General features: G+C 42.6%; 3 protein-coding genes, 1 long non-coding RNA gene and 1 pseudogene across 5 annotated transcripts; 4 read left to right on the top strand and 1 right to left on the bottom strand.

Moving 5' to 3' along the window:
• Window positions 1–9324: 9324 nt before the first annotated feature.
• Window positions 9325–94944, top strand: FAM149A (family with sequence similarity 149 member A). Of its 2 annotated transcripts, none has more exons than XM_069977708.1 (14): window positions 9325–9944; window positions 67911–68021; window positions 70517–70649; window positions 71526–71668; window positions 73340–73474; window positions 74583–74762; window positions 74937–75124; window positions 76911–77059; window positions 77166–77260; window positions 78049–78273; window positions 79476–79599; window positions 83835–83963; window positions 87845–87923; window positions 90917–94944. In XM_069977708.1, exons 1-14 carry the CDS (start codon window positions 9325–9327, stop codon window positions 90988–90990), a joined length of 2385 nt encoding a protein of 794 aa, XP_069833809.1. In that variant the 3' UTR covers window positions 90991–94944. The 2 variants fall into 2 exon arrangements, with proteins under 2 accessions (XP_069833809.1, XP_069833810.1); XM_069977709.1 differs by lacking the exon at window positions 9325–9944 and adding an exon at window positions 62910–63270.
• On the bottom strand, window positions 55852–64250 carry LOC138797486 (uncharacterized). Its single transcript, XR_011363940.1, has 3 exons — window positions 64167–64250; window positions 63537–63639; window positions 55852–56034 (listed from the first exon to the last, which is right to left on the bottom strand). It is a non-coding gene; the product is annotated as an uncharacterized lncRNA (long non-coding RNA).
• An 11483-nt stretch (window positions 94945–106427) lies between the features above and the next one.
• CYP4V2 (cytochrome P450 family 4 subfamily V member 2) lies at window positions 106428–131759 on the top strand. Its single transcript, XM_069977707.1, has 11 exons — window positions 106428–106774; window positions 110326–110438; window positions 114993–115078; window positions 115966–116156; window positions 119540–119609; window positions 120179–120305; window positions 123205–123399; window positions 124729–124831; window positions 125347–125481; window positions 125671–125850; window positions 127129–131759. The coding sequence occupies exons 1-11, from the start codon at window positions 106576–106578 to the stop codon at window positions 127302–127304; spliced, it is 1575 nt and encodes a 524-aa protein (XP_069833808.1). The 5' UTR covers window positions 106428–106575; the 3' UTR covers window positions 127305–131759.
• A 7349-nt stretch (window positions 131760–139108) lies between these two features.
• On the top strand, window positions 139109–168171 carry LOC138796560 (cytochrome P450 4V2-like; annotated as a pseudogene).
• An 8417-nt stretch (window positions 168172–176588) lies between these two features.
• On the top strand, window positions 176589–243701 carry KLKB1 (kallikrein B1). The gene is made up of 16 exons (XM_069976558.1): window positions 176589–176672; window positions 176793–176851; window positions 205574–205733; window positions 207148–207254; window positions 210911–211070; window positions 216371–216480; window positions 225238–225397; window positions 226552–226661; window positions 226744–226897; window positions 227037–227149; window positions 227486–227660; window positions 231106–231281; window positions 233615–233710; window positions 239724–239863; window positions 241351–241505; window positions 243482–243701. The coding sequence occupies exons 2-16, from the start codon at window positions 176794–176796 to the stop codon at window positions 243489–243491; spliced, it is 1884 nt and encodes a 627-aa protein (XP_069832659.1). The 5' UTR covers window positions 176589–176672; window position 176793; the 3' UTR covers window positions 243492–243701.
• Window positions 243702–288358: the final 44657 nt, after the last annotated feature.

Raw genomic sequence — 288358 nt, 5'->3', positions numbered from 1 at the left:
ACATAGCTTCATAGCTTTACTGCATCCTTCAGTACACAGAAGCTCCATAGGGTCACTGCATCATCTGATATCAGTATTACAGAGTGTAACTAGACAGCAGGTGTACACAGTATTACAGAGTAATTAGACTGTAGGTATATACAGTACACATCCAGCATCTCTAAGGATGTAGCTTCATAGGTCACTGCATTATCTGATAACAGTACTAATCAGATAGTACACATCTACAATCCTAAGGCCATGTTCACACACAGTAGCTTTACTGCATTCTTAAATAGCAGCACTGGAGCAGCGCAAAAAAGCTCCATAGAATCACTGCATCATCTGATGGCGGTATTAGGGAAAGTAATCAGATAGCAGGTGTATCCAGTACACATCCAGCAGCTCTAAGCATGTGCTCACACACATAGCTCCATATGGTCACTATATAATCTGATAGCAGTATTAGGGAAAGTAATTAGATAGATGTATCCAGTACACAACTAGCAACTCTAAGGCTGTGTTCACACACAGTAGCTTCATAGGGCACTGCATCATCTGATAGCAGTATAGTGAAAGAAATCAGACAGCAGGTGTTACACAGTACACTACAATTCTAAGGCAATGTTCACACACAGTGGCTTCATAACTTCACTGCATTCTTAAATAGCAGCACACAGAAGGTCCACATGATAACCATCATCTGATAGCAGTATTAGTGAAGGTAATTAAACAGCAGGTGTACATAGTACACGACTAAATTCTAAGGCAGTGTTCACACACAGTAGCTTCACTGCATTCTTAAATGTCAGCACACAGAAGGTCCACATGATCACTATATCATCTGATAGCAGTATAGTGAAAGTAAATAGACAGCAGGTGTATAGTATACAACTAACAATTCTAAGGCCGTGTTCATACACAGTAGCTTCACTGCATTCTTAAATGGCAGCACTGGAGTAGCACACAGACGCTCCATAGGGTGACTGCGTCATCTGTTAGCAGTATTAGTGAAAGTTATTAGACAGGAGGTGTATCTACCACTACACAATAACTCTAAGGCTGTGTTCATACACAGTTTTATAGCTTCATTGTATCATCTGATAGAAATACTGGAAAAGTAATCAGACCGCAGGTATACACACTACACAACTACAATTCTAAGGCTGTGTTCACACACACAATTTCACTGCATCATCTGGTAGCAGTACTATAGAAAGTAATTAGTCAGCAGGTGTTCACAATGCACAAATAGCAGCTCTAGGGTTGTGTGCACACACAAACACACAGTTTTATAGCTTCACTGCATCATCCGATGGCAGTACTATAGAAAGTAATGAGGCAACAGGTGTACACAATTAGCAGCTCTAGGGCTGTGTTCACATACAGTTTCAGAGCTTCACTGCATCATCTGGTAGCAGTACTATAGCAAGTAATCAGGCAGCAGGTGTGCACACTGCACAACTAGCAGCTCTAGGGTTGTGTGCACACACAAACACACAGTTTTATAGCTTCACTGCATCATCCGATGGCAGTACTATAGAAAGTAATGAGGCAACAGGTGTACACAATTAGCAGCTCTAGGGCTGTGTTCACATACAGTTTCAGAGCTTCACTGCATCATCTGGTAGCAGTACTATAGCAAGTAATCAGGCAGCAGGTGTGCACACTGCACAACTAGCAGCTCTAGGGTTGTGTGCACACAGTTTTATAGCTTCACTGCATCATCCGATGGCAGTACTATAGAAAGTAATGAGGCAACAGGTGTACACAATTAGCAGCTCTAGGGCTGTGTTCACACACATACACAGTTTCATTGTAGCAGTACTGGAGAAAATAATGAGACAGCAGGTGTACTAAATACCCAACTAGCAGCTTTAAAGCTGTGTTCATGTATACTCACTATAGTTACATAGGTCACTCATATAGTGAAGCAGTCTAACAGGACTTGCACAACCAATGTTAAAAAAAGTGAAAAACATTGAAACGAAACATTTGAGGCATAAAAGCCTCATACAACATATATATATATATATATCCAATAATCCTCCTGACACACAGGCCAGGCTTCCAGCTCAAAAGAAAAAACAGCATATCTTACCTTGCTGAAGTATCAAGAAACATTAGCAGCCGCCCAGGTGAGGACACAGGTCTGGCAGCACCATGATACTTACTGCAGCAGCTTCATGGCTTCCCTCACACAGCGGCTCCATACAGCAGAGAAGCTGAGCGATAACTCTACTAAAAAGTAAATAATCTCCTCTCTGATACAGCAGAGCAGGAAAAACAACATTTCTATAAATTTCCCCTCTCCACACGACCATGTGGAAAGGAAGAATCTTTGGAAAGGAAAGTCAGACACAAACATAGGCCTGAGCCTGCTTCCCTCTCCTACCACCTGTCCCACAGGAGGACAGAAAAAAACACAAGGAGGAGGGGTCTGTATGGCCTTCTTATAGGGCTCCTAATCAATCTTTTATTAGTACCATCTGTCCTACCATTGCAGGAAGATAGGATCTTCCCCATTTGTGCTGCTGCTGAGGACGTAAGGGAAATAGCTTTTGCAGACAGCATTAAGCCTCTGAGACCTCAGTGGGCCCCTGCCAGTGTGGGCCCAGGAGCCACTGCACCCTCCAAATTTCGCTTATTCTCTCGATACATACATTCATACACATGCACACTCTGCTCAGTAAAGTGTGTGTGCACACTGCTGTACTCTAGTGGCAGTCTATTTCCTATTGGCTCTCTTCCCACTAAGGGAATGGACCGGCATTTATCAGGAAAGGTGGCCATCTATTGATAATTTATTGATTGTAACTCATGCTATTAGACAGTAAAAATAATCTGCCAGGAGCAGGTGTAGATTTCTATGCCTGCCGTACAGCAAGCATAGGTCAGGCTGGTTTCACTAAGAACTCACCACCCCAAAAGAAAAAAAATGCATTAGCCACACAGAAAATTCCAAATTCAATAACAATCTTTATTATACATTTCCAGATTAAAAATACATGATTCTTGGAATTAACACTACACAGATCAAGACAAGTGATTCTTAGTGAATTAGTTGGAGTAATTGGGGGCAGGGCCTAATTTAAGACCGACATACTCGTATGTTCTTAGGATACCACATGAACCTATTTCACACCACATTTTTTTACAATTAAAGGGGAACTCCAGCAAAAAATTCTTTTAGATTAACTGGTATTATAAAATTATATAGATCTGTAAATTACTTCCATTAAAAAATCTCCAGTCTTCCTGTATTATCAGCAGCTGTATGTCCTGCAGGAAGTGATGTATTCTTTCCAGTCTGACACCTCTGCTGCAACCTCTGTCCATGACATTGTCCAGAGCAGGAGAGATTTTCTATGGAGATTTGCTACGGTTCTGGACAGTTTCTGCCACAGCCAGAAAGGCAGCAGAGAGCACTGTGTCAGATTGAAAGGAATACAGCATTTAAGGCTTTGTACGTATTACACTCGAGCCTTGCATTGAGAGTAGAAGTCAGGAGGATTTACTAACTTATATATGTGGTGCACTGCATGTGACTGGAAGAGCTCTACTGCACCACCTGAGGTGCATCTTTATAACCACGTACTGCTTTTGGCAGAAGAGGACAGTGCAAGCTATGAATGTTCTGTATGAGACAAACTGACACTTGTGTAGTGTAACAGAACTCAATTCCTGCGGCTGGGATTAGAATGGCAGTGGTATTTTATATGTTTGATAAGTTAACATGGATTACTGTAAATTATGATATGTATTCTCAGTACCAGTGTAAGTGGCAGGCAGAGAATGGGTTACATTTGCCTCACTGTAGTGTCCCACTTCGTTTTTTCTTATTCTGCTTACACCTTGGTTAAAGTGTCTCACTCTAGTGTCACAGGTTAGGATAGGAGGCTGCTGTTCCTTACTCCAACCACTCGATGTCACACTCTCACAGCATAGCTACAGCTAATACTAGGTCTAGCTACACACACTTTTTCCCTAAGGGAAACCGAAGACAAAGGAGTCTTTACCCTTGCCTATGCTATGGACTTACTTGCTAAGACAGGACAGTCGACTCCCTTAAAAGAAGGGATGGATAACTCAAGACTGGACCTGCAATAGAGCACAGTGCCAGCAAGATGCTCACTACTGACAAGACAGGAAGGGTTTTATAAGCCAGCTACACTCAGAGCAGACACCTAGGACTTGTACTAACCCAGTAGGACAGGAACTGACACAGTGGGGCAAAAGGCGGTTATGTGAGATAACTGGGACTCGTCTATAAATAAGTATGAGGATATTCTTCAAACTCTAAAGAGAGTATTCCCCACATCCTGGCAGAGTACATAGTACATTAGGCAAGGGGCCCTCCTAACCGATCCCTGACACCTGTTACTGTTTCTTCTATCAACTCACCTATTAACCTGTTGGATCAGTATTATTGATTTTTGCCTGAGCACTGTTTGTGACTATTTTTGACCTTTTTTACGTAAAGTTTGGAAGTTGTGTAAAGTGAGTGATCTCTGCCGCCGCACTTGCACTTACACCTCACACCTCACCTTAGTCCTAACCAAGGTCCGGTTGCACTGCGTCTGGGGTGAGTGTTACCACTTCTAGCCACCATGACAAGTATCCTCCAAAACACCATGACCCACCAGCAGGCCCAACATGTGTTCCAGCAACCCCTGCCATGGCATCACTACATACACTACACTCAATTTTAGGCAACAGTGACACCTGCAGTCTCTAGTGGGGACTGCTTTATGTAGTGTAGAAGTTCCATTTCTTTATAGAACCTGCTAGAAGGTAGGTGGAGTATGCTAATATGCTCTACATAAAAGGCCTGCTCAGACAGGGTTTAGCTGAGATAAGTTGAGTAGCTGTAAAAGTGACAAGCAAGATAGAAAACAAGCAGAGACGCTGTCAACAACAACAGAGGAGAAAAAGCTACTTAAAGCGGGGATCAAGGATGTAACAATTATATTACAAGCTGAACAGCAGGAGGACTACAGCTGGAGATGAGACTAAGAGAGACTGTGGGAGAGTGTTTGTCAGGTGCACTTTCCACAGCCAGAAAATGGCCTGCAAATCAATGCAGTTCAGAAACCCAAGTGGATTGACTGAACTATGTTTGGCGGCAGAGTTAACTTAGGCCTCTGTATTGTCTCTTTCTTAGTTCAGGGGTAAGATGTACGAGAACCCCTGGGCACTTCTAGAAACCGGCTGTTGGACTGGCCTAGATACTAAGCAGAAAACTCCATAGCTGTCAGAGAGGGAAAAGACTCAAGCTCCATTGGAAAAGCTAGGATCACAGGATCAGTGTGCCCACTAGCATCCCACTCATAGTGACAAACTAAGGTCTAAGACAGACCATCTCTCCACCACTTTCTACACCAGCACACAGAAGTGCAAGTCCCAACCCTCTTAAAATTGATAAATACTGACACAACAACCTTTACAGTGGAAAAAACTTTATTGCAAAGGATTTTCATAACGGTTTTCAATAAATAAATTGACTAATTTAAAGCATTTAAAACTTCAACAATATAAGTGTCCTTTTTAACCAGTCTTTATCTTTCACAGAATAAACTTGGAGACTACACCCCACTATTCCGCAACATCTCTCAAAGTCCAAGAACTACGAGGGTGGGCGGAAGCTTCTTTCTTCCATGCGATCAGCGACGACTGAGCTGTAAACGCTGCGCAGCTCCTTAAATTCCAATCTGTCTTCCCAACTTTTTCACAGCATCCAATCAGGAAATGTTTCTTTTAGGTCTTGGGGTACCCACTCAACTGGCGCAACAATCAGGGAGGGCACCCGCACAACTGCAGAACGTTCCAGAACCGGTCCAAACCACCTGTAAGGAAAGAGAAAGGGGAAGGGCGACAAAAGTTATCAGGACAGGAGTTATTGTTACACTGCCTTATCTCCCTATTGTTGGGTCCACCTGCGCCTCACCATCACCACAGGCCATACCTTACCTAAGAGTAGACTGCTCCTATGGCAGGCCTCATGCCTAGCTGAGACTGTGACGAGTCAGTGGGTAAGGCTGCTCTGCACCACAAGGCCCAGACATCCTGCAGGTAACAGCATCACTCTCAGTGCATTTCCTCATTCCAGGGCTCAGCGCTACACACAGAGAGAGGCCAAGCCTCTTAAAGCCTGTACTACCACCACCACCATCCTCTCCACTAACCCACACCCCCGGCTCGCTGCACTTGCTCTGAGAGAGTACAAGTCTGGGCCTAGACAGTCATGGAGGACATTACCAGAAGGCTCTAAGATAGACAAAAGCCAACAGTGACTAAAATCTGAAGAGGAGAAAATTCAATGAATCCCCTGTGTGAGGACGGTGATGCTGAGTGTGAGGAGAGTTGGGGATGTGGTGAACAGTCCTCACACCCCAGGAGAATGCTGACATTTCTCATCTAGGGTGTGTGTAACTATTACTGTGCTGTGACTCATAAAGTAGATAAAAAATATCCTCATTTCACTGTACCAAATAACTGCAACATCTTCCTAGCGTAGGGTTTCCAGCAGAGCAAATGTTTGACCAACAGCTATCCCACGTGTATGGGTACCTTTATTCTTGGCTATATAGGAGAATAGCTTGCCGATCTCTACTGAACAGTTTTTAGAAGCTGGAATTTTGTAAACTTTGGGACAAGAAATCTTGAGAAGAATATGCTGGGTTGTAAAAGGTTTGAGGCTGAGGGGCACAAAATTGGGTTAACTGATACTAAGCAGACATCCGAGGAGTTGGCTAACAGGGCCTGGGTAGAGGCTATGTTTAGCTAAATGCAAAAATTAGGGTGCACTAAAGCCTTGGTGTTACCAGTTATGTTGACCAGCAATAGTGTGGGTTGAGCATGGATGTTAGGAGGGGGGCGGTATTGGCGGTGTGTAAGTGTGTCATGTAACTGGAATATTGCTACAGGAATAGACACATCTTATATAAAATCTAAAGGCCCTTTTAAACTGGCTTAAGGCCTGCAGATGATGAGTGCCAACTTTGGTGATCACTGCCTGTTTGCTTAGCCTTGAAAAGGCTTGAGCAATTGTACAGCTGGGCTACAATCCACACGAGTGGATTGTTTGTGTGGTCCTATAAATTTATCACTGTCTGTCCCAAATCACTTGCTTACATAGGGCAGTGTTCAGACCGTAACGATAATTTAAAGCATGATCAGTTGACGAACAAGTGTGGGGGTTTCAGAAGTGAGCAGTGTTTCTTTGACATGGCAAAAGGTTCTTTTTATTATACCAGGTAGGCATTAAAAGCTTTCTTCTGTTTATTACATTTTACATAAGGGACCAAGTTACATTTTTAGGCCACAACTACTGGCCGCTTGCTAGAGAGGCATAAGGTTGCCTATGATGTGATATTGGAGAACAAGAGGTCCATTAACTGCATCACACACACTATTCTGAAATTTAGAAATGCATATACTGTATAATTACAATATGTGATGATGGCTTTAGATCCCATCCTATAACTACTCCCACACTCACTGCACACAGTGGTTACTGACTAGTGCAGCATGGTGGTTTGGTGGTCAGCACTGTAGCCTTGTAGCCTTGGGGGTCCTGGGTACAAATCCCACAAAGGGCAACATCTGAAAAGAGTTTCCTCCAACACCCAAGACATACAGATAGGTAAGTTTAGATTGTGAACCCTAATGTGGATAGGGACCAAAATTGACAAACTATGTAAAAAGCTGCAGAATCAGTGGAGCTATGCAAATAGGAGCACAATACTTTATGGGAGCGCTCTCAGCCCAGAGTTATAGGGGCACTGTTTATGGTGAAGCTTTCTTTGATGCTCTCTTAGTCTGCATTCACACGTTATTTAGTTTTTCAGGTACGTTTATGATGTCCGCAGGGAAATTCCCTCCCCTCTATGATGCGGCTCCTTTAGAATCGATGGAGCCACGTCATAGAAGGTACCCGTGGATATAATGGGCCGTACATGGAAAACGGGCTGCAGTCCATGACGATGCCGCTCTGTCCGTGGGTCATATTAAAGAGGATGTTGGTACATACTCTTTTATTCACCCAGATTTATTATGGAATTACGGACATTATGGACGTAAATCAAAAATCCCATAGACTTCTATGGGACAATCTTGGCTGCAATTACGGCCTGTCAGTAATTTTTATGGATTGCTGAAAGTGTGACCAGCTCCATTGAAATTAATGGACCTTAAATTAATTCCAAAAATAAAGCTTGGAACTGTGACTGTAGCTTTATAAGAGGCATTCTTGGTGAAACAAAATACTTCCTCTAACATCCTCTAGAGGTCCTCTTATAGCTGGGTCCAATTATGGGGTCAAGGTTTTCTTGCTTTGTAAATGGCAGCACTTTGGCTTCCATTTTTTTGCAGATGAGGACAGCTTATTCATTCTTATTAGGATAATATACGGTAAATATAAAAACTCACATTGATATTTGCATAGGTAGTTTTATCCACAAAAGAAATAATAATTTCCAGGGGTAGCACTTTCAAATACTTATATTTTCTTTGGAATTTACAACAGGTAGTATACTAGTATTTTAAACAGTATAGTCAAGCACACAGTAAAAAACTAAATACAGGCCAATATGCTACATGTACATTCTGTCTCCTATTGCAATAAAACTTAGGTACTAAAACTGTAAAAGGTGCGACCTATATGGGAATGTATTTTCATATTCACTATTATAAACTGTATGCAGCATTTCAGCAATGATTTATATGTACCTTTATACTATATGGCCATTCTGTACATGTCACCTCCCTTTGTCAGCACTTGGGCTGGTTTAGGCTGCAGAGTACAATACTGTGACTAATGTGTTTTCTTTTCCTGTCTCTCGGGGTGAAAGCTTTACCTTACAATCCTCATAGCTGAAAAGGCCCAATGACGAGTCGCTCCTCTTTTTTGTTTATCATAGCAACCACCCGCCCCTTTACTCTGGTGTCAGCTGCTCCAAGCCATTGAATCAAGACATAAACAGACAGCTTTCTCCTTTCTTCCAGGATCGCGATATGCAATTTTCTTGTTTTGCTAGGCTACTTCGCACATTTCCAGGATTCTTTTTATTTTTGGACAAGAGCCCTAAAGACAGAAGATTTTTAATAAAATAGAAAGAAGTCTGAGCCAAGCCAGAGCATTCCAAGTTTTATGCATTCTGTTCAGCTATGGAAACAAATGACTTCATGAATGACTTAATATTTTTTTTCTCTTTTGCTTTTTTGGACACATACAATTTCTTTACATATCCGGGATGCACTGTATTTTATTGACCCTTCATTTTTGTACTGCTGAGAAGGATTTGAATTACATACATTAACCTCATTGTTAACCTCTGTTAAGCCATGAAGGTTGCTGTCTTGGACTTGGGAACTGTGTTTGCAAAGTTTTTTAAATCATCGGTATCTCCTATAAGTCCGGGACCAACCAGCAACCCCTTTACTCAAGGCTCTAATGCAGTGAACTCTTCAGGGACAACAGTCCCTTCTTTGGCCAGTAAAACTCCATTATTTCTTCTTTCTACACCACCATCTCCTTTGCATATCCTTAATACGCCCACTGCATCAACATCTTCCCTGTCCCGTATTCCTTCTGGAAAAGCTTTGACTCCGATTCCCCATGCAGGTGGCATTTCTGCCCCCAGTAGCCCTATTCATCCAGTAAGGCCCCAGCCTTCAGCCTCTTTATCCAGCAATGTAGCACAACATAAGCAACTCAGTGAAGAATCATGGACAAATCCACAGTCTTCAGCTCCATCTCCCACTCCACCGACAACCATTCTGGTACGGCCTGCACCAAGTATCAACACAATAACCCCGGCAATGCAATCCAACCACTCCAGTCGGTCACCAAGGCTTCTTCAAGAGACATCTGTTTTCAACTGGAACACCAAATCTATGCTCTTTACTTTGCCTGATATAGGGGAGGAGAGCACAGATTATGAAGACAATCCCTACAGCCACGGGTGAGTTCTGAAAATGAGAGACATATTTTTATTCAATGTACTCAGCATATTATTATGGGGGGATTTATCATGGCCAGCCACATGGACGCCGCATTTTGCACAAAAATGTGCAACTTTTCTGGAGAAACCATTGATAAATTCAGAATATCTTTAAAAACAACACTTAATTTTATCCTGCATTATGAGTAATACTAGTCATTCCCAGGTTAACATGGTATACAATGGGATTTAGTTTAACAGCAGGTTCTTTGAATTAGTGAGTATTCATGCATACACATGGCTTCAGGTGGATACACTCTAGTCTATGTGCACATTGTATCTTTCAGCAGCACCTACTGTTTCAATGCAGCCTTCATAGTAGTCCAATACAATAGCAGCAAATGTGATGAAAGGTGACTCTGTGTGTGGTCCAACAATCAGTGAGGTTGGTGAAATGCTTTGATATTTACAACTACAACTATAGTACAAAGTTTGGCACTTTTTGGCACACTGCAAATAGAAAATGGCTAAGATAGCGTTTACGTGTAACAAATCCGACTACATGTCTAAATGGGAAAAGTTCTTAAAACTTGATCTGATGTTTCTGAATATGGGTGCTCTTCTCTTTTTATTCCTGTGTTTTAATACTGTAAAGACAATGTTTGGATCACAATATGATGGTAAAATTTTAGTACAAGGTTTTCCAGGAAAATTGTATACTCATGACCAGCTAAGCCTGACCTAAATAGGAATTTAACAGCCATTTTTCCCCTCATTTTTACATTCTGAGAACATAGCCTAAAATTGCCCCCCCCCCTTCACCCCCCCCACTGTAATTTATATTATATTTTTTTATCAGCACTACTGTTGCCCATATCTTTTGCACTTACATTGTTTACTGTTGAGATCACAAATGTTATAATTTAATAGTTCGGGCAATTACACAGCTAGCGATACCAAATATGTTTTTTATTTGAAAAATGGGACTCCCAGCACTCTATTAGTACAGCTTGCCGTAGGCAAACTGAATAAGTCACCAAGTCAGGCAGCCCTGGGAGGCCTAGCAGAGTCACTGACAATGGATGGGTTCCCCGTAAAATTGTCACAGGGAGCAAATCTGAACTACTGCTTAAGCAACATGACTCTGTAAGACTTATGCCCGGAGTTATCCAAGCTAATGTCACTTTCTTTTAGAAATAGAAGCACTCCTGTCCTCAGTTTGGGTGTGGTTTTGTAGCTTAGTTCCATTAGGGTCAGTTCACACAGAGTAAAACTGGCGGAATTCTGCGGCTGAACTCTCCGCCGTGGAATCCCGCCCTCCTCCATATCATACAGGCATTCTAAGGGAGGGCTCACGCACACACCTTTCTGCTTAGAAAAATTGACATGTTAATTCTTCAGAGCGGAGAATCCCTCCCATAGACTGCATGTATGACATGGAGGTTTGCGGGATTCCGTGGTAGAGAGTTCCGCCACAAAATTCCGCCAGTTTTACTCCACATAAACTGGCCCTTAAAGTGAATGGAGGTAGGTTGTAATACCAAACAAACCTGGGGACAGGGGCAATGCTGTTTTTTCATAAGATTACTTACACCTTGCTACAGGTGTGGCACTGTTTAAGAAGAAAGCAACTATGTTTTTTTAATCTTGAATAACCCCTTTAAATGCCTCTGTCAGTCTGTTTTATTACAAAATACCTCTTTAACCCCTAGACGACCCTGGGCGTACTTGTACTGGGCTCTGAACCGCCGCGGTCCAGGGTGCTGCATGTAGCCGGGGACTGCGGCTATTAGTGTTACTGGAATAAGACGGCACACTGTAAGGGGGGTGGTGCTCGTGGTCAGCTGATAAAGGCCACGAGCCGAAACGCTGCGTCCTCCTGTTTGTACTTGTACTATGTGATACTCCAATAAAAGAACACTAAGCATTGGTGAGTGCCGGGATCATTCTTCTACGTGCGGCTATTAGTGGGCACGGCGATCGGACTAATTCAGTAATCAGATGCAGCTGTCAAAGTTGACAGCTGCATCTGATTACCACTTGCAGCCTTATCCCTGGTGTCACGGAGGGGCGATCCCCGTGTCCTTAACTGGCTGGGGTCTGTGCCGTAATGGCGCTGATCCCGGCTCGGCACTTGGTTGTTTTCGGCTGTAGCAGCCGAAAGCAATCGAGTGCCGATCTCATGGATCTATGCAGTATAACTATACTGCATAGATCTCAATGGGAGATCAGTGTGCACATACTAGAAGTCCCCCAGAGGGGCTTCTAGTATAAGTGTAAAAAAAAAGTGTTTTTATTAATAAAAAGCCCCCTCCCCTAATAAAAGTTTGAATCACCCCCCTTTTCCCATGTTATAAATAAAAATAAATAAATAAACATGTTTGCTATCGCCGTGTGCGCAATCACCCAAAATATTAATTTATCACATTCCTGATCTCGCACGGTAAACGGCGTAAGCGCAAAAAATCCCAAAGTGCAATATTGTGCATTTTTGGTCGCATCAACTCCAGAAAAATTGTAATAAAAAGTGATCACAAAGTTGCATATGCGCAATCAAGGTACCGATAGAAAGAACCTATCATGGCGCAAATATGACACCTCACACAGCCCCATAGACCAAAGGATAAAAGCGCTATTAGCCTGGGAATAGAGCAATTTTAAGGAACATATATTTGCTAACAATGCTTTGAATTTTTTAAAAGCCATCAGATAAAATAAGTTATACATGTTACATATCATTGTAATTGTAACGACTTGAGGAACATAAATAACAAGACAGTTTTACCCCAGGGCGAACGGCGTAAAAACTAAAACCCTTCAAATAAAAAAAAAGTGTTTTTTTTTTTTCAATTTCACCTTACATTTAATTTTTTCCTGCATCTGCAGTGTACTTTATGAACAAATTCAGCTTATCATTGCAAAGTACAATTAGTGGCGCAAAAAATAAGGGCTCATGTGGGTTTCTAGGTGAAAAAATGCAACTGCTATGGCCTTTTAAGCACAAGGAGATAAAAACGAAAACGCAAAAATTGAAATTTGCAAGGTCCTCTAAGGGTTAAACTGCTTACCTCATGAAAACATGTATAAAAAACCCTATTATACTAAACTACCCTATACAACTATATGGAAGTTATAGATCCCTTTTGATGTATTTTACAGTCAGTAACTCCTTTGACCACCATTTAACGCAAAAATTTTATTTCCCCAGTGAGTGGATTACAAGGGTCTGAGAAGCCATACATATATAGTACTGTATATAGACACAGCCTAGCAAATTACGTAGCTCTAAGGGTGGTATTACACAAAACAATTATCGTTCAAAAAATCATTAAATCGTTGGGATTTAAAGGGGTAGTGCACCAAAAAAAATTTTCTTTCAAATCAACTGCTGCCATGAAGTGCCAGAGATTTGTAATTTACTTCTATTAAAAAATCTCAAGCCTTCCAGTACTTATCAGCTGCTGTATGCCCAGCAGGAAGTGGTATTATTTACAGTCTGGAGAGCAGGAGAGGTTTTCTATGGGGATTTGCTCCTTCTCTGGACAGTTCCTGACATGGACAGAGGAAGCAACAGAGAGCACTGTGTCAGACAGGAAAGAAAACACCACTTCCTGCTGGACACACAGCAGCTGATAAGTACTGGAAGGCTTGAGATTTTTTAATAGAAGTAAATTACAAATCTCTGGCACTTCATGGCAGCAGTTGATTTAAAAGAAATTTTTTTTTGGTGCACTACCCCTTTAAATGCTAATCGTTTTGTGTAATAGCAGACAATGATTAAACGACCAACGAGAAATCGGAGCTATTTTTATCATTTGATCGTTCGCAAATCGTTCGCACATTGTTCGGTGTAATAAGAAGTCATAGCTAAAACGTACGCAATAGCAGCGACAAAACGTACGCAAGAACAATCATAAGTAACAATCATTGTTCCATGTAATTGGGCAAACTATTTCAGGTCATTTTCCATAGCGGTCATTTGAGATAGTTTATAGTTAATCGTTAGTTGTCAAAAAATTGCTGGTGTTATAGTACCCTAACAGAAGTTACCAAACATCTCCACTATCTGGAGAGCACCTTCATTGCTCCCTGAGAAATGAGGAAAGAACTGTTTCAGATTCTTAACTTGTTGTCCTTAGAAGAGTTCTCAGTCCTCTCTTAGCTCCAGCTCCCAGCATGCACTGCTCATGTTTTGTTCTCCAGGACTGAAAAGAATGTTGTGTGAGCCTCTTTATTTATAGCCTGAATGCAGAGACGGACAGTGAAAACCGCCAGACCATACAATGACACTATACTGTTGCTTATCTCCGAGCATATAGGTGATCTTTTGCTATTGCTGAAACTACTGTAATATATATCTGCAGAACCAGGAAAATGTTTTTACACTCGACGGTTCACTTGTACACCAATCAGCTGTAACAATAAAATCGCCTAGCTAATATTAATATTAAGTTTGTCGCCATCATAGCACCTGAACAACAGCTTTGACCCATTGAGGAATGGACGCCACAAGAATTGTGAAGGTGTCCTGTGGTATCTGTTGCCCAGATATAATGAGCAGATGAATTGTGTGGTTGGAGCCTCCAAGGATTGGACTTGTTTTTTCAGCACATCCCACAGATGCTTAAGGCGTTGTCCAGTCTCTAAAAAACATAGCTGTTTTCTTCAAGAAATAGCACATCTCCTGTCCAGATTGTGGGTGTGGGTTTTGCAGTTCAGTTCCATTGAAGTGAATAGAGCTGAATTATAATAGCACACACAGCCTGAGGACAGGGGTGATGCTGTTTTTGCAAGAAAATAACTGTTCTTTTTCTAATCCTGGATAACCTATTAATCATCACATTCCTGATCTCGCATGGTAAACTACGTAAATACAAAAAAAATCAAGAAATATTTTTTTTAAAAAAGTGATCAAAAAGTCGCATATATGCAAGCAAGGTACCGATAGAAAGTAAAGATCATGGCGCAAAAAATGCCTCCTCAGAGCCCTCTCTGCAGCGCACGGTCCTCGGTGGCTATGTGCAGCAGGGGACCGGGTGTATTAGTCAATGTGGCCAATCGCCGATCCCGGCTAATTAAGTATTTAAATAGTTGCATTTAAATAGTGCAACTATGGTGTCCAGTGGGGGGATCTCCCCACTGTGATGTGATCGCGGAGAGGAGATCCCTTCTACTGAGTCGGCAGTGGCTCAGCGTTGGAATGATTCTGATGCCGGCTCTGCATATATCTCCATATATCTAGTCTGCTGCAGACCAGAATAATACAGCACCGATCTAATGGATCATTGCTGTATTATGTGTACTACACTAATCTATAGGATAGATAAGTGTAGTTCAGGGGCGGGCTGGGCCGGGGGGCAGGGGGGCATATGCCCCCCGGGCCGGTCTTCCCCCAGCTGTCAGGGCCGCATGGCGGCTGACAGCTGGCTGGAGTCCTCAGTGCCTCCCCTGCTTACAGCCCCGCCCTCTTCTGTCATATTTACCTGTGGCTGTGGATCCGGACTGTGATGGAAGGGGCCGCTGAAGCCCCGCCCCCCATGACGTTAAGCCCCGCCTCCTTTATGCCCATTATGCTTTCCCATAAGCCTATGAGGCTTATGGTAAAAAGCAAACTGCTGTACGCAGTATCTTCCTCCGGCCACCAGAGGCCGCTCTCTCCTCCCAGCTGGTTCTCCTGTGTCTGGGCTAGAAGAGCCTGAAGATCGAGAAGATGGTGTCTGCAGGAAGCCAGGTACCTACACAGCAGGACATCTACACAGCAGGCCATAGAGCAGGGGGAGGGGACCAAGGCTCTCCAGATGTTGCAAAACTACAACTCCCATCATACCTGGGCAGCCATAGGCTTACCATAGATGATGGGAGTTGTAGTTTTGCAACAGCTGAAGAGCCAAGGTTCCCTATTCCTGACATAGAGGATACATATATACAGGAGGATACATATATACAGGAGACCTACACAGGAGGATACATATATACAGGAGACCTACACAGGAGGATACATATATACAGGAGGAGACATACAGAGGAGTATATAGAGGATACATATATACAGGAGGAGACATACACAGCAGTACATAGAGGATACATACAGAGGAGTATATAGAGGATACATATATACAGGAGGAGACATACACAGCAGTACATAGAGGATACATATATACAGGAGGAGACATACACAGCAGTACATAGAGGATACATATATACAGGAGGAGACATACACAGGAGTATATAGAGGATACATATGTACAGGAGGAGACATACACAGGAGTATATAGAGGATACATATATACAGGAGGAGACATACACAGCAGTACATAGAGGATACATATATACAGGAGGAGACATACAGAGGAGTATATAGAGGAGACATATATACAGGAGGAGACATATATACAGGGGTACATAGAGTATACATATATACAGGAGGAGACATACAGAGGAGTTAGGGCTGGGCGATTAATCAAATAAATTTGCCCAGAAGGTTATAATCGATTTCGATTAAAATCATAAATTAAATTTTCACAAAAAATCACTGCAGGCAGAGCAGCGTAGAGTGATGGGTTGGCGGCTGGGCTGGAGTTGCAGGTCAAGCAGGCGGCGCGGAGGTGAGGTGCATGGCGGGCGGCGGTGCGTGGAGTGTCGCGCCGGAGGTGAAGTGCAGGGCAGTCGGGCAGTCCGCCTAACAGAGCCACGACTGACCTGCCCCAGCTATACATATCACGTCCAGTTCCCCTCCCGGCCACACGTGCAGGTCCCTGGTCTCTGGAGGAGGCTGCAGGGACTGTAGTGGTGATAGCGTCGCTTCAGGTCCTGGAGCTGAACAGCGGGATCTGCATCCCCGATCCCGCTGTACAGCTCCAGTAATGGCAGTGATGCTATCACCACTAGAGTCCCTGCGGCCAGGGCCGTATTTACCACTAGGCACCTGTGGTCCGATGCCTAGGGCAGCACCTTGCAGGGGGGCAGCACCAGGGAGCAGGGGGACAGAAAAAACTAATTATTTTGTTTTTATTTTTTTAGTTTCCCTTCTCCCGTTCAGACTTGCCAGTAAATCTGGTGTCTTTTCCAGGGGGGTGGGGGGTATGGTGGTATTGGTCAGGTCTGGTATCGCCAATAGGTGCTTGAAGATGGTGCGTCTCCAGGTTTAGTGCCTAGGGCAGCAGCAGCTGTTAATACAGCCCTGCCTGCGGCCTCCTCCAGAGACCGGGGACCTGCACGTGTGGCCGGGAGGGGAACCTGTGTGCCGGGGTGAGCGGAGGAGGGATATGTGCACTCCTGCCCCAATCACGCCCAGCTGCCCCAGTTTCCCCCAGTATGCCCCTGTCACCTCTCATTTATACCTTTATTACTACTTCACCCCTCATCTTTACCTGTACTACTACTACTACTTCTAACCCCTCATCTATACCTGTACTACTACAGCCCACATCTATACCTGTACTACTAATTCCCCTCATCTTTACTACTAATACACCCCTCATCTTTACCTGTACTACTACTAATCCCCCTCATCTGTATTACTAATACACCCCATATCTATACCTGTACTACTACACCCCTTATCCACTATACCTCCACTACTACACTCTACCTAGATGGAGGCACCATGTGTCCCGCTATCCCCACCCCCACCCCCTCGCTTATCCCGGAAATGCCCCTGCCTGCATGTGTCCCTGCTACATAGAGGATACATATATACAGCAGTACATAGAGGATACATATATACAGGGGGAGGCATATATACAGTAGTACATAGAGGATACATATATATACAAGAGTACATAGAGGAGACATACATACAGAAGTACATCGAGTGATATAAACTATTGTAAAAATACAGTAACCCCAGCTTTCCCAGCATCTTATACTCAGTATGATGGAGGTCACCCAGCTTTCCAGCATCTTGTACTCAGTATGATAGAGGTCACCCAGCTTTCCTAGCATCTGTCTATGGGACCGTTTCGTGTCATCACTGAGCCGCCCAATAGACTTATACAGGAAAGTGAGTTCTGACCCTTTCACAGGGCACAGTAGGATATTTGGTCACCAATGACTGGAAGGACCGAAGATGTTATAGGTAAGAGGTTAGAGGCCAGAGTGGTCCTTTAAGGATGGGCCGCCAGCCTGCTACTCATGGGCCAGTGCTGTGTACTTGCCCCCCGGGCTAAAATTTGCCAGCCAGCCCCTGGTGTAGTTGTATTAGAATTAGAATGTGTGTAAAAAAAATGTAAGTTTTTTTTACTAATAAAAGATTCCCTCCCCTAATAAAAGTTACCCCCCCCCTTTTTCCATTTTATAAATAAAAAATAAATGAATTAATTAACTTATTTTGTATTGCCGCGTGCATAATGGCCCAAACTCTTAATTATTACATTCCTGATTTTGCACAGTAAACGGCGTAAGCGCAAAAACGCAGAAGTGCAAAATTGTGCATTTTTGTTTACATCAAATCCAGAAAAAAAAATAAAAGTTGTATATACAGTATGCAAACAAGGTACCGAGAGAAAGAATAGATCATGGCACAAAAAATTATACCTCACACAGCCCCATAGACCAAAAAATAAAAGCGTTATAAGGATGGAAATGGAGCAATTTTAAACACATTTAGTTTTTTTTTAAAGGTTTTAGTTTTTTAAAAGCCATCACATTAAATAAAAGCTATGCAAGTTACATATTGTTGTAATCGTACTGACTTGAAGAATATAGATAACATGTCAGTTTTACCATAGGGCGAATGGGGCAAACACAAAACCCCTTAAAATAAAAAGAATTGCATCTTTTTTTTTCAATTTCACTGCACAAAAAATATTTTTCCCCGGTTTTGCAGCACGATTTATGAAAAAGTCTGTAATTGCAAATTACTTTATAATTGATGTAGCAAAAAATAAGGGCTTATGTGGGTCTGTACGTGAAAATAGGTAAGCGCTATGGTCTTTTAACCCCTAGACGCCCCAGGGCGTATAGTTACGCCATGGAAGTCTGTCCCTAGACGACCTAGGGCGTAACTGTACGCCCTGGGTGTTTCTTCCGCTATGAAGCGTGCTCCGGAGCGGAGCGCGCTTCATAGCAGGTGGGGGCCGGCTGCAATCAGCAGCCGGGACCTCACCGGCAATGACACGCTGCAGCGATCGCGCTGCCGCGTGTCATTAACTCCTTAAACGCCGCGACCGCGGCGTTTAAGTGTAAGTGACAGGGGGAGTCCCCTTTCACTTACCGATCGGGACCCACGCAGTGTGACTGCGGGGGTCCCGATCGGTAAAACGGGCCGCCGGAGGTCTCTCACCTGCCTCCGTGCGGTCCGATCGGCGATCTGCTACACTAAGCCTGCACAGGCAGGCTCAATGAGCAGATCGCCGATAACTTTGATCAATGCTATGCCTATGGCATAGCATTCATCAGTGTAGAAATCAAACTAATCTATGTAAAAGTCCCCCAAAGGGACTTCAAATGTGTAAAAAAAAAAAGTTAAAAACACTAACACACTACCCCAAAACCCCTCCCCCAATAAAAGTTGAAATCACCCCCCTTTCCCATTATATAAATAAAACATATAAAAATAAATAAACAAATAAACATATAATATACCGTAGCGTGCGTAATTGTCCGATCTATTAAAATATAACAAGCGTCATTGCGAACGGTAAACGGCGTAGACGTGCTAGAGCTCTTAGAAGGGGCGGAGGGAAAAACAGAAACACTAAGATCAAAATTTGCGCGGTCCACTGGGTCATTTTGGGCCTGGTCCTCAAAGGGTTAAACACGAGGAGGAAAAACGAAAGCACAAAAATGAAAACTGGCTCTGTCTTCAAAGGGTTAACCCCTAGAAGACCCTGGACGTAGGGTTACGTCATGGAAGTCTGTCCCCAGACGACCCATGACGTAACTCTACGTCCTGGGTGTTTCTCCCGCTATGAAGTGCGCTCCGCTAAAACCTTTTTTTTAAAAGGTTTTAGTTTTTTAAAAGCCATCACATTAAATAAAAGCTATGCAAGTTACATATTGTTGTAATCGTACTGACTTGAAGAATATAGATAACATGTCAGTTTTACCATAGGGCGAATGGGGCAAACACAAAACCCCTTAAAATAAAAAGAATTGCATTTTTTTTTTCAATTTCACTGCACAAAAAATATTTTTTCCCGGTTTTGCAGCACGATTTATGAAAAAGTCTGTAATTGCAAATTACTTTATAATTGATGTAGCAAAAAATAAGGGCTTATGTGGGTCTGTACGTGAAAATAGGCAAGCGCTATGGTCCTTTAAACACGAGGAGGAAAAAACGAAAGCACAAAAATGAAAACTGGCTCTGTCTTTAAAGGGTTAACCCCAGACGACCCATGACGTACGTCCTGGGTGTTTCTCCCGCTATGAAGCGTGCTCCGGAGCGGAGCGCGCTTCATAGGAGGTGGGGGCCGGCTGCAGTGAGCAGCCGGGACCTCACCGGTAATGACACGCTGCAGCGATCACGCTGCCGCGTGTCATTAACCCCTTAAACGCTGCGGCGCGACTGCGGCGTTTAAGTGTAAGTGACAGGGGGAGTCCCCTGTCACTTACCGATCGGGACCCCTGCAGTGTGACTGCAGGGGTGCCGATCGTTGAAACGGACTGCCGGAGGTCTCTCACCTGCCTCCGTGCGGTCCAATCGGCGATCTGCTACACTGAGCCTGCACAAGCAGGCTCAATGAGCAGAGCGCCGATAACACTGATCAATGCTATGCCTATGGCATAGCAATGATCAGTGTAAAAATCAAAGTACTGTATATAAAAGTCCCCCAAAGGGGCTTCAAATGTGTAAAAAAAAAAAGTTCAAAACACTATTACACTACCCCAAAACCCCTCCCCCAATAAAAGTTGAAATCACTCCCCTTTCCTATTATATAAATAAAACATATAAAAATAAATAAATAGATAAACATATACCGTAGCATGCGTAATTGTCCGATCTATTAAAATATAACAAGCGTCATTGTGATCGGTGAACGGCGTACACGAAAAGAGGGGGAAAAGTGCGCGGATTACCGATTTTTATGTTACATTATATATAAAAAAAAATCAATAAAAAGTGATCAAAACGTCCGATCTTCACAAATATGGTATTAATAAAAACTAGAGATCATGGCGGAAAAAATGACACCCCATACAGCCCCGTAGGTGAAAAAATAAAACCGTTATAAGCGTCACAATAGTCCCATTTTATTTATAATTAATTGCCAAAAAAAAGGATTTCATTTAAAAAAAAAATATAACATTAGAGAATCTGCGTAACCTGCATATGGTTGTGTTCGGGCTGACCTATAGAATAATAGTATCATGTCACTGTTACCATATAGTGCATTACGTAGACACAGGAACCCCCCAAACGTTACCATATTGCATTCTTTTTTGCGATTTCACCAATTTATATCTTCATAAATAATATATTTGGAATTCCATCATACATGTTATGGTAAAATGAAAGACGCCATTACACAGTACAACTATTCCTGTAACAAACAAGCACTTACATGGCTTGTAGATAGAAAACTGAAAGTGCTAGAGCTCTTAGAAGGGGAGAGGGAAAAACGGAAACACTAAGATCAACATTTGCGCGGTCCACTGGGTCATTTTGGGCCTGGTCCTCAAAAGGTTAAGGGATTAATATTTTATTTTTGTTTTTCTACTTTCATACATGAGTTTTATTAACAGATCAAATTAGTAACAAATTAAAAGAATTTCACTGTATCTTAAGGTGAAAAGTCACGTGGTACTCAGTTCAGCATAAAGACGATATTCCATACAGTAAGTAAAAGTGGTTTCTTACACCCAGTGTTCACAGATTTCAGAATGTGTGCTAAGGTAATATTAGCCTCTTACAATGTTCCTGTTCTTTTATATCTTGGGGAAGTATGTGGCTTTAGGCACTGTGAGTATAACAGCCTTTTGCCAGTCGCAGTCTCTCCAGACTTTATTGCCCGTTTGATGCCTGCCAATAAGAGAATGACACAATGAGTACACAAACTTTCAGTCTTGTTCACTCTCTGAATGTGAGTCTATGTAAAGGACTCTCAGGAACTCCTAAAGTTATCATACCCCTAAAACAGCATACGAGCATGCAGCCAACAGCCCCCTCCACCAACCTTATACTGAAAATGTGCACACTCATTCTGAACCTGCATAGATAGAAGAAAAGCCATTGACAGATACTACTATGACAGCAGGCTATTTACTGACAATGGAAAAGCATTGGGCATGTAGAAATCTAACATCTAACATCTATGGGCAAACACAGATTGAGGGGCATGTATATTAACATGTTTGCACTCTTTTTTTTTTTGCGCAATTTCTGGATTTCTCCAGTTTATGTCATGTTCACCATTTCTTGGTTTTTGTGCCAGGAGGAGCCCTGGTTTCAGATTAGCTACCTGTCAGGAATGTGCAGTGAGCCTGGTGTGAGCTGGGTCTGTTTTTACTTTTTTCTGACACACCCGCCTGCCTTTCACCCTACTGGCAATGCAGGAGTTACACTGCTCACTGTTAACCTTGATCGCTGCAGCTGAACAAAGTTGTTTGATTGACCTTGAGGATCAGAGCATTAGTCCAATGAGGAACCAGACCAGGCTCTTGGTCCTCATAAATGAAAGCAGAGCCAGTCTCTCGCTGCTGGCTATTAAGGTTCATACCCTGATCCCAGCTCTCCCTGTCTACTCCTGAATCCCCATTCCTTGTTCTTCTGCTTGCTCGACTTGTTACCTGACCTCCCACCTGATCTTTGACTACCTGTTTGATCTCCAATTTTTTACTGTGTTGCCCATTTGGTTCTGTCTTGGCTTGTTGACTTCCCTTTATTATATTTGTCTGTCTGTCTTGTTCTGTGTTACACTTATACAGTATAGGGCACGTCTTCGTGGTTTTCCGTGGCTGCCTAGGGCCGATTGAGGCAAGTAGGTAGGGACAGTGGGTAGGTTCAGGCTCAGGGCCCACTGTCTTGTCTTGTCCCTACCTCCCCGTCCTGACACTACCTTTTTCGGATGGTTTATTATGTGTACTCCACTGCTACCCTAGTGTATTTTTTTTTTTTGTTAACCAAACAGCTTTAGGCAAAAAGCTGTGCAAAATAATTATGCAAGAATTATCAAGGCACTTTCTTCTAATGATAATTTTTGCACAACAACTTTAAAATTTTGCACAGCCCATAAAAAGTACCACAAAAAAAGCTGCACGTGATACATGTCCCTTTAATTGTCCTTAATTTTAAGTCTATCATATATTGATGTATGAAGAATAAAACCATCCATAGGTTCCTTAGGGCCCTTATGTTTATCCATATTCATTGACTTGAGATATTTGTTGACACATAAAGCAACGTTTTTAGTATCTGCCAACCAATTTACTATCTGGTGCCACCATAGACATTTCATTGTCTAAAGATCCAAAGTAAAATGGTTAGCTATACAAATAAGTCAATGACCAGCATTAAGAATATTGGATGTCTTTTTGGTAGCTGTCGACAATGACGGCTGAAAAATCCCATAGTGTTAACTTAGCCATGGGATGGCTCATTTAAGGCGGGATTTTCTATATACTATGTGGTGATATTGATTTTTTTTTAGTGTTTTTATTTGTATAGTGCCAACTGATTCGGCTGCACCTTACATAGGGAGGAAACCCACAAAACAGGGAAAACAAACATACTTTTTACAGATGTTGCCAGCAAGTGGAAGTTGAAGCCAGGACCCCAACGCTATAGTGCTACCCACTGAGTTCCCCAATACATAGAGAGAGAGAGAGAATACAGTATGTCAGAAAAGCTTTGTGAAAAATCCTTTAAAAAAAAAAAAGTTAACTGCAAGCTGGAGTGGCCATGGCTACCAGCTTTTGCAATCTACCAGTAATTGCAAGCTTGTTAGGTTAGTCCACACTGTGTGTTGCTGTCCATTTACAGATATGTTTAAAAAAAATAGATGCATAAATGGGTGGTAACAACATATTAATAATAAAAAAAAAATCAGATCGAATAAATCTGTTTTGTAAAGAGAAACACTTTAACACAAAAATATGTGGTTGACCATGTTTTTCTGTACGTTAAAATTCAACGTACTGAAACTGTGGTGAGCCCCCGCGGTGCTATGGTGGAGGAACGGTCAATCACTTGCTAGGTGGTAGAGTGTGACGCCACTCTTGTGGTGGTTAGCCGAGATGTAACCGGACCCTAGGATGTTGTGTTGTGACGCCAGTGCTGGTTGGGCACACAGGTATGATGGCACACCTGCTTATAGTTTAAAGGGCTGGATACACCTTATTTCCCTGTGGACAGTGACCTGCCAGGCTGCTACGTGGTCCCTTGGGCTGTTGTAATCACAGTGGGGCGGAGTGGTGTAGTGACCCTGCCGGACTATTGTTACTGCCACCCACAGAAAGGGGAAATGTCCCAAGGAGTGCATGTATACTGTGTGGGTGCGGGGCTAAGAATCACAAAGTCTTTTTACCATAAATAATCTCTTGTTTACTCTGAAAGTACATAGGTGCAGCAGAACATACAGCTTTGCCTTGACAGTTATACGTGATAACACACTTGATAATTCACTTAATAATACAGGATCCAGACCTGTAACAGGAGTATAGCAAGTGCTGTTGCATATAGTTGAGTGCTGAGAGATATGTAGAAGAATCAGAGGAGGATGTCGTAAGAGTCCCAACCCAAGTAGTAATGTGCTCTGCCGGGAGGTTAGAGAATGAGGTAGAGATATGAGAATACTTGAGAGAGAATACTTGTGCCTGTGCATCGACTCTTGTCGGAATGAACCACCTGTTGCACTACTAGTGTCTGGGGGACCTGTCCTAGAGGGTGACACAAGCTCCAAACCTTGTTACCTGGGATGAGCGGAATGCTAAGGGTTTACTGCTGACAACCGCACTGCGAGATAGATTTCCTAGGCACTTTGCTCTATCTGGATCAGTTCCTAGCTTTCTTTGGCTTTGGGATATGAATGGGTGATGAGTGCATAAAGAAGAAGTAAAGCGAGAGATAGGATAGAAGAAGAAGAGACTCCCACGGGTTCACAGATCCATGTGACACACAAATAAACAATAACCCTTTACATACTTAAGTCGTGCAATATCTGAGTACATACATCTACAATAGCGACATCTCGTGGCAAAACTTTATCACTACTACATCACCAGTTACTTACAATAAGTACAGGCTTTTGCGAGGGGTGTAACCAATAGCAACACCCGTGGTGAGACACTACAGGACAAATACAGTAAAATGGATGCAAAAATGCAGTGTAAACCTAGCATTATGCTTAAGAGCAGTTTAGCATGGTTCTGCTACGCGTAAGGACACATTAACAGACAGAGACAGTTCAACAATCAGCTAAGATGTCAAATTAGAATTATTTCCAATCATTGACAATGACAACCATTGTATTATTTTGAAAGAATATGTAATGTATGTTCGCTACACCCTACTGTGAATATTGGGAGGTGTGTACTCCGAGTGCACTACTATTCTGACGCCCAGAAATAATACAAAGTGTAAATAGTATGTAGGCTCTCTAGGAGTAGGACCTATATATCTAATGTTTGTGGAAGGTGAATTAATTACGGAGAGGTAGTTAGCGTTAAAATATATCACACTTTTATCTTCTTAAAAACACAATTAAAAAGTTTTTCATAAATTCATATGTCATAAACATAATCATGTAGAATAAATTTCATGAATTTATATATCATAAACATAATAAACAAATAATTCAGTTTATATAAAACAAATGATAGGTTTAAAATCCAAATTCAAAGTTCTAAGATATGATTTGCCAAAAATAGAGCGTCCGCGCAGGGCCCTTGCGCTGACTGTTCTAACGGTTGTGATCGTGGCTCACATAATAGAGTAAGTATCATTATGGCAATTAGACTCTCTAGCCTCTTATCTTGTACTGGTTTGGGACCGGATGATGATTAAATCATATTGCAATATTGTAACTATCATCATCCGGTCCCAAACCAGTACAAGATAAGAGGCTAGAGAGTCTAATTGCCATAAGGATACCTACTCTATTATGTGAGCCACGATCACAACCGTTAGAACAGTCAGCGCATGGGCCCTGCGCGGACGCTCTATTTTTGGCAAATCATATCTTAGAACTTTGAATTTGGATTTTAAACCTATCATTTGTTTTATATAAACTGAATTATTTGTTTATTATGTTTATGATATATAAATTCATGAAAATTTATTCTACATGATTATGTTTATGACATATGAATTTATGAAAAACGTTTTAATTGTGTTTTTAAGAAGATAAAAGTGTGATATATTTTAACACTAACTACCTCTCCGTAATTAATTCACCTTCCACAAACATTAGATCCTACTCTATAGGTCCTACTCCTAGAGAGCCTACGTACTTTTTACACATTGTATTATTTTACTCCGATCTCTTACTATCTTGGGACAATTAAACCAATATAACTTGTTCCCTTGAAGATACTGTATACCTGCACGTACTGTACAGATGAACTTCTGATCTCTTCACATAAAAGATTTCAAAGAGTGAAATGAAGACAATATTGAAGATCAGTCTCAATGTCTTCTTATTTAATATTTAATTATTTTTCTTCTTCGAAATGGAAACAACGAAGCTAATTAAAAAGAAGTTAAAGTTGTGGTGTAGCCTTTCCTCCAGAAGCTTTGTATCTTATTCCTTCTTCAGTGTCTTTTACTTTTCTGGCAATACAATACAGGCATTTGCAGCATGAATAAAAGATTGGTCTGGCATCGGGCATACAAAAAGAAAATTAGTGCACGCTAATGAGCTGGCAAAAGTAACACAAAAACCAAGAGTTACGCCGCTGATATTTTTATAAGCCTGAACATTTTTATAAAATCATTGAGTACAGCTTCATACAGTGTGTTCATTGATAACCTATAGACAAAACCCGTACTAATAGGTGTCTGGACCAATTTTACAATAGAATATGTAAACAACAGTAAAAGGCAGCATGAAACTTAAAATTCTAAGAAGTGTTCATTTATATAGGTTAGGTGTTTGATATATGACATGCATAGTATGATCGGCCTGGGTGTGAGAGTGTGTGTGCATGTGTGTGTGTGCAGGGCCGGCGTTAGGGGGGGGCAAGCAGGGCAAATGCCCAGGGCCCCCATCCCCCAGGGGCCCCCTACCGCAGTTCCAGTGGAGAGGAGAGCACAGACAGCGTCCTGCAGCGTCTGGGAGTGATCCCTGGCTGCTGCTATCAGGGGTCACGCAGAGGCTGCAGGACGCTGGGCTCCGTGTGTGTAGCTTCCCCCTCCCCCTCCCTCCAGCTCCTCTCACTGCACGTGACTTCCTGCTCTGGTGTGGAGCTGTCGGGACGATGGAGGAGAGGGCTGCCGGGTGAAGATGACAGCCTGCTGCTGCTGCAAGGAACATGAGGGAGATGCACCACTACACCCAGCATGCTAGAGGGAGTAAGTATTCTCTACATGTAGTGTGTAATGTGTATGAATGTAGGTGTATAATGCATGAATGCAGTGTGTTTTACATGTCCTGTGTATAGTGTGTGGACTGGATGGTTTGTATCTGTATAATGTGTTTTCATGGGTGTGTGAGTGTGTGTATATATATATATATATATATATATATATATATATAATGGTGTGTGTGTATAAGCACTGCTGACTCCAAGTGTTGAGGTGAATGGACTGTATATAGGAGCTGCAGCCATTCTCTGGTGACCACTGAGGCCGGTGATTGGCTGCAGCTCCTATGTATAGTGTATGATGACATCACTAAGGCAATACGGTGTATTTTATTGAGAAAAAAATAAGGTGGTATTCAGTCCTTAGGTGGTGGTCACTGTATGGTGGTAATATTGGTCTCTATATAGTGTATATAGTGTCATTATGCAGTGGTCACTCTTTGGCATTAATATTGGTCTGTATATAGCGTATATATATACACTCATTACTGCCATAGATTGACTACCACATAATGACACTATATACAGACCAATATTACCGCCATACAGAGCCGTATTTGCCACTAGGCACCCGCAGGGAACACCTTTTTTTATTACTTAAAAAAAAAAAAAAACAAACTCTGTAGGCACCGGCCCACAGGTGCCTAGTCCGCGCCGGGAGGGGGGGTGACGGAGCGGCCGGGAGAAGGATGGGCAGGCAGGCTGGTTCCCTCCCCCCATGCAGCGCCGGGGTCCGGGGCAGGTGTTGAGCTTCCGGCACACACAGTGTGACAGAGTCCGGAAGCTCCCAGCTGCAGCCCCGCGGTCCCGGATCTTGTCTCCTGCTCGGCGGCGCTCACGTGATGTGACGTCATCGCCGAGCAGGAGAGAAGATCTGGGAACGCGGGGCTGCAGCTGGGAGCTTCCGGCCTCTGTCACACTGTGTGTGCCGGAAGCTCAACACCTGCCCCGGACCCCGGCGCTGCATGGGGGGAGGGAACCAGCCTGCCTGCCCATCCTTCTCCCGGCCGCCCGCCCCGTCACCCCCAGCCTCTCCCCTCTGCCCGCCCCCGGCCCCCCTGCATCCTCAGCTGCTCCCCTGCTGGGGGGCAGCCTCTCCCCCTGCCCCCCCCAGCCTCTCCCCTGCCCCCCCCAGCCTCTCCCCTGCCCCCCCCAGCCTCTCCCCTGCCCCCCCCAGCCTCTCCCCCGCCCCCCCCAGCCTCTCCCCTGCCCCCCCAGCCTCTCCCCTGCCCCCCCAGCCTCTCCCCTGCCCCCCCCAGCGTCTCCCCTGCCCCCCCAGCGTCTCCCCTGACCCCTCAGCCTCTCCACCTAACCCTCAGCCTCTCCACCCTGCATTCCCAGCCTCTCCCCCTAACCCCCAGCCTCTCCCCCTAACCCCCAGCCTCTCCCCCTAACCCCCAGCCTCTCCCCCTAAACCCCAGCCTCTCCCCTGCCCCCCCAGCCTCTCCCCCTAACCCTCAGCCTCTCCCCTGCCCCCCAGCGTCTCCCCTGACCCCTCAGCCTCTCCCCCCTGCATTCTCAGCCTCTCCCCTGACCCCCCAGCCTCTCCCCTGACCCCCCAGCCTCTCCCCTGACCCCCTGCCTCTCCCCTAACCCTCAGCCTCTCCCCTGCCCCCCCAGCCTCTCCCCTGCCCCCCCAGCCCCCCCAGCCTCTCCCCTGCCCCACAGCCTCTCCACCTAACCCTCAGCCTCTCCCCTGCCCCACAGCCTCTCCACCTAACCCTCAGCCTCTCCCCTGACCCCAGACTCTCCCCCTGTCCCCCAGACTCTCCCCCTGCCCCCCAGACTCTCCCCTGCCCCCCAGCCTCTCCCCTGATCCCTCAGCCTCTCCACCTAACCCTCAGCCTCTCCCCCTGCCCCCCAGCCTCTCCACCTAACCCTCAGCCTCTCCCCCTGCCCCCCAGCCTCTCCTCCCTGCATTCTCAGCCTTTCCCCTGCCCCCCCCAGCCTCTCCCCCTAACCCTCAGCCTCTCCCCTGCCCCCCAGCGTCTCCCCTGACCTCAGCCTCTCCCCTGCCCCCCCCAGCCTCTCCCCCCTGCATTCTCAGCCTCTCCCCTGCCCCCCCCAGCCTCTCCCCCCTGCATTCTCAGCCTCTCCCCTGCCCCCCCAGCCTCTCCCCTTAACCCCCAGCCTCTCCCCCTAACCAACAGCCTCTCCCCTGCCCCCCCAGCCTCTCCCACTAACCCTCAGCCTGTCCCCCTAACCCTCAGCCTCTCCCCTGCCCCCCAGCATCTCCCCTGACCCCCAGACTCTCCCCCTGCCCCCCCAGCCTCTCCCCTGACCCCCAGCATCTCCCCTGACCCCCAGACTCTCCCCCTGCCCCCCCAGCCTCTCCCCGGCCCCCCCAGCGTCTCCCCTGACCCCCAGCCTCTCCCCTGACCCCCAGCCTCTCCCCTGACCCCCCAGCCTCTCCCCTGACCCCCCAGCCTCTTCCCCTAACCCTCAGCCTCTCCCCTGCCCCCAGCCTCTCCCCTGCCCCCCCAGCCTCTCCCCCTGCCCCCCAGCCTCTGCCCCCCCAGCCTCTCCCCCCTGCATTCTCAGCTGCTCCCCTGCCTCCCAGCCCCTCCCCCTGACCCCTAGCTTCTCCCTCTGACCCCCAGCCTCTCCCTCTGACCCCCAGCCTCTCCCCCTGCCCCCAGCCTCTCCCCCTGAATCCCAGCTTCTCCACTGCCTCCCTACCGCTCCCCCTGAACCCCAACCTCTCCCCCTGAACCCCAGCTTCTCCCCTGCCACCCTAGCTGCCCCTCCCTGCTGCTCCCCTGCCCTTCAGCTGCTCTCCCTTTCCCCCAGCTGCTCCCCCTGTCACCCCCAGCTGCCTCCCTTCCCCAGTCACTCCCAGCTGCCTCCCTTCCTCAGCCCCCCCCAGCTGCCTCCCTTCCTCAGTCCCCCCCCAGCTGCCTCCCTTCCTCAGTCCCCCCCCCAGCTGCCTCCCTTCCTCAGTCCCCCCCCCAGCTGCCTCCCTTCCTCAGTCCCCCCCCAGCTGCCTCCCTTCCTCAGTCCCCCCCCCAGCTGCCTCCCTTCCCCAGTCACCCCCAGCTGCCTCCCTTCCCCAGTCACCCCCAGCTGCCTCCCTTCCTCAGTCTCCCCCCAGCTGCCTCCCTTCCCCAGCTGCCTCCCTTCCTCAGCCCCCCCCAGCTGCCTCTCTTCCCCAGTCACCCCCAGCTGCCCTCCTGCCCCAGTCACCCCCAGCTGCCCGCCTGCATACGAGTTATGGTCAGAGAAGTCTTCATGATGCTGCGCCAGATGGAGAAGAAAGCAAAAAGTTAGCGACAGCAATTCGAGAAGACGTCACCTGTGAGTCATTAGTAACTGCACTGTAATCACTTCTATAGTGTGCAGAGCCTGTGTACCATTGGGGTCTCAATGGGTCAGTGTATTGTTTGCGGTAGTGTACTGACACAGCCCTGCGGTCACTACAGTACACTAACCCAAACTTTTAAACTAGGACCCAACTACAAGAGCTGCAGGCACTACAACTCCCAGCATATCCTGAGGGCTGTAGACTGTCAGTAAATGCTGGGAGTTGTAGTGCCTGCAGCTGTTGTAGTTGGGTCCTAGGTGCATTATACACTGGAGGCTTTGTGGGAGATCAGAATACAGAGATCTGTGGGGGCTCAGTGCAGGGGAGTGACCCCAGAACATCACTAATAGGGGATAGAACAAAAACATCTCCCCCCCCTATTAGTGATGTTCTGGGGTCACTTCCCTACACTGAGCCCTCACAGATCTATGTATTCTGATTTCCCACAACGCCTCCAGGACCCAACTACAACAGCTGCAGGCACTACAACTCCCAGAACAGTCTGCAGCCCTCAGGATATGCTGGGAGTTGTAGTGCCTGCAGCTGCTGTAGTTGGGTCCTAGGTGCATCATACACTGGATGCTTTGTGGCATATAAGTATACATAGATCTGTGGGGGCTCAGTGCAGGGAAGTGACCCCAGAACATCACTAATAAGATATAGGGGGAGATGTTTTTGTTCTATCCCCTATTAGTGCTGTTCTGGGGTCACTTCCCTGCACTGAGCCCCCACAGATCTATGTATTCTTATGTGCCACAAAGCATCCAGTGTATGATGCACCTAGGATCCAACTACAACAGCTGCAGGCACTACAACTCCCAGCATGTACTGACAGTCTGCAGCCCTCAGGATATGCTGGGAGTTGTAGTACAGTGTAGACAGATGAATTGCTGGACCTTCAGGGCTGATGGTTGTCACCCACAGATTGCAGCCACCAGGAGACTCTGCACACAGTGATTTATTAAAGGGTTGTCCTCTCAGAGACTACAACTCCCAGCATACCCTAAGAGCTGTATAAATGGAGGGTGTTCTGAGATTTGTCACAGATACAGATGAATTCAGGAAAGAAGCGGGTCAGCATGTGGTGTCTCACTGTTTGTATATTGGTGAGCCCCAGGTACCCCAGTCCAACACTGGACAGAACCAGTCCCCAAACTAAGACGTCCCCGGCCTCCTTCCTTCCTCCATCACGTCTGTTTGATGAGAACAGCGGGCATCAAGCAGAGCGGCACCCAAGTGCCAGGGTATATACCATGCATGTACAGCAACGTGGGGGGGGGGGGGGGGGGGGCGCCTCTGCGTGCAAAGTGCCTAGGGCAGCATGAACTCTAAATACAGGCCTGCCGCCATACAGTGACCACCACATAATGACTCTATATACACACTATATACAGACCAATAGTACAACCATAGAGTGATTGCCCACATAATATTGGTCTGTATATAGTGTGTATATAGAGTCATTATACAGGGGTCAGTCTATGGCAGTAATTTTGGTCTGTATATAGAGTCATTATGCAATGGTCACTCTATGGCGGTAATATTGGTCTGTATATAGTGTCATTATGCAGTGGTCACTCTTTGGCATTAATATTGGTCTGTATATAGCGTATATATAGAGTCATTATTGCCATAGATTGACTACCACATAATGACACTATATACAGTACAGCCACAGTACAGTATATATAGTACAGCCATAGAGTGATCGCCACATAATATTGGTCTGCATACAGTGTATATAGAGTCATTATACAGGGGTCAGTCTATGGCAGTAATATTGGTCTGTATATAGAGTCATTATGCAGTGGTCACTCTATGGCGGTAATATTGGTCTGTATATAGAGTGTATATAAAGTCATTATACAGGGGTCAGCCTATGGCAATAATATTGGTCTGTATATAGCGTTGAGTCATTACTGCCATAGATTGACTGCCACATAATGACTCTATATATACACTATATACACCAATAGTACAGCCATAGGGTGACAGCCACATAATATTGGTCTGTATACAGTGTATATACAGTCATTTATTATACAGTGGTCAGTCTATAGGTCTATATTGGTCTGTATATAGTGTATATAGAGTCATTATGGGGTGGTCACTTTTATGGTGGTAATATTGGCCTATATATAGTGTGTTTTCTTCAATAACGGTATGGAGGTAATATTTGGTCCTGATTATAGTGATTTTTTTAAATTTATTTTTTTAAAGCAATTCATATAAATAGTTCTTGTATTTACACCACTAGCGGGCAGTCCTGACATTTAGCGGCAGTCCTGACATTTAGCGGCAGTCCTGGCATTTAGCGGCAGTCCTGGCATGTAGGGGCAGTCCTGGCATTTAGCGGCATTCCTGGCATTTAGCGGCAGTCCTGGCATGTAGCGGCAGTCCCAGAATGTAGCGGCGGTCCTGACATGTAGGGGCAGTCCCAGAATGTAGCGGCGGTCCTGACATGTAGGGGCGGTCCCGACATGTAGGGGCAGTCCCGACATGTAGGGGCGGTCCCGACATGTAGGGGCGGTCCCGACATGTAGGGGCGGTCCCGACATGTAGCGGCGGTCCCGACATGTAGCTGCGGTCCCGGCATGTAGCGGTAGTCCTGACATGTAGCGGCATGTAAACTTCTGAACTGAGTAAGGGCCCTAATACATGGAGCGAAAATTGTCCGAATCAGGACGCTATCGCTCTGTGAGGACACTGGGGAACATGATCAGGTAGTATATATCACAGACAAGGCCTGAGGACACCGGGGAACATGATCAGGTAGTATATATCTTTATTGTTTACTATATACAGCAAGGATTGCACACACATCACTAATGATATACTGTATATATACACATAGGGGGAGATTTATCAAACATGGTGTAAAGTGAAACTGGCTCCGTTGCCCCTAGCAACCAATCAGATTCCACCTTTCATTACTCAGATTCTAAGTAGGTGGAATCTGATTGGTTGCTAGGGGCAACTGAGCCAATTCTTCTTTACACCAGTTTGATAACTCTCCTCCATAGCTTTTGCTGTAGTAGGCTCTCTAAGCGAGCTCCATTCTACCAGATTGGCGCTCACTTCTGCAGAATATCAGGCCGTGTAATACGGCCTTAAAAGTGGCCGTATGCTTCCAATAACTGCTGGCTGAACAATCCTTCAGCTGACAATTATCTCTCCCATCTGGTCCCGTCCTCCCCATACATAGAAATTTGGCACATCTGAGTTTTCCTGTGTTTTCAATGAGAGGGTAAAGCCATAGCCATACAGATCTGATGGCGGCTTATCTCTCTTAGAACAAAGAGGTTGGGCATTGATTTTCCATCAAGCTTGATCCCCTATGTCCACTGATATCATCTATCAGAGGACTGTCCAGAGAGCCCCATACACCTTACGCTGATGGCCAAACCCACCAGGAGCAACAGGTACCAGCAACAAAAGAGTAAAATGTATGGGGACCTTAAATTGTTGCTAAAATATTTCAGCATTTGGGGCCCCACCTTTAACTTTGCCCAGGGCCACATCTAGTCTAAAACCGGCCCTGTGTGTGTGTGTGGGTGGGTGGGGGGGGGGGGGGGGCGTGTTGTCAAGGTACATAATGGTTGTCTATTATCTAGCGTTCTAGTGTTGGAAGTTGTTCTAAATTGTAGGGAAATTATAGCGTGTGCTACACTAGTGTCAGTGAAGGTAATTTCTATACAATACAGTGTAGCAGACTACATTATCATTGCAGAAAGAATGGGGGAAATAAAAAGTTACTTAAAGGGGTATTCTTATTCCCATTGTGGGACGTGTCAAGTTAAACTTTTTTGCAAATACATTCCTTTACAAACTTACCTCCTTCTTTTAATATACTCTCTATTTTACTCCACTTGTTAACATTGTATAGGTTATCAACCACCACTTTGCTGTAAAAGCAGTTGTCAGGCTGATATACTGAATATATATAAGCAAAAAAGAAATGCAGCACTTCTTTGTCTAAATGGGATGGTGCCAAGCAGTATGCGTCCCTATGACTATAGCTGCTGGAATACACAATCATAGAACAACTACAGCACTTAAAAAAATAAAGTGAAAATATTGGGTTTATTTAGCCCAAAAGCCGTACCGTTTCAAGCTCGCTATTAGGTTTTTATCGAGCAGTATCTTGATCAGATACTGCTTGATAAAGACGTCATAGCAAGGTTGAAACGTTGCAGCTTTTGGGCTAAATAAACCTTGAGTTTTTTTACTTTATTTTTTTGAGTGCTGCAGTAGGTTTGCCATTGTATATATATATACAGCTATTTAGTTAACTACGTAAGTTAAGATGGGAATAGCCCTCTAAAGCACAAATGTTGTTTTGGTCCTAGTCCCAGTAGTTATCCCTTAGCAGTTTCAAAAACTCCATCAGGGTGAGAATTTTTTTTTCTTAGATTAACCCCTAGACGACCCAGGACGTAGGGTTACGTCATGGAAGTCTGTCACCAGACGACCCTGGACGTAACTGTACGTCCTGGGTGGTTCTCCCGCTATGAAGCGCACTCCGCAACGGAGAGCGCTTCATAGGAGGTGGGGGCCGGCTGCAGTGAGCAGCTGGGACCTCACTGGTAATGACACGCTGCAGCAATCGCGCTGCCGCATGCCATTAACCCCTTAAACGCTGCAACCGCGCGACCGTGGCGTTTAAGTGTAAGTGACAGGGGGAGTCCCCTGTCACTTACCGATCGGGACCCCCGCAGTGTGACTGCGGGGGTCCCGATCGTTGAAACCGACTGCCGGGGGTCTCTCACCTGCCTCCGTGCGGTCCGATCGGCGATCTGCTACACTGAGCCTGCACAGGCAGGCTCAATGAGCAGAGCGCCGGTAACACTGATCAATGCTATGCCTATGGCATAGCAATGATCAGTGTAAAAATCCAAGTACTGTATGTAAAAGTCCCCCAAAGGGACTTCAAATGTGTAAAAAAAAAAAGGTCAAAACACTAACACACTACCCCAAAGCCCCTCCCCCAATAAAAGTTGAAATAACCCCCCTATCCCATTATATAAATAAAACATATAAAAAAAAAAAATAGATAAACATATAATATACCGTAGCGTGCATAATTGTCCGATCTATTAAAATATAATAAGCATCATTGCGAACGGTGAACGGCGTACACAAAAAGAGGGGAAAAAGTGCCCGGATTACTGATTTTGTTACATTATATATTTAAAAAAATCAATAAAAAGTGATCAAAACGTCCGATCTTCACAAATATGGTATTAATAAAAACTAGAGATCATGGCGGAAAAAATGACACCCCATACAGCCCCGTAGGTGAAAAAATAAAACTGTTATAAGTGTCACAAGAATTTCATAAAAAAATATATATATAACATTAGAGAATCTGTGTAACCTGCATATGGTTGTGTTCGTACTGACCTATAGAGTAATAATATCATGTCGCTTTTACCATATAGTGCATTACGTAGACACAGGAACCCCCCAAACGTTACCATATTGCATTCTTTCTTACGATTTCACCTATTTATATCTTCATAAATAATATATTTGGAATTCCATCATAAATGTTATGGTAGAATGAATGACGCCATTACAAAGTACAACTATTCCTGTAAAAAACAAGCACTTACATGGCCCTGTAGATAGAAAACTGAAAGTGCTGGAGCTCTTAGAAGGGGAGGAGGGAAAACACTAAGATCAAAATTTGCTCGGTCCACTGGGTCATTTTGGGCCTGGTCCTCAAAGGGTTAAATAGATCCATCTTATTCTCTCCTGTGCTTTCAGTGTTGTGAAGAACGGGGTACACTTATTCACTTTTGGTGGGAATGTCCTATGGTTTGGAGATGATAGGTTACACAGAATTGTCCAAGATAAAGAGGAATTAGTCAAAAAAGTCTGTCAACCTAGATTACTCTACAATGACTTAAAGTGACACTGTCAGCCCTTTTTTGCATTCTGACATCTCTACACAGGTGTAAAGGGCAAATTAAGCAGTTTTCATACCTTATTTTACATCATAGGTCATGGTGCTTGTTCAAGTAAAAAGTGATCTTTTATCAACTGCAGATTGTACAAAGTTGGTGGGACTTTATGGCAACAGCGCCACTTAGTCTCACTCACAGCGCCACCGTTGGCCCCACCCCTCTATGACATCATAGACACATAGGCGCCTCCCCCTCGCAGACCATTGGAACAGGCTGTCCTAAAGGTCTAGGCCCCACCCCCTCTAGATCGGCCCATACCAATGGACGTCGAGGGGGCGGAGCCTATGTGCCCATAACATCATGGAGGGCCAGGGCCAATGGTGGCCCACTTTGTACAATCTGCAGTTGATAAAAGATAATTTTTTACTTGAACAAGCACCATGACGTATGATATGGGATGCCGCAACACAATAAAGAATGTATACTGTGACCCTGCAGCACTGCCTTACTGATCCCTAACAGATGCCGGCCTCCTGCAGCTCCTGCAATGTCACATACCCGACTGATGGATAGCACGCTCAGCCAATCAGTAACTGGGGTGGGACACCCGTTTAATCACTGACGGCTGAAAAAGGAATCTATATCAGGGCCATGATGTTGCAGCAGCAGGAGCAGAGTCCGAGACATACCAGGAAGCCTGGAGAAAATGACATCTGGTTGCTATCTGAGAGCGGTGATAGAGGCACTAAGGAGGAATGGGTACAGGAAAGTTAATATTCTTTAATATGTTCATGCACCCCTCTGCCGGCCAGTTATTTTTTATTTTTGCAGGCCTTCTCCTTAAATGATTATATTTGATCTTTTGAGAAAGGGAGAGGAGGGTGGTGACTTGCCTAACCCGTCCTTCCCCCATCCCACACATTTGTTCTCACATTCTGATTTTATATGGGGTGATTTATTAAGATAGACATCTCATATGCTGCTAGTGCACAGGTCGCCCACGTCCACCAATCTGCCTCTCTCTGCCTCCCTGGCGAGGAACAGCATACATGGCAAAAAGTTGTAAACTTTCTGTGCTAAAGAGTGTTTACAAAAAATGTTGTGACTTTTTGCTGACTGCGAATACTTCTGTCATTGTACTATTTTCATTTCTACCCTTTACTATAATTATGTAGGTGAAGGTATCTTGTGTAGGGCCAAGTAACGTTTGCAGCTGAAAATGACTTTCGCCTGATTTATGATCACAGATTATATAGTAACCTATAATGAAGGCACCAAGCAGCAAAATACACTTTCTATATACACACTAAGCCATTCTAATAATCTTTAGCTCTCCTGCAGGCTGGACTTCACCTATTGTTTTTAACAATACAAAGTGCAATACCTAATTACTTTGACTATAAAGGGTTATAGATCAGTCCGTGTTTGCGTGCAAAGCTGATCTCATAATATACACTGACAATAGTAAATCTTCATTTCAGACAGCTAAGGTTGATTATCAGATACCTTCATATTCAATGTTGTTGCAAATTCTTTAAAAAGTGTCACAAAAAATAACATATCGTGGTGTTTTTTTTCTTGTAAGATAGGGGACAATGTGATAGAAATTCAATGGACCCCCATTACTTTCAATGGGGTATGTCAGGCAAGGCCCCCAGTTATACAGTCCCCTGTGCGCTCCCCTCCCATATAGTATATAACATAAAAAACAAACACTTATACTCACCTGGGTCCAGGTGTCTCCTCCTCTCTTCGCTTTTGTGGCCGCAGGAAGTGTTTTCCCTGCGGTCACAAGAGGCCGCACTCCCCTTGTCCTGGCGTCAGTGCTCTAGTGACGTCACTAGAGCGCCGACACCACAAGGACAGAGCGGCCTCTTGAGAGCGCTGGGAAAACACTTCATGCCACAAGAGTGACTGACAGGGACCTGCTGCATGTAGCTATGAGCGCTCGTTAAGAGCGCTCATAGTTACAGTTCAGATTGCAGCAGCGAGCAGGGCAGCAGCCCTGTTCAGTGGTCGTGGGCACCAGAGCGGGGCGTGGGTCCCCCCTGGATGTTGGGGGACCCACGGTATTGCGTGGGGTGCTTGGTGCCCAAGACATCTACTGCCTATTAATATGGACATCTTTACTGTTTGTTTGCTGTGAGGTGTAAGCAGACTCAACCTGTGTTTTAACAGGTTGGAGATGATTGAAAGAACAGAATCCAGGCCAATACCCTGCCAATCAGACACTCGGCATCTCAGTAGAATGCAACACATAAAAACTAATTTTCTTAGTTATTCTAGAAGTATGATCATCAGCATATGGTATATTTCTATGTGTACCCTTGTCATCAATCTAGCGGTGTTAGTTATTTCATTAGCTCTTAAGGTGCAATTCATTACCTTTAAGATGTTGTCTTTTGGAAAGTAAGAAAGTCCATGGAAAGGACTCTTTGGCTATGTTCACACTACGTTTAACAGTATCCGTTAAAAAGCATTGTAGCCGACCAAAAACTAAGGATTGACCAACATTTATTTAACAATTATAACCAACTTAATGCTTGCAATAGGTTCAGTTGTTCAGAATGACACACATATAACTGATTTTTTTAAATAAAAAAAATGATATAAAGTAATGTTAGCATGCAGGTATGCCATAAAGGTTCTGCTTATATTCCAGAGAACAATGCCCCCCACTGTGGGCTGATATTTGCAGAGTGAATCTTGCAATCCCTTGACCAATACCATCAACAGCAACAGTCTTGTTGTTTAAAGCTTCAATAAACAGTATTATCTCGTTCCCTTGGATGGCGTACAATCCTCCATAGTCATGTATCTCAGGTAGATTAGAAAGACTCAAACATATTAGTATTGAGTTACCTGCCGATAACAGCGCAATATGAACTATCTTATAGCTTCTTTGTTGGTATGTGAACATACAACACAACAAATATAACAAATACCAATACCTCAAAACATTATCTATGCCTAGATAGGCTGGCTTCATGCCTGGGGAGTGGTGGAATTACACAATCAGGTTTTAAATATGTTTTTTTCAATGAATATACTTAGCAATTATCTTGTGGTGGCATCACCCAGATGGATTATCAGAAGTTGCTATACACCAAAAGAACATGATTTCTTCTAGATTACTGTGATATGCATGCCAACTAAACCGGTTTACAGTCTAATGACTCTTTATGTTACTTATGATTGATCACTTGCTGCAAGAGAAGGGTGTTATCAACATCTGACAATATTGGCAATATTACTGGGTTTTACCAAATTCAGGACACCAGAGGGCTTTGCTATGTGTGTATACAACAGTACTCAATGCAGGAATGGTTATAATTTCCGGTTGTATAATTTGTAGAAGCATGCATGGTTTTCCAAAAGGGGCTGTAAATTTGTTTTTTTTGGTGGATTAAAGGAAAAAGCATTATATTATACCCTGCTGTAATATCCTAATACAATGTAGAGACAAACAGAATAATTAAACTTTCCATGTTTTGCACTTGCTACCAAGGGTGGGTGTAATAAAGTGGAGACCCATTCCAAATTGCAGCAACGGGTCTCATAGCTACTGGTTACACCTTTGGTGGGCATATTGACGAAGCAATGGCTACCCAACACACTAACATCACAACAAACAGTAAAATATATTTATAGTTATAAAGAATATAGGCCATCATTAAGATAAAAGAGGATGCATACTGCAAACAGTTTATATTAAAGGGGTTATCCAAGATTAGGAAAACATAGTTGCTTCTCCCAGAAACAGTGGCACTCTTATCCAGTTTGTGTGTGGTATTTTAGCTTCTTTGATGTAAATGGAGCTGAATTGTAATGCTACACATAAATAAGGACAAGTGCTGCACTTGTTTTTGGAAGAAACAGCCATGTTTTTCTATTCCTAGATAAACCATTGTTATGTAACACTTGTTCCTCATCCACCTTTCATTCAGTGGCCACAGAATGACCTCCTAGCCAAAGCCCTACTCTCTTTTATCCTCCTCTCCCTTACAGTTTATATTGTTTTTAAACTACTTCCATACAATACAAAAACTTGCAGAAAACAACTGCATCAAATCTCCAAAGTTGGAACTAAAGAAGGTCATTCAGGGTTACAGAATGCACCAAGCACCAGCCTTCATATAATGTTACGTGAACTTTACCCATGTCATTCTACTTTGAACAAAGTAACTGGTCTGCACATGTACATTTAACCATTTCATCTTTATTAAGAACAATATAGCTAAGATTTTCCCATGAATGCAGCAATTCTTCAGAGACCAGAACTACATATAGTATTCATGTGTGTTGTACAAATAAGGTAGGGCTTATTGTTAGCAAACAAATGGCAATTGTTTGCCCAATGCGACCTAATGGATGAATGCAAGGCTTCTATTTACAAAGAAAATTACCTCTTAATAACCAAATCAATGCCTGCTCCAAAAACATGAGACAGATGTTATGGGGTCCTTGTCCTTCTTAGTACAGTGCAGGGAAAAGCTTGCACACACATTTTTCTGTCTTCAGCTGTCAGTAGCTCAGAACTGGGGGAAGGAGACTGAATAGATAATTACAAGTATATGAGAAATTGTTAGTCTCACCATGAGCTGCAACATATGAAAAGTTATGTTTGAGTGGAATACACCTTTAAGTGACTCATGTAATAGGATTAGGTCTCCCAGGAGGAAATTAAAGTGCTGTAAAAGTAATTGTATTGACGTGGCAACTGCTTCAACTTTTTTGTCATCAAGGTTATAGTACTGATTTTCTGGACCTGTAAACCAATAATTCATCTCATACACAAACAATTCCAGCTGTTTTTAGAAAGATTATGTGCAAATGGATTCTTCTATCTGCCTATTCATCCCTGCCAGGTAGAATTTGCGTTCTGGGTGTTTTGTATATCAGGGGAAATGAGAAAAATTCCTTTAAATAAAGAAATGTCTTCCCTTGTAAACAGAAGGTACGACCCTGACTTAGTAGTACACTATGAATAAAGCCTACAAAGGGGCTGGAAAGAGGAAGTCATAGTAAATCTGGTCTGAAACCAGGAGAGGTTGAACAAGTTATCCCTAAAGGGTTAGTGTCATTTATATCAACTATAAACTCTAATGGAGCCTGACTCCTGTAATCAGAGGGATTGTGCAGCTCCCGAGGAGTGGAGACCGATGCTGCGCACTTATCCCGGTTATAACTCACAATCACATCAGGGCTCAGGGCTACAGTGTGTATAAATGAAAGTGGTGAAGATGTCCACAAATGAGGCAAATTGATAGTACCAGGTCTTAGGAGCAGGGTAACAGAAAACTGAGGGGAATTATGATCACAGTTGAGAACTGTAATACACATTAGGGCTATGTTCATATATTATGGATTTGTTGCAGATTTTTCTCATTAAAGAGTAGCTGTCATTAGAAAAAACTTTGTCAAAAGGTATGTTAAAAATTTTAATCCGTGGAGGTCTTGAGAGAGTCTTCAGATTGTGTCCAATTAGGAAAACGAGTCGGGAGAGGTCTGTGCTTAGTAGGTATATGCTTCCCAGTAGGAAGATAAGTGCATCCCCCACTAAGTAGTTGCCCTCCTATACGTAGCCAGCTGCCCCCCCCATGGGTGCCCGCAGTTGGTGTTTGCCCAGCCATGGGTGGATAGGTGTCTCTCCAAGAAGGTAGCTGGCTCCTATAGGTACTCATGTGTCATGCCCCCATAGGTAGATAGCTGCCCCCAGTAGGTAGTTGCTCCACTGTAGGTAGCCAGATGACCACCAATAGGTTATTGCCCCCCAGTAGGTAGACAGGTGCTCTCCACTACCTCCCTGGCAGGTCCCACTCCTTCCCTGGTACTCTCCATCAGACGCACCTATCACCAGTAAAGTTATATGTATGTGTAGCTAGAGTCGTGTGGGATGAAAAGGTTCTTCCCTGTCCACAGCTTTCTGTTGGCCTACAGAGCAAGTGACAGAGTAGTTCCTTGCTCTTTAGGCTTTCACCTGGAAGTGTGAGCAGATCTGAACTCTCGGCTTCTGACTGCCGCTGTCTGCCCCCTCTGTGGAGAGGGTGGATACAGCCGGAGGACCGCCTTGAAAACTGGGATACAGCCTATGGCTGTATCCCAGTTTTCCAGGCGGTTCTCCGGCTGTATCCACCCTCTCCACGGAGCAGGAAGACAGCGGCAGTCAGAAGTCGAGAGTTCAGATTCATACGAACCCAAACCTCGGCAGGTTCGCTCATCTCTAGTGATGACATCACAACTTAGGGGAAAATGAATTCTATCTGGGGCATGGGACGGTAACGCCTGTTTCTTATGTTCCCCCGCCTTCTGGACAATTATGATTTTTGCTAGAGTTCAGGAGTGAGAAATATAATGGGAGGACTTCTACTCTTATTCCTACCGGATCAACCTCTGGTACTGACACAAAAACTGCTGTGTTTTTCCAGCATAAAAGATGCCATTGGCTAGCTAAATAAAAGGGCATGTTACATTGACCAATAATTGCCCTATGTAACTGGGTCTTAGGACTATGCTGTAGCCTCAGGGCCTTGGTGCCTAATAATATATGCCAGTGGTCAGTCACTCCAGCCTCACTTACAGGCTCTGTTCTACATGTGGTGACCAGGGGTTGCTAGGTGGTGTATAGCTGGGCTACATGGTGGTGTACCTGAGGCACTTGTCACAATGGCCAGGAGTGGTATGTGCCCACCCCTAGATACACCAACACAGACTTTTTTAGTATAGGTGTAGATGTGAAGAAAATCAGAGTCTTGGTTGAATTTGAACAGGAACCAATTTTACTCTAATTCCTTACACCTAGATGACTCAGGACGTAAATGTACGTCCTGTCGTCGCTATTGGAGTTCAGGGGGGGCCGCGCGGCGACCCCACTCTGAACCACCGTGATCCCAGGTGCTATATGCAGCCCGGAATTGCGGCTATTAGCAGGCACTGTACGATCGACATGCCCGCTAATTAGGCATTTAGATGCTGTTGACAGCTGCATCCAAATGTTTCATTTCTTCCTCCATTGGTGGTTTAGTGGGGGGATTGCCCCCCCGCAACGCGACCGCGGAGGAGCGATCTCCGTATCATATCCCAGCCGGGGTGTGCGCCATAATGGCGCTGATCCTGGCTCAGCATTCTATTGCTCTCGGCTGTAGAACGCCTTTCTCATTGATCTATGTAGTATACCTGTACTGCATAGATCTCAATGAGAGATCGGAGCAGTGATACTAGAAGTCCCCCAGGGGGACTGTATGTGTGTAAAAAAATAAATAAATAAGTTTTTTTATTAATAAAAAATCCCCTCCCCTAATAAAAGTTTAAATCACCCCCCTTTTCTCATTTTATAAATAAAAATAAATAAATAAACATATTTGCCTGAACTATTAAATTATCATATTCCTGTGAAAGTGCCAAAAAATTCCAAAGTGCAAAATTGTGCATTTTTGGTCGCATCAAATCTAGAAAAATTGTAATAAAAAGCGATCAAAAAGTCACATATATGCAAACAAGGTACCGATAAAAAGTACATATCATGGTGCAAAAAATGACACCTCACACAGCCCCATAGACCAAAGGATAAAAGCGTTATTAGCACGGTAATTAAGCAATTTTAAGGAACATATATTTTTTTAAAAGGTTTTAATTTTTTAAAAGCCATCAAATAAAATAAAAGTTATGCAAGTTACATATAGTCATAATCGTACTGACTTGAGGAACATATATAACAAGTCAGTTTTACCCTAGGGTGAACAGCGTAAAAACAAAACACCCCCAATAAAAAATTAGGCTTTTTTTTCAATTCCACCGTCTGCCATTGCAAAATACAATTAGTGGCGCAAAAAATAAGGTCTGATCTGGGTCTCTAGGTGGAAAAATGCACGCGCTATGGCCTTATATACACGAGGAGGAAAAAACTAAAGTGCAAAAATTAAAATTGCCTGGGTCTTCTAAGGGTTAAATGCAGCACAGAGTAGAAAGTCCCTTCTTTTAATCGAGGTGCAATACATAAAATCTAATCCCTTGAGCTTGGTAACTCAGACTTCAGGAATAATTGTTTAAATCTATTTAATTGAAAAGTCTTTGGATACTGTAGCTTGAATTTAGTTGAATAGACCGGCTTTAAGAGAGGAGTGGACTGAGGGCTACTTCAGGGTTATTAGAGGAGCTCTACCTAGACCCTAAGGTACTAAGCTGTGGGCTTTGAGAACGAGTACCTACGCCCATGGGTATGAATCTTCCACCTTTTTGCTGTCTATGGGCATATAGTGACATAGAGCAGGAACGTAGGTCCCACCTTGTGATCCTGCCTTGGTTATCAGGTTAAATAGAGAGCAGCCGCCCAGCGAAGGTAGAGTTGTTCCCTTTAGTCCCTGTTCACCTCAGTCTCCTCTGTATGCCTTTAGCCAGACATGGCTAAGATGGGGTTGCTTGAAAAGACCCTATACAACAGTGGCAGTCAGTCAGTTAACCCTTTGTGAACAATAGGGGAGATTTATTAAACATGGTATAAACTGAAACTGGCTCAGTTGCCCCTAACAAACAATCAGATTTTACTTTTTATTCCTCACAGACGCTTTGAAAAATAAAAGGTGGAATCTGATTGGTTGCTAGGGGCAACTGAGCCAGTTTCACTTTACACCATGTTTGATAAATATCCCCCTAAGTCCCTCAGCTGTGCTTACAGTACATACAATACAGTGACATCTAGTGGCAAAAAATAGGAAGTGTGGACAGAAATAGAAAATACAGGCGTTAATAGGAAATACAGGAAAAGTGCAAATACCATTAACCCAGAATGCCCTATACAAAGATACCTGACTACAGGTGGGCAAGAAACACAGCAGAGGCCACACCTGCTCTGGGACACTGCATATACATAAACACAGACCAACAGCAGACACCACATATGAGCTACTTATTAGCACACAGTCCATTTCCATTGTTGGGAGGCACTGGCATTACCAGAAGTGTCTACCTTCTACAGTCAGCCATCTTTTGGGCACTGTGCTCCACACCACATACATAGCATCCTCCAACCACCTGAGAAACAAGTCGAGCTCACTGTCCACCATTGTGATGTGGTCTGGTGGCACCAGTGCATTCTGTAGCCGGACAGCCCCCAAAAGTTCCAAAACAGAAAGGGACTTTTGACGCAAGGCAGCAAAATATACAAATTATAACATAACAGAGACATATAAGTAGTCCCACAGATATCAAAGAGGCCATTAACAAGGAACTTACAGTCTCTTTTACCTACAGCAGTAAATAACAAAAGAAACTGGATACTTACCACCTTACCCAGTAACAAAGGATTTGACAGGTTACAATTCAATGTCCTATTGTTTCTTCAGACAGCAGAAATTTAGCACATTATCTAATATGTATGGCCATCTTAAGAAGTAAAATGAAGTATTTAAATTTACCGTACCCGTGAAAGGACCTCATTTTTCAACTGACTGTTGTGTGAATAACATTTGGGATATCCTCTTATATAAATGTATGTTTACCTCAGCTAAATGTGCATATTTGCTGATATAGGAAGAAGGAAGAAAGCCACTGCTGGATGCCTCCAGTGACAGCTTATCTACTCGACTTTACAATCATCTAAAGCATGCCAATCCTGCAGAAAGTGTCAGCTTCAGCAGACATTACAAGCACAAAGACTAGTTCAGTACGACCATCCTTTGGTGGAATAATTCTTTAATGTAATAATGATTTTGAATCCTTCACAAAAAAAGATCATTTATTGTCGACCGGAGAATACAAACGTTTCTATCTCTAATAGGATCCAATTCTAATGTACATGCTTAGCTATAGTGGTCTGGGTCTTACATGTCAGACATGTTAGGGCGTATTATACTGCATTTACACAAAACGATTTTCGTGCGAATTCGAACGATAATCGTACGTGTAAACGCAGCGAACGATCGAACGACGAGCGAGAAATCGATCATTTTGATCTTTTAACTTGTTCTTAAATCGTCGTACGTTGTTCGCAAAAAATTTGCCCATCGCTCTGTGTAAACAGTCGTCGCGCGAAAGTCTGGCCGGCCGCCGCCACGCCCGCAGCCTGGCCCCCCGCTCATCTGCAGCCCCCTGCCCCGTCTCGATCGCCACCCCCGGCGCCCCGATCGCCATCGCCGCAGCCGCTCTGATCACCACAACGCCACCGCCGCCCACGCTCACCCGCAGCCACCTGCGCCGGCTCGATCGCCACCCCCACGCCCCGATCGCCATCGCCGCCACCGCTCTTATCGCCACCCCCGCCGCGGGGGTGGCAATCGGAGCGGCAGCGGCAGTGGTGGCGATTGGGAGCGGCGGGGGTGGCGATGGGATCTGCGGGGGTGGCGATCGGGGCGGCGCAGGGGGCTGCGGTTGACCGTGGGGCCGGGCTGCGGATGAGCGGGGGGCCGGGCTGCGGGTGCGCGATCGCGAAACGATTTTCTGTACGTTATATCGTACCGTCTAAACGCTGATCGTTATGAAAAAAAAATTGTTACTCCGACATCGTTAATCGTACGACCGGGCCAATTATCGTTTCGTGTAAACGTAGCATTACACAGCCCAATCACTATAGAAAATGAGAGCTGATCTGCTAAATTGGCACTCATTTACTGAGCCTTCTACACGGCTCATTTATCCTGCATCAAGGGTTGCATGGACATTGTTTGTGATGTCCATGAAGTCCTTGCTTTAAAAGTGAAGTTCATACATTACCTCACCATGCTCCCCAGTGTTCTCTTAGCTTCTGCCCGCTGTCTGCAGCCTCCTGTGGAACTGCAGAGCCGGCCTCTGAAGTGACAGGCCTCTCAGCCAATCACTGGCCGAGGCACTCCTGTCCCGGTCAGTGATTGGCTGAGCAGCCAGTGATTTCAGAGACGGCTCTGAAGTTGCACCGGCAGTGGGCAGAAGTGAAGAGAACACCGGACAGCGTGGATAAGTAATGTATGAAGTTTATTTTTTATACAGAATCATCAGCTGTCCATTGCCTTGTCAGGACCAAAAGACACAATCAGCCGATGATCATTGTCTTTATTACATGAAGTGATAATCTGCCAAATGAGACTCATTTACCAGATTATCGCTCCATGTACTAGGGCCCTAATGCTTTAAAGGGGAACTCCAGGTAGAGTTTTAAAAAAATGAAACTTCTGCAGAAGCATAACACATTACTTACCTGCCTATCCCAGTTTTGAAACTACCAAAAATCCATTAGTTTTTTTTGTTTTTTTTGCTCTGTATTGTGTTTCTGTCTTTCCCGGTTTAGCATTTCCTAGAATGCGATGCTTTCCCTGAGCTCACCATCACAGCCCCCACGCATTACAATCAGAAAAATTAGTGCTGCACCTGCTTCTGCCTGGTCTCAGATGGTGAATCACTCAGGGGATTGGGTTATCCAGCCAAGCTTCCTCTGACATCACGCCCTGTCACCTGTCTGTATCATCAGCAAACACACACAATGTGAGACAGAGGCATGTAAGATTTGTCTCCTAAGGGGGGATAGCAGAAGGAGCAGGAGACAATGTGAATTGGCACAGAGGCCTTTTTTTTTCACTTCTTGGATTTCTATCAGCTACCAGTGTGGCAGAACCGTACAGGTACAGTAATACATTCCCCGGAAAAATAACAAAATACCAGCTCTCACGTAATTGCAATAATAATAAGTGTGTTTATTCACACAAGTAGTTCGTTGCATGTGTTCCGACCATAAGGTCTTTCTCTACAGAATACAAGGTAATGCATGGTGCAGCAATCTAAGCATCACACTGCACACATAAATGACATCATCAAAGGTACCATGGAAAAAGGATCACTAAGACAGCTGATCATTAACCCAGGCAGTACTTTGTTACAATTGCTTAAAGAGTAATAATGAAAAATAATGGAAATGCATCCTATGAACGTGGATGTGCATCTAATTCTTAACGGATAGTGTATGCTGTATATCTTTCCATAATGTATCAACCAATCTGTTGATTCTGTGGAAAAAAATGGAAAAATAAAATAAAAAATAAAATTGAGAAGAATCATGTTAAATGTGTGATCTCGTAGTCCCTGTTCAGACCATGCGGTTCAATAGTATTAAGGGTATGGATCCAGAATGCCTCTCTGTATAATAATAATCTTTTGACGTCAGACCACCTGTGGTCTGGACAGGGACTATGAGATCACACATTTAACATGATTTTTCTGGATTTTATTTTTTATCTTTATGTTTCCATTTTTTCCCCACAGATTCAACAAATTGGTTGATACATTATGGAAAGATATACAACATACACTATCCGTTAAGGATTAGATGCACACCCACGCTCATAGGAAGCATTTCCATTATTTTTCGTTATTACTCTTTAAACAATTGTAACAAAGTACTGCCTGGGTTAAAGAGGACCTCCCGACCCCCAGCTAGAACCCCTTATACAGACCTCATCTGGCCGAGTCCCGCTCCCGGAGCTGGTCCCGGGACGGAGATATCCTGGTCAGAAGCCGGCGCGCACGCTGTGGGGAGAGGTCCGGCAATCCTTTTCCCATGGTACCTTTGATGATGTCATTTATGTGTGCCGTGTGATGCTTAACCCCTTAGCGACCCATGACGTATCTGATACGTCATGGTGCCGCTCGGGGTGTTCAGAGCGGGGTCCCGCCGGGACCCCGCTCTGAACGGCGCTGATCCCGGCTGACACGTGCAGCCGGGCAGTGCCTCTATTAGCCGGCGCGGGTCCCGTTGCCGCGCCGGCTAATTAAGCCTCTAAGTGCAGCTGTCAAACCTGACAGCTGCACTTAGAGGCTTAGGTAAACACATCCCTGGTGTCTAGTGGGACGGATCTCCCCCCCGCGATGCGATCGCGGGGGGGAGATCCGTTCTTCTGCCCGTGCCGGGCCTCAGCGTCGGAATGACGCTGATCCCGGCTCGGCAATAGATTGCTATGGCCTGCAGCAGGCCATAGTAATCTATGACCGATCTAATCGATCTTTGCTGTGTATATACACAGCATTGATCTCTATGAGAGATCAGTGCTGTCTATATACAAGTCCCCCAGGGGGGCTTCTAGTTACAGTAAAAAAAAAAAGTAAAAAGTGTTTTTATTAATAAAAAATCCCCTCCCCTAATAAAAGTCCAAATCACCCCCCTTTTCCCATTTTATAAATATAAATTAATAAATAAATAAATAAACATATTTAGTATCGCCGCGCGCGTAATCGCCCGAACTATTAATTAATCATATTCCTGATCTCGCACGGTAAACGGCGTCAGCGCAAAAAAATTCCAAAGTGCAAAATTGCGCATTTTTGGTCGCATCAAATCCAGAAAAAATGTAATAAAAAACGATCAAAAAGTCGTATATGTGCAATCAAGGTACCGATAGAAAGAACACATCATGGCGCAAAAACTGACACCTCACACAGCCCCATAGACCAAAGGATAAAAGCGCTATAAGCCTGGGAATGGAGCGATTTTAAGTGACGTATATTTGTTAACAATGGTTTGAATTTTTTACAGGCCATCCGATACAATATAAGTTATACATGTTATATATCATAGTAATCGTAACGACTTGAGGAACATGCATAACAAGTCAGTTTTACCATAGGACGGATGGCGTAAATGCAAAACTCCCCGAAATCAAAACAAATTCGTTTTTTTTTTCAATTTGACAGCGCAAATGATTTTTTTCCGGTTTCGCAGCATATGTTATGGAAAAATAATGCCTGTCATTGCAAAGTACAATTGGTTTCACAAAAAATAAGCGCTCATATACGTCTCTAGGTGAAAAAATGCAAGCGCTATGGACTTTTAAACTTAAAATGGAATAAGCAAAAGCGCAAAAACGAAAATAGGCTTTGACCTTAAGGGGTTAAATTGCTGCACCATGCATTACCTTTTATTCTGTTAAGAAAGACCTTATGGTCGGAACGCGTGCAGCGAACTACTTGTGTGAATAAATACACTTTCTTTATTGTAATTACGTGAGTGCCGAGATTTTGGTATTTTTTTATGGATACAGTGTTCCCTTGGCACCACGACCCTGCTGGAGTGCCGATCGTTGGTGTATATTGCTCACATTCCCACCCTTGTTGTGCTAGTCATTCTCTTATATAAATAAAAGAAAAGCTCCCATGCTACAGTATATCAATGGTTTCAGAAGCACTTGTGAGCTTGCAAGACAAATTCCACATATTGGCTTTGTTCACACACAGTTAAAATGATGCCCGTTTTTATTGGACGGCCAATATTTAACAACAAATAACGGCCATTGCTTTATAACAACTGCCGCTATTTGCATAGTAACGGCTGTTAATTGTCGTTAAATAATGGCCATCCAATAAAAACAGGCATCATTTTGACAATGTGCGAACATAAACCGATGAGATATGCACAGCATATGGCCAGCACTAGCTCACATTCATTCTAGGTAGACTTGTCTCAACAGCAGAGCCACCTGCTGTCTATTTGAAGTAATGTGTAAATTTTTTATTTTGACCTGCCTTTCTGGACCTGAACTGACTATAATCGTATACTATTATCCACCAATAAGAAAAGTACTGGATGCTCTAATATTGCCAAAGTGCATCTAGAAGGTAGACTCTCTATAAAGTGCATCGGTCACAATCTTACTTATTAGCAATATTTGTGTGCACCCCTTTGGCACATCCATTTTTCTTTTCTTTCTTATTTTCTATATGACTTTTGATGTACCTATTTATTCTTATTTGGTAATGCCTGCCACACTGTTCATTCATATATATAATGTAACCACAAACGGTACAACCTAAATGGAATACTGCGTCCTGAATATAAGACCACTAAATGATATTTCTATAAATACACACACTGCATGTCAGGGCTACCTAATGAACTTTCAACTGTCCTTATAAACTGTGCCCCTAAAAAAAAATTGGCCACTGCCCCATAAACTGTACTACTATCCCCTTCTGTAATACTGTCCCGATAAACAATGCTACCGTGCTATCAAATGAACTGTACCTGTGTGCCTCATCAAAGGAACTGTACCTGTGTGCCCCAAAACATGTTGTTCTTCAAGGGAAGTCTTTGGTCCCCAGAGCTTCATAAACCAGCCCCTAGACCTGACAGGTCAGGAGAACATCATTCTCTTAAATATGTACAAAGATACATATTATTAATTATGCTACAATGGGCATTTACAATTTCTGTTGAAGTTTCTGTTGCTTCCCCCAGCCTGTCCGTTCTGCTCCCCGTCCGCTTCCGTCGCCTCTCTGCTCCCCATTCCGCTAATTTCCCCTGCTACACGCCTCCTGCTCCCCCAGCCTGTCCGGTCTGCTCCCCGTCCGCCACCCCCACCATATGCCTGCCAGGAGCTGTGCCACTCAGCTCTCCGTTAGCCTTCTGTCCCGTACGCCCCACTCTGCGATATGCCTCCTGCTCAGGGGTATTTTAAAGCTATGGCCGGGGAGGGGGTGGGTATAGACAGCAGAGATCACCACTGTCTATAGCTTAAAAATACCCCTGGGCCGGAGTACCCCTTTAATGTAAAATATGTTAGTGTAAGGGGAAGAGGCTGTCCGAGAACCATAATCTACAATTTCTGGTATATTCACACAATTATTCTGGCATTAATTATGGTATAATAAATTAATTTCCATTTTCAATAATATGATACCATCATCTTAGTGGTGGGACAACCCTTTAACTAAAATTAAAGGGGGTATCCAGGATTAGAAAAACATGGCTGCTTTCTTTCAGAAACTCTTGCCTCCTGTTGGGTTTGGTTTTGCAATTCCGTTCCGTTCACTTCAATGGAATTGAATTGCAAAACCCTACCCAAAAAGGAGACAAGAGTTGTACTGTTTCTGAAATAAAGCAGCCATGTTTTTCTAACGTCCACGTCCACGTCCACGTACAACTGTACGTCCAGGGTGTTTCTCCTGCTATGAAGGAGCTCCGGAGCGCGCTTCATAGGAGGTGGGGGCCGGCTACAGCAAGATGCAGCGTTTAAGTGTAAGTGACAGGGGGGGTCCCGATCGTTAAAACGGACCACTGGAGGTCTCTCACCTTCCTCCGTGCGGTCCGATCGACGATCTGCTCACTGAGCCTGCACAGGCAGCAATTCGCCTATCATACTGATCAATGCTATGCCTATGGCATAGCAATGATCAGTGTAGAAATCAAACTAATGTATGTAAAAGTCCCCCAAAGGGACTTAAAATGTGTAAAAAAAAAAAGAAGTTAAAACCACTAATACACTACCTCAAAGCCCCTCCCCTAATAAAAGTTTAAATCACCCCCCTTTCCTATTATATAAATAAAACATATATAAAAATAAATAAACTAATAATATACCATAGCGTGCATAATTGTCTGATCTATTAAAATATACCAAGCATCATCACTAACGGCGAACAGCGTAAACGAATAGAGGGAAAAAAGTGCGCGGATTACCGATTTGATGTTACATTATATATATAAAAAAAATTTATAAAAAGTGATCAAAACGTCCGATCTTCACAAATATGGTATTAATAAAAACTAGAGATCATGACGGAAAAAATGACATCCCATACAGCCCCATAGGTGAAAAAATAAAACTGTTATAAGCGTCACAATAGGCCCATTTCATTAATAATTAATTGGCAAAAAAAAGGATTTCATTAAAAATCTATATATAACATTAGAGAATCTGCGTAACCTGCATATGGTTGTGTTCGGACTGACCTATAGAATAATGGTATCATGTCGCTTTTACCATATAGTGCATTACGTAGACACAGGAACCCCCCAAACGTTACCATATTGCATTCTTTTTTTACGAATTCACCTATTTATATCTTCATAAATAATAATATAACTGAGAGTGCTAGAGCTCTTAGAAGGGGAGGAGGGAAAAACAAAAACACTAAGATTAACACTAATGTCCACTGGGTCATTTTGGGCCTGGTCCTCAAAGGGTTAAGCAAAGATTAGGGTGCACGAATCTGCATGTACATGTATTTAATTTATTGTTGTTCTTTTTATGCATTTAGGGTAGCTTCACATACACCGTATTGCAGCAAATTTTCTGCAGCAGATTAGATCTAAATAACTAAACACAGCATCAAATCTGCACCATCAAATTTGCTGCTGATCTGCTGCGGATCCAGTGTGTGTGAAGGCACCCTTAGAGTAAGCCAACGTGTAGTGGCTGCTTTCAAAATTTAAATTAACAGTAGATGTAATATGAATAGAGATGAGTGAGAACTAAAATGCTCGGGTGCTCGATACTCGAGACAAATATTTCCCGATGCTCGGGTGCTCGTTTCAAGTAACGAACCCCATTGAAGTCAATGGGAAACTCGAGCATTTTTGCAGGGGACCAAAGCTCTGCACAGGGAAGGGTGCCTGAAAACCTGGAAACCTCAGAAAATGATGGAAACAACACGGAAATGGACAGGAAACAGCAGGGGCAGCATGCAGCAGGCACCACGTGCACAGGACACAGCACAGTGAGGATAGGTATAGCTGGACTCAAGATCCCAGCCAGCCAAGAGAATGCCAGCAACAGGATAAATTGACTATTGACAGATGCACTACAGGTCCAAGCCGGCAGCCAAGAGTAGCAAAAAAAATATGCTTTAAAAATTTTAAGCCCTTAGAAGGACTGTTGGGTTCTACGTGTTGGATTCCTGCCTAAGCGCACACTAATTCAGCTCTCTCCCTAATCTCTTCCAGCCTGCGTCTGAAGCGAGCATAGCCGGACCTGATTCTTATATGCCCAGGTCATCTGATCTGGCCAGCTAATCGCTGCTATCGACATGTAGGGTTTCCACGTGATGCTACGAGCTCCCAAAGACTCTTCTGCATGATGATTGGCTGAAAAAAGCCGACAAACATGCAGGAAGAGAAATATGCTATTGTCTCGAGTATCGCGAGATGCTCGTCCAAGTAACGAGCACCATCGCATCAAGTACCCTAATACTCAAACGAGTACCAAGCTTGGACGAGCATGCTTGCTCATCTCTAAATATAAACTAAGTTTGTAAATTATATTAATTATTTTTTTTAGTTATCATGGTGTAAAACAAAGCTACAGTCTCCTGATGGCAGCTTTTTAGTCTTGAAAAAAAGAGAGACAGAACTCAGGGAGCCCAGTCATCTGAGCGCTTACAGAGAAGGCAGCCATGTGATTGACAGACACATTGAGCCATAACAGTCTGTACTGGCTGGGACATCCTGTGTCTGGTCTCTTTTTTTTCCCAATCAGCACAAGACTAAAAAGCTGATTTCAGGAGACTGGACCTGGATACAAGTAAGTATAGCTTTGTTTTAAAGCATGATAACTAAAACTAATTATAATAATTAATGTAAATTGCAAACGTGCCCTGTTAAATTTGAATTTGATTTTGAAGGTTATAATGACAGTGACACTTTAAGCATTTAATCAATATTTTTGGCCATAATTTTCCCTAATTTCTAATTTTTAGTTCTTCCTGAGCTAGTAGGGGGAAAAAAGTAGTTTCTGTAATAACTTCCATACACTGCACACAAAGAAGAGGAAGTCCCGCTCCCTTATATTTCTATAGTTAGTATAGTTATAGTTCTAATGTTAAAGAGGTACTTTGGTGAAAAAAACAATGGTTTCAAATTAACTGGTACAAATTTGTGAAAATACTTCTATTTACAAGTCTTCTATTTACAGTACTTATCAGCTGCTGTGTGTCCTACAGGAAGTGGTGTATATTGCATACTGCATCCAGTCAGACACAATGCTCTCTGCTGCCACCTCTGTCTGTGACAGGAACTGTCCAAAAGCAGGATCAAATCCTTATAGAAAATCTCTCCTGTTTTGGGCAGTTACTGTCAAGGACAGAGGTGGCAGCAGAGAGTACTGTGTAAGACTGGAAAGAAAACTCTCCTTCCTGCAAAGTGTACAACAGCTGGTAACTACTAGAAGACACTTTAAATAAAAATAATTTACATATTTGTATAACTTTCTGGCATCAGTTGATTTGACAACAATGTTTTTTAAACCAGAGTTCCCTTTAAATTTATTTAAAGTGTCTTCCAGTAGTTACCAGCTGTTATGTCCATATTTAAAAAACAAACAAAAACAGCATCTGCTACTTTTATCAATTAGTACATAGAAAATGCCCACTGAAGTTTATCTATAATCATTCAGATCCATATAATGTATATATTGTATATACCAGCACGCACCAGTGAACAGGCGTAAGAGTTTTACATTACATACAATACAAGTCTTTAATCAACAAATCTGACAGAATCATTGCCAGAATATGCTGTATGCCTCACGACCTTCAGTCTTGTTTTTTTTTCTGAAACCACAAAGGGGACAGGATATCCATGTTTGCTTGGTAAGCATCTGTGCGGGTCCTCCAGAGACTGCTCAGGACGTTGCATCAATTAGTTCCTTCTGTACATAGGTCTCCAGACACTTTCTGTATTGTCGCCAGTGTAATTGAGGGTTACCCGGCACTTCAAGAAAACGGCAAAATCTTGTTATTTCTACAGCAAGAGTTATCACTTCTCAGCGCTGCTTACTACTATAAAAAAAGATTATAAAAAAATGTATAGCATGGTACCGTGTTAGCGAGAAAAATCCATATTGTGGTAAATACTTGAAATCAAAGCATTTTAGGAGTGATACCTTTATTGGCCAACAAAGGTATCACTCCTAAAATACTTCGATTTAAAGTATTTACCACAATATATACTATTAAAAGAAAAATCATGCACAACAATATCATGTGACAGTTCTAAAGACTTGTTGGATTTATATGATATGGTAATATTAGCTTAGTGTTTACTTCTTTACAAATGGTGCCTTAGTGGATGTCTTTTCTGATAAGAAATGATTCTTAGATGATGGGATTCACTAATTTCTTGTTGAACTACATGAACCACAAGTCTATTTGTATTGTGTGGTTTTGGGTTTCTTCCTACTGTATGTCAGATACTTACTGTGCATTCTGGTTGAGCAGTTGCTAGGCATTAAAATTCCCAGAATGCATTGCTTTCCCTCAGCTGTTCATCATAGCTCTCCCACCCTTCTTACTTCCCTCCCACAGCACTCCTATCAGTTCCCCAGTCAGAGCTGCTGCAGAGTACTGGTCTATACAACAGACTACCTCTCCTCACAGCAAGGCTAGAAAAGCTGCAGTATGCACTGCCTGTTTCTCTGTCAGCACCATTTAGCACAAGGAAACATGCTGTAAACACACCTCATTCTTCTCTAAATGTCTCAATAAATGGTGGCCAGAGGTGGTGGTGTAAACTGTAGAGGCTGGCCAGAGATAATGGCATCACTCAGGGGGTGGAGCTTAAATACAAGATCCAGCCAAGCTTCCTGTGACAACAGAGGATGATGTGTTGTCTTGGGAAAGAGGGAAAATAAAAGAACTTCCTGTCAGGGGTAAATCAAGCAAACTCCCTGTGATTCTGTAAGTTTGGGTTAAAAAGGGTTATTATGGCCATATAATTTTAACTCACCTGCCCCATTTACCCACAGCTGCTGTTTCAATGGTACTGGTCCTCACTACTCCCCGGTAGTGATGATCAAACAGTAAAATGTTCGCGTTCAAGTTGAACCTTGAATAGTAGTGATGTTTGGTTCAAGGTTCAACTCAAACTCGAACCCCATTAAAGTCAATGGGAGATGTTTGGGTTAATTTTTATACCTATACAGGTGAGGAGAAGCTGGAATTACAATCCAAAAGAGTAAACTGGATACATGGAACAACTTAGTGAAGAAAATGTGGCTCTAAGAATGACAGACAAAAGAAATTAAGAGGGTAAAATACTTAATTCCTTTCAATGGATAACTAAGGTAGCAGGGTTGAGAGTGAAATAGCAGAGTTGAGGTAGTAAGGTAGTGATGTAGCAGAGTTGACGTTGCAGAGTTGAGATGGCAGAGATGTAGCAGAGTTGAGGCGGCAGTGACGTAGCACAGTTGAGGTAGCAAAGTATTGACATAGCAGAGTTGAGGTAGTAAGGTAGTAATGTAACAGAGTTGAGACAGTGACGTAGAAAAATTGAGACAGCAGTGGCGTAGCAGAGTTGAGGCAGTAGTGACGTAGCAGAGTTGAGGCAGCAGTGACACCAGTTGTAGGCCACTCAGCTTTCCTAGCATGTTGTATAGTAGTCAGTATAATGGAGGTCACTCAGCTTTCCTAGCATGTTGTATAGTAGTCAGTATAATGCAGGTCTCTCAGCATTCCCAGCATCTTGTGTAATGGAGGTCACCAAGTATTCCTAGCATCTTGTTTAGTAGGCAGTATAATGGAGGTCCCCCAGCTTTCCTAACATCTTGTATAGTTGGCAGTATAATGGAGGTCCCCCAGCTTTGCTAACATCTTGTATAGTAGGCAGTATAATGGAGGTCACCCAGCTTTTCCAACATCTTGTAGTCAGTATAATGGAGGTCACCCAGCTTTCCTAGCATCTTGTATAGTAGTCAGTATAATGGCAGTCACCCAGCTTTCCTATCATCTTGTATAGTAGTCAGTATAATGGAGGTCACCCAGCTTTCCTAGCATCTTGTATAGTAGTCAGTATAAGAGCGGTCAACCAGCTTTCCTAGCATACTGTATAGTAGGCAGTATAATGGTGGTCACTCAGCTTTCCTAGCATCTTGTATAATGGCAGTCACCCAGCTTTGCTAGCATCTTGTATAGTAGACAGTACAATGGCGGTCCCCCAGCTTTCCTAGAATCTTGTATAGTAGTCAGTATAATGGAGGCCACCAAGATTTCCAGCATCTTGTATAGTAGTCAGTATAATGGAGGTCACCCAGCTTTCCCAGCATCTTGTATAGTAGTCAGTATAATGGAGGTCACCCAGCTTTCCTAGCATCTTGTATAGTAGTCAGTATAATGGTGGTTACCTAGCTTTCCTAGCATCCTGTATAGTAGTCAGTATAATGGCAGTCACCCAGCTTTCCTAGCAACTTGTAAAGTAGTCAGTATAATGGCAGTCACCCAGCTTTCCTAGCATCTTGTAAAGTAGTATAATGGCTGTCACCCAGCTATCCTAGCATCCTGTATAGTAGTATAATGGTGGTCACCCAGCTTTCCTAGCATCTTGTATAATGGCAGTCACCCAGCTTTGCTAGCATCTTGTATAGTAGGCAGTACAATGGCGGTCACCTAGCTTTCCTAGCATCATGTATAGTAGTCCGTATAACGGAGGCCACCCAGTTTTCCAGAATCTTGTATAGTAGTCAGTATAATAGAGGTCACCCAGCTTTCCCAGCATCTTATATAGTAGTCAGTATAATGGAGGTCACCCAGCTTTGATATTGGAAAGATGGAAAGTTGGGTGGGCTATTTATTAATGCAAAATTGCACTTTTTGCCATTGAGAAATATTTAGCAACAGAGATAACTCTATTTCCTGGATATATATCTGTATGACAATAATTCACTGTATATATATATATATATATATATATATATATATATATATATATATGTATTGCAGAAAAGAGGGGAGTCTCCGGCTCACATAAAATACACAATTCTTTATTATAAATTCATTAAAAAGGTCGACATGTTTCACACGTACTCGTCCTTATTCATGTGAATATGGATAACACATTTCCAAAATAATATAGAACAGCTACGGGAAATTCCACAAGGTGGTGAAAATCCTCGTAGTATAGGTCCCCTGTTTGTTTCTTGTATCATTCTCCCACACAAAAACTATCTAACTAAGCCTACGCTTCTCGATAAGTCCCTGAGCTTGTCCTTAAGGGGGTTGTCCGGCGATAAAAAATTATTCACAGAATAACACACATTACAAAGTTATACAACTTTGTAATGTATGTTATGTCTGTGAATGGCCCCCTTCCCCGTGTTTCCCCCCACCCACGCTAGACCCGGAAGTGTGGTGCATTATACTCACCGCATCTCGTGTCGTCCACGGTCTCCGATCGTGGCCGCGTCATCAGCCGCTCAGCCGCGATTGGCTGAGCACAGTTATGCTCAGCCAATCGCGGCTGAGCTTCGGATGACGCTGCAGAGGGCGGCCGGCACTCGGGAAGATCCGCCGGCCTCCCGAAGAAGACGTCACTGCTGAGGATCGGAGACCGTGGTCGGCACGTGACAGGTAATGTATAGCGCACCACACTTCCGGGTACACGGGTGGGGGTGGTGGGACACGGGGAAGGGGGCCATTCACAGACATAACATACATTACAAAGTTGTATAACTTTGTAATGTGTGTTATTCTGTGAATAATTTTTTATCGCCGGACAACCCCTTTAAGTTCCTGAGCTTGCTAAACATCCCACTAACTAACTAACTAACTAACTAACTAAGCTAAATAGCAGCATGCAAGAAGACAGACAGAGAGCAGTCTGTTCAGCACAATGAGTGAGCAGAAAATGGCGCCCAGAACACATCACAGTAATATATATATGAGATGGTCATGTGATTTTAGCAGCCAATGAGACCCCTACACCTCAGCAATGACGTCTCTGACACTTCTATGTGCTCTGCACTGATTGGCTGGCAAAAAGGTGCTCGAACTTGAACTTAAACACCAACTTGATCGAACAGTAAAAAGTTTGGTTCAAGTAAATCGAGATGTTCGACTTGAACTTAACTTTTCTCGAACAGTTTCATCAACACTACTCCCCACTTCCTATGACATGTTGTTCCTGCAGAAAATGCAGAATCAGACAATCACTGACTGACTTAGGTCACAACTGTGGCCATTGATTGGCTGAGTGGGAATTTCCTGCAGTTAGTATATGTCAGAAAAGACGAGAAACAGCAGTAAGCAGTGGGGATGTGCTGCACTCGGTACAGTTGCAGTGCATTGGGGAAGGTGAGTATACTTTTTTTTACTTGAAAGCATCTCAAGTCTATATAAAAAAATTTAGTCTATATGCAATATTTAGGAAAAATTGTATGCAGCCATCTACATGGTGGTCCATTCAATTACATTGCAGTAATTGCAGTGGCTTCTGAATGGGAAATGGAAAAAGGAATGTATGTGGCTTGCCTAAGACTGGCATCTTGTTGAGATCAATCCATAAAGCATTAGTGACATTACTGGGTACCTGCCAGCACAGATGCTACTGATTTAGCAGCAGTGTCGACTTCTAATTAGTAAGTTTAGGTATCCTTGGTAACGCACCAAGCGTGACGGAAATGAGCAACAGGCGTAAATGATGGTTGCAGCAGAGGGGCCCATGTTGCCCCTTACTGCTGCCACTTAACAAAAGTGGATATACAGTGGTGCCTTGGATTACGAGCATAATTCGTTCCTGGGTCATGCTTGTAATCCAAATCCACTCTTATACCAAAGCAAATTTTCCCATAAGAAATCATTGAAATGTAGACAATTGGTTCCATACCCCAAAAATCATTTTATAATCATTATAGCAGCAGTGTGTATAGCTGAGTGTGAGTGCAAGCACATTATAGCAGCAGTGTGTATAGCTGAGTGTGAGTGCAAGCACATTATAGCAGCAGTGTGTATAGCTGAGTGTGAGTGCAAGCACATTATAGCAGGAATGGAGAGGAGGGGAAACACAAGGACTGATAGAGACTGCAGGGAGCATGAAGGAATGAGCAGGGCAGATGTGGACACAGTATAGCAGCACTCTCTGTCCGGGGAGAGAGGGGTTAAAGCTATAAAGAGATTACCCCCACAGTCCTGTCCCCTGATGCAAGCCCCAGCTTGAAGTGGATCTGCTATAAATTGGAAGGTGAGAGAGACTTCCTGGGTCAGAGTACTGTGCTGCAGACCCCGCTATGCAGGCCATGCCCCTCCCCCCCTCACGCTCCCACCCAATACCAGGAGCTCTTAAACCAAAGCAATGCTCTTAAACCAAGTCACAATTTTGAAAAACTGTGAGCTCTTCTTGCAAAACGCTCTTAAACTAAGTTACTCTTAAACCAAGGTACCACTGTATAAAGAAAAAATTATAATATTATTTTCATAAAGTTATATTACAAAGTAAAGGACATCTTACTTCTGTGTGACAGAATAATAGTAAATATTGTATAATAATAAAATCATAGATATACAGAATGCATGGAAAACAAAAGAATGATTTCAAAGGGGTAGTGCGGCGCTAAACAATTATTCACAAAATAACACACATTAGAAAGTTATACAACTTTGTAATGTGTGTTATGTATGTGAATGGCCCCCTACCCCGTGTTTCCCCCCACCCACAGAAGTGTGATGCACTATACTCACCTGATTCGTGGCGACCCCCGTCCGCTATCTTGGGACAATGACGTAATCTTCGGGAAGCCGGCCGAAACACTCCACCCGTCCCTCATACCGGCCCCCCTCTGCCGTGTCATCAGCAGCTCAGCCGCGATTGGCTGAGCATAACTGTGCTCAGCCAATCGCGGCAGAGGGGGGCCGGCATGAGGGACGGATGGAGCGGTTCGGACGGTCTCCCGAAGACTACGTCATTGTCCCAAGATGGCAGACAGGGGTCGACACAAGATGCGGTGAGTATAATGTCCCACACTTCCGGGTCTAGCATGGGTGGGGGGAAACACGGGGAAGGGGGCCATTCACATACATAACACACATTACAAAGTTGTACAACTTTGTAATGTGTAATTTTGTGAATAATTGTTTAGCGCCGCACTACCCCTTTAAATCTATATGCTAAAGTTACCATGAGCTGCTGACATCATTCACACATAGGGAGGGTCTCCAGGAGTCGGGAATACTGCAGATATGGGAGGTGATGTGGTGATCACACAGTATGGAGATTTCTTGAACTCCACAATAACCAGAAATAAGTCTCCCCATAGATGTATCCCTATTATCCAATACAAAATCCAACATGTTTTAGGTCTGGTACATAGTTCTAGGTGCCGAGATTTTTAGTAAAAACTGCTTCACTCTAAGTTATCTTTTAGTTCATTTGGTTGAACCTAGGAACCATTATTACATATTTAACCAGATTAACATGAGCTGTCCCTTTAAATGACTTCTCTATTTGGTAAATATACATTGTGTATACATAGTGTATATACTATCCCTTAGGCTAGGTTCACACTGTGTTTTTGTGCACCCTCCTGCATACACTCTTGAAAAGGATATAAATGTACATGTTAAGCAGATGCTATGGATCCTGTTGTATTTTTCTTCATTTAGCATAGTCCACCGCAAAACAAACGTAATAAAACAGGGACTGTAAAATGTAAACTGCAGTGTGAACCCAGCCTTATCCAGCAGTGTATGAGTATACAGCATGCAGGGCTGTGTATAACACCGGCCTAGTCTATTATTTACAGACTGAGGGTGGGATTAGCTAATCCCCTGGTGTATTCTGCATCCATGCTGGCTCTGGCACAAATCACTGTGACTGGGTGGAGTGGGAGTGGGGGTGGTGGAGTGCCCTCACAAAGCAGCAGCACAGGTACCTGCATAAACTGCACCTCCTTGTATCTAATCCGGGGGAGCTCCAGAGGACCACCGCCACCACATCCTCCTCCCAGCCAGCAGTAACCCCTTCCCTCCTGACTGCCTGTGCCTGACAATGCTCCCAGCACTTCATAGAGAGAGATGAGCGCTGCCTTCTATTGTGCCCAGACGGGGAGCTGTGTGTATCAATGCCCACAGCTGCCCACTCCTCATCCTCCAGCAGCAGCAGCAGCAGAGTGAGGCGGGCAGCCCGGCAGCAGCAGCAGCAGCCGCACAATCTCAGCCCTGACTGTCAGCTTGTGGTCATTGGGTAAGTGACAGCACACACTGCTCTCTGGGCTCATTGGATTACTATGGCCTTATAGACTATACTGCTGACAGCTGATCTGTTATTGCCATATCTATTATTGCCATGCTGTGTCCAGTGTGTTACAGAGCTCCACTACACAATAGATCAACCCTACAATGTAATTGTTATTATTACACTTATTCCTTACAGCATACACATACAGAATCATATACAGAACCCACACGACTAATATATGATACATATGAAGTAAAACCAATAAACCACACCTTTTTTTCTTCACCTGGTGCAGGCAGCAGACTTAGCTTAGTACCATATCAGGCATGTGGAAGAGGTACCCTGCTGTCCCCATTACTGTGTATAGTTAAAATCCTATAATATAGTTAATAATTATAATTTCAGAAATCCCTAGCATGGATATATAAATGTAAATTGGATAAGGGTGACAATAACACTGCATTGATGCCTGAATTGTTTAAGTAGATATTTCGCAATAATTACAAATAAATACAACAAACCTGTAACAGCAGCACTATAGAGGCAAAAGACAAAATAATACAATAAGGGAAAACATTAAATGGGTATGGGTAACACCTGCCAGGCAGTAGCACTGCAATGAGCATGTGATAAATAAGCATTGTATGGGTAGAAATGTCATAATTATATGTCAGTAGTTATTCCTATGGAAATATCATTGTAAATGGAGATAAAGGTGACACCTGCGAGACAATAGCACTGCAATGGAAAAATACACACATCTATATATAAAGAGAATTGTTGATCAGTGACGAGGACCATACACTTGACTGCTTAGCCCAGAGTGAGCAGAACTTTACGTGGACTACATTTTTAATGTGAGAGATGTAAGAGTTCCCTTTAAAACAGACTGTTTACATCACCTTGTTGAAGAACGTTGCTGGCAGTGGGGTGCAACACCTTGGCTATCTTGATAGCATAGTATGAGGAACTAGCATTGTATGAAGGGCACTCGGGTAAGGTGTTTAGAGGACTGGCACTGTGTGGGTCCACACCCCAGCAGTCTTTGAAACACACACCTTTACTGCTTCAACCCTAGATAGACACAATTTATATGATTTAGTCACTGACTGTCACCAAAATTATGCAGCAGCTGAGCTGCAAATTTGTTCAATTCCTATTGGTGTTGATGGGAGTTGCGTAAACGGGGTAGCAATGAAGCAGTACCAAGCTCATGGAAATTGCTTTCTGGCCACCTGAGGCTGCCGCAAAAAGGCTGCAAGGGGACAGAAAGCCAACACTACGAAATGGGTAAAGGTTCGAAATGGGTAATCGGATTTCCCCTTCAGTGGTGAAGTAACATGATAATGTTTTTTAATCATGTATGGCTATTTACTTCTATCCACAAGACAGGTGATAACAAGCTAATTGGTAGGGGCACATCAACTGGGACCTTCACCAATAATAAGGACAGAGGAGAATTTCTTTCTAGAACTAATGCAGTATACATTGTTCGTGTGTGGTCAGCACTCCATTCATTCTCTATGGGGCAAGTGGAGTCAGGACGCTCCATCAACTTAGCGGTACAATTTTTCTTGTTGATTCTTATGATTGGTAGGGATCCCAGTGGTCAGGCCTCCACCAATCAGCTTGTCATGTTATATCCTGTAAATATTTGGTGATAACTTTTGGAGATTGAAATACTCCTTTACTTTGGATGATAGACAATAGATCCTTTATATTAGGTTAAGACAATGATTAAACTTGTTGAATTATTTAGTGCTTTATGAAAAGCGTAGTGTCAAGTTGTCAAGGACTTGTGCTTTTCATTTACATGACTATATCGACAAACACTTATCATATGTTCTCATGAATCTTACATCACATTGGAATACTACCTTTCATCTGCAAGGTGTCATTTAATACCACTTTATTGTAGAACTCCATGTTGTATCTTTTGGCAGTATCCAACTTGTTCTTTTCCTTTATTAATCTTGCCTTCATCTTTTATTCAAGCCCTAAGGATTCTGGAAGCTAATGTATGACACCTGTCTTACAACAAGGAATAATATTATAACTATTATAAGGGAGATTATTAGAGAAGAGACTATGGCTGTATCCATGTTTTCCAGGACTCCCTAGGGCTGCATCCAACTTTTTCAGCCACTGGTATTAAATTGCCGAATGATCCGATGCGAGCATGCTCAGATTGAACTTCTCTCTTGTGATTATGTGTCACAATGGGACAGAAACACGAAAACTATAGCCCAACACAGCGTTTTCTCAGGGTGGTTGCTATAGAAACCAGTGATGTCATTAATGACTAAACAAGATTCCTTGTAGCGGGGATGCTGAAAAAAAAAGAAGACCTTTGGCTTTCTGGTGGGCAGACAGTAATATCTATATATAGATATGCAAAGAATGCACTGATCATATGTTCGCAGCTAGTACCACTAGCATAAAATAGAAATAAGAGTGTAAAATTAAAATAAACAAAGGGTGACCCTAAAAAATAAATAAAAATAAAATTAATAAAGTGGACATCCTCATATTGTACCATATATGCTAATATTTACTTGATTGGAGCCAAGTGGCAGTACCAAGTACAACCATACAGGGCTTATAGCCAAGGCCTACTGTTTTATCAGTTTTTATTTCCCCATACGTCTTGATTTACATGGAAAGTTTAACCCATTTCTCATTGTTTTTAATGGGAGTCCATGGCATGCAGAAAAATATCATCTCCCCCCCCTCCCCCCATCATATAAATAATGCTGACAACAATAATAATATTGTTTAATCAATGTAGAGAAATTATTTATTATAATACAATAAATAAGTATACACTATGCCCCTCAAAATTCATTATAATATACACTGTGTTCCCTAAAATTCATTATACTATGCACCATGTTTTATTCCATGAAATGGATAATTTACGTTCCCTTTTCTTCTCCATCTGGCTCAGACTCACTGAACAATTTCTTGCAGCCACAACTCAACAATCTCAACAATCTCTATGCAGAACCTGTTAGATAAATCTCTTAGGGCCCTATTCCACCGGACGATTATCGTTCAGATTATCGTTAAATCGTTCGAATCTTAACGATAATCGTTCGGTTGAAATGCAGTTAACGATTAACGACCGAACGAGAAATCGTTGATCGCTTTATAAGACCTGGACCTATTTTTATCATTGCTCATTCGCAAAACGTTCGCATTGAATAAGACATCGTTCGGTCGTTTGCAATAGATACGAACACAATAGCAAATAAATAGCGAAGAAAAAACTATCGCAATTACGATCATAAGTAACGATTATCGTTCCATGGAAATGAGTGAACATTTTCAGGTCTTTCGCAATAGCGGTCGCTTGAGATCGTTAATCGTTAACGAATATGCAAACGATAATCGTCCGGTGGAATAGGGCCCTTAGGTTTCACATTCTTCTAGAGCCCTCCCTACCTTTTCCTTTCTTTTAGTGCCTCAAACAAACATATCAATGCCCCCTTGGTGTCTCGCACAGTAAAATGGGTAGGTAAATGGGTTGGCTGGAGGCTCCCTATTAGGTAGGTAGGTCGTTCCCAGGATATAATTTTCTATTTTAGGTTGCCCTACAGTAACTAGTCTTCCTTATTAGGAAGGTGTCCCTTTGTAGGTAGCCCCCCCCCCCCAATAGATAGTCTTAACTATTCGTCAGTTTCCTCTAGGAAGTAGGGGGTTTCCCCTTATGTAATTTACTGCATTAGCTAGGAGGTCTCCCCAGTTAGTCAGCCCCCCCCCCCCCCCCCATCCATTAGAACAGGACCTTATACAGAAGGGTGAAAACAAAAGATATTCTTATGGTCATCTATTAAAGCACGTACAAACAGCATTTAGCTGCCTTTCATTTTTGGGTATACAGTACTTACACATGGAGCATTTTTGTTGTCCTTTGATAGAACTGACAATAAAATACATTAATGCCTTACAAAAACACAACAAATTCAGCAAAAACATCAGTGACGACACTTTAAGTGTAAAGCATTATGGGTAGAGGACAAGGTTGAGACAGCCAACGTAAGCCTGGATTCTGCCCTATACCCAGGTGTGTTGATGGTCTGCAGCCCTTTGTTTCGCTGAATATCCATCACACATATTCCCTATACTTTATCTGATGTATTACCTTACAAGTTACTGCATATATAACAGAGGCCAAAGAGACTTTGGACAATCTTGTTGTTAAATTTTGAAGGCCTCATCGGCTTTGAGCGGTTAATAATTCCTCATGAAACCACCTGGCTAAGTTGATAAGCTCCTTGTAGTGTTAATCATTGAGCCAATGTATTCAGCTTTGCTGTTTATGTGCAGTAAATGACTGTGTTTCCCATACTAAATAGTAGTTATATGTAAAGTAGCAGGATTTTATTATTTGCATTATTAGAATTTGATTATACATTTGATAGCCAAAAGAAAATATGCACTGCCAGGCTGGCATTGACGCATGCAGAATTGATTCCATCATGGCACAGACATATCAGCTTTCATGCATGAGAGATACCGGGTGTAAACACTCTTGTCTTGCCACAGTGAAGCACAGAGGAAGTTGCTTTATAACTTGGAATTTATAGTATGCAGTTATTCATTTAAAATATATCATGTTCATCTTTTTTTTCTCCTCTTATCAGAAAGGGATTGTCTCGTGGAAATACAGACCCTAGGCTCTCAGACAAAGGAGGAGACCCTCTACCAGTACATTTTACACGGCCTGTACAGGAAGCCATCCATAACTACAGCTGGTACGATGTGCTTTTTCTTGTTTTCTTTTCCTTTTCAGAAATTAAGTGATTTTTGATTAGAATATACATATATATCTAAATAGATAGATATGTATATATGAATATGGAAATCAACATAACCAATAGAAAGGAGTATTGCTCACATGCAGAATTAGCACATCACAATGGGACCATATGAAAATAGACCAGAAATTGATTGCCACTAACCAATTCATCTATGATATACACACATGGTATACGCTCCGGCTGGGATCCCATACGGCGCCGGAAAAACTGACATGTCAGTTTTCTGCGGACGGAATTCAGTGAATTCCGGCCGCAGAAAGCCCTGTCAGTTCACACAGTGAAGCGAGCGGCTCCGGCCGCTTGGTTCACTGTGGGCTATGGGAAGCTCTGATGCGGGCGCTCGCTGATGCGCCCGCATCAGAGCTCCGCGGCCGGAAAGATCACCCGGCCGGTACTTAAGTACCGGCTGGGAAGATCCGTGCAGAGACCGGCCGTTCCGTGACCCGGCAGGGGCAAAGATTCAATTTGGCGCCCCCCCCCTTGTGTGTGCAGTAAGCTCATCTCTACTGGCAGCACTAGTGTGGTGTTCACAATATGGGATACATAATGTCATTTACTGTGTACCTGGAATGTTTTTATGAAGAATGATTATCAAGCAGCTCTGGGCTCAATCAGCATTTTTTAAAGTACTTCCGTTTTTCCCATTTAAAATTTGGTCCCTAAGTACCTTAATGGAGGTGCCATTGTCTCTGCTCCCTGCTGTCTGTTCCTGAGGAGGCGCCGTTGTCTGCGCTCCCTGCTGTCTGTACCTGAGGAGGCGCTGTTGTCTCCGCTCCCTGCTGTCTGTACCTTAATGGAGGCGCCATTGTCTCCGCTCCCTGCTGTCTGTACCTGAGGAGGCGTTGTTTTTACCGCTCCCTGCTGTATTTACCTGTGAATTAGGAGGCGAAGCTTCCTGATCTATCTCCAGTGTGACACCCAGTGTAATGTGATTCTATGGTGCCGTCTCCTAATGCACAGGTATGCTCAGCAGTAGAGGTGATCGAACCTCGGGAAATCCTAGGTTTGATTAAACTTGAACATTCATGAACCTGCCGCATTAGATTGCTGATGCCTTACCGGTCCGTGCGGAAGGAGGAGAGTGCCCGGGTACCGCCTAGAATTCCGGGATTCAGCCTATTACCTAGATAACCGGGCACTCTCCTCCTTCCCCATGGACAAGGCAGGCATCAGAAATCTAATGCGACAGGTTCGTGAATGTTAAAGTTCGATCGAACCTAGGATTTCCCGAAGTTCGATCAACTCCACTCAGCAGCGGAGACAACAGCAGTAATACCTCCAGTACGGTATTCCATCACCAAATTCAAAATAGAAATAATTTAGAAAAATGACTTTTGTATCATGGTCGCTGTATATACAGATACAGGTGCTTTATAGATTGGTGTAGGGAACCTTGACTCCCAGGCTGTTGCAAAACTACAACTCTCATCATACATGGACAGTCAAAGCTAAAACTTTGGCTGTCCAGACGTAATGGGAGTTGTAGTTCTGCAACAACTGGAGTGCCAAGGCTCCCTACCTCTGCAGATAGTAGTTGAGGTTTATATAAATGTGATATATATTTGGAGAGGGCAGTTATTAAGGGGTTAAGTATGTAATAATATACTCCCAGACCCCTAAATAGACACTGGACACTCTCTTTGTCTCCCAGAGTGGTGTCACCCAGTACCCCCCTGCCCCCCTTCCCAGACTGGGCACCCTTCACCCCTCTCCCCAGACTCCTCCCACACACCTGTATTTTCTTTCTACCTCCTCCATAGTGCAGTGTATATACAGGACCTCATAGTCATAGACATCATAGTCACATGTCAAGGTCCTTCACCATCTACACAGAAACTTTGCTGTACTGTCTCCTGGCTAATGTTTAGCCCTGATTTGCGTGAAATCTCGCATCGATTTTGTGCAAATTATAGCTAAACAGCAGCCAGGAGACTTTAATTCTATTGAATTGGGATGCGGCACATCCCTGTGCTCCCGCATCCCAATTCACCATTGCACATAATAGAAAGTGTGGCTGAAGCCCAGTTTGCCCTGTCAGGGCTGTGTGACCGATATTCAATGAATGTTTCGGTCCTCCAAATCCTCTGTCAAGCTATAGGGTCTCTGTGGGAAGCCAGGTCTTGTGGAATGTCACAGAGACTCTACAGTATGGCTTGAGAAAAGTCCAGGAGTAACCGAAAGGTTGCCAATAATAGGATTTATGGTCTCTTCACACTTACTCTGGTTGGAACAAAGGAATTATTTACTCTGCAATAAAAACTTGACTTGACTTGTTTAAGAGTGCCGTGGTTCATTCTCTCAGAATCTTGATGGTGGAAGAACCAGTTACCACAGAGCACCTGATAGAGGTGTGCAGTTCAGAATATTCACTTTACCGAAAATTACATGGCTGTGCTATTCAATGACTTCTTTTTTCTATTGTTTCACAGTGAATCAGTCTCATCCTTGTCTTCCAGTGGACACACCACTCCAACAGATTTAAACCATTCCTGGTCAGGAATACACAGCTATACCACTGGCCTGTCTACTGAAAGGAGCTCAGTCTACTCCTGGAGAGACGATGTAGGATTTTTCTCATTCCCATCTTTTTGGATGATGTTCATGTGTAGTAGCGCTTCAATTTCTGCTGTCACATGTAGCATTTTTGTTTTACATGTTTTTGTCTATGGATGCTTTAGTAGATCTTAAGGGTAGCTTCACACACACTGTATTGCGGCAGATTTTTTTGCTGTGGATCTGCAGGAGATCCGCTGCTGATGTGATCTACATAACTGAACACAGCATCAAATCTGCACCATCAAATCTGCTGCGGATCCGGTGTGTGTGAAGGCACCCTAATAAAGAATTGTACATGTCCCTTTAAAGCCAATATGTTAAAGTGTATTGTCACGTTAATCTTCAAACACAATAATCTCCTCTTTGTTTACTTGGTGATGTTGTTGTCCATCAATAATACAAACAGACCCAGAAGAGCGTATTGTTTAGCTCTATAGTGTAACCCCCCCCCCCCCCCATTATAAATGCATATCTCACAATGGCCACTTCACTATTAGCTGGAAGACACAGTAAACGCTACAATTACCACTCCATTGTGCAAGGTTGTCCTTCTATGCATATTGCCATAAAACCAGCCTTGGATTCTGATTTACCATTGAAGAAAGTTGTTTGTAGTGATGTATCTATCTTGAAATTGATAGATCCATTAACTGTCTACAAATGGATAAAAGAGAGCAATATAATTAAATAAATACATGGATTAAAATGATTGCTGTACAAACTGTGGTAGTGTAAATGATCTTATAATGTACTCTGTCATTGTTTGGGAAGTAATGTAGGATAACAAAGGGAGAAGTTTATCTTCCACACAAGATGCTATTTAAACATGTGTCTGCTCTTGATGTCTGCAATCATTTACCCATTCTGTACTACATCTGGCAGGAGTTTGATAAAGCCAACACACAGAGAGTGCACCAGTTATTCTGGGATGTGGACGAGATGCTTTTCGAAGGCAACGTTACTTCTCAGAACAAGAACCTGCAAACAGAATGCAAAGACTGGACCAAGAGATCTCTTCATCTTAGGTAAAATGTGACAATATAAGAGTATTGTACCAACCTAATCACCTAGATGCTGCTTGTTTGTTGTTATGTGCAGCATGGCATCTCTCTTTGTTTGATTCATTCTTAGGTTATATGCAGATACATGTGTTCAGTCCCTTGGTGACTAGCCTAGAAAACACACTTCATTCACACTGTAATCTCTTTTCACTTCACTAAATTTCCAGCATTTTGCATTGAAAGGCATCTGGAATGATTGTTTTTATGATGTCCGTACTGCACCTGCAGCTTTAAGGGAGAAATCTGTCCGTTTTTAAAACCTGGCAGTTAGCAGGGACAAGGGGAATTTGATCAGTAGTAGGAGTTTACCTCTCCCCGTGCCCATGGTGAGCGTCGGACTGGGGGGTTGTGACTTGTCAGCGCCGGAGATCCCGGGGGCCCGTGGGGGTCCCGAGGCCGGTCCTGACGCTTACCGTCACGAATGCCATTTGGTCGTTAGTAGAGATGAGTGAACCTGGAGCATGCTCGAGTCGATCTGAACCCAAACTTTCGGCATTTCATTAGCGGTGGCTGCTGAAATTGGATAAAGCGCTAAGGCTATGTGGAAAACATGGATATAGTCATTGGCTGTCTCCATGTTTTCCAGACAACCTTAGAGCTTTATCCAAGTTCAGCAGCCACTGCTAATCAAATACCGAACCCGGTTCGCTCATCTCTAGTCGTTAGTAATAACAAAAACAAAAAAAAAGTCCAAATGCAGGAAGCGATGTCAGTTTTCCCTCTGCTGTGGACAGACTGGTCCAGTGAAGGTAAATGCTGATTGGCTAGCAGCTCTACATGCCTCGGTGCTGAATAAACTAACTGGACTAAGGGCCCACCCACCAGCTCAGAGTGATACTATTTAAGAAGATAGAAGGATATGTCACGAGTCAGGATTTTAAGGTGACACCTATAAAAGGGCCACCATCTACTATGTGTGATTTATAATATTGGAGTGTTTCATGTGGCCTAGGGGCCTTAAGGGGGCTGGTGTGACTGTTACCTCACCCCCCCCCCCCCATAACTATGCCCCTGATAATGCCTCTATGATCCATTTTTCTTCTCTAGGACATTTATAAAGGAAGTCACTACATTTGAGTGGGCCATGCGTGAGATAGGTGTTTGATAGTATCCCAATCATCTCACTGCACTGGACATAATATAGTGTATATATTTAGGCAGAATTTTTCTTTAAGATTCTATTCCGACCATGTTTTTCATCCTTCTAAGATACCTCAAGAGTATTTCTAAACATACGTCAGATAAAAGTTTGTATTGAGTGACATGTGTTGCTCTTGACTTCCATTGTAACACAAAAACGTGTTCATATATTCTTTATCCTACCATGCTGTATGGGAAAACATTGCAGACTACACTTTGCTGTACAGTAAAAACAAAGGTGCACACCGGTCCAGTCTATGTTAAAAAGAGACACCTTCCGGTGTGTGGTTTCCTTAGGATATCTTTCTGGGTTTATATAACTTACCTAACCAGGAGAACAAGAGAACAGAGCATTAACTTCTCTAATACAATAAATTATATACTTTGTATATACTCTTTACTCATTTTACATTTTTCATTTAATGAATGCAGCTTTGCATGTACCATTGGGTTTAGCGCTAAATGCATATAATTTTTTTTCCTGGTTTTACTTAGAATACTGGGGAAACAACTTATATTTCCAAAGGACGAAGGCTTCCAGCACTTTCATAGCAGGAATTCAAGTTCCTCATCTTCAAGTTCATCTGCACGTTCCCAAATTATTAGTGAGAGCTCCAGTTCCTTGAGGCAGTATGTATAGCAGTCTTTATACAATAAAGTATGAGCTTCTAAGAATAAAAAGGTAACCCCATAATTGTGCTCTGGGGACTTATCTCTTAGAAGCATCAAAATGTATGATTTCTTGAAACAATTAGCTTTGTAAAGTACCTATATTATAGATAATGGCTGTATAGCAGTCTACAATGTTACACTTTGTAGTAGAATTTGTTTTTATTTCTTTGCCCATATTTTTTTTTTTTTTTTTTAGTAAGAAACCATTAGAATAAGTGCAAGGTTCCAATTAACTGGGTGGGCCATATAGTGCACTACCTGTAACCAGACACATATAGCCTAAGTATGCTGGCAGCTCATTGACTTTGAAAAACAGATCCCTGCTTTTACACCTAAAAGAATCATAGCACAACAGGTCACAGTGCTTATCATATTATCATTGATGTAGGGGTAGAGAGGTCTGTGTATATGTATTACATTGTACTGTTTTGAGGGCTTAACCTCTTATGGCAAGCCTTTGGGGCATGCACACATTCCATGATTACAGATTGTCCACAGAACATGTGAATGCCCCCTTACGAGATCTCTCCTGATAAAATGGCTGTCCCAGGCAATCCCACATTTATGTATTTAATAATGTTCTTGTAGTACTCTAGAGAGTAGAGTTGCAGATTAGTGAACACTGGACTCAATGCTGCACTACACATGCTCCTGCAGATCATACATGGGTAGGATATTTACTCATAGTCTGATTTTAAAAAAAGAACATAGCATGTTTAATATAACAAAGTTGTCTTAAGGTGCAGCAAAAGCAGTGTTGTATCAAGCAGCACTTGACTCTTTCTGTAAGTTCTATAATGGAGATGGACAGCTCTCCATCACAGTCTATAGGGACATCTGTCTTAGTGAATTAGATAAGGGTGAGCTTGGGCAAGATTTGGGGCCCTTTCAAGAAATGCATTTATAGAATATGATCTAGATACTGTATACATAAGCATAAATTATAGGATTACCCTTTGAAACTATAGTATAGTAATTTCCAGCAGGACTTTACCTTGTTGTACCCATTCTAGTACTATAATTAAAAATATTATCATCTTTGTTTATTATCCATAATGTATTTTAGACTCTGTGTATCTGGATCACGACTTGTTCCTTCAGTATCACCATTACAAAGAACTGACGAGTCCACAACTAGCGCAAGTTCCTTGGGTTCCGAGTCGTCAGTTTACTCCTTCCTGGAGGAAGAGATCTATGATGTGGAAGGCACTATCGAGGAGTACCTTGCCTATGACAGCAGAGAACAGTAAATAGCTAATTCTCTTCTACTAGTAAAATAGGAATGTGACTTTTATAAAAGATTACAAATTTTATAAATTTTTATGCGTATGGTCTTCAAATAATTGATGACTAGAAGCTAAGGCTTTGGCACAAGTTCTTTGTTTCAGGATTGTAAAATTCTGTCATCTTCAACTTTTAGTGATGATGAGGGTGTGGAGCAGAAGAAAACTCAACTTCTCCAAAAAAGAAGTAAGCGGGGCATCCCTCCAGTTTCCCCTAATGACTGCATCAAGGACACAGTCGCTGCGGAAGTCTTTGATGACACTTGGGGGACTATTGTGGAATCCATGCAAGAACTTCTCATTAAGACTTGGGAAGTTGCCTTCGGTAAATACATAAAGATGGAATTTTATATATTGATTTTCTATTTAGATATGTTATGTGTAAGAAATAGATGGATTCATTAGTCCTCAACATTAAGCCTCCTTTAAGACCCCACTGACTATGAATGGATTGTTCTGAGCAAACACATTTTGTTAGATACAGCAAGAACAAGCAAGAAATAGGCAATGTTGTTTCAACATAGTACAAATTAAGGCCATGTTTCTACGTTGTAAGAGACCGGCCATCCCTAGATGATCTTTAGCGCCGCTGAATTCTCCGCAACACACAATGGAGCATGCGATCGGAGCCGCTCGCTCCATTTTGTGAACTGAGAGGCTTTTCTGTGGCCGCTATGTATTGAATAGCGGCTGCAGAAAACTATACTAAACTATTATATATATATATCCTCAGCCTTCAGCACAACGTAAGTTCCGCACTAATCACGGCCGTTGCAGAACTTACGTTGTGTGAACATATCCCAATAGTGTAAGTGACTATAAGAAACTGTGTAATATATCCTCACTCCTCGGACACCTCTTCTCTTACCCACTAATCATTTATGCTCAATTTTTTTTGATAGGCCAAATGAATTATCACTTTATTATGTGATGCTGTCCTTTTAGGTCTATGGGCAGGGGAGTGGGGGGGACTGTCGGAAATGAAAATAGCTGAAAACATACTGTATGACAAGTTATATAATGATCAGATATAGTGCAATTCATCACATACACACACAGGACAGCTTATCCTAAAAAGTCACCTGAACCACAAGTGTGCTTTAAAATATTCTCGCAGATCTTCCTTCCGATCCTACATAAAGCTTCTGCATGATGTAACCTATACTTCCCTTTACGCTTTTTAATTTGAAGATAGCACCGTGTAAGCTTCACTTAGTGCTGAGTAGTAACTGTCTGATTGATTGTGTTTTAAAATGTGCACAGTACCATGGCTAGGGTATAAAATTATCGTTTATCTGCAGCAGCTGAATCAATAAGGCGTGGCCTAGAGTGCCTGTGCCCAAGGCCTGCGACGCCTCTCCGTTCTTCTTTCCTGCCCCACTCATCATTAGGAGAAAGGAGAGGAGTCGCAGGCCTAGGGCACAGAGACATTGACTCAGCTGTTGGAGAAGATCATTTTTATCCTAACCAAGATGCTGGGGGCATGACCGAGAAGCACTTACTCTCATCAAAGGGACCAGCAGTTCGGGGGGTGGGTTGGTGGATACAGTGTCAGTTTAAGTTGAGCTACAGAGAATTTGTAAGGCAGCTTTTCTTGCTTTTAAAAGGTTTGACATTGTCACTTACATTCTTTAACACGGCCTCCAGGCCATTGTCCTAAGGAAAGAATGATGATGGCCAGGATCAAGGTTCAACAACCGGGAACTTTTTTTTTTTTTTTTTTTTTGTGGACCTGTAATATATATTGTATCAGCCATGCTTTGCAATATTAGGACAATGGAGAGAGCAATCTGGGAAATACAGGGATATATATATATATATATATATATATATATATATATATATATATGTATTGGTACTGCTCTCTTTATTTATTTTGTTGTGTTTGGTATTGCTTCTTGTTTCCATTTTTTTACTTTTTTGTGTTAATAAATAAAATATTGGTTATTGAAAATTTGTTGTCCTGCATATTTGTGTGATCCATTTTGGATCTTTTGTTTGGTTAATAATGTTACATGTTAAAAGATCTTAGGCATGTTCTCTATATTTGTACTGTACTGTTGGGATGTTTTTAGATTTCATTATAACTAACAAACAATTTTCAATTTCAGTGGAAAGATCAGGAAAGATCCATAATTCTACAAACCTCTACCTTCAGCTTCCGATTCCACGGATAACATCAGAAACATCAGGCATACCTCCATCTCGGGGCTCTGAGGCACGCAGCATTTCATTTGGTGCTTATGTTTTTACACCACAGGTACAAACTATGATAACATGTCCCCAACGCCCCATCCTGGCCTCAACCTTTGTGTGTCACTCACAAATACCTAACTGTATGTCACATATCATTTTCATCATTGTAGACAAGTCGTAATTTCAGTAGTGACTTGAATGGAGTAATGACAATTCAAGCAAAACCTCTACAGCACCGCCATAATGGAATGGCAGAGAAGACACAGTATGTATTGTTCATTAATTATCACAAATCACTTCTCACACAGGTGTAGCAGAGCCGAATCTGTGGCTCTATTCATGCAGTGTCATTAATCAGTAGGAATCATTTGCACTCCATGGAAAACCCCACATAACAAAAATGTATGGCAAAATTTACAAAGAAAGAGTATATAGTGTCCCTAAAGTAAGGGTACTTATTACACGGCCGATAATCGTTTAGCAAGGGCTGCATAGACATTGTTAGCGATGTCCATGTAGCCCTTGCCCAAACAGTTAATAAATTACCTCTCCACTTTCCCGGTCCACTCCTGCGCTCTGCATGCTTCCCGGTCTGGCAGCTGCAGTTTCAGAGCAGTCTCTGAACTGACAGGCTGCTCAGCCAATCACTGGCCGAGAGTGTGGATAGGTAATGTATTAATTGTTTGTTCAGTCGTCAGTCTTGGGCTGTGCAACACTATTACACGTAGAAATGCGCGCCCAACACCCGATGATTTTAGGTCAGGGCCTCAAGAAATTATCAGCTGATGATCGTTTCATCGGTTGATCACTTTCTCTATTATACAGAGCGATAATCGTCGGAATCGGCCGTGTAATAGGGCCCTAAATTGTCTGTAAAATTAGGTCAAGGTATTTGCATGTAATGGAGTGATGTACAGTAATATAATTCCCCCAACTATAAATTAGTTTATGTAGAAACCACACAATGCTCAGTCACATGCACCATACCTTCACTAGTTAAACCATTTCTTGAATAACATGCAGGAAAATGATCTTCTCTTCTTTTATTTGAAGTGAACAGGAAGATAAAAGTTTATCTGTTGTACCAAGAGTATTAAACTCTGCACGGAATCGACTTGGAAGATTGAGCGACAACAGTATTTTTTCATCTTCTCGGATTCTCCAAACTCCTTCTAGGAAGACACCTACTCAGCGTAGACTGCCTGCTCTTACCTTAGATCCATTGCGTTCTAAGACACCCAATGTTTACAGTGATGAGGTCCTCAGGGGTACAAAGCTGTGAGTATGTGCATGGATCGTGGAGTTCTTAGTATATCTGTGAGGCATGCTTAAAGATGGTTTTATTTTCCACTATTGGTGAAAATTGGAAAATTACTGATGTAGGAAGTGGTTTTGTTGCCTCTGTATAATATAACAGGTGCTGAGAAACCACACTGCCTAATAAACAAGGGCCAGAGTGTAGCAGCAGGCCTATGTGTAGGCCCCGGCAGACTGGGGGCTTGTAGGTAAGGCCTGGGTGGACCTGCAGCCAGAGACGGGGACTAGTTGATAAATCCGCCTGGTTTCCCGCCTGCAGCCTCATTTTAGGCGGTAGTAGTACAGCGTTCCCACTCTCCCTCCCTTGTTTTAACGCAATGCTAGTTAGGGGCTAATGGTGGAATTGGAGATAATAACGGGGGTGGGGTGGGGAGGTGGATTGGTCACAGCGTCATGTTGCAAAGTGGGTGCATGCATGGTATCATGGCAGTCATTGGCAAGGGAGGTCCCTGAAGTTGGTCGTTAAATTGGTGAGGGATGAGAGGGGCATCGTAGGGTATGACCCTTCCACCTCAATTGTCTGGCGCAGTTTGGGGCTCTCAAAATGGTGTAACACAGGAGAGTTGGTGGAAGGCATAGTAGCCAAGAAATCTGGGGTGGTGCCTCTGAGCCAGTATGTGGGCGGCTGGAGGTGTTGGTTATTGGGTCACGTTCAAGTCAGACGCCAGATTCTGTAGCTTCAATGACCTTCCCTTTTTTCTGTCATCAGTGGTTATATATTTATCTGGAAAAAGTTATTATTAGAGATATAGTTATGTAAGTTATGGTTGACTTTGGGTGTGTATCTATTTATATATATATATATATATCTATGTGTGTATTTCGTTAATATACATTGGCTGCTGTGGCCAAGTTAATCCAATCAAGGTCTGAGTGTTGATTCTTTGGGGTCAATGCCAGGGAAAAAGGTATGTGTTGGGTGGGGGAAGGGAGGGAATGGGTTTACTTTGGAATTGTGGAGCTTGGTTCTGTGGACCGGACTCTATAATACTAAAGTCATGAGACCCATAACTAGTGTAATATGCAAGACCCATCAGAGGATCTACTAGCATTCTGATGGTTTAGTGCAATCCTAATTTTAAAAAATACTGTGTCTCTGAGATTATTGTCTGTCTCTAGTGTAGATGTATAAGTAATATTCTGATTTTCTTTACCTGTTACAGATACACTGGACTAGACAGGCTGTCCTCGCCATCCATCCAGACCATCAGGAATAAATTACCACCAATAAACTCAGTAGAACCAGTAGAGCAACACATTTCAGTGCCCGGATCTCGACATTCTGCTGTATGATAATGTTTTCTTGTTTCATTCAATTGTTTATGTTTCTCCCAATATCACAAGGCTGTGTAAATGTATTGTCGTCAGGTGGATTATATGCAAATATGAACACAGCCTGATACAAAGTGGATGAACGTAAAACTAAAGTCCCTGTCATTTCACTAAACTTTAATTACAGAGTTATGTCAAATGCTTTGATTGGTAGGAGTGTTCATTCCTCCACAGATCATTAGAATAAGCTAGGAGAAGCATTCAGCTAAGCACTTCTCTCCCTACCTTGCTGCAACCTCTGTCTAATTGCAGAAGGCAGGCTCCAAAGATATCGAATGGTGATCAACTCCTGCAACTGGACAGAGGTGTCAGCAAGCCACAAGATTTCAAAGGTAATCCAGGGCTAGAAAAAACACTGTTACGTTTTTGCTAAACAGCACCACACCTGTCCCAAACTGAATACAAGAGTGGTGGTTCTTCTGGAAGAAACCGCTAATTTTTTTTAAGCTTTGATAACCGCTTTAAGCACACAGTAACCTGCTTCTTCTGGCTTGTTCTAATAATTAAGGGCGCATTCACATTACGGAATTGGCGTGGAGATTCTGCTCTGAACCACCACCCGCAGACTCCGCACTGAATCCCACCTGCCATCTCTTTCAATAGGAGGCCTACTCTCCTTTCTGCTCAAAGAATTGACACGTGAATGGGCCCTAATAGGGGTCTAAACAACACTAACTGGTTCAAACTTGATGTGGCTCTATAATATGTTAAAAGCCAGGGGCACTTTATGCTTTCAATCAAAGAAGTCCGGACAAAATTATTTTTTGATATGTTATTACTTATGGAAAGTTATACAAATTTCTAATGTACATTAATTATGAGAAATGCACATATATGGCTATTTCCCTTAATTTAGTAGATCATGGAGTGTTAAAATGCTCTCAGAAACAGTGACGTCACGACGAACGGTGGAATTCCTATTGAGTGTCCAGCAAGGGGCGCTCTATATATAGAAGTCTATGGGACTTTATTGTGTCTATAGATGTCTATGTAAACTAATGTAATGTTATGTACAATGTGCTTTATTGAATGAATACATTAATGGAATACTTTGGGGAGCAAGTGTCCTTGCTCCCCAAAGTATTCCATGTATGTATTCAATCAGTACATTAGCAGGGCACCGAGCATGGAGGGAGAGATGTGCTGTTGCATCTACCTCCCCCCTCCCTTCCTGCTCGGTGCTGCCGCCGCCACCTGTACGCAGTACTATTCCCCCATCATCTGCTCATAGTGTGAGCAGATGATGGGGGAATAGCACCAGGGCGATCTCCATCATTGGTACGCCTGCCGATCCGCCGCACTCCCGCCGATCCGCCGCACTCCCCATGCCACCGCCCGCCACACTGAGCTATATACACTGAACTACTACTCCCAGCATAGTAGCTGGGTTATGCACTTGCCTGATGACGCCGCTGATGTCGCCAGGCGCAGGGGGAGCCGCTCATCACACAGGAGCGATTATGCCCCCTGCGTTCCCCCCTCCTCCTTCTTCCGGGTCCGGGTCCTTCTTCCCAGCTGACTCCCCGCCTGGCCCGGTGCTTCCTGGTGTCTGCACTGACCATGCCACACGTACCGGCCGGGGACACCAGGAAGCACCGGGACCCCGTATGTGAGAGCGGCGGCCAGGCGGGGAGTCAGCCGGGATAGGGGGAAGTTTGCCGGACCCGGAAGAAGGAGGAGGGGGGAACGCAGGGGGCATGATCGCTCCTGTGTGATGAGCGGCTCCCCCTGCGCCTGGCGGCATCAGCGGCGGCATCATGTAAGTGATAGGCATAACTCAGCTACTACTCCCATCACCCGCTCATACTATGAGCAGGTGATGAGAGTAGTAGTTCAGTGTATATAGCTCAGTGCGGCGGGCGGGTGGTGGCGGCGGGCGGTGGGAATGCGGCGGATCGGCAGGCGTACCAATGATGGCGATCGACCCTGGTACTATTCCCCCATCATCTGCTCACACTATGAGCAGATGATGGGGGAATAGTACTGCGTACAGGTGGCTGCGGCAGTACCGAGCAGGGAGGGAGGGGAGAGGTAGATGCATCGGCACATCTCTCCCTCCCTGCTCGGTGCCCTGCAAATGTACTGATTGAATACATATATGGAATACTTTGGGGAGCAAGGACACTTGCTCCCCAAAGTATTCCATAAATGTATTCATTCAATAAAGCACACTGTACATAACATTACATAAAGGAACAATAAAAGAGATCGCACAAATGGAATAGAAAAATATAACAAAAATCTTTATTAAAAATTATGAATTGATAAAATTACACAGAGTATAGTATGGGATAAAACACAGAGGTCAAAACCAGGCGGGGAGGAAGATATCAGCGTGGTATGTGTCCGTGAAAACCCAATTAAATTTAGTGGGTGAGGTAATTGTTATTGCAACAGAACCATCTAGTGGTCACTAATGGTATGGAAGCTTTAAGCCAAATACACAAACCCAGGGAGGTGACTAGAAAAATTCCTTGGCTACAAAGAAAATCACATTGAAGAAGAGGGGGGCTGTATGCAACCCCTCCACAGGTTAATCCCTGTGAAAGTATTGGAAAAAAAACCAAACAGTGAAATCAATAAATTATATCCATAATCCAAGTAACTTAGTGAACACAAAAAAAGACCACACTGAGATCTTACCACCCGCCTAGCACAAAACCCCGACGTACGTTTCGCTCTTGGCCATCTTGGATACGTCATTACGCTGACGCGGGCCGCACATGGTAGTTGCGTCACGACGCTGCGGCGTCGGGACGCTCCTGCATATGTAATAACACGATAACATAGCGGAGACAGCCCCAAAATACGTCATATCCCCTTCTCCTCCTCTTTTAATACCATCAGCCATTGGGAGAACAATCTCCTCCCTGCTGTGAACAGTCGCCATCTTGGCACGCCAGACTCACAAGCCTAAGCACTGCCAGTGTAAGTAATTCAAGTTACTCTGAACTAATTTTGGGTGTATACCAACAATGCGTCTGTGTTCCTTATGTGTGTGTATATATATCTGTGGTAAATGAATTAAGTCCATTAGCTACTGACGAAGTGAGCGAAACATACGTCGGGCTTTTGTGCTAGGCGGGTGGTAAGATCTCAGTGTGGTCTTTTTTTGTGTTCACTAAGTTACTTGGATTATGGATATAATTTATTGATTTCACTGTTTGTTTGTTTTTTCCAATACTTTCACTGGGATTACAGCCCCCCTCTTCTTCAATGTGATTTTCTTTGTAGCCAAGGAATTTTTTTTTAGTCACCTCCCTGGGTTTGTGTATTTGGCTTAAAGCTTCCATACCATTAGTGACCACTAGATGGTGCTGTTGCAATAACAATTACCTCACCCACTAAATTTAAAGGGAACCTGGACGGAGCGCTGGACTCTCCTGTCATTCTCTATGGATGTTGGACTCATCTCTCAGCGCACGCGCCGGGCTGCAGCGGCTGAGATCTTCATCACCCAACCACCTCCAGAAGCGGGACCCGGCGGGATTAGGTAAGTATAGGGGGCTCTAACGGGGGGTCGGGAGCCTGTCACCCCGGCACGGGGGGTGACAGGTTCCCTTTAATTGGGTTTTCACGGACACATACCACGCTGATATCTTCCTCCCCGCCTGGTTTTGACCTCTGTGTTTTATCCCATACTATACACTCTGTAATTTTATCAATTCATAATTTTTAATAAAGATTTCTGTTATATTTTTCTAATCCATTTGTGCAATCTCTTTTGTTGTTCCTTGATTCATATGTTGCACTGTAAGACGTATTTGGCAGGACTTCTTCGGAGTTGTATAACATTACATTAGTTTACATAGACATCCATAGACACAATAAAGTCCCATAGACTTCTACATATAGAGCGCCCCCTGCTGAACACTCAATAGGAATTCCACCGTTCATTGTGACGTCACTGTTTCTGAAAGAATTCTAACACTCCATGATCTACTAAATTAAGGGATATATCCATATATGTGCATTTCCCATAATTAATGTACATTAGAAATTTGTATAACTTTCCATAAGTAATAACATATCAAAAAATAATTTTGGCTGGACTTCTCCTTTAAGTAAACTTTAGAGTACTTCTGATATACTGTATAGTCACAATAGTCACAATCTTTAAAACTAGTCGTGTTGCACTTTCTGTCAATATAGGAAATGTCCAACTCTAATGATTTATTTCTATCCAACAGAACAGAGCAAAGCAACCACATAGCCGGGTATCTAGTGCAGTACCTGACACCACGGGGCGGCGACCCCTGCGTGAGAGGACAGTAGTAATGGAACAGTTTTCAAGACCCAACACAACCCACACCTTCAGAGTAAGTTTGTGTTTTCAGATTTAAATTGGTTGCTTAAAATAAAGATAGTGCTCTAGTCACCATATACCACATCAGACAAATGGAATTTATGTTGTTTCCTTACATTTTCATGTAATTTCAGATAACTTGTGTAAAGCAAATATGATATTCAGCTGTGTTTTTGACATTGCAAACAGTAATATAGAACACATGCAAAAGAAGTCATGTGAAACAGTTTTTTTTTTTTTTTTTAGAAAGACAGAACTAGCAGATACCAGTCTGGCATGTAATGTCTGCTTTGTTCTGCATGTATAAAACGATCTAGTGGCGCCACCTAATGTGCAGTTTGAGAAGTGTAATGTGTTTTTTTTACAAATTTCACTGAGCTTAAGGCTATGTTCACACTGCGTATGTTTCCGGTCGTAGTGCGAACTGCGAATATACGCACATAGTTTTGAGGTTGATGCGTTCGCTTGAAAGTATACAATATACGCCCGCACAGTGCACACTACGTATAAGCTTACGGCAGGATCGTATGCGGCGCCGTGAAAAATGAACAAGACGATTGTTTAAGAACGGAAATGTTGAAACCCACGGCCGTGGATTTCCATGCGGTCCCGTACGAAGTACTTATTTCAGCCAAATTGAACTTGATTTTTCGATCCAAAAGGTTCTGTGTGGTTTACGGGGCTGGGCGAAGATTTCCAAGTAAATGACCTGCCTCAGATCGCTTCGAAACAAGCTAGGGAAGCATAACTGTACTACGGCATATGTTCGCTGTTTGTACGCATCCGGCCGCATGTCTATTTTTCCCACACCCGTAGTTTCAGCCGCACATGTATGGCGGCGTATGAAATGCGGCCAGACTCATATGCAGTGTGAAAATAGCCTTAAAGGGGTGCTAAAGGGGAGGGAGGAGGTGGCTGAAATAAAAGACGTCCACTTACCTCCCCGGTTCCAGCGGCGGGTCCCGCATCACGGCGCTCCGGTGCTTGTTTCCCGGCCACTTCCGGGTGTCTGACGCCGCCCGAGACGCTACGTCTCAGGGCCGCTCAGCCACTCAGTGAAGAAGGCAGGATCCGAGCGGACTTCAAACGGATCCCGCCTCCTTCACTGAGTGGCTGAGCGGCCCTGAGACGCAGCGTCTCGGGCGGCGTCAGACACCCCGAAGCGGCCGTGAACCGAGCACCGGAGTGCCGTGATGCGGGACTTGCTGCTGGAACCGGGGAGGTAAGTGGACGTCTTTTATTTCAGCCACCTCCTCCCCGGTCCCCCCAAAAAAGTGCCCCCAACGCTGGAGCACCCCTTAAGGTGCATGGAAGAAGCATTTACATTGTAATATCCTGCATCATTACAGCTTACATCTGTAATATTGGACGATATTGTACAACATAGTGGTACCCCTCGTTTTACCATAAAATACCATGCAAAACTGAAGAGAAAAAAATACATGTATAGATTGAAAGTCATTGAAAGATCAAAAAATAAAAATACAGTCATTCAGCATGCAGTAAAACTTGTAATCAGCAGGTGATGTTTTACTGCTAAAAAAAATTATTTTATTAAAATAATTCTTTGAATCACCATATTCTGACTGAGATTTTTTAAAAGCTTTTTACTTGATTGGGGCCAATTTTTGCACTGTGACCTGTAGTTTTTATTGTCACCAAATATGTTAACAAATAGTGGGTATTTTGTTTTATATGGGGAGGGAGGTTGGAGGATCATTTTTTAAAATATTTTTTACAAACTTTGTTTTATTTATTTTTTAAACTTTTGTAGTCCTCCCATTTGTGTACTCATACAGAGTCAGATGAAAACTTTACTGCAGAAGGTGGTGTGAATGCCAGGCGCAGGGGGTGTGATTGGGAGCTTCATTATCACCCCCTCTCCCCTCGGACTCCTAATCACAGAACCTGAGCCTAGCAGTCACTCCCATTTTGCTGTGAAATTCCAGCCCATTTGACCATTGAGGGAAAAGTGGTGAAAGTCAACTAAACAGTAAAATCCACACACTGTATCTAAAGAACATAGGGTAGACACAGCAAGAAAGTAAAAGCACTACTGTATTTAGCATACCTCCAAACTTTTTGGATGACCAAAGAGGGACACTTGTGGTTCATTCTAGTAAAATTTTAAAGACATTTCTATACTTTTTAATTCAAGGATGCATCCACATATAGGATCTGCTGCAGATTGATGCAAAGACTCTACCTGCTGCACACGTTGTGCAAGGTCCAGAACAAGCTGGTTGAGACTTTGCATTTGCTCAACCAGAGCTATCATAGAGTCCATAGCCAGGTGGAGAGAGAGAAAAAAAAAAGTAAGGCTGGTTATTCTGTCAGGAACCAGACAGGAGGACAAGACAAGACAGTGAGCCCTGATACTGAACCCAGCCCACTGTCCCTGCCTACTTGCCACAATCCGCCCTAAGATGTCGGCGAGCAACTGGGCGGTGGTCCCTGCACTGGCTAAGTGGGACACAAAGACAAGAAAGACAGACAAAAAACAATAAAGAATAGTACAAAGTCCGTGTCATAACAATCGGGCAGCAAAGGTACAAAATGACACACCAATAGGCGAAGTCAAAGTCCAGGCAATATGGTCAGGGCAGGCGGCAAGCAAGGGAGGTCAAGGAATAAGGCAATGCAGAGATCAGGGAATGCAAAAATACAGAAGATAAAAGCAGGCAGAGACTAATGGTGGTTTTACACAGAGCGATAATTCGCCCAATCGCACGATTAACGATTTTGAATGAACGATTTTTTTTCTTATAACGATCGGCGTTTACACGGAACGATACATCGTACGGAATATTCGTTTTGCGATCGCTTAAGCCTATCTCACACATAGGGGAATTCGTTGAAAGAATGTTTACACTGAACAATCTGCAAATTTTTTGCGAATGATCAACGACGATTTAAGAACTTGTTGAAAGATCAAAATCAACGATTTCTCGCTCGTCGCTTGATCGTTCGCTGCGTTTACGCGTACGATTATCGTTTGAATTCGACCGTTATCGGGCAAATTCGAACGATACATCGTTCCGTGTAAAACCACCATAAGTCAATAACCAGCAATGAGAGCACAGACTGGGTTAGTTATATAGGAGGCCAGGGTTCTTGTCCAGAACGTAATTTGACCATCCCCCTGATCTCCAAGCACAGACACCTGAGAACAAGACAGATCCACTGGCAGGACGACCTGTCAGTCACAGCAAGAACAAAAACACAGATTAACCCTGACATGGCCAGACAGAAATCAGCAGGTGCAGTCGGGTGTGTCTCCAAACCAAGTAAGCAGATAAACCAGTGTTCACACACTGCAAAAACAAAACACAGAAACAGAATATAAGAAAATCAGCGCCTTCTTGGCCGCACAGCACGAGCCGAGGGGCGCATCACACTCCACAAAGATACCATCCTGACAGTCTCCTTTGTCTTCTGATATTCAGCGCTCATCCTGCACTTCAGTGGGCAGACTGAACATCAGAACACCAGTACCCCTCCCTCTCTGGGCCCCTGTAAGCGCTGGGGCATAGGCACTTGCCTGGGAAGGCCCTGTGTTGATGCCGGTCCTGTGCATATGCATAATGCAACATTACATGCTGGTCATTCATTCAGATAAACCATTCACATAACACATGTAAACACCAGAGTGGGAGCCACTAAGCATATAGAGGAGATACGAAAGGGTGTAGTATGACGTATGGATGAGGACTTTCATGCTGAGAAACTTCTGCTTTTATTGTTGTTTATTTTTAGATCAACCCTATAGCTTCTGTTTATATTGCGTGTATGAGATGAACTCTACCATGTATAAAGTGGAAATAACAAAGTTATCAGTTAATTATTATCTATATGAGTCGACAGTTAGATTAACGTTTGTTATTTTTACACCAGTCAGAGACGTCGCACAGAAGATCTTTTACCCCATTGGATTTTGCTAACAACACATGGACAGGGCATTCTTTCCTGACAAGTAAGAAACCAACTGATCTCTTTTTCTTTTTATTCTCTTTGTATTATTCTTTGACTTTATTTCCACAATGAATTAAAAAAGTTGCTGTCAAATGACAAGAAATATGCAGTATTACCCGTTTACAGCCTTCATAATAATGAAATCAATGAGCATGTATTGGTAGTTATCCATTTAAACCAGTTACTTCTAAGCCTAACTACAGAAAATACACAATATTTTTTTTCCTGTTTTCTGGAGGAACACAGTAGTAGCGGTAGCAATGCATCAGTCTCTGATATAAAGTTCATTTCTACTAAGAGCTGTAGTGTAAAGTACATGTTATGTAATCCTGACCCAGGAGCCAAGTGTTAGTGACATAGTCCTTGTCTGAGCGATAAATGTCAGTGATGTGCCCCTGGTGCAAAGTTTTGTTTTTCCCCATAAGACATTACTAGTGTCATTGGTGCACTATAGTATCTGCAGCTGCAAACACCTAGGGAGCCACATCCAAGAAGCCAGAGAGATTGCACACCACTTTTGGGTGAACATTGATACAAATCATTAGTGATGATAAGTGTCCCTCCATACTCCAAGTCTTAGAGTGTACCTGTTATTACAACAAACATCTGAAATGTTATAGCCTCATGTTAGAAATTTGTATCTACTGAGACCCCCGACGATTCTACTTTCACTGCTAAACTAGCAGTGGACGGAATTATAGTGGAGTCTATGGAACTTCTGGCAATCACGTCTACCGGAAGTTCCATAGGACCCCATTATTTTTCCGTCTGCTGCAGCCTCGCACTGAGAGCAGAGATGAAGGGACCGAGTGATCGGTGGGGTCTAAGCACCCGGACCCCCCAATACAAACCTCTGACATGTGTCTATAACATGTCAGAAGTTTGTTGTAATGACAGGTACAATTTAATCTTTCTAAAATCAAAAACACATTGAATTATAACTTAACAGCTTCAATATATCACAGGTATATTGCACTATAATTCATTCATTCATTCATTCATTCATTCATTCATTCATTCAATGCATTGCTCCATGGGTTACCATCAGTAAGTTTTCCAGTTCATCTATTTTTCCTTTAATGATATTTTTCACTGTAATTATCAGTATGGACTTTATACTGTCGCCCTTGGCTCCCATGCACATTTGATAACAGTTCAGTTTTATTGATAGATTATTCATTACAAACATGGACCTCTCTGTTATAAGATGTAGGTTAAAGTTCCATTTAGGGATTACAGGATTTATTCGGTTTCTACAGTGAGTCAGAAATATAAGCAGCAGGGTCTAGAAATATAATAAACTACAAGAAAGATAGTAGAATAGATAGTAAAGTAGTATAAGTTAATAAAGGGTTACTTAGTATTTGCCACCATCCTCTCTGTTGTTAATCCAGTGGCACAAAGTATATGTATTTCTCCCCTCATTAATAAAATTGGAATTGGAATGGAATTTAAAAGAGTGCTGTGGGTCATTTATATTATTTTGGGGATCATTATGGCCCCTGTTCTGGTGATGTTATTCACAGCTTGCTCTGTGGAATATCACTATCCTATAGAGGGGGATACGGACAGAAAACGTGTACTGTGTTTTATACATATTCTAAACATGGGGCCCAATGTATGAAGGATGCCAATAAGTGGCATATGTCAGAAGTATGCATAATGGATTCAACCAATGTATACCCCAAAAGGTTACTGTAAAATCAGTCTAAACCCATGTATTATTGATAGGTTAGTACAATTTGGGCTTCTCTGATTAACTACTGGGCAACAATTAAAATCCTTAAAGGAGAAGTAAGGCGATAAATTTTATTAAAGTATTGTATTCCCCCCCCCCCCCCCCAAAGTTATACAAATCCCCAATATACACTTATTTTCCCTGCACTTACTACTGCATCAAGGCTTCACAGCCTGGATAAAATGGTGATGTCACGACACAACTCCCAGAGCTGTGCGGGCTGTGGCTGCTGGAGAGGATAATGGCAGAGGGATGCTCAGTGTCCCTCCAGTGCCCTGTGTCCCTCAGTGTCCCCTGCCATCATCCTCTCCAGCAGCCACAGCCCATACAGCTCTGGGAGTCGGGTCGTGACATCACCATGTTATCCAGGAAGTGAAGACTTGATGCAGTAGTAAGTGCAGGGGAAAAAACACTTTATGTGCATTTCTCATAATAATTGTATATTGGTAATTTGTATAACTTTTGGGGGGCAGTACAATACTTTAAAGGGGAAGTGCGGCGCTAATCATTTATACAACTTTGTAATGTGTGTTATGTATGTGAATGACCCCCTTCCCTGTGTTCCCCCCCCACCCACACTAGACCCGGAAGTGTTGGTGCATTATACTTACCGCATTCGTGTCGACCCCCATCCGCCATCTTGTGACAATGACGTCGTCTTCGGGAGGCCAGCCGAACCGCTCCATCCGTCCCTCATGCCGGCCCCCCTATGCTGCGTCACCAGCTGCTCAGCCGCGATTGGCTGAGAACAGTTATGCTCAGCCAATCGCGGCTGAGAAGCTGATGTCTTCCTAACATAATAAAAGATTGGCAGGCATCTTGGAAGTCAGGAGAGCTTCTGGTGACCTACCTGTATTTCAGTAATTTAACCTCACTTGTAATGACAGATCTTCAAAACTTCCAGAAAAAATGCTTGGTAGTGACAAAACACCAGATCTGGAGCTGATACCTTGGGACTCTCAATGACATTGATTCTGCAGTCTTATATTTCAGTCTATAGGCTTGTTAAATGGAGCCCATATAGAGTACCTGCTGGTGTTTTGGGGCTTACTTCACCTGTGCTGTATAGTGAGTAGTGCTGGGGAAACAGATGTCACCACATAGACACCCTTTTTCCCCATTACCATCATCAGACCATCTGGCTTGAATAAATTATGTAAATCAAAAAGTTTTTAGATGAATCCAAAAAGTAATTCATCTATAATTTGCATTGGGTGCTTTCAATACATTTATACACCATTTTATCTCTTTCAAAGGTTCACAGTATCAACCAAAATCTCTACAGAGAAATCCACCGAATTCAAGGAGAAAATTTCCAGTGCCATCTTAACCCGAGCTGATTAAGGACAAGAGAAAGTGGTGTTTTGTATGTTTTAAGCCATGGCCAGATGCTTGCAGCATTATTACAGATTTTTACAGTGGAATTCACCTTTTGCAAAGCATAGAGTGAATTTCATGGTGAGAGTTGAGCAGAAATATCTGCTACAGTACGGACCCAAATTTTACGCACGTACTGTATGCTCTTTGTGATTAAACTAAGCACTTCTGAGTTATAAAGTGTGTATGCAGTAACTGTATACTGAGTATTTATGTAAGGCTAAGTTCCCACTACGTAATGATAGCGGCATTAAATGTCTCATTAAATAAAGGGACCCTAATAATGATCATGATTAGCCTCTGTTTATGTTACAAGATGGCCGCCTTCCCTGATGTTTTCCCAAAGTGGGAACATAGCCTAAGAATGCATCATTATTTAGTATCCTATAGCTAGAGAGCATTAAGTGCACTGGTTATGGGCTAAAAGCTAAATCTAAGGAGTCACCCCCTATCCTGCTAATTTATATTTGTACAGAAGTACCTAGAATACTGTATAATCATGTAGTACAGCGTGACCCATTCAATTTAATGGGCAAAAACATTGAGAGGTGAGGCATAATACAGTTTAAGGCTATGTTCACACGCTGTGAATATCCGGCCGTTCCGTGACCCTGGCCGGGTCACGGAGCGGCCGGCCTCAGCCGGGATCATCCCAGCCGCTACTTAAGTACCAACCAGGTGATCTTTCCGCCCGCGGAGCGGTGATGCGGGCGCATCAGCGTGTGCCCGCATCAGAGCTTCCCATAGCCCACAGTGAAGCAAGCAGCCGGAGCCGCTTGCTTCACTGTGTGAACTGACAGGTCTTTCTGCGGCCGGAATTCACTGAATTCCGGCCGCAAAAAACTGACATGTCAGTTTTTTCCGGCGCCACATGGGATCCCGGCCGGAGCGCATACGATGTATGTATGCTCTGGCCGGGATCCCATTGAAAATAAGGCTATGTTCCACCCCTCAAAACTACGGCCGTAGTTCTGCGGCCAGAATTACGCCCGTAGTTTTATGTAGTGTGAACATAGCCTAAAAGAATGCATCTGGCTGATTTATAAGGACATGATTTATTGATGGACTATAGATGCCTTTTCTGCACATAATGTAAAGAAACTCATGCTGACATATTTTAAAAATATTTCATTTTCCCAATGATTCCCTATAAGATCTGGCACAGAGCTGGCACATCTATAGCTCTATGTATCCTATAAATTTGTTTTCACAGGTGAATAATGATAAAACACTGGTGACATGGACCATGAGTCCATGTAATGGATGTGTTTGTGCATGTATGAGCCCTAAAGAGTAATGTAAAGTATTGCTTATTACATGGAATGCACTATAAAATGCTGTAGAAGGCACAAAAAAATGCTTTTTGTGTCCAATACAGTTAAATGTGGCATTAACTTTCAATGTTTATAATCAGAATCTATTTTTATATATTAATGAACAATATCATAATTGTAAATTACTGTAAAAAAATTCATTCAGTCGCACTTTTTGATCTAGTTCTGCTAAATATACTATAAGGGGAATTTAATACTGACTGGAGTTTTACATGCTCAAAGTGAGTAAGTTAGATGCCCCCAGTCTATAAAATCTTTTACTATCCATGTTTCAGTTATAGTTTTCTGCTATAATTCCTGCTATTTTAAGAGGCCACATCCCTCTATCCACTTTTTTCTAAAACATGGCATGAGGGGTGCAAACGTGGAACATGACATGTCACTTATTCTGGTGTTCTGAAATTAAGAAAATTAATTACACATATTTTTCGGCAATTGTTGTTAAGCGATATGCATGCCAAAACCAGCACACATTTGTGATATTTTCCACACCTTTTTCTAAGCTTGCACTTTTTTCTTAATTGCACAAATTTGAAAAAAAAATTTCCAGTGCACTTTGTTGTGTGGTTTATATGCCGCCTGTTTAGTAAAATTGTACATAAATTTAGCTAATTTTCAAGAAGCTGCATAAAAAAGTGGCTGCATTAAAACCAGACTGCATTTAAAGCCAATAACTATGAGCAGGTGTGAAAAGTAAAAAGCTGCAAAAGAAAAAAATTGTGCAAAAATGTACCAGAAAATAGCTGCAGGACTAAATTTGAACCATACTTTCTTTAAAGCGACTCTGTATCCACTAACCCACCCCACCAAAACGCTAGTACCATCTGATTAATGAGAGTAAATACTTACTGGTCATGTCTTTTAAAATGCACCTGGTGCCTTGGTTAGACCAAAAAATGAAGTCTTAGGGTATAAACCCACACACCGTATAAGCAGCGTATTTACTGCTGCGATACGCAGCAAACACGCAGCAAATACGCAGCAAAAACGCAGCAGATTATATCTAAGTAACTGAACACAGCATCAAATCTGTACCAACAAATCTGCTGCGTATTTGCTGCGTATCTGCTGTGTATACGGTGTGTGGGTTTGTACCCTAAATCTGTATCAGGCAAGTCAAACTTGTGTGGCCTAGAATGCCTGTGCCCCAGGTCTTCGACACCTCTCCTTTCTTCCTCCCCTCCCTCCTCATCATTAGAAATTCCCCCAGGCAGGACTCTATTCATTGTTCATCTAAACTGCACCTGTGTCACTACAGCACATGTGCACTGTTTAGACAAGTGATAATTAAGAGAAATCCTGACTGGGGTGTTCCTAATGATGAGAAGGGAGGAAAAAAGGAGAGGGGTTGCAGACCTGGGCTACAGACATTCTAGGCCACACCATTTAAAATGGGCTGCTACAGATTATAAGATAATTTTTTGCTCTAACAAGGCACCAGGGGCATTTTAAAAAATTCGACCAGTAAGAATTTACTCTCATCAAACGGATGGTACTAGTGGTTTGGTGGGGTCGGTTGGTGGATACAGAGTCGCTTTAATTTCCAAACTACAGTTTCAGGTAGGATTCACACGTGTCATTTTTCCAAACACATTTTACTACTGTGAAATAATAAAACCTCATCAAAATGTAAAAGTTCACTACAATAACATAATTTGAATACATAAGGGACAGATGACTGTAGGTCCATTTTTGCACTAGTATTATCATCACAAATTTGGTTTCCACCACAGGTCTAATGACTCAAGGTAACATTGTAACAGGGTCGGAGTGAGCACCTCAGTAAGTAGGCTTTTCATACAGATTTCATGCAATTCTTATGGTCCTCTTAGACAGAGCGATAATTTGCCCGATCGCACGATTAACGATTTTGAATGAACGATGTGTTTTTTATAACGATCAGCGTTTAGACGGAGCGATACATCGTAGGGAAAAATCGTTTTGCGATTGTTTTGCGGTCACTTAAGCCTATCTCACACATAGGTAAAATCGTTGAAAGACTGTTTACACTGAACGATCTGCGAATTTTTTGCGAACGATCAACGACGATTTGAGAACATGTTGAAAGATCAAAATGAACAATTTCTCGCTCGTCGCTTGATCGTTCACTGTGTTTACACGGAACGATTATCGCTCAAATGCGATCGTTATCGTGCAAATACGAACTATAATTGTTCCGTCTAAAAGGACCATTAGGCTATTTTCATGCTGCCTCCAGGTGTCCATGTGAGTTATACATTAGGGGACTTTCTTACATCGTACATTGTGCTTAATTTTGGGTCAAGGACCATACTTTGATGCATGTCAGACAAATGTTACACAATATGATCAGTATTCACACTGTGCAGTAAAGTCATTCTCCTACAATTTTGCAATGATATATTTAATAAATGGATTCTTTCTCATGCCCTTATTCTTACTACCTAATCAATGTGTGTCCATACAAAATGTATATTCTTTTATTTACTTGCCAAATGATATTTTTATACTCAAGTATGGAAAATATTTGCTTTTTTTATATTATACATTATTGTCACTTATGTATTTAGTCAAGACTTTTTCAAAAACTATTACTCTGTATTACTTTATTACTGTATAAACTTTAAATAAATTGTTGGGGTTTTGTACCCCTTGTTTGTTTCTTTTTATTAGCCCTTTATTTGCCCTGCTACTGTACATTTAACTCTATCTGCATCCTCAGAAAACAGATAACAGCTGAATGTTACTTTGGAGCACAGTGCCATACTTTTATTATGACTCTCTGCAGGGGCGTAACTAGAAATGGCTGGGCCCCATAGCAAACTTTTGATTGGGGCCCCCCTCCTCTGACCGACCACTATGCCATCAACACACTCAGCTCTACACAGGTTCTGTACACCATATAAATTACAGTACAGTTACATCAGGTGACTTACAGGAGACGTCTTCTCTGATCGGAGTTCTTCCCTTTTCATTTTCTTTTCCATCTGTCCTGGGCCGTTGTGAGAACCTTTCCGGGCCACGAATCCACAGAATCTGCCAGACAGACATATTAGGCTCCACACTCACCATCACCATCTCTACCAACAGCACATCTGTATTGGCCCCTTTACACCCACATTTAGTGGGCAGGCTGACTCTATGTGATCCCATTTTAGTATATGGCCCTCCTCTCTGTCGCCCCTCCTTATAGATAGCTTCCTTATGTTGCCCCCCCCCCCCGCTGTCCCCTTTATAGATGCCCCCCATGTTGTCCCCTTATAGATGGTCCCCTATGTTGCCCCCCCTATAGATGGCCCCCTCTTCCCCTATATTGTCCCCTTATAGATGGCCCCCTTTCCCCCTTTATTGTCCCCTTATAGATGTTCCCCTCTCCCCCAATGTTGTACGTTTATATCCCCCTCTCCCCCTATGTTGTCCCCCTCTCCCCCTATGTTCTCCCCTTATAGATGGCCTGCTCTCCCCCTATGGTGTCCCCCCCTTATAGATGGCCCTCTCTCCCCCCCCTTATAGATGTCCCCCTCCCCCCCTTCCTTATAGACGGTCCCCCTCTCCCCCCTCCCTTATAGATGCCCCCCTCTCCCCCCTTCCTTATAGATGTCCCCCTCCCCCCTTCCTTATAGACGCCCCCTTCTCTTCTCCCCCCATTCCTTATAGATGCCCCCTTCTCTTCTCCCCCCCTTCCTTATAGATGCCCCCTTCTCTTCCCCCCCTTCCTTATAGATGCCCCCTTCTCTTGCCCCCCCTTCCTTATAGATGCCCCCTTCTCTCCCCCCGTTTCATTATAGATGCCCCCTTCTCTTCTCCCCCCTTCCTTATAGATGCCCCCTTCTCTTCCCCCCCTTCCATATAGATGCCCCCTTCTCTCCCCCCCTTCCTTATAGATGCCCCTTCTCTTCTCCCCCCTTCCTTATAGATGCCCCCTCCTCTTCCCCCCCTTCCTTATAGATGCCCCCTTCTCTTCTCCCCCCCCCCCCTTCCTTATAGATGCCCCCTTCTCTCCCCCCCCTTCCTTATAGATGCCCCCTTCTCTTCTCCCCCCCCCCTTCCTTATAGATGCCCCCTTCTCTCCCCCCCCCTTCCTTATAGATGCCCCCTTCTCTCCCCCCCCTTCTTTATAGATGCCCCCTCCTCTTCTCCCCCCCCTTCCTTATAGATGCCCCCTTCTCCCCCCCCCCCTTCCTTATAGATGCCCCCTTCTCTCCCCCCCTTCCTTATAGATGCCCCCTCCTCTTCTCCCCCCCCCCTTCCTTATAGATGCCCCCTTCCTTATAGATGCCCCCTCCTCTTCTCCCCCCCTTCCTTATAGATGCCCCCTTAGTTATAGATGCCCCCTTCTCTCCCCCCCTTCCTTATAGATGCCCCCTTCTCTCCCCCCCCTTCCTTATAGATGCCCCCTCCTCTTCCCCCCCTTCTTTATAGATGCCCCCTTCTCTCCCCCCCCCTTCTTTATAGATGCCCCCTCCTCTCCCCCCCCCTTCCTTATAGATGCCCCTTCTCTCCTCCCTCCCCTTCCTTATATATGCCCCCTTCTCTCCCCCCCCTTCCTTATAGATGCCCCCTTCCGAGGAAAGCAAGTTTAAAAAAAAAAGAAAAAAAACTCACCTAACAACACGCTCCCCCGTCGAGCCTTTTTCCTGTCACCCCGTCTGATGCGCGGCTGCCGTCTGATGCCGCGTCCTAGCCCCGGCAGCGCGCATATAATAGAGTTCTGTGTGGGCCTGTGGCCACGACTTCCGGCACAAGTCTCTGTGCCGGAAGTCGAACCGCAGCACAAGCCCACACAGAACTCTATGATACGCGCGCTGCCGGGGCTAGGACGCGGCATCAGACGGCAGCCGCGCATCAGACAGGGGGTGACAGGAGCGCTGTGGACCGGTCCCGTGCTCCTCCTGGCCCAGTGACTCCTTTTCCCTATGGTTGGGGAAAGGAGTCTCCGGGTCGGGAGGAGCACGGGACCGGCCCCCGGCTACAGCACCCGGGAGGCATGCTCAGCCGCCGGGTGCTGCAGGATATGTATGCTCCAGGGGCCCGCGTCACGGGCCCCTGATGCGGCAGGGCCCCGTAGCAGCCGCTACGGCTGCTACGGCGGTAGTTCCGCCAGTGACTCTCTGCGTGAAGGAATCCCCTATGCATGTAGTAAAAACAGGCGTAGAGTACTGACTCCAACATGTTTCAGGTCATTGTGGCTCTTAGTCATGGCCATATATTTGTTCCTTAGCCACAGGCCAGATGAGACCCCTTAGCCTGCTACATGAAGTCGTCTACTGTGCATTAAGACACTGACAATGAGTGTAAAGTAACACCTATGGAGAAGACCATTGTCCTGTTTTTTTTTTCTCCGGTCACTTTTCTTTATTGATTACAACACTGGCCCTACATTTATTACCAATATTAGCCATGATGAGCAGCATCAGTGAGAAGCTGGTGTGGAGTTCCACAACCATTCAGCTACTCACTTTGGTGATTAGCCGCTACAACAGGTGCTCCTGGCTGATAACTGCGAGTGAGACATTGACCTGGATCAACACCACCAGCAGGATGCTGATCTGCTTCCTGCAGACCATCAGACTGCTTCTTAGATGCTTCACCAGTACCAAGGAGCTGAGAAAATGCAACTCTACCATCTCCAAGGAAGTGCTCAGTGGCTTCCTTGCCACCACACCACGCTCCGAGAGGCATCTCTCCTTCGACAGGGAATTATTAAAAAAGTTAAATAAATGTTTTATTTGTCAAAAATGTATACTTGTTATTAGAAAATAGACAGGGAATTTATTATAGACCAGAATTTTATATGTCACTATACATTAGAATAAGGTGTCTTAATGGTGCAAGCGGGTAGGGCACTATAAACACCATAGACCACCTCTCTTACACTGTATCTGTCAGCTCTGCTCCCCCAAAGATGGCCGCCCTACAGTACACACCGTTATTGTGTGAGGTGAGGAGCAAAGGGGAACTATAACCAAGGAGGATGGCACACAGGAGCTCCCCCTGCTGGTCACTCACCTTCTCCAGCTCTTCTCTCTCTCACTGGCTGTAGGAGTATACGCTGCCCAGACAAAAACACCCGTTGGGCGGGGGTCTCGGTAGATTTATCACACAGTGTCCTTGTTAACATAGTAACCAATCACAGCCTAGCTTTCATATATTATTTGCTCTAGTAAAGTGAAAAGAGAGCTCTGATTGGTTGCTATAGGCTACTAAGGAAATTTAATTGTGCTGTCTTATTGCAAGAGACCCATAGCAACCAATCACAGCTCAGCTTTTATTTCTCAGCTGAATACTAGTCATGGGAAGCATGAAAGAGTCAGACATACAGTAGCTATTATAATACAGCATGAGTTGTCATGAATCATTGTAATGTAATGAAAATATTGTCTGAATTTCTTCGCCTAATAATTTCCTCTGTATTCAAGTTTTAGGTCTTCATATTTCTTGTTTTATTCTGCCCTTTTGATCATTTGACTGGACACGTAGGCAGAACATGATAATGAGTCATAAATGAAGTGGCAGCTGAAACCTTTTGGATATTACAGGAGTCCTGGAGCCTTTTTAGTATTCACACAGAATTAGCAGAATTGGCAGTGATCTAAGTAGTTAAAGGGGAACTCCAGGTAGAGGTAAAAAATAAAGCTGCTGCAGAACCATATAGCATTGCTTACCTGTCTAACACAGTTTTTAAACTACCAAAAATCCATTTTTTTTTGTTTTTTTTTGTTCTGTATTTTGTGGCTGTGCTGTCTGGTTTAGCAGTTGTATACAGTACTACAGGCAGGGCCATTTGAACAGCTGCTGCTGCCCTAGGCACTAAACCTAAAGATGCCCCATGTCCACTCACCAATTAGCATCAGGATTATTAGATTAGCAGGTAATAGCTCCAGGTGTCACATTTAACACTGCCACACCAGACCTAAACAATACCGCCATACTGTAACTGGATAACACCACCATACCAGACCTGACCAATACCACCATTACTCCCACCCCCTTGAAAAGACACCAGGTTTACTAAGATTTTAGTCTAATCAGAAGGTGGGAGACTAGAAAAATTAAGAACAAACTAAAAGTTGTTTCCTTCCACCTGCTCCCTAGTGCTGCCCCCCTGAAAGGAGCTGCGCTAGGCACTGTACTACGGGTGCCTAGTGGTAAATATGGCCCTGACTACAGGCTCCAGAATGCATTTGTAGTGATGCACTGCAGGTGTTTGCCTGTTTCAGCTCAGCCGGTGGTGTTAGTGTCGTGACGCCAGTGCTAGTCCAGCACCCAGGTGTGATGTTGGTACCTGCTTGTTGCATTGTAGTGTCCAACCATGGGTGTTTTGTATCGCTCATTTGCACCCCTCAAAAATCTTCTCACTCCAGGTTAAGTGGTGATAAAGGTATTTTTAAGGTTTCACCACTAGATGTCAGTATTATGTATTTCTATGTCTTGCACAGCTGAAGGTTCTAATGGGTTAATGTTTTCCATGTACCATGTGCTCTTGTTGACCTATAGGAGATGCTCTTTACTCTCGGCCTATCATTCTTCTTTCATTTTTCACACACTCACCCCCACCACTCACAGGGTAGATTACTTATCTCCTGTGGGAAGTAAATTACTTGATGGAAGAAGTAAGTTCAGTTCTAGTTGGATTCTTGTGGGAGAAAGACACACAGAGCAAGTGTCCCTACTGTAGCCAAGCCAGGGCCTGGCTTATGCCAGGACCCTTGTCCGGGACCAAAGTTCGGTTTGGAGAGTCTAGTCTTAGACACACGTGTATACAGATGCAGCTAGAGACAACCAGTTCTTTCAGAATTCCTACTATATCTACTATGCAGTGCCAAATACTAAAAAGGGAGAAGAGTCTAGGAACATCCTGACCCATGCCGTGAACCAGTCCAAAAGTGCAAGACAGTATCCTGAGAACCAGAGGAACTAGCCTGGATAGGACAAAGCTACCAAGGAAGGTCTATGTATCCTATCTCGCAGTGCAGGTAACTGGGACACCTCCGGGAGCTTAGCTTCACCCAGATAACAAGTACTGGGGCTTGCATCACCCTATTAGGACAGGTCACTCGACACTGTAGGGCATAAGGTGGTCAGACCAAAGTCTGAAGGATCACAGCCAGCCATCACCATCACACCTGTGTGCTGGACTAGCACTGGCACTAGCACAAGCACAGTCACAACACTTAATCTTTGGCTGAGCTGTCACAACCACCCATAATAATATCATCTGGTGGAGTACTACTACCAAAACAGGATTCCAACCTTGTGGTGCAATTTTTGTGCGTTTTTGGTGTGTTTTTCAAGAACTGTACGTTTTCTCCAAAGCGGAAAGCAATTGTCTGACCACCTAAGCTATCATTGCCCTGAAGATAAGTAACTCGAAGATAACTACCCTGACTCAGGACGTAAAAGTAGAGGAGCAACTTTTATAAGAACGTGACTGTATCCTGCATTTTCTTACTGCCGCTGGTGGAGCACTACTACCAAAACAGCACCACAGTATGGCTGGCTGTGTTCCCCAAATTGTCAGTAACCTGCCAGGTTGTTGCGGGTCCCTTGGGCTCTTGTCACAACCGTCCTGAGTGGCAACTGACCCACCCGGACTATCGGTACCGCCACGCACAGAAAGGGGAAAAATAACCCAAAGTGTGCGGTTGTGTGTATAAGTGCTGATGTGGATAGCAGATGACAGAGTCCTGTTATTATAAAAATATAATAGCATTACTGTCAGGCTTTTCAATGTAACAGTACACATTTTTCACAAGTAGATAAATATCTATACACTAGAGTGCTTGACTTTTGTGCGATGCTTTTAGAGTAAAGTGGATTAGAGTAGAAGAGTTGGCCAGAGGAGCCCCAACTCAGTGTAGCAATGTACTCTCCCGGAACCTGAGGATCTTCAATAGTGAAGTTGTGTATAGACTTTGGTCTTACCACCTTCTGCCCCCTGGTATCGTCAAACCCGTCCTAGTAGGGTAGTACAAGCCCCAGTCGTGGTTATCTGGGTGTAGCTAGGTGTCCGAGGTGTCCCAGTTACCTGCACTGGATAGCATACATAGGCCTTCTGTTCCGGCTGCTAACACCTAGTGGTGAAACTTTAGAATACTTCATCACCACTTAACCTGAAATGAAAACTTTGTGACAGGTGCATAGGACACTAACAGTGGGACACCACACATTGCTTTCCCTCAGCTGTTCATCACAGTCCCCCACCCTGCCCATCTAGGCTGTGTTCACACATTGCAGTTTCATTGTGTTACTCTATTTATTGCATTACTCTATCATTTCATTGTGGTCCCACCCACACAGCACACTATTACTTCCTGTAACACCACACAGCTCACTGTTACAACCTATAACGCTGATACTGTAATAAAGTACAGAACTTTTTAAATTTAATTTTAAAAAAAATTATTTTCATCTCCATGCATGTATTATGATCAATCATCGTTTATCCTTGAAGTTGAGCCCCACAATAAGGACTTTATCTGATATTATCTTACAAGGGATATACTGTTTATGACTCATTTTTTGTCCAGATGGGATTTGCAGTGCCGGCTCTGATCCTCTGTGCCATTTAGCATTATGTAATTGTGTTACTGCATCATTTTTGTGAAGTGCTGCAATGAAACTCCAACATGTGTGAACATAGCCCTAATTTCTCTGCAGACTTTTACACAATCAGTGAAGTTGCAGCAGCTGCTTCTGTCACTCCCTGCCTGCTCAGGTGTAGACTAAAGGCTACAGAGACTGGTCAGAGATGGTGAATCACTCTCAGGGGATTGGGTGATCCAGCCAAGCCTCCTGTGACATCATGTCCTGCCCCAGTCTGCATCATCAGCCTGTGCTCTGCAAACACACACAATGTAAGACAGAGGCATGGAATGTCTGTCTCCTGAGGGGGGAGAGCAGAGGAAGCAGGAGATTGGCACAGAGGCCCGTTTTCTTTACTTCGTGTCAATCAGCTACCAGTGTGGCAGAATCGCACAGATATGGTAATACATTATATAGACACATCTATATAACTTTAGCTCATAGAGGAGTCTTTTGTCTGTTTGTTTGGGTTATTGCTAGAAAATTGTCTCACAGCTGATCTATTCCTCTGGAACTGCTCAGCTGGAAAAAAAAATAAATTTCTTTATTAAATTTATATAGCTTTTTAATATAACTCAAATGTAACTTGAATTAAATTAATGCATACTTTTTTTTTTTTAGAATACATTAAGGGTGCCTTCACGCGTACGGGATCCGCAGCGGATTTTACGCTGCAAGTTTGCAGCTAAATCTGCTGCAGATCCTGGTATAGTGAAGGCCTATGGTGTCACATACCTGCAGCGAAATTTTCATTCCGCTGCAGATATGTGACCCGGCCCCTTTAACCCCCAGCCGCCCGCCGCCACCACAGCCCCAGCCCGAAGCATACATTACCTGCTCGGCGCCGCGGCTGTGTGAAGCCCTGGAGCATACATCACCTGCTCCAGACTCCTGCTTGCTTAGGAGCCTCCCAGCATCTCCCGGCGGTCAGCCAATCAGTGCGCTGCGGCAGGGCAGCTCGCTGACTGGCTGACCATCGAGAGATGCTGGGAGGCCCCGAAGCAAGCAGGAGCCTGGAGCAGGTGATGTAAGTTCTGGGCCTGGGCTGTGGGCGGCGGGGGTTAAAGAGGCTGGGTTACATATCCGCAGCGGAATGAAAATGCAAACTCGCAAACTGCGGATCCAGTACGTGTGATGGCACCCTAAGGGTAGAAACACTGCAATGCAGCGAAATTAGGTGCGGATGCCTTGCCTGTGATTTTCAATGAGAATACATACTCACAGCGGGATTGACATCCCGCTGCGAGTATGTAAGTGACAGACCTCTTAACCTCCCGCAGGCTGGAGCATGCATTACCTGCTTTGCGCGCTTCGGGAGCTCCCAGCGTCTCCTCGCTCAGCCAATCAGTGCTCTGCGGCGGAGCAGCACACTAATTGGCTGACCGGGACGTCCAGCCAGGAGCCACCGAAGCAAGCTGGAGTGCGGAGCAGGTAATGTATGTAATGGCCGTATGTAATGGCCAGCAGGGGGTTAAGGGGGCTGTCAGTTTGATAAATCTTCCCAACTGTGTTAACAACACAGGGGAAAGAATTTTTCACTAAGGTGAAACATGATAAGAAAGCTGGGTGACTCGTCAGGACTTGTTTGTTCATTGACTTTAGGGATTAAGATTACATAGGTCAGCTGAGTAGTGATAAGCGAATACTGTTCGATCGAATAGATATTCGATCGAATAGTAAGGTATTCGATCTATCGAATATTATCGAATAGTTCGCTGAATATTCGAGAAATATTCGATAAGAGTTCAAATCCCCCAGCTTCCGGTTTTTACCTCCAAGTGGTCGAATAGATGTTTTTCAATAATCGAATACTTGTTCCCATAGACTTTAATGGGATCGAATATTCAATCGAATATTCGGGAGATATTCGTACGAATATCGAATATTCTAATATTTCACTATTGGCTCATCACTACAGCTGAGTATTATTGCAATGCAATGCAGAGATAAGGTTTATATATGCATTTACATGAAATTTGGTGTGCTATATAAATACACATTATTATAATTATTATGGATTTGTATAAAGTCACGCAACTCAATGTATGCCTGACAAAGGCCCCTGTGCAGGCTGAAATGTTGTTTTACCCAGAGAGGTTTGGGAATAAAGATTCTTAAACTAGAAACTAAGATGTTTGGGAATAAAGATTCTTTAACTAGAAATATTATTATTTTTTCCTCCTGTCAGCCAGTTTTTGTCAGTGTGTCAGTCATGCAAATCCATAAAGACACAGCACTACATTATCCCTCAGACCTGACCTAATAGTGATATGGAGGTGGCGTCTAAACCTTGCAGCAAAGGTAATATTTTAAATGTTTGTACGTGAGGCAGGAGAAGGTTTGGTAGGCAAGGTTTGTCTGTTTGCTGATGACACAAAAGTGTGCAATAGGGCTCTCTGCGCCTCTCCACTTACTGACTAAGATGGTAATTCTATGAGCGGAGAGGCGCAGAGAGCAGAGGCACAAGCCTTCCCATTCAAACTGATAAAAAGCAGGATTCGGTTTTGTAGTGTGAATGGGGCCTTAGATAGCTGTTAGGAAAAATGGACACACTGTATATGAAAGTTACCATGTGTCTCCTTGTCCTAACATTAGTGTTAAGCGAACTCGTCAAGAGTTCAGCAACGTCATCCCAACCTAAACACTCAGCATTTGATTCCCTGTAGCTGTAGAAGTTGGATGCAGCCCTAGGGCTGCCAGGAAAACATGGATACAGCCCTCAGCTGTATCTGTGTTTTCCAGGACTCCCTATGGCGGTATGAAACTTCTACAGCCGGAAGGAATCAAATGCTGAGTGTTTAGGTTGGGATGACGTTGCCAAGCCCAATAATTTTGACAGTTTCGCTTAACACTACCTAACAGCTATCTAACAGTGTCAGCCGTTTGGAACATGAATTGCAGCTGACAGATTCCCTTTAATGTTATAGTTGTAACAAATGTAGTAATTCCACAATCTCAAATTGTTATTAATACTTAACATAATTCTGAGCATTAATTACACCTGAGTCTAACTAGAAAGTACATGCTGGAGCATTATACATTATATGTGCCCAAGGGCATCATGTTATCTTTCTTACATGAAGATAATGTTTGTACCATGTATTATTGTAATATATATCAGCAGCTTGTTGGGGAGTGTTACATAACTAGATGCATGTGAAATACATTTTTACTAGACATTTTAATATCATTTGACACAAAAAGTATATAAACAATAACAATAAATTGAATTAAAATCATGGTTATAAAAATCTGTGGGTAAGAACCTTGCTCTGACATACTGATCAGCTGCTGTCAGATTAGGTGTAAACCTTCATATATATCCAGAACCTGTACCCCAGATCATAAGTATATGATGACCCTGGGAATAGAGCCCAATTCATGTATTATCTGTGGGGGTGCTAATAGAATGGGGCACATGCAACCATTAAAGGGAGACTGTTACATCAAACATCACAGTATTTGGTCACTATTGAAATTATAATGGGAAGATATGTACCTTTTCTGTGTTTTCCAGGTTTTGCAGGGCTATGAAAGCAAATTAGTCTCATGGCCACGCCTTTAGCGCACTTTGACCAGCTAAAAAAAAGTATCTATATATGTTATGGGCATAAAAAACTAAAGGTACCATTACTCTGTCTGCAAGCATGTTTTATGTGACAGAATGTTTTATGTGACAGTTTCCCTGTATTGTGGCTGCATGATTCTCTGAGACACATTTACACAGTCACATGTCACAGACCCACCAATTATATTCCTGGATAGAGCTGGAAGAAGCACTTGGCTGTACACTTCACTCCCCGACTCGCTGCTTTTTCTGTCTTGCTGTAGGGGATGGTTTTCATTATAAGTCTATGGAGACTTTTTTTGCATTTTTGTGCATCTATTTTGATCCAGTTTTACAGTGACAAAAATGGATCAAAACACATCTGTTTTTATTTTTAGTCTACACAGAAATGTGGCCGGCCATGTTTTTCGTGTACGTTAAATAAGGATGTGTTTTGATCCATTTTTTTTCAGAATGGAAGTTCACAATGAAGTCAGTAGTTGACGGCTGTTAGTACATTATTCTACTTTTTGAAGTGTATTATTGAATACACTGTGTGCATTGCACAGCTGTGATTCCATTGATTTCAATGTATTCCATTTATTTCAATTAAAATGCGGCAATAATGGACATTATTTATAAAAGAAAAAGCAGATGCCTTTTTCTCTCTCTCTTTTTTTTATGCTTAGTGCATACATAGACAATTGTTCCTAGCATTTCCTAGCCCTTTCAGTAAAATAACACATTTTGCTGTAGACCCTGTTACAGATCTTGTTACTTGGAACTTCCTCTGGTTTATAAGCTAATGGTTAAGCAATATGAGTGACACAGGGGAGGGCAGTACCTGTGCATAGAGAGCTATCAGTGTACTGTAGACAGGAGTGTATGACACTGGAGGAGAGGCCTGTCTTTCAGCAATGTTTCAGCCCGCCCCTCCAGCTTGTATTATTGTGAGGAAACACAGGCTGAATGCTGACTGGCTGAGTTTACAACCAGGGAAAGCAGAACAGAAGAAGCTCACATAAACACAAAGAGACACGTTCACCACCATCACCAACAACAGTCTAACCCTGGCATTGCTGTGCAGGGAGACATGGAGCTGCTGAAGGGAGACTTCCATCTGCTGGTCTGGGTGACTGCAGCTGTTGTGCTGCTGAGCCTCCTATTCTTCTCCACTGCCCCTTTCTTCACTGACTATTTTCGGAAATGGAGAATAATGAGGCCCATCCCAGGAGTGGGACCCAACTATCCACTGGTGGGGGATGCATTGTTTCTGAAGCCAAATGGTGGAGGTAGAGTATAAATGGGAAACACATTGCTGTGGGGATTTTACAGATGAGCTGAATGATACTGTACATGTAACTGTTTGTAGCTGCTTTATTTGCTGCAATGATCCACCTTAAGTAATATTAAAGATAAATTATTCCATGTAATACTACATACAGGTAATAAGTTACAAGAAGCAGCAAACTTAGCTCTGCATCTGCCCTGTATGACATAGCAGTGTAAGCCATGCTGCTATAATAAATAGAGCACACCTATATAGTAAACGCTAACATATGCTGCAACATGATATGATTGGCTAGTGTCCCACAATTTCTGGCTTGGATGCAGCTCTTCTCTCTTATACCTAAGCATCAGAAGAATTGTACAGCTGGTCTCATGAACTTCACTGTAACCTTCAGTATGATTAGGTCATGTAAAAGGTCATGCTGTACATTGGTATTTACTGGTGTTGTGTAATCTGTACTCTCACCTGAAGCAGTAATTGCCTCTTTAGTTACTAAACTATCTAATACCTTGTTCATAACTCCTGCAATGTAACCTTTAATATTTATGAATCCATGTAGTTCATAATAATGACTGACAGTCTCTTATCAATGCAGTTTCCATGTGGCAACCACGTCAGGTAGCCTGGACATGGATTAGCCCCATGGAATGGAGTTAATAATGAGTCCAAAACTGCAGCAAAATCTAAGGCATACAAAACAAAAGTCTCCAGCAAAAATCCGAAAGTATGTCTCTGCCAAGTTCCGTAATAGATTTTTCCATGGGAACATGCTTTTAGGTGCTTAGTTTAATGGGATTATCCGGGTTTACAAAAACATGGGTGCTTTCTTCCAGAAACAGGACCTATCCTGTCCTCAGTTTGGGTGTGATTTTGTTGCTCAGTTTCATTGAAGTGAATAGAGCTGAATTGTAATACCATACATAAACTGGGGAGATGAGTGGTGCTGTTTTTGCAAGAGAATAGTTGTGTTTTTTCTAATCCTGGCTAACTGCTTTAAAGGGGTTCTCCAGTGTTAGGAAAACATGGCCACTTTCTTCCAGAGATGGCACCACTCTTGTCTCCAGTTCAGGTGTGGTTAAAAGGGAACTCCAGGTAGAGGTAAAAAAAAATGAAACTTCTGAAATGAAACTTCTGCATATAGCATTACTTACCTGTCTATCCCAGTTTTGAAAATACAAAAAATCCATTTGTTTGGGGGGTTTTGCACTGTATTGTGTTTCTCTCCTTCCTGGTTTAGCATTTCGCAGAATGCAATGCTTTCGCTCAGCTGATTATCATAGTCCCCACTCATCACAATCAGTAAAATTAGTGCTGCAGCTGCTTCTGGCCGGTCAGAGATGGTGAATTACTCAGGGGATTGAGGGATCCAGCCAAGCCTCCTGTGACATCACGCCCTGCCCCCTCTGTCTGCATCATCAGCCTGTGCTCAGCAAACACACACAATGTCAGACAGAGGCATGGAATATTTGTCTCCTAAGGTGGAAGCAGGAGACAATGTGGATTGGCACAGAGGCCATTTTTTTTTTAGCTACCAGTGTTGCAGAACTGCACAGATATGGTAATACATTGTATTGACACATCTATATAACTTTTAATGTACTTTTAATAGAAAACAAGTTTTTCTTATCCGGAGTTCCCCTTTAAGTTAAGCTCCATTCACTTCAATGGAACTGAGTAGCAAAACTGCACCCAAACTGTAGACGAGAGCGGTGCTGTCTCTGGAAGACTGTGGCCATGTTTTTGTAGCACTGGATAACCCCGATAAAACTTCTGGACCCCAGTTTCCAGCAAGAGACATTACTTATTATCATGTGTTTTCTTGTGTGACAGTGCAGTCATTGGGACCTCTCATGCATAGCTGGAGTAAAACTGCTAAATTCTTTTGCTATGCCCTCTTATGGTGCGTTTACACAGACAGATTTATCTGACAGATCTTTGAAGCCAAAGCCAGGAACAGACTATGAACAGGGAATGGGTCATAAAGGAAAAACTGGGATCTATCCTCTTTTCAAATCCATTTCTGGCTTTGGCTTCCAAAATCTGTCAGATAAATCTCTCTGTGTAAACGCACCCTTAGGGTCCATTTACACAGTAAGATTCTCTGACAGATTATCTGCCAAAGATTTGAAGCCAAGGCCAGGAATGGATTTGAAAAGAGGAGAAATGTCAGGCTTTCCTTTATGACCTGATCTCTGTTTATAGTCTGTTTCTGGCTTTGGCTTCAAATCTTTGGCACATAATCTGTCAGAGAATCTTTCTGTGTAAATGGACCCTTATAGTGCGTTTACACAGAAAGATTATCTGTCAAAGATTTGAAGCCAAAGCCAGGAATGGATTTGAAAACAGGAGAAATCTCAGTCTTTCCCTTATGACCAGATCTCTGTTTATAGTCTGTTCCTGGCTTTGGCTTCAAATCTTTGGCAGATAATTTGTCAGATAATCTTTCTGTGTAAATGGACCCTTACTGATATATTAGGTAGTTACTTAATGAGCAATTTCTAATGCAGGAGAACACTATTTCAATAATTGTGCAATACATATTTAAAAAAAAATATATAAAAAATAAAAATAATAATAAAAATAATAATAATAATAATAATAATAATAATAATAATAATAATACTTTTACTTGTATAGTGCACACAGATTCCGCAGCACTTTACAGAATAAGGTTAATGGAAATAATAAATATTGTGACAAATGTAACAACTAGGACAAGTACTGTCATAAATTAAGTAAAACATACAGTATGTTAGTAAAGTAGCCTAGCTTTAACATAGCTATTGGATACAATTACACCACTTTTCATAAAGGTGGCCCAATAGGACCTTTATGTTGTTACCTACTTTTACTGTTTGCTGTACCATTTTCTGTAAACACTTGGCTTCAATGATTCTGGCAGCACAAAGTCTACAAGTAAAGTATTTGCAGGTAGCACTTTTGTAATCTTAAGAGCATACCATTGCATTGAGTGGTGTATTTTATAATACATGTAGATAAAAATTTTTTGAATAAGCAGTGCATATTATTACACAAGTATAATGTAGTAGTCCAGCGCCCAGACTTTTAAAATGAAGACCCTTCATTGATACTTACAGAAAACAAAGGTTACAAACTGCAGTAGCTAGTTAAACTGCCAACATGTTTTCAACTGTGTTTTGTTATTACTCATGGCTGAACCATGAAACTTTTTGAAAAATGTTGAATCCTTGGCTGCTTGCAGTCTTTAACTTTTTTTGTATGTATTAATAAAGTTTCTCTGTTAATAAAAGTTTGCTTGGACTCTGCGCTCACTTTGTTTTTGAAAAAGTGGGGCTTGGTCCTCCACACACCAACACATTTAAGTGGAAATCATAGCAGCAATTTACGCCAGCCCATCACTAGCATAGATCTCAGTGTGTGGCGCACAGTCATAGTTAGGCGCCATATATAGTTAGGCGCCACAGTCATATATTAGGCACATTTTGCTATGATCCACTTTGCCTTAAGACCATCATGAAAAATGTTAGTTTTATGTTTGCAGTTTTTAAAATAAACATTATTGTTTTCCAGATTTCTTTCAACAAATAATTGAATACACAGAGGTGATGAGACACCTTCCACTGGTAAAACTTTGGATTGGTCCTATGCCTTTCGTGATTGCATATCATGCAGAAACTGTAGAGGTAACTAACATAATAGGTACTTGTTTTTATTTCTCCCAAAGAAGGTTTAAAAAAAAAAAAATCAAAATGAGAAATTCCTTGATGTTGGTAATACTATGTAATGGCTGACAAACTGGTTTAGCAAGAGCTATGGTGATCTTAACAATATGCTATTGAAGCAGATCTCTCTTAGCATGGCCATTTTAGTAAACACTTGCACTCCAATGAGGAAAAAACTATTAGGGTGCGTTCACACCTACAGGATCTGCAGCAGATTTGATGCTGTGTTCAGTTATTAAATGAAATCTGCTGCAGAAAATCAGCTGCAGATCCTGTAGGTGTGAACGCACCTGTAGGTGTGAACGCACATTAAAGAACATATTTTGTAGCATTGTGCAGTCCCTCTGTTAGGGTCAATTCACACATGTCTCATCGCAGCAAGTTTTGTAGTGAAATCCCCTGCAATACTAAATACAATTAAAGTCTATGGCACTCCATTCTCACAGTGGATTTTCATTCTGTTGTGAGAATATAGTGCCATAGCTTTGTAAAATGTAGATGTTTAGCTGATGTGATGTTAAAAAAAACTATTAAGGGACCATGCTTACCTCTCCTCCTGCTTGAATCTCCGTGTTTCCTACTCAGTGACAGCCCACTCAGCCAATCACTGGCTGAGATGGGACAGCGCTGAGATTGGCTAAGCAGGTAGTCACGGAGCAGGGACCCCAGAGACACAAGCAGGAAGGTGCTGACAGGTAACACAGACAGGTAAGCCTGGTGTCTTTATTATATTTTAACCTCAAAGCAGCTAAATATTTAAGTTTTACAATAAAAAATTACATTTTTTAAATTGTTCTTTGAATAGTGTTTAATACAATGTAGATCACAAAGTATGATCGTAGAAAAAGGATAATAGAAGTATATATTGAACAATCAGTGCATTAGGAAACGTTGGCACCCGATCTTGCGAGGTTGGTTCTCAGATATTGTCTTGACTTCTCCCTGATGCACAACAACAGAAAACAACCTTTGCCACTCATGGGTAAATGTGGTGACTTGAGTGTCTTTGAACAATTATTGGATTCTGGAGGTGTGGTAACAGTATAACGTTAAACAAAGCCCTCCAAAAGTTCCCAAATTGCTGTTTCTTTTTTGATTCTACCCAAATTTTGCCAATTTCCATGTACATTTTGTGAAAAAATCTTCTCATATGGTTTCATATGGTTCCATTGGAAAAAGTTCTCATATGGTTCCATTGATGAGAAAATATGGTATTTTGAAACCAAGGAGGAAAAACCAAGGAGGGAAAAAAAAAAGGTTTTTTTTTTTGTCATGAAATGGTTAAGGGTGGGTGCCTCTCTACAGATGTGTATACGTTTTTTTTTTACACATATCTTGGTATACTGTACTTTTTTACTACTTTCACGTCATGTACCAGCAATATCCTGCACTACAAAATTATGTTATGAAGGGGCCTTTAAGTTTTACATGCTTTGGATACACTGTTTGTTTTCCTGGATACCAGCTGCATGATACTTGTTTGCAGACTCACACAGTCCCAGGCTGCATAAAAGCAGATAATATTTTCCTGTGGGTGTGCACAGCTATGCTGGAACTTGGATGAAGAACCACAACAGCATTGGCAGTGAAAAGATCTTCAGCCAGAATAGAGTACAGACTTGTTTAGTATTCATTACAGGGCTCGGAAATAAATATTGACCCTATACTTATTAAACATCTGGGACATGTTATTGGACCATCATAACAAGAGTATGACAGGGCACATCCGGTGCCATGCATGCCTCTAAATGAATGGGTTACTACCAGGGCCGGATTAAGGTTTGTGGAGGCGACAATTTTGTTGGAGGCCCTGCCACTCCCCCCCCCCCCCTCCCCAGAAAAAATAAACTATAACGCGATCTTTACAGATGGCAGTTTACTGTAGGCAACTTAGCACAGACCCCTGTATGGATCAGCATCCTCCTCTGTTATGCATGTGATGGTCACTAGAGGCTGCAGTGCAGAGGAAGATGCGAAGCTCTAGAGACAGGAGCGGGGAGGGCTGAGTATCAGGGTGTGTTCTCACATTGTGTTTGTGTTAATAATGCTGGGTAAGTAGTGCCAATCTGCTAGATTGGCCCTCGCTTACAGAGCCTATTATAAGGCTTGATCAGCCATCGGTCGCACATCACTATTAAATGTAGCGATGCACGGCCGGTGGCCAATGATTTTTGAACATGAAACATGAAAGACATTGATCAGTTAATAGGGGGGGGGGGGATTTTGCAAGGGAGAAGCAGTGTGGGTATTATGGCTTACAGCAATATAGCCTAATCTTTTTTTTTTTTTTTTTTTTTTTTTAATTCAGGGCACCCCTACCGAATAATTTTCTAAAAAATACAAAAAAAAAACGTCATTCAGTGACTCACAGGTGACATCTTCTTTGATTTGAGGTGTCACTTTACATGTCGCGGGCCACATCATCCCTTCGACATCCCCTGATGGGGCCTGTGCCCACGGCACTCTCTTGTGTTTAGTGGCCTCTAGACACAGGAGAGCGCAGTGCCTGACAGCTCCTGTGAGGCAGAGCGGCGCGGGATGGAGTTTCCCTATCCTGCCATAGATGCACCAGCCTGGTTCGGGCTGGTGGGGGCCCCTATGTGGTGGGGTGCCCTCCCTTTAATCCAGCCCTGGTTACTACCACCCTAATAGCATACAGAAAGAAATGTCTGGGCTGCCAGGGTGGATACAAATCTTACATAAAAATAAATGGAATTCCCCTATTTGTGATGAGATCAGAGGGTTAGGCCCATTGATTGCCAATGGACGAAATCTACAGCACATCTACAGCATCAATTCAACTCAAGGTTTAGACTTAAAGAAATTTGTCTGAGTTGAGTCTGTTAAAGAAATACATGTTGGATTTCAAGTCCGAAACGTGAGCATACACTTAAAGTAGGGCAAATACATTACTAAAGGGCTATTATATAGTATATCTCTGTACACTGTTTGGGACTGTAATACAGCACGCATAGGAGCATGTGGTCCACATTAATCCTTCATATGCCTCCAATTTCTGATGGAACCTGAAAGAATGCTGTATTATGGACTTATAAAAGCATTGCTGTTGGGAGGGAAATACTGAATAAATATTGTTCTGTTCAATAGAACTACCATATTTTCCGGCATATTAGATGACTTTTTAACCCCGAAAATTCTTCTTAGAAGTCGGGGGTCATGTATGGTCGCCCCATCCTGTGACGTACACTGCCTGCGCCAGATAACTTCGAAGTTCTCCCGGGCAGCTGAGCATCCCATCAGAGAAGCTTGGAGACACTCGGCTGCTGGGAGAACTTCAGGAGAATAACAGAGGCGCCAGAAGTTCCTGAAGCCTCTGTCATTCTCCCGAAGCTCTCCCAGCAGCCGAGCGTCTCCGAGCTTCCCCGATGAGACGCTCGGCTGCCTGGGAGAGCTTCGGGGATCTCCGGCTCAGGCAGTGTACGTCACACTGCCTGGGCCGGGAACAGGACAGAAGATGCGCAGCTGCCAGGAACGGGTCACAGGTGAGTTAACTGTTTGTTTTTTTTAGCTGCAGTTAACCCCTGCCTGACCGCAGCAGGGCTGCAGTCAGGCAGGGGTTAACATTTTCCAGCGTATAAGGCGAACCCTTGACAATCCTTATAAAAGTCATGGGTCACCTTATATGCCCAGTCATCTTTTAGGCCAGAAAATACAGTGTATACATCTTACCAGGTAACATGGTGTCTTGCTGCCTGGGTTCTGTACATATGGCACTGCCTTAGGCTCATATATCATGAACAAAAAATATGATAAAATCAAGTTCTTAATAGTAAAATTGTTCAGTGTACAGTAATTGTACTCACAGTACTTACTGACAACAGCTCCCTGTGTGCCTCATAGGGCTGATATCAGGTATTCCTCCTCCAGGCTGTGCTGTCCTGCTCTGTACGCTGAATTGTTATTCTGTCCAAAAGATTGCCGAGCATGGGACAACATGTGACAATACCCCAGGACCCAGAAGGGGAAGGCACGGTTACATGCTCCTCCATGCTCAGCCATCTTATGGACAGAATCACCATTCAGCATATAGAGCAAGGCATCAGGGAGGAGGGGTGTCTCATATCAGTGCTATCAGGTACACAGGGAGCTGTTGTCAGTAAGTGCAGTGAGTACACTTACTAATACTGAACACTGAACAATTTTACTATATTGGCCAACCCCTTAATAAGTGACTGAACTGAATATTGTTCATTCATCTGCTACTCACTGCAAGTTATTGTGTCTTTGTTTCCATTCCCCCTACTTACTAGTAGCTGACAATGAAAGCAACATTTTGAAGGGACCTTATTTCTGTCCCTTACTGGGACACTTCTGGGCCCCTGCAGTTTAGTGCAGTCTGAATGATATTATCATGCCACCTTGTTACCAATCGGGTGCTGTAATTCTCCAATATTAAGTATGTCTATATTGACAGTTTAGAGAGGAGGGAGACATGGAAAGAACAGAAATCAACCATAATGCTGTTTATACATTTCTTTTTTTTTTTCTTTTTAGCCCATATTGAGCACTTCAAAACACATGGACAAATCATTTGCTTATAAGTTCCTCCATCCTTGGCTTGGTTTAGGGCTCCTAACAAGGTAAATATACTGTTTATATACATGATCCCCTATATAGCTATTTGCTACAACCTGCAAAGTTTCAAGGGCACTATCTGGTAGTGTACTGTGGGATTAACCACCCGCAGAAAATCTCCAGAGGGGACCATAAGACCTGAAAATCTTTAGAATTGTCTACTCCAATCACTGCAGTAACAGGAGAGGGATTTCTAAGAGACTTAAACCAGATTTTAGAATTCTTGTCTTCAGTTACTCATACTTTTTCCCTTTGTCCACATCTTCTCTTCTCCCTTGGATAAACTTGCTGTTTTTGCTTGACTCGTTGATTTAATGTTAATTGGAGCTCTGTGTTTTGTTTTGTTTTTGTAATTTTTCTTCTGCTTGAAAAATACATGAGGTTCTGCCTTTAAGCAGCGTGGTTTTCCCCCATTGAAATCAATGACAGATCTTAAAGGTGTTATCCAGCACTACAAAAACATGGCCACTTTCTTCCAGAGAAAGCCGCACTCTTGTCTCCAGCTCGGGCGGAGTTTTGCCGCTCGGTTCCATTGAAGTGAATAAAGCTTAATTGCAAACCACACCTGAACTGGTGACAAGAGTCGTGTTGTCTCTGAAAGAAAGTGGCCATGTTTTTGTAGTACTGGATAACCCCTTTAAAAACCACCCCAAACACCTACAAAAAAAAAAAAAAAAGATAGCCTGACAGTACACGTACACATTTTAGTCAGCATACATACTCTATAAGAAAGGATTTTCAAAACAGGATTGTTGAGGACATCTAGTGGTCTTATTGTTAACTGCAAGATTAAGTAAGGTTTCAAATAGTTTAAAGGGGTTATCCTACAATTAGGTATCACATTTTTTTCTTAGATCACATTTCTCTATAAATTTTTTTTTAATACTTTCAGCACTGGAGAAAAGTGGCGTTCCAGAAGAAAGATGATAACACCTTCATTCCACTTTGCTATTCTCTCAGAATTCCTGGAAGTTATGAATGAGCAATCAAAAGTATTGGTGGAGAAGCTCAATGGCCGTGCAGGAAAAGGCTCTTTTAACTGCTTTATGGATGTAACTCTTTGCGCTTTGGACATAATATGTGGTAAGCAAAAGACCTGATAAAGACCTGATTAAGTTTTCTATCTTGCTGTGGCAACCTTCTGAATATTACATTCTTTTTTTTTTTTTTTTTTTAATTTAAATTTTTATTGATTTTTCTTAACCCTATAGATAAATGAAATACTCTGTTCTAGATGGTTTAACAAAGAGGATGACTGTTGCCCCTTGCATCTGGTTCAAAATACTGTATGTAGGATTTACAGACTATTAGACTTAATATATCCTCAGACATGTCCAAAGTTACTGATCACACTGGTTCTTGCTTTTGAGACTTCATGAGACCTCAAGATTCAGCTGGGGGATTACATAAACTCATAAAATCATTAGTGTTTTACAATATTTCTTACAGATAACAAAAGAAAACTATATTAAAACACTTAAAGGGGTACTCCCTAGAAAAAAATGCTGTCCTTTCCAGCCTGACATGGTGCTCTCTGTTGCCATTTCTGTCAGTGACAGAAACTGTCCAAAACAGAAGAGGTTTTCTTGTTAAAATATTTTATATTAATTTTTATAGTTAGATTTTATTTACAAAAATATAACTTGTACGGTTAGGTTAGGTAAAATATATGATGAATCACCCCCCCCCCCCCCTTTGGAGAGTAACAATTCATTCAATTCATGTTCCTTGTTCAATTCATTACCTTATCTGTCTCTTTCCCTCAGTCTTGAGCTGCTGCTTTCTACTAAAACGCAAAAAAGAGTGTGAGAGCTGTTCAGTCCATCTCTGCTCTCAAAACCCTCCTTCATCCTCCCTTCCAGACCGCTTTTGTAAACAAGTCTCTGGCAGGATCTATCTGCAGCATTGTAGCTTCTTTGTAATTTGGGGTTAAGTTGCTGATGAATTCAATGTGATTAGTTACAATGTTGCAGATAGGGACTTGTTTATATCAGCCATCTGGAAGGGAAGGGGGAGGAGGGGGTTGAGAGCAGAGATGGACTCAGCAGCTCTCACACAGATTTCTATGTCTTTAGCAGAAAGCAGCAGCTCAAAATGGAGGAAAGAGACAGAAAAGGTAATGACACGTATGAAATGAATTGTTAGGGAATAAAATGTGGCTAGAAAAATGTTTACACCATAATGTATGACTATACCTTGTTTCTTCCAGCTTTTTTTGGTGATAGCATGTCACTCTAACCAGAGAAGACACATACTGTACCCACTTAGCTTCATCCCATTGCCATTTATTCTTGGTATATCGTACAACATATGCTCACAGGCTGATGCATGAACATGTCACAGTCCAAATACTGAGTGCAATGTCATTACCTTATCTGTCTCTTTTTCTAGCCACACTTTTTTTTCTATAAAGACTGTTGTTATTATGGAGTTGATGGAGTCCGAATAGTGTGGAAAAGTTGTACAGCTCTGAGTGCTGTGTTGGTTGTTTATAGATTTGAAATGAATTGCTGGTCACCAGGAAAGGGGGGTGATTCAACATATATTTTACTTAACCGCATAACCCCTTTAACAATAAAAGTTACTCTAAACACGAGCAAAACTTAAAGGAGAGGCTTAGTGTTTACTAAAAACTGGCATCCTGCAGGGAGAAACAGGAAATTTATCATAATTAGAAACTTACCTCTCCTTGTACCCTCGGTGAGCAGCAGGACTGGCCGCGGGACCCCCACTGGGCTCTGGGATCTCTGTGGTGTCCATGTCACGACCCAGGTGATGAGTCATGATGTGGACTGGCTGAGCGGCCAGTTCAGCAGCTGGGACGGGCCTTTTGTCTGCATCAAGACCCAGGGTACAATGACTTCCAGCGGGAGTCCCGCAGTCTGGTATAGGCTGTGCTATGCTGCGGCGGGGACCGAAGCATTAAGCACGGTAAGCTCCGATACAGGACAGGAGGCAGACCACCGGGATTTAGTGACGTGTGAATCATCATCCCTGGGGTCTGTCTCCTCTACCTGCACTGAAGATGTCATCATCTGATAAGGGGTTATACGGGGCAGTGCTGAGCCGGGCACATCGTGCAGAACACTGGTGAGAGGAGACCGGGTTCCTCTGCCCTCTCAGCTCCCTGGGGAATGCAGTCACCAGCATCATCAGCGAGCCCCTGAGGAGAAGCACAATGTGGAGCCAGGTGAGGAGCGCTACACAGCCGGAGTGGATAGAGAGCTAGACGCAGAGGACACTTTCCTGCTCCACGTCCTGCTCTCTATTGGCACCGGCAGTGTAGCGCTTGTCATCTTGCTCCACATGGCACTTCTACTCAGGGTCTTGCTGCTGATGCTGCATTCCCTGGGGAGCTGAGGGAGCATAGAAACCCAGTCTCCACTCATCAAGGCCTGCACAATCTACCTGGCTCAGAGATGCCCCTTAAATCCCCTTACTGGAGGATGACAGCTCCGGTGCATGGAGGGGTAACAGACCGCCGGGATGATAATTCACATGTCACTAAACACCCGGGGTCTCTCTCCCCTCCCGCTTTTTTTGGTAGGAAATTAAGATTGCATGCTTTAGTAAATGGGGGTAAAGAAGCACTTTATGTGCATTTCCTATAATAAGTGTAGTGTTGAGCTCTAACATAATTAAAAATAGGTTCTCCTTAAAGAATTAAGACTGTAGACCAAAAAGTACACAATACGCTTAGCATGAAAGGTTTTCTATAGGGATTTACTACCACTCTACCACACTGGAAAGAATACACCACTTTCTTCAGGGCATACATTAGCTGATAAGTACTGGAAGACTGTATATATATATATATATATATATATATATATATATATATATATATACACACACATATATATATATATATATTTATTTATTTATTTATTTTTTTAATCGAAGTAATTTACAAATCTGTCAGAAAATACAATGTTAGCTGGTGTTTATCACACTGTGTGACTATGCCCCGAACCGGGCCGCTAACTTGGTATATACTTGGATGCACATTTAAACAACGGGACAGGAAAAAAAGTAGTTGCAAACAAATTTCTCTTTTTATCGTAAGAAAATTCATACATATGGCATAAAGCTCTCACAAAAAAAACAGAAAAGAAATTTTTTGCAACTACTTTGTTGTTCTGTCCCGTTGTTTAAATGTGCATCCTATTTACAAATCTGTATAACTTTCTGACACCAGTTGATTTTAAAACAACCCCTTTTATACACATGAACAAAGGGATTAGCTATAGTAAGAGTAATCATTAAAATGCTAGAAATGCTTGACTTATGTAATATGTAAACATGTATACACAGTCATTTAAATTATGATGTCAATCAAGCGTAATAGCCAACAGTTACAGTAAATATATCTGCATAACCTGATCGGGTGCAATTTGTAAGAATAGTGGGTATTATTTTTTTCTTGGACATAGCATATCAATCTTTCTTCCTTTTCTATGCTATAGAGACAGCTATGGGAAGAAAAATTCAAGCACAGAGCAACAGTGATTCTGAATATATAAAAGCTATTTATGAGTAAGTATTTATTGGATTGTTTTTTTTTTTTTGTTTTTTTTTTAGAAAATACTTTTATTTTTCCAAAAACAAAATCACCCACAAATACATTAACACGTTACATAAAGAAGTCAGAGGAAATAACATATACTATCATCCACACCCACTCTAGTTGGTGTTACCTCCTTTTCAGTATATTCATTTGTTTGGAAACCTAGGCAAAGCTATCCAACAATTTCCATTCAACAGTTCCCAGAAGGCAGGTCTGGTTTCACTGGTCCTACCCACCCTTTATTATATGGATTGTTACATCTGTAGTGAAAGCAGTAGTGGGCAGTGGCTGTGGATAATAGATTACAGAGGGGTAAGTAAGTGAACTTGAAAGAAGTCTTTCCAGGCATATTGGTGTTATAGAGAAATCACACAATTTACATAATGCAATAGGATTGGTGCTTTCCTAGTTCTGGTTGGATACATTTTATACAGCATATAATGTAAGGTAATGCACTTTTATCTTAGTTTTTACTTTTTGTAATTTAATGTCCATCTGTTTAACTTTTATCTTTAATTTTTTTTATCTTTTCTATTAGGATGAGTGATTTAATACATCGCCGCCAGAAGATGCCCTGGCTGTGGCCAGATTTTATTTATGCCTATTTAAGGTCTGGAAGGAGACATGACAAAAATCTGAGAATTCTCCATTCGTTCACTGATGAGGTTAGTGATGTCGCCATACCTTCTGTTTAGGATGTGATTTAGGGCTATGGCTGCACAATGACTGCGCAACAGAAAGTCTCAACCGAAATATTTTCTGCAACATGTCTGCAACTTGCCATCACATGACTTTATTATATTTGTGACTTGGCTATTTGGTAAATATTTAAGTCGCAAGCAAATTGCAGTTGCACACAATGACGTTTATGGTAGCCAAGTTACAGGTAACTTGAGACCAAAAATCCATCAAGAATGAATTTTTGTAACTGACAAGTTGCAGTCACAGTGAGTCAATTGCAGTCACAGTGAGTCAATATTGTCAAACAACCAAAGTCACTGTGTAGCCCTTGCCTAAAAGTGTCTGTGGTACTAGTGGGAGCGAATCTCACTATCTGCAATTGTCTAACACATTTAGAGAATCTGGCCAAGATAAACACAGGGTCCCTTTACATGGAAGAAATATCAGTCAGGCAGGGTAATCATTGAGAAGCAAGAAATCGCTCATTCTTTGGATCATGTGGCCTGAAAAATCATTGTTGGTGCAATGTTGCAATAGTGAGGCAAGTGACCTAGAGATACTTTTTGTGGCCTAGGCTGCACAATCTTTGCACCATCTGAAAGACTTTTTAATGGTTAAGTCTAACTAAAAAGACCCTAAACCACAATATTTTAGTGAATGCCTTTGTGGTACTCAACCATTGATGAGCTGTGTTGTTACTAGTGACGCTACTTCTGTGGTGGTTGGTCGGTTGTGTTGTACAGCTCAGACAGTGATGTAAGTGTCGAGACACCAGTTGTGATGTTAGTACCTGCTTTTTGTTGTTGCTGGCTGTACTCCACAATATAGTCAGTGACCTGCCAGGCTGTGATGGGTCCCTTGGGCTCTTGTCACGGTAGTCCTGAGTGGCAATTGACCCACCCGGACTATTGGTACTGCCACCAACAGAAAGGAGAAAAATGACCCAAAGTATGTGGTGGATGTGTATAGGTGCTGGTGCAAAGGAAGAGATGACTGAGTTCCAGAGAATAAATAGAACAGCTTTACTGTGCAGTCTCTGAATAATACAGAACACTTTGGCAGCAACTAGATATTCTTTGTACAGGTAATAGAGCTCAACCGGGTCTGTGCTGCAGAGATACTTGAAAGTGCTGAATACAGTAGAGGCAGCTGTTGTGGTGCTTGTAGAGTAGAGTGGAGCAGTGTAGAGGAGTTTGTCAAGGGAGTCCCAACCCAAAGTTGTACTGTGCTCTTTCTTCCGTAACTTTAGAGAAATACTTGAGAGTAAGAAGTTTACTTTTACCTGTGTTTAGACCAACGCGTGACAACCTTCTGCCCTAAAGTGTTGAGTTTTCCATCCTAATAGGGTGATACAAGCCCAGCCGTGGTTACCTAGGTGAAGCTAAATGTCAGAGGATCTCCCTGTCACCTGCACTGCGAGACAGAATACGTAGACCTTCCGCTATCTTTGTTCTATCCAGTCTAGTTCCTCTTGTAGATTAGGATACCGCCCTGCACTTTGTAGATTGGTTCTCGGTGTGGGCTGGGTTTATCCCCGACTGTCTCCCTCTTGTGGTGTCTAGCATTGCATAGTAGTTATAGTTGATAGACTGGAGAAACTGATTATCTCCGGTTGCTTTATACACATGTAGACTGAACTCACTAACACACTAAACCACACTGAACTGACTTCCTGTGTACACGGGGCTAACTAGTTACTTCCCCAGGGGCTGTGTGTGCGTGGAGAGCAGATATAGGTAGAAGAAGAGAGAGTATCTCCTATAGGTCAGCACAGACCACATGGTACAATAATGACAGTGACCCTTTGCTTACTTCAGCTGTGCAACACATAAAGTTCAAAAGTAACACTGACACTTAGTGGCGAAATTATAGAATGCTACCTATATCACCACTGAACTGAAGAGAGAACTTTACACTTAACTGTGGGATCCCACACCTTGCTTCTAATTAACACTTTTGGGTATCATTATTAGTGTCTGTCTCCACTGAATCTGTAGTGATCTTCTGGATAAACAGATGTAAGTAGCCTGACTGCCCCGTATAGTGAAAGTTGTAGCAAAATTATATAAAATCCTACATGGTTTAGCAATGATAAGCAAGTTTCCAAAAATCACTTCAGGTCAAGTTCAGTAGAATCGGCTGTCAAATCTGATTCAATCCAAATAAATGGTGTCCATACCCAAGGGTGCCCTGTAAACGTCACTTTGAGGTCTCACAGGTTTAATTTTTTAATGGGTTGGGTTCCCATAAACATCAACAGTACTTAAACAGCTGGTACTGTTGTGCTGCTGTCATCAATCCAAGTCCAGTGTTTCCATCCTTTTTATAAAAAAAAAAAAAAAACACTTTTTAAATCTGGCGGCATGGTGTCAAAGAGCCAGGGCCTAAAGCCTTCATGCCCTAGGGCAGCAGCACTGCTGAAGAAGAGGGTGATGCTGCTGACCTAGGGCACAGATGCTCTAGGCCCCATCTGCTGACACCATGCTGTCGGATTAAAAAAACATTTTTTTATCAAAGGGACTGCACCAGGAGATATTTGGACCCTGGAACCGGACACCAGAAACTGGTACCAATAGATTTTGGAGTGCCTACAAATTTGTTTTAATGTGCAGCTGTGTAGAGATAGTACAGATGTGTTTTCTCTTAACTTGTTTCTATACTCAACATATCCAAAGATGTATGGTGTGAGATTACCAGCTTGATTTTGTGATACTTGACCACAAGAGGTATATACTGTGACACCCAGTGAATTAATTATTTTGAGTGTTCTAATGTAAGGATATTTTGGGGGGGGGGGGGGGGGGGGGGTATTTTAAGCCCGATATACATCTGCAAAACTACTTAGCTTGCACAAAAATCATTTTGGATGTTTTTGTGTTTTAGACCATTTTAGAAAGAGCACAAGAACTAAAGAATGCTAAGGACAGTGTTGAACAAGAAGATGATGACAGTACAGAAACTAAGAAAACAAAAAAAAGAAGTGCCTTCTTAGATTTGCTTCTGAAAGCAACTGATGAGGAAGGCAATACATTGAGCTACAAGGACATCCGTGAAGAAGTGGATACATTCATGTTTGAGGTATAAGCATGGTATTACTGTACTATTGCCTTTTTAAATGAAGAAATGTCATGTGACACCCAACACTTCTTTATACCTCGAGTCCCTCATATACCATACAAGATGTAAGTGTTTTCAATCTTGCTGTACAGAAAAGGAAGCATAATTATTGTGAAGCACAAATGTTAATGGGTTACAAGAGAAAAGGAATGTTGTACTCACATGGAAATCATGATCAAGTGGAAACTTTAATTCAGTGATACATTTTCGTTTCAAACATATAGAAGGCTTTGTCTGCTTGAAACACTGTATCGCTGGATTAAGGTTTCCTCTTGATCTTGACACTTACGCACTATTAGACGTCAGTAGCAGGGGTTACGTGAGGGCATGCACACAAAGCGAATAGGCTCCTGACAGCCCAGACAGACTAGTGACAAAAAGTATAATTTACTCTGCTGACAAACACAAGCAGCTCCCTTATGTGAACACTAAGGCATCCGGGTGGATCACTTGCCACGGATTCCGAAGCTCGACCCCACTCACGGACGTGCGCATCTTCGCCGCCTGTGCCATGCACTCCATTCTATGCACTAGTAGAACCTGTTCATTCTTCAGGGGGACAGCAGAATCTGACTGAGCATAGAATGGAGTCTATGGGACTGGTGAAGATGTGCGCGGCCGTGAGTGGGGGCGAGCTGCTGAATCCATAGCGAGTGATCTAGGGTCCATGCATTCGTGCATGGAGCGTACTTACAGAATGTGTGAATGCCCCTTTAGTTTTTTTTTTGTCCATCAATAATACAAAATCTGTATGGGATCCAATAACAGGTTAGAGTATGGAGGCATCATGGTGAGCACCTTAATCCTGTCTTTGCAGTGGAGCAATACTCTACCCCAGCTGCTGGTGTGATGATCTGTGGGGTCATTGCATACCACAGTCAGTCACCCCTAGAAATGATACAAGGGACACTAATGGAGGCCTCATGATGAGCACTTCAATCCTGCCTTTGCTGTAGAGCATGACTCTTCCCCAGCTGCTGGTGTGATGATTTGTGGGGCCATTGCATATGACAGTCAGTCACCCCTAGTAGTGATACGAGGGGCACTAACAGTGATATGTGCAGGAAATTCTGCAGCTACATGTATGGCCTCTCATGGCAGAGCTTTCTATTGGCATTTCAGCAGCATAATAATCATCCACACAATGTCTCTGAGATGTCAGAAGTTTGTTTTTAAATGATATGGATGCTTTAAATTTATATAATATTAATATTGTATTCTGACTATTGAAGATTTCACTTGTCAATGATATCATGGTACAACAAGACATTAACATTCATTTCTTTTTAGGGACATGATACCACAGCTGCTGCACTAAACTGGTCGTTGTTTTTACTGGGATCCCATCCTGAAATTCAGGAAAAGGTACACAAGGAGCTGGATGATGCATTTGGTAAGATCTATGTTTAAAAAGCATTCCTTAGCTAGACTCAGAAATTTTCTAATTTTTTTTTTTATTTAGAAAATTAGCAAAGGGGGGGGGGGAGTCAGTAAGGAAGTAATTAGTAACTAAGGGTATGTTCACACTGAGCAATTGTGGTGGACAATTCTTTGAGCGGAGATTGGAACTCTCCCATATAGACGCCGTTTGACACTGAGACAGGCAGGGAATTTTGCCACATTTGCTCAGTGTCAGCATACTCTATCTTACTAAAATCCCTACATATGGCTACTACATCAGCCATTACCATTAGCTAAATTGTCACAACACCAGCCATGACCATGCTGAAGGCAACTTTATGGGTGGGAATAGATCTGTACATAACTGACAGAAATTGCTCTTCTCGGCTATGCTCACTTAATAAAGGTATTGAACGTTTCCTCAGATCTTGATGTGACAACCAATGCATCATTTTTTGTGTCCTCAAGCAGTTTCCATTGTATTATTCTCTTTATTATTCTCTTTAGGTCAGTCTGACCGGCCAGTGACAATGGATGATATGAAGAAGCTACGATATCTTGAAGCAGTTGTTAAAGAAGCTCTTCGACTTTATCCTTCCGTGCCATTCTTTGCTCGGACCACTACTGAAGATTGCACTATTAGTAAGGAACCTTAGCTTAGTGGGAATGTTCATCATCCAGAAAATGTTCGTATAAGTGGGATTAAACTTTTTTTGTACTCGTAGGTATTTTAACTTGATAAATCTTAGAAAAATTGTGAGATATGAGAATTAGTAAGATGCAGGTCTATATATGAAATTAAAATAGTTATGTTTATGTTTGTTACTATAGGAGGTTTGACTGTACCAAAAGGTGTGAGTGTGGTGGTTGTACCTTATGCTCTGCATCGGGATCCAGAATATTTTCCTGAACCTGAAGAATTTAAGCCAGAAAGATTTCTCTCTGAAAATGCAAGTGGACGTAATCCATATGCTTACATACCTTTCTCTGCTGGACTCAGGAATTGCATTGGTAAGCGGGAAATAAAATGATAGTTTTATTATTATGCTCAGACAGGTGCCAAAAGTAATGGTCTGTAATAATGGTGGCGGTATGATTGCAAGTGTAACATTCCTTTTTTCTCAGTAGCCGCCTAAACACAACAATAAAAAATACTTCCTAAAACAGCCTCTAAAGGGGTTATCAAAGGTTAGAAAAGCATCCAAAAACAACACCACACTTGAATGTGGTATTACAACTTTTTTCCATACACTTTAATGGAATTGATCTGCAGTCCCACCCACAAACTGTGGAAAGATTGGTGCAGTTTCTGTGAAAAAAACTGCTGTGTTTTTCTAACTCTGAATAACCCTTTTAATTCTTCATGTAGTTGAAAAGATGTGTTTATCCAGTGCTTTAATGGTCTTTTAGGGGACAGTCACACGTCCGCAATATATGGTCCTTGCATGGACTGTATACTGCAGACAAGACCTCATGACATCATGATTCAGGAACTGTTCAAATATTCACGGTACTGTGATACTGAAATATTTGTGGCATCATAAGAAATCATGATGTTTAGTCATGATGTCTGTTTACAGACCATACTGTATATTGCAGATGTGTAAATGGCCCCTTACTTGACTCAAGTGTAAAGGTTTATCCAGCCCGTAAAAATTATAAGCCATTAATATTAGATCTGCAGTGTTTTTCAAGTGAACAGGACAACATTAGAGCTCCTTGCACTGTTTCTACTAAATTTATTACAAATCCAGGGATGAGCAGCATTAAACATGGAATAAGTTGCAGTACTCGCACTAGTACCGCAGCCTCTTCAAACAGCTGATTGCATGGGTTCGAGGAGTTGGACCAACGCCAGTGTAATATTGATGCCCTGTCCTCTGGATAGGCCTCTGTTTTACAGGCTCGATAGCCCTTTAAAGCATGTCAAACAGCACAGAACATCAAGTGTCTGCCATCTGCGGATGAAAGGTGTACTGTATATCTATCACATTCACCAGCAGATGGCAGACAGAATTACTTACAGACTGGAAATACTATACTGTATAGCTGTAGGAGACGGCAGCTGTGACAAGCCGGGGGGAGTGAGGGGAGCCCCTCTCTTGTGCATCTATGCAGTTGAGCATTTTTAGTACAGTCATTCTTTAAAAATGTAATTGATATAATTCCTTTCACCATTGATTTCCGGGGATCCTTGCAAGTAAAGGCCCGGTACTATTGAAAAAGTTTTGTGTTGATATTGTTGAAGTTACTTATGTTTATTTCTTGCTTATGTCTTGCTGTACATAGGCCAACGCTTTGCTCTAATGGAGGAAAAAGTGGTGTTATCGGCCATTTTGAGAAATTTTACTGTAAAAGCAAGCCAGAGCCGTGATGACCTCTGTCTGGTGGGAGAACTCATTCTTCGCCCACAGGATGGCATATTGATTGAGCTGCAAAAAAGAATACCCAGATCTGTGCAATAAACCTTGTGGGATAACCCTATGTGTGATCACGACACATGAATCTGGTTGTTTCATACAAGGCTTTGGTGACTATTTTTCATTCCTTCATTCATTCATTAAATTTTTAAGCCAAAGCCAGAATTGGATTAACATGGAATGGAAAATATAAAGGAAGAACTTATACTCATCCTTCCTGCTGGATGCACCATGGGCTTTGGCCCTCATTGAATTAAACGGAATCTGACAGTAAAATTGGAGGCATCTTGTTATAGAGCAAGAGAGGCTAAGCAGATTGATAAATAGTTTTGTGGGAAAAGTTTCAGTATAACTTTTTATTTGTGTTTATAAACCTCTGCTCATTCTGAGCTAGGTAGTCACAGGGGCGGTCCTACTCAGTCATTGTCAGCTCTCTAGATGCATTTAAACAGATATCTGACAATTACTGTATTTACCAACCCACATAACTACTTAACATAGAATAAGCAGATGTTTACATAATAAATGAAAAGTTATCCTGTAACTTTTCCCCATTAAACTAAATATCAATCTGCTCAGCTCCCCCTGCTCTATAATATGCTGGTCACAGATTAGACTGTATTTTCAGTGTGACAGATTCCAAAAAGCGGTGTGTAAAACCTTCCTTAGGGTATGTTTACACTCGGAAATAGGAATTTCAAGCAGAATCCCCGCCACGAACTTGAAACTCTGCCTGTCCCATTGATTAAAAAGGTTGTCCAAGAGAAATTAAAAGTAAGAGATCGTGGGGATCTGACCTCTGTACCTCCGGCCAATCTCCATATCTTCAGCTTCTCCATTATGTATAGAGCCGTGGGTATAGCACGTGACCTGTGGCTCTATTCATTATTTTTGAAAGAGCCAAGTAAGCACTCTTCCAACTTACTCAACTCTTTCCAGCAGCTCTATTTACTCCTATAAAGCCACCGAAAGAGCTAAATAGGCACTCTTCCAGCTTGCTCAGATCTCTCCGGTGGCTCCTTAGGAATGAATGGAGCTGTGGGTCACATGCTGTACTTGTGGCTCTATTCATAACAGAGAGCTGGGGGCCAGATACAGAGATCGGCACGGGGTACAGAGTTCGGACCTATCACAATCTCATACCTTTCAAATTTACCTTTTTGGCAACCACTTTAAATGGTTTTTTGTCAGGCACAATCCATCATGTGCCCAAACAATTGACATGTCAATTCTTTGGGCAGATGGCGGATTGCACTTGAGAAATACCAATGAATCAATGGGACAGGCAGAATTTCAAATGGAGTCTGCGGTGGGGATTTCGCTTGAACTTCCTCACTTATTCTGTTGTGTGCACATACCGGTATACTTGTAAATAGTCCAGTGTGTGCCTTGTAATGAAGAGAATACAGTATATTGATTGAATATCTCTTTAGTATCTGAGTTTGATATTGACATTGTATGTATTACTCATGACATTTAATATTTCTTTTACTGCCTGCAAAAATCATAACTGATACAGCAGGACAGTCATTTATCACAAAACGTTGAGCAGAGAACCTAGCCTTATTGCCCACAGCAAATTATCAGTTTTCATTTCTTTGCCTACTAAGATGACATAAAAACTAATAAATTACATGTGAGGGAGAGAGTTTGACAAGAAGTGACCTTAACATACAATCACACAGTATAGTATAACTTACAGAGAAAGAACTATGTACAGTTTATAACCATAACATACAGGTCTTGCATTTTTACTCACCTGAAGTTATTCTTTAATACTACAATACCACCAATTGTCTGTAAGAGTCTTGATAATGCAGCCGGGTGCTTTAGAACTCCATTTCGCTTCAGCTGCCTGAAAAAGCTGGAAGCAGTCCTGAAAGAAGTTTCCGAGGACTATGTCCAGCTTTTTCAGGCACCCGAAGCAGAGTAGCATGAAGTTCAAAGGCAGCCGGCTTATAAGCTTTGCTGGCACTTTAAATTCGCTCATTCCTAATGATAATGGTTATTATGCAAAATTCCAATAAAGTTTTGTAATATATTATTTAATTCACATCTCAGTAATTAACTGTAATTTTTAGTGGCAATCAGGGGCATAACTGGAAATGACTGGGCCCCAAAGCAAACTTTGGATTGGGCCCCCCTTCCCGGCTTGCCACTAAGACGTCAAGTGTAGTCATAACTTCATAACTGCCGTCTTTCGTCAGGAGCGCTTGCAGTTAATGGCACCTTTCAGAGCCCGGGAGGTCACCAAGTGCTGCAAATGATGTCAGCTCAAGGGGCCCAGTGTATTGCAGGAGCAGGCCACTGGGCCCCATGATGTGGCAGGCCCCATTGCAGCCGCTATGGCTGCTACATTGGTAGTTACGCCCCTGGTGGCAATGACCCGTAGAATGCAAATACATGGAAAAAAAAGTTTTTTTTAGCTGTTCTGGATTAACTTTTGTTTGGTTAAATTCACACTAAATTAGAAAAAAAGCATGTACACACAGAAAAATATATGGTTAGAATGTTATTACATCTACACTTGGGGTGGGATTGCACAGAAGCCGCATTAACCAGCCGTGTTTCAACAGTGTTTGCAAAAACAGATCTAGAGACTTTTTATAAGAGACTTTATAAGAGGCTTCTCATATGAGCAATGAGCAACATCACAGAAAGCTGCTGTTGGATATGCAACAAGATGTCTTTCTCCCTGATGATCTGCTCTTATAGCAGGTAATATATTACATGCAATCACTTGCATACAGTTACCAACTAGGGCATATCAACATGAAGGTGATATATATATATATATATATATATATATATATATATATATAGGTCACTCCAAATATCAACTATGATGGGTCTCTTTTTGATGAATCATTTCCTTTGAACTTCAGCCATTGCTTTCCTAGGTCCTAATGACGTTCAATAATACACCTATTGCTGGCTAAAAGTTTTTTTGTTTCAGAAATAAAATTATCCATTTCTTAATGATTTTTATGTGCTGAATTCAAATATCACAAGGAAAAATGTTAATTGGCTCTAGTTTCTATGATATTGAAGAGTTCTCATGTTACTGTTTTGTGAATTGTATAGAATACAGTATAATAGCCGACATATTTATTACTTCTGCAATCATAAGGAAGCAAGTTTACTGTTCATAAACTTTTGAAATATTTTCATAGGAAACTTAGTTCTATCTGAAATCAACTACAATTTACAGGCATATCCAAGAATTTTTACAAATTAATTATGTTTATTAAACTCTGGAATGTAGGTCCTTATTCAGTGGCTACTCGGTGCATTTACACATGTCTTTTGTTCTCTTACATGGGATTGTCTCTGATAACAGTAATCTGCAAGCATTGATGGGTTCCATTTACCCCAATACCTTAGACTAGGTTCACACTGTGTTTTTGCAATCCGTTTTTTTATCCGTTTTTTTTTGCAAAAAACTGATGAAAAACGGATGAATTTGTGTGCATTCATTTTGATCCATTTTTCTATTGACTTCCATTATAAGAAAAAAAAAAAGGATCAAAACGGATCCTTTTTTTTAACGGACACAAAAGTAGTGTTGACACTACTTTTGTATCCGTTAAAAAAAAAAAGGATCCATTTTTTTTATAATGAAAGTCAATGGAAAAGCAGATCAAAATGGATGCACACAAATGCATCTTTTTTTTCATCCGTTTTTCGCAAAAAAATGATGAAAAACACGGATAGCAAAAACGCAGTGTGAACCTAGCCTTATATCTTAACTATTGGTCATTCTAAGATGATGCAATATACCAGTTGATGATGCAATACTGATGATGCAAACCTTTCCTAGTATTGTATCACTGGCTGTGAGAAGTATAGAAAGTACGTCTATATCTTGAAAATTAGAGACAATTTCTAAATTTGAACATCATTTTCTCGATCTCAGCACCCCGAAATTAGTTAAGTTCAACTGTTTTCATGTCGGAACCTTTTTGGCTGTTGACCAGTGATTATCTGTCCTGTTTTCCCCATACATAGACTGGGCTGGGCAGTAAAAATCCATCATGCCCGATTCCTATCTCTACCAACATAATCTACAGTATCAGTGGAGACTCTGGAGGCTGTCATACTCCAGATACTGGGTGTCCAACCTAAAGGCATCTATTAGGGTGCGTTTACACAGAGAGATTTATCTGACAGATTTTTGAAGCCAAAGCAGAAATGGAGAAATCTCAGTCTTTCCTTTATTACCTGTTCTCTGTGTATACTCTGTTCTTGGCTTTAAGGATCTGTCAGATAAATCTCACTGTGTAAACTCATCATTACTCGGAGCGATTATCGTTTAAAAATTCACAATTATCTGTCTGTGTAATAACCAACAATCAAATGACAAATGAAAAATGGTTCATTTTTGTCCTTCAACATGTTGAAATCTTATCGTTTGTAGTTTGCTGATCGTTCGCATATCTATTGATCTAATAAGTTTTTCACTAATAAAACATGTTGTGTGGGTCTCCTCAGAAACGATAACAGTAATGACTGAATTAATAACCTCAGAATCGTTCGCTACAAAGTCACTAGTTTTCACTAGCAATCGAGCGTTATAGCGAATTTCCAGCCGCACTTTACATTGTGTGCTATGGATAATTAGAATGCGGGCACACCAGAATGCGCCTGCATCCCAATACTAAAGACATGAAGTTCATTCGGACGGTACTGCAGTACCAGCTGGTGTTTTACGCTGTGTGAACCTGGCCTATACCAAACCCTTGACATGTGCAGTGAATTACATGGATTATCTTGTGATAATGAAACATGTCAGTGATTTTGATGTTATAGCTGATTGGTGTGTCTGTCTGTAATTCCTTTAATTTGTGGATAAATACCAGATTAGCAGATTATGAAAGACAGCTAGATAGAGCATTACCACATTATGCAGTTCCTCAAGACATTTCTGCACATCTGATATTCCCCACTGGCCTCTCTGACATTCCCATAAAGATTATTGATACATAGCACGGTTTCAGTAATACCTCATGTGGCATTGGCATAGAATATATTAACATGAGACAGTGTATAATGTATATTATAGTGGAGTAATTTACAGTATTGCACAAATTTCCCAAGTGCAACTGTGCCATATGATAAATGGCTTCATGATATGTAATGCATCTAGTGCTGTCCTACTTTTATAACTTAAAGTGAAAAAGACATATGAATAGATAGTTTTCCATGCTAAAAATGCTTTGGTTTAATTGGAAGGAAGAATCATTGTGACAAATATTCTATTATTTAATTGGAACGTAATTTAGATGTAATGATTGTTTTGCATCAGTTCTTCCATTATTCTTTCTCTATGATAGCTAAATGATAGCTAAATAGAAAGAGGTGGAACAAAATACATACAAAGTATCCTTGAGTCAGAAATACGTATCTAAATAATTTTCTCTAGGCAGCGGGATTCAAATACAGAGTGTTCGGGTTCTTACAAGCCCAAACTTACTGTAAATTCATTCATCTCTACCCACTACTTATAAACAAAGCTGCAAACAGCTCAACAAAAAGGGTAAATTAATAATAACCACATATTATTTTGAATGCTAAATAGTAGGAAAAGCGACTGACACAACAGACAGCGTGGAACACCATAAAATGGAGCTGAGTTCACTTCTCAATTTGGATAGTGGCTGTCAGGACTGGCAAGCACAGACAGGACAGAGACAGTGGGCCCTGGATCTGACCCCACCCACTAACCCTATCTTCTTGCCTCGGTCGACCCTAAACGGTCGTGGAAAACCACGAAGGCGTTCCCTATGCTGTGTAAGTGAAACACAGAACAAGACGGACAGACAAACACAATATAGAATAGTAGAACAATCTGGGTCAAACCACACGGGCAACGCAGTACACAATCAGTAACACAAGGGATAGTCAAAAGTCAGGCGGTGGTCAGAACACAAGTAGTCAGGCAGAAAGGAATTAGGACGGGGTTCGCAGGAATAGGAAAAGGGGAGCTGGGATCAGAATGAACCTAATAGCCAGCGATTAGAGGCTGGCTCTGATTTACTTTTATACTGGATCAGGAGCCCAGACCAAAGGCTGATTGGTCCGGCCTCCTGAATCCAGACACAATTCAGCTGCAGCACTGCAGGCTGAGTGGCAGAGCGATCCGTCTCTCAGCCTGCATAGAAGCTGCTCAGCTGAGTGCCGGCCGGCAGTCACGTGACCACGGCATCCCTGGTTGTCAGGGACGCTGTCGGGTCTCTGTGACGTCACTCAGCTCCGGCGGGCGGAGTGGCATTGAAGCAAATGTAGTTTCGGTGCTTCTCAACTTACGAGCCAACAACTAAGCACAAATTGCAGCTACAAGAAAAATACAGGAGGGCACTCACCAGAACATTTACTTCATCTTTATTCTTCTTGTATCAAACAGTGGTAACACACAGTGGGAGCACACAGCACACGGGGTATATGCAACTGGGGGCAGCACACGGGGTATATACGACTGGGGGCAGCACACAGGGGGTTAATATACAACTGGGACAGCACACAGGGGGTCTATATACTTTTGGGGGAGCACACGGGGGGCTATATATAACTAGGGGAACACACAGGCGTCTATACACTACTGGGGGAAGCACACAAGGGGTATATACTACTGAGGGGAAGCACACAAGGGGTATATACTACTGGCGGCTGTGCACAAGGGGTATATACTACTGGGGGTAGCACACAGCGGTCTATTGTTGTGGAGTGCGTGTCGAGGGGGGGAGCCCCAGACATAAATTCACTTGGGGCCCCAGAAATGCCAAGACCGCCCCTGAGTACAACAGAGGTCTGTGTGGTCACATGACAGCAATGGGGAAAAAGGGGGGGGGGGTGTTAAATGGACAAATCAGGAAGGGAAAATCACAGAGGTATGCAGGAGGGCAGTGACAGAAACTTCTCTATACAGCAGCGTGAATGTCTGAGTGTAAGTGCAGGCACATTATAGCAGCAGTGTGTATAGCTGAGTGTAAGTGCAGGCACATTATAGCAGCAGTATGTATAGCTGAGTGGGAGTGCAGGCACATTATAGCAGCAGTGTATGTATGTGTAAGTGCAGGCACATTATAGCAGGAATGGAGAGGATGGAAAACACAAGGGCTGCAAGGAACTAGACTGCAGGGAGCATGAAGGAATGAGAAGCATATATGTGAGCACAGTAGAGGAGCACTCTCTGCCTGGGGATAGAGGAATTACACCTATGAAGAAATTACCTCTACAGTCCTGTCCCCTGATGCAAGCCCCAGCCTGAAGGGGATCTGTCATGATTTGGAAGGTGAGGGAGACTTTCTGGTTCAGAGTACAGAGCTGTAGACCACTCTATGCAGGCCATGCCCCTCCCCAAACCCCCCCTCCCACCCGGTACATGGAGCTCTTAAACCAAAGCGATGCTCTTAAACCAAGTTACAATTTTGAAAAACTGTGAGCTCTTCTAGAAAAGCGCTCTCAATCCAAGTTTCTCTTAAACTGAGGTACCACTGTGTGTATACATGCTACTAAATGTGAAAACCTTAATTTAATTATAGTGTTCTTGATATTGAATTGCAACATTTCGTACTAAGAATAAAACTGTCAATAAAATGTGAGGAAGTAATTACTAAGTGACACGAATGGATGAAAGAACACTTCCTTCCCTTTGCATATAAATCAATCTTATTATAGTCAGTGACGGACAGCCACATGTTGCAATATCGCATCTCCTCAATTAAAATGTCCTACTCTTGCATGTTTTATTTTTCTGGTGAACCTCTGGAATTGAATGTTTTTGGCGCTGTTGTTGCTCATGATTTAAGTGGCTAAACTGTTGCCTCTGTGATGATGACTCCTAGCATGTATAAATGTAACTAAACCCTTGAGTTCATTGTTTCCCCATTATTTGCTGTAATTACATGTACTGTAAAAAACAAATAAAATAAACAGTCTAACTTTAGATCATGGAATCCTTTTCACTACTGTATACACAAATGTAAGTTAGGCCATGTCCACCTTTTAGACCTTTAAACGTCGTTATAGCTTTAAAAATCGATACCAACAGTAGATGTGATATAAAGCAAGTTTGCAGTTTACATTCATTATTATTATTTTTAGTTATCATGGAAAACACGGCACTTCCCATGTTTTCCCAGGTCATCTGTGCTTACAGAGAAGGCAGCCATTTGATTCACTGATGCACTGATCCGTGACTCTCTGTACTGACCATATTTCACTTGTTTAGTCCCTTTTTTTTTTTTTTTAACCAGCACTAGTCTAAAAAGCTGCTCACAGGACACTGGACTTGGATTTCTGGTAAGTATAACTATGTTTTAAAGCATGAAAAAAAAAAATGTAAATTGCAAATTTGCTTTGTTTCACATCTACTGTTAATTTAGATTTTGAAAGTTGTAACGACAGGTACGCTTTAAGGACTCCCACTTCCTACTGTCTGGCCCTAGGTTTTCTTTAATTTGATGCTTATAATTTTACCTTGGGTTCCACTAGGCATTCTATTTTCATGCAGAAGGTTGCAACTAGAGATGAGTTAATCGCTTCGAGGGACTTTGTTTGACCTGCGCTTTTCTCATCAAGCCGGTGGCCTTTCAGCACTACTCCACTCCCTGCCACTCCTCCCAGGATGTGTGGAAAAGCTAGATCCAATCCTGGGAAACTTATTCCAGTTTCCCAGGATTGGATCCAGCTTTTCCCCGACATCCGGGGTGGAACAGGCCGGCGGATTAATGAGCAGAGCGCAGATCAAAAAAAGTGCTTTGCTTCATTGAAATATGCGATTCTCTGGTTGCAACAATGTGACATCATCTCAGTTTATGCAGAGTTGCAGGCATAAAGGATTTGAATCGAAAGAGGCCCGTCACCTGCCAGAAGCTGGCGGAAAGATGCTTTGCTATTTTGGCATAACCTCAAAATTATAATAATATTTGTTTATTTTATGGTGTTTGAACATAGCCTATAGCGGAAGTTATATTAAGTTGTTCACACATATTGTTTTTTTCACCGTCCATTCACCGCCATTTATACAACATTGAATGGAACTTTAAAAACTCAAAAATTGTACCAAAGGCCGTTATTTTGAGTATCAGCCATTACGTGAACATAGCCTAGTTTTGTGTTTGGTTACTTATTTGTATTTTGGATGTTACTTGTAATTTGTTATTTTTTTATTTTTTTTTAATTGTAATATTTATTGAGGTTTTTTCATGTCAATAACAAAAGATAGGCGGATGTATCAAACAGTATTGTAGATTCCTCACGAACTAGGAGGAAGCAGAAGGAACAAATCAAAGTAAACATAAACCCATATGCGTATGGACAACCGCAGGCAGATTATGACAAGAAACCATGAATAGAAGTACAAGCTAAAGCTTATTCGCATTCTTTTAAAAGAAAAGGAAAAAGTAGCAGAGTGCCTAGTTGAGCCATAACAGTGCAAACGTAAAACATCAGCCTAAGAACAAGTAATCACATAAGACGAAGACAAAGGAACAAACACAATAGGGGAGAGACAGGGGGAAGGGGGGGGGGAGAACTAAAGGAAGTAAATAGCATTAAAATGAGACTGTCGATCCAGTGATCAGCACGTGTAACCGGATCTCAAGCAATAGGCCTCCCACGGCGACCATATTGATTCGAACATGGGAAGTGTGTTATTCATGGATGCCGTCAGGCGTTCTAGAGACCTCATCTCCTTTATCCTAGCAATAAGTTCAGGGGTTGACGGTGGTGCAGTTTTTTTCCAGTTTCGTGCAATCAGGGTCTTGGCAGCCGTCAAGACCTGAAGTGCCAGTTTAGCAGGCTTCTTCCCCAGAGACTTGGGAGTAAGGTTGAGCAGGTAGATCAGGGGATCTAGCGGAACCCGGGTGCCCAGTAGATCATTAAGCAGAGTGCCAACTGTCGACCAATACCCCTGGATGCCTGAACAGGACCAGAAGATATGGTAAAGAGAACCAATAGAGGCCTGGCATCTCCAGCAAAGCGGGGAGATTGACCCATTGAGCTTGTTCAATAATTCAGGGGTGTGGTACCAGTGCATGAGAAGTTTATAATGCACCTCTTTATAGGTAGTGCATATGGAGGATTTGGCTGCTCTACTCCAAATAATCTCCCAAGACTCAGGGGAAATGGGCCTAGATAGTGTCCTTTCCCACTTATCCATGTACTTATGTCTGACTGCAGCATCACTGCCTTCGGTACTTAAGATTTTGTAAATATCAGAGATCAGTCCCTTTGTGGAGGTGCCCGCCCTGCAAAGCTGTTCAAAGGCCGTGGGTTTAGAGACTGTGGTGGCCCCCATGACGGACATCATGAAGTGTTGTAAACGGGTATGCGTGTAGAGTTCAGTTCTAGGGAGGCAAGATCTTTCTGAAAGTCTATTAAAAGGTAACAGCGTGCGCGTCAGGGGGTCCATCACATCTGCAAACTGAAACAATCCCCCATCCCCCCAGGTTCAGACCACTTGGGAATCTAGGCTGGTAGAGAATAATGGGGTTAGGAGGAAGGAAGTCAGTGGGGAGTTCTTAGAATACAGCTTAAATTTATCCGCGCAGGATGTCCAGATCTGCTTAGTAAACAGGATAGGTCCCAACAGGGAGCCTGCCGGCCAGGCCGGTGGGGTAGAACTCCACAGATAGGAGTTAGGGTGGAAAGGGGCTAGCCATAGTTTCTCTATCTGAGTCCACTTTTTGTAGGCGTGATGGGTCGCCCAGCAAGGGATGTGACGTAGGTGGGCAGCCCAGTAATAATGCAGCAAGTTGGGCGTCGCCATACCACCCCGAGATTTTCCACTCATCATTACCGACCTGGGGATCCTATGCCTCTTTGCCCCCCATATGAATCGAAATATGGCAGTTTGGAGTGACTTAATTTCTTTTAGTGGGACCCTTACAGGGAGTGTCTCAAAGTGGTACAGGACTTTTGGCAGTATTGTCATTTTGACCGAAGCAATGCGTCCTAAGAGGGAAATATGATGTGATTCCCACTTAGATAACAGCGCCCTAACTTCCCGAAACAGACGTACAAAATTGGCAGCATATAGTGACGGGTATGATGGTGTAAGGTGAATCCCTAAATATTTAACATGAGTCGTGGTCCATTTATAATGAAAAGTAGTTTTGAGGTGAGTTTTGAGTTGGTCAGGGGTGTTTAAGGCCATGGCCTCGGTTTTAGTGGTGTTTACCTTATAACCCGATAGCTCCCCGAAGACAGTCAGGAGGCCGTGTAGGTTCGGCAGGGAGGTGAGGGGCTCCGTGAGGGTGAGGAGGACATCATCCGCAAAAAGCATGACTTTAAATTCTCGACCTCGGATGGAAACCCCCTTGATGTTTGGGTTCTGCCTAATGGCCGCCGCCAGGGGCTCAATGCACATGACAAAAAGTAAGGGAGACAACGGGCATCCCTGGCGAGTACCATTACGCAGAGTAAATGTGGCCGATAGCTGGTGGGGTAGCTTTATAGCTGCAGTGGGGTTGGAATATAGGCTCCCAATAGCTGACAAAAAGGGACCTGATACTCCATAGGTTCTCAACGTTTCGAAAAGGAAAGGCCAACCCAGGCGATCAAAGGCCTTCTCGGCGTCCAGACTAAGTAGGAGAGCCTGGTCAGATTGTTTATTCACTGCATCTATAATATCTATAGCCCTCCTGGTATTGTCACCACCCTGCCGCCCCAAGACAAAGCCAACCTGATCTTTGTCTATTAAAGAAGGGAGCCAAAAGCCTAACCGATTGGCCAAAATTTTAGTGAAAAGTTTAAGGTCTGCGTTGAGCAGTGCTATCGGCCTGTAGTTTGAGCATTCAAGCGGATCCTTATGAGGTTTAGGAATGAGTGTGATATAAGAGTGGAGCATGGAGGACGGGACAGATTCCCCAGCAAGGAAAGAGTTAAAGAGCGTGAGTAACTTAGGGGAGAGTTCAAGAGCAAAGGTTTTGTAATAGAGGTATGTAAAACCATCAGGACCCGGAGACTTCCCAGCCGGCAAGGATTTAAGAACCTCCTGAAGCTCCTCAGCCGTAACAGGGGCATTCAGGGAGTCCAGGGCCTCTGCAGTCAATGTGGGGAGGTTACAGGATTCAAGAAAGTCCCTCAATTTCCGGGTGCGGGTCTCCGAGTCCGAGGGCAGAGAGGAAGGAAGAGAATAGAGTCGGGAAAAGTATGTAATTTGTTATTTTTATTCCCATTTTATAGCCCGTATTAAGTACATCAAAGCATATAGACAAGGCATATCCATACAAGTTTCTTCATCCCTGGCTTGGCACAGGACTTTTTACCAGGTATTTTATATTATTTACATCGTGATGTACTGTGACTCTAGAAGTACCTGAGTTAATAAAATCAATTTGGATCCTATATAACATGATAAGCAAAGTTAAACATAAATACAATAATCTGATATAGTAACAATGCTCATTAAAATATTTTTGTGACATTTAAAGCATTGCTATCAAAACTCACGTCAAAGTCTTTATTGGTTGGGACGTTCAGATCCCCACCGATCAGTAGAACCAGCCAAGAGAAGAGCTTAGTTGCAGTGAGGAATCAGTGGAAGTTAAAGGGGTAGTCTTATCTGAGCTAATATAATTGAGGAGTACATGTCACCTTGTCGATGCGGAACAATACGCTGGGAAAATGGCAACAGGTACTCCTGGAAGGGCCACAGACTGCACTGTTTTGCACTCACAATGAAGTCTATAATACTTCCGGGAGTTCCTGTACATAACTTGCGTCAGGAGGCAGCTTACTTGTCCGCGTTTTCACATTTTTGGCAATGAAGTGATAGATACCCTTCTAAGCTGCGTTCACACTACGTATATTTCAGTCAGTATATGTATATTTCAGTCAGTATATTTCAGTCAGTATTGCAACCAAAACCGGGAGTGGATTAAAAACACAGAAAGGATCTGTTCTCACAATGTTGAAATTGAGTGGATGGCCGCCATTTAATGGCAAATATTTGCTGTTATTTTAGAACAACGGCTGTTATATTGAAATAATGGCAGTTATTTACTGTTATATGGCGGCCATCCACTCAATTTCATCATTGTGTGAACAGATCCTTTCTGTGTTTTCAATCCACTCCTGGTTTTGGTTGTTATACTGACTGAAATATACTGACTGAAATATACGTAGTGTGAACGCAGCCTAAACTTGTAGGGCTTATTAAGTTAAATATTTTTGAAAATACATTCATTTACCAAACTAGCCTCCTTCTCCTGATATGTCATTTTTTCCTCCCCTTGGTGACAGCTCGTTGTCTAGGTTACCAATCACCACTCTGCTCTAAAAGCAGTGGTCTTGCTGGTATATATAGCTATGATGTAGGAGTATAGAAACATAGGGAGAGATTTATTAAACATGGTGTAAAGTGAAACTGGCTCAGTTGCCCCTAGCAACCAATCAGATTCCACCTATTTTTATAGAAATATCCAGATCCCTTTAAATCCCTTTAAGTATGCACTCATCTTAGACCTTTGGACACAAAATCTTAAATGCTGAAATACATTTTTAAGAAACTCAGAATTTCAATATAGGAACAATAGGTGGTGCTTAGCAATATAATAATATTAATGTCAAAGTTTATGACCAGAAAGAAACTGCACAAGTTACATGTATACGAGAGGTTTAGCAGGAAAAAAAATCTTTGCTCTCTGGAAAGAATGGCAGAACAAGGCTAATGTTTAGCCATAAACACAGACACAAAAGTTCTTGAACATTGTTCCCAGGATAAAGGAGGCAAACAAAGTTATGTGTCTGTTACTGATAACATTTCAGTATAAGAAACCAATGCTAGCAGTAAGGTACAGTTGACTAACTTGAAGCCTCTTTGCTGTATCAGAGCTCTCATCATCAGAAAATTTACTATGAATAAGAAGTGCTTTAGGGTAATGAAACTCCACTACAACAGCAAATGGAGGGTTCCTTTGCGGTTAGATCAAATCCAGACCTGTGTTCTGTTGGGAACTAGAAGTGGTGGTAGAAAAAGTGCTTACAAGAAATCTTTCAAATATAGAAAAGCAATAACAATTCTTAATGGAATTTTGCAACAGAGAAAATATCAGTTGGTAAATCAATATCCCTATTTTATGAAGTGATGGGCTGTAACTAGGATAGGGCATCACTTTACCATCGATGGGTTATGGCCTCTTGGACCCTCACTGGTTGTGAGAATAAAGAGGGCAATGCCGGTATAGCATTTATAGCTTTTTCAGTTTCTCCTTGCACAGAAGTGCTCCCAGTGACCTGGCTATGCATCTCAGCAATATGCCATCACTTTATCAGGTGTAAGGGTTTCATCCGCAAATCCACATCCCCTGCTGGCCCAGGATTCTTCTTTGTGCAGAAGAAGGACGGTTCTCTCCGCCCATGCATAGACTACCGGGGCCTAAATAAGGTGACTGTCAAGAACCGATATCCTCTTCCGCTTATCCCCGAACTATTCGACCGTCTCCGTGGAGCCAGGATCTTCTCCAAGCTGGATCTCAGGGGAGAGTACAATTTAATCCGTATTCGTGAAGGAGACGAATGGAAGACCGCTTTTAACACCAGAGATGGGCACTACTAATGCCTGGTCATGCCACTCGGCCTATGCAATGCCCCAGCGGTCTTCCAGGAATTATTCCGTGACCTATTCCGTGACCTCCTCTATATCTGCGTCATCGTCTATCTTGACGACATTCGGTCTTCTCCCCTGACCAGCAGACCCATGTGACACAGGTACGTCAGGTCCTACGAAGACTATGGGCCAATAATTTGTACGCCAAGCTGGAGAAATGCGTTTTCCATCAGCGCAGCCTTCTGTTTCTTGGGTATATTGTCTCCGATCGGGGTCTACAGATGGATCCAGCCAAACTGTCAGCTGTTCTCCAGTGGCCACATCCTGTGGGACTCAGAGCTATCCAATGCCTCCTAGGATTTGCCAACTACTATCGGCAGTTCATCCCACATTTCTCTATCCTGGTCGCACCCATCGTGGCTCTCACTAAGAAGAAGGCGGATGCCAGGCATTGGCCACCTGAGGCCGAGCAAGCCTTCACTAGCTTAAAGTCTGCCTTTGCCTCTGCTCCTGCTCTAGTCCGCCCGGATGCCACCAAGCCGTTTTCACTTGAGGTCGACGCATCTTCAGTGGGCGCTGGAGCCGTCCTCTCGCAAAGGGACGCATCAGGCAAGACTAGAACCTGTGGGTTCTTCTCAAAGACTTTCTCCCCTGCCGAGAGGAACTATACTATTGGAGACCTAGAACTCTTGGCGATTAAGTTGGCACTGGAGGAGTGGCGTCATCTCCTAGATGGGGCTAGGCATCCGGTCAACATCTACACGGACCACAAGAACCTTCTTTACCTCCAATCGGCCCAACGCCTCAATCCCAGGACTTCATCACTGATTTGCTTCCATCTGCAGGCATCACAGTTATTTGGGTGGTTACTGACCGCTTCTCAAAGATGTCTCACTTTGTGGCTCTTCCTGGACTTCCATCTGCTCCCCGTCTGGCCCAGTTGTTCTTTCAGCACATCTTCCGCCTGCATGGTCTTCCCCTTTACATCGTGTCCGACAGAGGCTCACAATTCATCTCAAAGTTTTGGCGTGCCCTCTGCTCACAGCTCCAAGTGAAGTTGGACTTCCATGGGCAGAGTTTTCCTACAACCATCTGGACTCGAATTCCACAGGCAAGTCACCCTTCTATGATGTCTATGGGCGTCACCCTCGTCCTCCTCTGCCTCTCTCTCCATCCTCTGAGGTCCCTGCCATGGAGGAATTGTTGTCTGACCTGCAGTCGATCTGGAAAAAGACTCGACAGTCTTTGCTCAAGGCATCTGACCGCATGAAGGACCAGGCGGATAAGAAAAGGAGACCTGTCACAAACTTTCTCCCTGGTGACAAAGTCTGGTTTTTGGCCAAATATGTCCGACTCAAGATTCCCAGCTACAAGTTGGGTCCTCAATTCCTCGGTCCTTTCTCGGTGCTAAAACGCATCAACCCAGTCACCTACAAACTCCGTCTACCCCCTACTATGCGGATCCCGAACTCCTTCCATGTTTCCCTCTTAAAGCCAGTGGTCCTCAACCAATTCTCCAATAAATCTTCGTTCTCTGCTCCACAAGCCGTCTCAGACGACGTCTACATTGTTAAAGACATTCTGGCGATAAAAACTGTCAAAGGAAGACGTTTCTTCCTAGTGGACTGAAGAGGTTTTGGTCCTGAGGAGAGATCCTGGGAACCCGAGTCTAATATCCTGGATCGGGACCTTCTCAAAGGATTCTTGCAGGCTAGAAAGAGGGGGAGGCCAAAGGGGGGGTACTGTCAGGGCTGCGGCAGCGTCCCGCGCTCCGGACCTTTGCCGCACCCCTTCACCTTGTCCACATGCAGGGACCCGGCCCTGCTGCCACTTCGGCCCCTGGGGGCGCCTCACCTCGCCCCACTCCTGTCCGTCACTGTGCCAGCTGGCGTGTCCCCGCCTCCTAGGGCGCGTGCGCGTCGGCTGTCTCGGAGTTAAAGAGGCAGTCTGCCCCTAATTGGTCCTTGCACATCATACTCTCCTATAAATTCCAGCCCTGCCCCACTACAGGTGTTGGAGCCTCTACATGCTTTCCATAGCGTTTGGCACCAGCTCCCTGTTGTTCCTGACCTCAGTCCTTGTTCCCAGTTCCTGTCCCCTGTCCTGGTCCCTAGCTCCTGTCCGCTGCTTAACCCGTTGTTTCCTGAGTACTATCTGCCACCTGCGGTTACGCCTACAGACCTCTGTCTGCACTATCTTCTGCCTACTGCTCCTGCCACGCCTCGCCTGCTGTCACTAGCAACCAAGCCAGGGGTAGCGACCTGGGGGTCGCCTGCCACAGCAAGCCCATCCCGCCTTGCAGCGGGCTCTGGTGAAAACCAGCGGCCCCTTAGACTCCGCTCCCTGGTGCGGTTAGTGCCATCGCTAGTGACGGTTCAGTGGATCCACGACTCCAGGCGTTACATTACTACTATTATCATTTTTAGGCTATGTTCACACAATGTCAAAAATATTAAAAAGGCGGCCGATTTTCATATTTAAAATAACGTCTGTTTTTGCCAAGATTTAACTGACTGCAATGCAATGCATTGAAGTCAATGGGAAGACAGACGTCCAATGCACACAGCGTATTGAATAACGGACGTTTTTGCCGCGTCAAAATAATGAACATGATCATTATTTTTGGACGTCTTTTGCAAACAGCGGACGTTTTTTATTTGTAGTTCACACACAGTTTCCTCTTGTCACCGTTCTGTCTCCGTTTTTACTAGTAAATTCAATGGACTTTTCAATTAAGCCACATTCAAAGTCCAATTAGTAACCCCAAACTAGAATAATGTACAAACACCCGTCATTGCACTAAGGAGAGGTCAGGCTGCTAAATAACATCCGTTATTGTAGACTCAAAATGACAGACGTAATTTTAAACGGAGATGAAAACACGTTGTGTGAACATAGCCTTTTCCTGTGTTATATACAATTTGAGTTATGATTAAAATTTGATTTATTCTTATTTTTCAATTGGTGAAACTGTCTGAAGAAGTTCTGATACCAAAGTATTTTTTATTTAAATGTATTCTTACTCAAATATGTAATTGAAATATTTCAACAAGCAAAGAAGAAATTGGAAAGTATGTGCCATATCCCTGAGGAGCAGGAGCAGTACAAGCAAGCATGCATATACTTTAACTGTCTGATGAATATATATGGCTCATAAATGTAAAAAGGAACTATGGGGTCTTGATAGCAGGTGTTTCGCAGAATTGTAGCTACTTATAACATAGAGGATTATGCCTTATATACAATGAAAATAGAAAATGTGCTCTAAATGAGCCCTGTGCTCTCAGCAGAGAGTTGTAAATCTAATGCAGATTACTGTGTACCGTCCATACAGGCATCCAGTGCCTCGGGCTTAGCATAACTGCATGGCTATGTTCATTTACATTTTGGGCACTTTTTAGGGATGTAAAACAGCCCCAAACTGACAACAATATGTATACTGTGTTGTGGCATGTGTTGTGTTACGAGCAGGACATAAGTAAATAATGGAACGGTTCGAATTATAAAATGGTAGTGAAACAATCATTGTAAATGTCAATGCTATTTATAGCTAAAGACATTCCACTACTATTATTTCAAGTGTGCTTTTCTCTTTCAATAAGCTTTTATGTAAATAAATGCACATACAGTAGATTCATTAGTATTACATCTTTGCAGAATGTCTGTTTTTGTATTTCTCTCCTCCAGCTATTCCTATACTGCAGGGTCTGTGAGTTGTGCCCTAGATGCTACTTAAAGCGTAACTGTCATTTCAGGGTCATTTTTCTGAAAACATTAAATATCAACAGTACAAGCGATTTTAAGAAACTCTGTAATAGGTTTTATGTACTAAAAGAGTTTCCTTCTGTACTGAAAAAGCAATCTTCCAGCCTCCCCCCTCACATCAAATGAAGCAGGATTTCTGTCTCCATTATGTGGCTATGGAGAGGGGAGGGGCTGTTAGGAGTGACTGAGCACGGAGGATTTCTGCACAGCACAACACCCTGCAATCTTCTCTCAGTAAGTTCATAGATAAGCACTGACCTTTCCTACCCCAGAATCCTGCGGCTTAGGTGCCCAGAGAGTCTACAAACAGCTGACCTTCATGTCACCTCTTCCTGCTCCCTCATCTCCCTCGGCCCCTCCCCCCTTCATAGGCTTACAATGGAGAGAGCAGAGCCCGTCTTCACTGGCTTCTCTGTAATGAAGACGTGTTTGCCTGATAATGCACAGATAAGAAGTCCGGGGGGGAGGCTGGGAAATTGCTTCTTGAGTACAGAAAGAGGCTTTTTTGTCTGATGAAACCTATTACAGAGTTTCTTAAAATCACTTATACTACTGATTTCTGCAATAAAAAAAAACATGACAGTTACGCTTTAAGTTCCTTTCTGGGTGACCACCATATGAGTACATATAGCTACATTTTTTGAATATTGATGAACGAATACTATTCGATCGAATAGCTGTTTGATTGAATAGTATGCTATTCAAGCTTTTAGAATGCGTTCGAATATTCGGTGAATATTAGGTGAAGTTAGGTAGGAAGGGACCTGCCCAAAAGCCCTTGTTAGCACTAAAATTATAAAAACCATATATTAAGAAGCTGTTGTGAGGCAGGCAGTGTGTTCAGACATCTGAACAGGCTGTATACTGCGAGTGTGAGATAATAGCTGTTATCTTGCTACTACTGATTTGCCCAGTTTGCACCATGTAAGGGTGTTGACCAGCTCTTTAATTCTATTATTTTAAAAACCAATTATATATCCAGTATATGGCTGTATACTGTGAGTGTGGGTTAATACCTGTTATCTTATCTGCTACTTTAATAGTTCTGGCGATTACGCACGTGGCGATACTAAATATGTTTATTTTTCAATTAATTAATTTATTTTTATTTATAAAATGGGGAAAGGGGGTGATTCTGACTTAGGGGAGGGGATTTTTTATTAATGAAAAAACTTCTCTTTTTTTTTTACACACATGCATAGATATACTGCATAGATCCATGAGATCAGTGTTCTATTGCTTTTGGCTGCTGCAGCTGGTAGCAATGGAATGCAAAGTCGGGATAAGCGGCATTACGGCGCAGACCCCGGCGCGGTCCGGCCCAGATGCGGGGATCGCTCCTCCGCGATCGCGTCGTGGGGGGGCGAACCCCCACTAGACCACCACCCATGAGGAACAGCAGGTATTTAGATGCAGCTGTCAACTTTGATAGCTGCATCTAAATACTTAATTAGCGGGCACGGATAATAGCTGCGGTCCCGGGCTGCAGATAGCACCCGAGATTGCGGCAGTTCAAAGCGGGGTCGTGGCATGACCCCCCTCTGAATGCCCCTAGCAACGCCAGAACGTTCAGGTGCAACTAGGGGTTAAGGGATACTTATGGGCTTTAGATTTTAGTATAAAAAAGTAAGTTTAAAATGTTATTAGTCTCAGAATTAGACAATTCCTTTTATACTTTACTTTATATATATACGTTGTACAGGGGTATATACATCAAAGTATTAATCTGCTATTGCATGTAAAAGCATCTATACAGCTACTACTGTGCAATTACTAGGTTATTCCACAGTACTATCTATTCCATGCTATAAAAATAAACAAAGCTTTAAGAGTTCAATATTTATATGTTTAACCCCTTAGCGACCCATGACGTATCTGGTACATCATGATGCCGCGGGGAGTTATGTGCAGCTGGGGAGCGCCTCTATTAGCCGCCGCGGGTCCCGTTGACGCGCCAGCTTATTAAGCACTTCAATGCAAACCTGACAGCTGCATTTAGGTGCTTTAAACTTAATGTCCCTGGTGTCTAGTGGGTCCGGTCTTCTGCCCATGTCGGGCCTCAGCATCGCAATGACGCTGATCACAGCTTGGCAATAGATTGCTGTGGCCTGCAGCAGGCCACAGCAATCTATCACCGGTTACAATGATCTTTGCTGTGTATATACACAGCATTGATCTCTATGTAAAAAATTGATCTCTCAGTAAAAAAAAAGGAAAAAAGTGTTTTTCTTAATAAAAAATCCCCTCCCCTAATAAAAATCCAAATCACCCCCCTTTTCCCATTTTATAAATATAAATAAATAAATAAACAAATAAATAAACATGTTTGCAAAATTGCGCATTTTTGGTCGCATCAAATCCAGAAAAGAATTTATAAAAAGTGATCAAAAAGTCACATATGCACAAACAAGGTACCGATTGAAAGTAAAGATCATGGCGCAAAAAATGACACCTCACACAGCCCCATAGACCAAAGGATAAAAGCGCTATAAGCATGGTAATACACCGATTTTAAAGGACAACTCTGGCCAAAACAGTTTTTTAATATGTTATTACTTATGGAAAGTTATGCAAATTTTAAATGTACGTTAATTATGGGAAATGCACATATAGGGCTATTTCCCTTAATTTAGTAGGTCAGGGAGACTTCAGATTCTCTAAAAAAAAAGTGACGTCACGAACCGGGGGTGTAATTACAATGGAGTGTCCAGCAGGGGCGCACTATATATAGAAGTCAATGGTACTCATTGACTTCTATATATAGTGCGCCCCTGCTGGACACTCCATTGTAATTACACCCCCGGTTCGTGACGTCACGGTATTTCAGAGAATCTGAAGTCTCCCTGATCTGCTAAATTAATAGTAATGATGGACAGGAAGTGAACTAAAGGCAATGATTTGAAATACCAAAGCAGAAGATCAAAATTAGAGTTAAAGGGGTTATCCAGCGCTACAAAAACATGGCCACTTTCCTCCAGAGACAACCCCACTCTTGTCTCCAGCTTGGGTGGGTTTTGCTGCTCAGTTCCATTGAAGTGAATGGAGCTTAATTGCAAACCGCACCTGAACTGGAGACAAGAGTTGTGTTGTTTCTTAAAGAAAGTGGCCATTCAGTATGGAATAAGCACCTAATATCATAGCAGGTGGAGGACAAGATAACATGCTTAGAAAGCTAGTTGGGTCAAACCCAATAGATAGCAGACAAAGAAAAAAAAAATCTTTCACAGTTCAGGCACAAAAAGGACTTAACTGCTCAGACACTGAGCGATGTAGGAAATGCCCTTAAAAAGCCTGTGACATTTAGGCAAAGCACCGACAAATAAGTGCAGGTTAGCGCTATAAGAAGCCAGAGACAGACGCTAGTACACAACCAAAGACAGGAGAGTGGAAAAAATAACAAATGATGAGTGCACAAGATCAACAAGGTTGGGTTATATGTTGAGCAGAGGGAAAAGGAACAGATGAATGCCAGTAATGGGTGAAGGAGTTCTGTTAAACCCTGCTTATCCTTGGTAATCTACAGGCAATTGAAGAGGAAGCAGGGCGCATGAAATAATGTATACATAGAAATTCAGACTACAAAGGAAGGGTTTATAGTCTGATCACGCTGATCACAGCTTGGCAATAGATTGCTGTGGCCTGCAGCAGGCCACAGCAATCTATCACCGGTTACAATGATCTTTGCTGTGTATATACACAGCATTGATCTCTATGTAAAAAATTGATCTCTCAGTAAAAAAAAAAGGAAAAAAGTGTTTTTCTTAATAAAAAATCCCCTCCCCTAATAAAAATCCAAATCACCCCCCTTTTCCCATTTTATAAATATAAATAAATAAATAAACAAATAAATAAACATGTTTGCAAAATTGCGCATTTTTGGTCGCATCAAATCCAGAAAAGAATTTATAAAAAGTGATCAAAAAGTCACATATGCACAAACAAGGTACCGATTGAAAGTAAAGATCATGGCGCAAAAAATGACACCTCACACAGCCCCATAGACCAAAGGATAAAAGCGCTATAAGCATGGTAATACACCGATTTTAAAGGACAACTCTGGCCAAAACAGTTTTTTAATATGTTATTACTTATGGAAAGTTATGCAAATTTTAAATGTACGTTAATTATGGGAAATGCACATATAGGGCTATTTCCCTTAATTTAGTAGGTCAGGGAGACTTCAGATTCTCTAAAAAAAAAGTGACGTCACGAACCGGGGGTGTAATTACAATGGAGTGTCCAGCAGGGGCGCACTATATATAGAAGTCAATGGTACTCATTGACTTCTATATATAGTGCGCCCCTGCTGGACACTCCATTGTAATTACACCCCCGGTTCGTGACGTCACGGTATTTCAGAGAATCTGAAGTCTCCCTGATCTGCTAAATTAAGGGAAATAGCCCTATATGTGCATTTCCCATAATTAATGTACATTAGAAATTTGTCTAACTTTCCGTAAGTAATAACATATTAAAAAATAGTTTTGGCCTTCTCCTTTAAGGAACATATATTTGTTAACAATGGTTTGAATTTTTTACAGGCCGTCACATAATATAAAAGTTATAAATGTTACATATCATTTTAATCGTAACGACTTGAGGAACATGCATAACATATCAGTTTTACTCCAGGGTGAATGGGGTAAAAACAAACCCCCCCAAATAAAAGAAATGCGTTTTTTTTTTTCTATTTCACCACACTTTGAATTTTTTTCTGGTTTTGCAGTGTACTTTATGCAAAAATTCAGCCTGTCATTGCAAAGTTCAATTAGTGGCGCAAAAAATAGAAGGGCTCATGTGGGTTTCTAGGTGAAAAAATGCAAGTGCTATGGCCTTTTAAACATAAAGTGGAAAAAGCAAAAGCTCAAAAATGAAAATTGGCATTGACCTTAAGGGGTTAAGGCTGTACAGTAATTTCACTTGAATAAGTGCACTACTATAGTTCAATAAGACTTACTACCTACCGTAATGCAGAAATATTTTACATTTCAGTCATCAGAACTCTGCAGGCATAGCATTTATAGTGCATAGTAATCTTAAAGTTATTGTGAAAAGGAAAGACATTCCCCTTCACTATTTATTTTAGGCAGTAGACAGACATGAGGTAAAGAAAAGAAAATAAACATGCTGCAGAAGTGTAAAGCATTGCTTGCCTCTCTTTCCCAGTTCTGAAACAACAACAAAAAAACAATCAAAGCTCCCCATCACAGTCCTTCAACCCTACCTACTCCCCTCCCCCAGAACTCCCGCTATTTCCTTTACATACATCCGTTTGAGCACCTGCTGTGTTCATTCCTGGTCCATTTTTTTCAGAGCATCATTCATTACAAAGCAGCATGCTGTAGACACACCTAATTTTTCCTAAATGTCCCCAAAAAATATATACATGTATATGTGTATATGAAAGGGGGATGGTAAAGTAGGCTAGAGTGGTTGGTCAAACTCAGAGGGCAGGGCTAGAGCTCAGAGACAAGATCCAGCCAAGCTTCATGTGATATTAAAGAATGATGCATTGTCTTAAGAGAGGGATGAGCCAAGTTAGGCTGGGTTTACACTACGTTTTTAGCATACATTTAACGGATATTTTTTAACGGACAAAAAAAAAATAGTGTCAGCAACGTTTTTGTGTCTGTTTTGATCCATTTTTTTTATAATGGAAGTCAATGGAAAAACGGATCAAAACGGATGCACACAAATGCATCCGTTTTTGTTATGCGTTTTTCATCCTTAAAAAAAAAAAAAAAAAAAAAAAACGGATTGCAAACACACAGTGTGAACCCAGCCGAACTGTAACTGATATTTTGTAGTTCTTCTATTTTGAACTTCCTGCTAGAGGTGAAGCATGCAAAAGCATACTGAAGCCAGTGCTATTAGTGATAACATTATAGTACTATGTTATATATCTTGGGGTGATAGTTTAATTTAAGTACAATTGTCTGGCACCAGAATACCCCTTTAAAGTGATATATGCATTTTTGTAATTTAAATAAAGTTATGCTGCCATTTTGTGTTTGCATCTCCCACATTGTGTCTCCATGGTTTCAGACTACTAACAACTACTGTGCGTTGTCTGATCTTACAGTCATGTGCTACTTCCTTGCCTCTGATCATTTGGGGCTTCCCAGAGTAGTGTGCCTTCTAGATTGCTATGGATTTGTCATTGGACTGAACCAGGAGCCACGTCTAACGCATTTGAAAGTCTCCTCTCTCTAACTGCTGCAAGGAGATGTGGATTTATCTATATAGAACTCCAATATTATTACCTCAGGAGAAGTTTTCATTAGTAATGGCTGACAGGAAGTGAACTAAAGGCAATGATTTGAAATACCAAAGCAGAAGATCAAAATTAGAGTTAAAGGGGTTATCCAGCGCTACAAAAACATGGCCACTTTCCTCCAGAGACAACCCCACTCTTGTCTCCAGCTTGGGTGGGTTTTGCTGCTCAGTTCCATTGAAGTGAATGGAGCTTAATTGCAAACCGGACCTGAACTGGAGACAAGAGTCGTGTTGTTTCTTAAAGAAAGTGGCCATTCAGTATGGAATAAGCACATAATATCATAGCAGGTGGAGGACAAGATAACATGCTTAGAAAGCTAGTTGGGTCAAACCCAATAGATAGCAGACAAAGAAAAAAAAAATCTTTCACAGTTCAGGCACAAAAAGGACTTAACTGCTCAGACACTGAGCGATGTAGGAAATGCCCTTAAAAAGCCTGTGACATTTAGGCAAAGCACCGACAAATAAGTGCAGGTTAGCGCTATAAGAAGCCAGAGACAGACGCTAGTACACAACCAGAGACAGGAGAGTGGAAAAAATAACAAATGATGAGTGCACAAGATCAACAAGGTTGGGTTATATGTTGAGCAGAGGGAAAAGGAACAGATGAATGCCAGTAATGGGTGAAGGAGTTCTGTTAAACCCTGCTTATCCTTGGTAATCTACAGGCAATTGAAGAGGAAGCAGGGCGCATGAAATAATGTATACATAGAAATTCAGACTACAAAGGAAGGGTTTATAGTCTTTTAACATTATCTTCATAAAGGTGGCCATGCACTTTCAATAACTTATGGCAGAACTTCAGTTATCTCTTCTGCCCACCGTCCATCCTCCCCACAAATAGGAACGTTCAGCATGGCAAACTATTCCTCTTCTTAATGGGAGGGGGTTATATCTCTCTGAACCAAGGGGACCCCTATTACTACCAACACCATCTGCCGGTTGTCCGAGGAAGCCCCATAAATCTTACATTGGCGGCCAAATTTGCTGCGAGCTACTATAGCTTATGTATGTGTAAAAGGGATCTTAAGGATGAACATTAAAAATAGTAATAAAAAACATGCCTTTTTAACTTAATGCATTAAAAATGCATAACAACACACTATACAAGGTAAAATGATAAAACCTGTCCAATATAAATAAGTAATAAATTATGTAAATGTTCTTAGTACAGGTAAAAAATGGCATTCCAGAAGGAAAATGATAACTCCAACGTTTCACTTTGCGATTCTTTCTGAATTCTTGGAAGTCATGAATGAGCAATCAAGAGTACTGGTGGAAAAATTCAGGGGGAAAGTGGACAAAGAAGCTTTTAATTGCTTTATGGTTGTAACCCTTTGTGCTTTGGACATAATATCTGGTAGGTGTAAAAATGTATGTTACAAGTACGTAAAATAAGATGATCTATCTACATATCTATCTAACATGTTTACCCGAAAATAAAACGCCCCCCGAAAATAAGACACCCCACCTACTTTACCCTCTAACCTAAAGTAAGGCATCCCTACTCTAAGACATAGGGGGACATTTATGAAGTCCGGCGTTTTTTACAGCGGGCTTACAAATGTCCCCGCAGCTCCGGAGCTCAGGGGATTTATATAGAGGTACATTGCCTCTACATAAACACTGATCACACGGAGCCCGTCCGTGCGGAAATTTTGAAACCTACGCCAGCTCAGAACGGGCATAGGTTTAAGTATCATTTTTCCACCGGAAAAATTATAAGTGTGGCGCACACAGAGGCCACGCCCCCTCTACGTGCTGCCGTACCTCCTGTAACGCCCCCTCTCAGCCCAACTGGCGAAGGTTGCGCAGATGGGGCACATGCGTGTTTTGGGGGGAAAAAATATGTCATTCTCTTGTACAGTATATACTGTATGCGGGGATTGTGGTCGCTAACCGGCACAGTGATGTTTTTTGGTTAGGGACTCCTGTGTATCGGAAGACCTGCACGTGGTACATGAGGCAATATGGTTTGGCCAAATTATATACTAACTTCTGATGTTGGTTTTAAATGTAGCTGAATAAGCTTTCGTGTCAGCCATGGGTGCGATGTGCAGCCATTTCTGTCTTTTTGGCTTGTGCAAAATACTGTATGTACAGTATGTGGCTGTCCTATCTATCTATCTATCTATCTATCTATCTATCTATCTATCTACATATCATCTATTTTTATTATCGTCAGTTTTATTTTACATAGACTAATGTCTTTTATTTGTTCTCCAGAGACTGCTATGGGGAAGAAAATATATGCCCAGAGTAATAGTAATTCTGAGTATATACAAGCAAAATACAAGTAAGGTTTCACTTCTTCCTACTTGTTTTTCAAAAATGTTCTTACACCCTCTTTTTTCTTAAAATGTTCTTTCTTACATCCACTGTAGCTCTTTCCGGCTATATTTAGCTTTTTTTTTTTTTTTACTGTGTGTGTGAACCTAGCCTTTAAAGGGAAAATATAGGCAGGTAAAATACATCTAACCTGTTGATGTGTCCCTATAGCGCATGGGGCACTGAGAATAAAGGTAAGTTTCATACCTTCTCCCTTGGCACCGTTTTCTTGTACTTTATAGTTGAATCCATATGCTAATGAGGTGGTTTGGTGCACTAATAAATATTTGGGCAGCGCTCTGCAGTAACGTCACTCCAGCACTCACCGCTTCAGAGTTACGGAAGAATATTCATTAGAAGTGGTGAGCCAGCCATGGTGGGTTGGTGCACTGAGGGTGGTAGTTCCGCCCCTGTGCACCATCCCCATTATTAGCATATGGATAAAACGTCAAAGTACACAAAAATGGTGCAGATGATGAACATAAGAAACTTACTCTCATCCTCAGCACCCCATGTACTGTAGGGACATATCAGATTTAGATGCTTCTAAGCTGCTGATAGTTCCCATTTAAGGAAAACTGCCAGCTAATATGTCCTAAATTGCTTACATGGCTACATATCTAGCTATCTAAGCTGTCAGACTAGCCATATATTTGTAATTGTTTCAGGCTGCAATCTTTTTTTTTTGTTTTTTTACAGGATGAGTGATATCGTCCACCGTAGGCAGAAAATGCCCTGGCTATGGCCAGACTTTCTTTATTCAAAGCTGAAGGAAGGAAAGGAGCATGATAAGAACCTAAACATTCTTCATTTGTTTACTGATAGCGAAAGTTGCATGCTGATATTTTGTGTAAGATCTGATGCACATATTAAAATCATGCGTAGGATAACATTGCAATAAGGTATGTCTGTCTTGGAATATGTTATACGAATGCAATGCAAGAGATGTAAGATTTACATGGCCACAAAAGAATCACAATCTGTCAAATCTATGCCCAGTCTATGTGGGAATGCTTTCCTTGTTGGAATAAAGTTGTTTTTTTTTCTGTTAAGGTTGTAGTACCACCCCTAGTGCAGCACATAGCCTAATTAATAAAACTGACATTTTTACAAAAATTGTTGGGGTTAAAGGTAAAACAATTTATTTCATTCTCAGCATCCTGTGAGATGTGGAAACATAACAGCAGGTTAGCTTTTTTTCTACCTGTAGTTAGTTTACCTTTAAAAATAACTGACATGCTATAGATTTGAAAATCAAATCCACTTGATCACTTCAGATTTTACGGGTTCAAATCCACACACACAAAAAAAAATCAGTTAAAAATCTGCAATGTATGAATTCAGCCATAGCCTATGTTCCCACTAGATATAACACCGTCCGTAGCATTCGGCATGTTCCTGTAGCTGATACCGCTGTATCGGCTGCAGGATTGTTCTTTTTGACTACATTGTAAAATACAATGTAAAATACGGCCGCTGGCCGAACCTTATATTCGTCAAATACACAGTTGCATAGGTTTTGGTCTATAGTTACACACATGCGTACAGATAATCAGGTGCAAAGCGTACATTGCGCAGTTGTGTACATCGCAAAAAAAAATGTTTGCATGTTCGAATATGTTCAAAAATGATCGTTATACACGAACAATTAGCGTCATGATTGTACGAACAAACAAACATTTACGAACATGTTCGCTCATCACTAGTGAGAACACAGCAGGCATTGAGTGAACATAGTCTTATGCTTCTACAATTTTGTAACTATCTTTATGAGTTTTTAGGTTGTGGAAGAATTATATAGGCTGTTTCTTTTCCAGTATCCTGCTTATTAAATAAAATTGCCCACACTACTCACAAATATACTACTACTACTTACAGTAAACAAGATTTTTGCTTTATATCAACCATAACAGCCATGTACATCTCTCAATGATCTGCATCATTACTCAGTTACAGTTATGACTAATATATCTTTATAGCTACTGAAAAATATCCTCTAAAAGACCTGCAATTTACTGGGCCACTCTGACCTACATTATAACTAGGAGTGTATACAGTAAATGGCACTGGACAATGAAAGCACTACATGAGGACAGGATTATGTTCTCTTTTAATGACTAAATATAATGCACTTTTATTATTAAATAGCTGAAACTGGTGTTTTGTAATTAATGTCATTATTGGAATAGACACCAATTATATCTATTATTAAATACATAATAAAAATGTGAGCAAAATGTGTGGTTCACTTCCTCCTTTTCCAAATATAAAAGAGAAGTACAGGTTGTTAATGTTAATTATGTACTAAATTGTAACCGGATGGGTTCATTTCAGAAAATAAAAGTGTCTTATTGATGTAATGAGAAGGAATGTATTATTTTAATGTCTTGTGTATATATATATATATATATATATATATATATATACTTATATATATTCGTATGGCTATGTGTGTAGAAGTCATTGTAGTTGTGTGTGTGTATGTATACTGTCACACCTATGTCAACTGTCCAGCCATATAACTTCACAATAGTGTAAACATTGGAGGATACAGTTGTTTGTTGCTATTGTTGTATGGCTGAAAGAACTTTGTAGCTGTAGTGGTAAAACTGGGTCCCCATTGTGCTTGGTAAATATGTACAAGGCCAGGGAAACATCAGATAACTTCCATTCATGGTCATCAGTGGTCTACATAGACATAGAAGCACATCCCCCCCCACCCAAACTTACTATAAAGGTCAGGGGTATGTAGCTTCTAGTCAGCCTCAGCTGGGACCATGGATGGAAGGTGCCCAGCACCCTGGAGGTCATCAAGGGAAATGGGCGTATATTAGACCATAATATACAAAGGGGCTCCCCATTTCATTGTGGATAAAACAACTATGCATCTGTACCATCTGTAACTACAGCTAAGTATTGTTCTTTGTATTAAATACCTTATTTTCCTATAAATCTGTGTGGTTATAGCCTTCTTCGACTATTATCAAAAGCAACCGGTCACATAAATATAAATCATACCTGCTTCAGACGTCATTTAGCGCCAATGATACCTTCAATGACCTTGAGAACAAAGCGGCCGCAGCCCCGATTTAGCACTGTGGCCCTTTCGCAGTCTTTTCTTGCACAGTAGCACCCAGTCTGCTACCATGCCAAGGTACAATAGCATGGCTCTATTTCAGTGTTCCCCAACCTGTGGCTCTTCAGCTGTTGCAAAAATACAACTGGAAGTTGTGGCTTTGTAACAGCTAGAGAGCCAAAGGCTCGTCCAGAGGTCAAAGCACCCCCAATCTTAGTTATCCTGTGGATACTAGGGCAGGTTCCTGGTTGTGTGTCTGGAAATGGCCATGTGGACTCAGCCGTACTGAATAGGAAGCCTGTTTCTCCAGCAAAATGTAACAATTCTGGTAATCAAAGAAGCTCAGCTTGATTCTCTGCATGCAACCAAACAAAGTGTGCCTGTCCCTTAGGATTCAGAAATGACTGGTTTTAGGACAGGATTTGGACAGAGACACAACTGATGCACATAACATTAAAGCATGTACAGAACATGACATACATACTTTTGACATAGTGGCATTTAGTTGTAATGGATATAATTTTGTCAGTCACATATCAGGGACCAGTGATTTGAGGCTGGCAGTGATGTGACATAGAAAACCCCCACTATGCAGAAAGAGTGGCCTCCATCAATTAGTCATAAAGGGCCGGCTCAACTGCAAAACACATTTTTCTCCATTGGGTTGTCTCATACGCATAAGTACTTTTCTGACACACTTACATACATTGCCTAAAGTATAAGAGAAAGCAAAAAGGGATGCTCAGATAATCAACATAGAGTATTTACATCTTCTACCTATATTCTACAATATAGAGTAAGTATGAGTTTAATGTTTAAGGCTTTTACATTTGCGAGATGCGCATGCTTATGCAAAATGTTCAATCCTATAAAAAGACATTTATAAAGAAAGAAGACCATATGTAAATGATGTGCTGAGTGTTTAGACCCCATTCTCAAATATAATGTTTCAATGAATAAGGTCATTCAAGAACCCGATTCGCTCATCTCTACTGAAGACACAACGTTCAGAGGGGAAAAACCTAACCAGTGAACAAGAGCCCATGAAAAGAAAGAAGAGAAGTGCTTTCTTAGATACTGTATGCTCCTGAATACAACAGAAGACTCAAGTTACTAGGATATCCGGGAAGAAGTTGATACTTTTATGTTTGAGGTATTTTGAACATCCATTTAAAGACTAAATGCTGAACAAAGAGGACCTGTCAGCTTTTGTGACATCTTTTAACAAATACTTCTATTCTCTGTTAAATATAAACTTTTCTAAGAATTGTACATTGTGCCATTCCTTTATTATAATTCCTAGAAATGTGAGCATAATTTGACAACTGGGTATTAGTTATCTTTATCAGCCAAGTTAGCTGTTTACTGCAATTTGCAAAATCCTAATGACATGAAAGTTACATAGCCCTGCAAGATACATTGTTTTGTAACTTCAAGAGTTAATTCAATAGTTTAGCTTCCAGTGCTGCACCATTTGCAAATCTCCTATTAATGTCTGGAAGAGTTATGAAAATTGGGTAACATAGCTGACTTGGCTGTATTTGGCTTTAAAGAGAACCAATCATGGACGAAAGTTAAAAATTTTTATTCCCTAATTAGATGTAAATCAACATTTTATTAACATTTGTAAATATAATTCATTATTTTTATTGCCACGTTTTTTAATTATTCACTTTTTACTTTCCTGTCTCGAGCCGGCTCTTTTCAAAAGAGCCGGCGCGAGACAGGAAACTCCCGTCATGCAGAGCGGCAGGAAAGGTTCCCATGATCCTTTGCCCGCCGCTCCGTTAATACACAGTGATCTCGCGCTATACAGCACAAGATCGCTGTGTATTTTCTAGTCCCTCTTCTCTAATCTATTTATGAAGATACAGACTGCCTCTGCAGTCTGTATCTTTATACTTTACCTATCCTCCTCTTCGGTGCAGCAAGGCCGGCGCCGCCATCTTGATTACGTCACTTGTGTTCCAGCGGTGGAACGCAAGGCCCGTAATCAAGATGGCGGCGCCCGGCCGTGCGGCACTGAAGCAGAGGATAGGTAAAGTATAAAGATACAGACTGCAAATACAGTCTGTATCTTCATGAAGTCTATCTATGAAGATACAGACTGCCTTTGCAGTCTGTATCTTTATACTTTACCCGATTCTCTGTTCCCTGGCTGTTCCGGCGGCGGCGCCATCTTGATGACGTCACGCTGGAACGCACCGCTGGAACGCAAGTGACGTCATCAAGATGGCGGCGCCCACCGGAACAGCCAGGGAACAGAGGATCAGGTAAAGTATAAAGATACAGACTGCAAATGCAGTCTGTATCTTCATGAATAGACTTAGGGAGAGATATACTTTCATAATAGGGACAGTTATATTTAGGTGATTGGTTCTCTTTAAATGAAATATATTCCTCAAACATAAAATGATGCAAAACCATAACCAAAATGTATTGTATTGTCACAATTTTTTATCACTTACTTAAACAAAACTTTTTGACACTTCCTAAAGACAGCTCAAACATTTTATACCCTTATGGTTATTATATAGAGGCAGGAGAAGCACCTGGCTAAGTGATTTTCTTTCTGTAATCTCTGTATTATTGTAAGAGATGGTCTCCATAGACTTACAATGGAGAGCATCTCTTGCAGTGAGATGGGGAGTGAAGCGCCTAGCTGAGCACTTCTCCTGACTCTAGCTAGTGATCAGAAGGGATTTGATCAAACCAGTCAAAACTTTTCAAATCTTTAGGCTGGGTTCACACTATGTATAGTTCAGTCAGTATTGTGGTCCTCATATTGCAACAAAAACCAGGAGTGGATTAAAAACACAGAAAGGATCTGTTCACACAATGTTGAAATTGAGTAGATGGCCGCCATATAACTGTAAATAACTGCCATTACTTCAATACAACAGCCGTTGTTTTAAAATAACAGCAAATATTTGCCATTAAATGGCGGCCATCCACTCAATTTCAATATTGTGTGAACAGATCCTTTCTGTGTTTTCAATCCACTCCTGGTTTTGGTTGCAATATGAGGACCACAATACTGACTGAACTATACATAGTGTGAACCCAGCCTTAAGAGATGTATCCAATGTTTTCTTCTAATTTTTTTTTTTAAACGACAGTGGCTAGTTAACTTTATGACAGCCACCATATCTATTCTTCTTAGATATCCTTAGTCAAGAAGAGGTCATATGATGGCCAATAGTAGCTCATTTTATCAAGATGGCCTTGTTTTATTTGCAAATAAATAATATACAGCTGTTATAAACTGTCCTGTTATGCCATTAATGAACCTATTATGACATGAACTCCTATGCTTTTAACAGGGCCATGACACAATGGCTGCTGCTATGAATTGTTCCTTATATTTGCTGGGATCCCACTCAGAAGCACAGCTACAAGTCCATAAAGAGTTAGATGAAATATTTGGTATGTTTTCATAAAATTTGCATTTCCTGGTTTTTGGTCTGTATACAAAATTATACTTATCATTTTATCATGTGTGATATAAGAAAAAGTTGAATTTCTGACTATAGCATTACTTAACATAATACATATGAATGCCTAGCTATGTGCCTACGAGTATTAAAAGTTAAGATCTCTGAAACTATCAAGGGAACTCATTTAGAGGGGCAGATGATAGAGATTAATGCTGACAGTACAATGATTGACTTGTCTATTTAAAGTGTATTAACAGCCCACACATTCCATTAGAGGTATTTTTCAAACAAAAATCATTAAAAACCCTAAAGAAAAAATCCAGTGGCTCTGATAGTTTAATTGTATTTCACTTTTATTTTGTTCAGAATTGTTTTTTCTTCTTCTTCTTTAAATAGAGTTGGTGAAGTTCTCAATCAATGCCATGTCAAAGGAGAACGACTATGTTTTTCCATTCGTTAAACATATTTCACTTCATCACAGTTTTTACTGTGCTGGTAGGGTTTAAATGGTACGCCTTTGTATTTTATGTTGAGGTGTAGTCAGGGGTAGCCTTTATGGCTGTTACAGTCATATTAATAATTGCTTTTAAAGGCCACTTCCATTCAAGCCCTTTTGTGTGATCTGATGATGTTGGGTGTAAACAGATGTTACTCAATTTTGGATGATATTGTCCATGAGGCAACTGCGGAGTACCATGAGAGTATCATGCACAGGTCAACAGGTCCATGCACAGTACTGTCCTTGCATGGTTTAATATCCAGACAATGGAGCTGCCCAAAATACAGTAATGTCTATCCATGCCCAAAGTTGGTACAAGGGAAGAATGGAGCTGCACCTTACTCACCAATGCTGCTTTGTACAATAAATGCCCCTAATGCAAACCAACAATTTACAAATTTTTGTAACCTAATAAGACACGTACCTATAACATTTAGGCTGGGTTCACACTATGTATATTTGAGGCTGTATTTGGTCCTCATGTCAGGTCCTCATAGCAACCAAAACCAGGAGTGGATTGAAAACACAGAAAGGCTCTGTCCACACAATGGTGAAATTGAGTGGATGGCCGCCATATAATGGTAAATAACTTCCATTATTTCAATACAACAGCCGTTGTTTTAAAATAACAGCACATATTTGCCATTAAATGACGGCCATCCACTCAATTACAACATTATGTGAACAGAGCCTTTCTGTGTTTTCAATCCACTCCTTGTTTTGGTTGCTATACAGCCTCAAACATACAGCCTCAAATATACGTAGTGTGAACATAGCCTTATACTGTACTATGTACTGTATATTAGAGCTGAAAAAGGTACAAAGGCATCAACTAAACTAATAAGGGGAATGAAGCATTTTAGTTATGAGGAGAGATTAAAAGGATTAAATTTGTTGTATAAGGGGAGATATTAATTTATACAAATATATAAATTGCCCCTACAAGAAATATGGGGGAAAAATGTTCCAGGTAAAATCCCCTCAAAAGACAAGAGGGGACCGCCTGCACCTGAAGAAAAAAAGGTTCAATCTCTGAAGGAGACAAGCCTTCTTTACTATGAGAACAGTAAATCTGTAGAACAGTCTACCCCAGGATCTGGTCACTTCAAAACAGGCCTAGACACGTTATCAGAACAAACTAACATGAATGCATATGTATAGAACCTACCCATCATCCCTCGCCTATGCCTCCATCGATCCCCTCCTTGGTTGAACTTGATGGACATGTGTCTTTTTTTCAACCGTAATAACTATGTAACTATGTATACATAGTACAGTGGTGTCTTGGATTACGAGCATAATTTGTTCCGGGGCCATGCTTGCAATCCAAATCCACTCTTAAAACAAAACAAATTTTCCCATAAGAAATATATGACATGCAGACAATTGGTTCCACAACCCAAAAATAATGATTTTTTTATTCTGAATAGCAGGTAAAACAAATAAAACAAACAATGAGAAACAGCTAAATATGTCATATTGTAAGTTACTGTACAGTATAGCAAGGATCATGTGGAGTATAATGTATAGTAAGTGCATAAAACTGGAAATACAGCAGCACAGAGCTGTGCAGGAGGACAGTGACAGAAACTGTATATACAGCAGTTTGAATGGCTGAATGTAAGTGCAGGCACGTTATAGCCGCAGTGTAGAGTGTGAGTGCAGGCACATTATAGCAGGAATGGAGAGTATGGGAAACACAAGAGCTGTCAGAGACTGCAGGGAGTATGAAGAAATGAGCAGGGTATATGTGAGCACAGTATAGCAGCACTCTCTGTCCAGGGAGAGAGGGGTTACAGCTATAAAGAGATTGCCTTCACAGTCCTGTCCCCTGATGCAAGCCCAAGTCTGAAGTGGATCTGCTATGATTTGGAAGGTGAGGGAGACCAAAATAGTGTCATTGAGGAAAGATATCCAGCAAAAGGGGATGGACTAAAACAGCTTGTCGATAAGTAATCATTCTGATGAAGACCAGGTAATGAGAATGCAGGTGGTTTAGCACTATACCCATTCTTTACTCAGCATCAATACCTGCAATCTGCCTCTAAGACAGATATAATACTGAAAATATGAAATAATTTCAATGTTTGAAAGCCTTGTTCTTTTGCAAATATAGTTCTTTTGCAAACTCTAGTATACTATGTGTTATTCCAAAATTCAATACAAGGAAATAAAAAAATCCAATAAAATGTGAAGTTTGCTTCCCAGAAAGATGCCAGAGTGATGTATATTTAATTTCTAAAACATCAAAGTATTTTTTTTGTGTAACGCATCACCCGGTGGGATTTGGAAATGCATTCACTCTACTGTGCAATTTCCTTGCTCTTTACAAATATAAATAGTAAATAAATTGAATTTTCCTCCACCTTGAACTCAAATGTTGCATACATGCACAGTTAAATATGAGTTGCAGTGAATTAATGCTACAGAGCAAGATACAAATGAAACTTTCATTGACTCGCCATAAAACATTTCTAAAATTGTAACCTAGAGAAGAAGATATACAACAAAGTATGATGTATGGTTATATATAAAACTAAGGATGATGAACGAGGAAAGACATAGCTAAGTATGATCAATGGGATATACTACTGGATGATCTATGCAGCAAGTTTCAAAGCATGAGCAATTATACAGAAGATACGTTTGTTGTGAATATTTTTTCCAGTTTATGTGAAACTCTTTTTTTTTTAATCATTTTATTTATTTATATAAACAAAAGAAACAAAAAGCTAAGAAAAGAACTAAAGAAAGAAAGAAAGAAAGAACAAAAATGAAAGAAAAGCCTTTATATCATATTCAGATAGACTTAAAACTTATATTTCAAAATCAGTATGGGTCTTATTATGACATTGTGTGTCATTGTAATACTATAATAACCTGCATGCCCACATTTAGGTGATCACTTATCTAATCTTTTTTTTTTCAGGGGGTTTTAAGGTTCCTAAAGGAGTGAATGTATTAATTGTTCCGTATGCATTACGTCGAGATCCAGAATACTTCCCAGAACCAGAAGAGTTTAGGGCAGAGAGGTTTCCAGTTCCACCAGTGTGTATACAATTCTTAAATCTATTGCTTTTTCAAGAAAAAAAAAAGCACCTGACATATACAAGAGTCAATGCGTTGGGACTACTCATGGTGATCTTATTCATGTTCATATGCCCATTACACCTTCTGGTCCATATAAAGAGGCAGTGATCACTTGTAGTTTAGTGATGTCTGAAGCATATAACATTACCTGCAGAGTGTTTGCAGACCTGACTTTCTTGCATTCTATGTCTGTGTCCAGCTTGCATGTGCAAGTCATTAAATCAATGAAGTCAGTGGTGTGTAGCAGACAGTATAATTTATGGCTACTCCATGAAACACACCGCCCTTCAGTGGCTCTTCAAAGCTGCCATCCTGAGCAATAAACTCATTTCGCCTCATGGCAGAAAAGGCCATGAGTACAATTTTGGTTTCGTTATTTGGTAAACAGGGAGAAATACTGCAGTAAAATCTTAAATATCTGTGTAATGTGTGGTGTTCCTTATATGGCACAAACTGTTAAAAACAAACTGCCATGTGTGAAACTAACATTAGGTAATAAAAGTAAGATTATTTAAATTAAAAAGTCTAAAGTGGATGCTCTCATAAGTAAATATATAGAAACAATATAGTTATACTCTATGTACAGTTAATATTTAAAGTGTCACTGTCGTTATAACTTTTAACTCCTTAAGGACAGAGCCCAAATTGGCCTTAAAGGACAAGTGCCATGAAAAACTTTTTCCCAGTAATTGAAGCACATTACAAAATTATATAACTCTGTAATATGCTTCAATCACCTATCTGCCTCCCTTCCCTGTCTTTTCCCCCCTCCACCCCCCACCAGGAAGTGTCCTAACTCACACAGACCTGATTACTGTCGTCACTGTCACCAGGCAGCTCCTTCTTGTGAGGATGAGTCATCAGCAGGAGGGCTGCTCTAGGTCCTGTCACACCAGCCTCCCCCTCCCCTCCTTGTCAGGTGACTCTGCTTGCTTATCTTCTCTAGTGACATGACTCCTTCACTGAGTCCACGGCAGCAGGAGAGAGGGTATGAGGGGAGGGGGGAGCTGCCTATCTGCTGGAGTCAGTCGGAGGGAAGATAAGCATGACATGTGACAAGTGATGGCTTGCAGTTGTTCAGCCAATGGGAGCTGAGCAAGCCTGTCACCTGACAAAGCAGGGGAGGGGGAGGCTAGTGTAACAGGAGAAGGAGCTAAGAGAAGAGCTTGGTGACGGTGACAACAGTAATCAGGTCTGTGTTAGTCAGGACACTTCCTGGTGGGGGGTGGAGGGGGGAAAAGACAGGGAAGGGAGGCAGATAGGTGATTGAAGCACATTACAGAGTTATATAACTTTGTTATGTGCTTTAATTACTGGGAAAAAGTTTTTCATGGCACTTGTCTTTAAGGACCGCAACAATTTACATTTTTGCATTTTAGTTTTTTCTTCCTCGCCTTCTAAAAGCTATAACTTTAATTTTTCCAATTACAGGACCATGTGAGGTCTTGTTTTTTTCAGGAACAAATGTACTTTGTAAGGGCGACCTTTCATTCTACCATAAAATTAATGACGGAACCCATGCAAAATATCATTTATGGGGTGAATTTGGAACAAATAATGCAATTACTGAAAGTTTTTTTTTTTTTTTGGGGGGGGGGGGGCGTGTTTACATAATGCACTTTACGGTAAAACTGGCATTTTATCTTTATTCTATAGGTTAGTCTGAACACAGCGATATGCATGTTTACATAGGTTTTCTAATATTTTACTATTGTTATTAACAGTAAAGCTTTTTTTTTGCAAATAGGTATATTTAAAATGGCCCTATTGTAACTCCTATAGCGCATTTAATTTTCCCCCCTATGGGGCTGTATGGGGCATCATTTTCAAGATCTCTAGTTTTATTAGTACCATATTTGTTTAGATCGGATGTATTGATAACTTTTTATTAATTTTTTTTTATATATAAAATGTAATAAAAAATCTTTGATCCTGGTTTATTTTTGCCGCTTTTGGTTCACACCATTTACCGTGCAGTAATAATATTATTTAATTTTAATAGAGAGGATGATTATGCACGTTACAACACAAAATATGTTTATTTATTTTATTACTTTTATGTGTTTTATTTATAAAATGGAAAAGAGAGCTGATTTAGACTTTTATTGGGGGAGGGGCTTTGGGGCAATTTTAAAACATTTATTTATTTTATTACACTTCCCTAGGGGACTTTTACATACATTCATTTGATTGCTAACATTAATCCCTGCTATGCCATAGCATAGCAGGGATCAGTGTTATCTGCGATCTTCTGATAGAGCCTGCCTGTGGCAGACTCTATCAGAAAACAACTAACATGACAACCGTAGTTGACTCAAAGAAGAAGGGTAAAACATAGCTTTTATTGTAGTGTATTATAAAAAGTAGTGCTATAAATAGACAAAAACTAAAAAGAGGGTACTCTGGTACACGTACCCAGGAGAGATCAGACCCATAAACAAATCTAATGGGGCTATAAATATGGTCAGAGTATCTTTTTTTGTTTTTGTCTATTTATAGCACTACTTTTTATAATACACTACAATAAAAGCTATGTTTACCCTTCTTCTTTAAATCAACCACGGTTGTTATGTTATTTGTTTTCTTGTCTGTAAAAGACACTGTAGTGACATTTGGAATATGATATCCTTACCCTGACTATCCTCACTCCCATGTGAGACTCTATCAGAAGACTGAAGACCTGACTGCACGGAGGCAAGTAAGAGACCTCCAGCAGTCAGGCCATGCGATCTGGACCCCTGCAGACACTTAAACGCTAGTCCTCACTCGCAATTAAGTGAGCTCAGCTCCTGAGCTCGCTTCACAGATCGGCCCCTTTGAGGGGGCGTACATTTACGCTCTCCTGTGTTAAGGCACAGCCTGCGGGGGTGTAAATGTACGCCCCTGGTCGTTAAGGGATTGAAATCTAAATCAACTGGGGATGTGATATAAAGCAAGTTTGCAATTTACATTCATTAGAATTTTTAGTCTTGTTCTGGTTAAAAAAAGAGACCAAATGCAGGAAGTCCCTGTCGGTACAGAGTGTCACGGCTTAATGTGTCAGTCAATGAAATTACTGCCTTTTCTGTGAGCAAAGATGATAGGGACTTCCTGTGTTTAGTCTCTTTTTTTCAACCAGCACAGCCTTCTGAAGACTTGACCTGGATTTTAAGTGTAGCTTTTTTTTAAAGCATGAAAAATAACGAAAACTCTGTAGCGCCGCTCCCAGGTCTCATTCACATCAGCCGTGGTCCTGCTGCTCCAATAGCTTAAACATCACAACCCCGAGTGAGTGATTGCCCGCCCAGCCAATCAGTGACTGGACACTGCCCTAGTCACTAACTGGCTGAGCGGGTAATAACTCAGCCAGGCCGCAACGTGGCTGCTACAGGAGTCGGGTACGTGACGTTCCCGCTTTCCTGCAGTACATGACAGCGGTGATGAACAGGACCTATGCAGCGCAAGCATGGAGATGGCTGAGTTCACTTTTTTTTCACCCATGCCTGTCTGCCTGTTGTTTCTACAGTTTGTGGGTCTTCTTCTTTAATGTACATTGCAAACATGCTTTATATCACTATATTTACTGCTGATTTGGATTTTGAAAGTTATAGCAACAGCAACACTTTAATGGCTAAGAAAGGGCTACATTTTTACATTGAAGGCCTAAGAAAGAGTTTACATTAGTTACTTTTATGTATTTCTATTTATATGTTTTAAATGTTTATTCTCTAGGTCAACGCTTTGCTTTAATGGAGGAAAAAGTTATTTTATCTACTTTATTGCGGAATTATTGGATTGAAGCAAAACAAAAACGCGAGGAGTTGGGCCTTGTAGAAGAGATCATCCTTCGTCCGCAAGAAGGTATTTGGATTCAACATAAAGACAGAAAAAAATGTCTGTGTGAATAAGAAATCAGTTTACGCAAGAAAACTGTGACATTATTATGAATAAATAAAAACTTATAGCATTGCTGTATAACATCTATGAATTTAATGTTATCGTTTTGGGCATTATTCGATTTTGCCAGAACTTTATTGGATTTTGGCTTCTTTTTATTCAGTTTTTATAGATTCTCTGGTTGAAAATCAAAATATTTCCCGCAAATCATACATCGACATCCCCTCCCCCTAAAAGGGATATTTTAATCATTCTTTTATTAATATCACATAGGTTGTATCATGTTTTATTTAACTTTGTACTTTGCACCATCACAGAAAACATTCGTTATTGTAAAGCCACCAAGATGGGACAGTGACAGATATTTAAGGGGTACTCCCGTGTCTGTTTTTATTTCTTTGCTAATACATTGCTTAAATAAAGTTAGTTTACTTTGTATTACACCTTTATTAAAATAAATGTATTGTTTATTTTTTTTTACTTTGCATTTCCGTTGACTGGCAGCTGTCTAAGCCCTGCTTTTCCCGATCCTGTGCTCAAGCCCTGCAACACAGCTGTATACAGAGGTATACTGCCTATTCTTATATAGAGTTACCAGGGGGAGGTTGCCTGACTCAACCACTGTGTGCAGCAGTCTCTCTGCACAGCAAGTGGTGAATGCTATAATAGCTTGCTCTACTAAAATTTCTAGTACAGTTAGCGGTGATAGTAATCATGGCAGGCACATTATAAGAATACATAGGGAACAGGACCCTGCCCTGTATATCACTGTGTGGCAGTGCTAGAGCAGAGCAGTTGGTGGCAGAAGAGGTATTGCATATGTAAATAAAACATTTCCCACTTACATTTTTTCCTTCTTATTTTTTTTTAAAGACTAGATATATGTTAACATTAGGTCTATGTAAATTTAACAACCACATTTCCTTAAACTTTGTCTCAAGCATTGACTAGTCTTTCAATAAAATAATATTTTCTCACATTAAACCAATGAATCTAAGCTTGTGTCCACTTATTCTTGTGTTTAGTTTCTTAACTCTTTGAGGTTTACATTCATAATGCAGACTGAGATGTTGGTTACTGTCATGTAGGCAATAATAACACATAGGACCAATTAACATGTCATCGGCTATGTCAGCATTGCTATGTGACATTTCCAACCATATACCATACAGTCCTTCAGTGGCATTTTAAAATGTTAAAAGAGGTCACACTTCATTATTTAAAGGATTAAATACCACTTCCAGCTCAAATGCTAATAGTATAATAATAGCACCCTACCCAGACATACACACTTATCTTATGGGGGAAAAACTTCTTGCTATTACTAGTCACTGTGTAACATATAAAAGAGTGTGTGCTCATGATTCAGGTACAGTGCGTTTGTTTTTTTTACTCTTTTGACCTTTTTTATTGTGTTGCATCTTGCTACTATATTAGGAGTTGGTCAGGGATTGTTAATGAAATCTGGCCTTCTATAATGAAGTATGACCTCTTCAAAAGGGAAATCTGGTAAAACTTGAAAATACATTGCAGGCAGGATGGGGCGGGAACATAATGTAAAAGCTATACTTACCTGTCCTGGTGCTCCGGCAGCTGCAGCGCCACCAGCGTACTGTCTCCTGTAGGAACTACCCACTCAGCAAGTCAGTGACCACAGCAGTGTCCCATCCCAGTTAATGATTGGCTGAGCAGACATTTATCAGCCAAATTGGAGCTGCGGGGGCACGGGGAAGGGTAAGCACAGCCTCTTTATTATGTTAGCACCCGAAGTGCCAGCACTATATTTTTTTGTTTCACTGGAGCTCTAATTTAAGTGACATGAGCATTAATTTTGATTATATTAATTATGTCAATTCTAAACACTACATATATAGTACTTAACTTAAAGTAATCCCCAATGTAAACAGTTGCATTGTCATGTTGATGTCAGTTTGTTATAGTCACAAGAGAGTTGCAAAGTATCTTTCGTCCAGAAGTAAAGGTCTATTTACACAGAAAGATTATCTGACAGATTATCTGCCAAAGATTTGAAGCCAAAGCCAGGAATGGATTTGAAAAGAGGAGAAATCTCAGGCTTTCCTTTATGATCTGTTTATAGTCTGTTTCTGGCTTTGGCTTCAAATCTTCGTCAGATAATCTATAAAGAGATTGCTTTCTGGTGCCATGCCACTTATTGGAGGTAGCATCCCTGTGAGTCAGGAACATGTGTTCATATACCCACAATTAAAAATAAAATGCAATGCAAGCGTGGTGTTCATGGAAAGACAATATAGAACAAGCCTCGGCTGTCTAAAAAACAAACAAACATTGCAGCACATCTGAAGGTTGTTTAAGACCACCTGTATACTCCACAGTGTTTACCAGGTTATTTGAGTGCTTACAGAGAAGGCAGTCATGTGATTGATGGACACATTGAGCTGTGACTCTCTGTAATAGCCGGGACTTCATATGTTTAGTTTCTTTTTTCAACCAGCTAAAAAGACTAAGAAGCTGCCTTCAGGAGACAAGACCTGGATTTCTGGTACAGCTTTGTTTTACAGCATGATAAAAAAAACACAGGCTATGTTCATACAACATTTTTTCAGCTCTGTTTAAAATTATGTCCCTTATTTTGAGTCTAAAATAACGGACGTCATTTAGCTGTCTGGCCTCCTTTTAGTGCAATGACTGGTGTTTGTACATTATTTTAGTTTGGAATTATTAATTGCCCTTTGGGTGCGGCTTAATTGAAAAGTCCATTGAATTTAATAGAAAAAACAGAGAAAGAATAGTGACAAAAGAAAAACTGTGTGTGAACAACTAATAAAAAACGACCGCTGTTTGCAAAAGACGCCTGAAAATAATGATCATCTTCATTACTTTGACGTCCGTAGTAAAAACGTTCATTATTCAATGCATTGTGGGCATTGGACGTCCGTCTTTCCATTGACTTCAATGCATTGCCATTGCAGTTAGTTAAATCACAGCAAAAACGGAAATTTTTTTAAATATCAAAATCGGATGCCTTGTCTCTATTTTTGATGTTGTGTGAACATAGCCAGAGAATATAAATTGCAAACTTGCTTTGTTTAACACTTACTGTTAATTTAGATTTTGAAAATTATTACAACAGCGAAGTTAACCCCTTAACGACAAAGGGCGTATAGGTACGTCCTATTGCCGGTAAGGGCGTTCAGAGTGGGGCCGCGCGGCGACCCCGCTCTGAACCGCGGCGGTCCCGGGTGCCGCGTGTAGCCCGGGACCGTAGGTATTAGCGGGCACGGTCCGATCGCCGTGCCCGCTAATACAGTAATCAGATGCAGCTGTCAAACATGACAGCTGCATCCGATTACCGGATCCAGCATCTCCCTGGTGTCTAGTGGCGGAGATCGCTCCTCCGGGATGTTATCCCGGAGAAGCGATCTCCGTTTCTGAAGCCGGCCGGGGACCGCTCCAAGATGGCGCCGTCCCTGGCTCGGCACTCGTTTGTTTCCGGCTGCAGCAGCCGAAAGCAAACGAGTGCCGATCTCATGGATCTCTGCAGCATATCTATGCTGCAGAGATCTCAATGAGAGATCAAAGTGTATATACTAGAAGTCCCCTAGGGGGGCTTCTAGTATATGTGTAAAAAAATAAGAAAAGTGTTGTTGTGAATAAAAAGCCCCCTCCCCTAATAAAAGTCTGAATCACCCCCCTTTTCCCAGGCTATAAATAAAAGTAAACAAATAAATAAATAAACAAACATGTTTGCTATCGCCGCGTGCGTAATCGCCCGAACTATTAATTAATCACATTCCTGATCTCGTACGGTAAACGGCGTAAGCGCAAAAAATCCCAAAGTGCAAAATTGCGCATTTTTCGTTGCATCAAATCCAGAAAAATTGTAATAAAAAGCGATCATAAAGTCGTATATGCGCAATAAAGGTACCGATAGAAAGAACACATCATGGCGCAAAGAATGACACCTGACACAGCCCCATAGACCAAAGGATAAAAGCGCTATAAGCCTGGGAATGGAGCGGTTTTAAATGACGTATATTTGTTGACAATGGTTTGAATTTTTTACAGGCCATCCGATACAATATAAGTTATACATGTTACATATCGTTTTAATCGTAACGACTTGAGAAACGTGCATAACAAGTCAGTTTTACCCCAGGGTGAATGGCGTAAAAACACATTTCCCCCAAATAAACAAAATGCGTTTTTTTTCAATTTCACCACACTTTGAATTTTTTTCTGGTTTCGCAGTGTACTTTATGCAAAAATTCAGCCTGTCATTGCAAAGTACAATTAGTGATGCAAAAAATAAGGGCTCATGTGGGTTTCTAGGTGGAAAAATGCAACTGCTATGGCCTTTTATGCACAAGGAGGAAAAAACGAAACCGCAAAAATCGAAATTGGCTCTGTCCTTAAGGGGTTAAAGACCTGAACTGTTTTTACTTTTTTGCTTTGTTGTGTTGTGTTCGATTTTTATACTTACCACAATCACATATATTTTGAGAGACATTCATTTTTTGTGAACCACATCTACGTTTGGTTCGGTTTGATCCGGCGAACTATCGTGAAGTTCGGATTCATACGAACTAAACCTAAAACAAACCTTGCTATAACGGCTGAATAATTGCAGCTACAATAGTGGGAGTCTGATAGGGTATAATTTCATTTAGTTGCAGTTGCTATTATAATGAAAAAAAGTGGAAAAAAATCAAAGTGCAAAAATTGTGAAAAAAAATTAGCCAAGGTGTAAGTGATTACACAGGACATAGGACACAAAGTTCCTTGGACCCAGTAGGGTGGAAAACAGACATTTGACAGTGGAACCAGCAGCAGTAATAGTACTGTATTGGACCCAGTATGGTTGAGAACAGACAATTGATGGAGTAGGAGGAGGCAGCAGCACTTGATTGCACCCAGGCCAGTATGGTTGAAAGGAGACTATTGGAGGAGGCGGCATCACTTGATTGCACTCAGGCCAGTATGGTTGAGAACAGACTATTTGAGGAGGAGGCAATACCTGATTGCACCCAGGCTAGTATGGTTGAGAACAGACAATCGACGGAGGAGGAAGTTCAGCCTTGGAGTGGTGGCCTGGGAATCCTCGCTGATGATGTTGTTCAGTGCACTTTCCAGAACACGGATGAGTGGGATGATGTCGTTGATCCCATAGTCATGCCTTCTCACAAACAGAGTCGCGTCCTCAAAAGGGATCAACAATTGGCAGCAAATGTTCGAAGAGACTTGTGCACTATGAGGTTTATCACATGTGCCATACAAGGTGTATGACTCACCATGAGCCATTCATATTTCTCCTCCCTGGTGGTCCAGAGGAGCTCCTGCCCACTATGGCTCTGTTCACCCAGGCTCACCAAATGGAGCACAGCCTGAGAGCACCGGGCCTGACATCGTTGGTAAGACACCGGGGCAGGTTGCACTGCAGTCAAAGCGGCAGATGGTTGCAACATAGTGGAGGCAGAACTTGTGCAGAACTGGCCCCCTAAAGCACCGGGGAGGTGACAGTGGCAAGAATGGGCCAACTTCCTGATGGTCTTCTGGGAGGATGTTAACCCAATGGGCAGTAACAGACATGTACTGCCCTTGGCCATAATTAAAGAACCAGAAATCAGCACTTGGGTGCACAGTCCTGGACACCAAGATACCCAATGAGTCGCCAACATTTTTCTAAACAACTGTTCAGGGATGGGACTTTTTTTTTGCTGAGACAGTGATGGACTTTTTTTTACTTTTTTTTTTTAACTTTTTTTGTTGCGGCTAAACGGGGTTCTCCTATTTTATTTTTTGAAGCTTTCTTGTAAACATATAAACTGAGAGATTTTCACTTAATAAAGTAGATCAGCTTGAACACTGAAGTTGCTTTCATGTGTCTTGGTTGATACTCACAGACAGCTGTAAGATTACATTTTTGATTAGACAGCACCCAGGTATAACTGAGGAGACTTAAGGTCACCCTAACAGGGGTGACGTCACACATCTTGATATTACAAGGCAAAAATGGACATACATTTAAAAACACTTAAAAACCACATAAGGGTAAACCATCACGTGGAAAACGCATGAATATATACATGTCGCTCCCACCGGAGCCCCAACACAATTGTAACTCAAGTCCGGAGTCCCATCTCAGAGCCCTGGGTGATATATCATTATATAGATTCCATCCCTCTTTTTTTGCAGCTACTGGCTCTCAAAAACTTCAGGGTGCAATAGCATATAGTTACTTTATGTATGCTTTTATGAATTCTTTCTATTCACTTTTTTATTGATTTATTTCTAATATTTATGTGAGCATTTGCACTTTCATATACGTTGTGATTTGGAGAGACAGTATATTGGATGTAGCTGGTTACTTAAACAAACAGGGACTTGAGTTACAATTGTGTTGGGGCTCCGGTGGGCGCGACATGTATATATTCATGCGTTTTCCATGTGATGGTTTACACTTATGTGGTTTTTAAGTGTTTTTAAATGTATGTCCATTTTTGCCTTATGTTGTTGATATACTTGTGACAATAAAGATGTGATTGTTAACGATTAAATTTGTTACATGTTTGTGGGTGCGCCATTTTTTGTTTCTCCCTTTCTCTTTGTATGGTTTGTTCTATAGTTGGAACACAGATAGCATCCCGTATATACTTATAGAGCAGCTCCCACCTTTTATTTTTACATAACACATCGTGATATTCACAGAAAACCAGGATACAAGGGATTATAGGAGTAATAATCTCTTGTATCCTGGTCTATTCTGTGATTTTATTTGTTATTGTTATTTTAACTAGATTCGTTACAAACTTTCTCAAAGTTCGGTTTGGTGACGAACCGAACTTTTTGCAAAGTTCGTAACAAATCTGGTTCTTTAAAGTTCGGTTCGCTCAACCCTACTCACAATTCTCTAAAGACAAACATGATTAAAGTTAGTAAATCTGAGTCATACATGTCTCAAATGTGTCACATGAATACTATCTAACTATGTTAAAAAGTTGCACATTTTTGTGTAAATGGGCTTTTTGTACCAATAAATTAGTAAAAATGGAAAATCAAAAACACCAAACTGTATGTTTATCCCCCAAAACGAGTGTTTTTAAAAAAAAAAAAATCTTTTATCTCTGGACTAGGATATTTCTAGTAATAAGATTCTCAGTATCATAAAAATATAATTTTGCTAAATGTAAAGAACAAATTCCCAAATGTAATTAGTGACAACCACTGTATGGAAAATGATTCAGTACCCTTGTGTAAAATGGGCAAAGAAGAATTAATAAAGTTTCACATCTCGTAGTGTCAGAGAGCTGCACATTATCACAGATGTAATCATGCACTGACATCTTGTGAGCTAGATGAGTCCCTTCTGAGATATAAAATAATCTCTGTTCATATTTCGATAATACAGAATAATTATCTACATCAGCTTTGAATACTCTGCCAAGTTGTGGATTTTTCTACAGTTAAATAATTAAAGGTTTCAATTTTAAATACATTGCACATTTCAATAATATTTGTACTTGTCATTAAGAATGGGTTCACATATAGTATATGTATGAGATTGTATAGCATTTTTATTATTATTTTAGCCAAGAGTGGAACTGATGCAAATAAACAAACAAGCCTATAAGGTTGCTGTCACACATAGCTGTTTTAATGGAAAACAGTCATTGCAGTTTATGAGCTAAAGATAGAAAATAAGTATAAATCCTTACTTTATGTTTCCAATTTTTTTTTTAAATCAACAGTTTAAAAAAACAACAACAAAAAAACCTCAAGAACAACTAAACTGCAGTATGTGACCACAGCTCAATGGAAAGATCCACACTTTTTTTTTGTCTTTTAGAGCCACACATGTTTTTAGCTATAAATACTGACCAATCACTATATGTGCTTATATTTTTGGGTTTTAATAACAGGAAATGTCTCCTACTGTGATGAAGAGTCAAACAGGAGTTCAGTGTTTGTGCCGCACTCTGGCACGCCTTCCTCCTCCCTCTTCTTCATGATAAAAGGTCAGATTAAAAAAAAAAGTCTTATCAACAAACTTTGCATTGATCAATAGCAAATAACAAAGGGAATACAACAAGAGCCTTTGTAATATATCTTACCAGACAAAAATGTTTCCTTCTCTGTTATCAAACAGAAGAAGGGTAAAAGTTTCAGGCTAGCTGTAGGTCCTTTCATGCCTTTGCCCTCATAACAACACTTTCTGTTATCACATTGGCTTAGAATCATCATATTTTATAAATTGGCACTAGAATAAGGTGTTCACATATTTTTAATACTTTTAATATTTTTAAGTGTTGTATAAGTCTTTTGCTGAGGTATAAAAAGACCCTGTGTCTCTGTCATATGCAGAGAGATATTCTCTAGTAACCACATTTATTGCATAACCAAACCAGTTAAACATTGCCCGCATGCACACAGTTTTGTAATGCAATGTAAACATGCCCCCATTTGAATGAAAAACTTCAGAATAGAGAGAGATACTGCAGTTACCAACCCGGGAACAAATATATGTATAAATCAGGTAACTTCTTGTATTTCTTTTATAATTGATATTTAGAACCAATATTTCATTAATAACATAGTATAAACTAATGCCATACTGTAAGTAAAGTATTTATGTAGCCATTCTCCTTTATTACAGAATGAAATTTTATTACACTGTGGCCAGTCTTCTCTTGCTGTTTGGTTTGGCTTGTGGAGGTAAAGTAACATTTCTGTCAATATTAACTTTAATGTATGTCATCATCTATTAAGTAAAAACTGCTAAAGATCATATGTAACATGAAGTAAAATATGCATTTATTTAAAATATCATTGAAAATTATTTAAAATAAATTCATGTTAAAAGGCATTGTGGTCTATACCTAAATGAACCTAAAATGGCCTTAAGGACAGAGACAAATTTTATGAATATGACCTGTGTCACTTTATTCATTAATAACTTGGGAGTGCTTTTGCCTATCTGGCTGAATCTGGGATTGTTTTCTCGTGACATATGGTACTTTACATTTCTGGTAAATTGAAGTCGATACTTATAACTAATCTTTATTAAAAAAACACAAACCAATGTGAAAATTGTAAAAAAAAATGCATTTTGTCAACTTTGAAACTTTTCTGCTTATACAGAAAATGGTTATGTCACATAAATTATATATTAAATAGCATAAGCAACATGTCTACTTTATGTTCGCGGCTTTTAATAAATTATGTTTAATTTTTTTTTAGACAATAGAAAGCTTAAACTTTAGTAGCAATTTTCCAAATTTTCTGTAAAATTTCAAAATTAGATTTTTTAGGGACTTGTTCAGGTATAGGCTATGTTCACACTGCGTATGAGTCCGGCCACATTTCATACACCACCGTACATGTGCGGCTGAAACTACGGGCGTAAAATAGACATGCGGCCGGATGCGTACAAACCGCGAACATATGCCCGTAGTACAGTTATGCTTCCCTAGCTAGTTTTGAAGCGATCTGAAACAGGTCATTTGCTTGGAAATCTTCGTCCAGCCCAATACAACTCACAGAACCTTTTGGATCGAAAAATCAAGTTCAATTTGGCTGAAATAAGTACTCCGTACGGGACCGCATGGAAATCCACGGCCGAGTTTCAACATTTCCGTCCTCAAACAATGGTCGTGTTCATTTTTCATGGCGCCGTATACGATCTGGCCGTAAGCTCATACGTAGTGTGCATTGTGCGGGCGTATATTGTATACTTTCAAGCGAAAGCATCAACCTCAAAACTACGTGCATATATTCGTGGTTCGCACTACGGCCAGAAACATACGCAGTGTGAACATAGCCTCAAAGTGGGACTGTATGTTAGAAAGCCCCACAAAGCACTTCATTTCAGAAACTGCACCCCCTAAATTCTGCAAAAGCCCATCCAGAAAGTTTTTTTAACCCTTTAGGTGAGTCACAGAAATAAAAGCTAAGTGTGTAAGAAATTTGAAAATTTTAATTTTCTGTGCAGAGATTTTATTGTAATCCAATATTTTTCATAATTATAAACCTATTACCAGAGAAATGCACCTCAATATTGATTGCCCCGTTTCTGCAGTTTATAGAAATACCCCATATGTGGCCCTATTGCGCTATTTGACGCAACCACAAGCCTCAGATATAAAAGAGTGCCTAGTGAATTTCAACACCTCGGTTATATTTGGTCATTTTTGACTGTACCACTTCAGGTTGGCAGAGGCTCTGGGGTGCCAAAACATTGGAAACCACCCGCAAGTGACCACATTCTTGAAACTACACCCCTCAAGTAATGTAACAAGGGGTGTGGTGAGCATTTGGACGCCACAGGTACTTCACAGATTTTCAGAACAATGTGGCGTAAAAAAGGAAAAATTCTATTTTTTACACTAAAACTGTCAGGAACTTACCTTACCTGGCTCCAGCGGCGTCTCAGTCTAGCTCGGCTCCGGCGGTCGGCTCGGGAGTGCGCTGTCGCTCCGCCCGCCGGAGCCGAGTGACGTCACGGAGACCCGACGGCGTCCCTAGCAACCGGGAACGCCGTGGTCTCACGTGACTGTCAGCCGGCCGGCCGGCACGCAGCTGCTGTGTCTTGCACTCAGGCTGAGTGACAGGTTGCCCGGCCACTCAGCCTGCAGTGCACCAGCTGCAGTAAGACTGGACTCAGGAGGCCGGGCCAATTAGTCTTTGGTCCGGGCTCCTGGTCCAGTATAAAGTCTAAGCATTGCCAGTAGTTAATCGCTGGCTATTAGTTCATCTGATCCCAGCTCCCCCCGTCCTATTCCTGCGCACGCCGTCCTGATTCCTTCTGCCTGATTTACTCGTGTTCTGACCTCCGCCTGACTTTTTGACTATCCTTGTGTTCCTGACTTTGTACTGCGTTGTCCGTGTGGTTTGACCTGGCTTGTTCCGTTACTCCTTATTGTGTTTGTCTGTCTGTACTGTTCAGTGTGTCACGTACGCAGCGTAGGGAACGTCTCCGTGGTTGTCCGCGACCGCCTAGGGTCGACTGAGGCAAGTAGGCAGGTGACAGTGGGCGGGTTCAGTTCAGGGCCCACTGTTTGGTTGTGTTTGTCCCTTCTGACAAAAATGTTGTTCTAGCCTTCATTTTTCATTTTTACAAGTGGATTAAAAAACAAACAAACGTGTAGCACAGTTTCTCCCGAGCACGGAAATACCCCATATGTGGACATAAAGTGCCAAGCGGGCGCAGGACGAGCCTCCAAAGGGAAGGAGCGCCAATTGACCTTTGGAAGCTAAATTTCACTGGAATGGATTTCAAGGGCCATGTCGCATTTACAGAGCCCTTGTGCTGCCAAAACACTGGAAACCCCCCACAAATGACCCCATTCTGGAAACTACACCCCTCAAGAAATCTAACAAGGCGTACAGTGAGCATATGGACCCCACTGGTGATGGGCACAAATGTGGAACAATGTGACATAAAAGTGAAAATTGTAATTTTTTCACTTTTACAGCACAAATGTGCCCATCATTAAGGGGTCCATACCCTCATTGCACCCCTTGTAAGATTCCTTGAGGGGTGTAGTTTCCAGAATGGGGTCACTTGTGGGGAGTTTCCACTGTCTTGGCAGCACGAGGGCTCTGTAAATGCGACATGGCGTTCATCATCCATTCTGGCCAAATCCAGCCTCAAATATCCAAATGGCGCTCCTTCCCTTCGGAGGCTTGCCCTGCGCCCACATGGCACTTTAGGATGATAACATCAGCAGCGAGTGTTTATTGTATACTTACCGCTAAAAAGTGGAGATGCACTCCACTAAAACTAACTAAGATATATATACTATGATTTATACCATTGATGTATCTATTGTACCTACGTTGGACCGCTGCTGCTCAGTCTGATCCACTTAGTGGAGTAGATAAGATGGTGACACCTATTATGTGGGTCTAATCTCTAAATAGAACCAACAAGAAATTGGGCTGAATTTGTAACTACTAAAAATAAAAATTTCCAAGAAAGGTTTGTATAGGTCCATTACCTTTATTGATCAAAATGTGATGTGAGAATAGGACTTGGTACTGTACATATTTGAGATGCCGCTTGTACGCATGCGCAACCAGGCTGAAAAGAGAAGGATCCCGATCCGATCACATGACGAGGTCATGTGACGAGAGAATGACGTGGGATAGTATAATAGTCAGCTGATGATCATGTGATCCTTGGTGATGCACGGAGGATGCGCACGTATGATGTAACAGGTGAGTGACAGCTGATAGTCACGTACGATGTGATGCAGGGCGGAAATAACAAGATGGCGTCTGTTGGGATCATATCATGATAGATCTTGGCGTCTGACGTATATGCTGGCTATTGGCCGGATGCCAAGGAACTCCTATTATCCCGTATATACGGACATATGATAGGTCCATGGCACTAATGAAGTCACGTGGTTATGGATGAAATGTATAAATATGAGCGAGATGGGGTCGCGCATTGTCATAAGCCCACCTCCTGATGACGCCCGAGAGCGGGTGAAACTAGTTGAGGGGCTATGCGCTGTGTTTTTAAATAGCACTTCCTTGTCCATTAAAAAAGACTAACATTATATGATATTTAGTGGTAGGTAGTCTGCAGCTACGAAACCATTGGGGTATTATCCCCTATTGTGATTATATACACTTGGGCATGAGGAGTGCGTATATTTTTAATCGCACTGAGACTTACTTTTAATATGAGCCAATAAAGGTTATGTTTTACTAGTGGGAATTTGCTCTGATGAGTTTTGGGCTTATGGCCCTTCTGTAAATAGATAATGTGCCATATGGGCACAGGGCAAGCCACCAAAGGGACAGAGCGCCATTTAGAGGCTGGAATGGAGGATGGAGGCCATGTCGCAATTACAAAGCTCCTGTGCTTCCAGGACAGTAGAAACCTCCCACAACTGACCCCATTCTGAAGACTACACCCCATAAGGAATCTAACAAGGGGTGCAGTGAGCATATGGACTCCACTGGTGACGGGCACAATAAAAAATACCATTTTTTTTTTTCATTTTCACAGCACAAATGTGTCAGTCACCAGGGGGCCATATCCCCGCTGCCCCCCTTGGTAGATTCCTTATGGGGTGTAGTTTCCAGAATGGGGTCACTTGTGGGGGGTTTCTACTGTCCTGGCAGCATAGAGGTTTTGTAATTGCATCATGGCAAGTCTCTAATGGGAATGGCAGCCATACTGATTTAGCTGGGGAAAATGGACAATTTTAATTTATTTGGGGGTATTAGGCCAATTATTAGTTTATAAGGTTAAAAAAGACAGGTGTCCATCAAATTCAACCTGTGTTGATCCAAAGGAAAGCAAAAAACAATCATAAGGCAGACGACAGTAGCCTCATCACAGGGGAAAAATTCCTTCCCGACTCTAAAATGGCAATCAAAATAATCCCTGGATCAACGTGACCCCTGAAATAGGAATAAGGGAAGGAATTTAGAAAATGTTGAACTCCAATGACGTGTGGTACGCCTTAAAGCGATCCAGTATGCAGAGGCCGGGGTGATCAGGACAGGTGTCACACTGGAAAATGGTGTCCTTCCTGATCCCCCTGTCACGGCACACTCTGCAATTCTTCAGGGGTCTCCTGTTTTCCAGTGTGGGGGACGTCACCTGGAAAATGTTGTCCTGGTGTGATACAGGGGTCCTTCATATCCAGAAGCGCTGGGTCTGCTCCATGGCTGCTAAAGACTATGGCTCTGTTACTGCTTCTGATATTTTCGGATCGTGGCGCAAGCTACAGTAGCTTGGGCAGCCAGGGACCAGAAGAGGGGGATGCTGGTATAAATGTTATCCCCGTACAGGTGGTAACCTTTATCCAGCAGTGGGAAGATCGGTTCACAAGCGATCTTTCCACTAACTCTGAGGATGGGGGGGGGCATTCTGGAGTCCCTTCTTTTATACACTGTAAGGGTACGTGCACACTACAGAATGGCGAAGGATAACCCTTTGTGCATTTCTCAGCTGGCACCCACCGGCGGACTGATGGAGGCGTGCGTCTCCGCCCGTGTCATAAACTTGATCCTATGCACGGGCAGATTCCGCCCTCTGTCTAAAGAATGAACGTGTTCATTCTTTGGACGAACGACGGAATCCGCACATGCATAGAATGGAGTCTATGACACGGGCGGAGACGCGCTCCTGCATCAGTCCACCGTTGGGTACCAGCTGTGGAATGCACAAAGGGTTATCCATCGCTATTCCGCAGTGTGCATGTACCCGGGGGCTCGGTTCACACGTTGTAACAGTGCGGCTGTATTTGCGGCTGTAATTGTACGGCGGTATTTTTGGTGGTTCGTGTGTATGCTTGGAAGTATAGGATATGCGGCTGCACAGTGCACACTATGTATGAATCTATGGCCCTATCGTAAACGGACCCGTAAAAAATGAACAAGACCATTGTTTGCGGCTGGACATGCGGCCGTGGATTGACAGGCGGTCCGTACGGAGTACTTCAAAAATAGCCGGCAATGATGCCAAATTGTTTCTTCTAATTATGTTATGACAATAGCATTATTAGAAGAAACATTTAGAATTATATGTGCGCTCAGCTGATTGGCTGTTCGGCTGAGCGCACATATAATGAGCCGGTCCGCAGTACAGTCACTTCATTGTGCTGCGGACCAGCGAAGAGGACACATCGGGGTGAGTATAGAGCTCTCCACACCCCCTTCCTTGCTGGGATGGGTGCAGTCTGACATCAGTCTGGCCCCCAGGGGGTTAAGGGGGATGCAATACATCCTCCCTTAACCCCTTGGGGGCCAGACTGTAAGCAGCGATCTGTAAAGATGCTGCATACTGTAAGGAGCACAACACCGCTCACAATGATGGGTGTTGTGCTCCTGTTTGTGTGTTTTTTTGTGTGTTTCTCCCTTTTTGTTTTTCAGATATCGGTATCCTGGGGATTACGTCGGATTCCATGGAATACGTCGATGACCAGCGGTTGTTTGAATTTTTTAAATAAAATGGTCAATGAGGGGTGTGGGGGTGTTTTTATTTGAATAAAAAAAAATTTTAAACTTGTGTCTTGTCTTTATTTCTTTACTTTATAGACTTAGTAGTGGAAGCCGTCTAATAGACGGAATCCATTACTAAGTTGGGGCCTAGTGTTAGCCGGTATAAAATGGCTAACACTAACCCCCTATTATTACCCCAGTACCCAATGCCACCAGGGGTACTGGGAAGAACCGGGTGCCAGTGGTCCCGGAGCGTCAAAATTGGCGCTCCTGGACCGGGCGGCAGCAGGCTGGTAAGATTTAGGCTGGGGAGGGCCTAAACCAATGGCTCTTCCCACCCTGGTGTTACCAGGCTGCTGTCGTTTGGTTTTTAACCCGGCTGGTTATAAAAATAGGGGGGACCCTATGCGGTTTTTTTAAAATAAATAATAAAAAAAAAACGCATAGGGTCCCCCCTATTTTTATAACCAGCCGGGTTAAAAACCAAACGACAGCAGCCTGGTAACACCAGGGTGGGAAGAGCCATTGGTTTAGGCCCTCCCCAGCCTAAATCTTACCAGCCTGCTGCCGCCCGGTCCATGAGCGCCAATTTTGACGCTCCGGGACCACTGGCACCCGGCTCTTCCCAGTACCCCTGGTGGCATTGGGTACTGGGGTAATAATAGGGGGTTAGTGTTAGCCATTTTATACCGGCTAACACTAGGCCCCAACTTAGTAATGGATTCCGTCTATTAGACGGCTTCCACTACTAAGTCTATAAAGTAAAGAAATAAAGACAAGACACAAGTTTAAAATTTTTTTTATTCAAATAAAAACACCCCCACACCCCTCATTGACCATTTTATTAAAAAAAATTCAAACAACAACCGCTGGTCATCGACGTAGTCCATGGAATCCGACATCTGAAAAACAAAAAGGGAGAAACACACAAAAAACACACAAACAGGAGCACAACACCCATCATTGTGAGCGGTGTTGTGCTCCTTACAGTATGCAGCATCTTTACAGATCGCTGCTTACAGTCTGACCCCCAAGGAGTTAAGGGAGGATGTATTGCATCCCCCTTAACCCCCTGGGGGCCAGACTGATGTCAGACTGTACCCATCCCAGCAAGGAAGGGGTTAAGTGACCCCCCTTCCTTGCTGGGAGGGGTGCAGTGCCGGGGAGGGGGTGGGGAGAGCTCTATACTCACCCCGATGTTGTCTCTTCGCTGGTCCGCAGCACAATGAAGTGACTGTACTGCGGACCGGCTCATTATATGTGCGCTCAGCCGAACAGCCAATCAGCTGAGCGCACATATAATTCTAAATGTTTCTTCTAATAATGCTATTGTCATAACATAATTTGAAGAAACATTTGATGCTTTAATTAAAGTAAAGTGATGATTAGTACAGAATGCTCTATTGCCGGGAATATGAATTACCGGCTTATGGAGCTTCCTGTACTAATTAATATTTAATTAATAAAACACATTTTCGTTGAAATAAATACAGTTTCTTTGTTCAATAATTTAATTCTAACGAATCCATCATTGTGCAATTAAATATACTGTCAAAAAATAAATATATATATAAATATACATTTATTTATATATATATTTATTTTAACAGTATATTTAATTGCAAAATGATGGAATCGTTTACATTTAATTATTGAACAATAAAAGGGACTTTATTAGAAAGAAAATGTGTTTTATTAATTCAATATATTAACCATGAGAGACATCGGCTATAGTGCAGAGGATCGCAAACCCCGGTAATAGCGATTCATGTAAACTGTTTCCCTGCTTTCCCAGATGCATCCAGAGGTGTTTGCATCACTTTCTTAAGATTTTATTTGTTATTTTTAGTTGAACCAGATTTCCAAGTAAATGACCGTATGTTTTGAGCCGCATGTCTATTTTTTCCCACGGCCGGAGTTTCACCCGCACATTTACAGCCGCATAAAAAATACAGCCGCACAGTTACAGCGTGTGAACCCAGCCTAAATCTGTAAGTGTACCCTGAGATACTCTCAAAGAGATTGTAGAATTTGACGCCATACCGTCATCTCTTATTGGGACGGTACTAGCAGAAAAGATGTGTCTGGGGGGCAGCGTATGCTACGCTAACCCCAGACACGCCACTGGATAATGAGGATGAATGGAGAAAAAAAGGATCCACCCATTCATCCTCACTGGCTGTTTCGGTGTCGGAGGCAATAATAGCATATGCGTCCGCCGCCGGAAACACCCTGGAGGCCATCTTTATACAGGGATTATTATATGGGGTATGTAAATGTGTAATGTAATGTAGTGTAAAACTTTATTTCATGTAGTGTGGTGTAATGTAGTGTTTTTAAAAAAATTTTTACAGTAAGAAAAAATATACCTACGCCAAGAAAGGAGTTGCTGATAAATGCCACACTTATGTGCGGCAGTTATCAGCAGACAGTGGTGGTAGCATATAGGGGGGGGGGACGCCCCTACGCCAAAAAGGAGGAGTTACTGATCAGCGGTGCACTTACGTGCGATGCTGATCAGCACTCAGCAGCGTTAGGGCGCATAAAAAGAAAAACATACAAGGAAACAAACAAAAAAAAAAACTCTCTTTAACCCTTTAGTGACCGCCATGCTGCCTTTTAACGGCGGTCACTAATGGGCTTTATTCCGATGCGTACGCCGTTAAAAGGCGTATGCATCGGAATAAAGCCCATTAGTGACCGCCGTTAAAAGGCAGCATGGCGGTCACTAAGGGGTTAAAGAGAGTTTTTTTGGGTTTTTTTTGTTTCCTTGTATGTTTTTCTTTTTATGCGCCCTAACGCTGCTGAGTGCTGATCAGCATCGCACGGCGGCGGCTGCAGAGCGGGTGATCACCCTACTGTAACTGCCCGGAGCGGAGGATTCTTCGCTCCGGGCAGTTTAACCCGTTAAATGCCGCTGTCAAACCATGACAGCGGCATCTAACGGGTCCCGGTGGATCCCGGACGGCGCCGCAGGTCCACTTAAGTGATCGCGATGTCCCGCGGCGCCATTCGGTCCTCCGATGTCTCCATGGTGATCCCGGGGTCCTAATGAAGGTCCCCGGGGTCACCATGGAGATGCCTCATGCTGACAGGGGTGGCTGTGGCTATTGCCTGTCAGCATGAGGCATGATACAATACATTGCAGTACATCAGGTACTGCAATGTATTGTATCAGTGATCTAAGTATTTTACACTAGTGTACAGTAATGTACACTAGTGTAAAAGTAAAAAAAGTAAAAAAAAATGTGCACCAAACACAACACAGCCCCCCCCCGCCCCCCCCCCCCAATAATAAAGATGCATTACATTCCTTATACCCAATAAAACGTGACATAAAAGTGATCAAAAACACAAATCCTATACATATTTGGTATCATTACGTCCGTAACGACCCAATCTATAAAACTATATCAATAATTATATCGCACGACACACGCTGTAAAAAATAAATAAAAAAACAGTACCAGAATAGCTATATTTTATCAATCTGCTTTAGAAAATACGTTATAAAAGAGATCAAAAAGTCATATACATATAAAACTTGGTATCAATAGAAACTACAGATCTTCCTGCAAAAAATAAGCCCAAAACCAGCTCTGTCCCTTTTTGTGGGTTTTTGCTAGGAAGATAGTTTCTATTGTGATATAGTGATAATAGTTAAAAAAACCTACACAAATGTGGTATCGCCGTAACCGTAGTGACCCAGAGAATACATGTATTATGTTATTAGTGACCGCCGATACAGATTTTTACGGTGATCACTAATGGGCTCTATACTGTGCCATCAGCTCTTTATGGCGATGGTGCAGAATAGTGCAGTGGCGTCGGTAATGCCCGCAGCCCCCTCCTCTCAGCTATCGGAGGTAGCTAAGGGGTTGGGGCAGAGTGTGGGGTCAGTCCCGGCAAGTCCCCTCACCAGCAATCGCCGTTATTATCAGTATAATGGCGGCCACCGGTAACAGACATTGCCAGTGCAGCTGAACGCTTTCATCTCTTCTCACCGTGAATCCACGGTGAGAGGAGATGAGAACATGTCCCCCCCTGTCCCCAGAATTAACCCTAGTGACCTGGTCACTGACCCTCCCCTCCCACGGCAGCCATCTGATCCAAGATGGCCGCCGCTATCTCTGTGAACAAACACTGTTCACAGTGATGGATTCCTAAAAATGATCAAAGCTTCATTCTCTCCACCACCGGAGGTGACGGAGAGCATGGGGCAATGATCGGTGACCACCCGGTGTGGTCCCAGTACAAGTGATATACTATATACCACTGATCGCTTGTTCCAAATGGTGCCGGCACTTTTTTACGCCTGTCACCAAAGTCAAGTGCCCTGGACTACCCGTAACCACCCTGGATTACTTGTAACCAACCCGGATTACTTGTAACCACCCCAGATAACCTGTAACCACCCCAGATTACCTGTAACCATCCCAGTTTGCCCGTCACCACCTCAGATTGCCTGTAACCACCATAGATTGCCTGTAATCTCCCCAGATTGTCCGTAATCTCCCCAGATTGCCCGTATCCACCCCAGATTGCCCGTATTCACCCCAGATAGCCCATAACCATCCCAGACAGCCCCTAACCACCCCAGATTGCCCAACACCACCCCAGATTGCTGTCACCACCCCAGATTGCCGTCACTACCCCAGATTGCCTGTCACTACCCCAGATTGCCCGTAATCTCCCCAGATTGCCCGTAATCTCCCCAGATTGCCCGTATCCCCCCCAGATAGCCCATAACCATTCCAGACAGCCCGTAACCACCACAGATTGCCCGTAAACACCCCAGATTGCTACAGACTGCTTATAACTACCCCAAATTGCCTGTAACCACCCCAGATTGCTCGCAACCGCCCCAGATTGCCCGTCACCACCCTAGATAGCTAGTGAACACCACCAGATTGCCCATCACCACCCCAGATAGCCAGTAAACACCCCAAGATTGCCCATAACCACCCCATATAGCCAGTAAACACCCCAAGATTGCCCATAACCACCCCATACAGCCAGTAAACACCCCCAGAATGCCCGTCACCACCCCAGATTGCCCGTGACCACCCCAGATTGACCGTAACCACCCCAGATTGGCACAGACTGCTTGTAACCACCCCAGATTGCCCATAACACCACCAGATTGCCTGTTGTCACCTCAGATAGCCAGTAAACACCCCAAGATTGTCCATTATCACCCCAGATAACCAGTAAACACCCACATATTGCCTGTAACTAAAATGACACTCCTTCTCTTCTGAGCCCTGCTGTGTGCCCATACAGTGGTTTATGCCCACATATGGGGTACCATTGTACTCAGGAGAACGTTACAAATTTTGGGGTGCTTTTTCTCCCCTTTTCCTAGTGAAATTGAGAAACTTCAAACTAAACAAACATGTTATTGGAAAAATTTAATTTTTTTTTTTTTTACGGTCTAGTTTTGAATACTTTCCTCCAATACCTGTGAAGTCAAAATGCTCACCACACCCCAAGATGAATTCCTTGAGGGGTTTACTTTCCAAAATGGGGTGACTTTTGGGGGGGGGGGGGGGTGTTCTATTCTGAAGACATTACAGGGGCACTGCAAACGCACCTGGCTCTCAGAAACTTCTTCAGAAAAATCATGCACTGAAAATGCTAATTGGTGCTCCCTTCCTTCTGAGGCCCGCTGTGTGCCCACACAGTGGTTTATGCCCACATATCGGATACTGTTCTACTCAGGAGTACCTGCTTTACATATATTGTGGTGAGTTTTCTCCCCTGTTCCTCGTGAAATTGAGAAATTTCAAACTAAACAAACATGTTATTGGAAAAATTCTATTTTTTTTATTTTTACTGTCTTCTTTTGAATACTTTCCTTTAATACCTGTGGGGTCAAAATGGTCACCAAACCCCAAGATGAATTCTTTGAGGGGTGTACTTTCCAAAATGCGGTGACTTTTGGGGGGGTTCTATTCTGCTGGCACTACAGGGGCTCTGCAAACACACCTGGCACTCAGAAACTTCTTCAGAAAAATCATGCACTGAAAATGCTAATTGGTGCTCCCTTCCTTCTGAGGCCCGCTGTGTGCCCACACAGTGGTTTATACCCATGTATGGGGTACCGTTCTACTCAGAAGAACCTGCGTTACATATATTGGGGTGAGTTTTCTCCCCTGTTCCTCGAGAAATTGAGAAATTTCAAACTAAACAAACATGTTATTGGAAAAATTCTATTTTTTTCATTTTTACTGTCTTCTTTTGAATACTTTCCTCTAATACCTGTGGGGTCAAAATGGTCACCACACACCAAGATGTATTCTTTGAGGGGTGCACTTTCCTAAATTGGGTGACTTTTGGAGAGGGGTTATTCTGCTGACACTACAGGGGCACTGCAAATGCACCTGGCGCTCAGAAACTTCTTCAGCAAAATCTTAACTGGAAATGCTAATTGGCGCTCCTTCCGTTTTGAGCCCCGCTGTGTGCCCACATATGGGGTAACGTTCTACTCAGGAGAACCTGCGTTATATATATTGGGGTGAGTTTTCTCCCCTGTTCCTCATGAAATTGAGAAATTTCAAACTAAACAAACATATTATTCGAAAAATTCTATTTTTTCATTTTTACTGTCTTCTTTTGAATACTTTCCTCTAATACCTGTGGGGTCAAAATGGTCACCACACCCCAAGATGTATTCTTTGAGGGGTGTACTTTCCAAAATGGGGTGACTTTTGGGGGGGTTCTATTTTGCTGACACTACAGGGGCTCTGCAAACTCACCTGATGCTCAGAAACTTCTTCAGCAAAATCTGAACTGGAAATGTTAATAGGCGCTCCTTCCCTTCTGAGCCCCGCTGTGTGCCCATACAGTGGTTTATGCCCACATATGGGGTACCATTGTACTCAGGAGAACCTGCGTTACAAAATTTGGGGTGCATTTTCTCTCATGTTTATTATGAAAATGAGATACTTTAATCTTAACAAATATATTATTGGAAAATTTCTATTTTCCATTTTTTTCCGGCCTAACTGTGAATACTTTCCTCCAGCCACTGTAGGGTTAAAATGCTCATTATACCCCTAGATTAATTCTTTAAGGTGTCTAGTTTCCAAAATGGGGTAACTTATGGGGGTTTCCAGTATACAAGCCTCCTAAATCAACTTAAAAAAAGAACTGGTCCCTAAAAAAATCAGTTTTGGAAATTTCATGAAAATTTGATAATTTGCTGGTTTCTAAGCCCCGTAACACCCTAAAAAAGTGAAATATGTTTACGAAATGAAGCCAGAATAAAGAGGACATATTGCTAATGTGACTTACTAACTAATTTTTGTCATGTGACTTTCTTTTTTTAGAAGCAAAGAATTTCAAACTTCGTAAAGTGCAAAATTTTCTAATTTTTCATTATATTTTCATGTTTTTCACAAAAAACACACAAGACAGTGACCAAATTTTGCCACTAACATAAAGTACTATATGTTATGAAAAAACAATCTCAGAATCGCTAGCATACGTTAAAGCATCACTGAGCTATAAGCGCATAAAGTGAGACAGGTCAGATTTTGAAAAATGAGCCTGGTCATTAAGGCCCAAACAGGCTTGGTCCCTAAGGGGTTAACCCAAAGCAACTGATCAGTGAATAATATACACTGATCAGCCGCTAGGGGGCAGTAGAGTGAAGCTGCCAAAGCCCGCTGAAGCCCGAAGAGCCGAAGATTTCCAAAGATCTCCAAAGTTAGATGACGCAGACCCGACGGAACTCGGAAGTGAGCCGACACAGAGCTGAGGGGTGCAGAACCCGGGGACACACTTTTTTAACACTTTGATCGCCGTGATGGGCCGTCCGCTACTGGCCGGCCTATCACGGCGATCGTGAGGGTGGTAACGGCGCCATCTTTACACAGTATACTAATGGCGATTGGTGCTGTCTGGGACAGCACCAATCGCCATTGCTTCCCAGGTCACCGATGACCCGGAAAGCTGAATTTACCTGCTATCAGCTGATCTGAATTAATCAGCCTATAGCAGCGATCGCTGACATGGGGAGGGGGTAATCACCCCCTGTGCCAATGAGCAGAGATGGCTTGCTATAGATTACAGCAGGCCATCTTCCCTGATCGCTGTGTGTGTACACACAGCGATCGGGGAAACATCGGGCGTAAATGTACGTCCGTTTGCCTTAAAGCCCATCCTGCGGGGGCGTACATTTATGCCCGATGTTGTTAAGGGGTTAAAGCAGTGCTTCTCAATTCCAGTCCTCAGACCTCACCAACAGGTTAAGTTTTGAGGATTTTCTTTGTATTTCACAGGTGATATAATTATACTCAGTGCTAGAGATGAGCGAATAGTTAAGGGAGGATGCATTGCATCCCTCTTAACCCTTTGGGTGCCATATTGAACAATCTGGCCCCCATGGGGTTAAGTAAGGGTCCCCACTTAACCCCTTGAGGACCAAACTGAAGTCAGACTGCATCTATTTCAGCAAGGAAGGGTTAAGTGACCCCCCTTCCTTGCTGGGATGGGTGTAGTGCAGGGGGGGGGGAGAGCTTTCTACTCACCCTCTGATGTGTTCTATCTTCTTTCTTTTATCTTCTCCTCTCTTCGAGGGTCCCCAGCACACTGAGCTTAGTATGATGGGACCAGCTCTTTATATGTCCGCTTAGCCAATCAGCTGAGCAGACATATAAATCTAAATGTTTCTTCTAATGTTGCTATTGTGACATAAAAAAGCATCATTAGAAGAAACATTTGCTGTTTTAATTAAAGTATAATTATTACATTCAGCTGTAATACCGGCAATATGTATTGCCGGCAATAGAGCTTCCTGTAGTAGTTAATTTTAATTAATAAAACACATTTTCGTTCTAATAAAGTTATTTTCGTTGTTCAATAGCTTAATTAAAATGAATACATACTGTTGCAAATAAATATACTGTGCATAAATAAATAAATAAATAAAGAAACAAAGAAATATACATATTTATCTATATAATAATTTTTTTATTAACTGTACATTTAATTGCAAAAGCATGGATTTGTTTTAATTAAGCTATTGAACAACGAAAATAACTTTTTTAGAACTAAACTTTGTTTTATTAATTAAATATTAACTATTACAGGAATCAACATTATTGCCGGGGATCGCTAACCCCGATAATACCGATCCCTGTAATATTGTTTCGCTGCTTTCCCAGATGCATTCCGGAGGTATTTGCATCACTTTCTAAAGATGTTTTGGACTTGGTGACCTCCAATTCGTCAAATCTTGATTTCCAGGTCCCAAGGATTTTTCTCCCATAGACTATAATGGGATTGGATATTTGATCGAATAGTCGAATATCTATTCGAATTGAATCCAATCGAATCGAATATTTCACTATTCGTTCATCTCTACTCAGGCGTGCATCAGGCGTTATCACAGGTAATCTTTGTATGGGGTATCCTCAAAACATTACCTGTTGGTGAGGCCTGAGGACTGGAATTGAGAAGCATTGGTTTAAAGGATAACTCTGGCCAAACAATATTTTTTAATATGTTATTACATAAGCAAAGTTAGACAAACTCCTAATGTGCACTAATTATGGGAAATGCCCATATAGTGATCTTTACTAAATCAGACAGGCTTCAATTTCTTTAAAAAAAACGTGACTTCACTACTGCCCAGTCTATGCCTACAGGATCCAGCAGGGGACGCAGTATATGTAGAAATTACATGTAATTGCCATTCCTGTGCTTTTCTAACCAAAATTCAGCTACCTGCCCCCAGCTTGCCCCTGCCCTGACCGAAACACATAGTGCAATCATCCCCCAAAGCCCCCCAAACACTCCCCTGGCCTCGCAAACCCATCATAAGTCCTGTCCAGTGTAGTGAACCCATAGTGCAATCATTCCCTTGCACCCCTCAAATATCTGCCCCGTCTGGCAGACTGATCCCATCTGAAGCCCTGTCCAGTGTAGTAAAGAGCCCTCCCAGCTCACCCACAGCCCTATCAGGAGCCCCAAGTCCTTGAACTAGCCCTACAAACACCCCTGGTCACCCTGTCCCGTGCAGCGGGGAGAACGATTTTCTGTCGCGGCAGGGGACCTTTGGGGAGCTAGTGCAAGGACTAGGGGCTCCTGTCAGGGCGGGGGGTGAGCTGGGGGGCTGTTCACCACACTGGACAGGACTTCTGATGGGATCAGGGCAGCTGGGGGGTGGGGTGCTTTGGGGGATGATTGCACTATGGGTTTCTGTCAGCGCAGAGGGGGGAGGTTGGGGGGCAAGCTGGGCGGGGGGCAGGTAGCTAAATTTTGAGTAGAAAATCACAGGAATGGCCATTACATGTAATTTCTACATACACTGCACTCCCTGCTAGATCCTACAGGTATAGACTGAGAAGCTTGGGTGATCTAGTATATTGAGGGAAAGAGCACTATATGTGCATTTCCCATAGTCAGTGTATATTAGAAATTTGTCTAACTTTCCTTATGAAATAACATATTAAAAATTTGTTTAGGCCAGAGCTCTCCTTTAAAGGCCATAGTGGGCACTGTAGTCTCTTCTGTGTTTACCAACACTCATACTTAATATTAGTAATTCTATGGGGAGAAAAAACAGACATGGCCTCACAGCCATAAACTTATCACTGATCCCCTACTTCTCAAGTGCAATCATTACCAACTTCAAGAGTTATCTTATTATTTGATCAACATGTGAGCTTTTTACATCTGCTTCTCCTTAATGTAGTGTGGTGCTATGTGGAGGTCATTATTGCGGCCACATTGTGTCTGTCAGGTGGTGAGGCCCAGAGGTTTGGGGTCTATGTCTGGCAGCTTTGGGTTTGTAGCAGTGGTGGTCGCCGAGTGGCGCTGTGCAATTTTTAGTTACAGACCCACGTTAATCAGAAACCATGAAATGGTGTGTGGGCTTATAAACTTTGATCAAATTGTAAACTGACTACTGATGTTAGTAAGTAATGTGCTGAGAAACAGATGGATCAGTGATAAGTTTACGGATGTGTGGCCATGTCCGTTTCTTCTCCCCATAAAGAAATCTTCATATTTGCATTGCTTTTTATTACTTTTAGAAGTGGCAGAGTGAGGTCCTGCAGCTTTGCAACTTCCCTTACTAAAAGTAAGGTTTTGCAGGTACGAGTGCTGGTAAAAACTAAGGAGGCTGCAGTGCTTGCCCAAGTGCCATGGATGCTTCACACTGATGATCAATGGAGACACTAAAAGTCAGATGGCCTGTGGATGCGCCACTGGTTTAATACAGCTAAATAATCCTGTTACAGGGGTTGTACAGGTAGAACGTACTAATGAGTTATTCACAGAACACTACACAGTGGACAGGGATGGAAGCAGTTGTCTCCGTTCACTGTGTTGTAGTGGCAATGCATAACTGCAACAGGAGACTGTGACAGGAGATGGGCTACAGGTCTGGCCACTAAACAATGAACAGTGACAACGGCTTCTAGCCCTGCTATCTTGTGGATAGCTAATCAGGATGTTTTGCCTGGAAAACTCCTATTAAGTTGGTTGTGCCACAAAAGTGCAAGAAAAAACACTCCAAAGAGCTGCCTCTCCCATTGATTCATGTTAAAAAACCCACTTTTTTTGCCAAGGCAAAACATGCATTTTATCAGGGCCGACTCTAGCTTTTCTGCTGCCTGAGACGAAAATTAAAATGCTCCCCCCCACCTTATTAATCAGTAATCAACTTCACACATACATATATACTAGCAGCAATTATTCCACACAGATAGATTTATATTAGCTATAAATATACCAGACATATAAAAATATACCAGCAGTCACTGTATGAAACATAAACATATATGCCAGCAGTGTATATACTGCATACATACATGTACAAGAAGTGTGTATACTGCATGCAAACACATGTACCAGCTGTGTAACCAGTGACCTTCATTCCCCCTGTCTCTGTGCCTTAGGCCAGTGTATCTCTACCTTTTCGAGCCAAGTACCCCCATGTGATAAGATGTTCCAGCCGAGTACCCCCAAGGATGCGATTCATTATAAACATTGCCTTAATAAGGCGGAAATCACACTGCTTCCATAGGTTCTGTATAAGATCTCTGTCTGCAGTTGATTCCCAGATCACATCCCCCCATAACAATGTCACAGATCTGTACGATGCTGAAGTTGGTTTCTTATTCACAAGACCTAAGGGAGGTGCCTTAAAGAAAATGCAGTTGAAAACGGCCCAAACTACTCAGTGGTTGGCATAAAAATGGGCATCAAATTGAAATACAAAATTATGATTAAAAAAAATAAAAGTAAATGACTTTGGGCGACTGATGTCACACTGGCAGCACACTGGGCACTTTGCACCATTTTCAACTGCACTCTCAAGGGCACTTGCCTTAAGGGTACAAACCCACTTGCCGGATCTGCAGCGAGTCTCCTTGCTGCGTTTTTGCAGCGAGACTCGCTGCAGATCCCAGCCCTATACTTTCATTAGCAGAGAAACTCGCAGCAGGGATGTACATCCCTGCTGCGATTTTGTCTGCAGCCCTCCCCATTAACCCCCTAGCCGCCGGACATTATATATTACCAGGTCCCCGTTCCTGCTTGCTTTGGGGCTCCCGGTGTCTTCACGGCCCGCCCGGCCAATCAGTGCGCTGCGGCGGGGCAGCGCACTGATTGGCCGGGCGGAACGTGCCGGGAGCAGCCGAAACAAGCAGGAGCGGGGACCTGGTAATGTATATCCTGCCCGCAGCCCTGATCGCCCCCCGCAGCCCCCGGTCGTACGATAGCCCCCCGCAGCCCCGATCGCCCCCCGCAGCCCCGATTGCCCCCAGCCCCCGGCCGCGGCGATCGGGGCTGCGGGGGGCGATCGTACGGCCGGGGGTGCGGGGGGCGATCATACGGCCGGGGGCGATCGGGGCTGCAGGGGGGCAGGATATACATTACCAGGTCCCCGCTCCTGCTTGCTTCGGTGGCGCACTGATTGGCCGGGCGGGCCGTGAAGATACCGGGAGCCCCGAAGCAAGCAGGAACGGGGACCCGGTAATGTATAATGTCCGGCTAGGGGGTTAATGGGGAGGGCTGCAGACAAAATCGCAGCAGGGATGTACATCCCTGCTGCGAGTTTCTCTGCTAATAAAAGTATAGGGCTGGGATCTGCAGCGAGTCTCACTGCAAAAATGCAGCAAGGAGACTCGCTGCAGATCCGGCAAGTGGGTTTGTACCCTTAGAGTAATTTATGATTAATACAAATTTCCTGTCAGAAAAATGGCTAAAAAATGAAAAAGAAAAATCCTGTGAATAACAAACTACTTATAAGAAACCAATTCAGCATCATCTTATCTGTGGGACTCAGTACTAATGCTTAAAGAGGATGTACCACCAGGTACATCCTCTTTAATTTGGCAAGCCGGTGCCACGGTCCGTTTTTCGATCCGCGGCCCGGTTCCCGTATACGGCGCCGTTCTATCCACGGGTCCCGGGACGGTGCTCAAGCACTGGAGGCAGGCCGGCCCGCCACCAGTGGGAGGGAATTCCCTCCCCTGTATGATGGGGCTCCATTGATTCTAACGGATACCCTTGGGGTATGCGTACCATAGGTTGAGGAACCCTGCCTTAGGCCATGTGCACACTATGTATAACACTGGCCGTTCTGTGACCCGGACGGATCACAGTGCGGCCGGTGTTACTGAAGATCATTCCAGGTACTGCAGTACCAGCCAGATGATCTCCATTCCTGCTGAATTGGGATGCGGGTGTACCCGTGTGCGCCCACATCTGAATTCACCTCTGCACTCAATGGAGTGTGTGGCCGGAGGTTCAATGAATAGCTGCCACAGAAAACTGACAAGGATGAGATGGAGAGATGATGATGAACTATAAATTTGAGATCTGTATAATCACCATATCCCTCACCATGCTTTATGGTCACCTTCTTTGATCAAATGCAGTAATCCTTTCCCCGTAGAGCATTACTGCATTTGATCAAGGTGCTCCCTGTATCACCTAATACCCCAAGCAGCATCTTTGTTGGTGATACTGACCTACTAATTGAAAATACCCATACCCTTCCCTCAGCAAAGACCCACTTCAGTCCCCCCCAGTCAGCCCCCATGCACATTCACATACACATATTTACACACACATACACAGACACACACACAAACTTATGCAATTTACACCATACCTTCTGTTTCTGATCTGTCTCCTGGCTACACAGGTCCTGGAAGGCTGTGGAGGGTCAGGACCTCAGAAGACAGAACTCATAATGCAGAGGAGGGGGCACAGCACACGCAGAGGAGGGGGACATAGCACACACAGAGGAGGGGGACACAGCTCACGCAGAGGAAGGGGACACAGCACACACAGAGGAGTGGGAATCAGCACACACGGAGGAGGGGGACACAGCACACACAGAGGAGGGGGACACAGCACACACAAAGGAGGGTTACACAGCACACACAGAGGAGGGTGACACAGCACACACAGAGGAGGGTGACACAGCACACACAGAAGAGGGGGACACAGCACACACAGAGGAGGGTGACACAGCACACACAGAGGAGGGTGACACAGCACACACAGAGGAGGGGGACACAGCACACACAGAGGAGGGTGACACAGCACACACAGAGGAGGGAGGCGCAGCATACACAGAGGAGGGGGACACAGCATACACAGATGAGGGGGACACAGCATACACAGATAAGGGGGACACAGGACAGCAGCACAGTTCTGCAGGGTCAGTTTCCTGGTCTTCACACAGTTTTGACCTCTGCAGGCTGCCGTGCTGAGTCCCCTCCTCCTCCTGCTTCCAGTCCTGACGTTCAGGCAGCACACAGTGGAGGAAGCAGGCAGGGATCACAGGGAGACTTTGTGTTATTGTGCATCCTCCACTGTTTGCTTTGCATGTAAGGCAGCCGAGACCTAGATAATGCAGCAGGGGGAGGGGGTCCTGTAACTGCTGCTGTCATTTAGTTAAGTCAGAAATGACCTAACTAAAAGGATTTTAGGCAGGATTGTGCCGCCCCCTCAGGGACCTCAGAGTCTGCCGCCTGAGGCAGAATCCTAATTCTGCCTCATGGGAGGAGCAGCCTTGCATTTTATATGTGTTTTTGTGTAGCTGTCATAGTAACTCTTTTTTAGTTTGCAACTCCCCATAGAAAACCTCTCCTGTTCAGGACAGTTCCTGTCTCAGCCAAAGATGGCAGCAGAGAGCTCTGAGTCTGAATGTAAATGAAACAACACTTCATGCAGGATATATAGTAGCTAATAAGTATGGGAAGACTTGAGATATTTAAATAGAAGTAAATAAAAAATCGATATAACTTTCTAATACCAGTTGATTTGAAAGAATTTTATTTTTTGCTGGACTACCCCTTTATGGTTTGGCCTGAAGGATGCTGCCAAGCCGAACTTTTGAAAAGTTTGCTCAACTCTATTTCTTTTACTGGTGGCCCTACACCAATTGCATTAGGCTGTCTCTATGGTATATATGCTTTTGATTATTAATATAGCATTTAATATCAGTGATAGCAATGTTAGAATAACAGGTTTACAAAAACATGCTTTCTGAAACGTGTACCACACATCTTGTCCACAGGTCATTTGTGATGTTTCACATTTACTGTAATAAATGTAGCTATACCAGCCACAACCATGAGGACAAGTGTGGGTCCGTTTTTGCAATTAGGCAGCCGTGATTTTCTTATATTACTTTGTAATAAAACTTTATTTAACCCCTTAAGGACAGAGCCTGAAATGGCCTTAATGACAGAGACAAATTTTATGAATATTACCAGTGTCACTTTATTCATTAATAACTTCGGGATGCTTTTACCTATCCGGCTGATTTTGAGATTGTTTTCTCGTGACATATTGTACTTTACATTTCTGGTAAATTGGAGTCGATAATCATAACAAATCTTTATGAAAAAAACCCAAATAATGTGAAAAAATGTGAAAAACTGCATTTTTCCAACTTTGAAACTTTTTTGCGTATACAGAAAATGGTTATACCACATAAATTATATATTAAATAGCATTAGCAACATGTCTACTTTATGTTGGCGGCATTTATTAAACGATCTTTAATTTTTTTTAGACAATAGGAAGCTTAAAACATTAGCAGCAAATTTCCAAATTTTCAGTAAAATTTCAAAATCAGATATTTTTAGGGACCTGTTCAGGTTTAAAGTGTATTTGAGGGGCCTGTATGTTAGAAAGCCCCACAAAGCACCCCATTTCAGAAACTGCACCCCCCACACTCTGCAAAAGCATATCCAGAAAGTGTTTTAACCCTTTAGGGGAGTCACAGAAATAAAAGCTAAAAGTGTAAGAAATTTGAAAATTTTAATTTTCTGTGCAGAGATTTTATTGTAATCCAATATTTTTCATAATTATAAACCTATTACCAGAGAAATGCACCCCAATAATTATTGCCCCGTTTCTGCAGTTTATAGAAATACCCCATATGTGGCCTTATTGCGCTATTTGACGCAACCACAAGCCTCAGATACAAAGGAGCGCCTAGTGAATTTCAACGCCTCCGTTATATTTGGTCATTTCTGACTGTACCACTTCAGGTTGGCAGAGGCTCTGGGGTGCCAAAACCTAAAAAACACCCCTAAAAAGACACCATTTAAAAAACTACACCCCTCAAGGAATGTAACAAGGGGTGCGGTGAGCATTTGGACCCCACAGGTGCTTCACAGATTTTCCGAACAATATGGCGTGAAAAAAGAAAAATGTATTTTTTACACTAAAACGTTGTTCTAGCCTTCAATTTTTCATTTTCTTAAAGGGATAAGAGGAAAAAAAAAGACACAAAATGTGTAGCGCAGTTTCTCCCGAGTACGGAAATACCCCACATGTGGCGATAAAGTGCCAAGGGGGCGCAGGACGAGCCTCCAAAGGGAAGGAGCGCCAATTGGCTTTTGGAAGCTGAATTTCACTGGAAAGGATTTCAAGGGCCATGTCGCATTTACAGAGCCCTCGTGCTGCCAAGACACTGGAAACCCCCCACAAGTGACCCCATTCTGGAAACTACACCCCTCAAGGAATCTAACAAGGGGCACAGTGAGCATATGGACCCCACTGGTGACGGGCACAAATGTGGAACAATGTGACGTAAAAGTAAAAAATTTCATTTTTTCACTTTCATGGCACAAATGTGCCCGTCATCAAGGGGTCCATATCCTCACTGCACCCCTTGTTAGATTCCTTGAGGGGTGCAGTTTCCAGAATGGGGTCACTTGTGGGGGGTTTCCAGTGTTTTGGCAGCACGAGGGCTCTGTAAATGCGACATGGCGTTCATCATCCATTCTAGCCAAATCCAACCTCCAAAATCCAAATGGCGCTCCTTCCCTTTGGAGGCTTGCCCTGCGCCCACATGGCGCTTTATGTCCACATGTGGGGTATTTACGGACTCGGGGGAAATTGCTCTACACATATTGTGTGTTTTTTTCTCTTTTAACCCCTTGTGAAAATGATAAATTCAAGGCTAAACCAACATTATAGTGTAAAAAATGTAATATTTCATTTTCACGCCACATTGTTCCACATTTGTGCCCGTCACCAGTGGGGTCCATATGCTCACTACACCCCTTGTTACATTCCTTGAGGGGTGTAGTTTCCATAATGGGGTCACTTGTGGGGGTTTCAACTGTCTTGGCAACACAGAGGCCTTTTGAATGCAACATGGCCCCTTAAAATCCATTCCATCCAAATCCAGCCTTCAAAAACAAAATGGCGCTCCTTCCCTTCGGAGGCTTACCCTGCACCCGAATGGCGCTTTATGTACACAAGTGGGGTATTTCCGTACTCAGGGGAAATTGCTCTACACATTTAGTGTTTTTTTTTTATCTTTTAGCCCCTTGTGAAAATGAAAAAATCATGACAAGATTAATGATTTAGAGTAAAAATTTTACAAAAATTACACTAAATGTTGGTCTAGCCTTGATTTTTTCCATTTCCACAAGGGGTTAAAAAAGAAAATTAACACAAAACGTGTAGGGTAGTTTCCCCTGATTACGAAAATACCCCATATGTGGGCATAATGTGCCATATGGGCACAGGGCAAGCCACCAAAGGGACAGAGCGCCATTTAGAGGCTGGAATGGAGGATGGAGGCCATGTCGCAATTACAAAGCTCCTGTGCTGCCAGGTCAGTAGATACCCCCGACAAGTAACCCCCATTCTGGAAACTACACCCCATAAGGAATCTAACAAGGGGTGCAGTGAGCATATGGACCCCACTGGTGACAGGCACTTACGTAGAACATGTGCCGAGAAAATAAAAGATACCATTTTTTTCATTTTCACGTCCCAAATGTGGCCGTCACCAGGGGGCCATATCCCCGCTGCCCCCCTTGTTAGATTCCTTATGGGGTGTAGTTTCCAGAATGGGGTCACTTGTGGGGGGTTTCTACTGCCCTGGCCGCACAGAGGCTTTGTAATTGCATCATGGCATCCTCTAATGGGAATGGCGGCCATACCTATTTAGCTGGGAAAAAGGGACAATTCTAATTAATTTGGGGGTATTAGGCCAATTATTAGTTTATAAGGTTTAAAATGACAGGTGTCCATCAAACTCAACCTGTGTTGATCCAGAGAAAGGCAAAAAACCCTCGTGAGGCAGACGACAGTAGCCTCATCACAGGGGAAAAATTCCTTCCCGACTCCATAATGGCGATCAGAATAACCCTGGACCAACGTGACCCCTGAAATAGGAATAAGGGACAGAATTTAGATAATGTAGAACCCCAGTGACGTGTGGTGCGCCTTGGAGCGATCCAATATGCAGAGGCCGGGGTGATCAGGACAGGTGTCACACTGGAAATGGTGTCCTTCCTGATCCCCCTGTTACACCACACTCTGCACTTCTTCTGGGGTCTCCCTTTCTCCTGTGTGCGGGACGTCACCTGGATAATGTTGCCCTGGTGCGATACAGGGTCCTTCATATCCAGAAGCGCTGTGTCCGCTCCATGGCTGCTAAATATTAGGGCGCTATTACTACTTCTGATATGTTCAGATCGTGCCGCAAGCTACAGGGCAGCGAGGGACTGGAAGAGGGGGCGCTGGTATAAAAGTTATCCCCGTACAGGTGGTGACCTTTATCCAGCAGTGGGAAGATCAGTTCCCGGACGATCTTCCCACTTGTTCCGAGGATGGGAGGGGAGGGGGCATCTGGGGGCTGGATTCGGGTGTCCCTTCCTACATACACTCTAAGGGTACGTGCACACTGCGGAATCGCGACAGATAACCCTTCGTGCATTCCGCAGTTGGCACCCGCCGGCGGACTGATGCAGGCGCACGTCTCCGTCCGTGTCATAGACTCCATTCTATGCACAGGCGGATTCCGCTCTCCGTCCAACGTGTTCATTCTTTGGATGGACGACGGAATCCGCCCGTGCATAACATGGAGTCTATGACACGGGTGGAGACGCGCGCCTCCATCAGTCCGCCGGCGGGTGCCAGCTGCGGAATGCACAAAGGGTTATCCTTCTCCATTCCGCAGTGTGCATGTACCCTAAATCTGTAAGTGTACCCTGAGGTACGCTCACACAGTTTGTAGAATTTCACACCATACCGTCATCTCTTATTGGGACGGTACTGGCGGAAAAGACGTGTCTGGGGGGCAGCGTACGCTACGCTACCCCCAGACACGTCACTGGATGATGAGGATGAATGGAGGAAAGAACGATCCCCCCCATTCATCCTCACTGGCTGTTTCGGTGTCGGAGGCAATAATAACGTATCCCTCTGACACCGAAAACACCCTGGGGGCCATCTTTATATGGGGACTAGTATATGGGGTATGTAGTGGTGTAGTGTCAAACTTTATTCAATGTAGTGTGGTGTAATGTAGTGTTTTTTACGTGTTTTTTTTACAGTAAGTATAAAAAAAACCTACGCCAACAAAGGAGTTGCTGATAAATGCCGCACTTATGTGCGACACTTATAAGCAGACCGTGGCAGTAGAATATAGAAAAAAAACACCCTACGCCAAAAAGGAGGAGTTGCTGATTAGCAGCGCACTTTCGTGCGATGCTGATCAACACTCAGCGGCGATAGGGTGAGGAAAATAGAAAAAAAAAAATTTGGAAAAAAAAAAAAAACTTTTTCTATATTCTGAATATCCCTGTAGCTGCTGATAAGTGTATTACACATATCAGCCGCTAGGGGGCAGCAGAGCGCAAAATCCGGAAAATGACGAGGCTGGAGCCGAAAATAGCCGAAAGAAGACGACGAGGACCGCCGGAAAGACCCGAAGACCGAACGGAATGACGGAGGACGCCGCGAACCCGGAAGCCGACGATCAGGAGCCCGGGACAGGTGAGTAATGTACAAATACCTGCTCTGGACCCCTCGGCTCTCTAGCTGAGGGGTCCAGGGCAGGTATTTACTATTTTGTGGGACTCTGATCGCCGTGCCACCGGCCCGATCACCGTGAACGGCCGGCCGGCCGTTCACGGCGATCGGGCCGGTGGCACGGCGATCAACATTACTTTTTACAGTAATGGCGGTCGGTGCCGTCCTCGGACAGCACCGACCGCCATTTTTTTCCGGGTCATCGGGTCAAAAGGTTCCGATCGACGCTATTGGCTGATCTGAATTGATCAGCCTATAGCGGCGATCGTAAGCACGGGGGGTGTTAACCACCCCCCGTGCCGTGAAGCTATGATGGCCTGCTATGATTTATAGCAGGCCATCTTCCCCGACCGCTGTGTGTGAACACGCAGCGATCGGGGAAACATTGGGCGTAAATTTACGCCCTGATGCGCTAAGTACCAGGGCGCCAGGGCGTAAGTTTACGCCCGATGTCGTTAAGGGGTTAAAAAACAAAGGTATTATTTTTTATTTACAAACATACTTCCGGTGCCTAGTAGCAGTATGGGATGACACAGCCCTTCTGCTGCCACCACCGTTTGTGTTGGGAACTTCAGGGTTATATTCTCTGCAGTTCCTGATTACCTACTTGTTCCCCCATGTATTGTATATTTGTATACAGTGGTACCTTGGTTCTCAAACTGCTCGGTTCTCAAACGGCTTGGAACTCAAACAGTATTTTACAAGATAGTTTGCTTTGGTTCTCAAACTCTTGCTCGATTCTTAAACACTTTTTGGAAACCCAGTCTTGAAGTACTCAGTATCTGAACGTTTTTGTGAGCGTGGGTGGTGGGGTGTACCTGGTGAGTTTAGCACTAGTGAGGCTTCGCATACAGTACAGCCCTATATAAGACTGCTGGAGTGCATATACAGTACAGTAGTAGTACAGTCAGTGTACCACCATCTCCCATTGGTTACAGTGCTGGGGTGGGGTGGGGGGGACTCTATACAGTAAAGGATGAGTGAGGAGTCGGTGACTACTGTAATATAATTGCTGGTTCTGTTGAATGTTTCTTGTGCATAATGTACTGTACAGTATAGTGCTGTTATGTACTGTACTGTAGAGATTAAACTATGCACTTTGCAATGCAATATATGAGTATTGTAGGTAAATATTGGTGGGTGCTGGAACCAATTAAACACATTTACATTATTTCCTATGGGAAGACACTGCTCAGTTCTCATACTGCTCGGTTCTCAAACTGCTTTTCTGAACCAATTAAGTTCGAGAACCGAGGTACCACTGTATGTGCTAGAAGCACACTAAGTGGTGATAACAACCATCGCTCCCTCTGCAGAGGCTGCCAGACAGTGCAACCACGTTGAGCAGCCTCCTCCCCTGTGTACTGTGTATAAGAATATTCAGTACATGGGGGAACAAACCCTGCCCTGTATAGTGCTGAACAGAGCAAATGATCAGGAACTGCAGGGAATATAGTCCTGCAGTTTTTGACACAAGTGGTGGTGGCAGCTGAGGGGCTGTGTCACCCCTTACTGCTGCCAGGCATCCAAAGTATGTTTGTAAATTAAATAAAAAAATACATTATATATATTTTAATTTTAAGTTATATAACTTTATTAAAGCAATGTATTGAAAAAAAATGTCTTGTCTCCCGAGTACCCCTCTAAGATTATTAACAACATCAAAAATCGAGAAAATTCGGCCATTTTTGCAATTTAAAAAAATGTCAGTTATTGCCACGATTTACCTGACTGCAATGGCAATGCAATGAAGTCAATGGAAAGACTGACGTCCAATGCACACATTGTACTGAATAACGAATGTTATCACTGCGGACGTCAAAATAATGATCATGATTATTTTTGGACGTCTTTTGCAAACAGCGGATGTTTTTTTTATTAGTTATTTACTCACAGTTTTTCTTTTGTCACAATTCTTTCTCCGTTTTTACTATTAAATGCAATAGACTTTTCAATTAGGCCATACCCAGAGTCCAATTACTAACCCAAAACTAGAATATTGTACCAACAGTCATCATTACACTAAGTAGAGGCCAGACAGCTAAATGACGTCCATTTTAAATGGAGCACTAAAAACGTTGCGTGACTACGTGACTATAGCCTAAGGCAACATATACATAGAAAAATTAACAAGGTTCATGTATTCTATTGTGCTAGACTGTGTACCTGAGCTCCAGCAGGATGTGCTTTTTCAAGGAGGAGACCTGGGCACTGTATTTACTCCAGATGTTGAATACTGCCAAATGGTCTGCACATTCAATCCACGGTGCTTGATGTTTTCTTACCTACCTGAAAAATGGGCAAATGTAAATGAAAGGTAAGACGACATGGAAAATTTATGTTGTTTTTAATTTAAAATATATCTTTTCTTACAGCACTCTAGAAAAATAGTATATGCTATTATCTAGTAAGTTTACACATAGCGAGAAATGTATTGTTATATTCAAGGACAGTAGGGGTTTCATCTTCTCCTGACCTTGAAGAAATAGAGTTCAAGATCAGAATTATTATAATGTCCGGAATTGTACAAAAAGTGAGAGTTTGACCCCACGGTACATAGCTACAGTATATTCTAAACGATCTATAAACATTTCTGTACATTTTAGATTTAAATACGATTATTTAATCTTCCATTATGTTCAGTTATGGAGACCTCACCAAACAGAAGGGGTCCAGACTGCAAAAAATGGCGGAAGGTCTTAACTACAATGTGTTTGCTAGGAGGAAAGAACAGAGAAGGGATGGGCATGATTGAAAACTTAAAAAATTATATTATCATCCCCTTTACCCTTGAGGTTCTCTGCACTGTCCACAAGCTTAGAGGCTTGTATACATAAGCCATTAGCTTCATTTGTAGTCAGGCAAACTTAACCACAGCTTTTTCTCAGCTTAAGGCCATGTTCACAAAACGTATATTTTCGTAAAAGTACGCCTGTTGTTGTCGATTGCAACAGCTGTGATTAATACGAAAATAAATGTTACCTTGCCGTCTATGGAATCCCGTTGGAGCGTATACACATAGTATATGCTCAGGCCGGGATCTCTAGCGGTGCCGTAGAAAACTGACATGTCTCATACAGCATCTCAACATAGCCTAAAATGGGATTTATATATTACATATGAAACAGAACTTAAAGCGGCACTATCAGCAGGTTCAGGCCAGTGAACCTGCTGATATGTGTCAGACGCTATTTACCTTCGGATTCCAGTGCTGTAAGTCCGATTCCCATGCGGTCTGGTATAGTGCCGTTTTTGGCTAATTGGTAATATGCTAATGAGCGGTCCCGGAGCATTTGGGGCATTCCCCATGCTCCCGGAGCACCTGCTTGGCCCGCCTAGCCTGCTTCCTCCCGGCCTGCCCACTATGCATATTCATATATGCATAGCTTGGCCACTTCTAATGGCGCATGTGCAGGCAGTAGCCCGTTACAAGCGGCCTAGTTATGCATATATGAATATGCATAGTGGGCGGGCCGGGAGGAGGCAGGCTAGGCGGGCCAAGCGGGTGCTCCGGGAGCATGTGGAACGCCCCAAATGCTCCGGGGCCGCTAAAATGGCACTATATCGGACCGCACGGGAATAGGACTTACAGCACTGGGATCCGAAGGTAAATAGCGGCTGTCTCATATCAGTAGGTTCACTGGCCTGAACCTGCAGGCTTTAATCCACATTACTCCTTTAAATAACATTTGTGGCACTCACTAAATACATTTTTCTCTTTTATTTCCCAGGTTTGCATGCATTCTGAAGGAAAGCCCAACATTAACTTTAAAGAAAACAATGGTGCAAGGAGCCATTTCAGGGCATTCCCTAAAACACTGCACAAGGAAAATATATAGTAAGAATGTCCATTTTCACTTCCTACTAGGAGGCTTGCTGTAACAAAAAATTAAGTCTAATGTAATCTGGTGGATGCTGCATGTACCAAGTAAAAAAAAAAACAACCTTATACTGCCAACTGAGGATTCTATGTCAGTATGCTTTGGGTAGTGGCCATTGGCCCACATTTACTATGACTAGTAAATGTGTCCCGAGAAAATACGCTCAAGCATTGCTATGAAAGGGACAATCTAATTATTTTCTTCTACACATCTAGAGAGGTGGCAGGTCTTCTTTATTTAATCAAACTGACCCACATAAAGCTTAATTTCTTGGAAAAATATCATAGTCAATTTATCAACCTGGTCAACACAATTTCTTAAGGAAAATTATTTTCTTTCTTCCATTAAAGGAGAAGTCCGGCGGATTATGAAATGCGGCAACTGGCAGGGAAAGGAGAAAATTGATTACAAGTACTTACTTACCTCTTCCCCTGCCCGTGATGAGTGGTGGAACCAGCCTCGGGATCACTGCCTGAAGGAATTTTCTCCCGAGTTTTCGGGGGAAAATGCCTGTCCTATCTTATGGACTGGCCCCTCAGCCAATCAATGACTGGAGAAGCCCCAGTCACTGTCTGGCTGAGCGGCCAGTTCATCAGCCGGGTCATGACGTGTCAGCTCCGGAGATCTCGGAGCCCGGTGGTGGTGGTGGTGGGGGGGGGGGGTCCCATGGCTGGTTGCGCAGAGGTAAGTTAGCACTTGTAATCAATTTTGCCCCTGCCGGCTGCCGCCAAACTTCTTCTTTAAACCAGCAGTTTGCTGAAAACTATTGAAAACTTCACTATAGTTAAAATATGCAGTATATGAGAATCATTAAGCTGTTGGCAAGATGGTTATATTCAAAGTAAAATATTGTACCATATTTCGCTAAAAGGTGCTAAAGATTACAATTCTAGTTGTCTCTTTAGAGTCTTTAGGACCGCCTGGAAAACCGGGATACAGCCACAGCCATAGGCTGTATCCCAGTTTTCCAGGCGGTCTTCCCGCTTTATCCACCCTCTCCACGGAGGTTTAAAGGGAACCAATCACCGGAAAAACGCATATAGAGCTTTTGAAATGTGCTGTTAGAGCACACAGCACACTTGCCACACGTGTTTCCATAGCCTCCGTGCCTTCCCTGTGTAAGCCGCAAAGTAACTTTATAAAACTGGCGCCCTGTATGCTAATTACCTGAGGTAGTCACCTGGGCGGTGTTCGGCTAGCAGGTAGTCACGGTCCCCTGGGCGTTCTACCGCTGTAATCACGCCCCTCTGGGCGTGATTCAAATCACCGAGTAGCTGTGACATTCTGATGCCGGACGCCGCCGCCCATGCGCAGTGCAGCTGCTTCCATTCCGGCGGTACTGCGCCTGTGCAGAATAGCCTCGAATAGCCTGTTAGCCGGAGTTCGAGGCTATTCTGCACAGGCGCAGTCCAACCGGAATGGAAGCGGCTGCACTGCGCATGTGCGGCGGCGTCCGGCATCAGTACGTAAGTGTGCCGACGTTGGGCACGGCGCGCTCCCGAGTGACGCCACAGCCACTCTGCCATTTGAATCACGCCCAGAGGGGCGTGATTACAGCGGAAGAACGCCCAGGGGACCTGCTACCTGCTAGCCGCACACCGCCCAGATGACTACCTCAGGTAATTAGCATACAGGGCGCCAGTTTTATAAAGTTACTTTGCGGCTTACACGGGGAAGGCACGGAGGCTATGGAAACACGTGTGGCAAGTGTGCTGTGTGCTCTAACAGCACATTTCAAAAGCTCTATATGCTTTTTTCCAGTGATTGGTTCCCTTTAAGACAGCGGGAATCATTACCGAGAGTCTGAATTCGTACGAACCCGAACCTCGGCAGGTTCGGACCATCCCTACTCCACATCACTATACAACACAGCCTAAGTGTCTTTTTACATGCCCCAATCTATTATGTAAGAGAGCGTGAATCTGCTAGATCGGCGCTCGCTTAGTGGCTCGATGACTTCATTGTTAGCAATGTCTATGCAGTCCTTGCTGTATATAGAAAATAATAGTTTAGGTAGCATAGTACTCTTTAAATGATCCTCTCATAGTGGAACCTCCTTAGCTATTCTAGGTTCTACTTGTGATTAATTTTTTTCTCCTTTCCGTGCAGAGGGCCTATAGCATAAGCAGTTCTACTATAAGAAGATCAAAGTAGATAATTCTATACCCCTTACCTACCTCAGCTCCACATTTTTCCCTCCCCAGATATATAATGGGATGGGGGGATTTGAATTTTTAGTAGGTGAGGGGTATTTGATATTTTTAAAAACTTTTTTTCTCATTTGTGTTTACACTTTTTGGCTATGTTCACACGTCGTGAGAGACCGGCCGTTCTGTGACCCCGGCCGGGTCACGGAATGGCCGGTCTCTGCACGGATCATCCCGCCCGGTACTAAAGTACCGTCTGGATGGTCTTTCGGCCACAGCGCGCGCCCACATCAAAACCTTCCATAGCACACAGTGAGCCGCTCGCTTCATTGTGTGTACTGACAGGGTTTCCTACGGCAGAAAATTGACATGTCAGTTATTTGCGGCCCCGTGCAGGATCCTGGCCGGAGCGCATACGATGTGTATACGCTCCGGCCGGGATCCCATAGAGCAATAGGCATTGTTCACCCGTACAAAGTGTGGCCGTTGTTGCCGATGGCAACAACGGCCGTACTTTTACGTAGTGTAAACATAGCCTTTAAGTCCATTAGGGATTTTTATAAGCAATTTCAATAATATATCAACAGTCTGCACTTTGGCAATAATTGTATCTCCACACTAGCAGGATGCTACCAAGTCCACCACAGATCCAGGATATATACAATTAGTGTGTTTAAATGTGGTTACTCACCATACGCTCTGTACTTGTAGAATGTATCTTTATGTATCCAATGTAGCTCTTCATTTGAAGAGCAGATACTTACACTTCAAAGCTGGACCAAAAAAGTGAATTTATTCACTGAAGTACAGGCATACAAGATACCTCACAGCTAATTTGCAAATTCTCAGACAACCTCTGGCATCTTGCAGTAACAACTGTAAGACACAGCCAGCACCTGCCACATATAGAGCAGACTCTGCTCCTGAAACCTTATTATATTAAAGGAGAAGTCCGGCCAGGAAGTATAATATCTTTACGGGCAGGGGATGGGCGGAAAATAAAAAACAACTTATGGTCACCTGTCCCAGCGCCCTGCGCAGAGCCTCGTTTCGCTCCTGGACCTCGCCAGCTGTCTTCTGAGCTTCTGGGCCGGCTACACCATGACATGGCTGACGGTTGCCCCAGTCAGTGACTTGGGCAGGACACCGCTGCAGACACTGATTGGCTGAGAGGGGTAAATCCTGCTCTTAAGTGATGTGGATCCTGCGTTGTGACATACCCAGAACCAGTGAGAAGATGACAGCTGGCAGGGTCCACGAGCTCCATTCTGTTGCTGCAGTGCAGAGCTATCATAAAACAGCATGTTGGTTGTTAATAAGGTGTTACATTCCTTGCTTTATGTTAAAGTGAAACTCTGAATTTAAAATACATTTGTCCATGTTATTTCCACTTGAATTGGCATACAATACACATTAATACACATCATCTAAAACAAATAATTACAGAAATGTCTCAATTGTTCTAGCCTGCAGGGACAAGTTTTTTCCCGGTGTGGATATGCTTGGGACAACGTATAACATGTCAAAAGTGGCCAGTGTGGAGGAATGCAGAGAACGCTGCACCAATAATGAACATTGCCAGTTCTTTACTTATGTTACAGAACAATACCACAGCAGTCAACTACGGTGAGAGACGCGGCATAAATTACAAATATTTCATGTCACAATAATATCTTTGCGCCAATAGGACACTAAAGCAATCATTAAAGCTTGATAAGAACCATATGGTTTGAAACATCCAGGGCCGGACTGGGACTTAAAATCAGCCCTGGCACTCAAACCTCAGCAGCCCACATAATATATGCTCCCCAATATATTATAGACAGCAGTGTGCTATACAGGCTGTAGCGAATTCTGCTCATTACTCACTACTTCATTAAATACATGAACCCTACCATCAACACATAAAAAACAACATAATCTGCTGTGGATTTGATGTTGCATATTTATGTATTTCAGATGCACCAAATCCACAATGGATTAGGTATGTCTGTGCTCTTAAAGGGAATAAGAGTGGTCCATACCACGTACAGTGTTGTAGATCCCGGCATACAGGTGCGAGGGAGATATAAGTGACAGGACCATTAGTCCTACATAAACTTTTGTAATCATTACCAGCTGAAGTGTGAGAGGTAGAGCAGAGCCCCAGCTGCACCTCCTGCCCCGGCCTGCTCTGACTGATTTACACTTTAGCTGGTAATAAAAAGGATGATTTAAAAAGGAGTAATTATAGTGCAGTTACATCCAGTGACTCACAGGAGGTGTCTTCTGTGCATGAATAGCAAGTGACGTTTTTGCTGAAGTTGTTCTCTTTTTCTTGCTTGGCTATCATGAAGACTTCTCCAGCCATGACACCTCCCTGCAAGATCTACCAAACAAATTAGGATCCTTGCTCCAGCATCATCTTCAAGTGTATTGCTTAACACAGTAACCTTTCTCCCTCTGTGCCCCCTTATAAGCAGTTAGGCTCAATCTGTGCTACTAAATAGTAGTCCAGCCCTTCTGCACCTCTATATAGTATTATAGTATCAGGTCCCCTCTGTATTTCTTACCCGCATCCACACACCACACATGCTATACATACATCACAAACACTCAACACACACTGTGCACACATACATACATACATACTGTGCATACATACATACATACATACATAAAGACAAACAGACACACACACTGTGCATGCATACATACATACACACACACTGTGCACACATACATACTGTGCATGCACACAAATATACATACAGACACACTGTGCACACATACATACACACTGTGCATACATACATACATACATACATAGACACACACTGTGCACACATACATACATACATACATACACACTGTGCATACATACATACATAGACACACACTGTGCACACATACATACATATACACTGTGCATACATATATACATACATACATAAACACACACTGTGCACACATACATACATACATACACACTGTGCATACATACATATATGCATACAGACGCACACTGTGCACACATACATACGGTGCATGCATACATACATACATACACTCACACTGTGCATACATACATATACACATACATACACACTGTGCATACATATATATATATATATATATATATACATAAATACATACATACATACATACACACTGTGCATACATACATGTATACATACAGACACACATTGTGCATACATACATACATACATCATAAACACACATTGTGTATGCATACATATGTACACATGTAGCCATCATTAAACAGATTGTGCTGACGCTACAGTTTGTGTATGGTCACATGTCAGCACAATTTGTCTACCACAGGCAGTATACACTTTGTGTCGCGCTGTGTACTGCAGATTCCCTTGGGCTGGGCGCACTACAACCAACCCCTGGCATCCCTCTCACAAAGTAGACTATAAACTAGGACAGCATCTCCTCCATGCAAAACATGTGTTTACATATTCTACCACATTGCATATACAAAATATATATAATACTGTAAGAATAAAAAGACACAATTTTTGCATGAAGTAGATGTGGTCCTTTGTATTTTGTTTAATACACGCACATATGAATACAATCTGTACAAATATACATTATAAAGCCATGTTCCCACTGCGCAGGTTACGTAACAATCATGGCTGTTGTAACAACGGCCATGATTACTACGGAACTTACGTAATGGTACTTTCTAAGGAATCTTGACTGGAGTGTATACACATAGTATACACTCCGGCTGGGATCCCTAGCGGCGCCGCATGAAACTGACATGTCAGTTTTCTGCGGCCACAGAAAACCGAGTCAGTTCACACAATGGCGCGTGCGACTCTGGACGCACACTCCATTGTGAGCAGCAGGGAATTCGGATGCAGACACACACTGAGGCGCCTGCATCCGAATTCAGCGGCAGTGAAGATTATCTGTCCGGTACTGCAGTACCGACTGGAATGATCTTCTCTAACACCGGCCACAGAACGGCCGGTATGTTATGCCATGTGAACATGGCCTCTATATGCATGCCTACTGCACATTCATACATGCATTTATCATAAGCATACTACAGAGGAATGCATACACTATATACACACACACACACACACACATATATATATATATATATATATATATATATATATATATATACATACTGTAAATGCATATATCATATATTAATACACACTATACATACATATAGAAATCCTTTACACACACAATACACATATTGTACACACTACTATATACTGTAGATACACACTTTCACTTTGCACTCACACTATAAGACAAGAAACAATCACTTACTGTTCATAGAAAAGCTCCTTCCATCTCAGCTGCTTACAGGTCCTCCTCCCTCACAGCCAGCATGGTGCTCCCCTGCCCCTCCGACAGCAGAGCAGGAAGGAGATGATGACGTCACTGAGTGGGGGGAGGGAAAGTTGGTTGCGACCTTACACAGGGAGGGAAAGGCAGGCTTTGGCTGTAGCTTGGTGAGAAGAACAGGTCTTTAAGAGTCCTTCTTTCTTCTCACCAAGCAGTGCTGTTTGTTCATAGCAGCAAGGGCCCCCTCTGTGTGACTCCTCAGTCGGCAGCAGCCACTCTATGCTGCAGGGGGCAGCAGCTCCTTCTCCCCTGTCCTCCATTAATCAGCTCCCCTGCGGCAGGAAATGACGTCAGCCGACGGTAGCAGACGTGCCTGTGCGGCACCTCTGCTACACATAGAGAAGATCTATCTCCTATCTATCCTATCTATCTATATCTATCTATCTATCTATCTATCTCCTATCTATCTATCTATCTATCTATCTATCTCCTATCTATCTATCTATCTATCTATCTATCTATCTATCTATCTATCTATCCAGTGGCGGTCTTTGGCACCACGCCCCGCTGTTGTGCTCAAAACCGCTGGACAGGGCCGCTGCCCCGCTCGCTCCTGCCTGAACTGTAACTATGAGCACTCGTAATGAGCGCTCATAGTTACATGCAGCAGCACTGGCAGGGCGGGAGACATTGGCTCCCTTCCTGTTAGTCACTCTTGTGGCTGCAGGAAGGGTTTTCCCTGCGGTCACAAGTGGCAGCTTTGCCCTTGTGGTGCCGGCGCTCCAGTAACATCACTGGAGCATCAGCGCCAGGGCAAGGGGAGTGCGGCCTCTTGTGATCGCAGGGAAAACCCTTCCTGCGGCCACAAGAGTGAAGAGAAGAGGAGAAGTGTTTGTTTTATTGTGTTATATACTATATGGGAGAGGGAGCACACAGGGGTCTGTTTAACTGGGGGAGCGCACATCGGGGGTCTATATAAATAGGGGGAGCACACAGGGGGCTATATAACAGGGGGAGCACACAGGGGGGCTATTGACTACTGGGGCTTCACAGAGGGGTCTATATACTACTGGGGGCAGCACACAGTGGGTCTATATACTACTTGGGGCAGCAGAATGGGGCCTATATACAACTTGGAGAGCACACAGGAGGTCTATATCCAAGTGGGAGAGCAGACAGGGGGGCTAAATACTACTGGGGGAGCACACAGGGGTCTATATATTACTGGTGGGGCACACAAAGGGGCTATATACTACTGGGGGAACATACAGGGGGTCTATATACTACTTGTGAGGCACACAGGTGGTCTATATATAACTGGGGGAGCACACAGGGGTCTGTATACAACTGGGGCAGCACACAAGGGGTCTAAATAATACTGGCGAGGCACACAGGGGGTCTATATACTACTGGGGGAACCACACAGGGGGTTTATATACTACAGGAGGAGCACACAGGGGTCTATATCCAAGTGGGGGAGCACACAGGAGGTCTATATCCAAGTGGGGGAGCATACAGGGGGCCTATATACAGTGGGGGAGCACAAAGGGGGGTATATACAACTGGGGGCAGCACACAGGGGGTCTATATACAACTGGGGCATCACACAGGAGGTCTATATACTTCTGGGGGAGCACACGGGGGGCCAAATATATAACTGGGGGAACACACAGGGGTTTATATACTACTGGGGGAAGCAAACAAGGGGTATATACTACTGGGGGCAGGACACAAGGGGTATAAACTATTGGGGGCAGCACACAAGGAGTATATATTACTGGCGGTAGCGCACAAGGGGTATATACTACTGGGGCAACACACAGCGGTCTATTGTTTTGGAACGCGTGTCGAGGGGGGGGGGGGCCCAGACATAACTTCGCTTGGGGCCCCAGAAATGCCAAGACCGCCCATGTATCTATCTATTATCTATCTATCTATCTCCTAGCTATCTATCTATCTATCTATCTATCTATCTATCTATCTATCTATCTATTATCTATCTATCTATCTATCTATCTCCTATCTATCTATCTATCTATCTATCTCCTATCTATCTATCTATCTATCTATCTATTCGAAAGTACTGCAGCACACCGTAATCAAAGTGAAAAAGTAAGGTGATTTATTCAATCCATACAGCAGGTAATGCACCAGCATCTTCTCAGCCCCGCCCCCTCATGACATCACCACAGGTCATTCATCCACAAGAATCCTCTCCAGTTCTCAGCCCCGCCCCCTTATGACGTCACCACAGGTCCTTCCTCATCGCTCTGCAGGCTGTCTGCAAAAGAAATAGCTTTTGCAGACAGCATTAAGCCTCTGAGACCTCAGTGGGCCCCTGCCAGTGTGGGCCCAGGAGCCACTGCCCCCTGCACCCCCCAAATTTCGCTTATGTCTCTGTGCAATGTCAAATGTTTTATTTATTTATTTTAATGTGACAGGTACACTACCAGGGCATCCCACAAATGTGGTTACTGGGGGTCACAGCAACGAGACACTTTGTTATCAGCTTATTGTTAAAGGACCCTTATAACAAGTAGGAACCCTTTTAACATGCTGACATGCATAAGTAACTTTGGTGCTTATCCTTGTTGTCATGTCTCCAGGAACACATGTTACTTTAGATACTCTGCCAAAGGAATGCCGACGAGAATAAGGCAACTTTCCAACGTCATTTGTGGATTCTCATTAAAGGCCTGTGGAAAGTCTTCACTGGGTAAATAATTGATATTACATAAAATGTATTCAATGTGGGGTATTTATTTAGAAATGCTATGGAAAAGATTCAACTTGTAAGTAAAAAGCAAACCTTTTATCATAGTTGCCAAGGTTATATGAATGATGTATTGACCTCAAACAATATGGCTTTTTCAAAGCAGTGTCCTTGGTAATGTATTTCCAAAGTTATTACGTATGATGCCGTGTATAGACAGCATATTATCATTATGGATTGGAACAAGAAATTGAGCTGCACAACATGGTTTGACATCATTACTATCATACAGTAGGGTTAAATGTTGTAAATACCCTTATTGGTCATGTGTCAACAGTAGATGTGAATAAAGCATGTTTGCAATATGTCAGGATCGGGCGATACAGACAGGACAAGACAGTGGGCCCTAGGTCTGAACCCACCCACTGTCGCCTGCCTACTTGCCTCAATCGGCCCTAGGCGGCCGTGGACAACCACGAAGACGTTCCCTACACTGATAAAGTGCACACAGAACGAGACGGACGAACAAACATAAAAGAATGGTGAATAAGCCGGGTCAAATCCACACAGGCAGCGCAGTACAAAATCAGCAGGCAGAGGGATCGTCAAATAGTCAGGCAGAAGGTCAGATAACAAGTCGAGCAACACAGAGGGATTAGGAGAGGGGTTCGCAGGAATAGACAGGGGAGCTGGGACCAGGAGTTAACCTAATTATCCAGCGCTGGGACTCAGTCTCTGCTTTGCTTTTATGCTGACCAAGAGCCCGGTCTGGATCCTCATTGGACCGGCGCTCTGATCTTCCAGGTACAAACAGGCAGAGAAACCTGTCAATCACAGCAACAACACAGGTGTAAAATCAAGTCCAGGAGCTTCTCAGCTTAACTCCTGCATAACCAGAAGCTGAGAAGCAATCGGGTGTGGCACACAAAAGCAAAACACCAGGTCCAGTTCACACAGGCTACTGCAGATTCCTGACACAATATATATATATATATATATATATATATATATATATATATATATATATATATATATATATATATATTTATTTTTTAGTTAGTTATCATGCTGTAGAATAAAGCTATACTTACCAAAAATTCATCTGAATGTGCTAGTTGGGACGTGGTATACACAATGCGGCGGTACAGCGATGGGTACGCCCGTCGCATGTACTTTGGCCAACCTTTTCCTGGCAGAGTTTGAAAGGGACATGATATTCACCCCAAAAAATCCCTTTTCAAGACATCTTAGATGTTATCGACGTTTTGTCGATGACATCTTCATTGTCTGGTTAGGGACCCCGATGGAATTTAAAGAATTCATAAATTACCTCCATGAAAATACATACAATATGTCCTTTACCAGCAAAATAAATGCACAAGAAATTGAATACTTAGACGTCCTTATAAAAATAGACAATAACGAACTAAAAACTACTAGTTACAGAAAACCCACAGCCTCGAATACACTGTTACATTTTAACAGTTATCACCCACAACATGTAAAATTGGCAGTTCCATACGGCCAATATTTAAGATTAAGAAGAATCAACAACACTGACGAGACATACATACAAAAAGCTAAAGAACTCACCCAACGCTTAATCCAAAGGGGGTACCCCGAAAAGGAACTGTTGCAGGCACAAAACAAAGCCCTAAAAAAACAAAGGGAACAGTTATTAGCGAGAAAAAAAGAAAAACAAAAAAACAATAACCAAAACTCCAGATTTGCGTTTGCTTTTAAGTTCAGCCCTATAGCAAATTTAGTACGTAGTAGTATACAAAACAACTGGTACCTCATACAAAATGATTCTATTTTGTCCAAAATATACCAAGAAAAACCCCTAGTAACATTTAAACGGTGTAAAAACCTAAAAGACATGCTAGTGCACAGCCGATTCAAAGAAACAAATGAACGAGACTGGATACGCACAGCAATGCCAAAAGGAATGTTTAAGTGCGGTAATTGCACATGGTGTGAACAGTGCCTAGAAACTAAAACGGTTACATTAGGCGGTATTACCTGTGTTATAAAAGATTTTATTTGCTGTAAAACAAAAGGGGTAGTGTATGCCTTGATGTGTGAATGCGGGGTACATTATATCGGTAAAACTACTAGAAAGTTGAATCGGAGAATTTATGAACATATTTACTCATGTAAAACAAACAAAGGAGCAACGAGGTTAATAAAACACATAAAAGAGAAACACCAAGGAAGGACAGACTGTTTAAAATTTGTAGGTTTAGAACGAGTAAGAGGTACAGCAAGTACAGACGTAAATAAAATATTATTACAGAAAGAAAGTCGCCTTATACTAGCAACGAAAGCAGAAGGCGAAATTGGACTCAATGACAAAGTGGAATTAAATATGTTTATATAAGTCACCACATAGAAGGTCGCAGTAAATTGTAATTTTTAATGATTTTAAATGTTTGTTTTTTGTAAACGCCCACTTGCACACGTCACAGTGTAAACCCTTTTTAACTCCGGACTTGTGGGAGAGGCGGTATCAGTAGAAGCGCGCATGCGCGCGAAACAGCTGTAATCACCCTGCTTCATCAGTGCTTGGCGTCTACTATGCGGCCTCAGATGTCCGGATAATTGTTCATGCACGTTTAACAATAAAGAAAAGATCACAAACCGGGTGAGTGCCCTCTACCTTTCTTCTTAAAACAGTGGAATCGCTAGTTGAAAAAAGGAGACTTAACACAGAAAGTCCCGGTCATCTGAGCACAGATGCTCAGATGATGCATTGAGCTGGGACACTCTGTACTGGCAGAAACTTCCTTTGTTTAGTCTCTTTTTTTCAACCAGCACAAGACTAAAAAGCTGTCTTCAGGAGACTGGATCTGGATACAAGTAAGTATAGCTTTGTTTTACAGCATTCAGTGCGAAACATAACAGATGAACCTAACATCAAGGATACAATTTTATTTATCGGACATGCTGACCTTTTGTTTGAAGTTCTTTTTGTATTTACCCTGAAGTTGTACTGCTAAAACTACAATTCATCAGTTAATGGAAAAAAAATATGAAAATAGTGGGCTCACAGAATACAGTGGTCCAGATACTAAGATGGTTACACATTTCCACTGTGGAGTTAAGACTCTTTTTTCAGACAAATCCAAATGAATTTATGTATTTGGCACATGGCTAGTAATTTTTGTCACATCAGGTGGGATAATTGTCACTCAACCATTTTTGGCACATTCCCCTACATTTGTCGGCAGAAAAAATACTTGTCCACAGAACATGAAATTGGCAGCACATTAAATATCTTCTACTATGAGATTCTTCTACTTTACCAATTCCTTCCAATGTGTCAGCTATAGGTGAGCTGTTTATTAGGAATAATAAAGCTGCTAGTACTGGATGTGTATGGAGTGAGCCAACTCTATACACTCCTTCACAACTACTTCACAACTGACAACACATATAGCAGTTATGTATAATACACATATCTATAAACTGATAAAGGGGTTTAATTATATTTTCTACATCATTTATATTAAAATATAAACAGTGTCACTATTATGGAACAAAATAAATTAAAATTGGCACTGTCATTAAAAAATAAAAATAAAACATTTGACATGTCACAGGGATGTGCCAATAGTTCTCATCAGTTTCTGCGGAGACCCCCACCAAGTCTGTGGGTGCCTCAGCAGTAAAACCGAGATCACTCAAAACTTTTGGACTGTCCTTGTGACATGTCAAAAGTGTGTTTTTTTAAAATAAGGAAAACAAAATGGTTTTGGACCAACTTTAGGTTGGTGTTTTTTCCACCAAATGTTTGTGCGAAATCTACATAAATGTGGTATTTTTTGTCACTTTCTTTTAAATGTAAAACTTATTATTATAAACGTAAATATTAATATTGTCTTAGTGCTTGCTACTTAGCAAGATGGCTGCTTAAGTTTAAAATTCCTACTTCCAGAGCATTAATAATTACCTCCCTTCTAGCAGCATTCCTTGCTGTACATCCCAGGAACAGAAGGGTCTTCCTTTTTTTCTGGGGTTTTTAATCTTGGAAAGCTGTTTTGAAAGACTCCCTCCTTGGCCTGTTGGGCACTACTTCTTACCTCTTTCTGTGCTACGGGTGTACAGTGTGGGACTTCCAGAGAGCCACCTCTATAGATCCTTCAGCCTCTTGATCCCACACTTATCTCCACCACGAATATCAGCTGCAAGAACCTATTCGGATTATTCATAGAGTGGAAACCTGCTAGTCTACACTTCTTTAAACCATGACCAGGATTTTTTGAATATCCCTAAATTACCTCAATGGTTCCCAAAACAGGGGACTCCGTTGCACTTCTCCTCTCCAAGTACCTTTAATAAAGGGCTAGTTCCTGCCTAACCCCTTTGCCGGACACTGACCTATCTGTGCCCCTTGTCCTTCTGTCTTCATCTTCTCCAAATGAACCTTTTTTTTGCCTGCATTCTCTTATTTGAAAGCCCACTTACAGGATTTTGCAGCCATAATGTCTTTTTTTGCCAAAAAAGGTACCCCTGGATCCATAGATACTGTTTGACTGGACTGATCCCCCTGATAATGAAGTGACATTGTCCATTGTAACATCTTCTAAGAACTCATCACCTTCTTTGGCATCTTTCTTGGATGACACCATTGTGGGGCAAGGCCAATCCCGAAGAAAAAGAATAAGAATTAAACTGTATCTACATTTTGTGGACCTTGTTGAAAGTGGGACTTACCTGGTATATCTGAGGCACCAGTTAAACACTTGAGGGGTATGTGTCCCAAATGCCTGTTGATAGGGAGGTCATTAGCCATAGATGCTTTATGTGCTGGTATACATCATTCATACACGTGTCAGTGTCATGAACCCTTCTTCTGGCCTCCTGGTTTAAACATCTAGACCAAAACAATCCTTAATTGGGTTACATTGTTTTATAGAAACATACAAAGGTTTGAAAAGACTTGAAATCCTCTTATGTACCATGTCTGATTGTGGTATGCTAGGAGCAATTACTCACTGCATTTTAGGCTGTAGCTGAGCTGTATTATTATTACTCCGGGCATGACCTCATGCAAAGGGAACTTTGAAAGAGAGCCTCATCTCTGTTAATATGTAGCAGTGGAAAGAGGTTCACTACAAGAGTTGTTAAATATACATATTCTTTATAGTGCTTGTAATTTATCATTGTCCTCTATTGACTGCATGCAGAAAAAATGAGGCATAGAAACTTCAGCTGAAATTCTTTGCAGTTTGTTAACTACTTGAAGACCACCAGCCATATCAATGACAAGGGTCCTGGTTAGTGATGAGCGAGCATGCTCGTCTGAGCTTGGTACTCGTTCGAGTATTAAGGTACTCGAAGGTGCTCGATGCTCAGACAAGCATCTCGCATTACTCGAGAAAATTGCATCATCCTTTTCCTGTAAGTTTGGGTGCAATTTCTTAGCCAATAAACATGCAGGAGACTCTTTGGTACATCATGCGATGACGTGGGACCCATACATGTTGATAGCAGTGATTGGTTGGCCAGATCAGATGACCCGGGCATATAAGAATCTGGGCCGGCGGTGCTCACCTCACATGCATGCTGGAAGGGATTAGGAACAGAGCTGCTGATTGGCAGGAAGAGCATTAGGGAGGGAATTAGCGTTCCTGTAGGCAGGGATACTACAAAAAGAACCCAACAGCCCTTGTAAGGGCTTAAAATTTTTATTTAGTTTAGAGTACTGCAGACTGCTGGCTGGGACTTGCAGTGCAGCTACCACGATCTTAGCTGCACACTGTGGTGATTGACTGCTGGCAGAAAGGAGACAGCAGGTGGTGCATACAGACCCCAAAGAGGTCCTTAGTACTATTTATTTTTTGTGGCTGGTGCTGCTGCTGTTGTATATTGTATTGCTGTGATTTGTAGTACAGCTGCATAAAACCTCACTGCTCATTGTAATGTTTAAGAGGTGGCATACACCATAAAACACCACTTACACACAGACTCTATACAACTACCTCCAAAACCCAGTCTGACCAGTATCTGTTGTGATCTGCAGCCAGTCTGCAGGCTTGCTTTGTTTTTTAGTGCAGCCATATCCAAGCTCACTGCTCATTGTCCTGTGTAACAGGTGCCATGCACCATAAAGCACCACTTACACACAGATCGCATGTGCCTTGCCCATCTTGGTCTGGGTTAGCACTATTATCTTGAGGTTGACCACCAGGATGTTGCCCAGAATTTGGCGTAATGGTGCGATTAGGCATCCCAGGAGGCATCCATGCATGCTGCTTCTGCTGTTTCCTGTCCATTTCCGTGGTGTTTCCATCATTTTCTGAGGTTGACAGGTTTTCACGCAACCTTCCCTGGGCCGAGTTTGGATCCCCTGCAAAAATGCTCGAGTTTCTCATTGACTTCAATGGGGTTCATTACTCAAAACGAGTACCCGGCCATTGGGAAATATTCGTCTCGAGTACCGAGCACCCGAGCATTTTATTACTCACTCATCACTAGTCCTGGTCCCTAACTTTAATGGTTTGTGTGTCTGTGTCTGTGTGTGAATATATGCAGTATGTATATGTACAGATTCTTCTATAGTGAGAATAAAGAGGAATCTATCACCAATATAACATATACATACATTTTAGCACATGCAGATAGGCAGAGCCATACTGAATCTGGGGAGGCTTTTCTTATGCAAATCTGTTCCACAGAAATAAATAAATAAAATTAAATAAATTAATTAATAAATTAATAATACATATTAAACAAGATATGCTATTACAAACTGTACTATGGCTTCCATTGGGTAAATTGATGCCTTTAGACACATTTGCTTATCATAAAAAAACAACAAGATGTGCATGCTGAAACTATAAATCTGCAGGTACATTTAACAGAAGTTCTGACCCATGTTGATTCAACCAAAAGGGGGGCAACAACTAAATTAAAAGTATAAGGGAACATCCACATGAAATTGAAAATTGTGGCAAGCTGTGACTTGTTAATTTATCCTAAGAAGAAGAATCAAGTTCAAGTAACAGGGGCGTACCTATAGGGGGTGCAGAGGGTGCATCTTAGCCAAGGAGCCTGAGAGGGCCCATAAAGTCTCTCTTCCTATATGAGGAGGTCATTACTTTAAAGGAAGCTTTAAAAGTGCACCTAAGACATCCTATTCAATCAATGGGACAGGCGGAAGTTCAAGCGGGTCCTCGGTGCGAGGGGTTGATAAAGGCATCCTGTTGAAATGTTTTTTTGGTGTGGGGGCGCTGTGGTGGACCATATTATCACATTTCACAAGTGTAAGTCATATGTGTATACTGATGGCACTTGCAATAATGTTGTATATTTTGGTTTTGTACCTGTGAGCGGATATGTTCACTTATGTTGCTTCACTATTGTACATTAAAAAAACATTTACAGTTAAGCAGCGCGCTTCTCTGCTCTCAGGCCCCATCTGTACATTAGCAGTTGCAGACCATCATTCATGGTACTTGGACATTTCTGTTTTTATACAGTATGTTTTTAATCAATAAAGTTTTCTATGGTGGTTCAGCTTGTTCTTTTGTTAGTAGTTAATGAAATGGTCAATATGGCAGGAAATGAGGTGATATTCTTAAAGACATAAGGAAAATTAATATCAAGGCTTGCAATTTAATTTTCATGAGTAAAAAAAAAAGTCTGTTATTTTGCAAAAGAAGAAATCCTACAAAAAGGCACCACTTAGAAACATATTAAACATATTTCAAAACAACATGATTAAAAACATATATTTAAATATATAAACAGAAAGAGATGCAGAGATGGTATGGGTACACCACAGATCCCACCTGGACAGAACAAGCAAAGGAAGCACATGAGCATCAGAGGGGAGCATAAGAATAAATAAATAAAGTGCAAGTGCTGCAAACCTATCTGCTATAGTCTCCCTGACATGGAAATACCACTCTTGAGCCTGTCACCATGAGGTGCAATCAGCTTCCAGAAATTAGTGCAAACAAAGCAAAGTGCAAAGTGCAACTAGGTATGTATACCTTAATGTCCGATGGTCTGTGGGTGCCTCTCTTCATCCTTGGGATATTGTATATCCACGTTATACAATATTGGTCTATATAGGATTTATATATATTTATTGCAAAATATGTTATTTTCTGAGTTTTCAACACGAATGACAAATTAGATGTGGCATCACTATAAGGCTATGTTCACACTATGTAAAAGCAACGCCTGTCTTTCATAACAACAGACATTGTTGTGCAAACAACAGCTGTTATTGTTCGAACAATGGCTGTTGTTTGCAAATTTATTGAACATGAAATACGGCCATTGTTTTTACATTGTGTGAACATAGCCTTAAAGTGATGTGTTTAACTATATTACATTTTTAGAAAGATTTATTTACTTTTTAAAATCTCTCATACTTTATGCCCAACTGTGCTCAGTAGGTGCCATACAAACCACATGACAAAAAAAGCACATTGAAAAAATATGCAAATTCATTACATTGCGTGGTAATTTCACACATTGGGGGGAGATTTATCAAAGGGTGTAAAATTTAGACTGGTGCAAACTGCCCACAGAAACCAATCACAGCTCAGATTTCAGCTCTGTTGAAAGGTAAGAGGAGCTGTGATTGGTTGCTGTGGGCAGTTTGCACCAGTCTAAATTTTTCACCCTTTCATAAATCTTCCCCATTGAGTGCAACTGAAAGTGCAAACTTGTAAAACAGTCTTTGCAGAAATGTCACTGTATTTGTAGATGTAATTGCTTTTTATGTTTTGTCTCATCTTGTAGATTGCCAAAGAGACATTTTTCAGTACATGGAATTTTCTGGAGAAAATCTTGCAAATGTTATTGCACCTAACGTGCAAATGTGTCAGAAGATTTGTACATTTTACCCAAACTGTTTATTTTTTACCTATGTAACAGAAAACTGGTCAGAACCAAAGGAAAGGTTAGTGGCAAGTGTAATGGAGAAAAATAATTGTAAATGATAAAGGAAACTTTAAACTATACATACTGTATCTGGACTATTTTATAAAGTAAATTAAAGATTCACCTTTTTCCATTATGTCAATTTTAGGTCCAAAATTTTGAGGAAGTTTATTTCCAAAGTCATTTTTATAGCAGTCAGAGTTCTGTTTTTCTGATGCAAAGCTCTATATTCCCTACATCAATATATGTCACTAGGTAGAATTTAGGAGTTTCATGGGAATTTTTCACCCACAAAATTGCTATGAAATTTCCTCTTTATGCCCCTGATGAAAGGTAAAGAGGCATGCTTTAACACCGTTACCTTAGACAAGGAGGTAGGTCTCATAGGTCCTGTGCACACACAGTGAGGCAGTGATGCCCCAGTACTGTATGTCTCTAACACTTCACTATATCATCATTGTACTTATCTATAGAACAGATGGATTACATTGCTAGGGGTAATGTGAGACTTTTATAGAGCTTGTGTGTGCTCTCACACATACTAAGTTAAGTCTTTGCCTATTAATTCCCTCCTGACACACCCCATTCTATCCAATTAGTTCTCTGTATAATCTAGGATAGGTGCTCCAGAGCTATAAAGACTCTTTGCAATAGTTCTCCACACCAAGAGATGAGGATCCTGGGAAGAGGACCCCTCTAATACAGTATGTGAGAATGTTTTTACTAAAGTTGACAAGCTTTTTAAGTCGAATAAGGAATGGGGGAATGGGGAATCATTAAACACATTTAGCTTTATGGAAAATAAGCAAAGGATTTGATCATTCTATAATTTTTTTTTTAAATAGAAGCTTTAACTGGTATTAGCAGCTGCTAAACTTTTTGTTATATCTATCTGTCATACCTTAAGGCCCTATTCCACCAACAGATCTGACGACAGATTATCTGCCAAAGATTTGAAGCCAAACCCAGGAGTGGATTTGAAAAGAGGAGAAATCCAGTCTTTCCTCTAAGACCTGTTCTCTGATTATAGTCTGTTCCTGGGTTTGGCTTCAAATCTTTGGCAGATAATCTGTTGTCAGATCTATTGGTGGAATAGGGCCTTTAGGCCTGTTCTACTTTAAACCTCATTAAACTATTTAGTTGTTTTATGGTGTTTTCCTTTGTTTGCTTTAGACATCGCTGTTACCTAAAGACCTCACAAAAATCAACACCAAATGAGGTATTATTTAAAGACAATGCTATTTCAGGATTCAGTCTTGCATCGTGTAAAACACCTCTTTCAGGTAAAAACAATGACAAAATAGAATACAGGTCTATAATGGAAGTTGTAACCTAACTGTGCTATATTTCATTTCTTCTCTGTAGTATGCCCATTGCCATTAGTTAACAATACAGTCTTTCTTGGCACTAACCTTCATGTTGGAGAAGTTAACGGGGAAAAAGATTGTCAACAACTTTGCACGAACAACATCCGGTGCCAGTTTTTCACCTACAAACCAAATGATTGTAATCAAAACAAGTAAGGTTATAGACCAATATGTATGTACACTATGGGTTATTTAGACTGCAGGGTGTAAAGTTGGATCACCAATATTAAGTCTTCATTCTTTTCTGAATAGACAACATCATATAAATATACCTAATCTATTCTCCTAAAGGTGTAAGTGCCAATTGATGATGTCCACCAATGGCATGCCAACCGCTATAGAGCGTGGAAAAGGAGGATATTCGGGGTTCTCTTTAAGACTGTGTAAAACAAGGACAAGTGGAGGTAATTAGTATATAGAAAACTTTACTGGTCTATATGAGATCTGAGGCACACTACCTCTTATTTTGTCAGTCTTGTACAATGCACCATTTTCAAAATTCACTTGATTATCAGTAAACATTTCTATTGGTCAAATATACTCAACCCCCTTATCTGTGCTTACTATACTTGATTGAGGTGTGATTACACAATGAAGAAAACCTTCTTTGTATTCAATAACCCATCAAGCCATTGGAAGGAAATTGAGCTTCATACAGTCTAACTATACATTGGGTTATTCATGCACTGTACAAATAGCAAACATAATAAAGGTTTAAAAATGTTTCTATGGTTTTTCAGGATGTGGAGTACCTGTTGATCAGGCAGGAAGAATTGTAGGTGGCAGTAACAGCTCTCTTGGTGAATGGCCATGGCAAGTGAGCATGCACCTTAAATTATCTGCTAATAGACATGTGTGTGGTGGATCCATTATCAGCAGTCAATGGATTGTAACGGCTGCTCATTGTGTCGCTCTGTAAGTATCTGAAAGTATAACTTCAACTAAACAGAATTCTTTACTATCTGCGGAATATTTATTTACAAGGGTTGGAACTTTTCTGTTTTAAAGCTCTTAACAACCTGTATTCCTTCACACAGCTGTTTTGCAAGAGTCCTGGTGATTGGATAGCCCATTGCAAGGGTCCTGGTGATTGGATAGTCCAAAATGTAACAGAACTGTAGACATATTTATATCTCAATATGAAACTAAAAGGCTTACTTTGGAAGCTGGAAAAGTATTACCTTTCCTCCTTCCCTGGTGCCCAACTTTCACCTCCCTGTCATCTATAAAGTATACCTTTTGAGATGGGCAAAGTTGTGGCAGGTACTGTCAGGTATCGCTGTCATCATGTGAAACTAATGCCTGTACAATGGTGCCAATTTTGTAGAAGTGAAGCATTGGGGAGGAAGAAAAGGTATATTTTTCCTACTTTCAGAACAGCGTTTCGAATTAGGTAATAGTGTTTCACACATTTTATACAGACTTAGGCTATGTTTACACTACGTATACTGTGTATACGCTCAGGCCGGGATTCCATTCATTCACAAAACAACGTATCCTTTGCATAAATCACAGCCGTTGTTGCAAATTGCGACAACGGCCGTGATTTTTGCAAAAGATATGTTGTGTGAACATGGCCTTTCTATTGTTTTCTTTTAACATTACTCAAAGACTAGCAGGGTGCCATTAATTGAACTTGCCCTGCACTATTTTGGAGAAACCTTTATATTATTTTAAGAACAAAAAGGGACCCTCTTTTTCATTTGTCTATTTTTAGAAGAATTGTCTATGCCCTTTGGTTTATGTTTTTTTTTTTTCTTTTTTGTTACCTTTGATTTCCGCTCAGAGGTATAGATCTAAAGTGTACTCTGTTCATCCTAGATCTTTATTTTCAAGTGACATTTATGACCCATGAACAACTTCTTTTAAAGAAATTCACAGCAGATAATTTAATCTCATGTGATTTGCCCTGATCTTGCACTTTTCTCAATATAAACTTCAATTGGCTTTATTTAAACCAGACTATTCTGGATTCTCAGGGGGTCAGTGTTAAAACTTCAGAGAAATTTAGTTGTAGAACTTCGATCATTTTCAATCATATTGTAGCTAAATAAAGTCCCTTTCTGACAGCAGTTTCTTAAAACAGTGAATTAATAATAGTTTGATTCAAACTGTTAGACTGCCTGCTCCCCTACTTACCAGGTGGCTCTCTTTCCCAGATGCAACACCAGATTTTGTCCCTGCTGTTCTTAAATTGACTAGCCGATTTACACTGCCCTTGCTGTGTGGACAAGAAGTAACTTTCTCATTGTAACACTACAAGAATTTAAACATGTCAAAGATAAAGATATATCTAAGGCAAAAATAAAGAAAATCTTATAAGGGCAGACTAGATGGACCAGGTGGTCTTTAACTGCCAACAATCTTCTATGTTTAGACCCTGAGTAAAGCCCCCATTACACGGGATGACGAGAGGAAGCAAGTGAGTGATGACCTGTCAGGTCAGTGCTTGCTTGCTCTTCGTTTACCAGCCGGCTGCCGGCGCAATTACAAGTGTCAACAGTGAGCAATGAGGAGCAGGTGAGAGCCGGGGGGGGGGGGGGGGGTAGGCGCGGGAAACTGCGGAGGGGGGCTACCCTGGCGGCCGTCTGATTGTCCGGGCAGCCCATAGGAGACAGCGGCGGTCTGCCGCTCCTATTACACGGAGTGACGGCAGCAGATTGTTAACAGGCTGATTGTTGCCGTTTTAGCCTATTGAAGGACAACAATCAGCTGACATTGCGCATGTCGGCTGATCGTTGTATTCTATTAAACAAAATGACAGTAACGGCCGATATTGGCCGAATATAGCCGATAATCGTTTCGTGTAATAGAGCCTTTAGTCCCATAGAGTTGTATGGAGCAAGTAATCTCTATACACAAACTCCAGTGTGAATTGGAGGAGCAGTGAGGACTGAATGTGACATTGCATTAGGCAAACTGAGCTGTCCAGTAAGAAGCTACTTATCCTCATCATGGAGACGAAAAAATGTTTTGCTCATCGTCACATTAAAGGCCCTAAAGGCCCTATTACATTAAGTGATTATCGGTCATATTTGGCTGATTTCATTTATTAGTTGCTTTTTAGAGAGAATCCCCATTTTTTTTAAAATACTAAATATGACTATTTTATTGTTTTAAGAAATGCATTTGGCCCATGATTAAATATTTATTTTCTCTGTTAGGCTGGGTTCACACTACAATTTTGCAATCCATTTTTTTTATCCATTTTTTCCAAAAAAGGATGAAAAATACGGATGCATTTGTGTGCATCCGTTTTGACCCGTTTTTCAATTGACTTCAAATATAAAAAAAAAAAAAAAACCCTGAATCAAAACGGATCCGTTTTTTTTTAACGGACACAAAAATGTGGTAATGACTACGTTTTTGTGTACTTAAAAAAACAAACAAAAAAACCTAGTGTGAACCCAGCCTTAGCTTACAAAAACAATGCCTCAGATTTATATTACTGTAAAAAGAAACTGGTGCAAACTGCCCTCAGCAACCAATCACAGCTCAGAGGCTGCTCCACCCAACATTCAGTGCCTTATCTTATTCATGTATGATCTGTTCCTGACTCTCCTGCGTCCATTCCAGCCTGATTGTCTTGCAGTATATCAATTCCCCTGTACATAACACAGATATCTGATCCCCAAGCCTTTGTCACCTGCCTTAACCCACTTGTCTGTCTGTAATGCCATCTCTGCCTGACCCTCACTGTGTATTGCCTTCCTATCTCTCTTGCCTGATGCCATGGTGTCAAGCATCAGCACCCCTGGTCAGCTGATACCCCCAGTAGGACCGTACTTGTGGAGCAACCTTGTACTCTTTAGGCTAGGTTCACACTGCGTTTTCAGCATCCGTTTAACGGATCCGTTTTTTTTAACGTCCAGAAAAATAGGGTCAGCAACGTTTTTTGGTCCGTTTTGGTCCGCCAAAAAAAACGGATCCGTTTTTTTTTATAATGGAAGTCAATGGAAAAACGGATGCACACAAATGAATCCGTTTTTTTCAATCCGTTTTTCATGCGTTTTTTGCAAAAAACGGATGCGTTAAACGGATGCTGAAAACGCAGTGTGAACCTAGCCTTAGCAGCAGATGTCCAGCTTCTGCATCCTGATATAGACATATGGCCTTGGCTGCCATGGCAACCCATTCATACTGTGCTGTTTAAAATGGTATTTCTATATTATAAAAAATTCGAGATTTTACTATTTTTCTGAAGGCAGATGTGTATGTAAATCTATAGGCGTAATTTGCTTGAAATATGTGAGTGATTATAGAGTGGTATAGAAAAGTAAATATTAGTTAGGCCATGCATTTTTTTGCTACTAGTGCACTTAATAAGTAACAAAATCCACTGTATGGTCATTTTATCTAGATGGCCCCTGCCAAGATTTTGGAGCGTCTATGCTGGCATTTTAAACCAGTCAGAAATCACGCCAGCTACACCAGTTTTAGATATTGAACAAATTATAGTTCACCAAGATTATACTGGAACAGAAGGCGGCAATGACATTGCGTTACTAAAATTAAAAACACCTATTGCATATAATGGTAAGTGTTTTGTTAATGTGATAAAAATAGTTCTGCAACAGATAAACTGTTGAATTACATCATTCTTAAATATTTAAGGATATTGAGAGCATTAGCCAAACATAGATACTTATATACCAACAACAAAATAACCACTACGGTGTGCAAAATATTTGTGATTAATGTGTATGTGTTTAAGCAGCTATGTCCGCCAATTATATGACTGACTGCCAACATCTTACATGTACTGTAGCAACCGAGCGTCAGTTTACTATTGCTTCAAGGAAACTTACCTTGACAAGGGGGCAGGGCTTACAGGAAAGTGGAAGTTATTTCAATTACCAAAAAATGCACCACTTTTTGGCACAAAATTAAAAAAGAAAGAAACAAACAAACTTTAAACTAGACAGTCTTAGACTATGTTCCTACTTCGGGAACATATTGGGCAAAGGCGGCCATCTTCTTATAAAGAGAGTCGCTATTAAAGGGGTTATCCAGCACTACAAAAACATGGCCACTTTTCCCCCTACTGTTGTCTCCAGTTCAGGTGCAGTTTGCAATTAAGCTCCATTTACTTCAATGGAACTGAGTTTCAAAACCCCACCCAAACTAGGGAAAACAGTAGGGGAAAAGTGGCCATGTTTTTGTAGCACTGGATAACCCCTTTAATGATTATGATCATTATTACCAGCTGTCTATAATACGAAACGGCCTCCTTTCCCGTTATGGGAAGTAGGAACATAGCCTAAAGATGTAGCAGGATCCAAACCACCCACATCAAAAAGTTGTGAAGTGGCACTGGAATTAAGCACATCTCACAGGGGCCCCTCCAGAGGATCCACCGGCAGACCCCTCAGTGATATACTGCACTTTTGTCTGCTTTCCTGAGGGTGCAGCAACCTCAGTGACCACCTCAGGGTTTCCAAATGGGGCACCATAACACCTCTAGCACTTCACTGACATCATTGCATTCTGTAGCTATTTGTGCAAATTTGCAGTTAACTTGGAGCAATTTTGTACTCATTTGTCAGACTGCAATAATGTTAGTAAGGTGCCAGAGATGAAGAGGCTGGTTTGTAATGATGTTGTTGGATTCTTGCAGGCAGCATAAAGACACGTGAAGAAGTAGGTAATAGGGAAATTGTAGGGGCTGGGAAAAATGTATATGGTGGGAGTTTATAGGGAGATAAGGTGCATTAGACAGGGAGCCATAGGGGAATCAATAATAGTTGCTGGGGGCATTGGAGCAGTATATAGGAGATACAAAAGGCAGCAGTATATGGGGGCAGGAGGTCTCTGAGGCTTACAGTATTATTGGGTATGTAAGTCAGTGTTAGGAAGTCTGTGAGGCTGTCACTATTAAGAGGGTGGCAGAGGCTGGCAGCATTAGGGGGTTTGTAAGACTGGGATCCCTATTTGTTGCTGCTACTGAGGCTGGCATTATTAGTGGGTATCTCTATACTGCAACCACCACCTCTAAATCAAAGAATCAGAGGCTGTGGGGGCCCAGGTTGGTGGACAGCCTGGGGCCCAGGGTACATTTAATCTGCCCTTTTTTCCAGTACTTCTATTCAGTACAAAAATATTTAATTTTGTAGTCTCTGGTGCACTGATTACAATGTTGTTTTAATTTTGTAGCTGCCCCCCTGAGATATAAGGATTTTACTAATTGGTTGATCTGTATTTTTTCCTGAAGAGTCATATGGGCAGAACTTTTAATGTCTTTTAACCCTTTATTTACACCCTTGATGGGCAGATTCATGCTCTTCAATCTTATATTCATAACCCTGATGCAGGCATTCACACAGCTTTTTGAAATGAAGTTCACTCCCAGGGAAAAGTGCACATGATTTTTTTGTACTGCTTTAAATGGTTTGTCTAACCTGAACAAGACCCTTTTTCTAAATAGTCGGCCAGAAGTTTGGCTGATTTCTGGGCTCCTAAAGCCAGCGCTTACATGCTTAGTTTATTGGGTATTCCTTGCTCTGAATCCCACCATACTGTATATTGCCAATATTAACCTTTTAAGGCACATAGAGAGAGAACAGTCCTCATGAGATAACCCTTTAAAAATTATATAAAAACATATTTGGACATTTAACAGTGCCTGTGACCCTCTCCCTTCTTTTCCATCCTGCCTGTAAAAATGTAGATCAGCCTCATTTATTATCAAATGGAAATGAGAAGGTTGTGGCTTCATTGCAATGTGCAATATAGATGCATATAATTCTAAACACCAATGGATTTAAGAAACAATGACATAATTCAAATTACATGGCACATAAAATTTGAACTAAAACTTTGCTCCTACACATGTAAATTGATATAAAGCAATATTTCCCTCTTGTTACTAGATTATCAGCAAGCCATCTGCTTACCACCAAATCGGGACTCTTTTGTGCTTCCTAGCACATGCTGGATAACAGGATGGGGATACACCAATGAGTCTGGTAACTGAACATTACAGTTGTAAGACCTCCAGCCCTCCAATGAGTACCACATAATGAGTAGTTGTCTTTATAACATTGTTTTGTATTTTACATGAAAACACTTCCCTAGTTGAGGTTCTAATAATATTAATCGATATGCCAATACAATTGGTAGGTTATCAATAGATAGGGAGATTTGGAAGCAATCTGACAGGTGGATATCATCCATGGGCAAGAGGATATAGTTGACATCTACAACATCATGGCAAATAAGAGAAGACTATGGTCCTGTTGGTTTATCCCTTGTAGGGTTGTAATCAATAGCAATCATGCTTGTCTTCACAAGGGACTGAGGTTATCATCTCTATATGGTTATTCGCCCTGGTAATAGAGATTGTCATGTCTGTTGATTTTAAAGGGACAGCCCTGAGCCTAAAAACAGCCCTTAGGGCAATCTGGTATGATCCCCTTTTAAAGCACCCCAAAAGTATGTCCTGAGAGCTTCTTGTGTATTTTAAACTCCTTTACTACAAAAGAGTAAAAGGGATATTCCAGTATTTAAAAATGTATACTCTAATGAAAGGACAGGGAATAGGTGTCTTATCCCCGGAAGTCCATCTTTGGGACTCATCTCAATCTTGAGAATGGAGACCTGACTCTCCTAGCTCAATTATACAGCAGTAGAGATGAGCAAGTACTGCTCGATCGAGTAGGTATTTGATTAAATAGTGCACTATTTGAAATACTCGTTTTCGATCGAGTATTCGACCAAAAATGCAGTAAAAATTTGATTCCCCTCCCACCTTCTGGTGTTTTTTTTTAATTTTTTTACCAATAACTCTGCATGGAGGGCGGGACAGGCACTAGAAGCGTACAGGAAGTAAAAAAAAAAAGCATCTGCATTTATTGGCTGACTAAACCATGTGACCGTACACGAATAATGGTTTTCATATTCAGATGTTACTTGGAGCTAGACAGGGATACAGTATATAGCAGGGACAGTAAGGTGTTAGGGCTAAAATTATAGATAGCAGAAATTGATCACACATATATACAGCTATTAAACCAGCTAGCAGCACATCCGTGTGTTCATATAGGCAGGCAGATGGAGTGCACTATGAGGGATAGGCTGCAGTGTATCTAGCGCTCTGGAATTAAGGGCACTTTATGAATAAATAAATAAATAAATAAATAATAATACTTGGTGAAGACCTCAGATATAGCATATACAGCTGTATACTGAAAGTGTGCTGGAGTGTATTGTTGAGAGGCTGTGATAGTGGCATAATTCTGCGACGTTGGTGTGTTAGATGCACCCAGGCATGCTTCCCTTGCTGACCCAGTTGCATTCCAGTGGTGTTTGCATCATTTTCGGTGCTGTCATGGTGGACTTGGAAAATTAATTTCAAAACCACTTGGAGATCACCAAGTCACAAGCATTTTTTCCCATAGACCTTAATGGGATTCGATATTCGATTGAATAGTCAAGCATTGTGGTCTACTAAAATCGAATTTCGAACTTTTAAATATTTCACTACTCGCTTATCTCCATACAGCAGGTCAGCATGTACACCATTCTTTCTCTAAAGGGTCACCAGAGATAGCCAAGCATCATACTGTACTATATCTGTCATCTCCATAAAGAATGAATTGTGCACATGCTGACCCCCTGCCCAATTCACCAAGGAGAGAAGGGTCCCCTTCTCAAGATCATGGGTGATCCCAAAGGTGAGAGTCCTTTCCAATGATCAGAGACTTTTGATTTTTCAGTTACTGGAATACCTTTAGAAAAACAAAAAACAAACATTGCCTCTGAATATGGGTGACTACCCTAGCACCTTCACTTGATCTTTTGTAGTGATGCTTCTTCCATAAGTGGATTATTGAAAGTTTGGGAGTTTGCCCTATGAAAGCATTTGCAATCTGTTGTAGAGGATTTGGCTTCTGTGTGGGTCCACCTATTTATTTTCTACTTTGGAATACCTAAAATTATCTGTTAAAAATATGTGCATGCAAAATAATAATAATAAAAAAATCCCCTTGAAGAATAAGACTTCAAAGAATGGCAAAAAAATGTGTGTGAGAGTGAGGCCATGTTCACACTATGTACAGTATAACACCGGTCATTCTCTGACACGGCCGGGTCACAGAACGGCTGTTGTTTCTGAAGATCATCCCTGCAGTACCGTCTGGAAGATCTTCACTTCTGCTGAATTCGGATGCGCGCGCCACAAAGGGGGGCCCGCGGGGCCCTCAGGGCCCCGCAAGGCCCTCCCTTTCGATCACTCTTGTGACCGCAAGCATTATTTTGCTTGCGGTCACAAGAGTCCGACTCTGTCTTCCCCCGGCTGCTGTGCAGCTGCCGGGGATGTCGCGTCTTATCCCCGGCAGCGCACGCATCCCAGAGCTCCCTGCGCGCCTTGGGCCCTGACTTCCGGTTCCGGCGCGCAGGGAGCTCTGGGATGCGCGCGCTGCCGGGGATAAGACGCGACACCCCCGGCAGCCGCGCAGCAGCTGGGGACAGACCGAAGGAGTGAGGATCAACGTGGGAGCGCGTTGTCAGGTGAGTTAAGTTTTGTTTTTTATCAGCCTGGTGGGGGGAAAGGGGACCATCTATAAGGGAGGAGGGGGGGGGTGAAGGGGACCATCTATAAGGGAGGAGGGGGGGGGGGTGAAGGGGACCATCTATAAGGGAGGAGGGGGGGGGGTGAAGGGGACCATCTATAAGGGAGGAGGGGGGGGGGTGAAGGGGACCATCTATAAGGGAGGAGGGGGGGTGAAGGGGACCATCTATAAGGGAGGAGGGGGGTGAAGGGGACCATCTATAAGGGAGGGGGGGTGAAGGGGACCATCTATAAGGGAGGGGGGGTGAAGGGGACCATCTATAAGGGGAGGGGTGAAGGGGACCATCTATAAGGGAGGGGGGGTGAAGGGGACCATCTATAAGGGAGGGGGGGTGAAGGGGACCATCTATAAGGGAGGGGGGGGTGAAGGGGACCATCTATAAGGGGGGGGGTGAAGGGGACCATCTATAAGGGAGGAGGGGGGGGGGTGAAGGGGACCATCTATAAGGGAGGAGGGGGGGTGAAGGGGACCATCTATAAGGGAGGAGGGGGGTGAAGGGGACCATCTATAATGGGAGGAGGGGGGGTGAAGGGGACCATCTATAAGGGAGGGGGGGTTAAGGGGCCCATCTATAAGGGAGGGGGGGTGAAGGGGACCATCTATAAGGGAGGAGGGGGGGGGGAAGGGGACCATCTATAAGGGAGGAGGGGGGGGTGAAGGGGACCATCTATAAGGGAGGAGGGGGGGTGAAGGGGACCATCTATAAGGGAGGAGGGGGGGTGAAGGGGACCATCTATAAGGGAGGAGGGGGGGTGAAGGGGACCATCTATAAGGGAGGAGGGGGGGGTGAAGGGGACCATCTATAAGGCAGGGGAGGTGAAGGGGACCATCTATAAGGAAGGGGGGGGGTGAAGGGGACCATCTATAAGGGAGGGGGGGGGGTGAAGGGGACCATCTATAAGAGAGGGGGGGAAGGGGGCCATCCATAAGGGAGGGTGAGGAGAGAGGGGGCCATCTATAAGGGAGGGGGTAAAGGGGGCCATCTATAAGGGAGGAGGGGGGGTGAAGGGGACCATCTATAAGGGAGGAGGGGGGGTGAAGGGGACCATCTATAAGGGGGGGGGGTGAAGGGGACCATCTATAAGGGAGGAGGGGGGGTGAAGGGGACCATCTATAAGGGAGGAGGGGGGGTGAAGGGGACCATCTATAAGGGGGGAGGGGGGGTGAAGGGGACCATCTATAAGGGAGGAGGGGGGGTGAAGGGGACCATCTATAAGGGGGGGTGAAGGGGACCATCTATAAGGGAGGAGGGGGGGGGGGTGAAGGGGACCATCTATAAGGGAGGAGGGGGTGGGGAGGGGACCATCTATAAGGGAGGAGGGGGGGTGAAGGGGACCATCTATAAGGGAGATGGGGGGGTGAAGGGGACCATCTATAAGGGAGATGGGGGGGTGAAGGGGACCATCTATAAGGCATGGGGGGTGAAGGGGACCATCTATAAGGGAGGGGGGGTGAAGGGGACCATCTATAAGGGAGGGGGGGTGAAGGGGACCATCTATAAGGGAGGGGAGGAAGGGGACCATCTATAAGGGAGGGGGGGAGAGGGGGCCATCTATAAGGGAGGGTGAGGAGAGAGGAGGCCATCTATAAGGGAGGGGGTAGAGGAGGCCATCTATAAGGAGGGGGGAGAGGAGGCCATCTATAAGGGAGGGTGGGGGGAGAGGGGGCCATCTATAAGGGAGGGGGTAAAGGGGGCCATCTATAAGGGAGGAGGGGGGGTGAAGGGGACCATCTATAAGGGAGGAGGGGGGGTGAAGGGGACCATCTATAAGGGAGGAGGGGGGGTGAAGGGGACCATCTATAAGGGAGGAGGGGGGGTGAAGGGGACCATCTATAAGGGAGGAGGGGGGGTGAAGGGGACCATCTATAAGGGGGGAGGGGGGGTGAAGGGGACCATCTATAAGGGAGGAGGGGGGGTGAAGGGGACCATCTATAAGGGGGGGTGAAGGGGACCATCTATAAGGGAGGAGGGGGGGGGTGAAGGGGACCATCTATAAGGGAGGAGGGGGGGGAGGGGACCATCTATAAGGGAGGAGGGGGGGTGAAGGGGACCATCTATAAGGGAGATGGGGGTGAAGGGGACCATCTATAAGGGAGATGGGGGGGTGAAGGGGACCATCTATAAGGCATGGGGGGTGAAGGGGACCATCTATAAGGGAGGGGGGTGAAGGGGACCATCTATAAGGGAGGGGGGGTGAAGGGGACCATCTATAAGGGAGGGGGGGAAGGGGACCATCTATAAGGGAGGGGGGGAGAGGGGGCCATCTATAAGGGAGGGTGAGGAGAGAGGAGGCCATCTATAAGGGAGGGGGTAGAGGAGGCCATCTATAAGGAGGGGGGAGAGGAGGCCATCTATAAGGGAGGGTGGGGGGAGAGGGGGCCATCTATAAGGAGGGCAACATGGGGGGAGAGGGGCCATCTATTTGGGGGGGGCAACATAGGGGGAGAGGGAATACACAGAGGGGGGCATATATTATTAGGGGGTCACATAGAGTCAGGGCTACCCACTAAATGAGGGTGTAAAGGGGACAATACAGATGTGCAGTGTGTATATAGATGAGGATGGTGCCAGAGTGAGGAGACTAATATGTCTGTCTGGCAGATTCTGTGGATTCGTGGCTCGGAGAAGTTCTCATAACGGCCCAGGGCAAATGGAGAAGAAGATGAAAAGGGAAGAACTCCGATCAGAGAAGACGTCCCCCTGTGAGTCACCTGATATATCTGCACTGTAATGTATATGGTGTATAGAGCCTGTGTAGAGCTGGGGCCACCTCTATATGACTGGATGAGTTGATTTAGTGTACTGGATTTGGTCAGTAACAATATGGTGGTGATGGTAGTGGTTGTGGTGTGGCAGTAATGTTTCCTTCCTATATACTGGTATTACTGGTAATATTGGTCTCAGTATACAGGATTTGGTCAGTAACAGTATGGCGGTAATATGTACGGTGATAATACTTTCTCTTCCAATATGCTGGTGTTAGTGGTAATATCTGTCTTGGTGTGTGTATATATATATATATATATATATATATATATATACACACACCAATAGCATCACTTGGTCGTGAAAGGAGGGGGGGGGCCAAGTTGGCGTCTCGCACCAGGGCCCAGGAGACATTAGCTACGCCCCTGGTGCACACCCTTGTGCGCTCGCATCCAAATTCAACGCTGCACACAATGGAGCGTGTGGCTAGAGCCGCACGCTCCATTGTGTGAACTGACAGGTTCTCTGCAGCCACTATTAAATGAATAGCGGCCGCAGATAACTGACATGTTCAGTGTTTTGCGTGGCCGCTAGCAATCCTGGCTGGAGTGTATACTATGTGTGTACACTCCAGCCGTGATTACATAGACAGCATCACAATGTCAGTTCCATATGTCAATGTAAGTTTCTATGTCATTGAAGGACTTACTTCAGATGTGCTCCAGAAGGCTGAGGTACCTCCAAAGTCAAGCATGGAATGTCAGCAGAGTTATTCCACACACCTGATTAGCAATAAGGTCTTATGTGCTGGATATAACCAAGGCCAGATTGATTCATGCCAGGTAAGCACTGCCGTCTGCACTACTAGTTGTCACATTTTAAAAGTATACATGTAGAACTGGTGATCAGAGTTATAGTGAAGTGATGGATAGTAAAAAGGCATCTATAAATAAGGTTAAACCACTGCCAAAGTCTTTTACTGCAGGTTGTAGTAGATTTTTTAACCTTGAGGCTTGTATGGTATATGTAGAAAAAAAAGGCTTCAGATACGGTTACTAACAATAAAAGGGAGAATTGCAGCCATCAAAAGATTGCAACCGTCAAAGGTCTATATGTCTTTGTGGCCTAGATGGAAGGGACAGAAAACTCACTTCCCCCACCCTTATGTTACATTGTAAATGTGTGCCTTTAAAAAGTGTTTATTATGATTTTTGTATTGCTGTGCCATGTTTGAATTGTGCTAACCACAAGATCTGTGCATCTGTTAGGGTGTGGATATAAAAGCTGCTGATTGTTCTATGGAGAGGTGCAGTAGGACCCTGTCAGCTTACAGGAGATGATTAGGAAAATTAGGAGGCATTTACACATCCGCAAATTTGCGGACCTTATTGATGGGGAAGGAATGTAATGGATTTGTTCCCCGTCCGCGTGATGTGTCAGTATCATACCGGCAGCAGGGAAACTTTTTGAATCGGTGCGGCACTGTGGTGACAGAGCGTTGCGGCTCTATCACTACAGAGCCATGGCAGTTCAAATAGTTTCCCCGCTTACGTTGCAAATGATGTTGGCCTTCAGTTATCTTTTCCGTCCTCCCTATACGCAGGAATGTTCAGTATGTCTGATCATTCCTATGTTCTCTATGGGGATGGGGGGGGGAGGGTGAGGGCCACCAGAGAGCTCTGGTGGCAAGATATATCTGAGAACAAAGGGGTCAGTCAGTGATTTTCCATAATACTCGACAACTATTTCCACTGACGTCATCTGTAGGTGGAGAATTGGGAGAGACCCATACACTGTATACTGAAGGTCCAAACGGATATGGCTGACAAAAGTATAAAGTGTTGGGGAACCTTGAGGTCTATGAAGAGGTATGGACAGAAATTCATGTACTGCTTGGTGAGCATACAGTGGCACTTTAAAATAGCCACCGTGGAAATAGCCAACGTGGAAAATAGTAGAAAAGTAGAAAGAAAATAATATTCTTTTTATTGAGTCAGTATTAAAGCGAGACATCCAAACATGGAAAATTGTACTCCTTAGTCTAGAAGCTGATCATTCCTGTGGTCAGCCGCAGCAATTCAATATGGTGGTTGTGTCATGTGTGTTGCATTAAGCATGTTGTGCTACTGTATGTCACATAATATTATATGTCCTTTCTCTCTTATTGAGCCAAGAGGGTTAAGAAGGTTTCCCATGACCACTAGTGGTTGGTTCATAGAATTTACCACAGACTAATCTGTATTGTATTTTTCTCACTGTATAGCACACAATTCATACAATAGTGTGGATGTCATTTTGACATGTTAAAAATTTTATTATAAATTTTAAGGGAGATTCCGGTGGTCCTCTCGCTTGCGTGGTTGACAAGACGTGGTATCTAATTGGAATTACAAGCTGGGGTGAAGGCTGCGCACGTGCAGACAAGCCAGGAGTATACACTAAAGTCACAGGATTTACAGACTGGATTGTAAAACATACACAAATGTAAGATAAATAATCTTTAAAAATGTTAAATTATTTTTTTTTTACAGCAGGCAGTAGCAATGGAGTCCCGAGTTTGGATCAACACAGTACATAGGTACTGTATTGATCTTAATGAGAAATCAAGGTATTTCTCATAGAAGTCCCCTAGAGACACTACAAAAGTGTCTATATATTAAGAATATAAATAAGGCTATACCATATTTAAAGTTTAAAACCCTTTTCATATTTTTTAAACAAAAAATGTAAACAACAAAACTAAACATATTTGAAAATGTTGCATGTGGAATTGCCATAACTATTAAATTATCACATTCCTGTGGTCGCACAGAATATGCACAAGTGCAAAATTGCTGATTTATGGTCAAGTCATCTCCCCTCTCCCTTCCTCAAATAGACACATAGACCAAAAATAAAAACACTATAAGGGTCAGAATAGAGAAATTTTAGACACTTAAAAAAAAGGTTTTCATTTTTTAAGATTAGTAAAATATAAACCATATAAAGTGGGTAATCATACCCACTTGTGGAATATAAATCTGTCCAAACGTGAGTTCTTACAATATGGAGTATCCCACTAGGCACAGGACTGAATAGAGAGAAATATTACTTAAATCACACAAAGGAGGAACAATTTTCCACTAAGCAATGGGGTATGAACACACACAGTTCTGTTGCACCACACCTCGATATGATTGGAGATTCCCTAAGTAGTGTACAGTAGGATACAATCCCAGGCCTCGGAACCCCAAACAGGCTGAAAAAGATGTAAGATCAGCTTGGTTGCATAGTCACAGAGGTCCGGACATTGAATGCCAGAATTGAATGGCCTGAAATAGTATCCTCCTGAACACTAATGAGGGAATGGTTACTCTAATCCTATTGAGGTGCGGTGCAATAGACCTGACTTCAGTGTACCTATGTTCATACCCCATTGTTTAGAAAGACATTGTTCCTCCCACTTTGTGAATCTACCAGTACTTATTAACACTTTGACAGACTAACACAGCTGAGGCATATCTGGGAAATATCTGAGATTTTTACCTCTTATCCTTGGCTGTTGTATGACACTATCTATCTTAGCTGTATCACTGATACTAGGTCCATTTAGCGTATTTAATGTTTACCAGTACCATATTGTTTAAGTATGTGTGCTAGACAAAACGCGATAAGATGGTTCCCTGATGAACTCAGAACATATGGCTGGGGGAAATGCATCAGAACTTCTGTTTGACATCTAAACCATCAAAATAGATAAAAATGATCAACGGTACTAGCTTTTATAATCTCTCTTTGCACTCAATCATAGGGAGGGACCTTTGTGGTTGGAGAACTCCAAGGAGGCAGGGACAGTAATTAGGGTCCTAAGCTGTAATAGAGGGGAATGTGCTACTGGAAGCCACACTTATTTTAGTGGCCCTAGTGTCTATCTGGTTCTCTATCTTTGGCTTATTGATATCTTAAGCAATTAGCAGCTTTGGACATATTTGGTGATAGAAACTTCACTAAATACATCTTTTAGGTATTCTAACTAGTACAGTAGTAGTTTTTTTTCGGTAATACTTGTGGAATATAAATAATATGTCAGGTTTACCACATGTCAAATGGTGTAAAAACAAAACCACCCTGACATTTAAAAAATAGCTTTTATTTTCAATTTCAGAATTTTTTGCCACATGTTTTGTGGGAAATTTAAGAGTGTAATTACAAAGTACACATAGTCCAACAAATAAGCCCTTTTATCATTCTATACATGAAAAAAATAAAAATTGTGACAATTCAAATGTAATAAAGAGAAAGCAAAAACCCTGGTATGGGGCAAGTGACATTTATCACATCAGATTTTTTTTTCTATCTTCTGGGTTACAGTTAGGGTTTTAGGTTGAACTTGATTATTGTCTTTTGCCAACCTTATTAACTATGAAGCATTTTCTGTGTTCCCCAATAATGGTATAACTATATTGCAATTTCTTTTCCAGAGTAATTTAGGCAAGACATGAATATTCAACCCCTTAATCCATGCTGGTTCTACATGTCCCAACAGCAGCAATGGTGTATTGGAAACAGGCTGGACCTTCAATCACTGTCCAAAATTCCAAGGATATGTTTTGTTTGTTAGTTATTTCTATCAGTTATTGTGTCTGGGTCTATTCCAAAATTTGTATATGTCTAATGAAATTAAAAGTGAGATGTTCTGTTGCTGGTTCATACTATCACATCCATACCTACTATTGACATGAGGGTACCCCTACAGCTTGTAGGAAAGAAGGTTGGCTTGATCTTTTTTGTCTTTTAAAGCGACTCTGTACCCACAATCTGACCCCCCCAAACCACTTGTAACTTCAGATAGCTGCTTTTAATCCAAGATCTGTCCTGGGGTCCGTTCGGCAGGTGATGCAGTTATTGTTTTAAAAACAACTTTTAAACTTGTAGCGCTGTGTCTAACTGCTGGGGCTTACATTTGTATATGCATTAGGCTGGCACGCCCTCTCTCCTTCCTTTCTCACCCACCCTCCTAGGAATGCTCCAGGCAGACTGCTTCCTATTCCCCAGCTTTGTGCATAATGAACATGGGCTGGATCGTTAAGACACCTGTGCAAAGCTGAAACAGCAGTAAATGTTCCTAGATCATTCCTAATGCTGAGGAGGGTGGGGAGGAAGGACGGAGAGGTGGTGCCAGCCTAACGTATTTACAAATGTAAGCCCTGGCCGTTAGACACAGCGTTGTAGGATTAAAAGTTGTTTTTAAAACAATAACTGCATCCCCTGCCGAACGGACCCAGGACAGATCTTGCATTAAAAGCAGCTATCTGAAGGTACAAGTGGTTTGGGGGGGACAGATTGTGGGTACAGAGTCTCTTTAAGTCTTATATGTTTCTCCTTGTTTTCCAGCACATCCACAGATGCTCAGTCTTTTGGAGAGAACTTGAGCTCTTTGTCATGTTTCTCAAACTATTCCTAAATGTGATACAGTGCATTATACTGCTGAAAGACGCCGCTGTTGTGGTATACTGCACCAGTGCCAGGGTGTGCTTTTCCAGCTGAACATTGCCCATGGCATTATCCTGGTGCTACTGAATCTCTTTTCTAGTCTGATCTAACTTCTATACTACATTGTGGCTTTGAGGCAAACCACAGTAGACTGACACGCTTTATAAATGATAATTTTGGGACAGTGCTTCCTATTATACTGACACATACCACTTTCCTAGGTAGGTGACACACCCAACCCACCATCCACATGATGTAATAGAGAATTTAATTTTTCAATCCAGAACACTTTCTATTATCCAACAATGCTCATATGGCTACTGTCATTGCTTTTGGTGGTGGAAAGGGGTTAGCATTGGCACTCTGACTGGTACTCAGCATGCTGTAATTCACTTTACATTCTGACAACTTTATATTATAGCCAGCATTAACCTTTTTGGACATTTTGCTAAAGTAAATTTTCTAGGTTATAAGACTAGACTTAGGGTACAAACACACACAGCATATACGCTGCGTATTTACTGCTGCGATACGCAGCAGATATGCAGCAGATTAGATCTAAATAACTGAACACAGTATCAAATCTGCTGCGTATCTGCTGCGTATCTGCTGTGTTTGTACCCTTACCCTTGTCAAAATTGCTCAGTTTTTTCATTTGCCAATTCTTTCTGTTTTAATATGTCAGCTGACTGTTCACTGTGTGCCTAATATATTCAACCCCATGACAGGCGCTTTTGTTATGACATAATTAATGCTATACACCTACCCTGTCAGTGGTTTGAAGGTTATGGCTGATCGGTGTACAATGTTTATATATCCCAGTTCCACCATATGGAAGACATTTCTATACAACGCAAAACCTTACTAAAACCAGCTTTAAAAATAAATAAATAAATAAATCAACAAGTAACATCCTCAAAAAATATAGTTGGTATGCAACCTTACTATTATTAAGTTTGGCTCCTGTCACAACCATCAGTAATAAATGACTTAATAATTGTTATTAAAACAACATGAAATTTATCATAGTGCAGCCACTGGCGGTGTTGTAATGGCTATTTTAAATGGATGCTTTGGCATTGCTATAAATAATTATAGATTTTTTGGGTTTCTTGGCTGCCTGAAGCATCAACATTAGATCTCTCTCATGAATTGTGCCTGTGGTCCAAAAATCAAGGATTTTCTACGCATCAAACTGCCTAGAAACTCTGTGCTACAATCCTAATAGAACGAATTCAAACTGATTCTAAAGAAAATACAAAGAAAAGGTAGAGATGCAGTCAGGGCTGGACTAGGACTAAGTAGCAGCCCTGGCCCTCATATCCTAACAGCTTACATACAGTATGCAACTCCACCCAATATCATGGAGTTGCACATAGCCTGCTGCAACAAATTTTATCTGAGTTGGTCCCACTTGTCGTTCTGTATTCTCCCCTTGGAGAGGCATGCCCTGGCACTGAAGTGTCCCCAGCTGCAACATCTCTCGCTATTTAAAATGGCGACCCTGCCCTACTCACCATTCCATTTGGGAGGCAGGTCCTGTAGATATCCTGCACAGGTGCTGCATAGCACAACAACAGCACATGCATAGTGGGAAAACTAGCATCACTGAGGCTTGACTGCCTAAATGCGTTTGCATAGGGTCTATGAGTCCTGTCTCCCATTTTAAAATGAAGAGGCATGGAGCTTTTGGCAATGATACAAAGATATCTTAATGCAATAGGCATTACAAATTGCTGCATAGGGGGATATGTTAGCACAGTCAGGTCAGACAGCTCATGCTTACCCAACTCCACATGAGCATCAGAATTGTCAGCAATAGAAGGTGGTGGCTTAGTCTGTTGTATAATGTTTTCTTTTCCATTATATGAATAGCTTGGTGCACATGTACTGCTTACCAAAGGTTGGGGTAGCACGTACAATGTACTATGGAAAGAAGGCAAGCTAACAGTGGCAATGTGATATTCTAGACTCTGCTGGGAAACATTGGGTATTGGCATTTGGATGTTTCCTTGTAAAGAACTACCTACCTGAAAATCGTTGCATGCCAATACGTGCCTCTATAAAAATGGTATTCTGTAGAAATATTCAGCAGAATAATTGGCCTGATCCTCTGAAAAATTCTTCAGGAATTGTGTGAGGGAGCTTGTTCACTTGGCCTGCAATTTCGCCAGATCTCAGTCTGATTAATAAGCGTGTTTGGGATGTGCTAGGAAAACAAGCCCAACCTGCAATGTGCCCCAGCTAGCAACAAGCAGAACCTAAAGAATATTGCTGCTAATGTCTTAGTGCCAAATTAAATAAAACAACTGCAACGGCCATACCTTAAGGGGCAGAATTGTTGTGATGGCACAGCATATTGGTCAGTGTATACTAAATCTATGAACATAACTTTATATGTATAATAAGTTGAGACCTTCTTGCTCTATCTCTCGGAGAGAAAAATCCAGACATATTTCTATATCAGACAGATTGATAAATCTCAACCTATGTGCATGCAACTTTTTTGTTAAAATATAAAATTTTCCTGCAAGTTGCATGATTTTCAAAGGCGCAAAACATTATCCAAAAACCAAAAAAGATCAATTACAAGTTGTGTACAAATGTTACTGTAATCGAACCGATAACATATTGCGGTGGACTTTTAATTAGAAGAGTATTGTTGCAGAGCAGAATGTATTCTGACCACACACGGGACACTAAACCTCACAGATGTGGATATTCTGCAGAATAGTCTGATTGGGTTATTAAAACTTTTAAACTCTGCTCAGCTGCTATCTGGTCTTTAATCTTACCATACAATGTCCCGTACAATGATAATAAGATAACATCAAATGCAACCAGACAATCTCCGTTCATTAAAATTAATGGAACCCACTAATGAAGCCGAATCCGCTGATCTGACGAGTTCTGGGGAAAACCTGAGCTTATTTACAGTGGTGGAGCTGTCATTAGCTGCTTATAATTATCAGCAGATCAAACACACTTACAGTATCATAAAACAGATCTGGGCTGACAAGTAATGTGCACTACAACTATGCCAGAATAATACATTATTCTTTAGAAAACAATGAAGTGTGGCGAGGAATACAGAACTTTTCTTCATAGGAATAGCTGCAGGGGATGTCTACGGTGTTGGTGACAAACACAGAGAAATATAAAAATGACTGAGTGATGCCCTAGGGAAAAGATGAAGAGATTGTCTCATAAAAAAAGAAAACTGTGTCATAGGAATAATCTGTATAAGTATTGTATCAGCATAAGATATAGTATGATAGACTGCTATCTAGTTATCAAAGTTTATGACCATTTACAGTGGTTAGTAATTAAAAGTACAGCACATTTATTAGAGGAAAATCTACTAAAAATGGAGGACCATCAGAGAAAGGAGATAGTCCCTTTCTACTACGGTACATGCAACCAGAATTGAAAAAGTGGCAATAAAGTTGATGAAGCAATCAGTCATACCAAAAGGCAAAAGGTGCTCACTTATCATGTGGCCAAGGCTGCACAGACATTGCTAGTGATGTCCGTGCACCCCTTGATCTGATCAGTTATCAGTGTCATGGAGAGATGTGCGGCCAGCATCCAATGATTTTTTGACAAGTTAAATGACGATGATCAGCCAACGACTGATCACTGTCTTTATTACATGGGGAGATATCTGCTTGGGTGTATGTTAGAGATTTACTTTGAAGTAGGTTTTTAAGAGCTGTTTTACATTTTTGTAAATGAGCAACAATCTGCTAGATCGGTGCTCGTTTACTGGACCTATTAGATAATCGGGCAGTAAGGACTGCATGGAAATTGTTAGCGATGTCCATGCAGCCCTTGTCTAAACACCTGATACCTTACCTCCCCCCACTCCCAGTCTTCTCTCCTGTGCTCCCCAGCTTCCCAGGGAGAAGTAAAGTATCAGGTGTTTCAGAAAAACCTCAGCTATCAGCCGTGCTATCATCACTATTAAATTTAGCAATGCACGGTCAGTGCCCGATGATTTAAGTTCAAACCTAAACCAACAATCAGCCAATGATCATTTCATTACCTGTTTGTTGCCTCTTTGTTTTGTTTTTGTTTGGTGTTGTCACTATGGAGATGTGTAATAGTGACGTCACATTTGGCGCGAGTTTTTCTGTTTAAATTGTACCGTTAGGGGCGTGGCCTGGCTATGGAGGGGTGAACACGCACCATCTGTAGGCTCCGAGGACAGGGCGCCAAACAGCCTTCAGATACACCCCAAATCAGCCCAAGACACCCCAAATGGTGGGTGGCCGGCGGAGATCCAAGTTCAGCACCAATCCGGACCGTTCCCGGCCCGCCCGCGGCAGTTTGGACCGGTACTTCCCCGCCGCGCAGCGCGGCCTAGCAGACCAGCCTGCAGCCTCCATAACCCCCGGCTCTCGCGTAACTAGGGCCTCCGTTGCCACTTCCGCCCATACCTGCTCCACCGAGTGCTCCTGTGGCCCGGACGGCTTCCCATCACCGGCTGCAACGGAGGTACGTGCTCCGGTCACGGAGCTTCCTGCATCTGCGGCCCCGGACGTTAGCGGCTCTGCCTGTGAGGGAGCCGCGGCAGCTTCTCTCGAGCTCCCTGACGCTGCTCCTGCTGAGCCCTGCTCTGTGCGGCCGCCACTGACATCCCGGCGGGCCGTCTCCCCTGAGGTTGCTCTATTAGAGGCAGGGGCCACAAATGTCCCCTCTGTGAGAGCTGGTGAGGTTTGCCTGCAACAGAGACGTTTATTACTGGACCCCAGCATGTCTTCACTGTCCCCTGCTGCAGTTCCATTCTCTGCCACTAGGGGCAGTGAGAGGAACAGTGCTGGCTCTGCTACACCTATTAACCCTGGGAGCACTGCTGCATCTATTGACTCTATGAATGCTGCTCCATCCAGCAATTTGATGAGTTCTGCTACATCCAGCAACCTGATGAGCTCTGCTACATCTATTAACTCTATATGCCCCGCTGCATCCTCTAATTCTGAGTGCAACAATATGGAGTGGGATTGGAAAGAATACATGAAATTGCTGCCTACGCGCTCCGATATGGAAAAGTTTGTGGAGCGCCTGGAAACTTCCTACAAACAGGAACTGAACTCTCTCAAATCTGAAGTCCATACCTTGGAGGCGAAAGTCTCAGATGTCGCGGCCGACCATAATTCTCTGGTATCTACAGTGGACGATGTCCAGGCTACGCTTGCTACTCAGGAAAGACGGATCCGGCACCTTTATAGGCTTCATGATGACGCTGAGAACAGGAGTCGCCGGAATAACATCCGGATCCGAGGATTACCAGAAGCAACTAGAGCAAATGATCTCATCCCGTCTCTCCAGGATCTGTTCGCCTCCATCCTCAAACGACCACCGGGTGCGGAGTTTGAAATTGACAGAGCTCACCGCACGTTGGGCCCGGTCTCTAGTGATGTAAATAGGCCTTGAGACGTCATCTGCCGGCTCCACCACTATAGGATAAAAAATGAGATCATGAGAGCGGTACGCGACATGGACTTTGTCGACTTTGATGGAGCTCAATTGATCTTCTTACAGGACCTTTCCAGAGCTACTTTGTCTCAACGGCGAGCCCTCAAGCCTCTACTGGCACTGCTACGAAATCGTGACATTCCATATTCCTGGGGCTTTCCATTTCAGTTGGTGGTTCGTAAAAATGGCAAGCGGATTGAGCTCCACACTCCGGATGACCTGACGGCTTTTCTGATGTCACTGGACCTTCCTCAAATAACTCTGCCTGATTGGGACCCGCTGTTGCCACTGCCTACTAGCCGGCCGGTCCGTCCAAGCGGAGCTTCGGCTCCAGATGATTGAGGTCGCTACGAGGCTCGACACCATCGTGTCCTACAGTGCCTTACCTACTTGAGATGTATCTTTTTTCCCTTGCTGTTAGCTGGTTGCTCCATTTTGCTTTTTTTTTCTTGTTTTTTCTTGCAGCTGCATTGTGTTGATTATGCTCGCATTATATTGTTGCTGCCTGTATGTAGTTATTTTCAAGAGCTATTCTGCAGCACAGACTGCTGCCTCCGCGAGGAGGATTCTTCGGCCTTACTTGGCCGCCACCAGGGGGTGTTTTGTTACTTTTACGTTTACTGTCTGTTTTCTGAAAGGGGTGTTGCTTACTAGGATTTTTCATTTTTGGTGCCCTGTCACAGACTCGCAGACCTCATCTGTTAGTCCGTCCCTCACTAGATTAAGACGCTCTAGGCGTCGTTACACCCATTGGGGTTTTTTCCGGGTAGTGTAGCTCCTACCTGGATCTGGAGGTTTCCCCTTGGAAACCTTCTATTTCTGACTGCAGGTTCAGTCCTCTGTTCTGGTCCTTCCCATCTTTCCCTTCCTTTCTCTCTTCTTTCTTTCTACCCTAGTCTCTTCTCTCTCCCTCTTTTAAGGGCCTCTCTTTGAGGGTGTGGAGGCGGCGGGGATGGACATTAGGCTAGCGTCTCTCAACGTCAGGGGACTGAACGTCCCACAGAAACGATCGCAAATCATTTACTCCATGCACAGGCAAAAGGTTCATATCTTGCTACTGCAGGAGACGCATTTTAAGACTTCTCAGACTCCTCGCATGAGACTCAATTACTATAATGTCTGGTCCCATAGCACTAATCCCGCCGCCAAATCCAAAGGTGTTTCTATTGCTTTGCATAAATCCCTGCCACACACACTGCTGGATTCTCTAGTTTGCCCCAAAGGACGATATGTCTTTCTCAAATTAGAAATACAGAGCCGGATTTACACCACTGGAAATATTTATCTCCCTAATACCAACCAAGGTAGCACTCTGCGTACAATCCTCAGGGCTGCTTCTACTTTTATTGACGGCTTGTTGATCATGGGGGGCGACTTTAATCTGGTCATGGACCCCTCCCTGGATACTTCCTCCGGCAGGACTGCTCTGCCACGTTCAGAGTATGCGTTGGCGCGATCGATCCTGAGTATGCATACTCTAGTTGATGTCTGGAGAATCCTTCATCCCGCGGATAAGGATTTTACTCACTATTCTGACGCGCACCGCACCTATGGCAGATTAGACATGTTCATGGTGGCACAGTTTGCATTGACCCTTAATCCTACGGCCCACATAGGTACCGCTTTATGGTCAGATCTTGCGCCTATCTTTATGTCTTTGCAGCTGCCGGGGCTGGTACCCAGGGAGTGGTCGTGGAGGCTGAATGAGACGCTTCTTCGGGATGTGGCATGTAAGGCGGCCGTGTCCCAGACTATACAGGACTTTATACGGGACCATGTTTCAGATGCTACTGCTTTGCCTTTGCAATGGGAGGCTCTCAAGTGTGTTGTCAGGGGGACCTTGATTCAGCAGGGGGCCCGGCTTAAGAGAGAGAAAAGTGCGAAAGTTGTTGCACTACTGGGTCGGGTCGAAGCACTTTCCACGGCCCATAAACGTAATGCCAACACTGAGACCTTGACGGCGCTAACCCTGGCTAGGGAACAGCTCAAGGATTGTCTTGCTAAGTCCTCTTCCTCTCAGCAGGAACGGTATCGTAGCTTCCTATATGAACACGCTAACAAAAGCGGCAGAACGTTGGCTCGGCTAATACATCCGAGGACGCAGGTTACACACATACCTAGTCTCCTTGACCATCGCGGCAAAGAGGTACATAATCCTACAGAGATCACTGCTCTTTTCCGCTCTTATTTTTCTTCTTTATACAACATTAAAAGTCGCTTTTCAGAGTTGCCAGTGGAGGAAAGGGAGACTAGGGTGTCTGCTTATCTGCTAGATACGGCACTACCTACCGTTCCTGTGGAGTCGGCCGAGGAGTTGGAGACTCCCTTTACTGAGGGAGAGTTTCAGACGGCCATCACTGAGGCCAAAGGGGGCAAGAGCCCGGGGCCTGACGGCTTCACTGCCGGATTCTTCAAAACATTTAAAGAGTTGCTAGTGCCATTTATGACCAAATGCTTCAGCTGCATTTCTGTGACATGTGGTGGTCTTGCCCAAACCTGGTAAAGACCCTAAACATTGCAAAAATTACCGCCCTATCTCCCTTATCAATTGCGATCTTAAACTTTATGCCAAGGTATTGGCCTCTCGTTTGAGCCCTCTCATCTCTCAAATCATTCATGTTGACCAGGTCGGTTTTGTTCCTGGCAGGGAGGCAAGGGACAACACCCTAAGGCTGGGTTCACACTATGTATATTTCAGGCAGTATTTGGTCCTCATGTCAGGTCCTCATAGCAACCAAAACCAGGAGTGGATTGAAAACACAGAAAGGATCTGTTCACACAATGTTGAAATTGAGTGGATGACCGCCATATAACAGTAAATAACGGCCATTATTTCAATACCACAGCCGTTGTTTTAAAATAACAGCAAATATTTGCCATTAAATGATGGCCATCCACTCAATTACAACATTATGTGAACAGAGCCTTTCTGTGTTTTCAATCCACTCCTGGTTTTGGTTGCTATACAGCCTCACAAATACAGCCTCAAATATACATAGTGTGAACCCAGCCTTAGGACGCTTTCGCTACTGTCATGGGCTGGCCGTACGGGATCTCCTTTGTGCTTACTCTCCATTGATGCTGAAAAGGTTTTTGATAGAGTGCATTGGGGGTTCCTGCGGTCGGCCCTGGCGGGGTTGGGGTTGGGCCCGCACTTTGTGGAAAGGATCATGGCGTTGTATTCTTGCCCGTCAGCCCGGGTGCGGGCCAATGGCGTACTCTCTAGTCCGTTTGCAATCCATAATGGTACGCGCCAGGGCTGTCCCTTGTCTCCCATGCTTTACATCCTCACGATGGAACACCTGGCTGTAGCCCTTCGGCAGAATCTAGCGATCAAAGGGGCGATATTTGGGCAGGACCACCACAAATTGGCTCTCTACGCAGATGATCTTCTTCTGTACATATCTTCCCCCGTCACTTCTCTCCCCTCTATTCTACAGGAATTCCAACGGTTCGGTGACCTTAGTAATTTCAAGGTTAATCTGTCCAAAACTGAGGGTCTTAACATCTCAATCCCACCCGATGTCTTTAGCACGGTCAAGGCCTCCTTTCCTTTTCAGTGGCGGGAGGACTCTCTCACCTATTTAGGTGTTAGAGTCCCTTCTGCTCTTAGCTCTCTCTTTACTTTGAATTACACCCCCATGCTGAAGAAGGTCCTCTCGGAGATGTCCTCATACTTCTTGAAACCGGCTTCCTGGTTTGGGCGGATGGCTATTGTGAAAATGGACATTCTTCCCAAACTACTGTACATTTTCCAGACTGTTCCCATTGTAGTGCCAGTGGCCTTTTTCAGGACTCTACGTCGAGCTGTCTCGAAATTTGTGTGGGGTAAGAGCAGGCCACGGATTAAGCATGCAGTTCTCACGCAGTCCAGATCTTTGGGCGGCATGGGTCTGCCTGATTTGCGCTTTTACCATGAGGCGGCGGTTATGCGTGGAGTCCTGGACTGGGTGCACTATAGAGGCCTGAAAAGGTGGGTAGACGTGATGTTTTCTTTGTGCCCGGTGAGCCCCTCCGTTCTCCCCTGGATATCCCCCGGGGACCGTTCCGTTCTTTCAAGCCTTCCTTTTCTGATGTCACATACGCTCTGCGTCTGGGATAGATGGGTCACTAAACGGGGGTTGTCCACTGTCCCTGGGCCGCTCTCCCCTATACTTCAAAACCCGAAATTCCAGCCCGGATGGCAGGCACACGCGTTCCTGCTGTGGGACCGGTTTACGTGTCCTAGAGTGCGGGATTGCATGACGGGTGGAACTGTCTCCTCTTTGGCCTCCTTTCAAGCCCAGTCTACAAGAGGTCGGCTATCCTGGCTGGAATATGGTCAGTTGGTTTCTTTCATCCGGGCCCTCTTTCCGCGGGGCACCCACATGCCTGCGCTCACTGATTTTGACAACCTGGCTGTCTCTGCTTCTCCAATCCCACATTGCATTTCGGTTATCTATCAGATCCTGATCAGTACTGTCAGTCCTGATAGAGCCCCCTTCTTTGCTAAATGGGAAGCCGACCTTGCTACCTCGTTTGATGCTCAGTCTGTCCAGAAGATGTGCGAACTGACTCATGGTATCTCTATGTCTGCTAAGGCTAAAGAAAAGAACTACAAAATCATCTCTCGGTGGTATTACTGTCCGGTCACCTTGCATACAATGTTCCCTGAGACATCTGATCGCTGTTGGCAATGTCTGATGGAAGCAGGCGACATGTTACATATCTGGTGGGCCTGCCCGGGAATCCACGATTTTTGGGACAAGGTCTTAGGAATATACAATGCATATTCTGGACAGACTGTCGTCAACTCGCCCCAATTAGCCTTGCTGTCTAAACTTCCCGGATCTCTTTCTAAGACCAAAAAGGGAATCCTGCGACATTTTCTGACCGCTGCCCGCTTAGTTATCCCCCGACATTGGAAATCTCCCCTTGTGCCCACCATAGCAGAGTGGATAGGTGAACTCAGGGACCTTGGCAGAATGGAGGAATTGGTGGCTGAGGCTCATGATAGATCGGACAAATTCGAAAAAGTGTGGTTTCCTTGGCGCCTGTACATGGACTCTGAGGAGTTTCTGGCTCTTATTCGATAGCCCCTGGCGTGCAGGGGCTCTGAGTTTTTAGGCTGCTAAGCTGAACCGGCGATGGTGTCCATCCCCCCCCCCCCAATCCCATGCCCTCTTCTTCTCCCTCTCTGCTTTTCCCTTATCTCTTGCCTTCCTTTCTTACATTCTCTAACCTTTTTCTTTGAGTTTGCATTTATACAGTTGCTGTTTTATGCCGTTTCCTTATGGTGTCCTTGGGCACCCTGTCATGTTATTATGACTGTTGACTGTTTCTACAAATTCCTTTCGTTATAATGGAAAACCTGACACCGTGTGACTTGCAGGTCACATTTTGTTGCTTGATTGCTGAACCTGTATCTGTTACCGTTGCACGATTGTCAATAAAATCAGATTACACATAAATTGTACCGTTAACCAGTGATCTGTATGCTGTTGACAAAGACCAGTGCGGTTGGAACGCGTGTAGCTCTCACGCAATAAAGACTTATCATTTATGAAATTGCAGTTGCGAGTGCCGGGACTTCTTCATTGCTGTAACATTATTGCTACGTGCACCGCAACACAGATGTGACCGGAGTGACGGTGTCTTTGGTATTTGCTAAAAATATTTATACGACCACCCGGTGAAGATCTACATGTCTACCTCCACGAGCACAATGCTGACGTTCAATGACGAGGAGACTACAAGGGTTTTGGATCAAATCACAACCCCTACTGAATTTCTGCGGATACTACCTAGTGAATTCAAAAAACGCACGTATGAACGGGACTCTAAAAAACTCTTGGGATATGATCTGCATGCAGCAACTCTTGCTGAATACGTGCGAGCTGACGAAATCCCTCGTGGGTTGAGAGTGAACCTGAGACCAACATTCTTCACAGAAGATACTACCTATTGGGCTGATTTTGAGAAAATCATTAATAAATGTGCTAAAGATATTATGATTTTGACCATTTCAAGAATACAAAAAGAAGTGGTTGCATTACGAGAACAAGTCAATCCCACCGAGAGAACTCAGAGGAATACAAACAGCTCAAAGAGACTGTCGATACACACTTGGCTTCTCATCGTAAAAAGACTTGGAAACAAAGAAAAGGAACAAATACCTTCGTGATATTGAGGATTATAACAACCAGCGAGTTTACAGATGGCAAGATCCATCCTTTCGTGCCGGAGGCTTTTTAAGGAGACGCGGAGGGGGTTCCCGTTCATCCAGCTCAAGCAGCGATCGACGTGCCCCCCAAGACCAACGTCCTTTTTTCCAGAGAGGCCGCACACGTCAGCCACCAGAAAGACATGCAGAGGGGGCCGCAAACACCCAAGAAACATCAGGAACAACGACCCGGTCCCAGGTAGGAACCAATCACTAGTCATCAATATTTCTTCTATGACTCTTACACCGGTACAGATGCGTGTACTGGAAAGGGGTTTGTCTTTCAGTCCAATTGAATGCTTTGATTCCTTTCAAATGGACATTGATTTATCACGGTTTTTCAGAAACGTGAGACTTAAAACTCATTTTTCTAAAATCCCCACCGTGACTTCCATTAATGCATCTGGTGAAATGTTGTTCCTTAAAGACCTGGGACTGAGAAATCGTAGCACATACAATCCTCCCAAAACAGATCATGCCACTGAGACTTTTGTGCATTTAGTCCAGTCGGAGGCCGATCGATTCCGTAGAGACTATGAAAGAGAATTGTATGACCTACAAGGGAATTTCTCCAAAGAGGACTTTGCGGCTGTTAAATCTCTGTTGGATGAGAAGAAGTGCATAATTAAACCAGCCGACAAAGGTGGATCAATAGTTGTCATGGATGTAGATATGTATGTACGAGAGGTTTACCGACAGCTGTCAGATACTAACACTTATCTACGCGTTCCATGTAATCCACTCACCACCATCCAGAATAAAATACAAGAGGTCATACATAAATACACTGAGAAAGGCATCATGGATACAGCCATGGCAGACTACCTCACCAACAAAACACCTATCACACCGGTTATGTACATATTACCTAAAGTACATAAAACGGTTGGATAATCCTCCAGGACGCCCCATTGTGGCTTCAACCGATTCAGTCCTAAGTCCTTTATCTATTGTACTTGAAAAAATTCTGACTCCCTTGACAAGACAAACTAGATCCTTCCTATTAGACACGGGAGACTTCTTAACCAAACTCAGTGCTTTGGGACCCACCACAGCCGATAGTTGGCTCGTGACAATCGACGTGGAGAGTTTGTACACGTCGATTGTACACGAGAAGGGCATTCAGGCAGTGCATGATCTATTAGCTAACTCCCAACACACTCCAACACAATGTGAATTTTTTATTGAACTACTTAACCTAGTACTGCGTGAGAACTATTTCCTGTTTGGGGACTCCTACTACATACAGCAAAGGGGCTCGGTGATGGGGTCAAACGTGGCCCCTCCCTATGCAAACACGTACATGGCGTCATTTGAAGAGAGATATATATATATCCGTGATGATTTTTTAAGCCATGCAAAATGCTGGTTTCGTTTCATTGATGACGTGTTTTGCATATGGGAGGGGCCAGTTGACACTCTCCTCGACTTTCATACTGCGATCAACCAGGTCTGGGATGAATTGAAGTTCACGATTACATACAGTCAAACTGAAGTAAATTTTCTGGACACCACAGTACTAAAAGACACCACAGGCAAGATACACACGGATCTGTATCTACGAGACAATCTACGAGACAAACTGGTTAAAGCCGATTTAGGACAGACATCTGACACTGCTAGACAGATGACATTAAGACCCCTGAAAAACGGTACATTTCCTTGTTTGAATTGCCAACAATGTTCCAATATCATTAAAGGTGACACTTTTTTCCATCCACACACTGGCAAGACATTCCACATCAAGGGTCATTTTACCTGTTTACCTGGACTTTTATATATCGGTGAAACGATACAGCGAGTAAGGGAGATTGTCCAACACAAATCCTCGATTCGGCGTCAGAATCTACTATTGCCTGTTCCTGCCCACTTCCATAAACATAAACATCAGATCTCACAATTACGGTATCAGGTTATAGAACAGGTCAAACAGCCGAGAAGAGGAGGTGACATTAAACAGTTATTGAGGAAGAGGGAAGCGTACTGGATCCATTGCCTCCGTATATTAGAACCGTACGGTTTAAATAGAGATTACGAGATCAGCAATTTGAGTTAGACACATTGATATGACACATTAATTTGTTATGTTTCCTTTTCAGATCCGTAAAGGAACAATAGGATAAACGCTAGTTTCATCCCACCCATGGAGCTCTGTATCATTACGTTCATCACATGCGTTTCATTTATGTTTCCTACAGTCATGTGATTGGATTGTTTTGTTTTTGTTTGGTGTTGTCACTATGGAGATGTGTAATAGTGACATCACATTTGGTGCAAGTTCTTCTGTTTAAATTGTACCGTTAACCAGTGATCTGTATGCTGTTGACAAAGACCAGTGCGGTCGGAACGCGTGTAGCTCTCACGCAATAAAGACTTATCATTTATGAAATTGCAGTTGCGAGTGCCGGGCTTCTTCATTGCTGTAACATTATTGCTACGTGCACCGCACCACAGATGTGACCGGAGTGCCGGTGTCTTTGGTATTTGTTGCCTCTATTACACAGAGAGATAATTGGCTGAATCGGCCCTATTCTGCCATTTATGGGTCCATGTAATAGGGCCCTAACTTTATCTACCTTCACAGACACATTCAGACAGATCAAAGACATAGCAAAAGAGTACCGTAAATGTGGCATTTTACTAGAACATTATATTTTCTACATATATATACTGGAAAACTGGTTGAAAGACATTGATAAAATTGCCCAATTGAGTGAATAAAGATGGCTATAGGAAAAAAAGAAACTTCTAATATACCTGGAGCTACACAGAGATTCCTGGTAGCGCGACCAGAAATTGCCATGCAGCCCCAGCTGACCTCTGGTTAAAACTTAGTAAGGGTATGTGCACACTGAGGAAAACACGCGGAGGACTTGTGGTGCTCGTCCCCCTGCGCTCCTGCTTCACTCTCCTCCCGTGCCATAGACTCCATTCTCCATCCATTCTCCATCCATGGACAGCGGAATCTGCCTGACCATCTGACAGTGTGCACATACCCTAACTTAGTAACTAAACCTTAGTAACTAAAATGTAGGCAATCAGAATGCTCATTTTAGTATAAATCACATGATTTTCCCTCAGTAGCAAAATCATTGTTGCGAGATGTAATCATTGTCATCAACACAATAAAAAAGTATGCAACCTGCACTATAGATGAGCAAATTTTTTAAAAGTTCGACTCAGCATGTTTGAGAAACTTTGAAGCAAAGTTTAGGTTCATCCAAACTGAACCATAAAGTGTCTCTGTCATTATAACTTTCAAAATCTAAATCAGCAGGGCATGTAATATAAAGCATGTTCATGTTTGCAATTTATATTCATTATTATTGCTATTTTTTGTTATAATGGAAAACAGGGCACTTCCTGTGTTTAGACTCTGTGTTTAAGAGTCTAAACACAGGAAGTTCTATGTTTTCCATGTCATCTGAGCGCTCACAGAGAAGGCTGTCATGTAATTGACAGACACATTGAGCTGTGACTCTCTGTACAGGCCAGACTTGTTTGACCTTTTTTCAACTAGCACAAGACTTAAACTCTGCCTTCAGGAGACTGGACTTGGATACAAGTAAGTATAGCTTTGTTTTATAGCATGATAACATGAAAAAAGAAGGTATATTGCAAACTTGCTTTATAACACATCTACTGTTAATTTAGATTTTAAAAGTTATAAAGACAGTGACACTTTCAACAAACAGCACCAAAACACCTAAATGATTGCAGATGTTTAGAAATTCAGCAAGTTCGCTCATGACTACTTACCTGTCTATGCTCCCCCCTATGTCCTCCTATAGATCTTCGGTGTCCCCTGCTGATCGCAGCCACCTCCAGCATGCTTAGCCAATTACTGACTGAGATGGGACAGTGCTGCAGTCATTGGCTGAGCAAGCTGTCACTCCAAAGGTGAGAGTAGCAGACCCTTAGCCAAAAGAAGAGCCTGTGGAGCCTCATCAAAGAGTCTCAAAATACAGGACTAGCCAGATATTTGGTCTCCCTGAGATCAGCGATTTGTTTCTCTTAAGCCCCTTCAGCCAATCACTGGCCGTAGTGCTGTCCAGTCTTAGTAATTAGCTGAGCTGGCTGGAGGTGGCTGTCCTCAAAGGGGGACACCAGAGACCTATAGGAGGACACAGAGGGAGTGCAAACAGGTGAGAATTGGCTCTTTTTTTGTTTTCTTTGTATATTGTATATTAAACTGTGCATTACAAACTAAACTTTTTGCAAAGTTTGTAATGAATCTCAGTTTGTAAAGTTCAGTTTGTTTATCACCAATCAGAACATATATTATTAATAATGTATGCAAAAGTAGCCAGTCTCTGATGCTTTAGGCTATGTTCACACACTGTAAAAAAAAATTAAAATAAAATATATCCATGATTTTGAGGTACAAATACAGCTGTATTTTCAACTTAATAAAGCACTCTATTGAAATCAATGGAAAAACAGACAGCAGTGCACACGATATAGGATAATAGCCATAATCATCCAAATAATGAACATACTCAATATTTACCACCTGTTTTTGCAAAATACAGCAGTTTTTTTTATATCTGTTTACACATTGTTTTATTGTTTTACTATAAAAATACAGCCATTTATTTTATTGGGTGTGAACCTAGCCTCAAATTAATTTCTCTGTAGGGAACTTGAAAATCTGCGTGAGTAAAACAAAGTAAGAAAACCAGCCCTTATAATGTCTTGCATAAATAATAACTAGATTTATTAATAAAATATAAACATTGCACACCAAAGGCAACCTGTCACTTTAGTCAAAGTAAAACAATAAGATGCATCCTGTATATTTCCCTTTCCCATCTAGAAAGGGGCTTTATGGCCTATATTAACATATTTTACTTATTTGCTCTTGAACATATTGCATAGCGTTTTCTAAATAAAACACACCAGTGTCATGATGTACAATACAGTTGTGCAAAAAAGAACACTTTATTTGGAAGGTTTGGTTCTACACATATATAAAGTATGAAAACATATAAATGACATTTCAAGCACTGGAAACTCCATGTTCATATTATGGAAACTATATATCAATAATAAGGGAGTTGTATACTCAGAGAGCATGAAAGGGACAAAACTATAGTAACTATTAACTACATGTAGTACCAGAGGAGAATATAGATAGATTTTAACTATTTATTTACTTATTCATATCAGTTATGTAGATTGTACTGCGTTTAGGCACTGAGCATCTACAAGAAAAAATATTTATGTATCTCATAAGTCCATAGGTTGGAGAATAGGCACTGGACTCGGGATGTATTGTAAACTGACATTTACTGGCTTTCATAGGCGTTGTGCTCTAGGTACAAAACTGCCAGGTAAACAAGTTTCTTTCAACCAGAGAATTAGAGTGGCCAGAGATCTGTGGTTTCTGCAGTTAAAGTGACTGTACCACCAGGCCCAGGCTGAAGCACTGGAGGTGGCCGACCCACCCTTAGTGGGAAGAAACTCCAGCCCCTCCATGACGTGACTCCATTAGAATCAATGGAACCCTATGATAGGGGTTAGGGTTTCCTCCCACTAAGGGTTAGTCGGTCCGCCTCCAGTGCTTCAGCCTGGGCCTGGTGGTGCAGTGACTTTAAGGTTTGGGCAAAACCAGTTATCAAGGCCTGTATTGCTGGAGTGGAAAGAGAGGGTGAGCCCCACTCCATCCAGACAGTCTGGGTTGTCTGATTAATCAGTCAGTCCTCAGGTGTGCGAGCCTTATAAAAGGCCAGGAGTTCAGACACACCTTTGCTCTGAGCCTGGGAACAGGTCATCTGCTTAGAACCTGTGAGGGCCATATAAGTAGTACATACGATTCTGTTATGTTTGGTGCCAGGTATTAGGCCGGCACCTGGTTAGTGAGGTATCCTGCTGTTTATTTATTGCTGGACAGACACAGGCTTTTGATTGGTTTGCTTTGTTTTTTTTTAGGTATCTCTCAATAAAACTGGCTGAGGTCAGTTGTACGAACTCCAGTTGTTCTGTGTGTGTAGCTGTTAAAGTGTGGCCGTCTACCCCGGAGACGACTAAACCGCTGCCCGATCCTTTATAATAATAATACATATATAACTACAATGTAGGGCACACACAAAAATTAAATATCATTGAGAAATAATCAATTTCACCAGAAGGTGGCAGCATTCCACAGCTATATTCCCTTCTTACAAGCAAATTTAATTCAGATTTTTTTCCTTACAACTGATTACTGTCAATGATATACCGTAACAATGAATGTGCAGCTCTAACCCATGCAAGATTATTTCATGTATAACATGTGTAATTTCAGTGGACCTGCAGTCATTTCACTGCAGCTCTGTAGTTTTCATCTGGCAAATTGATTTTTTTTTCAAAATTGCAGCATTTCTTTAATCTCTACTACACTCTTTTTTCAATTCAATTATGGAAATGCTTATTGTAATTATTTGTATGAAGAGTAAGATTCTTGTAAAGAATCAATTCACTGAGACATAGGGTCTACTTGGCAGCTGCTCCTGACAATAAATGCTGTGACATTAAACCTTCGTGTGTGATTTTTTTTTTTTTTTTTGCTCCTTTAACAAATCTAAGGGAAAGCTGTAAAACGTTTTGTGAAAAAATACATCAAAGGGAAGTCAGTAAGCTTTGTATTTGTTGAATTTTACTGTGTTGTGACTTATCAGTTTGTGCGGAATTTTTTTCTGTTTTCTTCAGTAATTCTAGGATATAGATAAGTGAAATGCAGTTCACAAACAATCTGCAGAATTCTGTCTTTGGGCCAAAACCACACAACTTCTTTTTTTTAGCTATTTGACGGCCCTTTTTTGGATAGTAATCATTTTTCGGCCAAATAAAAACCGTTATTCTAAAATAACGTCCAACATCCCTTGTTTAACTTTAGATGCATAACAGAGTACACCACTAATGCCCCCACACATGTGAAGATACTTTAACCTTCAAAGATGAGCATAAAAGATAAAATAGTTATTACATATGTTCACATTGTGTGTATAGGAAACAAAAGTGCACCTGTTATCATAATTCCCAAAATCTAAATTAAGTGTGCGTTCACACGTACAGGATCTGCAGCAGATCTGCAGCAGATGGTGCAGATTTGATGCTGTGTTCAGTTATTCAGATGAAATCAGCTGCGGGTCCGGTATGTGTGAATGTACCCTAACAGTAGATGTGCTACAAAGCATGTTTGCAATTCACATTAACATTTTCGTGTTTTTTTAGGTATCATGCTTTAAAATAAAACTATACTTACTTGTGTCCTGGTTCAGTCTCCTAAAGCCAGCTTTTTTAAATAACACTTTATTCAGTTTTTTTAGTTTTACAAAAAACAGTAACAAAATCAGGCTGAAAATAGGTCTGAATGGAAAAAAAGGAAGGGGTATAGAGAATTAGAGTGAGGTACCCACATAGCTTCACAATGTAACAACAGTTATAGTAAGTCCAGCAAAGTCCATCCACTAAGAAACAGGCCACAGGCCAAGTGGAATTTGAGGCCTCATCAGCACCTCCTCACTAATATCATTATGTTTTGTTAGTGGACTAGTGTCATCTTTCTAAAGGATGAAGACCATCAAATGGTAGGATAGCAGCCTGTCAAATCAAGACTTAAAACCTGCCTTCAGGAGACTGGACCTGGATTTCTGGTACGTTCAGCTTTGTTTCACGGAATGATAACAACAACAAAAACAAAATAATGGATGTATATTGCAAACTTAATTTCACAACTACTGTTGATTTAAATTTTGAAGGTTATAATGACAGTGACACTTTAAAGCATGATAAAAGATTGTTATATAATTAATATAATTTGCAAGCATGCTTTATATCACATCACCTGCTGGTTCAAGTTTTGAAAGTTATAACAGCAGCGTCCATTTAAGCAAATTTGAGAGTTTGTGATGGATTGCCGCCATCTGATGTTCTGTTTTCAGGTATAATCTTATGTGCTTGCAGTTGTCATGAGTTTTTGTAGCCAAATTATCTGGCACCGTGACCAACCTATGGTAAATTACTATAAGATACTGAGTTGCCCAGAATTTACTACAGGGAATCTCTCTTAGAAAGAGTATAGAGAATATTTCCAGGATATTATTATTACCGTAGATGAAGCACCTGTAATGATTTCCTTTCTTCAGAATCCAGCCACTTTCCCCTTTCCTTCAGATGACCTTTGCCTAATTCAGATATTCATTTTCCTGCTCTGAAGAAAGGTCACATTTTCAGCTGGCTGGCTTCACTTACTCGCATGCCAGGATATAGAAATGTGGAGACAGGCTCAGGATTGTGACCGTGTTTTCTTGTTGGTTTCTCAGATAGATGTCTCCACTTTGATACTTTCAATATGGGGTTGGCTTACTTTGTGGTTTGTTGACTTGCCTCTCCGTAGAATAAAATGGGAAAATCAGTTTGATTTATAGGGAACATTAGACATGGTAAATTTGTGTATCCTGTCCATTCTAATGACAACATGCTCGTCTCTGCTCGGTAAGCATCATGAAATCTCCCCCCACACACACACACACATACATTAGGCTATTAAATTTCGATAAAATTAAATTGAGATTTTTTAACATATTAACCACATGGGCTATGCATGAAATTTTAGGGAAATAACAATAACTAATAGTAACTTTAAATTTTATACTATGTTAGTAGTTGAAAGTGGCATCTTCTTTGCCTGCATTAGTCCAATTCTCTGCAACTCTGATAGACTTAATTAAAGTTAGTGACATTCAATGGGTTGTCCATACTTACAAAAGCATGCAACTTCCAGAAATAGCACCTCTCCTGTCCTCATTTTGGGTGGGGGTTTTGCAATACTACACACAGCATTGTTTTTGCTAGAAAGGAGCCATGTTTCTCTAATCCTGGATAACCCCTTTAAGAGTGGTTTCACATGCAGTAAAAAAAGGAAAAAGGAGCGATATCTGTAGCAATATTTCATTCAGTTTTGTGAGCCAAAGCCCAATAATAACAAAAGCCTTCCCAAGACAATTAGAAACCCCCCGTGTACTGTGCCCGCTAGCTATGGTGCAGTTATATGTGTCTGAATACAACAGCAGCCTCCACGTTAATCGTTGACATTATAAAACATGAAAGGCTCCAAAAAAAAAACATAGAGAAAAAAGAATTGTCTTTGAATGGATCAACAGATATTCCCATTTGCCGTCAACCACCATTTGTACTTTGGAGTAATTCACACATAAAATGGACAGACAAAAGTGCATTTCTGTAACAAGAGTGAACCTTGCTTTAGAGATTTTACTTTGTGTAATTATTTTGGGTGCATTCTGTTAATGCTTTCATCTAATTAACTGTGCAATTTGCAATGTTTAGATTACTCTCAGCATGTAGCTACGGCTTAAAGAATAACATTTTACCATAAGGAGACCTGCATTTTTATGGATGTGGTGATTAAATATGTTTAATTAGAGATTGCATATGATTTACTAGTAAAAATAATACATTATTTCATCCTTAATTTAGACTGAAGACTTAATGTTGAATCAAGGGCATTTGTATAGAGGACACAAAGGTAGCATTTAAGACTTATTCTGGAGAGGTCACAAATTCCTCTTCCCTGGAATACAATATTTTTATAAATGGCATGCTATTCCATATGTCCTTTGAGCAGCTCTTGCCCTTTTGGCATGAACACGGCCATATAATATAACTGGGCACAAAGCCGCACATGCAACACTACATTTCTCCTGCAACATCAGGTTGTGAGAAAATGAGCTGTTGCACGGATCTCTAGGCTGGAAAAGCAAGACCTGCAATGATCAGTTGATTGTCAGATAAACCTCCATATCCATATAGGACAACCCATCTCATCATAGTGTCATCATAATAAAAATGTAGGCACGTTACAGAGATGTCAAATTGTCTCAGGCTATGTTCCCACTCCGGGAACATATCAGGCAAAGGCGGCCGTCTCATTATATTTCTCATCTCATTATATAGATGGCTCCTAATAAAGATCATGATCATTATTAGAGGCTGTCTATCTAACAAGACAACTGCCCTTCCCCGTTATGTTCCCGAAGTGGGAACATAGCTTATAGGAAGAATCGCTTTGTTGCCCATAGTAATTAAGTTCAGCTTTCATTTTACTAGAGCAATATGAGATAGCCGTAGACTTATAATGGAGCTCATCTAATGTGATGAGATAAAGGTTGCAGGGAGCCATGGAATAAACTGGACTTCATCTAGTGATTGTGGTGTGAATTGCTGTCCTTTGAGTGCTTTACTTGCATGTCACAATATCGTATCGACTTTGTATGATGAAAAATTTAAATTCTTAACTAAACTCAAGGAAAGGTAAGGGTGGACACATCTGTAGATATCACAAATAGCACACTGAAAATGCTAAGATGGCTAATATAGATATTTTTAAATTTCAATACTGCTATAGAATAAATAAGGTTTTTAGCTTACCATTTAATTAAATGGCATGTCCTATCCCACCACAATAAGGTGACCTCAATGGGACATACACTGCTATGGGAACTGTTGCCTGTGTGAGATATACAGACTGCATTAAGCCTTTTCCAAACCTGAAATGTTTTTTTTTAAGAAGTTCTTTTCATTCAGTTACAAAACACAGGATATAAACAAACATTAATGGTAAAAAATAATGTTGAGGGGGGGGGGGGGTCAAGTGGTTGAGCAGTATGTCTGCATGGTTTAGCACCATTATAGTACATAGGCCATCCTGTCAAAAATCTCCAGATCTCACTGTCAGAAGGAATGATGGTTGGTAAGGTATCATGCACACAATTGATCTCTGTGAAAAAAAATGCAGTGATCTGTGTGGCTTCCTTAGTACCACATGCAATAAGAGGAATGTTGAAGACAGAGAGCACATATCCTTCTATGAAATATTCATCATGGCTCTTTCCAAAACAGATTCATGATACAACTGTGTGTATGAGGCCTAAGGGTAAAAACACATTACCTGGTTGTGTTACAATTACATTGGATTGAGGATATGATTATTTGTTATGGATAGGCTATTTACTGTAATATTAATGAATTTAGGGCTATGTTCAAACGTTATATTTCAGTAAAGAATGGACACAGATTGCATTGGAATCCGTGTCCATTGTTTACTGCAGGGGCGGCAATGCATTGAAGTCAAAACAATGCCACCCGCTGTGTTCACACAGCGTTATGTTAACACCCGTTGATTAGAATGGGCGTTAAAATAATGTACCTGATCATTATTTCCGGACGTTGTTCATCGAACAACGTCCGGAAATAATAGCTGTTCACACAATGTAATGTGCAGTGGCGGCCACACATTACATTGAAGTGAATGGCTTATTGATTTGTGGGCACACCTGACGCTGCCCACAAATCAATAGTAAAAAAAAGAACGTTCCTTCAGCTGAAACAGAGGTATTGGCTGCAGGAACGGGCTGAATGCAGCAGGTGGTAAACAGTATAACAGTGTCTGTCGCTATGCAACGGATGCTGTTAAGCATAGTGTGAATATAGCCTACAGCTATATTTTCAAACACAGGATACCATTGGCGATAATGAGACATGACATCACCAGGTACCCAAAGAAAATGGTCTTGATTATTGGAAAATTATTTGTCTTTGCATAGTGCTTGTGGAAAGGTTTCTTACATACTTTAATAGTATCCTCCTTTGTATGTTGCTTCTATATAATGGGCTGCACCATGTATCGCTACTGTTAGGCCTTGTATGCTATAAATTAGCAGTGAATCTGTAAATGTCTGTACTGCAGCATGTGACTATTGCTGTCATTCTGCAGTTAAATCGTTTTGACAGATACATATTTTTAGAACTGAGGGTTGAGTGTTGGCTGTGAAATAATGAAAGCTCTCTTTTTTGATAGAGTGTATCATTGTAGAAATGATAAAATAAGTCAAAAACACACCGTAACATATTAAACACAGCCACAGACCGCAGCAATTCTACAGAGGCTCTGATGTTTCTCCTCAGGCCTCATAGGCACAATAATGCTTTTTATTTTTTATGTAAATCACAAAGAAGAAATGAAAACAGTAAAGTACAACACTCAAAATACACAGTAAAGCATTAAGCAAATCTTTTCCTTTCCTAATAGCTCATTTCTGTCAACTTCTGCTTGTACTTATTGCTAGGAACCACCAACCTGTTATGAATCTACATAATATGATAAGGAAATACACATACAGGACTATCTTATTACCACTAGTTAAATTGATTATTTATCAAGCATAAATTCATTATACAGTACATAAACATACAATTGTATAGACCCACATGACAGTGTATCCATGTTTTCCTTTGCTTTACTACTGACCATTATGGCAAAGTCTCAAAAATACATTGATATAGCGTTATTTTCTGTTTATTATGTTAAGATCTTGTCCTTCAAATTAAATTCCACATTTGTCAATGTTATTAACAGATTATACAGGCATCGAGCATGGGATTCAATTTTAATATGTAGTAATGTTTCTTGACATAAATGCTGATCCTTATAGCCATAGCACAGAGGTGGATTAGCTGTACCATAGGCCCCGGGCTGTTCACCAAGCTTGCCCCCCCCCCCCCCACACACACACACACACTCCAATGTAACACAGCACTAGCTTTAGTCTTTTTCCTCCATAGTGCAGACCTGTGGTGACATCATAGTCACATGATAAGGTCCTTCAGTATGTTTTCTAATGTTACTGCATTGTCTCCTGGCTGCAGTTTTGCCCTGATTTGTGCAAAATTGCCGTAAAAATTGTGTTTTTTTCCCCCCTGCAAATTATGGCAGAGCTGTAACCATGAGATGATTTACCACTGGAAGTATAAGTCTGTTTGGGTGACCATGGGCCCCCCAAGAGCTATGGGCCCGGGCTACCACCCAGAACTAACCTGTTATAATCCCCTACTTCAATTGCATGTCCTATGCTGTCTAGTCTGTGGTAAAAAGTATAAGGGTATGTTCACACTAAGAAAAACAGGCAGAATCCCCACTGTCTCCGTGTCCCACAGCCCGTCTATGGGAGAACGCGTGCTTCACCATTGCCGCCGCTCTCCGCTCAAAGAAGTCACATGTCCCTTCTTTGCGCGGAGAGCGGCGGCTGCGGAGGAGCGCGCGCTTTCCCATAGACGGGCTGTGGGACACGGAGACAGGCGGGATTCAGCGGCGGAGAGTTCCACCGTGGAATTCCGCCTTAGGGTATGTGCATATAGGCTTTCCCTCAGCCACTGTTTTGCATTGAAGCTTTTATTAACTCCAATATGAGGATTTTCAGGTTGCATTCCCTAGAACAGTCACCAATTTGCAGCTGCATGAATAGTAATGACAGGACAAGAGCAGCATAGGAAAACTGCTCCACAAGAAGGGTAACCAGGCACAGGTCCAGGCATAGGCAGTATACGTGATATATAAAATCTTTTATTAAAATAGAAACAATGCGTTTCTGTCTATGTTGTGTCTACATTGTGTCTACATTTTAATAAAATATTTATATCACGTATACGGCCTATGCTTGGATCTGCGCCCGGTTACCCTTGTGGAGTGGAGGAGTTAGTCTATGTTGGATCCCATAGTGGAGCACTTGGGGTGGCTGCAGTCCACACTATACGCCTGTTTGAGTGTTGTGCCTTCTAATTGCACTACACAATCAAGTGAGAGTTTCCCACAGCACCTCTTACCTGTACTGTCTGATCCAAACTATGGAGCGCTGTTCTTTTTCTCACAGGACAAGAGCAAGACCTGATAAATTGCGTGGAGCAGAACCATGCGGCCAGAACAGGAACATGGAGTTGTAGGATAGAATCACGGACACCAGGAATACGCTAGTAGCTGGATAGAGGACACAGCACAGGAATGTGGTAACAGCACAGAAGCAGGGTGACAGCACTGGAACATTAAGCATGGTGTAAAGTGGAGACAAGGGTCATTAAATCTAGAATCGAAGGGGCATGGCAGGAGCATAGTAAGACATATTGAGGTATTACCAAAAGTAACAGGAACACATTGGGTAAAACTAGGAACAACTTAGACCAAGGTAACGGAGCCAATTAAAGTAGAGGGGATGGAATGGATGCCAGTAACTGCAGGTCTAAATGGTACATTGACTGGTAACAAGAGAGAGGACTGGCAGGGTTTCATCGGCAAGTCATGATGACATCATCATTGGAAGCAGCCCAGGAAGTAGCATAGTATTGTATAGCCACAGGGCAGCCAAAATCAGGATAACAAATGCTTTGTTGCAGACAGAACAATACAGGAGAAACCTAAGAACAAATGCAAAATAGGCCAAATGGCATTCTCTTAATGACGTAAGCAGTGTGTGTCAATTGTCTGAGAAGAAATGACGAGGATGCCACTGGAGCCGGAGTAATATGTTCAATAAGCTGTATGAATATCTTTTTTGTAAAGTTTATTTTAAAAAAGTAAGACCCCAATTATAATTGCTTATTGTTATAGTGACTGACATTGACTGTTCTTGTACAAATCTTTCGACTCCTCATAGTGACCTGTTAGAAGTTTTGAGGAGGAATGCTTAGTTGAGCACTGTGCTTCTCCAGCTCTGATCACTGTACTTCAACTTTGAGGGTGGTGTAAAATCTAGGAGAAAGCTACTGTACATATGGCTAACCTCTGTCACTACCAAAAGAGGTGAAAAAAGTCAATTGGAACCAAAATGGCATTTATTGGGAATCTTAGTAATAAAACTATGATGAAGGTTTTCTTTTTTTAAAGGACAGTTATATTCAAGCATTTTTATTTAAATTTTTCCATACACCTAGTTTTAGAGCACAGCACATATAACTGACCTTATGTAAAGTGGGTCATATACATCACAGCTCATTTACACGACCACCAGACAATACCCTTATGTATTTTTCAGTAGGTTAATGCAGCAGTAATTCTCGTCAGGATAACTATTAGTGCTAATTGGTCTTGTTAACTGACCTCCTTATGTGGTTTATAACTGTCGCAATACATCAGGAAAACTGACCCATCACATTAGGTAAACTACCTACTTAAGGCATATGCTGTGGCATATGTATGTGTTTCATTTAAAGCAAAAAGAAATCTAGTTAAAATTCCACAGTTCTTAGTTCTCTTAATCAAGACAATTTCTTGCAGTTGTAAATTGAACTGTAAAATTGGTTTGACGTCTATTAAAGTGTAACATATTAATCATGATGCTTTGAGAATCTGTAGGAATTATTGCCATACTTGTAAGGAAGCTGGTGACCAATTAAGTGCTGCAGGCTGAGCCCCCCCTCCCTCTATCTTAGCAATAACCTGCTATTGCTTAGAAAAGTTCCAACAGTTTGCACACTTTGGCCATGTTCACACAACGTATTTTTTTGCATAAATCATGGCCGTTGTTGCAATTTGCAACAACGGACGTGATTTATACAAAACATACCTTGTATTTGAATCAATGGAATCCCGGCCAGAACATAATTATTGAATAGCGGCCTCCATGTCATTTCTCACACTGCAGTACCGGTCGGGATAATCTTCTTTAACACCGGCCTTGTGTGACACGGCCGGGTCACAGAAAGACCAGTGTTATACGTTGTGTGAACCCAGCCTTCTACTGTAGCATCAACTGCAGAAAACTACAGTTAAATATATCAGACAATTTATATTTCTTGTAGTGCTGAAGGGTAGTGGTCTATTTTTTTATACATTGCAGATAGTGATGAGTCAAGCGTCTGGATTCAGCTGAACCTAAACATTCGCCATTTGATGACTACTGGTGGCTGGAGAAAAAAGTATACAGTAAGAAAATGTTATATATATATATATATATATATATATATATATATATATTTATTTATTTGCTCAAAAGTTTACATACTCTGGCAGAATGATTATTGATTAGTGCTTGGGTGAAGCCATTTTTTGTCAAGCTACTGTGTTTTCTTTTTTTAAAATCATAATGACAACCCAAAAAATCCAAATGACCACGGTCAAAAGTTTACATACCCCAGTTCTTAATACCGTATATTGTCCTCTCTAACATCAATGACAGCTTAAAGTATTTTGTGGTAGTTGTGGATGAGGCTCTTTATTTTCTCAGATGGTGAAGCTGCCCATTTTTCTTCACAAATCCCTGTCACTGGCTGACTGATATTGAGGTCAGGAGACTGAGATGGCCACTCCAGAACTTTCACTTTGTTCTGCTGTAGCCAATGGCAGGTCGGTCCTGAAAACCAAAAACATCTAAATGACCCTGATCCAAAGTTTACATACCCTGGTGATTTTGGCCTGATAACATGCACAGAAGTTGACACAAATTGATAAATATTTTGTCCATAAATGCCAGGGAAATTGTCTGGGATGCAAAGAAAAACCCACAAATAACATCAGCTGAAATACAGGACTCTCTTAAAACTAGAGGTGTGGCTGTTTCAAGTTGCACAATAAGTAGGCACTTGAAGAAAAATGGGCTGCATGGTTGAGTCGCCAGAAGAAAGCTATTACTGTGCAAATGACACAAGATATCTTGACTACAATACTCCAAACAGCACAGAAACAAGCTTTAAAACTTCTGGAACAAAGTAATTTGGAATGATGAGACCAAAATCAAACTTTTTGACCACAACCATAAACATTACAATTAAAGTGACTCTCTACCCCCAATCTGACCCCCCCCCCCCCAAAACCACTTTACCTTCGGATAGCTGCTTTTAATCCAAGATCTGTCCTGGGGTCCATTTGGCAGGTGATGCAGTCATTGTCCTAAAAAACAACTTTTAAACTTGCAGCCCCATGCACAAAGGGAGTATCTGTGCCCTAAATTTGCACCACCCCTCCGTCCCTCCTCCCTACCCTCTTCATTCATCATTGGGAATGCCACTAAAACATTTTCTCCTGTCTGAACATTGCACAGGTGCCTTAACGATCCAGCCATGTTCAGTATTCACATAGGTGGGCAATAGGAGACAATCTGCCTGGAGCATTCCTAATGATGAGGAGGGCAGGGAGGAGGGACAGAGAGGGTGTGCCAGCCTATTGCATACACAATCTAGGCCACGCCTGTTGGGCATGGAGCTGCAGGTTTAAAAGTTGTTTTTTAGGACAATAACTGCATCACCTGCCGAACGGACAGATCTTGGATTAAAAGCAGCTATCTAAAGGTACAAGTGGTTTGGGGGGGGGGTCAGATTGTGGGTACAGAGTCGCTTTAAAAAGGTGTCAACAAGGCCTATGATGAAAGGAACACCATTCCTACTGTAAAGCACTGAGGTGAATTGCTAATGTTTTGGAGATGTGCGAGCTACAAAGGCACAGGAAATGTGGTCAAAGTTGAAGGAAAGATGAATGCAGTACGTTACAGCGTGGAAGCTGCGCATGGGATGTATTTGGGTGTTACAACATGACAACGATCCAAAACACAAGACCAAGCTGACCTGTCACTGACTACAGCAGAACAAAGTAAAGGTTCTGGAGCGGCCATCTCAGTTTCCTGACCTCAATATCATTGAGCCACTCTCAGGAAATCTCAAGCGGGCAGTTCATGCAAGACAGCCTAGGAATTTACAGGAACTGGAGTTTTTTTTGCCAAGAAGAATGGAGAGCTTTACCATTTGAAAAAATAAAGAGCCTCATCCACAACTACCACAAAAGTCTTTAAGCTGTCATTGATGTCAGAGGGGACAATGATGTCAGTATTAAGAACTGGTATGTAAACTTTTGATCAGGGTCATTTGGATGCTTTTATTTGTTATTATGATTTAAAAAGAGAAAACATAGTAGTTTGACATTAAATGGCTTCACCCAATCACGAACCAGGAGTGGAAAAAAAGTTTGTGCTATCATTCATATTCTCTAGAAAAAGTAAGCAATAATTCTGCCAGTGTATGTAAATCTTTGAGCACAACTGTATATATTTCAGGGATGTAAATATAGCTGCAGCAGAAGAACAGTTGAAGTCCGAGCCTTGGTGCCCAAGTGAGCCCAAAAGCCCTTTACTTAAAGTATTATTGTTATCTAAATTAAATCACGTAAGCTGCCATGAACTTTACCTGACTATGACTCATCACTGTGACCCCCACTGATTCTTACTGTTGACATGTCTGTGTCAATGACAACAATGACAGCATTGCTTTAAAATGGTCTCTCTCAGTATAAGCCTTACAGAATAGGACATGTTTAAAGTTTTAATGCGGAAATTACTATTGGCTATAATGGCTCTTTTTTTTTTTTTCCTAAAAGGACGTATTAAATATCAAACAGCAGTTACACCAAGCCTTTTTACAGAAAAGAGAGCATTTGTGGGACTCGACCCAAACAAAAGATGTGTTAAAGGTTTTTTAGTCAAATGTATTAGCTATGAGAAGGACAAACAAGGAGATGGCCATTTATATTGAAGTCCCCTCAATCTTTTGACTACTGGGCAATGGGCTGCTGTTGGAAAATGACCTGAGTGTAACATTACTTAGGCAAAAGGCTTTTTATCATTTTAAGGTTATTTCCACTAGAGAAAGACAACTGTCATTTAAGTGCCAAAGATGACCGTCAAAATGGCGGCCTCACATGTTAGCTGTCTGGAGCATCAATGGGCGGGAGAAAGGGATTAACCATAATCCCTTGTGCCTGTCAAATCAGCTGTAGGCCCCTCTGTGATGTCAGCACCTCCCCCTCTGATTAGTTTCTGGAGGTGGCCAGTCGGCTGTGTGTAGAGGAGAGAGCAGGAAGGCAGCAGGTAGATAGAGCAGAGCAGGGAGAGACTAACAGAGCAATATAGGGACAGAGAGCATAGGATAGGAGGGCTGATTATCGGGGATGTTTTTGTTAGAGCCGTCAACCAAGCGTCCAGTTTACAAGTAACTGAGTGCCTATAGGAATTCACTGGGACTAGTGAACACAGTCCATATTGTTCAAGCACTGGGGACTGTAAACTCCTGTAAATTCCTATTAAGTTATACCAATTTACTGGGATCAGTGACTTGAGTGTGCACCTTACTTAATCAGTGGTGCTCCACTCCTACTGTGTTCTAAAAATTTGCTTTCATTAGTAAACTGAACATATGCCTTACATGATCAGTGGTACCTAATGATATCAGTGGTTACTAATGAAAATGAATTTTTAGAACACAGTAGAAGTGGAGTGTGACCATTGATTATGTAAGGCACACGCTCAGTTCACAAATGAAACCGAACTTGTATAACACAGTAGGAGTGGAGTGTGAGCACCGATTATGTAAGGCGCATGCCCACTTCACTTACGGAAAAAATTTTTTAGAACACAGTAGTAGGTCTGGCCGATTGATTGATTAATTTGATTAATTTGCCTAGGCTATCAGAATCTATTTGAATTTCTTTGAAAGTCGTAAATTTGAATTTCAAAGTAAAAAAAAGTGCGCTCTGACCTGTAAGGAAGCAGTGGCGCGCAGAGCCCCGCCAGTGGAGTGGCAAGCTGCTTCTCCTGCAGGTGAGAACGCCACCTGCTGGGCCGCCTGCCCGCACCAATGAGATCTCCGCCAGGCCGCAATCTTCAAACAGCCGCGCAGGGGACACACTGGCCAGTCTCCCGGGAGTCTGGGGTACACCTCTCCAGGCTGCTGCTGCACAGCCTCTGGTCCCAAGCGCTGCCCGCTACACCCGCACCCCCCGCTGCTACCTTCATACAGTGGGCACGCCCGGATTGGTAATCTGGCACACCAGGCGAATGCCCGGTGGGCTGGCTAGATTTACAATCGGAGGGCTGAATGTCCCGCCGCTGCACATCTGCACCGGCCTACTGCAGTGGTTGAGAGAATAGCGCGGCCGGCCGCAGCGCTATTCCCTCAGCCTCTGGTCCGAGTGACAGAGCCAGGGAACCAGCCATTGGCTCCCAGCCCTTCCAGTTACTCACTCTTGTTACCGGAGGTGGCTTTATACCTCTGGCCACTAGAGGCTGCTATTTCTTCCTGGCTGGCTTCCCAGCGCATACCTCCGGCCACTAGAGGCTGCTCTTTCTCCCAGGCCAGCTCCCCAGTGCAGAGGAAGAAACATCCGAGGACTGAATCGCCGCTGGGCCAGGTGAGTATGGCATGGGCTTCTATATATTTCAGACAAAACATAATGCTCAGGTCACCTTGGGGGCGGGACGATTTGTTGTTTGGGGTTGGTGTGTCGGAGATGGCCTGGGGCTGCTATTGCTTATGGTTGGGGGATTACTATAGTGGGATACAGGATACTTGTTCAGCTGCACAGGGGCCCAGGGTACTGGAGGGCCCTGCCAGGCTTAGACCCCAGAGGCTCCATGTGCTGTTGTCAGGCAGCCTTCCTGCACACAGGGTCCCGAGGCTGGTTCTCCCTGAGACAGTACTTCAGGAGGAGCAGGACACTTCACAGTGTCACGAGCTCCTGCTCAGCTGCTGACCTCCTCACCTAGCTGTCCGGGCAGCAGATAAAATATAGCAGCACCTCCCTATGTGCAGATAAACCCTGTAGCTACCAATGCTCAAGTTACAGAGGTCATAGGTTATTCACTCCTTCCTCTCTGCTGCCTGCTGGTGGTCCCAGGCTCCCAGTCAGGAGGCAAAAGCCCCAGAGATCCAGCCAGGTATGGTGGGTAACTGTAGTAGGAGACTGTGTGACTGTGGATGCAGGGTGGATATTGGTGTGTATATGTGTGTGTGACTGTGGATATTGGTGTATATGTGTGTGGCTGTGGATATTGGTGTATATATGTGTGTCGCTGTGGATATTGGTGTATATGTGTGGGGCTGTGGATATTGGTGTATATGTGTGGGGCTGTGGATATTGGTGTATATGTGTGTGACTGTGAATATTGGTGTGTATATGTGTGTGGCTGTGGATATTGGTGTATATGTGTGTGTGGCTGTGGAAATTGGTGTATATGTGTGTGTGGCTGTGGATATTGGTGTATATGTGCGTGACTGCGGATGCAGGGTGGATATTGGTGTATATGTGTGTGACTGTGAATATTGGTGTGTATATGTGTGTGTGGCTGTGGCTATTGGTGTATATGTGTGTGGCTGTGGATATTGGTGTATATGTGTGTGTGTGTGTGGCTGTGGATATGTGTGTATATGTGTGTGTGTGGCTGTGGATATTGGTGTATATGTGTGTGACTGTGGATGCAGAGTGGATATTGGTGTATATGTGTGTGACTGTGGATGCAGGGTGGATATTGGTGCATATGTGTGTGGCTGTGGATGCAGGGTGGATATTGGTGTATATGTGTGTGGCTGTGGATGCAGGGTGGATATTGGTGTATGTGTGTGGCTGTGTCCATGCAGGGTGGATATGTGTATATGTGTATGTAAATAGATATAGTGTTTGAGTCTGACTGATGTGCACACCAATGTGCAACACAAAATATACTTTCAATGGCCTTAGTATACTTTCTTTCTTAGCTCCTTAAAGGGGTTACATGGCATTCACGCACTTTAACAGCTTACATAAAACATAGAAAACATAAGCGTTTACCTCTATGCGCTTCCCTCGTATCTCAGTGCGGTTTCACTGGTGCCTCCTACTGTCTTTAGCCGCCGTTACATCCGAAACAAGCTTGTCTTGGGAGTGACAGCCTGCTCAGCCAATCTTTGACTCAGTCCCACGGCCGTTGATTGGCTGAGTGAGCTGTCACTCCTGAGATGAACTTGTCTCAAAAGTAATGGTGGCTAAAGACACCAGCGACACCGTGAGAGGAGCGCAGAGAAGTAAGCATATGATGTTATGTTTTCTTATATGGCAGAGTGACCAGTTTCACTTTGTAAAATCCTCCATAGGGCCCTCCTGGGAATACAGGAAATATGTTATGAATAGCTGGGCTAATATATTAATCTGTGTGTACCATCCTTTAAGGTAGAAGGGTGATGGAGGAGGTAAGGGATAGAGTCAGACTGAATAGAGAGAGTAATATTAGAGGTGAAACTCCCTTAAGTAAGTTGGTTGAGGGATTGGGGTGGCTGGACATCTGGAGGCATTGTAATCCAAATGGGAAATCATACTCATGTTATAACAAAGCTAAGCAGACCCTGTCAAGGATCAATTTGGTGTTGGGCTCCAGAGGAATGATTTCCTGGGTCCAAGAGGTAAAATATGAACAAAGAAGTATTTCAGACCACTCCCCTATGCTGGTAAGGTTGAAAAGGAGAGGAGAGGGGAGGAGTGGGGGATTTAGATTAAGTCCTCACTGGCTGGAATTATGGGGAGAGGACTCGGAAATAATTAATAATATACATGTATTCTTTGAAATCAACCAGGGTACAGCGGCAGAGGATATAGTTTGGGACACAGCAAAAGCACATTTAAGGGGAATCTTTCTGGAGCGTATAGCGAGGACTAAGAAAAAAGCTAGAGTAGAGGAGGAGAAGATAAAAGATCAGTTAGAGGAAGCAGAACGGCAGTATGTAATTACAAGAAAGGAAGAAGATAAGGTTAAGTGGGAACATCTGGGATTAAGTTATAGGGAAATGATGGAGGCTAAGGCACAGCAAACATTATTCTTTGCTGATCAGCGCAGGTTCGTGGAGGGAGGAAGGCCGGGTAGGTTCCTGTCAAGGATGGTAAAAGAGAATGAGGGTCAGATAGGTATTTCTGCAGTCAAGGATAAGGATGGGAAGGTAATAAAGGAAGAAGAAGGGATTAAGAAGATATTTCCTTGAATATTATAAGAAATTATATAGATCGCAGTTGGAGGTAGAAGAGAGTGAGATTGAGGAGTATTTGAGGGCGATCGAGTTCCCCAGATTACCAATGGAAGTAGCAAATGGTTTAGAGGCAGAAATCAGTGAAGAGGAGGTTTGGAGGGTTGTGAGAGAGGCTCCTCGAGGGAAAGTGGCAGGACCAGACGGCCTCCCTTTTGAGGTATATAAAAAATATGGAATAGTATTGGTCCCTAGATTGTTATCACTGCTTAGATTTATTCAGACACAGGGCAGAATGCCAAATTCTATGTATGAGGCCACAATTTCACTCATTCTTAAACCAGGTAAAGATGCAGTAGATCCCGGGTCCTACAGGCCAATCTCATTGCTAAATACAGATATGAAAATTTTGGCGAAGCTGCTTGCAAATAGATTGGTGAAGGTAGTTCCATCTTTAGTCTCGGATGATCAGTGCGGGTTTAGGGCTGGAAGGTCGGTGATAGATAATATACGTAGGTTGTTTGGTAATTTGGAAAATGGGGGGGGGGGGGGGGGAGGGACCGCTCCATCCTGTCGCTGGACGCTGTTAAAGCGTTTGACAGGGTGGAGTGGTCCTTCTTGTGGCAACTCCTGAGGGAATATGGATTTAAAGAAAAGTTTATTGGTTGGCTGCAGCTGATGTATAGGAGCCCTATGGCCTCAATTCTTATAAATGGATCCCAGATGGAGCGTTCCTTTATTTTGGGGAACACGTCAGGGTTGTCCCCTCTCTCCCCATATCTTTGCCCTCTTCATTGAGCCTTTGGCAATTAAACTAAGAACAATGGAAGAGGTGGAGGGGTTTGGATGTCGGGGGAGAGGGGACAAGATATCGCTCTATTCGGATGATGTTCTGCTGTACGTGGAGAATACAAAGAATTCCCTGAATATTATAATTGATACGATAGAAAGATTTGGAGATGTGTCGGGCCTTAGCATTAACTGGGCAAAAACAGTCTTAATGCCACTAGATGGAGAGGTGTCTTATGATAAACTGAGGTGTCTGAAGCCAGGGGAAACTTTTAGATACCTGGGGGTGGTGGTGGATAGGGACACCCACAAGTATATGGAATTAAATGTAATACCAACGTTGCAAAGAATAAGATCTAAAGCAAAAGTGTGGATGGGTCTACCATTGAGCATGGCGGATAGGATAAGCTTAGTGAAAATGATCATTCTCCCACAGGTTTTGTTTGTGTTGTCCAACAGCCCAATATGGTTGGGAGAAAGAACATTTAAGCAGTTAGAAGCCATAGTGAGGGATTTGATCTGGAGGGGTAGAAAGCCCAGGATAAAAATGGAGTATTTATATAAGGATGAGGACAAAGGAGGTCTGTCGGTTCCGGATTTTAGGGTTTATTTCTTGGCGGCCCAATTACAGTATATGAAAAGATGGAGAGAGTTCTCATATATAAAGAATTTGGTGGAGCAGAATAAATGGGGATTAAAGGATATATGGGAAATTGTGGAGTCAGGACAGCTGAGTAGACAGTCTAGAGAGAGATGGCCATTGTTAGATTTGATACACAAGGTTTGGGAAAAAACTAAAAAAGCACTGGGTTTGAAGGGAGTACTTAGATGTACACCAATGTTTAATAATCTTAGGTTTAAAGAGTTGGGAAGAAATTATGAATGGAGGTTTTGGGAAAAATATAATTTGAGGTATGTGACACACTTTTTTAAGGAAGGGCGATTGCGCTCATTAGAAGAGTTAAAGGGTGAATATGGGATTGAAGGAAATTGTTATTTTTATTATTTGCAATTGAGACAAGTTAGTATGGAAATAGATCACATGAATAATTTGATAGAAGAAGATTCACAGTGGATTGATTATATGATAGAGGACACTTCCAAAAGAAGGGTGATGGCTAGGATAGTTAAGTTGGTAAAGGAGGGGAAGAAGGAGGTAGTCACTCACGTAAGTAGAGTAAAGTGGGAGGTAGATATAGGAGAAATTACACAAGAAGAGTGGAAAGACATATGGGGTATGGGAAAGATTATATCACTTAATGCGTCGCACAAGATTACACAATTTTTTATTAATTATAGGTTATATTATACACCAAGTAAGTTATCTAAAATGGCCTCTAATAAAGAAATAGTCTGTCCCCGCTGTAATATGCCAAGGGTTGGTTTCTTTCATTTATATTATGAATGTAGGAAAATGGAGAGAAGTTGGCAAGTAATTTTAGAGGTTATAAAAGAGCGATTACAACTAGAAGGTTGGGAACCGGAAAAGAGGTGGTTGATAGGGGTATGGAGTGATGCCCGTCCAGGGAAAAATAAGAATATTCTAGTAAGGAAGCTTTTGATGGTAATGAGGCTGATGGTGGCCAGAAAATGGATGTCTAGAGATAGTCCCACCCTTAGGGAGTTTTTGTTAGAAGTTAGAAGGACGATTAATTTTGAGTTTTGTTTGATGGTAAAAAGAGGGAGGAGGGAGAATTTTTGTAAGATCTGGGAGACGTGGTTGTACAAAATGGATCAACAAGAGAGGATGGGATTGGTTGCTGGTTTAAGAGGAGGGGGAGGCTGAGGAGTCCTCTCCTCTTTTTACTTTATAACTATTTGCTGTTTCTTTTTTTTTTCTTCTTTCTTTTTGTCTCTGCACCCAGAGGGGGGTGGGGGGCGCGGAGGGGATAGTAGGGGGGAAGGGGGCGGGGTAGTAGTGTTAAGACCATGTCTGGGCACCTCTGAAAAGCAATATGCAGAAAATGCAATAGGAGAGATGTTAATTGTAACCGGGAGGTGTGGTTCCTGGACGCCAATAAGAAATGATGGAGATGGGGGATAGGTGTCGTGGTTGGTCTCCGATATCGGGGTGGGAGGATTGTGGGGGTTTGGGCCTTGGTCTCATGGCTCGGGGCCCTATGTCGTGAGGCTCGGGCTCCGGTCTCGGTTGGAGGAAGCGGAGGGGTGTTACTATGCTGGGCTTTCTTTTTTTTTTTTTTTTTTGGTTTGTTTTGTCATTATTTTATTATTATTTGGAGGTCCGTTGGTTGATGAGTTAATGTGAGATATTAAGCTGGAGCGGGCGAGATAGAGCAATGAAGGGATCCTTTGTTGGTGTCCAGATAGCCTGCTCCAGAGCAATACCACAAGTCTATATAATATATGTAGGCGGTGGTGTTGGAATGTTTGGAAAATGCTCCAATGGTGTCTCGGTACCGTGGAGGGCTGAGCTCCCAGAGGGGGTTAATGGTATGTATTATGTATGAAGTATGTACAAGGCCGGACACGAGAATAATAAGGTTTATAGTTTGGTGTGTTTTTTTTTTTTTTTCTTTGATGCTGGTGATGGTACTCCCTCTCGGTCTGACGGAGGCAGGAGCCTGGGAGGCGAGGGGGTTACCCGAGTGTGTGGGGGCGGGTTCTCTCTCCTGTGGTCCCCTGCACGATGGAGGAGACCGGCTGGGATACGAAGGTGTAAGGTAGTTAAAAGAGAGGTAATGAAATGATGGCGTCCATGGACACGCACCCTCCGGAAGGAGAAATGATATGTTAACCTTTTTTGAATTGTTATGGGGTGAAAGGCCTAAGAAGATATTTGGTTTAAGATGTGGAAAAATAGCGGTGGTATCCAGACATGGAGGGAGTCGTTTTTAATGTTTGTATGGTTAATTTTGTAATAAAGGAAATTAATAAAAAAAAAAAAAAAAAGGTAGAAGGGTACATTTTGGTTATAGGGGGGGCCCAAGCACATTTTTTACACAGGGGCCCGCTGCAGTCTGTGTCTGCCCCTGGTGGGATAGTAAATGGAGGGATGGAGAGGGGGTGATTACTATTGTGGAATTGCCTGGGGGGGGATTACTACTGTAAGGGAGCAAAATGGGGGAATACTAAATTGGGACTGCATATGGTGGGATTACTATAGTGGGACTACATATGGGGGGATTACTACAGTGGGATTCCCTATACTTATACTATATCTATACTATATGGAGGTACAAAAAGTGCACATATTATATGGAGCCAAGGAGAAAATCTGTACTATATGGCGGCACATAGAAGGCTTGTTTAACATATGGGGACACAGAGCGGCCTGACCACTATTTGCAGGCTCATATTGGGCATAACTGCCTATATGAGGGCACTTTTACTGTATGGGGCAATACATTGGGGCTTTGCATAGAGATGAGGATGATGGTGGAGCAAGGAGCCTAAAATGTTTGTCTGGCAGATCTGCTGGAGAAGTCTTCATGACGGTCGGAGCCAGTTGGAGAAGAAAAGAAAAAGCGAACAACTTTGACAATGGAAAAACATCACTTGCAGTTCTTACAGAGAAGCCGCCCCCTATGAGTCAATGACTATAGTCACTTATAAGTCTGCAGAACCTGTGTACAGCTGGATGTACCACTATATGGTCACCGCTTAGGGAGAATATTGCTCTTTATATAGTGAATATTTTTCAGTGACGGTATAGTGGTATTATCCAGTCGCTGTATGCTGTCTATATATTGTATTGTATATTGTCTATATGTACACAGGTATTATTGGTAAAATTTGTGTTTTATATAGTGGATTGTATTCAGTATCAGTATAGTGGTGTTAAATACTATGTAATAGTAATAGCAGTGGTCATGGTGTGAAGGTATAGTTACTGGTATACTGGTAGTATCGGTCTCTGCATTCTGAGTTTGCTTTGTAACAGTTTGGCGGTAACATGGTGATATTTCCTTCTTGTGTACTTGTGTTATTTGGAAGCTATGACAATTATTTAGATCTATACAGTATTAGGCTATGTTCACACAACGTAAGTTCCGCAGTAATCACGGCCGTTGTTGCAACGGCCATGATTAGTGCAGAACTTACATTGTGCTGAAGGCTGAGGGAATCCCGGCGGGATTGTATACACATAGTATACGCTCTGGCCGGGATCCCTAGCGGCGCCACAAGAAACTGACAGTTTTCTGCGGCCGCTATTCAATGAATAGTGGCCGCAGAAAACCCTGTCAGTGCACACAATGGATCGTGCGGCTCGGGCTAAACTAAAGAAGAAAGCGCTGCTGTTTCTGGAAGAAAGTAGCCATGTTTTTTCCCCTTAAAAGAAAATCTGTGAGGTCCATACCAGTTACACAGCTATACATCCCGACAGACAGATGTTGGGGAGATATAAGTGACAAGACCTTTAGTCTAATGTAATCTTCTCTAATTGTCCTTTATATAACCATATGAAGTGTCACGCTTACCGCAGCGCCATTCTGTATGACATTCAGAGCAGGAAGAAGTGGGGCAGAAGGTGCAGCTGTGGCTTGTCTCCACCTCTCTGATACTTAGGTTGGTAATGAAAAGGATGATTATAAAAGTTTACAATGGACTAAAGGTCCTGTCAGTGATATCTCCCACACACCTGTCTGCTGGGATCTATAGCTCTGTACCTGGTATGGACCTCACAGATTATTTCTAAGGGCATATTCATACCGAATTCATTGTGGATTTGATGCTGCTCATTTTATCAGTTTAAATAGATACGTAAATATGCAACATCGAATCCACAGCGGATGTTCACATATTTAAGAGAGTAGAGAAGGTAATGGCTAACTGAGGCAGAATACACTACATCCTGTTTAGTCATCGCTATCCATTATATTTGGGGGAAGATATGGTATGTGGGCTGCTGGGACTTGAGTGCCAGGGCTGATTTTAAGTCCCAGTCCGGCCCTGACAGTGGGGCACGCCGGTCTGGCTTCCGAAAGTCTGGAGGAGGTCTCCCCAGGCTCCCGCTGGAGAGCCTTTGGCCCCAGCCACACACACTCTGCTGTCAGCCTGGCGGGACTCTGGGGACAACTGTCCAGGCCACCGCACAGCCCCCATTCTCAGCTCTAAGGTGTGCTGTGTGTGTGTATGTCTGTGACAGTGTCCTCCATGTACACTGTGTTGCTGTGTTGGTGCTGTGTACATGGAGGACTATACATAGGAGTGTGTATATATATATGTATATATATATATATATATATATATATATATATATATATATAAATATATATATACACACAGTGCACACACCTGAGAGAGAGAGAGACCACAGTGCACACACACTCTCTCTCTCTCTCTCTCTATGCATATATATATATATATATATATATATATATATATATATATATATAGTCACCCACTTACACAGCACCAGCACAGTATATATGGAGGAGACAATACAGAGCGTGCATATACTGTGACAGTCTCCTCCATACATTGAGGACTATGCATATGAGTATAGAGAGAGAGAGAGTGTGCACTGTACATACACATCTCACTCTCTCTCTATACTCATATGTATAATCCTCCATGTATGGAGGAGACTGTCACAGTACATTCACGCTCTGTATTGTCTCCATATACACTGTGCTGGATCTGGTGCTGTTTATACAATCACTCTACTAACAGTATATACATCTAGTGGCAGCGGCGTGGATAATGCAGGAAAGAGTAGGGATAGGTACAGATAGTGATAGATTTAGCAAAAATAAAAAAATAAAAAAATCGTGAATTGATTTAAATCGATTTAAATCAATAATCGTCCATAATGTTAAAAAAAAAAATCGAGATTTTATTTTTTTGCCATATCGCTCAGCCCTACACAGTAGGTGTGGAGTGCAACCACTGACTATGTAAGACGCACACAGTTCACTAATGAAAATGAATTTTAAGAATACAGTAGAAGTGGAGTGCCAGGACTGATTATGTAAGGCGCATGTTTAGTTCAGTGAACTGAGCGTGTACCTTACAAAATCAGTGCTAGCCCTCCACTCCTACTGTGTTCTACAAGTTAGGTTTCAGTAGTGAACTGAGTGTGCACCTTACATAATCATTGATTTTCATTAGTAATGGTGCGTTTACACAGAGAGATTTATCTGACCAATTTTGGAAGCCAAAGCCAGGAATGGATTTGAAAAGAGAAGAAATCACAATCTTTCCTATATGGCCTGTTCTCTGTTTATAGTCTGTTCTGGGTTTTGGCGTAAAAAATCTGTCAGATAAATCTGTCTGTGTAAACACACCATAATGGGTCACTCTACCTCTTCACCTCTAAAAGAGGTACAGGCGCCTCGTTTGATACCATCACACAGGCTGTGGATGAAAAGTCAGTGATGTGCTCACCTGGTGGCCCCTTGGGCTAATAGCTAATAGGACAAATAGAGTCTTGAAAGGATGCAGGACCTCGAGGTGGTGAGAACAGGAGACTGCAAGAGCTGGAAGATACCTCAAAACCGGGATACTCCCAATAAAAGGGGCCCGCGTAACAATAAGAGACAAAATAAAAAAATAAAAAATAAAGAAAAATTAAGGTACTGTATAAGCATGGACCAGCGCTGTCTCTGAAACCTAGCTGATAATACAGACGAATAAATGGATGAACAGAACTTTATTTCAAATGGCACAGAATTAACATGTTTCGGGAGACCAGTCTCCCTTCCTCTGAACAATCGTGCATATTGGAACATGTTAACATGTTAAATGGTTTATTATAGTGCTTGAAAAGCACTATATTGTAATCTGTATTCTTCTTCTTCTTCCAATTCTTCTTCTTCTTTCAGCCATTTTTCTGTGCGTAATACAGCCCGAACCGCTTTGCACACACACTCCGTTCAAACTGCGTTTCGAAGCCCTCGGTTGTGTGAGGTGTGCAATTTTTTTTTTTCGATCAGGTTTTTTCGTTTTTAAGAAATTTACATTTAAAGACCCCTAATTTCCCATAGAAAATAATGGCGACACTCTAAACACTAACAGCCAATCATAGCACATATGCAAATACAGTAGCTGAAAAATAGCAGCCAACAGGAACTCTAAGGTCTTGTCAGGCAATGTCTACAACATCCACACAGTCACATGTCCACTATTGGCCAATAGAAGATGTAATATATGGAAGGTCCACTCCCACAAAGGACAACTCCCACAAAAATTTTTTTTTGCTCATTTAACACACATTACAAAGTTATATAACTTTGTAATGTGGTTAAATACCCGGTCTGGCCCCCGTCCCCCACTTTCGGACCCCCGACCCCCCACCCCGGAAGTTAAAGAATGTATACATGACCTATTACGATCGTCACGGTCCTCTTCTCCGGGGCGGCATCTGGTGACGACGACGTCAGAGCCGAGGGGCGGTCCGGGTCTTCTTCCTCCTCGGCGTCTTCATGCAAAGTGAATGGGGATGAAAAGGCTGCTGGTGCGCATGTGCACCAGCAGCCTTTTCATTGGCTGGAGCGCATCACATGGCTTCCAGCTTGCTCAGCCCTGATTGGCTGAGCTTGCTGGAAGCCATGTGATGCGCTCCAGCCAATGAAAAGGCTGCCGGTGCGCAAGCGCACTGGCAGCCTTTTCCATCCCCTGGACCCGGAAGTCGGAGACATCGCTGGATGGCGGACGCCGGCGACGGAGAGGCGGACGGCGGGCGAATCGAGTGGCGATCGTCACCGGAGAAATGGTGAGTATGTGTCTGTGTGTGTCTGTGTTTTTTTTTTTTTGGGGTCCCGCGGGAGTTGTCCTTTAACGATTTTGTCTCCCTGACCTGAGTAAGATTGTCATGGTAACCGAGCAATGATCTTTACCATTAAAAGTACCTATGTCGCTCATAAAGGGACGGGACCCATGTCACTCTTAAAGGGACCCAAGTCACTCTTAAAGGGATGGGACTCAAGTCGCTCTTAAAGGGATAGAACCCAAGTCGCTTTTAAAGGGACAGGACCCAAGTCGCTCTTAAAGAGACCCATGTTGCTCTTAAAGGAACGGGACCCGAGTCGCTCTTAAAGGGACGGGATGCATGTTGCTCTTAAAGGGACCTAAGTCGCTCCAAAAGGTACTGGACCCATGTCGCTCTTAAAGGGACCCATGTCACTCTTAAGGGGACCACATGTCGGTAGAGCAACTTGGGTCCCTTTAAGAGCAACCTGGGTCCCTTTAAGAGCGACCTTGGTCCGTTTAAGAGCAAAATGGGTCCCTTTAAGAGCGAAATGGGTCCCTTTAAGAGCGAAATGGGTCCCTTTAAGAGCAACCTGGGTCCCTTTAAGAACAACCTGGGTCCCTTTAAGAGCGACCTGGGTCCCTTTAAGAGCGACCTGGGTCCCTTAAAGAGTGACCTGGGTCCCTTTAAGAGCAAAATGGGTCCCTTTAAGAGCAAAATGGGTCCCTTTAAACCCTTAACGACATTGGGCGTAAATTTACGCCCCCGCGCCCTGGTACTTAGCGCAAATGGGCGTAAATTTACGCCCGATGTTTCCCCGATCGCTGTGTGTTCACACACAGCGGTCGGGGAAGATGGCCTGCTATACATTATAGGTGATTAACCCCTCCCGTGCCGACGATCGCTGCTATAGGCTGATCAATACAGATCAGCATATAGCAGCTAAATTCAGCTTTCCGGGTCATCAATGACCCGGAAAGCACTGGCGATTGGTGCTGTCCGAGACAGCACCAATTACCATTAGTGTCCGGGGAAAAGATGGCGCCGATGCCACCCCCACGAACGCCGTGATAGGCCGGCCAGTACCAGCCGGCCCATCATGGCGATCAAACCGGTAAAAAACAGTGTCCCCGGGATCTGCACCTCTCAGCTAGGTAGCTGAGG

Source organism: Dendropsophus ebraccatus, chromosome 7 (assembly GCF_027789765.1).
Source record: "Dendropsophus ebraccatus isolate aDenEbr1 chromosome 7, aDenEbr1.pat, whole genome shotgun sequence".
NCBI classification, from domain to species: Eukaryota; Metazoa; Chordata; class Amphibia; order Anura; family Hylidae; genus Dendropsophus; species Dendropsophus ebraccatus.
This window is presented reverse-complemented; position numbering and strand designations above follow the sequence as displayed.

Excerpts from the sequence above, each read along its gene's own strand:
- FAM149A (XM_069977708.1), top strand. The coding sequence starts at position 9,325 with ATGAAGGTTGCTGTCTTGGACTTGGGAACTGTGTTTGCAAAGTTTTTT. Across the intron at positions 9,945-67,910 it reads GACAATCCCTACAGCCACGG|AAAGGGATTGTCTCGTGGAA; the intron begins GTGAGTTCTGAA and ends TCCTCTTATCAG. Across the intron at positions 71,669-73,339 it reads AAGAGATCTCTTCATCTTAG|AATACTGGGGAAACAACTTA; the intron begins GTAAAATGTGAC and ends GGTTTTACTTAG.
- KLKB1 (XM_069976558.1), top strand. The coding sequence starts at position 176,794 with ATGAAATTTTATTACACTGTGGCCAGTCTTCTCTTGCTGTTTGGTTTG. Across the intron at positions 231,282-233,614 it reads AACACCTATTGCATATAATG|ATTATCAGCAAGCCATCTGC; the intron begins GTAAGTGTTTTG and ends TCTTGTTACTAG. Across the intron at positions 233,711-239,723 it reads GGGATACACCAATGAGTCTG|GACTTACTTCAGATGTGCTC; the intron begins GTAACTGAACAT and ends ATGTCATTGAAG.
- CYP4V2 (XM_069977707.1), top strand. The coding sequence starts at position 106,576 with ATGGAGCTGCTGAAGGGAGACTTCCATCTGCTGGTCTGGGTGACTGCA. Across the intron at positions 106,775-110,325 it reads TCTGAAGCCAAATGGTGGAG|ATTTCTTTCAACAAATAATT; the intron begins GTAGAGTATAAA and ends ATTGTTTTCCAG. Across the intron at positions 115,079-115,965 it reads GGTTTAGGGCTCCTAACAAG|CACTGGAGAAAAGTGGCGTT; the intron begins GTAAATATACTG and ends TAATACTTTCAG.